This window comes from Molossus molossus, unplaced genomic scaffold (assembly GCF_014108415.1).
Source record: "Molossus molossus isolate mMolMol1 unplaced genomic scaffold, mMolMol1.p scaffold_m16_p_20, whole genome shotgun sequence".
NCBI classification, from domain to species: domain Eukaryota; kingdom Metazoa; phylum Chordata; class Mammalia; order Chiroptera; family Molossidae; genus Molossus; species Molossus molossus.
In genome coordinates this window covers 46,972,762-47,260,315 of record NW_023425356.1, presented here as the reverse complement: position 1 = coordinate 47,260,315, position 287,554 = coordinate 46,972,762, and the positions used below count along the sequence as shown (strand labels likewise).

Here is a 287,554-nt window from a genome sequence, read left to right as displayed (position 1 = left end):
AGTAGATATTCAGTGCATGCAAGTTGAATGGAAGAATGAATTTGATTATCTTAACTATAGTTCTTTAGACAATACAGGTTTGCACTGTGCTGTTAGGTACACAGGCATTATTTTGTTGGAGGGCTGACGGACATTTGTGTTTAAAGAAAAATACTCAGTTAAATGTCACTTCACAGACTCTCAGATCTAGTTTCTTGATTTTGTTTTTTAAGTGTTTCTTTCTCTTTTTTGAAAGAACTCCTTGTCTCTATGACCTGAATCATCCACCCTCAACTTTCCTCTCCCCCTGGTCCGATGTCTACTCTTTTGAGAACATGTGTGGTGCAGCAACATTTTGGGGCAGAATTTTATAAAAAGGAGGAACCTTGGATCTAGTTAGGTGGCCAAGCGGAGAGAGAAGAGCTCACATATTTTTTGGTCTCTGTTATTTTTTCTCTTCTTATTAAGGCATGCAGAGACAGCCTGTGTTCAAGGATCTGAAGGCTGCCCTGGCCAGTGTGGCTCAGTGTTTTTAGAGTGTTAGCCCATGCACTGAAGGGTCTTGGGTTTGGTTCCTAGTCAAGGGCACATATCTGGGCTGCAGGTTCAATCCCTGGCCCTGGTCAGGGCACATGTGGGAGGCAACCAATCGGTGTGTCTCTCTCACATCAATGTTTTTCTCCCCCACCAACCCCATTGGAAAAAATATCCTCAGATGAGGATTAACAAAACAAACAAACAGAAAGAATCTGAGGCTGAATCTGACACCATGAGCTACCCAAGTGAAGATTTGAGGGAAGAATTTAGATCCAGACCAGCTTTTACTTTGTGGCCAACTGATCAAATGTCCCTTTGCTTCTCTGAACTTAACCATGAATTTTGTATCTTGGAAAAACTGCATTTGATGTTGGCAGGACACATGTTTTATGTTCATCAGAGTTGACTTTTTCATGTTTTATGTTCTTTACTTAAGTGCTTCATGTGTTCGGAATAACCCTATCTTTCCCCTAATCCACAGTAGTAAAGAAATGATCAAAAAACATTAGCTTCACAACTTGCCTCATTTTTCCCCGTTGGTCAGGGACAATGCCAGTTTCCCCATCCATTCTGGACACAGGCGAGCCAGCAGCATCCACATGAATCTAGATGATGTTGACTTTGTCCTGTTCTGACAACATGTAATATTCTATGTCTTGTTTAATCACACAATGGAAGGACAATTCTCACTGAGTCATTCACTCACCATATTCCAACTGCGAAATATTTGATCATGCTTTGAATATTTCTGGGGTGCCATAGCTGTGCACGGCGGTGAAATCCCACTCGGAGAATTAAAAATGCCTGTACTCTCATGAGATTATAGTGAGGAGGAATGAGCTCTCTCAAGTAGGAAGTAAATTTGAGATAACTCAGGAGAGTGAGCAGGCGTATTTAAAATTCACCTTCATTCAGGGGCTAGTTCATGTTCGAAACTGTTTGTTAACCGTCTGCCCTTGCAGGGCACTGTGCTAGGTGCTGGGGGAGAAACCCTGGGCTCTTACAGAGCTTAAGAAAAATATTGAACAGGTGACTATATGTGTGAAGAGGGCCACGTGACATACAGAGATCATACAGGAGATACACAGCGTGGAACAGAAAGAGCCACCTTCCCCCGTGGGGTCAGGTGACCTCTTTGTGGAGGTGTTACTAAACCGAGGCCTGAGGGTGAGTAGGACTTAGCCGCAGCTTGAGGGCAGCGTGTGTTTGCATGCGTGTGTGCTAACAGTGCTGGGGAGTGGCCCTCGGGAGAGCAGTGTAGGCAGCAGGTCCAGCAGGTATAAATGACTTGAGGCGGGAATGAGAATGGTGCATTGGAGGAACTAAAAAGCCCAGTGAAGCTGGAATGCAGAGAGTGGGATAGGTAGGTACAATGATGGGCAGTATTTTTTGAAGATGGAGAAGGATTTCCTACTGACTATGAAACTGTTCCCAGTCACAGGCGTGGCAAGAGAGGAATCTTACACCCGAGAGCAAGGTCAAGGCCATAGTGAGTAGGATGGCAGGACAAGGGCCGTTGGTGGGGAGGCAGTGGTGTCACATGGCTGGAGGATTTTGATGAGCATTTTCATGGTGGGAAGGTATCAGGACAGGGTTTTGAGAAGCCTGTTGAAGTGCTCCAGGAACCATGTCATTGGGTTAGGTTTTTCCCCCTATGAAGACGAGGATGAACGATGATCCTGAAAATGATCTTGGTTGTGCCTCTGTTTGGCCAGCTTTGCTCTGCCATTCCCCCAGGGTTGCTTGGAGACCCTTGGAAGCTCCGTAAGTACCCCTGTTCTGCTCAGCTTGGTTCTAGAACTGATCTCATAGAGCAGCTTTCAACTTCCCAGGTCTGTTTGCATCCTGACCCGAGTCCTTGGAACATACTATGAGTGTACATGTGCAATCATGGAATAGGGAAAAGGGTTTAGGGAGTGAATGTGACAGCATCAAGGTGGTTTGTCACTGCAATTGATTCCTTGTAATGTCTCTAAATTTTATTTCCAAGGCTGACCTTTTTAATCCCATAGATCATCTTAGATGATAAAGGCTCAGTCTTTTGAGGAGACCATGATGGTTTAACTTGTTATGGTGGTGGAAACTAACATTTTTGTGGTAACTTACAGTTTTCAGTATATCAGTGTATAGTTTCAGCGCTTTGTTTCATCTTGGTATTACAATTATTTCTCTTGCACTGATGGGGAAACTGATACTCAACAGAAATTTGCCCAAGACCACAAAGTAAGAAGTTATGAAGAGAAGACAAGTATCTTGTTTTTTTCAAGGACTTCCCCGCTCCCCCCCCTCCCCCCCCCCCACACACCTAGTGTTTCAACAAAATTCTTACTTGGGACTTCAGGAAACTTATATCTGAATCTTTAGTTTCCTTGTGTGCTGCTATCAAAGATGACAGTCAGCTAGGCAAGACCTAGTTCATATGATCATGGATTGATGTTTCGTGCCTGGGGACATAGAAATGTAAAGGAATGAATCGACAGCAGCGTGTAGGTGTATGGTAGGCTTATTAAAGAGATGCAGTGGTGTGGGAACGCCCTTTCTAGCTCGTATTCTATGAGAGTGTAACAGAGTGGAAAAAACCACCACTAGGAGCCAGAAACCCAGAGCAGTCTCTTGAACCCTGTCGTTCAGTCTCTTCCTCCATAAAACAGATCTTCCAGTTTTCCACCTCTGCACAAGATTGTTATGAGGGTCAAGTGCTCAAGGTTTCCTGAAAGCGCTTTGTAAACTGGATGTCACAATGTATGATACCAAACCTTATGGAGTCTACGTGTAAAAATACATAACAGCGTGTCAACTTACCTTAGAGAATATTTGTTGAAAATAAAGACTTCAGTTCAGAAGTCTCAATAACATGATCTCTAATTTCCCAGCTGGCTAACTGGTTAAGTTTCCTAAACTGCTCATCTTTCTGTTGGCATACATGAATAATAAATGATCCCTATAACTTTCAGGTACAGTGTGTGGACACATGGAAAAAAAGTTGGAAAAGGTTTTGAGGAGAGCTGGGCTATGGAATTAGAACTTGTTTTTCAGGTTCTTCTTGGTGTCTACACCATATGTTTCTGCAACATCAGAGTTGACAGGGAACCTGTCCATCCTCCTTCCATAATGAGGGGCAATGAGTCTAGTTCCTTTTTTTCTAGGGATCAGAAAGTGAAATAGGATAAATATTTTGGAAGATGAGAGTCATAAGGAAGGGTGGAAAGTACATGGATATAGGGGGGTGGCATTTAGGGAATAAACAGTTTGGTCTACTTATATAGGCCAGGATGGTAGAATAAAATGAACCAAGTAGGAGAAGCAGAACAAAAATATACTTTGTTCAAGTGTAGGGATTATATAGGAGAGGAAGTTGGGACGGAAGAGGAAATGCATCCAGAAATTAAGTGGTGAAGAGACTCGACAAGGAGGGCAAGTAGTTTAAATTGTTTTCAGAAGGCACTGAGGATCCAGGGAAGGGGCTAATTCAATTAGTCTAATAATGTAATAAACATGATACAATGTCCTTGTGGTAAAGGGTAGGGAGCAGCAAGTGTTAAGTGTAGCATATTCTTATAAAGCTTAAATTTGGTATCATGGTTTTCTTTTTTAAGATAGAGTGGAAGGGAGGGAGAGAGAGAGAGGGAAAAGGAGAGGGAGAGGGGCAGAGAGAGAGAGACATCAACGTGCAAGAGACACATCGATTGGTTGCCTCCCCAATGACCCCAACTGAGGCCAGAATTGAACCTGCAACCCAGGTACATGCCCTTGACCAGGAATTGAACCCATGACCCTTTGGTCCATGAGCAGATGTTCTAACAGCTGAGCCAGACCAGCCAGGGCATGGTATTGTGGTTTTATTAAAAAAAAAACTTCTTCTTCTTCTTCCCTGTCCATTTGAGAAAACCTCTTGAAGAACATGACTCAAACACACCATCATGGTGGGACTTAGAAAAACCAGACCCATGGAATTCGGTTGTCAGTCTTGTAGCAGTTGAACTTTTTGCCAGATTAATGTCAAAGGGAATGACGACAGCCTTATAACTTTGCAACTTTGGTCAATCGAAGGGTATATTTCCAAAGCCTTTTTACCCACGTCCATAGGAAAATCAACCAAAACCATAAGGGAGGATGTTTGGGAGGGGCTTGATCTACAGCCCAGGACTTCCTGCAGCACCAGAAATCCACAAGTTGAAGCACTCTTGTCTAGACTCCTGCAGAAGCCTAGTATGTCAGGTCCTGCATGTGAATGCTGGCTCCCACCTCCTTCTGGGAAGGAAATCCAAGCAGGCGGCACCTTGCTGAGGCCATGAGGGAGCCCCACCCCACCCACACCCCTCCCTCCTGCAGTAGCCCTTTAGAAGAACACTGAGGTTTGGGGCCTCCACCCTGAGGTACCCAACTTAAAGAGCTAATGAGTAAAGTACAGTAACAAGAATAAACCCCCAATGAGCTTATTAAAACTCAACCGCAGCTTTGGCAAGGGCGGGAACCATTGTCTGGAACTTGTTTGTTGATGTGCATGCTTTCATACATGCCCCGTCCACCCTTTCAGAACAGAGATTAGCAACAAAAGATAGGTTTTCAAAGCTCCACACAGCTGTGATTTATACTCCACTTTGCAGACCCTTAGGATGGCTTCTCTTGGGATTGTAAAGGGTTCCGACTAGTCTCTGTCCCATGGACCTCCTGGGACTTCTGCTGTGGTGTGTGTGGGAAGCAGAAGTGCTCTGATCCAACCTCCATCTCTTGTGCAAAGGCTGCTTTGTAATTGCTTTGGGCTTTATGAAACCCTTGAAAAGCAAAACCAGTTTCAAGTGCTAAAACTCTTTTATCTTGGGAATCGGTATCACCAACAGCATAAAATCGTCCCCCCAGCTGCCTTTTTCCCTCGCTGGGGCAAGGTCATGTTTTCGGAGCATCTGCAAGGGTTAAGGACTTCTGAGAATTTTAAGGATTTCATGCCCTTCAGGGATTTGCATCCTCAGGAGGGTCGGGCTACAGCTGTGTAGTCCTAACTCGTTAGTTCTGTTCAAGTTCTGTGACAATGAGGTGCTGGAGGGTGAGGATCACAGGTGAAATGCCTTCTTGGAGGAGTGTTTGGTGGCCTCTGCTGAGGCCGACTGTGTGTCCATACCTGTGATGCAGCAGCACACTTCCAGGTGTGTACCCAAAAGGAACATGCCAAAAGGCGTGTACGAGAGTGCTCAGATCAGCGTTAGTCATAATAGCCAAATCCTGGAAACTACACAAAGACCTGACAGTCGAAAGGATAAGTCATTTTGACATTTTTCACACAATGGAGTTTTATGCAGCAGTTAGGATACATGATCTACAACTCAAAGCAATGACATGGATGACTCGCGACAAATAATGTGGAGTAAAAGTAGCCAAGCACGAAAGAAAACACACTGTGTGAAGCCAGTTACAGAAGGTACAAAAACAAGCTAAATTAACCTCTGGTGCTGGAAGCCAGGAGAGTTTTTCCTTGTAGGGGGTGTGCAGACCTGAAGAGGACACAAGGCAGGCTCCTGGGTGCTGATTAAGCATGTTCTGTTCGGTGCGCTCAACTTGTGAAGTCCATTCCGCAGGACACTTGTATGCACTTGTCTGCATACGTATTATAATTTGATAAAAGGCAGAAGTCGTCACATGGCTGGTTAGTTTCATTCTGCCATGTAATCACTTAAACTCTAGCCTTAAGGGTCACCTAGAAAAGGTATTGCTGTTGGTTCCAATAAATAATGGACTTGGGTGGCTAGCTAGCTCACTGCAAACCTGTCAGCACAATTCAAATGAATAAAGAAACCAAAAACGAAAACTAAAGCTTTCTAAATCCCTATTGGTATCACCACCTGACCCCACCCACCTGGTTTCTAGACCTTTTGAAGTGGTGTAATCAGAGGGCTCCGGGTGGGCTCCAGGGACCCAATGACCCCACAGGAAAGACCGTACATGAAAGGTAGGTGTTTGCTCAACACGGTATTGCTGGTGCATCTCAGTGCAGCGCGACTTTTTGACTGAATTTGGTGATCTTCATACATTCTCTGTCATCACCCTGGTGAAACCAAATTCTCACCCTCTCCTGCAACCCAGAGTACTTTCCCCAGGACCACCACTGCAGATTCACTTGCACTTCCTGAAAAGAGAGAGATGGAAAGCTGTTATGGTGTTGGGTCTGTCCACACCTATACTGAACAATAAGAAACTTCCAATATGGAAAACATCTATCGGACCACTTCAGAGTGGACAAAAGGTAATCACAGTCTACCTTTTCAACATCTTGGGATGGGACTTAGATTTGCGTGTGCCCAACCTATAAGTATCTGAGGACAGGTCCTTGTAGTATAATTACTTCATTTATTCAATGGATGTTTACTGAATATCTCCAATGCTAGAGGGGCTGAGGGGTAACCATTGCCCTTTCTGTCAATGGGTATCTGTTGAGCCTTGCATCTTCTCCATCATGTTAGTGAAATTAGAAGGATAAATACATTTTTAATTATAAAATAGTAATCAGGAGCATGGACTATAGATACATAAATCAGAGTTTCAGTTCTGGCTCAGACACTTAATAGCCATATGATCTTGGGCAAGTCCCTTCATTTCTTTAAGTTTTGGTTAAGATAGAAATAATAGTTGTAACTACCTCATAGGTTGTTTTTGGTAAGGATTCAATATGATTATACGATAATTTCATCTTGTCCGAAATCAGACTCACGGCTGGATTTGAAGGAGGCAGGGGCTTATTTCTTACGGTGGTTGTGTGAACATGGACAGCATCCCATCCAGATCTCAGGTCCCTGACGGGGGTTTGTGGCCTGTGTACATAATACTGCCGTTCCCTCCAGGCTTGAGATCAAGCGTCACACCACGAAGAAAACTACTCGGTTCTAAATCACAGCTAACATTCCTTTCTGGTTTCTGTATTCTGAACCTAAACCAAACATATCCTCACAGGACACATATGCCTTTTCTTTACATGAGACATATCCAAATGCACCATCCCCTTTCAGCCAAAAAACCAACACACAAGCAACAAGAAGTTCAAGGATTCAACAAACTGGGTCATAGGAAGTCCCAAGGAGGGGGTGTTCTGGGAGCACAAGGACTTGATTATTCTTGATCTTTACTCTAACCCTATGCCCATCGTCATACTTGGAACATAGTAGGTGGCCAACAAATATTATGGGGTGAGTGAGTATACAAACAAACTCACATGACACACACACACACACACACACACACACACACACAAGCACACACCTATTTGTCTTTGGTCTGCTTCCAGTAGTCACAATTCATTTTCGCTTTTGTTTCTCCATTTTGGGAATTATGCAGCCAACACACTCTTTACTGAAACCTCCGGATATCACCACCTGACATCTGTGAGAGTTGAGGGGAAGGAGAGGAAGGGATTATGAACTCTCGTTCCGGTGGCTGAGAAGTCCGTGATCTCACAGGGCAAATGCACACGAGAAAGGCATGAGGATGAGAGCCAGGAAGCGGTTCAGCACTACCTCACACTGTTTGGAAACTTGTGGAAAGAGCCAGACTGCGTGGATGAACAGGAAGTGGGGAAACTACCCCCCAGCCGGCCTACACAAAGCCTGGGCCTCCCAACCCAGTTTGGGGCTCTGGAGGGTGGAGGGGTTGCTGGGAGAACTGGCCTGGGGCAGACGCTCTGTGAAGACAGAGCTTTACTCGGGGAAACAGAATTTGAGCGAGTCGCTGGTGGAGGCTGCGCTGTTCCAACCAGCTGCTAATGAGAAGCTGGCTCTTTGACGCCGGGGGAGGCTGCCGAGCGGCACCAGCACTTAATGGGTTTCTGCTGAGCTGCTGCAGACGCATCTTCTGAAGAGTGGAAAACTCCATTCTGGACCTGACGAGGCCAAAAGGGTGCCCATATATGTGAACAGGAAAATTGTGGCAAAAAAGCCAGTAAGACAATGATGGAAATCCTCAGCTTTGCGTCCAGGGAAAGCTGGGTTTAGCAATCATTGTGTGAGAGTGGAATCAGCTCAACCAACGTCAGCAATGTGGAGACATCTGGTCTTTATTTTTGGACTTTTGTACACGGAGGAGGATTATGGTTATACGATGTAGAGGCCATTTAGTTTCATCAGTCTGCAGAGTTTCTTATAATAGGGATCCCTCACACTTAGAATAAAACCTTGTTCTCCAAAGTCTCCTTGAAGTGTTCAAATATTAACTCTTTATCTCCCCAGAGTGACTTTCTGAGGGAAGTTACTTGAAAGAGATATTTTCGTTAGAAAAATTGAGTCACAGGGTAGGAATGTGTTCTACCCAAGGCAGGGAATGTAATAGTTGGTGGACCCCAGGAACTTCAGCATCTCCTAACTGCCCAAAGCGATGCTTCTGTTCCTCTTGCTAAGCCCCTTGGCCTTCATTTCTTCTCTCTTTGGGCTTCTGTTTATCTTTAGTCATTGCCTAAATGGGCGTGTTTTAGAAAAATTAAAAAGTCATTGATGATCAGCTTATCACCCGCATATCCATTGGCCAAGGACCTGGTACCTTCCCCAAGACCAATTATGTCTCTCATTTCCCTTCCGGTCTTCTATCTTCCTGCCCCTATCATTCCTGACCTTCCTTACTTCCCCATTAACACCTGCATTGAGTTCCATTGCCCAGGGCTGTGATAGGTAGTTGGCTATTTTAGACTTTAGAAAAAAATTTAGCAAAGTTGTCAATGGCCTACAAATGGCTTCCTCCGCCAGCAAGCATTTACACTGGGGTCTCAGTGTCAAAGGGCTCAGAGAGGTCAGCCCTATGGCACGCTGCACCCCTGACTTGCTCCTGCCTGGCTCCCCACCGAGCCCACCAGCAGAGCTGACACCTCGGGCTTCTCCGTCTCTCAGTCTCTCATCGCAGGGTTTTCAGGTTCAGTGGTGTTTTTCCAGTATATTCTAGGAGCAAAGGACAAAAGGCAGGTTGCAGGAGAAGGGAGGAGGAACCCTGCAAGTTGAGTGAAGGGCCAGGCCCCCAGGCTGAGGTATTCAATCTGTGGAAAGGCCCATTGGGTACCAATAAGATTGTTGTCCATTAAAAAAAATCCATAGGCTTTTAAAAAATGCATTTTCCCTTGAATACAGCAGGAGCAGGCACTCGGCCATGCAATTCCCGAGGATTTATGGCTGGCCGGGGTTAATGGTTGAGGTGTTATTCCTTTCTGGGCCTCATCAATCCCCAGGAAGCGCCTATGCGGAGGTGTTGGGGGAGGCCACGGAGGCACCCGCGTGCCCCCTCCAGCTCCAAGGTGGCGGCACAGGCCAGTCTGGCTGGCTCTCTGCTCCCGCCCAGGCTGTTTGCCTGCACCACCGTGTTCCTCTGTGGCTGGCTCACTGACCCCCACCCCCCCAGTGGCATTATGGGTGCTAGATGAGTTTTGGTACAGACGGCAGACGTTCTTCTTCAATGATGGCTTTGTTGATATGACTCAGCCCTGGCCTCACCACCCTCCTGCATCACAGAGAGTGTGAAGAGGACAAATCCGTCCTCTTCTGAGAAAGAGGGTGACCCTCCTATGTAGTGGGTGACAGGGGAGACTGGCTGACGGAGAGGGCACACCCGGAAACAAGACAGTCTCCCAGAAGTGCGCTGTGCTTTCCGATGGCCAGAAGCTATTGCACTTGGGGGGGGGGGTCTCATAACTTGTCAAACGGAGGCCGCTGTGTTTATAAAGCATTCTGCACCTGTCTGCTTTCCAGCAACATTAGCTGAGCGCTTACTAGGGTACAGTATAGACAGTGGGGGCTCAACAATGAACAAGAGTGACAGGACTCCTATGCTCAGGTTTTCTACACCGCACATGGGTGTAAGAGGTCCAGACAGGAAACATTTCATCTTTTTGCAACCCTGTGACTCAGGAAGGGCAGGTGTGCCCAGACCCATCTCACACAGGGAAGCCTGCACCTTCAACGAAGTCAGGCGGCCTGTGTCTGGTGAACTGGCTCATTTGCTCGTCTAGCAGATGGGTTTGTTCAGGGCCTGCAACGTTGCAGACCATCTCCAGGCTTTGGAGACGTGAAGATGACTAGGGAATGGGCCTCGCCTTCCAAAGCTCACTGCCACGGGACAGGAGCCACATTCTGATCTGATAACTGTTCTCACGTAGCCGGTTTGCGGAGTGGAGCCTCGGACGAAGAAGCCCGAGTCTCTCGGAGGAAGCCAGAGAAGCCAGGGGCAGGGCTGGGCCCAACACAGTCCGAGGCTCCCCCCGGAGCAGCGTGCAGAGAACGTGCTTCATAACACTTGTTGGGTTGAACTGAGCCAGCTCATCAAGGTGTGGCTTCATGTTTGGTTTCAAAAGGGTCCCCAGGCCATCGGAAATGCTATATTCAAATTAAATAAAAATAAAAAATAAAAATAGAAATAAAACTTCTTCTCATTCCAAACTGAAATAGAAATTGGCCTTTCCACTTTCGGTCAGACTTCCTGTTTTTATGCAATTAATTAAAAGCTGAGTGGCTGCTAAGTTGCATGACAAATGACAAATTATTTATATCTTATTTATTAATGGCCAATGTCCAGGGTTATTCACATCTGCTGCCTCACTCTCATCCTTCCTGCCCACCTCCCTGGCCTCCGTTCCACTGCACCGAGTCACAACACCGACCCAACCTCAACCACTGCAGCACAGAAGGCCCCACGAGACACTCAGGGAGCCTGTGCGTCCGGGGCCCACCGTGAGCTGAAATCCTGACCTCAGGAAGTTCACTTAACCTCTTGGTTATAAATGGGATCATAATACCTGTCCTACCTTACACCATGAGTCCTTCTGAAGATCACAATGGGCCACAACACGTGGCAGAGATCGGGAAGGAGCAGAACACTCAGCACGTGTTGGGGATGGCATCACCGTTCCTACAGCACCACGCCTGGGGAGGAAGCTAGACATCTGCCAACTTGGCTGGGTTTCCGACGTGCGCAAGGGGGTGTTAGGCTTTTCCCATCCCTCGAGCGTCAGAGGGCTGGGATGTGGTTCTGGCAACGGAAGGCCAGCATCCCTCTTTAGCGTTCTCCCCTTCCAAGGGTCAGGTTCCCACTTAAAGGCTGTTTTCCTGTCTAATAAATTGTCACAGAGCGTCTCATTTTCCCTTGATTAGTGATGACCCCTGGCTGCCATGTCTCCTCTTAGGCTGCTACAGCTCCCATGAGCTGGAACCGCGGCTCTCCGGGGCTCCGGCCAGGCTGCCGGGAGTCCGCAGAGGAGCCTAGGATGAGGGCTATTCACATCCGCTGCAGACACCTCCTCGTGCCCAGTGTCTGCGTGGCTGGCACTAGAGGCAGAGGGAGCGCTCAGGATGGGTGTGTAGGGGTGCAGGAAGGAAAGGGTGGGTAGGGAGAGTTCTCTTGCCAGGCTCAAAGGCTTATGAGAAGAAAGTGGGCCGAGGGGGAAGCAGAGGGAGGTGGCAATGGCCAGAGCCACATGTCTCGTTTGAACAGAAGAGATATTTCCTTCTTCTGCAGGTACGGTGATCATGTCATCCAGATCGAAAATGGTGACTGTGGGCTGTGATCAAATAGGTATATTTATGACGACACTAGCACAGTGTATTTCAGATACAGACGGGCAGGGAAAATTCTGGAAGAGTGTGCTCTTCTATCCATGCATGGCCTCATACTCGCACATACTTTCAAGCCTGGTTGAGTATAGTTTTGCTGTGACGCACAATTGGGACATTTGTGTTTGGGACCCTCCTACCAATCCTTCCTTTCTTTCCTTCCAAGCAGCACCTGCACGGTGTGGGGCCCCAGGCCGCCTTCGTGGGCGTGGGATCCGTGCACTTTCATAGGCCCTACATTTAGGGAGACTCTGCACTTGACTTCCTGTGCTATTCCTGTTGTCTTGACATTTTATTATTTCTTTTCCTTTTCAAATATGTTTTTATTAATTTTTTTTTTTTTTTTTTTAGAGAGAGAAAGAGAAACATCAATGTGAGAGAGACACATCTATCGGCTGCTTCCTGCACGCCCCCTACTGGGGACTGAGCCTTCAACCTGGGCATGTGCCCTGACGGGGAATCGAACTGGGACCTCTCAGTCCATGGGATGACACTCAATCCACTGAGCCACACCTGCCAGGCTCGTACTTATATTTTTAAATAGAGTAGGATTCTACCATTGTTGCAATTTTATAATCCTGTCTTTTCGCTTAAAACTGATTTTTTGCCATTCCCCATGTCATTCAGTAGTTTTCCAAAACATGGTGTTTACCTGAGATAAAATGAGATTAAGTTCCCATGGTATGATCCAAGGGACCATACTTGAGTATTATAGAGTCAGAAAGAAGGAATCTCAGGAGGGCTGTAGAAATCACGGAAGCCCTCATGGAGGGAGTGAGCCTTGAGTGATTCAGTGTGTGCAGTAGAGAGGGGTGTGCAGGCTGTCCAGGTGTACAAAACAACAGCATGACCTGCTGTGGGCCATGAATCCAGCCTAGGGCTGGTCCTGTTTATTTTTCATGGGTCAAATCAGAGCAATGTGGATTGATCATCCTGGGAAGCCAAAAGTTCCTTGCACCAAGCGAGAAAAATTGTTTCCAGAGCTCAGGGCCACTCCAGTTGGTGATTCCACAGTGAAATTGTTAGGCTCACCTGTTTTGTTTGATTCTATTTTGTAGCTCCGAGACCTCACTGGAGGCCCAGTCTTGTGGAATAAATCCAAGAGAGCTGAGGGCTTATCTCCTTCTCTTTGCAGCTGTTTTCTCCTGAGCTTTTATTGGCATTGCTAAAAGTTTGGGCAGGTCTGGTTAGTTGCAAACAGAGAGTAGCAGGTGCCTTACAGGAGGTGAGCTTCAGCTTCTCCATCTGAACTTCCAGAAGTTGCTTTCCCAGTCAGAAAACAGTTTGTCGCACAGATGGGTTCCGTCGCAAGGGAGGGAACCTGGCATCTGGGCTGTCCAGTGAATCCAGGCAGCCAGCTCCTTGTTTGCTCAGTTAATGGAGCAAGGTGCCTGAGGCTCCGGTGCTGGGTTCAGTGCTCACGGAGCCAGTTCATTTCACTGTGTTCCACACGTGGTCCTAAATTACATCCCCTTAATTGATCTATCAATTTACAAAGGTACTGGTTTGGGCGGGGAGGTGTCGGTGCCTCAGCACAAACCACTTTCCCAATTATGCCTCATAACTGAGCTGCTGGACACATGGCGGGTGCTCCGCGGGTCTGTTCGATGCGTTTCTGTGGAGTCACTGCAGTGTCCCGGGAACTGTGCTAGGTGCTGAAAATGCAACTGCATTTAAGGTGCTCTCTGTCCCATGGATTTGGTAAATACGAAAGGGCAGCATTGTACACAGAGACCCAAGAGGGGCTGCCTGGGAAAAGTGAGTGCAGGGAGCATGACCAGTACAGTGGTCTGCTGACCATCAGAAAGTGGACAAAGTGCTATAGATGGGGACACTCCCAAAGGTGGCACTATCCAGAAACTCCATTTCTCTCAAGGTTTGTGGGCTCAGGTAGCTTCCAAATTCGGTTTGCAGGGTTCACTTTGGAATATCTGAGTAATGACCAGAGAGGAAGGTGATGCTTGACACGAGCCTCTGAGATGCTCCCATCCTGGTGTCTCTGGGCCATCACATCCCTCCCTCGAAACACCCCTTATGGTCCTTCAGGCTGAGTTTTTCCATTGCTCAGTTAGGGGCTTTGCTGCTGTGGGAAGATGATTTGGGTGTTTAACCAGCACAAGTGATTCTGCTTATCAGTCCCCGTGGCTTTCAAGTGGACCCACCGCGAGGGAGGGGTGTCAGGATGGCAGGGAGGCACTTCAGCCAGCTGAGCAAATTCTCCTTGCTAACTCGTGGAGGACACCCTTCAGGGAGATGCTCCGTCTCTTCTTCCATTGTCCTAGCCAAGCACTGTGGGCTGTAGCCACGGAGGTTCACTCGCTTGGGCCAGATCCCGCCCTCGTGCCGGTGAAGGGGGCTGGGAAAGAATGAGGATTCCCAGGAGCATCTTCTGCATGGCGCCTCCTGTGTTCCCTTGTTCCTTCCCACGCTTCATCTTTCACAAGGACGGGCTGATTTTCAAATTCATCGGCCGCTTCCTTCTCCCCCGCTGCTTGCTGGTATGACTTCTTACAAGGGAAGTTTTTCCTGGAGGAGGTAGAGATGAAGGATGCTGATCCCCGGCTAGTGCTACTCCATCCTCATGGGTACTCGGGGACATACAGCCATTAAAAGCTTTACCTTAATAAATAATAATAACAATACTTTATTTACAGAACAGGTATTATCTGTTCAGTACAGTGCTTGGCCATCTAAACATTCACCCCAGTCCCATAGGATGGGAAAAATCATTATGCCTTATCAGGGATGAGTAAAGTGAAGTCTAGAGAAGTTGTTACTTGATAGAAGCTGGTAGATGAAACAGTTAGATTTCAAGTTCAGATTTCTAACGGCAAACTGTCCTAACCATTGTCCCACCCCCCCTCCAAATTCTTTCAAGGATTATATACGTACTCTCAGCAGCGTGATGCGCAGCATGGCGTGGACGGGGCAGTGCTGGTCTCAAAGGCCACTGTTTCTACTTTAATTTCCTTGATTAAAGGAAAGTCTTTTTGCTCAGTAAACAGCTGTGTTTCCTTAACTCTTTGTGGCTTTTAAAAAGCCTACCTGTCGGAAAAGTACTTTTCGATCAGAAGAAGAAAAGTCGTTTGCGACTTCTCTCTGGTAGGCACTGGCTGCTCCAGTCCCTCCTTTTCCTCTCTCCCCTCTCCAAGCTCAGGCTGTGGCTGGCACGGCTCTCTGACACCCCATGAACACATCTGTGGAGATACATGGAGGATGGTCCTGGCCCACTTGCAGCGTGGGGAGCGGGGAGCGGGGGGCACTGCAGCTTTTTGATTGGGCTGTGACTGTGGGTGGCACCTGGGGAAGAGCTGTCCTCAAGGATTACGGGAGCAGGTCCTGTGCCCCAGCCCGGGACAACAGCTCCCACCAGAAAAGGAAAAGAAAAGCTGACGAGGGTTCTTTCTTGGGAACTGGCCCCAGAGTGACTGCTTGTGAGAGCATCCACTGGGCCAAAGGTCAAGGATTGTTTTAAGGGGAGACTGGGCCCTCACCGCCCAGGCACTGGAGGGCCTGGACACACTTCACTGTGCCCCAGATGTCCTGGAGGGAGCGCATGTAATCCTCGGGCTGCGTCACAGGCCTCGCCGCAGCCCAGCCCGCAGTGTACATTCCAGCGCCCCAAACACCGCTCCCAGCTCCCCGCGGCTCTCTGAAGTGGGTGCCGCGCAGGGATACTCTCCACGTACCTCCCAGGGGGCTGCGAACTCCTTGAGGGGGTGTTTTGTGGGCTGGAGGAAGGGGCTTTGCTCTCCAAATACTCACTGTCCTGAAAGCATGATGAGATTTCTCTAACAGGCAGCACAACATGGAGTTTTGTTCAGTTCCCCCGGGCAAACGCTTGCTGAAATTCACACGGGTGTGCAAATGAGAACCAGCCCATTCCAGCACCAGGCAGGAAGGTCCCAGATCTGGAAGGTGGAGGTGAGGAAGGGTGCCTGGGTGGGGCTCACTTACACCACCCCAGCGTTAAGGGAGAGACCCGGGACACTGAGAATTAACAGTGTGCTGACTTCTCATTTTGCCGCACGTGGACATCTGTTTCCACTTCCTCTGCTTACCAGAGGCCTCCTGGAGTAAGGGGTAAGAAGGCTCGCTCTGTCCTTGCGTCAAAGGACAGCTGTGCCAAACAGCTCCTTTCGTTTCCTGATAAAGATGACTCAACATCCATGCAGCTTTCCACCTGCTCCTCCAGACCTGATAGCTGGGAAGGCAAACCAGGGGCCGGGTCTAGATCCAGGGGAGACAGTGATGAGACTGTACGGACCGGAGAACTGAGGCTGGCTCTAGGCTCCGTGGAACACTCAGAGCAGAAAAATAGAGCTGAATGGAGAGAAGAACGCTTTCCTGAAGGAAGACTTCATGTCCCCAAAGGCACCACAACAGAAAATCCAGAGAAATGTCCAACCCCCAGTGAAAACGGACCAGAAGCAACAAAAAATGTGAAATGAAAACACAATCATTTTAAAAACAACACAACAATTCCAAGAATAGTTTGTGATGATCAGTTTTGTGCCAGCCTTTTCTAAGTGGCGTCGCCTCTAATCGCAGCTGGGTCTGATTTCTAATCTGGAGACCACTGCTTTGGGTCACTGATTTTTTTTTCTTTTTCTTTTTTTTTAGTTTTGGGAGCTGGCCCCATGGTTTTGCTCCAAGTCCCCAGTGGCTTCTTGGGTCACATAGCACACTCTCAGAACATGAGGGAGCTATGGATTCTAGGATTTGGGTTGGTCTTCTTCCGCTTTTACAGATAACTGGTGAATGTACCTCTGTAGGTGGGGTTCAAACCTAAGCAAAGACAAGCATAGGAAGGGAAGTGGCTGTTACTCGGGACAGTAAGAACCCATGTGGGGCAGTGAAAAATGGGCAAAGCTTAGGAGAGGAGGATTATGAATGGTTCTGAGCCCCTTGGTTTGGGCCTGAGGGATTTGAAATGCTGCCCCCAAATGGATGAGGAGCTCAAGCTGGGTTCCGGGAGATTTATTTTCCTCTAAGCCAATTAGATGTTCATTCCCAACTTGCATTTGGCCTGCCTTTTAAGACCCAGCTCAAGATACCCTACCTTGGAAAGCCTTCTTCAGATACTTCAGACCTCTTGAAGAACTCAGAGCATTTGACCTGTAGAGTTTCCTGCAGTCTGGTTGATGCTGATTGCATTCTCCCGATGTGGTTCTGTGTTTAATGCCAAATGGCAGCTGAATTTGGAGGCTTGAAACTCCGACTTAATCCCTTTACCCCTTTGGCAAGATGATGGGTAATACTGATATATATAGAAATGGAAGTATGTAACATTTGGTTGTCTCTCTTTGCTACTTTAGCGGATATAGGTGCTCAGTGCCTAGATACATCCATTTATTGTGAGCTGCAGAATATTATAATTCTGTTATTTCATTGATTAGTTAGAATAGTTCTATAAAAAGACACTTTTCCTCATTGATTATTTGTTTAATTAGTGCTGTAATTCAGATAGGAAAGGTAAGTAAATGCTTCATTCTTTCCATTTATTTACCTGTTGTCTCAATAATGAGTGTTTCCCATCCTCTTCCAAAAATACCTTTTTGTTGTAATTATCACAAACTCATGTGTCCCTGTGTTCATACAAGTATTCAACATATTTTATGGGTTTTGAGCGATTGTAATAATTCTTTACTGCAGGTCAAGTTATTCTAATGTTGGCCTCTTTCATGACTTCCTTGCTAGCTGATATGACAAGACATTCTGGGCTCATCTTGTACATTTCCTGCCTCAGACCTGTAATCTGCCATTTCTGCATGGATCCCTGGTTTTTTTCAGCAGGAATTGGTAGTTCAACACAACAATCTAGGCACAAAGTATGTTCATTACTACTCTGGTCATTGTTTCTTGGCCTTTTCAGTGGACAGAGCTAGGAAATATCCATATGTATTTAAAGATAAAATATCTCGTGAGTTCATTTCGATACTTACAATTCAAATTTGGTGCTGTAGGTTTCTTATAAACACAAGAGGCTTAGAACAATAATACTGGCACCATTACCACCTATATGATTACGAAGAGTTATATTTTCATTTGCTCTCTGCATTTGCCTCTATTTTTGTGTGTGTGTAAATGTCTTTAATTTTTAAATTTTAATATACTTTATTTCTAGAGCAGTTTTAGGTTCACAGCAAAATTGATCAGAATGTATAGAGATTTTCTATTAGCACCCTGGTCCCACTTATGTACAGCCTTTCCAATCATCAACATCGCCTACCAGATGTACATTTTATAGTTGTTGAACCGGCATTGATGCATCATGATTATTCAAAGTGCATGTTTTACATTAGGGTTTACTCCGGGTATTACATATTATATGGGTGTGGGCAAATGCATAATGACATATATCCACCATTATAATATCATACAGAACAGTTTAATTGCACTTAAAATCCTCTGTGCTCTGCCTATTCATCCCTCCCTACCACCTCACCCCTGATGTTTTTACTGGCTCCATAGTTTTGCCTTTTCCAGAACTCATATGGTTGGAATCACGACATTATAGCTTTTTCTGATTGGCTTCTGTCACTTAGTAATGTGCATCTAAGGCTCCTCCATGTCTTTTCATTGCTTGGTAGCTCATTTCTTTTTTTAATTTTTAATTTTTTTATTAATTTATTTTTGTTACAGATATTTCTCCTTTCCTCCCCATTGACACCCTCATTTCTTTTCAGTCCTGAGCAATGTTCTATTGTCTCTTCTTCTACAGTGCATATGTTTGTCCACTTGATGGTGTCCCACAGGTTCCCTAGCTCTGTTTATTTTTCTTCAGTCTTGTTTTTCCTGTTTTTCAGACTCAATAATTTACATGGCCTTATCCTCAAGTTTGCTGATTCTTTCTTATGCATGCTCAAATCTGCCTTTGAATCCCTTTGGTGAAGTTTTCATTTTAGGCATGGTACTTTTTAGCTTCAGAATTACTTTTGGGGTTATTTTTAGGTTTTCTGTCTCTTTATTGATATTTCTATTTTGTTCATATTTTTGTTTATTTAGTTCTTTGAGCTTCTTAAGGTAGTTGTTTTAAAGTCTTTGTCTAGTACATCTGCAGGATTCTGGGAGAGTGTCTGTTGATTATTTATATTAAGTATTCTTGTTTTTAATCTTTATAGTCAAAAGTATTACAGGTATTTCTCCTTTTTTCTCTCATTGACATCCTCCTCCCTGCCCTACCCCCTTCACTGTACTATTGTCTGTGTCCATTGGTTATTATTTTCTTTGAATGAACCATACTTTTCTATTTCTTGTGATTTTGTTGTTGAAAACTGGACATTTGAATTTAGTAATGTGGTAACTCTGGAGATCAGATTCTCTTCCTACCCTAGGGTTTGCTGTTTTTGTTGTTGCTTTTGTTTTCATTAAAAACAAAATTGTTATATACTGTCTCTGTGCCAAGGATAGTCCTGAGGTGTAAATTTAGGGTCTTCTCAGGGCTTTTCTGAGTGTGCATAGTCACCTTCTAATTCCCCCCATATATGCAGTTACTTTTTAATATCCTAGTCTTTACTGTCTGGTTTTCAGAAGGGGAAAAAGAGAAAAATGAGGAAGGAGCAGAAAAGAGCACCATGCTTTTAAATCCCCTGGGAGTCATATCAGCTTAATGGGAAGGGCTTGCCACAATGACAGAAAGTTCAAGAACAATAGCTGCCTGCCTCTTCATCTGCATCTCAGTGATTAGAAGCAGTAATCAGTGATCAGAACATAAATCCCTAATGTTTGGAGGACAGGGTCCTTATTGCCCACCCCGACTTCTGTAAACTGTGTGCAGATTGCTCCAGGAATATATGCATAGTTGCCTTCTTTGGGATTAGGAATGCGTTATGGATCGCTGCAACTGTGCTAAGAGCTGAAATTGACTAAAATTAACCACAACGGGCTGTCCAAGCCTTCCCCTGGAAATTGCAAGACTTCAATCGACTCCAAAGTTCCAAAATAGTTACATCAGATAGATTCTGCCAGTGCAATTATTGTCTAGGTCAGGAGACAGATTTCCGGTTCTTCCTACTCCACCATCTTCTCAGAATCCTCCTCTAAGCCCCAGGATTTTACACTTGGAAAAATCATACAAGCAAGAGAGAATTATACGTGCAGTATGAATGCAACTACATCAAACAGCTATAATACAAACTGATTATAAAAAAATGAGAGGGAAATAAATGTAAACATGGTAGTCATCTTTGGTTGGTGATCTTAAGAGAAATTTCCTTTTGTTTTTCTTTTCTAAAATATTGAAACTAAAACAGAATGAATTTACACAGTACACAAAGTCCTTGAATGCTATGCCGTGAAGCTGTTCCTGGGGCATATGGCTCCTCTGAAACATGAGCAGCAGGTTTCCCAGGATGAGAAAGCCACGCTGTCATTAAGTCTGAGCTGGCACAGAGTAGGTGCTCAATAAATATTTGTTGAATGAATGAATGATTACATACGTGTGTGCGGGGGTATGACTTGGCTCACAAATAACCAGAAGCCTAGTATAGGTGAGGAGTTTTTAATGGAGTGTTACTGAAAATGAAAAGCCCAGATTCTCTGCTCTTGGCCCGACATCAGTTGTTACTGGCCTCAGTGCATCCTTTCGGGAGGAAGGTCTACACTGGAGAGAGATGGTCGCCTCTTTTAGTAAGCAGCAAGAACCCTGTGCGCTGTCACTTCATTCTCCTGATACCCAGGAACAGTCCTGGCTAGAGAAGGTCCTGTCATTAGGGACCCTCCAGGATGGGAACCAGGGGGAAAAATTGCCAGACATATTTACTTTCTAAAAATCTCACCAGGCAAGTTAAATGATTGAAAAGGTCATCCGGCAATATCTTGTCTGGGCCAAGAAAATAACCCAACATCCTATATTCCTAATAATAGAGATGAGCAATTTTAGTGTGTTTTTTTCATGTTGTTTTTTGGAGGATGGGAGAGGGAAGTGTTTTAAAGAGGATGGAAAGAGTTATGACCATTTGGTCACTTAATTTTAAAAGCCTGAAAACTGGGGTGTTGAAATGTTAAAAAAGAAGCAACTGAATTGTCTCTATTGAGATACCAAGCTGGTGCCTATAATGGAAACGGAGACAGAAACCAAGAGGGAGGACTGGGCTTGCAGAGTGTGACTCTTCCATATTAGCAGGATATTAGATTTTCTGATTTACTGTAGTTATTTGGTGCTGTGACTTTAAAAGGCTTTTTGTAAGTTTTGGAGCAAAGACTATTTTTATAAAGCTTTGATTATTTCTTATTCCCCCCCTAATATCTTTTCTGATGACCTGGCCAGCATTATTTTAGAAGAGCTAGAAAAGGGTAGATATTGAAAACACATTCTCAAGAAGGCCTTCATCTCTGTCTTGCCAACACCTGTTTCCCCTAGTGATATAAAATGTCATTTAAAAAATACCAACAAGCTCTTGTTTCAGGTCTAGATCACATGTTCCTTGACAGCAAGGACTCCGCCTGTCTTGTTCCCTGTGTCCCAGCTCCTAGAACAGTGTCCAGCACACTGAGTGTCATGTGTTCTCTGCCATGTCTGTGGTCCTGATAATCCAGGAGCTGAAGTTCAAGTCCTTACTGCAATAAGAAAACAACATTGTGACTGTCATTTTCTCCCGAATCCTGGGGCCTGCCCCAGGTGACCTGCTTTGCTGAGATGGGACATGAGAGAGGTGACTCTGGGCGGGCCAGGTCAGTAGTGAGATAGCACGAAGGCCATTGGCTTTGTCCGAGGAAGCCTGAAAAGGGACATTTTGTATGGCTATCAGGGTGGCAGTGGGCAGTCACTTATAGCGATGGCAGGAGAGTATCAGAGGTTTTCATTCCAATGGCAACAGCAAGTAAGAAACCAGAGAAGACAGTTCAGTGTGGAAGATGAGAACTGGACGTTCTTGAGCAATTGGGTAGGCAGAACAGGCTTCTCCATGTGTAGTCTGCCAATTCTGAGTTCAAAGATAGGGGGCAGTCTTATGGAATCCTTGATGAAGCTTCTCCATTTGGTCTTGGATGAAGACCTGGCTTTTATCCAAGACCTATTTATGTCCCAGGCACCCATTTATATCTTAGGAGTTAAACCTTGCTCTCTCTTTGAAACCAACTGGATTGAATGCTATCTAAGTTACATAAGGCCTTGAGGGCAGACGGGCTGCCTCACCATCTCCCCATTAATCAACCAATGAGGGTATTTTCTCCGTGGGAACTTGACAAGAATTCTACTCAACACCAATTGGGAGACACCAATAATAATTATTATAGTAATAATATTAGCTAACACTTCTACAGTACTTACTGTGTGTTCTAGAAAACTTTACATATATTATCTCATTTAACAATCACAGCAACCCACTTGATAGGTACTATTATAATCTCCATTTTGAAGATGAAGAAACTAAGGCACAGAGAGGTGAAGTAATTTTGCCAAGGTCACACAGCATATAAACTAAAGCACGGAGCTAGATTCTGTGAGAGCATAAGGCAGCATTAGCAGCATCTCTTTTGGACCCAGCTGGGTTTTGCCCTTTGATTTTTCTTGTGAGGGTTGTGGTGGGTGGATGGTAGGGAGTAGCATCTCTTAAGTACCTAGCAGAGTCATACAGAAAAAGGACACGGTGATTCTTCAGCCTTTGAAGTTGTGACAATTGTATAGCAGACGCTGTGCATACCAGAATAACAAACAGGTGTCCGTTACTGAGCACCCCATAATTAGATACAGCTGAAGGGGAAGCTGTGTTGAGAGAGGAGGTGATGTGGTTCAAGGTTAGTGGGCTTGAGGACCCTCTGGGGTTCCTGAATGTGTTTGCTGAGTGATTGTGGAGTTGGCTGACTCAGAAATGTCATGAATAAGGGAGTGACCTGTCACGGCCTCTTCATCCCTTGCACTTTTCATTGTTGGTCAACCTGTGTTATGCAACCTGATATGGCTCGCATTTCTCTAGGGAGAATCCAAACACCTTGCTCCTGGCATTGAATCTAGAAGCTTCCCTTTTCCCAGCCCTGCAGTTGTAAAGCCTCGGCATGCAAGATGCCACACGCCTTGATTTGTAAGATGGACTGCCATCCCTTTCCTGCCCCAATCCACAGCACATCCACCCCAAAGCACAGAAAGTTAAAGAACATTATTTTCTCCAGCCTGGATGTGAAGACTTAGCCCTCAGAAGAGAAATACCCAGGGAAGTGCCAGTGGCTAGAGGCCCCTCTCTACCTCCTCCTGGCCACAGGTAGGGTTTGCCGCTGCCTGGCACCCTCGAGGCCTAGCGTTGAACACTGCTGCTCACTGACTCTCGCTGGAGAGAGGCCAGTCGGTGGGAGAGGGGCGTGTGTGGAGCGCAGCCCCTCCCCACGGGCCTGCCCACACCCCGCTCTCTGGACCATGCCCGTAACTGGGCCTCCTCAGTTCCCAGCTTGGCTTGGCAGGACTGCTCTGGGCACCAGTCTCCAAGAAGTCTCTGCCTCCCCCAGCTCCTGGGGCACCCGAAAGGGCACCTCTGGATAAGCCTCAGCAACGCAGACCAGCCCGGGGGGGAGGCTGCTCCATGGTTTCTAGGCAGGCGGACCTGGAATGAGCTGGCAGGCCCTCCAGTCTGAGGGACAGGTACCCACATCAGGAAACCACCTTCCCCAGCGGCCCCTGTTTGGCAGTCCGAACCGAGAGGCTCAGAAGGGAAACGGGGAACGTAGAACTCCACCCCACCTCTCGGCACGCACGCGGTGGGGGGAGTGGAGGTGGGCGGGCTGAAGAGCCAGGTGGGGACGGGGACAGGCAGGGTCGCGGTGCAGCTCGCAGCTGGCTGGCTGCTGGCGAGGTCCGAGGTCCGAGGTCCGCCTGGCAGCCGCTCCTCCCGCACCTCTCTCTGCACGCAGGAGGGGCACTGTTTTCTTTCTCCCGCAGCCCTTTCCTTCTGTGACACTAATGAGGACCCCTCTCCCCTCCCCCGCTCTCCCCCCCTCTCTCCACCCCTCCCTCCGGCTCTTGCCAGGAAGGAAAACCCCACGTTCACACCTGGAATCCAGACCAGACGAAAACACTAAAGCCAGTCACCCGACTGCGCGCACTTCTCCAGCTTCGCGGGGTGGCCGCGCGGAGCCTGTCCCCTGGTGTACCTGCGACTAGGTGGGGGAGAGTACCCCCCTCATCAGTGCCTCTTGTCATCGCGCTCTGCCCTTGGCCCACCTGCCACCACCCGTCCTGGGGGGGAGGGGGGGCTTCTGAAAATCAGTCTGAACCCAAAGTGCCGAGGGGAGGAGAGCTCTCTGAATATCGGATTGAGACTGGCTCCAGGAATATCGATATTCCCATAAGAAAGTCGTTAGCTTGCTCACTGCTTAAGATCCCCATGAATATTTCATTGGTTGATTTAAGCTCTGAAAATTTAAAACACCCAGACCCAGACACACACGGTCCCTTTTCAGCCACAGGATCATGGGCCATCTCCTGGGCTGGGGGCTCAGCAGAGGCCTGGGGTGACCTGTGGGGCAGCTCTGAGACGGCTGTCTGTCGCCTCACAGGGAGGCACATCTATGTCTAACGGGGTCATCTCGCCCTGAGGCCAGGGCAAGGCTTCCGGAAGACACACAGCGGTTTCGCACTTGTCTGTGACTCGCCGAGGAAGCTGCCTTCCCAGCTGCCCCCTGCTGGGGCCACCGAGTGTCAAATCGGCTCAGGGTCTTCAACCGAGCTCATGACGGTGGCAAATCCGTTTTTAGTGATAGCATTTGGGTATCAGGGCAGAATTGCGGCTCTGATTTGTATTACTCTGACCCTGGACAAGAATGGATGTTCTTAAAAGGATAGATCTCTACATATCTCCAGTTAATGTCAAAATAGTTTTTACCCAGTCTCTTCTTTGCTACAACAAATTCTCATGCTGTAGGGGGAAAGAGAACAGTTGTTCAACACAATTCAGAAAAATCCTTCCATCATAATGGAATCTGCTAGTCCAAATCCTTTTCTTCCCTAAGCTGAATAACGAGTCGTAATGCTTATTGCTGACCTCTTTAGAGACAGTTGGATATAGTGGAAAGAACGGTTATGAGTTAAAGACCTGGTGTATAGATTCAGCTTGATCCCAGAGACTTTGGGCAGATCACTCTGCTCATCAGTTGTTTTCCATGCTACAATTACTAACTAAATGTTGTTATTTTTGCTCACGACTCTCCTGGTTGTAAGTGAAGTAAATTAAAATCCAATTGTCATGAACAGAAAAAAGGAATTTATCATCTCATGTACCTAAAGACTCTAGGGATGGCTTCAGGCTAAGATGCAAGAGTTCACACAAATGGCATCAGAATTTGGGTTTCTTGACTTTGCTTTCTCTGGTTGGCTCTATTTTCAGGCAGGCTCTGTCTCTGGGTGACAAGATGACTACCAGCATCTCGCGGTTTATAGCCTGTCTTTTCAGCTTCTTGCCCAGTGGGACAAGGATTCCCACTCCCTGGATGTTCTAATCCTGGTGTGTCCCGGGTGTGAACCTCACAGGACAGACTTGGGTTGTGTGCTCATCCAATCTCAGTAACCAAGGGGCCTAGCACTCAGGCCGGCTCGGACCGCATGCCCGCCTGTGGGGTCAAGCCTACTCAAGCCGCACGCAATGGGAGGAGAGCCTGGATGACTCGGGTACTGGTTCCATGGATTGGAAGGCAGGTGCTGGGCAGGTAAAACTGACATATGCTCCTTTCCGAGTTGTCAAATGTCCTCCACGTTGCTGAATCCCATAGTCAGATTCCTCCTCGTCCCTGATACACAGCACCATTTGGGTCTCTGGATCGCTCCTCCCTTCTCCCAGTCATTCTGCACTTGGATTCCAGGTCCCTCCCACCTCCACCTGTCCGTACCCTGCATCGACTGCTCCTGTGCTGGTTCTTGTTCTTCTCCCTAAGTGTATCAGTTGGGACACGATCAGAAACTACGCCAGTAATTTGAACAGAGAAAATATAGGGCACGGAACTGTTTTATGATAGTGTCTAGTTTTATATACTATATACATCTACACACCAGTGTGCAGTTCTATACACTAGCGGAAAGGGGCCAGGCAGAGGAGTGCAGGGGGGCTGGCTCGAAGGGGTGAAGGAGCAGGAAGGCAGAAGCCCACCCCCAGCCGAGACTGCAGCCGTTAGAGGGGCGTGGTCGCTGTGAGAACATGAAGCCTGGCCAAGTGGAGAAATGAGGCCAGGGGTCAAGGCTGGAGGGTGTGGGCTGCAGCTGGTCCCGAGGACTACTGAGGTGAGGGCTCTGGACCTCTGAACCCAGTCCTCAGAAAATGGCCCAGAGTCCAAACCTGCGGCCAGCACATGGCAGCTCCGCTCCCGAGCTGCGCAGGCCGGAGCACTGGAGGCCCTCTTGGTCCTCTTCTCTTCACTCCACTCCCAGCTTCTCAGCCAGCCCCGGCGGCACTGCATGCTGACGGCGTCTGGAACCGGACCCCCTTACTGCCACCTCCCTGGTTGACATCGCTTCTCTCTCACCTGGACAACTGCCTTAGCTCCTACCTGGGGTTCTTGCTTTGGCCGATTTGCCACCACAATCTCAGTTCAACAGAGCAGCTGGAGTGACTTTAAAGAGCAGGTAGATTACATGTGTCCTCTGCTCGAAACCCTCAGTGGCTCCCACCACACTCAGAGTAAAAACCTGAAGCCCTTACAGCGGCTCCTAAGGCCCTCTGATGAGTCTCCCCATCACCTCTCTGACCTCTGTCTTTCCTCCTGTCTCGGTCCAGTCCAGCCCCTCTGGCCTCCTTGCTGTGCCAGACTCCGGCATATCATTCCTGGACCTTTGGACGTGCTCTTTCCGGTGTTTGGACACCACGTGGTTCACTCTCAATCTCCTTTGGTTCTTCAGAGCAAGTATTTGCTTATGATCCTGTTTGGACTATTTTTAAAATATGTATATTTTTTACCACACCCTTTTTCAATGTTCCCCTGAGGATATTTTTTTCCCATTTATCTTCAGGTAGACTGAGAGGAAGGGAGGGAGGGGGGGAGAGAGAGAGACATCGCTATGAGAGACACACATTGATTGGCTGCCTCCCGCATGACCTCGTCCAGGGCCGGGACCGACCACAGCCGAGGTACGTGCCCTCCACCGGAATCAAGCCTGAGACTATTTGGTCCGCGGGCCGACACTCTAACCACTGAGAAAAACTGGCTAGGGCTATTTTTTTTATATAGCATATATCACCTCTGACATCCAAATATTTTTATAGTTTATAGTATGTCTCTTCCCACTGTAATGTAAGCTCCATGAGAGCAGACATTTTGTCTTGTTTGCTCACTGGTATATTCTTTTTTTTTTTTTTTTTTTTTTTAATCCACACCTGAGGACACTTTTCCATTTTTTGTTCAGGTAGAGTGGGAGGGGGAGAGAGGAAGAGAGAGAGAAACATCGATGTGAAAGGGACACATCGAGTGGCTGCCACCCGCACGACCAACCAGGGCCGGGGACAAACTGCAACCGAGGTACATGCCCTTAGTGGGAACTGAACCCGGGTCTCTCTGGACCGCAGGCCGACGCTCTAACTGCTGAGCCAAACCGGCCAGGGCTCACTGGTATATTCTTAATGGCATGCAGCTGGTGTTCAAGAAATACTTTTTAAAAGCAAAAGCATGCATGCGTACTCTGGTAATATATGCGAGAGTCTGCACTAGGGTCTAGAAGGTCACAGAGGTGTCATAGCATATAGTCTTTGCTCTCAAGGAAAATGCCATCCTGCAGGAATACTTAGGTGCAGGTACATCCACAGCACAAGGCAGAATCTGATATGTACTATAAGAGAAGTTCTTGCATCAGGTGCTGTTGGGCTTTGGAACTCAGATCGTATCAAATCTAGGGAGTCGGGGAAGACTTCATGAAGAAGGGGGCATTTGCGTGTCCTAACTCTCCCAGATCGAGAGCACATGGAAGGCTTTCAGATGGAGGAACGTCACAGGCAAAGGCACAGAGCATGTGTGAAACCGGTGGGTAGTCCGTTGTGGGGACACCAGCAGTGCCGAGATGGGGACTGGGGGTCCGTGGGCCTTGCACGTAGAACAAGGAAAGTGTTCAAAGTCGAGGAGGCCTTTGAGAGCCATGGAAGGTTTTGGAAGAAAGAGATTCTAGGCAGCCCCGTCATGTTTATGAGTAGAAGGAAAGGGGCTGATATGGGATGGGGGGAGGATATGTGGAATAAAGAAGAAATGCTTAAAGTTGAACCAAGTCTGGAGAGGGCGAGAGTGGATGAGCTCAAAGACAAGGAGGAAATGGCCGAAGGTCCTTCCCAGATCCTAAGGAGGCGAGGCCCGATAGGCGCCCCATCCCCCCAGGTGCCCCATCCCCCCAGGTGCCCCATCCCCCCAGGTAATTTGATGTCGACCCTTTGCAAGCCTTGGGAAATAAGCGTGCAGGCACTCATTAAGGGTCAGCAAAATGAGCAGTTCTAGAAACACGGCTCTCCACGTCGACAGTGTGTGGGGTTCCGGTCAAGGCCATCTTGACCAAAGGCTACTCTACAGCTATTACCTGTGTGACTCCCTTTAGAAACATGCTCCAACTCCAGCAGCATCCAGAGGGCCTGCAGCTTTCAAATCTCCATACCTGCCCCCCAGGCTGCCTCGTTACCATGGAGTCTTCCTAGAAGAACTGGCGACCAGCGACCAGCGACGGTTCTCTGCTGATGTTCACACTGATCTCAGCTACTGTGGCCAGTTAAGCAGAACCTAACCAAGAAATCAGTGGGGGGATTTCTGAAGAGAAAGTTCTAACGCATGACTGGAAACCCAGTTATGAGGAACCCTAGAGGAGCTAAATACCCTGGGAGCTTTTATTCTTTTCTTTGTTTTAAATTATTTTTATTAATTTGTTTTTGTTACAGATGTTTCTCCTTTTCCCCCATTGACACCCTCCTCCCCATCACCCCCACCCCTTCTCCAGCTTTATTGTCCATGTCCATTGGTTATGCATACATGTATGTAAGTTCTGTGGTTTATCCCCCCCAACATCCCCTCTTCTGGGGCTTGTCAGTCTGTATCCCACCTCCATGTCTCTGGGTCAGTTTTGTTCATCAGTTTGTTTAGTTCATTATATCCCACAAATAAGTGAGATCCTGTGATATTTGTCTTTCTCTGCTTGGCTTGTTTCGCTTAGCATAATACTCTCCAGGTCCCTCCATGTCATCTCACTTTAAATGATTTCTCCCCTCCCTGTGATCCTGATTTGGGGCAAAAGTACACGAAGATATAAAAAGTGGGCAAGCCAAGTGGGTGGCCAGGGCTGGAGTCAGTATCCACAGCACAGGCATGGCCTGCCCCGCACACTGACAAACCGGTTAGGCCGTGGCAGCTCCCCAGGGTTTGTTGGTTCGACTCTAACAAGCATTCATTGAGTATGAGTATGTGTGAGGGCCTGGGCTGGGGCTGGGTGTGGCAGAGACAAATAAATGTGGTCCCTGCTCCCAGAGGGGTGTGGAGTCAAGGAGGGGTGAGACATGTGTGTGAATAACACGAGAGAGATAATAAAGGGGGCAAGAGGGGGTAAAAAAGGAAGTTGTGGGGTCAAGAAAAGTAGTGTCCAGGCTCCAGATTCAAAGTTGGAATATTGGTGTCCAGAGGCCTCGTCTACACTCAGCTCGAGCGGTGAGGTTGATGTGGGATCCTGGCTGGGGTTTCAGGCAGGTGAACAGAACACAATGGAAAGGGAGACTTCTGAGTCCTGTTTTAAGGGTGAGCAGCAAACGTATCTTCGGAGATATGAAGCCCTCGTGCTACTGTTGTGTTCTTTCCTCTGAGCATGGTGTGGCTCTTTCTCCAAATGTCCTGTGTGCATAGAAATAGCCCAGGTCATCTCCATTTCCCAGGGTACCTCTGAGCATGGTGTGGCTCTTTCTCCAAATGTCCTGTGTGCAGAGAAATAGCCCAGGTCATCTCCATTTCCCAGGGTACCTGCGCTTTCATAGACATCTTACCTGTTATTTAAAATAAGAGAATGAATGGTAGAATTAGCTGGCTGGTCCTAGGCTATTGCTCCTTTAGCTTTAGCCTATACTATATGAATAAAAATGTGGGATGCAATGAGGGTTGGAGATTTTACCTATAGGTCTATATACGGATATAGTCATATATGTAGATATAGATAGATAGATAGATAGATAGATAGATAGATAGATTTGTTTATATAATATTTTCCCAACTAGACTACCAGCTCTTTGAGGTCAGGGACAGTCTCTCCTTCCCTCCATGTTTGAATCTGTAGCCTTTTCATAAAATTAACTTAGAAGTATCTATAGAAGAACAATGTGGTTAAAATTTGGGAAAGAGCGTTGAAATCTCTGAAACAGGGTTGTGGTGGAGAGGGACAAAGGAGTGACTTTAAAATTAGATTTTGGGGTGAGGCTTGGCTCTGCCACTAAGGGGCTGTGTGACCTTGGACCTAATTCTCCGAGGTTGTTTTCTGACCTGAATAATTGGGATGATAACACCATGTACTTCACATATGGTTGAGATTTAAAGTACCTATCTCGGTGCAAAGCCCACAGTAAGTCCTTGGTGATATTACCGATGATTTCTACTTTTGTGGATGGAACATGGTTGTTTCACTGTGGCGTGAACAAAGTCCAGGGCAGCTCGGTCTGCTTGGTGCAAGGAGACCCAAAGGGTCAGCTCATCCACCCTCATCCTTCCTCCTTGTCTCCTTTTCACCTTTTGCCACCCCTGCCCTCCCCACCGGGAGCCCCTGTGCATTGAGATGGGGTGTGGGAAGCACCGAGGGCAGGTTGCTCTGTGTTCATGTTTGTCTGAAGTGACCAGGGTGCAGAATAGCCTGTACGGGCATCAGTGCTAATCGTCCTTAGTGAGGACCCTGCATGTGATGGGGGTGGGAAGGTTCGAAGGACCCAGGACACCTGACCTTTTCCCTTACCATCACTCTACAATATCCCTGGATCCCAAGAATCCCAACATCCCCCAGATGGGGACTTTCGTTGTTGTTAACATACATCTTAGGTCAAACTCGAGACTGTCTTACTTACAGCACCGTGTCTGGTGACCATATGCTGATCTGCCCAGCCTGACCCTTGATTCACAATGTGATCACAAGGCTGCCTCTGCTGGTGACTCACCAGGGCTGGGCCGATAACTTGCTTTGCTGCATGAAGGAGAAAGAATGCAAGTCTCTTCCATAACCTCGTCCAAGGCTATAAATCTTGAGGAGTCAATATAACTTTGTTCTTTGATCAGACTTCCAGTGTATGCTGGCTCAGTGCCGGGCACTATGGAAAGGCTGGAGATTCAAACATGGGGAAAAGGAGGGATAGTCCCTGTCCTCGAGGGAGGGATGGTCTGATGGGAAGAACTGGAACTGCGATGATGCTCTGTGGTTCGCCCCGCACTGTCGGTGTGGAGTACATGCTAGAGGAGACCCGAAGTGGTAAAAGTCAGTTTTGCCTGGGGAAGAGTTGGGAGCTGCCTTCCCAGATCAGGTGATATCTGGGCTGGGCTCGAATGCAGGTGTGGAGTTAGGGGAGAGAAGGAGACATATATGCCTAAACAAAGACATGGACTTAGAACATGTCTGACATGTTTGGAAAATGCCGAAACTGGGTGTGACCACAGCATTGGATGAGTGGAGTAGGGGGAACGATAGAAAATGAAGTAAAAATGTAGAGCCAAATGGTGACAAGTGATAAATGTCAAAGGAACTTATTTGAATCAATAAGAAGTATACTTTTGAGAAAAATCAAGGTTGTTGCTTTTTTATATAAGTAGTAAAGATCATCATGAAAAAAGATATATTAATAAATAAGTATTTATTAATGTAGTAAATAAGTATTTATTTACTTATGTATTAATTTGAGAGAGAAAGAGAGAGGGACGACAACTTGTTGTTCCACTTATTTCTGAATTCATTTCATTGGTTGTTCCTTGTCTGTGCCCTGACCAGAGATCGAACCTGCAACCTTGGCATATTGGTCGACACTCTAACCAACTGACCTACATGGCCAGAGCTGAGAACAGTGTTTATTACTATTTTTATTTACCTAAAACCTTTTTGAAATAAAATAGGTTGCAATAATTGTTAGTTTTGCTTTCACTAACATCATTCTGCTTTGGGGAAATGCAAATATTCCCAGATGTTTACTCACTGCAGCTTGACATTTGGTTTTCTGCTTGGTTTCATCTACCGTATTGAAGGAGGGAAGTAAGATCAGAGAGAGGGCAGGTTTCAGCCAAGGTCCCGTGGCAAAGTGACAGCACTGGAACCCGAGCCGAGGTCTTCTGTCCCAAGTTCAGTGCTTGTCACACGCAGCCGACCCAGCTCTTCCGTTCTGGGCAAGTGTGTGATCGGAAGCTCACAGGTTGCTCTGGGACACCAAGCAGGGGACCCTGAGTGAAATGCTAGGGGGTCAAAGACGTGAGACCTGAGAATGAGAACGTGTCTGAAACTGCGTGGTAAGTCCGCGGCGCTCACCGGCATGGGCTGTAGAGACCCACGCCCAGGTCTCGCCGGCGCTGCGCACGGGCCACGTTGGGTGGCTGCTTAGATAGGTCTCCTCTGCTCCTCTCCCTGCTCCCTCAGCTCAGGAGACACTTCTGACTCTTCAGCAGCATGGCAGGGGCTCCAGGGAGGGACACAAAAATGTTTCCAGAATGTAAAACAATAATACTGTTTGGATGATGGTGATGATAATAATGATACTATCCTGAGACCCAGGGAAGTTAAATAATTACCCTCAAGCTGTATAATCAGTCAGGGACGAAGCTCAGTTCAGTTTGGATCCCAGTCTATAGAACTTATGCTAAGGTCTGCTATAACCATATCCTTCCCTGCAGCCTGGAGGGGCTGCGGGCCAGCTGATTGGTCCGGGGCTCCGACACACGCCCTACGTGGGCTGTGGCTTCTTAGAAGAGTGTGGGTGTGGGTGGGGCTGGTGCTAGGGGTGCTTCAGGCACAACGGCTGTGCAAAGTCGAAGGTCAGCTATCACAGACACTTCTCAATCGTAATAAAATTAATAATCATGATAATAATGTAACCAAAAAAATACCTTTAATGTGGTTTGGACTTCATGGTTTTCAGACCATTGTCATCTGCATGCTCTCATTTAGAACCACTTGGCTTGGTGGATAAAGAGGGTGTTACGGTTGAGGACGCTGGTTGAGGGGTAAGTAGGATGTTGGAAAAACGCAATAGATTTCAAACTTTTTTTTCAAACTTTTATAATACACAATGAAAGCATAGTTTATGTTGTGGTCCAGGAATGTCCTCTGATCCATTTATTTCATTTTATTTCACAGTGTTGGTCACAATTCAATAAACTGATTTTATGACATGCTAACCAATTGCGACTTGCAATTTGAAAAACACTGGAGAAGATCCATTAATGTCTCTCCTACTCTGATATGCTAAGTGTGACATCATGAATCACCCACCACATATCATGAGGTTGAACCTTGAGAGAGAGTGAGGACCGTGGCCTCTTGCCATGCCCCATATCACCCTTCCTGTCCCACCCCATCTACCTGATTTCCAAGGGCAACCACTTTCAGACTCCCTTTTCCCTCTTGATATTTGCATCCCTGTTTCTTTTTTTAAAAAATATATTTTTAGAGGAAGGGAGAGAGAGAAACATTGATGTGAGAGAGAAACATTGATCGGCAGCCTCCTGTACACCCTCCCCCGCCAATTGGGGATCGAGCCTGCAACCTGGGCACATGCCCTGACCAGGAATCTTACTGGGACCTCTCAGTCCATGGACGATGCTCAGTCCTCTGAGCCACACCGACCAGGCTTGCTTCCCTATTTCTAAGTAATGTTCTTAGTCTGTTGGCTTTTAATTGATCACTTCCCAACATTAGCTCATAACTTCTTGTCGTTTGTCCACCAACCCTCCTTCATAAAGATGTCAGGCAGACAGATGTCCAGGGAGCAGATCTGTTGCTCCTGGGGCCGGCTGAGAAGGTGGTTTAGGTGGGGTGGGTTTGTGGACACCGACCTCCTGAAGAGAACAGACTTCGTGCTCAGTCTTCTTGGAGACAGTTCATAGCACGGGAGCAGAGCAGAATGGTGCTCTCTGCAGACAGGAAGGGCCCGAAGAGAGAGCTTAGATATGTTCTGTTCCCACTTCCTGACTCACTGTCCACAGAATATACTCTTTCCCTGAAAAAGAGGGAGGGAGAGGTGACAAGTGGCCAAGAGGGCTTTCCTAAGTCACGTCATCCGTGGGGAAGCGCGGTGCGGGAGACACGCTCAGGCACCCATCCATCCACGTTCTAAATAAGAACTCGAGAGAGTCGGCTTCTCTGGACCCAAAGCAGAAACAGAACTTGAAGCAGCGGGTCAAAGGAACCAGAAACATTTCCGTTCTAAGGTTTTCTTTTTCTTTGTTTGGTCATTGGCCTGGCTTAATATTTCTGTTGAATTGTGTTTTACCACTCAGAAATGTACTACCAGATGCTCAGGTCTGGGAGATCCAATTGTCAACCTCGTTGCAGGAAGTTAAATGTTAAAAAACCGCACAACTATGAAGACAAAACTATGGATGTGTCTGAACATAAATTAGATGGAAACTTAGGCTGAATATGCTAAGAATGCCAAACCCTTAACTTCCATCACCTCACTCTTCGGTCGTCGAAGGTGGGGAGTGGGGTCTGTTCGGCACCAGGGGCTGATTTCAGCATCGTCGCTGAAGCTCCGGCCAGGAGCGGGACCCTGCGGCCGACAGTGACTTGGGGCTGTTGGTTCAGATTTCCTCCGAAGCCACAGATGCAGTCTTGGGGTCGTACTTGCAGCCTTCCTGCAGTGGCAGGCCACCCACAACTCCCCGGAACAGCAGTGGCACTTGGGGGCTTCCGAGTTCGAGCTGGGGAATCCGGGACCCCGTAAGCACATGACCTCTGCAGACCAGCTTGCTTTAAACGCGCACCCTGCATCAGCAACATTTTTGGCATTGAACTCGATTAACATCGAAGAGCCAATTTTCTGCCTCCTGTTACTTGAGCACAGTTCTCACTGACGTCAGTGAGAGCTGTGCGTGCATAACTGAGGGCAGATTCTGGCCTGGGCTCTAGACGTAGGGGAGCTGGCACTCCATGCTCACCCCAGAGCTCGGCCCCACCCACCCGCCTGCTGATAACACGGCCTCCTCACCCGGAGCTCCATCTCCACGCACTGGGAGCTGGGCCTTCACCCAAAACACAAATTAGAAGAAGAAATCAAAGCCACATGCACATTTAATGTAGATGTGACAGAAGCCACCTGATGCAAATTTCACCCACAGGTTACGGGTGACCTGTCTTTGAAGCATGCTGAGGCCACTGTCTAATTTGTGCATTTAAAGAGGTAGGACGTGGAGGCTCGCGCCCACTTCTGCCTTCCTGTTTAGTTCTTGTACTTGAGAATGCACTGTCCACACCAATCAGCCTCCTGCCGCTGGGTTAGGAAATGCTCCAAATATTTCAGTGCCCGGGACAGTGCCCGGGACAGGGGAGGTAGCCTTGTGACGGCCTATGGGACAAATGGATTTTATAAGATAAGAGATAATAGCAACGGCCCACAGACATGCAGAACGAGCTATGTGTTGGGCACTGCCTCATGTACATTAAGTTGTTTGATCCTTCCCACACCCTATTATGGGGGTTTACTAGTTTATAAATGGGGAAACCATACAGAAGGTAAGAAACTTAACAGCTAGGAGGTGGTGGAGCTGGGATTTCATCCAGAGCCCAGGCTGTTGTTCACTCGGCTAAACTGCCCTTCAACTAAAATGCAGGAATTGTTTATTATTCACTAGTCATTCGTCAAATAAAGTATCAATAGCTGAGCAATCCTGCCAAGAAAGACAGAAACGTGACGTGTACCACATTCAAACACAGTAAGGTTCCAGAGACCATATTTCCTTTCACTAATTTTTCTGAAGTCGCTTAAAAAAAAAAAAAATTAAATGTGTCCAGGCCATTCACTGGCAATGACAAGAGTCTCATAACTGCCTTTTAATAGGGGTCATCTTTCCCACATGAGAGCAAAGCTGAGGTGCTGGTTGAGTTGAGCCGACACAAATGATGTGACATGTAATGTCCACTTTACCTGGAGGGCGGAGGGATACAGCTGGACGATGGGGCCTCCTCCCTCGCCCCCTCCCTTCAGGCAAGAATGGGAAGAGCAGGCAGCCCTGCCTAACTTTCCAGGCCCCTGAGAGGTAATTACTGAGCTTCCGTTTGGTTTTGGTGGTGCCCAGAGCACATCCCTTCGCCTGTGGCTCGGCGATCGGCTGCTTTCTTATCTGGGGACCTTACTGTCTCTGGTTTCCAGTGGAAATTGCTTACTTTGCCCTCCTACCCCAGGCGCACAGACTGCCTCCTTCGGTCATTGCTCACGATGTCCTCTAGGATCTTCCCTTGTGACAGCCGACAAATCATAGGCCATGGGAGTCTAGGGAGAGGTCAGATTCTGCGGCTTCTCTTGGTTTTGGGAAATCAAGAAAGGGAGCAGCAGAAGACAGGAAAGGGGGCATACGATCTCTGCAATATCGAGTTTGAAAGGATGGTAAATCATTCACGTTTATCGGAGAGCGAGAAATGTGACTTGTCCGTGGTCACATGACTCACGAGTAACAGACCAGGGACAAAAATTCAGAACATGTAACCCCCAAAACCACACTCTCCTCATTCCAAACATCCTAAAACATGTCACAGGGCCAGGAGACCTGTTTGTTTATTTGTTTGTTTGTTTTGTAACTAGAGATTTGGTTTCTGTCCGTTACAATACTATCCCATTGCCCTGGTCAGCTGGCTCAGTTGGTCGGAGTGTCGTCCCATACACTAAAAGGCTGTGGATTTGATTCCCAGTAAGGGCATATTCCTAGGTTGTGAGTTCGATTTCTGGCCAGGGCACATACAGGAGGCAGCTGATCCATGTTTCTTTCTCTCTCTCCCTCCCTCCCTTCACCTCTCTCTAAAAATCTGTACCCATATCCTTGGGTGAGGATTAAACAGCCCTCTCCCAGTGCCAGGACACGTGACATGTACATCTTCAGTGTGGCCTGGCCTGCACTTAGGAATATTGTGCTGTGGTGGCTTCTCCATCATTTCTTTCAGCAATGTGTTCAAAGCCAAGGTCAATTATATCGTCCTCAAATGCTGTCTTTCTCCCCTTTAGACTCTCCGAGAAGAACATTTTCTGAGCTCATTTCAAAAAGGTCAGAGTCGATTCAGTGGACTTCTTATGGCCTCGTCAGACCACTGAATGCAGGGTGCATTTCCACGCTATTTATTCCTTAATAATGACCATCAGCATCTACTTACCTACATCCAGATGCTGCCCCGCAAAGCATCTACTGCATCGTGATGGGAGAGTTCTAGCTATGACACGCTATATAAATTGTAAAACTGGTTCGTGTTTTACCTTCTAGAACAGATATTTCCAGTGGGGGACTCATGGGGGTTCCCTTATTATTTGGTACAGATTGTGTTTTTAAAAATAATGAGCCAACATTGAAGAAATTGAGAGATTTCACATAAAAATAGGTTTCCTAGCTCTTTTTGGATGAGAAAGATCTTCCGGTATTGCATTACATTCCTATGGGCCAAGAATTGTCTGGACCTGAATGGGGACTGTGTCCTTAAATGGGACATACATTCTCCAGTTCTCAAAGCCCTCCACTCCCTATGGATGTCCACACCATGTGGCCGAGTGTCACTTGCCGTGAATTGTCATGCTTGCACTATTGTTTTTCCAGCATCTGGCTACCTTATTCCCTCATGTTACCTCTGGATCCTGTAGGCACATTGGTGACCCCTGGAATTAGGCAGCACCATGTAAATATGCTCCTTTTCCCTCCACTTGCCCTTAGCTCTCCTTTCTGTGAGGTACGTTTCAGTTCCTTCGGCCACACCTCGAATGATAGCGCTCCTCATGCCATGACTCCTCCGGACACACCTGCGATTTGTCTTGGCTCCTTGTAAAACTTGGTTCCCAGCGTGGAACACAGTGGTGGAAAACTAGATCCATGGTTTTCCATCATCCTTTCCCGTTCTTAAGTCATAGGTGTCTTCGGCATCTGGAGACACGAAGGTCGAGTGGGAAGGCCGGACATTTTCTGTTTGTTTACACGGCCTCCTTCTTTTCCTGGAAGTAGAACTCTGCTCTTCTCTGGGACCTGCTCTTGGCCATGCTCGCCTCTGGGAGCTGCTAACCGCTCATGAGACCTTGGCCTCAGAAATTAACTCCAGCATGGGCACCTGTTACAAGCTGGGACGATAAGAAATTTTTCATACCAGAGCTTGAAATGTTGGTTTCTGAGATTATAAGGAAATAAATCTGAAGCTACAGGTGGCCAGCCTCCATGCCTGTTGGAAATGCTGGTCAAAAAGAAGCCACACACAGGAAACAAAGAGAAGAATCACAAGAAAAAATGCCAGGTAGCATCACCAAAGTCCCTGGTACCAGATCCCCAAGGCTCTTCTGTCCACGTTTTGATTTTATTAAGCTAGTATATTCCTTTTTCTTCTTTTCTTCCCTCTCTTCCCCTTCTCCTTCCTATCTTTTCTTCCTTTTTCAATATTTTTTTTATTGATTTATTTTAGAGAGAGAGAGAAAGGGAGAGGGAGAGAGAGATAGAAACATCGATTAGAGAGAACATCTATTGGCCACCTCCTGCATGCCCCAACTGGGGATTTTGGGCCCATAGCCTGTGAATGTGCCCCAACTGGGAATCGAACTGGTGACCTCTTGGTGCATGGGTCAACACTCAACCATTGATCCACACTGGCTGGGCCACCTTTTCGTCCTTTTAAAAATTTATTTTTTTATTTAGAAAAATAACAACAATGACAACAACACAGGACTACTTTTCTCATCATTAAGGATGGGTCTTTGCAGGACAGGGATTGATTTCTGACAGTGGTGAGGAGGCCTCTACTTCCCCAGGATGAGTAGGTTTCACAGGACATGACAGTGACTGGTCCCTGTGCAGGAACATCTTGGAGAGGTAGTGGTTCTTGCTGGCTGGCTCTGATTTCGTGCCCTCGCTGCTCTTGGAGACCTCTGTCCACCTTTCCTCCGTGCTCTCCAGCCCCGTGTTGCATGCCTGTGAAACACCTTCACCATGATAAGAAGCCCAGGAGCTTCTTTGGCAGTTGATGAGCACTTGGGTGTTGCTCTTGACCTCCTGGGGCATGGAGCACGGACCCGTATTGACCTCCTCTTCCTGCTTCCTCTCCTGCAGCTCCTCCGGGTCATCTCCCTGTGGGGCTTGTTGAGGAGGCTCCTGGTGATGGGGGCTGCGCTCTCAGGTTGCTCTTGTCTCCTTCATTTGGCTTTGCCTCTGAAGGGAGTCGTATGCTCATTTAAATGGTCTTTCTCTACGTGGCAACCAAGAAGAATATCTTACCTAGCATATTGGGTGATTCCCAGGTGATGTGAAAGAACAAATGACCACCTGGCTGGGTGAGAAATGGGTTTGCCACTAGAATGGGCCATGAATTTCATGTGATTTCTAGTCCACCGCAGTTGGGTCAGAACCACATATTTTGGAGAAATAATTTTGTACTAAATTGACCTCAACTATGTCTTACTAATCCTTGTCTTCAAGAAACAGTAAATTAATAGTACATAGTGATTCAATGTAATTGATTGTAATTTCAGAGTATGGGCCCTGTCCTGCCAGGGTCCCAGAATAGACAACTTAATCTTTGCATATTCAGGATTCTGCCGCACACTTCTAAAGACGACAAAACTGCAAAAAAGTCCATCACACATGTTAAGCTAGTGGTTTTGTGTTAATCCTTGGGCCAGGAGACGTACATTTAAACAGATCTTAGTGTGGAAAAGAATAGGGATGTTTAGATGGCTCTGACCCCTGTTTCTGTGGGGTATCTGTGATCTCCCCAAGTCTGACTTGTCGCCCGGATCTGCCTCCCAGCTGGGCAGGGGAGGCAGTGGTGGGAAGCTCCCTCCATCAGCTCTCGTCCAGACTCCTCACCTGTCCAGCTGCAGAAAGGGGCTCGGAGGCTGAGAAGGCCCCTGGAAAGAGGGCTCGCCTGACACTGACCGTGCCGCAGTTCACCCTCCTGCGCATCTGGCTAAGCCCCGCTTGAACGTGTTCTGTGAGTAATAACCTTCTGAGTCTGCGGGTAGTTTTCTGTCCCTCTCCGCGCTCATGGTAACTAAGCAAATGCTTGCAACATTTCCCTGGTCTGAATCTGTGATGTGTCTCTGTGTGTGGATGTATTTGGAGATCATCATGTTCTTTCAATAATAAATGAGAACAACCTGGTCTGGTTCTGAAACATTTACACCCCTTTACAGTTTAATGAGAAATAAGAATCCTAAGATAAATGAGTGTGTGTTTAGATGCACATGGAAATATGTACTTAAGTCAAGGGAAAGGGGCCACTTTTCGGAAATATGTCTATGTATATAGAAAGTTGTGAGGTTTTGTTAACTGAGTAAAAATAGGATAATTTCCCAGATATTTTGTTTTTCTTTCACTCTCCCTGCACCCAAATTGGAAATATTTCCTATGTGTGTTTTTTTTTCTTTCCATTTCTAGGTATTTTATTTTAAAAATAAGAAACACAAAGATTTTAGGGACAAACCACATTAAACATAGTATATTTTTATATTCCCAAACAGAAGACAAAAGTGACTTCATACCTGAAAGAACACACACACACAATTCAATTTCCTGATGTATTTTATTCCCAATATTTTTTTCACCATACGTTAATTTTTAAAGAAGATGTATACTTCTCAATGTGTGTCCATATACATACAACCAAGTGACTGAGTTTACACCTGGTTGTGAGCTTTAGATGGTCTTACAATAATAATTGCAGTTTACGCATATCTATCTCAAATCTCTTTTGACTAGCAACATGGATTTAAAACCTTTCTGGCTAAGATGAGAGGGACATTTTGTGTTCATGCCACAAATCAAATGTAACCAGTTCTTACTGGAATTAACCTTTGATAATGACTCAACACCAAATTTCCCCTAACCTATGTACATGATGGCATAAATCTAAACCCTGGTTGCTGTTGACGTCAGCGATGTTAATTGGCTAATGCCTACCATGTCCTTGAGAACTCATCCTGAGGCAGTGCATTGAAAATATTGACTGTTGACTAATATGCGCTTTCCTTTGCAAACAGACTGAGCAAATTGGTTTTCTTTTGTAGTGGATTAGTACCGGAAAACCGCTGGGTTCACCTTGATTGGCTATTGTCAATATTACTCATTTGCAAATGTTAATCATAAAATGTTATATTTTATACGTAGACGCGTATGTCAATATATTATAAAATCTGTAGGACAGACATAGTCCCCCCAGTCATCACACTGAATCTCAAAGTGATAAGGTCCGAAGCAGCAGAAGCAAAGCAAATTCCCAGAGTGGAAAAGTCTCACAGTTTAATTACCTCTTTTTTTTCTTGAATTTTCTTTTTCAATTACAGTTCACACTCAGCATTATCTTGTATTAGTTTCAGGTGGACAGCACAGTGGTTAGACAAGTATGTACTTTACAAAGGGTTCCCCCCGATATTTCCAGTTCCCAGCTGGTACCATACACAATTATTACAACATTATTGACTATATTTCCTATGCTGTACTTTATTATTACTTCTTAAAAGTTAGTTTTAGTGTGGCTTCTAATAAATATCTTCCTAATTTTTTAGTTCTCCCCTTAATGATCGATTTCTCTCATTTTGAGTGGTAATTACAAACAAGCAAGGATGACAGATCATTGGAAGCCAACCTATCATCGACACCGAATTCTTCCATGCAAAGGTGCCCTGTTCCTCTTCATCCCCATCTTTATCCCTCGGGCCACTTTTCTCCAAACCCCCAGCTCACGTCCGCATCTCTGTGCAAACAGATGAAACACAAAACTACAGGAACTTAAGAAGGGGAGCAAGCAAACTAATAATGAGCTCCTGTATCCCTTGACATTTGTAAAACCCTTTCTCTCTTGCTGAAGTAATTTTCCAGTCAGAGATGGGGATTCTTTCCCGAGGTCATATCTGCGCAATGGTTATAAAAGAGGCCAGGGACTCCACTCCATCCTTGGCTAGAGTCCAGAGGGGTGAGTGATTGCTTCCTCGACTTTGTGTCCCTGATCATTCCTTAAGTGGTTGAGGAAGCAACAACAGGTCCCTGGGGAAGAGCTTCCTAATGGTTTGTCTGTGGTCCATGGCCCCTGGGGTGCTCACCATCACAGCAGGTCACCATGGTAATGCCTTACTCTTCAGCGTTCCTTTGAACCTTTTGTGATAGTCTCACTAACATCTCGTTTATAAAATCAAGGCACTGTGGTTCAGCGTCATAGTTGCTAATAAAAGACAATCTTTTGTGGAATACATGAGTGAAAAGTGATAAACACTAAGTAGCATAAGGAATAACTTCTGGCCTAAGTTCTCTGTTAAGTCTGGATGTAGCTGTTTTTAAAAATAAGCAGGACTAACACGTATTGTTGAAAGTAGGGATGGCCTATTAAACAATAAAACTGTTCAAGCTTTATTATCCACTCTTCTCCAAACATCTGATTTAACACATGCTAGCTGTCTGCACCATCCTTGGAGAAGTCTCACCATTTGTTTGAGAGTATCAGAGCAAAGTGGTGATGCCTCACACAAGGCTCCTGCCCGTATTTTTGTAAATTTAAATGATATTAGTGAAAGTCCATCTCTGGCATTTAATGTGGTGCAATGAACTATCATATACCTATGAGGATGGAAAGAAATTTACTTGTATTCTTAGCTGGTCTTTTGTATTTACCTTTCCCTGAAGTGGTTAATACAATTGATATGATCAACTATTATTAAAATGTTAAAAACATTCTTTCAATTACAGTTGATATTCATTATTATATTAGTTTCAGGTGTACAGCATAGTGTTTTGACATTTATATAACTTATGAAGTGATTCCCCCCTGATAAATCTAGTACCCCTCTGACGCCATACATAGTTGTTACAATATTATTGACTATATTCCCTCTGTTGTACTTGACATCCCCATGACTATTTTGTTACTTCCAATGTGTATTTCTTTTCTCTTAAAAAAAATTTTTTTTCCTTTATTGAGTTCAGAGAGAGAGGAAGGGAGAGGGAGAGAGAGACAGAAACGTCGATGACAGAGAATATTGATTGGCCACCTCCTGCATGCCCCCCACTGGGGATCGGGCCCACAACCAGGGCATGTGCCCTGACCGGGAGTAGAACCAGCGACCTCTTGGTGCATGGGTCGATGCTCAACCACTGAGCCACACTGGCCAGGCCCAATGTGTATTTCTTAATCCCTTCGCCTTTTTCACCCAGCCCCATCCCTTCTGGCAACCATCAGCTTTGTTCTCTGGATCTATGAGTTTGTTTCTGTTTGTTCATTTTGGTTTTGAGATTTCACATACAAGTGAAATTATGTGGTATTTGTCTTTCTCTGACTTATTTCACTGAGCATAATACCCTCTAGTCCCATTCTTGTCACAAATGGCGAGAGTTCATTTTTTATGGCCGAGTAATATTCTCGTGTACATATATATGTACCACATCTTTATCCAGTCGTCTATCAGTGGACACTTAGGTTGCTTCTGTAGCTTAGAAATTGGTAAATAATGCTGCAATGCACATATGGGTGCATATATCTTTTCAAACTTTTAAAAACAGAACTACAATATAGTCCAGGAATTCCACTTCTGGGTATTTGTCTAAAGAAACCCAAAACACTAATTCTAAAAGAAATGATCAATTATTGATCAATTCCTTTTCTTGAAAAGTTTTTGTTGTTGTTGTTGTTGTTGAGCTATGCTAAATAAGTTTGTGTGTATTATTCATAGTAGTCTTCTCTACCCTCGGTGGAAATAGACATTACATCTGGTCAATTTTTCAAGTTAAAAGAAAAAGTCCCCAGATAGGTTTCAGGTTGGTGGGGGGATCCTAGAACAGTGACATCAGCGCAGCCTCACCATGGGAAGGGCAGACAAGTCTGTAGGAGTCGTGTGCCTGGCATGACAAACTAAGCTGTTTTACTTCCAAAGTACTTACTTCACATCCATTTGAAACCTAACCCATTCTTGGGTCTTCTGCAGTTAATTGGGTGGTCTGATAGTCAGGAGGACTTCCAACATTCTGTTGCTTCAGGAGAAAGTGGTACATGATCAGGTGTCTGCAGAGTCTGCGTCTGAGGTTTCTCTTCCAGGCTGGTCAGTAAAGCTGGTTAATGTCCTGAGTGTGAGACTTCAGTGCTCTAGAGAGTTCAACAGCAGGGAATAATCATATTGTATTAGTTTACTATTGGTGCTGTAACAAATCACCTCGAGTTAAGTGGCTTAATACAACACAAATGTATTGCTTATAATCCCAGAGGCCAGAAATCCGCCCCAGGTCTCTCAGAGTTACACTGGGCTAAGACCAAGGCGCTGGTCCCTTCTGCAGGCTCCAGGGGAGAGTCCGCTTCCTGTCTTTCCCGGCACCTAGAGGCTGCCCGCGCTCCTGGACTCTTATCCTCGGAGCCGACCGTGCAGCCATGTCTTTCTCATTCCTACACAACTCTTCTTCCTCCTTTTGACAACTCTTTGATGACATTGGGCCCGGACAATGTCCCTGTTGGAAGGTCAGGAGACTTCATTCCATTTGCAGTCTTAATTTAACATCACTTGTTTTTATAATGTGTCATGCAACATAGTATAGTCACACATCTCAGAACTAGGCCGTTTTCCTGTCTCCCACACAAATACAGGGAGAAAAATTTGAAGAGATACTTAGTACCGTATTAAACAACAACAAAAACAACCAAACCTTAGCCATCGAGGTAACTGAAACTTTCTGACTCACAATAAGAGCAAGCACTGTTTTAGTCGATATGTTTTTAATTCCAGCAAAGGGACCACTATTCTGATCCTGTGAAGTGAGGAATTCACCGTCAGGCTAAGGCACAGTCATTCTGGAAAGTTATCTCTGTGTGTCCATGCTCGGGAAGCAGATGCTGCAGAAAACTCTTCTGATTAGGAGCTGAGTGGTAGTTTTTGAGAGAGAAAAATGTGGCCGAGAAGGAGTTGTGCAAATAGGCATCAAACTCTATTTGATTTCTGAGGTCAGTATATAATGAAGTAAATATTCTTATCCGTATGGGATGAAAAGCCACAGCATCCACGTCAGGGTTTAGGGAGGTAACTTGAAATCTTCATTTCATATTTCCTTTTTTCCCCCCGTTAGGTTGATCTCTGAAAATTGTGAAGGACTTTCTGGAGTGGGTCTGAAAGTTCATCATCAATTGATTCTCTGATCTCTCTTATGGTCTTTCTAGAGTGTGGCATAATATCCTTACCCTTTAGGGTACTCTGGACCATTGCTGGGGAAATTGGCTGATATCAAACTCTTCAGTATAGCACTCTAAGCAGGTGATTTTAAAGAAGTCATCAGGAAAATAAGAAATGCCCTTGGAAACATATAAGCAGTACTAGAGTGTCTGATAACGTCTCTCCCAGGCTGGACTCCTGTGTCCTGTGCCAGGGAAGCATTTCCCTGCGTATTACTCAAAATTGTCATTTTAGTTTATGGAACTTATTCTTCAAAAAGTTGATCAACATAATTGTAAAAATGTCAATGAAGCATAATGGGATCTTGGCATTTCAGCCTCTGTCCAAATGAACACAACAAGGACGCAGCTCAGTGCTTCCTGGGGCCACGTCTTTCAGGAGGCTCATGAAGTCTGACGATTCCAAAATTTGGAGATGACCCGAACCTTCTACAAATTGTGAATGATGATGACCTAACTCATTCTTCACCCTCATATTCTACTGTTGTTGGATAAACCCTTGTGACTTGCTTCTATTTTTCTAAAATATCAAATACAACTTTTTCTTTCTCTTCCCTTGTTTGCCGTCATCACCCACAAAGGGTGCTCCCCGTTCTTTCCTCAGCTGTGTCACAGGGAGGACCCATCTCTTCGCTCCTGCCCCGTCCCCCCGCCTCTCCCTGTCTACTTCTCACTCAGCGGAACGTTCATCAGAATGGAAAGCGGGACCCGAAGTTCTGCGCGGAGAATCTCAGCACACCCAGGGAGGCTGGGGGACGTGCGTTCTCACCTCAGCCCTCTGTGGACTAGCCACTCAGCCCACAGACCCCGCCGCTGGGAGCGTGTGAAAGGAGGGGTAAGGTGCTCTCTGCTGCCCCTCGCCTTCTGCCCTGAAGGTGCCACGGAAGCCTCGGCACCACCTTCCTGGCCACACTGCGCCCTCCTGCTCCACGGCGCTTCGCGGTGTCTTGCTGGCAGCGCGGGGGGCAGAGGGGACTGCATTTCGAGCATCTTCCGAGGGCTCCGTCTAAAGGCAGCCGCTCAAAGACACAGCTCGGGAGAAGCACGGACGTTACCATTTTCTTCAGAGCACCACCCCTCCCTCTAGGGGCTCGCGCACGCGTGAGCTCAAGATGAGTGGGTGGGGGTCGTTTAGTACCGTAATTTTATGGATGGCTGTCAGAGAGAAGCTAACCTGCAGGACACGCCTTGGCCCCCCAGACCTTAACCCAGGCCACCTCCTGGAGTCTTTCCTGCAGCATGTGGTTCAGCATAACAAAGTGACACCCCATGGAGAATCCCCTCAGGTTTCCCGTCGTGGGGTCTCAGCCTCTGTTTCTCTGCAGTTTAGGCTCATCACCAGCACTCGCATTCTGATAAAACATGAATCTTTAGAAAAGAGGTGTAACATCATTTCTCCACAGCCTTCTTCGTGGGTTGAATCAGTTTCAACGTTCATTTCATCATCAACAAGATGGGGAGGGGGGATAAAAATATATACCTTGTAGGATTAACTCAGTGCCCACGAGACATTAAGCACAGTACTTGGTGCTTGGAAAGTCTGTAGGAGCTGTTAGCAAATATCGTCATCATCATCCCTGAGGGAGAGGGACCTGTACATGTTCATAGAGCAGAAGTCTTTGGGGATCCGAACTAAGGAGCCATTAGTTCCGACCAGGTTAATGGGGTTGGCGTCCCAGAGGAGGGCACACTTGAGCTGCCCTGCAGTTTCAGGAGCAGTTTGATAGCTGGAAACTGTCAAAGGGCATTCTGGTTGGATGGGTCAGCAATCCAGTCCCTACATGGTCCCATCCAGGAGGGACCAATTGCTCAGACTTTTAAAAAATAGAGTCCCAAGCTCGTGGGAGCCACCGTGATGGGAGGACCACAAAGCTGCAGCCAGTTCATGGACGTCCCGCTAAACCTGCACAGACTCCTCAGACCAGTGAGTCATCAGCAGGACAGACTACACGTCCCTGCTGCATAAACCCAGTGCTTCTGGTTTATTTTTATCGAGCTTCTGCAACCCTTCTTTGTTCCGTTATTAATATCCCATGCCCTGGGTGAGACAGGCTCAAAGACGCGATCAACTCCATTTTGCACTTTTGCATTTTCGTGCCCAACAGAGTGATTTCCCTCCACCTCATCCTGCTTCCTTCTGGAAACATGTTGTTCAGTAGGACATGGCGTCGCCGTCCCTGTGCTTGGTTCCAGAGCGTGCTGGCTGCTGTGCACTATTTCTTCATAGGTTCTCACGGCCGCCCTGGAAGGAGGTGTCGTCTTCCTACGTTATGGGTGAGACCTAAGGACGTGACCTGGCCCGCGCCGTGCTCTGCGCGGTGACTTTCTCTCTGGTTCTTGCTGTCATCACTGAACGTCGTGTCCTCAAGATGTCAGGACTGGGAAGAACAACTGTGTAGGGAAGGCAGGGCACTGGGGGCAGAGCCATTTCTTCCTTCTCTTAACCCCATGTTCCTCAAGCTCGGGTCCGTGGTCGCTGAGCGTCTCCTCAGAAATGCTGCCCAGACTCCCATCTGTATTCTTTGACGTCAGGTGGAGGACGCTTACTTCTCTCCTTTATGACAGGTTTTCACATATCTGAAGAAGGCTGGATTATAAATCCCTTTATCCTCACCACTTCCCACAGCAACTCTTCTCCTTTTGTCTATTATTATTATTTTTTTTAGGGCCAAACAGTTTCCATTTATAAGCCTTGAGGTTAAAGGATGACAGGTGAAGAAAAGTAAGTGACCACGTGACTACCCCTAGGGCTCTGATTGGCTCGCAAAGGTCCCCTGTAGGGGAATCACTTCCATTCAGCTACTGAAGAGTGACACCTGTCACGGCCATCTTCACTTGTATTTTACTCAAAAACTAAAAACGATTACCTGCTTTTCCTAGTTCCTGTTCTGTGATTTCTGGCATGAATGAAAACTCTGAAAGATGAATAAATTGAACTCACTTCAGTGTGAGCGATTCGTCCATAATCTCTGGCCAACTCTTCCTACCAAGTTCCCGTATTTATAGAGACTCTCCCCCGACTCCCCTGGCGAGCAAGGGGCAGGTTGCCAGGAGGGAGGATGCTCTTCACTCCTGGAGTCTGCGCCACGCCCTCTTCCTCCTCCTGCCTGCACTGCTGCTTCCACTGGCCTTGGGGTTAATTGCGCCCTGATCAGTCTCCTAAAAGACAGCAAATTGGGAATGACAGGTGGAAAGAAGAAGGCATGAATATTAATGAGCTGAGATTCCAAACAGAGGCCGTGTAATGACACTGAGACGCACAGCCTGCAGGCAGTGAGGTCCTTCCTGCCGCAGACCTGCCGGCGTTACCTCAGCGATGTCGATGCCTTTTAATGAACGAATCTATGCATTTCAAGCAGGGGAGAGGAGAATGCCTTCCTGTTTATAAATACTAAGAGGGAAACGTCCATGTGAGGCGGGATCCACGACAGCCCCCGGGCTGGAGGGCGTGGGGAAGGCGAGAAGGCCGTCTCCCTGGACGGCTCACCCAGGCTGTGAAACCGAAGCCAGGGGCCAGGATGGGGAGCCCCGCAATTAGGAACAGAGAACGATGAGCGGGGTGAGCCAGAGGCTCTGCTCCTTGGTGGGTCAGTGAGGGAGGCCTTTCAGGAGGTTTCATCCACTTCTCAGGTCACTTCGGAGCCGAGGGAGTCGGGGCCTTTCCTTGGTTCTCGTTAACATGAAGAAAACACGTAGAGACTGAACCCCATGGGGAAAGGGGCCGCAAATGGGGAGGTTCTAGACGTCCAGGGCAGAAGGGAAGTGAGCTGTAAGGAAGCAGATCTCAGGGGATCTAGGGTCACCCTGAGAAGTTGAGAGGCAGAGGACAGCGCTGACGGGTGTGGAGACACCCAGGAAAGGAGAACGGGGAAGGGGGGGCCAGTCACAGATCGCTTCATAGACTCCGAGAGCTTGAACGGAGCTTAGTGACCAAATAGCGTAGCCCCCAGTTTGAGAAAACTGGAAACAGGCCCAGAGGGAAAGCATGACTTGCCCTGTCTCAGGGCTAGTTGTTAGGGTGATCCTGTGTGTTTACTTACCTACCTACCCACCTGCTTCCTTTCCATGTACCACCTCCTTCTATAAAATATTTGAGACCGCTCACAGTCCTCCTGACTCCCAGTCTGGGTGATTTTCTAAGACTGCTTGCTGTCTTCCTAACTTTAAATAAGAATGCATCTGAAGAAATTAAGAATACCACATACTATGCACACCTCCCTAATCTGAGAATACTCATCTCTGGGGACAAAAATAGTTTCATCCGAATGCAGAGAATCTGTAAGTTTCATCCGAATCACCTAGAATGTCAACAGAAAGACTGCAGTGGAGTTGCCCTTAATTTTGGAAAGTTTGAAAGGGGAAAAAAATGACACTCACCAGTAAACACCTGAAATTAGCAACTTTGAAAGGAAGGCAGGCAGAAAATAATTATTTTAAGTGCAGTTTAAAAAAATTCTCTGCATTTAAAATCCAACCAAGAGTCCTTATGATGTTAAAAAGCTTTGTGTATGCTTTTCAAGGATGAGCTCAGAAACCACTTGCAAGTGGGTACACCTGTGCACACGAGCCAACGTGTGTAGGAGTGTGGGGGTGAAGGGTTGGTGAGTGCAACCCACAGGTTGCTCTCGTCAGTCAGTGATGTAGCATTCCCACAATGGACGCACATCTTACAAACGTCTGCCTTTGGTCCAGTGGGAACTCAGGAGAGGGTGTGGATGACTTAAAAGGGGATACTTCTTTTATTAGAAAAGCAACTCAAAGAGCAAGTTAGGAATCGCAGGAAAGTATGACTGTTATGTCACAATGATGGCAATGGCCACACACGTTGCTCTAGAGAGGAGAGATTAGGCTTCACCCTTCTGAGATGCAGTTAATTTAGCTTCATGACTGAGACGTATTAACATAACTTACTTGGTCATTTGAAGAGAAGGAAGAGAATTCCAAAAGTCACACACACAGCAGAATGTTAGCTGTCCACTCAGTTCCGTTCGATATGGACTGAGCACGTTCCTAATCTCAGACAGGAGATTAGGATCTAATGATGCGAAGCAGAGTAAGACAATCCTTTCTCAGCCTACTTTTCTAGAGGCACGCGAACGGGGTGATTCAACACTCTGGGGGGGCAAGTGCAGCAGTGAGGTGTGTGCAGGGGACAGAGGTGCACCGAGCAGAGCTGGCCTCCCCCGTGGGGCTGAGGAGGCTCTCGGAGAACACGGAGTCCGAGAATGAGTCGGATGGGCAAAGAGGAGTCTGGAGGGAGAGAGGGAGCCAGGGAGGGGAAAGGACATGACCTTCAGAACTAAGCAGGTGCCCAGTTTGGACCACCACGTGCGTCTCTTGTTCTACAGAAGTTTTCTCATTAGAAGCAAACCTGTTCTGCGGTGCCTCTGATTTAGAAATGCACTTCTCGGTGTGATGATAGGAAGAACTAACACAACAGCGCTCAGCAACCCACCGTTCACGGTCCTGAGTGGGTCCTGTTTTGCCACCTAGATGTTTGGGAGACTTGGCTGCTGGGCATCTCCAGGACACAGAAGCCATGTGGATGCCCAGCACCTGCCTGGGTAACGAAGAGCCATTCGTCAGCATAAGCCCAAGCATGCCGATTCATCCCGACTCCCCTGGCTTGCGGATAGCCTCTTTTCCTTCTTGATATTCATGACTGGTCAGTGGAGCTGGACGCCATTGGCTGGCTGGAAGCGACCACGAGAGGAAACTCTTCCATCAGCCCCGTGTTCTCAAGTGCTCGCTCGCTGCCCGCACGTCCACGAGGTGAGGGGAGCAGCGCCGTGGAGAGCGTGGACTGGGGCAACTGCCTTAGCTCGGGCTTAATTTGCCTCATTGGTCACTGCCATGAGGTCGGAATCCTTGTCGCCTGAGCGGGGACAGGAGGAAAGTCAGCCCTTCGCAGTGTCAGTGGCGTCAGCCTCCCTGTAGACCAGGGACGAGGTGGGGATCAGAGATGTTAGCTCCTCTCCCTCTCCCTCGTCCGAGTCTATCTTCTTCTTCTTTTCCCCTCTAGGCCTCTCGCTGGTCTTGGATCCAGACACAAGGCTGACTAGGGACTGTTTGGAGGTGGACATTTTACCCTCTTAGCTTCCCAGAGATCAGAAAATCCTGGAATGATACCAATTCGGTTGAATTCAGGAACGTGACGCGCTGGGGGCCTTTCTAAAGTGGGTCAGGTTCAGGCAGTGAAACCACCCTTTCGGAGAACAGAACTGCTGCGCGGAGTTAGGCTGGGGACGTTCGGTGACACGTGGCTATCGGGACACTGTGAGGGCCTTGTCATCTCTGTGCCAATGCTGGGCAAGCGGCAGAGACGTTTCACAGTTAGCCCCTTACCGAACGGCACATGCGTATCTGTCTGATTAAGGGGAACGCATGCGTTTCTGAGGGAGCCAACGCAAGAGAAGCTTCCAAAGGACACAGAGCCCTGTGATAAATGGAGAAAGTGTGGGTGACTGGAAAGCAAGGGAGTTCGGGGAGAAGGAGACTGTGTGGCGGGAAGAATTGATGCAATAGACCGCCCCTGCTACCAGACTGTCCTGGACGGGTTTCTAAGGCTGAGGCTGCTGCCAATGGACACAGACCGAGTGGTTCTCATAAAAACGCCCGGCAAGAGGTTGGAAGTTAGAGGGACGTGCTGGGAATCGGTGTAAGAGAGTGCAGCACTGGCGTGTGTGTGTGTGTGTAACAGTAGAGTGTGTCGGGTTAAAGACAATTATAACCTCCCTCCCTCCCTTCCTTCCCCATTATCCCCATCCAGAGGTGGAGTGTATTTTCTCTCCTTTTAGGTTTTACCCGTAGAAGGTGGCAAAGGTGATGCTGTGTATGTTCTGCGGCAAGGCCTCCTTTCTGGGAGCTCAGCCACCACGCTGTGAAAAAGCCCAAGAAACCCCACGGTGACCCCCTGGAGGGGCACCAAAGCCCCAGCCAGCAGCCCTACCCCAGGTCCCAGCCTCCCGCCGGCGAGTGAGGCCACCTCGGCTTCCCGTTGCCCTGGCAGCTGCCCGCCACCCCAGGGGGAGGAGGACATGCTGGCCAGGCCCCAGGATCACGAGAAGCAGTGAGCTGTCTCAGCCACTAAGTTTTGGGGTGGTCTGTTCCTCGGTCCTCGATGGCCAACCCACGCGGAATCTCCCCGCTTCAGGGGGAACACCCTCCGGGGGTGAACTTTGGTGGGGGGTGGGGGCAGGCACTGGAAGAGGCGCCTCTGGGCAGAGGGGCGGGCGCAGTGGGAAGGAGGGGGAGTGACGGCCCCCGGGTGGCATGTGGCCTTATCCTGGTACGCGCCTGGAGGAACTGCTGGAAGATGCGGAGACACTGATGGCAGTGGGTGTGAGGAGAGCGATTCCACGTCGTCAGTAGGCAGGGAGCCGGGAACTTCCCCCAGAGCAGGTTTCGTTAGCAGCCGGTAACCTGGCTGTTAGCTGTGTCCTCCCTTCCCTGGAAGTCGAAGAGCAGGGACTGACACCTCCAGCTCCATGTCGGGTCCCCGTGAACTGCTGGGGACCACGCGGTCCTCCTTCGCCCTGGGTCCCACTCCCGCTTCCTTCACGCAGGGGCCTTTATGCTGTTTGTTCCACACAATATCCGTCTAAACACACGACTTAAACCTTCTCTAAGTTTCCACAATTTCTACGCATAAGAGCTGCTTTTGTGATTAGTAGACTTTGATGAGGATTTGGGGGTACAAAAACAGGGTTTTAATGCTTGACCGGTGTGGCTCAGTGGCTGAGCGTCGACCATGCACCAAGAGGTCCTGGTTCGGTTCCCAGTCAGGACACATGCCCAGGTCGTGGGCCGGATCCCCAGTGGGGGGCATGCAGGAGACGGCCAATCAATGTTCTCTCTCATCGATGTTTCTCTCTCCCTCACCCTTCCTCTTTCTCTAAAGTCAATAAAGAAAAAAAAATAATTGTAGCAATTTGTCTTCAAATGGAACCTGAGACGAGGCTCGTTGGTGACGCGTTGGTGAGCTCACCGCCCGTGAACCCCGCGAGCAGCAGCGTGCGCTCGGGCCGTGGGCCGTGTTCCTCTCCCGTCCATCTTGCAGGAGCCCCTCTGTCTGGTGATCGTGCTCCGTCTCATGCTCCATCCTGGGCTGCGCATCAGGCTACCTACTCAGCCAAGACGGTTGTTTCCCAAGGACCAGTTTTGATGTCAGCTGTTATAGTAACAATGTTTCACTCTCCACTTTATACGCTACTAAACTCGCTGCAGTTTCCTGCACAGGCGCCAGCGTTGGTCTGTCCCTCTCTCTCTGAGCACTGAGTGGGAGGAAAGTCAAACCTCACCCACCTGGGCCAGACCAGCTCATTGCCACGCCTCTTCCTTCTGCTCTTAGCGGGTGGGGGTGACGTGCTGTGTGGCACCCTTGCAGGTGAGCTCTTTGTGACTCTTCTGCACTGCCCCGGTGAGGAGGAGGAAGAGGGCCTGTCCCACCCCACATCCACCTCCTCCCCTGGACTCGGGGACAGGCAGGCACAGCATCCTTGCAGGTTTTGGCAAAGGGGGGGTATGGTGGGCAGCCTCTTAGGAGCAGATACAGCAACTTCCTGCCCTGACAGGAAGTGTCCCCTGCTCTTGAGCTGTCTCTGTCTGGCCAGGTCCCCCCCCACACACACACGCACACCATGCGCTATGCCTGTCCGTGTGTGCTCACCCCCTTGTGGGTCGGGCGGGCAGAGTCTCCAGCCTGCTTTTCCGGGACACCTCATCCGAACCCAGTACAAACAACGGTGTTCCTGCCGGGCTGTGGAGCGAGCTGGTGAGGACCAACATCTGAGATGTAACTGCTGCTGTTTCTCGACGGACAGCAGTCATCTCCCGCTTCCCAGACCTCCCGCCTCCTCCTCAGCACTTCTAGAGAACCCTGTGCTCTGGCCTGGACACAACAGCTTCCCTCATTCTTCTCATTCACTAAACCGACGTGGGGCCCCTCTGGGAACCCAGAGACTGTCCGATGATCTCTGCTCCCTAAAAGTCTGATTTGAGCCTTGGTCCGCAGCTTGAACCTGACTCATTCCAGCTCAGGGCTCCTGTGTTTCTAATCACCTTTGGGGAGGCCCTGACACTGGAGAATTTCTGACAACAATGTTCTGTGCTCAGAACTTGTGAGTTTTTGTTTTTTTGATTGTCTAAGTGACATGTCGGAGATGGTGATTGGCCTCTTTCGTTTAGAAGTTCACTCGTTCATTCATTTTTGATGATTTTGGCATGACTCCGTAAGGAAGTCCAGTAGGAATGTGACATAGGATCTCCTGTTGAAGAGTTTGGGATTTGGTGGGAGGAATGAAACCTGCCCACCCAGTTCGGCCGGGTCGGTGCCCTCTGGGAAACAGCGCTCACTGAACCAGAGCTGGAAGGGTTATTTACGGCACAGTCCCCAGGAAACTCAGGCTCCCTTTTATATGTTGGCGAATTCTCTGCCGTCGTGACCTGCAGTGCTCCTTCAGCCCATTCATTCAAGAGTGGGGCTGTCCTCACAGGGGACAGTGGTGTCTTAGGCCCCTCAAGGTGCCACAGGACCCTAACCGCCTGCTGACTTTTATCCTGTTTACTCACCCATGTCCATTTCCCCAAAGAATTCTCAACCAGCTCCGAAGCTGACCTTCCAACGCATCTCTCACGGTACTCTTCGTGTACTTCTTTCCAATACTGCCATTTGCAGACATTTCTCAGTCATCATAGGGCAGAACTGTCAGTCTACAAACATGAAACAAATGAGAGGTAGCGGATGATGGAGAAGCCCCCCGCGGCAGCGTGCACTCAGCTGCAGGTAGCCCCGCGACACTCTCTGGCCAGGGGCATTTGCGATGTGATGCAGTCTCGGCGGCCAAGGGTGCAGACGTCAGTCTGCCATGCCGGCTCCCAGGGGCTGGCACTCAGGTCACGGAAAAGAGCTATAAGCCTGGTGCGCTTCAATGGGCTGTTTCTCCCCAAAAACATTTCAACAGAACAGCGTTAGAACAAGTCAAAACTAAAAGGGAGAAGAAGTGGTGTTAATATAAATGTACAGGCATAGGGCAGTGCCCTGAAATAAGTAAAAGATAGTATAGCCCTGGCCAGTTTTGCTCAGCGGTTAGAGCTTCGGCCTGCGGTCCGGAGAGACCTGGGTTCGGTTCCCGCTAGGGGCACGTACCTCGGTTGCAGTTTGTCCCCGGCCCTGGTTGGTCGTGCAGGTGGCAGCCACTCGATGTGTCCCTTCACGTCGATGTTTCTCTCTCTCTCTCTTCCTCTCTCTCCCTCCCACTCTATCTGTACAAAAAATGAAAAAATGTCCTCTGGTGAGGATAAAAAAATAAATAAAAAAATAAAAAAATAAAAGATAGTATAAGGAAACTATTCTTTTTTGGCTCTGGTGATCAGGAAAGGCTTCCTGGAGGAGGTGGCCTCTGATATGGCATTATCTTCTTTGCAGTGGACAATGGGACTACTCGCCATGGGGTAAACAAGCAGCCTCCAGGTGGATGAAATGTGATTAAGGGAGCAGAAATAGGGTCCGTCCCTTCTTATGGAGCAGCATGTGTCCCAGATAAAATGTTATAGGCTTGGAATTTTGGGGCATCGTGGTGGGTACGTCCAGGGAATCAGCTTGGTTGTTGCTTTTTTGTTGTTTTGTTTTGTTTTCTTGAAAGATAGGAACTGTCTCTTATTCATCCTTCTATTCTTAGAGCCTTGCACAGTACCTGACAGATGGCTCAATGATACTGATTCAACTGATTGGCCGAATGAGTGAATGACTCAGTCACTCAATCTAGTAAAACCCTCTGGTTTCTGACCGGCCCCAGGTCTTCATTCAAGTGTTTATCTGTCAAGTTGAAGTGTAGGCATGTTATGGTGCACTTGGTTGTGTAGTTCAACTCTGAAAGGATGGTGTTCTGCCTTATTTAACAAGTTATAAAGTAGGTAAATGGGTATGGCAAGGAGATGTTCAGGATTTCTTTTAATATATTAGTGTGATGGTTCTTCATGATGTTAGTGGAACAATGCCTTACTACCTCAGAATTGTCTGGGAAGCTGAAAACAATTCAGATTTCGGGGTCTTCTGTATTTTTGAAAACATTTCTCCTATGATTCTGATACACAGCCAGGTTTGAGAACCATCACCTTCATGTTTAAAAGAAGATTAACATTTTAAAAAATTGTAGGTATTGTCAGTTTTCCAGAAATAGATGACGCAGTAAAGGTGCATTGAAAGTCCACCCAGCTAGCTTTTGGGTAGGAAGTGCTGTTCTCTCTGACAGGTATACTTCTTTTTTTTGGGAAAACATTGTAAATTATAAGGTCGTACATTAAAAAAATTTAACTTAATTTTTCAATAACAGATGACACTCAGTCTTATTTTATATTAGTTTCAGCTGTAATGATTACACAATTATATAATTTATGAAGTGATCCCCTGATAATTCTAGTACCCACCGGCACTATACATACTTATTACTCTATTACTGACCATGTTCCCTATTCTGTATTTTACACCCCACGACTCTTTTATAACTGCTGATTTGTACATCTTAATCGCTTCACTTTTTCACCCAGCCCCCTAAACCCTCCTCCTCTCTGGCAACCCTTAGTTTTGCTCTGCATCTCTGAGTCTGTTTCTGTTTTGTTTGTTCATTTGTTTTGTTCTTTAGATCCACATACAAAGTGAAATCAGATGGTACTTGTCTTTCTCTGTCTGACTTATTTCACTTAGCATAATACCCTCTAGGACCATCCATGTTGTCACAAATGGTAAGATTTCATTCTTTTTTATGGCTGAGTAATATTCCATTGTATATAGGTACCACCTCTTCTTTATCCATTCATCTACTGATGGACACCTAGGTTGCTTCCGTATCTTCATAATTGTAAATAATGCTGCAGCAAACATAGGGGTGCATATCTCTTTTTAAATTAGTGCTTTGGATTTCTTCAGAAATTTTTTTAAATGCTGGGTCATTTAAAAACATTTTTTTTTTTTAGGAATCTTCATACGGTTTCCATAGTGCCTGCACTCACTTGCGATCCCACGAACAGTGCACAAGGGTTGGCTTTTCTCCACATCCTCTCCGATACTTGTCGTTTGTCGATTTACTGATAATAGCCATTCTGACAGGTGTGAGGTGATATCTCACTGTGGTTTTATTTCTCATCCTCTAATGATAAGTAACGTCGAGCATCTTTTCCTATGTCTGTTGGCCATCTGTATGTCCTCGCTAGAGAAGCGCCTATTCAGGTCCTCTGCGCACTTCTAATTGGATCGTTTGGGTGTTGGTGTTGAGTTGTATGAATTCTTTATCAATTTTGGATGGGCCACTGATCTCCCAGCTGCTGAATTCACCGAGACTGCACATGGAAGTGTTGGGGGTGCCAGTTCCATAGAACTGTAAGCTGTTCTCTTCTCTCCAGCGGTGAGGGGAGGGTCATGGTGGGAGGAAGAGGGGATGAAAGCGGCTATCAGCCCAGGATGACTGGTGCATGAACTGCTGCGCTGCCTTTTCTCGCCACCCACATCTGGATGCTGCATTTTCCAACCTAAACACAAACCTGGAGAAGAACTGACTTTGTGGCTAGCTCTGTTTTCAGTGCCGTGGAACGTTTGCCGGCACGGCGATCCATCACTAGACTTTTTTTTTTTTAACCCTGCAAAATGACCACTTGCCTTATTTTATCGGCATGTTTACATCTGTGTTGCTACTTACTCTCTCTCGGGACCAAGTTTTCTTCTCTTCCCCCTGACTTTTGCCATCTGTGCCATGTTTCTTGAGAGTTTTTCTCCTCTCATCCCTTCTTTATTGCCAGGAGAAGCAATCCCAATGGGCTGGAGAGATTCCAATGCTGGATGCACAGAAGCACAAAAAATCTCAACAGCATTACTTGACACAAATCCTGGAAATTTCTCTCTTTGGTTTTTTGCACGTGGGCATGGAATAGTGGGTGCACAAGAAGAGAAGGCTCACAATTCAGCCCTCCTCAGAGGCTACCTGCTCTTACAGTGTAGATCATTAGGCCCAGTGTCCCTGCTGCCGCCTGCAGTCCTGGGAGATGAGATGCCCGCAGGGACCTGGGGTGCCAGGCCTGCAAATCACAGTTTCAGTAAATCCCCATTCCCCTCAGGCATTGAACAAATTAAAAACTGTGAAATCAGTGATGCTTCAGGCCCGCCTCCATCTTAGGAGAGCTGTTCTTTCTCCTTCAAATTGCCGAAATGGGCCGGAGGGTCAGCGCATGCTCAGTACGAGTCCCATAAAAATACTAAGGCCCACTCAGTTGACTGGTAGACTCCTTTCCCCCAGAAAGACGCTGGGACTGAGATAGAGAGACTTCCACCAAGTAGCTTCGTGGTCTCGGACAAGTCACTTCAAATCTCTGGAAGTTAATTTCCTTATGTTTGAATTGAAAGAAGTAGAAAATGCATGATTTTCTGTGAAAGGTGTATGTTTCATGTCACATACTGGGGTTGGACTGGTACGGAAAAATAGGGTCTAAGAACTGGAATCCAAAGTTTTATGGGCCTGAGGAAGTTTGTGCACTATGTTTTTTTCCTGTGTTCTCTTCACTTTCACACAACTCTATTCTTTGCTTCCAACTGGGAGAATCAATTCTATGACCACAGGAAAGTTTCATTAGGCCCAATATCGTAGGCCACTGGGGTAGTTCATAAAAGACAACCAGTTTTAGCTCTGTCTACAGGAGGCTACCAGGCCAAAGCGGAACTGAATGTTCTAATTTGTAGCGAGTTATTTGCCGAGCAAATAGGGAGCTCTTTTGATGTCAACAGGGAGTGTTCACACTAACACGGTTCCTAGCAGCGGGCAGGCAGACCAGATCCAGCTTGCAGCCTGCCTGCTTCCAGGCGCTCTGCATCACTGTGGACGTAAGTTAGTCCGACTTGACCCTGTGGGATGCTCGAGGTTCCCCGTCATTGGTTTTCGGCGTGTGGTGTCAAAGGCAAAGCCAGTCAGATGCATGGCTCTCTGCACAAGGGTGGGATCCGGAAGGCGTCTCTGGGCACCACAGTGTTCATGAGCCCAGCACAAAGGCGGCCATGAGCCTGCGTTTATACTCATCGAGTCAACCGGTGTGTCCGGAGAACCCGTCCTCGGTGCTGGGGATGCAACACTGATGATGTTTCTTGGAGTGGTGGTTGCCCTTTCCACGTTTTCCCGCGGAGTCTAGACTTTCAGTTAATTCTCTCAAGCAAATGGGTCACCGTTCTTCCTTCAGAAGGAGAGTAACTGAGCGGCTTTTTCTTTCTCGCATTTCTGGGAGCTCCCTGCAAGGATGTGCCAAGGTCACTGCTTAACAACCAGCTGACACCTGATTGGTTGGAGGTCCTAGGGGTCAGGGTTTCTCTTTACACTAATTCCCAGGACTTCTCTTTTCAACTGAAATGTGGATAAGTGCACGAGTCAGTAGAAAAAAAAATCGGATCAACTGAGTGGTCCTTAGTATTTTTATGGGCTCATACTGAACACGAGCCGGCCGCCTGGCCCATTCCGGCACCGACGGAGCTGATGAATGGCAGCACGTCCGTACCTTGGGAACTGGGCTCCCGAGGGGCCCGGGGTGAGGGCTGCCTGGGCTCAGACGGGCCCTGACATTTTGGCAGAGGAGCTGAAGAAAAGCTGCCTCTCGTTCTGACGTTTCTTTCACTCCATAAACCAGCAGCAGTTTTGTTGTGGAAGACCCCGGCAGAAACAACATGAGGAAATTGAAAACACATCAGCACATTTGCCGGGTTTAACAGCCTTGCTCCTGCTCTCTCCCTCCAGAACCTTAGGCAGGAACTGCTGACCTCTCTTTAGTTTTCTGAACTGCAAGAATGACGGGCCAAAGTTCAGTGACTTGGAGGAGGTTAGCTTTTATGCCTCTGAGCCAGCTTCCCCATAAGCATTAAGTCTACAAATAAAAGCAACATTTCTATTTATACTTCCCGGGGTTTGTGTGTGAGAGAAGCCAAGCGTGTCCCTGGAGCCCGGCGAAGGTGACTGCGTGGTCACATCTCTGTCCAGGTAACGCAACGGAGCCTTCCCGTTGGGGCCAGAGGAAACCACCAGAGCAGGTGGACGAGAGATATTAAAAATGACGCACGCAGTTTCACCGGGAAAAGGGCACCTGCTCAAACAGGGGCTGATTTACTCACGGTGGTGTGTTTGTTTGACTCTCCTCCTGGCCGCTGGTGACAAATGTGTGCTAGGGGAAGTCTTACGTCCGTGCCCTTCCTGGGCACTCCCCTTTCGTCGTCGCCAAGGGTCTGAAGGGCAACCGGCTTCCTGTGCTTCCCTGGCTGTGGATCAGCACCGCACGAGTGTAACTCCGGGCACCACCGGGCGAGCAGCACGGTCACATCCACGGCGTGTCTTCTTTGTGGACTTACGTTCTGTCCCATGCTCCCTGGACCCCCCTCTGCCTGCGTCTGTTGCCACCCCTCTGCCCAGCACCAGCATAATCGTTCGATGCCATGCACATGTGTTGAACACACCCTGGGGCACCCTCGCCTAGACCAGACACTTTCCTGCTCACCCGGTGTCACTGTGGGCATGATGCCAGGGTGTGCACGCGATGCTGTAGGTGGTTCCGGCGAGACAAACTCAGGTTTGGGCTCCTCACTGCTCTCCCATTGCACACCCTCCGTCCTCCCCCAAGGCCACTGTTTGCTGGCTTTAACACTGTCCCTGTTCCCGTCAGAACGCTGGCGTTCTGCTTCTTTCCCCGGCACGTGTGCCCACACCGATTCTCAGGAGAGCACAGGCGGACCGACACGGGCACGCCTTCCCAGGCGTGAGCTTTGCCTTGCCGGGGGCTCCTGAGAGTAACACCTCATCCAACGGGCTGAGGCAAATGGTACGGACTTGAGGCATCTCGGTAGGCTGCAGGGGAGGTGGCGATTCTGCTTGAAACACTCCCTGAGACTCTGGTAGGCAGAGGGCTAGGTGGCAGTCACCCTCAACCTAAGCCATTTTATGCAGGCTGGGCTTAGCATCCTGGACCGCTGGGAGGCCTTCGGCTGCGGAGGATATAAGCCTTCTGTCTCTGCAGACCACTCCACGTGGAGCTATTTGTTATTCAGCTGTAGCACTACTTAGTTAAATTCTTCTTCTCCAAGCAAGGGCCAGGGGTGAGGAGGTTTTGAGTCCCTCCCTGCCGCTTCCGTAGTGATGCTGATACATACGTTTGTTAACATTTGTCACGTCAGATTTTCTTCTAGAGGACTTCTGCCCCTGTCCCTGGCAGCTTTTCTCAAACCTGGACGTGCCGTCCCCTGGAGAGCGGGTTAAGATGCTCTTGTTTCTATGCTCAAGATCAGAGGGAGATCATAGAAGGTCATATGAAAGTGGAGAGTGGAGAGGAATGGGCCAGCTTGTCCCAGGGTGAAGACACATGGGGAAGTTGAAGTGAAAAGGAGGTAAAGGGTGAATGAATAAAACATGAGGAGAAAATGTTTTGTTAGAAGAAAGGAGCATGCCCTCTTTCCCTTTCCTCCACGCTGCCGGCTGGAATGTAGATGTGATACCTGGAGCTCAGGTAGCCACTTTGGACTGTGAGGCAGAGGCATGCATTGATATTGTGGAGCAACAAAAGAGAAAGGACCCAGATTCATGACTGGGGAGCCCATAATGCCTTATTTTGCTGACTTCCACATTTCATTTTTATACGATCTAAATGAAAAACATGCAGTGTAGCTCGATGTACTACTGTTTTCATGGATTTCTCTCCCTCACAGTTGAACTCATTCTACTGGTAACAGAGGCACAGTGTGCAGGTAACCCGGGGGAATGGAGCACGGTGGCCGAAAGGCACAGGAGAAATCCAAGGCCAGGGTTGAGGTTTCTCCTGAGAGCAAAGGTGTTAGGGGAAGACGGGGAGAGCAGGGGCCGCTGGGCCTGAGGGTGGGGCGGGATTAGGCCAGAGAGCAGTGTCTACAGCGGTCTTGAGAATGGGGTCGCACAGACCTGAACCCTAAATTCAGCTATGTCACTTACTAGCCCCGTGCGCTTGATAATGTCGATGCGACTTCTCTGAGCCTCCGTTTTCTCATATATGCACGGGGGATAAGCATAGTCCTGCTTTTTGAATTTTGATGGGGAACGAGTGAAATAATGCTCAGCGCTTCGCATCACGCCTCGCACAGAGCAAGGGCTGCTGTCGTTATTTGAAAGGGAAGGGAAGGCAGGAAGCCCCCCGGACACGTGTCATCTCATGCCTTGGATTTCGCAGGTCTGACAAGTGCTTCCCTAGGACCTCCTGCCTCAAAGTGCTTGTGGGAACATGTGAGGCTAGAATTTAAGTTGCCGGAAGAAGGGCTCTTCACTAATTAAACTAATTAACAATTCATCACAGCAGCCTGTGAGGTTACACTGTCATGGGTACCTTCACTCACTAGAAAAATAATAGCATCATTAGCAACAACCTGTCAGGAAAACAGGGCACCAGGCTCTGAAGCAACAGCCCCCCGCTCACTGGGTCTAAGTCTATCTTTCTTTCTCTGGAAAGAATCACAGGTTGTGAGAAAGATGTTTTGCCTGTGACACCTTTGTAGGGGATGGGCGAGCCTTTTTGCGCTCCTCTGGAAAGGAGTGGTTCTCCTAAGAATGACACGAACGATAATAACATAGCAGTTATCCATTGCCATGATAATGCTGCCCAGCAAACCAAACCTCCGTGGCACACAGCGATACAGGTACTCGCTCCGGAGCTCGTGGGGTTGATCTGACGTGGCTGATCTTGGCTAGACTTGTCCATGCTTCCGAGCTTAGCTGCAGGTTGGCCGAGTGCTCTGCTGCTCTAGGTTAGATCTGCTCACCTGTGTGAGTGACCCAGAATGTCCTCAACCGGGAGGGCTAGGGTCACTCACCCATGGTCCGAAGTTTGCATCCTCCAGCAGGTTGGTCTTGGCATGTCCTCAGGGCCACGGCGGAGCAGCAGGAGGAGGACACCCGATCCTGGAAATACTTCCCCAGCCTCATCTTGGTCACATTCACTGACATCCCACTGGCCGAGCCCAGTGCCAGTAGGGGAAGCAGTAAAAAATTAGGGGCATTATATAGGCATTGCCCATGGAGACAGACAACAGGGTGCTGGAGGCCTGGGGTGGGGCTGCAACAAGGTGGTGGGAGCAAGAGGGAATAAAAAGGTGAGAGATCTGTAATACTCTCTACAATAAAGAAAAAAATTAACAAAAAAGAATTAGGGGCATTAACCAATATACAAAAAGTGGTATTAATATTAACAGGTATTGGATATGTACAGCCCATATTGACACTACAAAACTCTGCTCATATATTATCTCATTTAATCTGCCTACAACCCAGTGAGGGAGGTACAGTGACCATCCTGGTTTTGTAGACGAGGAGCAGAGGCATCTCTTTAGCATTTAGAAGAGCTGGGCATGGACCCCGCTTGTGGACGGTCAGAGTCCACCCCTCTGTCTGTGACACTGCTTTCATTTGTGCCTCACTGAGGCAGAACAGATTCTCTTCCTGGGAGAGCTGCTTCCTACAGAGACCTTTCTTTGTAGAGTCTTCCAGACCTGGTTGATGATGAGGGGAAAGCATGGTGCTTTGAGTGCACTTGTTACAGATTCAATTCTGTTCCCCAGGTCTGACTTGGTGGGTGCCCACGGCCCCCTCCCTCCAAGGCAGTGGACAAGGCTCAGGTGTCATTGTGCTGTCCTGTCCTGCATCTCTGTGGCCACTGCACTGTACTTGGGACTTGAGTGATTCTCATGCCATTTTCTCTCGCACGTACGTGAGGTGGATCTCTGAAGGCAGGAGGTGCACAGTGAGTTCCTATCTGACGTGTCTCAAATGCCTACGCATCCGCCCACTGAGTTAGATACTGGTGTGCCGAGCGGGACATGCCCTGAACCCCATTCTGTGTCCTCTTAGTTATTTTCCTTCTTTGCTCGGTGCTTAGGGAAATAAGTTTTTTTCTAAAAAAGAGATGGTGAGTCCTGGCCGGTTTGGCTCAGCGGTTGGAGCGTCGGTCTGTGGACCAGAGAGTTCTGGGTTTGGTTCCCACTAGGGCCATGAACCAAAAATAAAAAATAAATTAAAAAGATGGTGATTTAAAAGTGGAGGTGGAGGGGTGTGTGTGTGTGTGTGTGTGTGTGTGTGCGCGCGCGTGATGCAGCTTCTTTCCCTGACACAGATAAATCAATGAATAAAATTAATTTGGTACTTCCCCCAGCGTGGAAGGAACAACTCTTCAATTTCCTTGTGCAAATACCTCCCACGATGCCTTAGTTGGGCTCTCTCTTTGGCTCTGCTCACCTTACACGTCTGAGAACCCAGCCTACACGGACACAGGATAAGCGGCCTTGTCCCAGAACCAGGCATCGTTGGTTGTCAACGCTCTGACCCCCCGGGACCGTCTCCCTGTGGCCTCGACCTTTAGTGTGACCATGAAGTTGCTGCTCTTGAACGTCTTGGCTACCCGGACCTCTGCCGATCCTTTCGCCTGTACCCACACCTACGTCATCTAGCCTCGCGTTTCACGGAGCCCTTCTTCCTACTTGGATTCCATGTCCTGAACCCAACTGCTCAGCCCAGGCCCCCTTTCTGTCCTTGGGGACCCCGATGCTTGGAGAAGCTCTACTTTTTCATAGTCTGAACTCAGAGTGCTACGGGCGTGTTTGATCTTGTCTCTCACCCTCTCATCTCAACGTTTTGTACTACTCAGGGCCACTCCCGAGTGATGGGACTGATGACCTCTCCCGAGTCTCCCCTCTGTCCTCTGCCACTTCCTCCCCCTGGTGCCAGGACAAGCCCACGGGCCATGGGTCTTCCCTGTCACGAGCGTTTTGGGTAGCAGCGAGCCAAGCATTTTACAGACATCTTTTATTTAATCCTCAAACCTATGAGCTAAGTACTGTTACTTTTTCCATTGTGTAGAAGAGGAAATCAAGATGGGGGGAGGATGGGGGGGGACGTTGGTCCAAGGTTACAGAGATAGTAAATTTGGTGCCCGGCGCCAGAGCCATGTGATCGACAGCAGAGCCCGCGCCTGGTTCCGCTGTGTTCTCATCCGGGTCTTCCCGAGGCCTCATCAAGCTGGGTTTTCCTCTGGACTAGCTCTCACGAGGGCTTCGAGAAAGGAGGGAAGCAATGAAATGTATAACCTTTCCCCCTCCTGTTTGGATCAGCCTGGCTTTTTTTCCAGTCCCTCCCCCACCCACCCCCGCTGGCCCCAGTTCCTCCGCAGTCTTCACACTCCTGCAGTCTCTTTTCAAAGTCCCTTTATCTTATCACCAGGCAGTACTTTGCGAAGGCAAACCAGCCACTAATCCTGGGCCAGCTCTTCATTCGCGGTCTTCTAAAGGCACACTCAACAGGGGCCGAGATTCTGGGTCTGACAGTTGTCGGCTGCACTTGCTTGGCCTCGCAGGCTTAAACGATTTGGGTTCAAGTTATGGCTGTTTACGTAACCCTCACGGATTGTCCCTGGGATTCTTGAAGAGACGTCAGTCATCCGCGAGCCTTTTCCTTCTACCTAGATCCTGGCGTGTTGGCAGGGCCTGCGCCTCACATGGTGATGAAGGAAGTTGGGATGGGAGTTTAATAGGTGCTAAGTAAAGGCTTTTCATTTCCCTGCTGCGGAAGCCCTTCACCAAACCCTTTCGGTCCAAGTGCCTGTGTGCTGGTCTGACCAGGCAGACAAGAGCCGGCTGACGCAGAGCTCAGAGGGCCCGAGGGCTGTGCCAGGCTCCTCCTTGCTGCCAAAGCTGGTGTGGAGCGCAGGGCACGAGCCTGGGCGGGTGAAATGCAGGGGACCCAGCCAGGGAGGAGGTGGCCAGGGCAGGTGGAAGGCAAGTGGAGGGAAGCACAGGCCCGGGTCGTGGTGACCTGACCCAGCGTGAGCCACATGCTGCGACGCGGAACTGGGCAGGCCCCTCACACAGCCTGTTTCCATTCAGTCCTCATTCGTTCTCATGGAGGGAGGAGATTCCACTGTGTCTGTGTGTGCGTGTCTGTGTGTGTGTGCGTGCGCGCGTGTGCACATCATGGATGCTGCTGCAGTGAACATGGGCATGCAGACACCTCTTTGAGATTTGGATTTACTTTCCTTTGGACTTGTACCCAGAGTGGGATTGCAAGATCATATGATAATTCTATTCTTAATGTTTTGAGGACCCTTTATGCTGTTCCCCACCACAGTGGCACCAGGGTACATCTCTACCAATGCACAGGTCCCCTTTTCTCTGCGTCCTCACCAACACTTGCTGTCTTTTACTTCACTTTTATAAAAAGCCATCCTAACAGGTGTGAAGTATCTCTGCGGTTTTGACATGCATTTCCCTGATGATTAGTGATGTTTCACCCCTTTTCACATACCTGTTGGCTAATTTGGGGTCGGGGGAGTCTATTTAGGCCCTTTGCTCATTTTTCAAGGTTGTGGGGTTTATTTTATTTATTTATATTTTTGCTATTGAGCTGTATGAGTTTCTTCTATACTTTGGAGATTAACCCCTTGCCAGATACCTAGTTTACAACATTTTCTCCCATTTCATAGGTTGTCTCGTCGCTGCCTCGACCGTTCCCTTCTCTGTGGGGGCCATGCTTTCCCTTGTGGTCTGGCTTTGGCTGAGCCTGACACGGGGGAGAGAGATAAGAAGCAGGCAGCCTTTCGCTATTGAAACAGTGTTTGTTTCAGTACCTCTTGGAGAGTTGTGGGTCCTGTTTCAACCTCAGTCTGTCCGCTCTGGCTGAGTCGGCTGGGGGCTCCAGGGAGAGCATCTCTCTAGGAATGTCTTCTCCTCAGCGATCAGAGTTTCTTATGGTTCCTCAGCTGACCCTCTGGGGGTGCACAGGAGAGAAGACACAGGCACTACCCTCGATCGCTCTGCATGGTCACGGGGTGGGGGGGGAGACACAGACACGGGTGAGCTGTAGGACTTGGCAACACGTGGTGTCTTGGAAGCTCGTGAAATGCTGACGGGGCATTGTGTGCCATTCTCTCCAGAAATGCCCTTCACCGGGAAGCGAGCCTTCCTAGACCCTGTTGAGAAACCACCCGCTCTGCCCGGTTACTGCCCAGGGGCTGGCTCTTCACCCCGGGTGCTGGGGCACTTCGTCCAGACTTCCCACAGGCCCTCACAGCCCCGTCTTAGTGATGGTTCCCGCTCCGACGTTCTCCTGACAGGCCTGCGAGGCAGCCCAGGGCGTGCTCGTACCTTCTCGTGAGTGTGGCCCAGAGTCTAGTGTGATGGGTGGCAAGTGCTCAACCTACGTTCCTGGAAGATGAGGCGAGGCCGTCGGGACCTACCCGCTCCTTCTCTGAAGACCTGGTGCAGAGGGCAAGATGGGCCCGAATGTCGAGTTAAAACGAGACGCTTACCCACGTGGCCAGGCGGGCTGACCCGCCCTGTGCAGGCCAAGGAGAGTGAGACTCAAACAACCCCGAAGAGCGGATGTGCAGCATTAGGTGGGAAAGGCTCCCCAGGCGGCAACCCCACCTCCACCACGGCGTCCGAGGCCTACTGCTTCCGCCCAAGGACGTGAGGGCCGGAGGTGGCCTCTGTCACTAACATTTCCCACTGCCGGTCTGAGGCACGGCATGTGGCATTGGGGGCTGAGGACCAGAACCCATGACCTGAGTTATGAGAGCCATGGTGCTGGGCACTGTTTCTATTTATTTATCCCTAAGCAGAGGGAGCCTAGGGGAACTGAGGAAAGCGCTCCTCGAGCAAGGAGAAGCTCGCTGGGTGATATTTCGTGTGTTTAGGTGGAATGTGCTCTATACATCTTTGGGTGCTTGTATGTAAGAGACACAGCTCAGACCACGAGTGAGGAGTACGTACCTCAGCTTCATTACCAAACACCATAAGCGACGCAGCGAGAAGCCTCTACGCGGCCCCCTCCCTTGGGAATCTGGCTATGTGTCGAGAGCAAATATGGATAGTTTCAGCCAAATTTGTCTGCACATGATTTTGACATCGGTTTAGATGAAGTGGTTCTCCCTGGGATAAGTACTGACCCCTAGGGACATCTTGGAAAATAGTGAGGGTGGTTTTGGTGTCACAACGATGGGAGGTGACTGCTGGCATTTTGCGGGCAGCTGCCAGGGATATTCGAGGTCCCCGTCGTGCACGGACAGTCCCACAGAATGAATCCGACTGTATCCTGCTTGACTCTGGAATGTCTGGCCCAACACTCATGTGGACAAAAAACCCACTTACAGTGATCGGAGTCTGGGAGCTAACTCTGTCTTCAATAGAAACATTTGGACACGAAAGCATTTTATATGCACTCTATTTTTTAAATTTTCATATATATTTTTATTGATTTTTAGAGAGAAAGGATGGGAGAGGGAGAGAGAGAGAGAGACATCGATGTAGAGCAACACATGGATCGGCTGCCTCCTGCGTGTCCCCTACCGGGGATCAAGCCTACAACCCAGGCATGTGCCCTGACCAGGAATAGAACTGGCCACCTTGCAGTGCACGGGAAGATGCCCCACCAACAGAGCCACACCTGCAGGGCATTTTTTGTACACTCTAAATTTACTTTCCCAGGAATATAACTATCATGTGGTCAAAGGAAGGTTGCCTTTAGGTCTGTCTGCCAGGAGTTATTTCCCATTTTGGAGAATTCTGCCTTCGATGACTGAGCTGTTCCCACATTTGCGTCACCCATACACACACCTGTCAATGTGCGTGGGGGCCTCTTGTGCTCATGCAGACTCTACAAGTACATACTGAGATACTTTGATAGCCCTGACTTCATATGTCATAAAGAAAAATACCTGTAATGTTTGTTGACAATTTTCTTATTTCTCTAAGCTCCAAACTTACTCATGAAAAGTTAAGTCCAGGCATTTGATGACTTCATTTGCCCTTTAATACCGTTGTGTCAGAAATATTTACACATAGAGTTTTATTTAATTTCATTGTAAATTATTTTCTTTTTCAACTATTAGAGAGTATTGACTTTGAAAACGTGCCAGGTAGGTCACACTGGGTTTGAATGTCCAGTAAAATGTTTGCTGTAACAGTGGGACTGGGGGACTTCGGGTGGGGAATGGGAGCTCTAGACGAGCAAAGCGCCCCCGGAACAGGACGAGGACGGACAGGGAGAAGGGGTATCAAGGTGGGTCATTGGGAGTGATTGAAAGTTTAAGAAACTCGTAGGCAGAGAGTTTGAAGGAGTCGATGTCTTCGTAACACTGATGTTTGTTAAGCGCCTACTCTGTGCCACACATACTTGCTGAGAAATGCGTCTCGTCATAGCCTCTCACCTAGGGCACAGGTTCACCTTCATTCTCGAGACCACGTGGGCCATGGGGGCAGAGCCCAGGTTAGGACCCCTCTTTGCCACCCACAGCGCCTGCCCTCTTACCGATAACACATGGGCAGAGCTCAGTCTGCAGAGGAGAAACCTGAGCTTGTCTTGGCTTCTCCTGTTGAGTGGGTTGGAAGCCATCTGATGAGCCGAGGGGTCCGGAACGCCTTGCCTGGTGTCCCTGCGTCCAGCTGTGGCTCTGACCTCTGACCTTCGGAAAGGCGGGGCTGGGGTTAGGAAGGGAACGCTTTTCTTTTCCATGGGCCTGTTTACTTCCCTAAAGACGTCCGGGTGGCATGTCCACTTTGAAATATTTACACAAGGACCACATTCCAGCAATTAAATGACATGAGTACCTCTCAGGATTTAGAATCTGGGCTAAAACCTGGAGTTCTGTGTCAGAGTTGACCTTAACACAGGAAGTATATATTTTATGGTGGTTAATAGACCATCAACGAATAGTTGTTATTAGTATTAAAAGTTTGTGTTAGGGGTAGTAAATAGACAACTCGACATTTGTCCATCTTGCACGATTCCTCCCAGGTGGAGAGCATGAGCTGAGGAAGTGACTGGTTTTCCCTCATAACTGGCCGTTGCGTGTGCCTTGGATTCTGCTGGGGGCTTGATGGATCAGGGGCGGGGTAGGGAGGACAGGATCTGGGGATCTGGGGATGTTTCCTGAGCACTGTCAGGGGCAGGGCTAACACTTGGCTGCTGCTGTCTGCTGGGACTACGTCTCCAGAAGGCATCAGACCCTCAGCCAGGGGAGACCTTGGGAAAAGACCGAACAGATCTTTCTTCTGCTCTAGAGAAGTCACTGGGATGTCCTCACAGGACAAGTCTGGCCTTGTCTGCAGGGAGTCAGATCCTCACGGGTCTGTGTTCATGTCCTCTGTGAGGAGTCACTGCAGTGCAGCAACGAGGAGAGAGGCCCTGGGGACAGGCGGTGCTTCTCGAGGTGGACAGGCTCGAGGAGCTGCTTGAACTCTGTGCCTTAGTCTTCCCATCTACAAATGGGGCTCACAGTGGGGCCATCTCATAGGTTAGTCGTTGGGCTAAATGAGGTCATTTATATACATTGTTTAGTGGGTTTACATGGACTAGCAGTTGCTACATTGAGCACGTAGTATGTATGCAAGAAATGTTACTGTTATGCTGCACTTGAAAATGTGGGGAATAGAAGTACCCACCTCACAGGGCTGTGGTGAGGACCGAATCACAACTGCATATGAAGAGACTAGCACAGTGTCTGTGTATTGTAAGTAATTCATGTTAGTTGTTGTTGATATTTTTATTAGTTCCATCTTGCGGGGATTGCCAAATCTTAAGATTCTAGCACAGTATCTAATTTCAAAGCCATTTCCACTTAAGTATTTTCACTCTAGTACCATGTGTTCTGATATTTGATTTGTGAAACACATGACAGTCACACCTGCGGGATGGACACCTTCCTCACGTGGTAACAGAACTCCAGGCCTTCCCACCCGCACCCCAGTTCTTGCTCTTCGCCTTCCAGAGGAGCTGCGTTTGAACACACGGCCTTCTTCAGGGACGACAGGCTCAGGGGCGCCCACTGCTCAGGTCCACTGGAGTCCCTGGGAGATCTGTGGGAAGTGGGCACTGGCTGCTGTTGTTTGTTAATAACAGAAAACAGAACCTCTGAAAAGTGTTGGGTTGAAGAACTAGGGAACCTCAAGTGTGACCTGGAAGACTCGGAGGTCTTCTATTCCCATCCCCTCCTTTTACAGAAGCTCGTTAACTTGCCCAGGGCCAGGCAGCGGTTGGATGGCGGAGCAGGGCCTGACTCTATATCCGTGCTCACTTGGTGATCGGTCACTTGGCTCGTGGGGGCCATTAGCTGACGGAACTGGGACTAGAAGCCAGTGCTGCTCCGACAGTCTGGTTCCACGGGGTCCCCTCAGGGCTAAGGCGAGAGGGGCAGTGGGGTGTGTAGGTACAGAGTGGCCTGTGCCCATGACCAGGAAATGTCACATTCTGCTCTGGTCTTTGGCGTCCTGCAGAACGCAGACAGAACACGCCTTCAGCGTCAAAAGGCCTTGGCTCTGCCCCGGCTCCATCTCTCTCCCACCCTCTGCCCGAGGTTGGCCGAGGTGTGACTCACACGTACCTTGCTCAGCCCGCAGCTCTCGGAGTTTCGGTGAGTGCATGCAGTCATGCATCGTCACCACAGTCAAGGTAGAGGTTTTTATACCCCACCCCCCCATCCTCCAGCTTTTGGCAGCACTGACCTATCCAGTCTCTACTGTTGCCTTTTCGAGAATGTCACGTGAATGGAGACCTACAGGATGCGGCCCTTGGAGTCTGGCTTCTTCGACTTAGCACAGCGCACTGGAGATGTGTCCGGGCCGCCTTCTGAGTGTCTGCAGGTCCTTCGGCAAGTGGCTTAACTTTCAGCCTCAGTGACCTCATCTGTAAAGTGGGCACAGCCCCTGCCTTGCCTTTGCGTCCTTATGGTCAGGAGGGAAGAAGGCCTAGGAGTGTGCGTCAGGGCCGAGGAGCAGCAAGTATTCAAGTCTGCTTGCAGTTCTTGTTGTGGGGTGGCCTGTGGCAGAGGCTCGGGTGCAAAGGCGATCCTAACCGGAGCAACCCCGCCGAGCCTTTCTTCTGATGGGAGGGCAGCGCTCGATTCTCCGGTCCCCTCTCCCCAGCCCCAGGCCTCCACAGGCTGCTTCCACTTACCCAACAGGGGCTGTCCCCAGGGGCGCTCCATCTCTGGCATGTCGCCTCTGCTGTGCATCTCCCAGAGGGGCGGGAAGCCTGACCTGTGGATAAAATGCTTTGACCTCCTGGGATGGAGGCACTTCGCAGAGCACCACCATCAGCATCGATCGTGAGTTCTAACAGCAGTAGTGTCATGGGAGTGACGTGGCGACGACACAAACACGCGGAGCTCCACACGCTACACAGAAAGGGCCTCTCCTGGCTGAAGACTCACAGGGAGGAGGGAGAAGCCGGATTTGTGTTTCCTTTCGAGCCCGTGAGGCTGAGTTACAGAGCCCACATGACCAGCACCGTCCCTGGGCCAGTTTGCCTGGCTGGGGACCCTGACAGGCCAGTCCCTCATGCTGCCCTCCCCTCCGATTGGCTGTGGGTGGCAGACAGCAAGACAGGTGCAAAGAGCAGAGGGAAAACCTGGGCTGGGATTCAGGAGACCTGGATGTGTAAGTGTCCAGCCATTCATCCTGTGATTTCAGCCCTGTTTCCTCACCCATGAGCAAGGGGGCTGTGCTAGGTCGCCCCGAAGGCATCTCCAGTGACCCCCAGGAGTGGCAGAGACGGACTCCCAGCTCTGGCCGCTGGAGGCGGGAGAGGGTGGTGGGGTGGGGGCAGAAAACAGCAACACTGAGCGGTGGAGCAAAAGCCTTCCGAGAAGGTCTCCCTTTCCAGCACCAGCTGAATGCGATCCCAATAAACAGATCGCTGAGATGTTTGCTTCCGGGTGTCATTTTAGACTACAAGTAGCTAAAACAGATTCAGCTCCTATATATAGATACTGTGTTGGGTTGCGTTCTGGGAGGCTTTTATGACTATGCTGCCTGGCCGGCTCCCAGCTGAGCTTTACCCTCGAGGGATCTGATTTTGGAATCAGAAAGTCAGAGAGGACCCGTGACTGCTTCCAGGGGTCTCTCTCCTCTCACCCGACTCTGTCTGCCCCCCACCACCCCTGAGGAATGCTCTGTACCCTGCAGGTGAATGCCAACTGGGCTGGCTCCTCCCTTTGTTTGACGACTGAGGAGCATGGTCGCAGCCGATGGAAGCTGACCAGCCCCCCATGGCAGCGAGTCCAGGCAGAGAGCTCTGAGCTCTCGTTTCCTCGCTTAGAGGAAACATAGTATAACTTGAGTCGAAATGAAGTACAGATTATCCCAAACAGCTCAAGCTTCAGATCAGAGGACCCAGGACCCTCCATGGGTAGAAGCAAAGAAAGGAGCTATTATGATTTTTTTTTTTTTATGGAGGAGGGAAGGGGGGCATCTAAATTCTACTGTGAATTTTTCAGGGGAAGATAGTGCTGGGAACAAAAAGGTGAATGGAGGCAGCTGAGGTTGGTGTTGGAGGAAGAAGAGAAAGAGGCAGGAAAGGGAGAGGGGACAGGGGTTCACTTAAAGAGACAAGGCAGAACCCTGGCGATCTGATTTCTAACAACGTGTGCAGTCGGTAGCAGCGCGTCCCTCCAGTGCGTGTCCTTTGTTATAAAACCTGACCTCTGCCCATCTGCCAGTGTCTCCCCTCACCTGCCTGGGTGGTTTCTTCACGTTTAAGCATCATGGGTCTAAACTGCCTCCCTGGTCTCCATATTTTTGTGCCTCCCTATCTTCTCCTCTGTTTTTCTTCTCTCCGCCTTGTGCTTCCCTCCTCTCTTCCCTGCTTTGCTTTTCCAGTCCCTTCTCCTCCCAGACTTTTCTCTTCTCCCTTTGTCCCTCCCCTCCCCCACCCATCTCACTCTTTTCTTCTTCCCCCTCCCCCCTCCCCCCTTTCTCCTTCTTTCCTCCCTCCCTTCACCCTCTTTCCCCCTCACCCCCTTTCTGTCCTCCCCTCTTCCCTCTCTCCATGTCCCCATCTCCCCATCCCCTCTCCCTTCCCCTCTCTCTTCCTCCTTCCCTCCCTCCCTCCCTCTCCTCCTTGTTTACCCCTAAGCTCCAGTTTCTCGCCTTGTAGATTTACCTGCAGGACAAGACACGGCTCCTCTTGCAAACACTGTTTAAGAGATCCACATCCTCTCCCTCCACTGCTTGGGCATTTCAGAAATGATATTCCTCCCCCAACTACCCCGTCAAAGTGAAATCAATGCAGCCAGCTCCTGCCGTGTGCCCTTAAATGCATTCCCTCCAGCTTCGCTGGTCCGAAAGCTGTACCCTAGAGGGGCCTCCCGCGCTCGCTGGCAGCCCTGCTCCAGTCTGATCGCCACAGATAGCGCTTGGGAGAGAGAAAGGGGGGACACCCTCTCGTTGGAGACTCCACAGCAGATCCTACCAGCTTTCACATCTGTGCACTTGCGGAGTGGCAGGACTTAGGGAGAGGAGCAGGGGACTGGGGTGCGGGTGTTTGCCATAAACAAATAAGCCCCAGAATCAATATATGTGTTGAATGTGCATTTCCTCTGGCATGTGGTGTCTTTCTCCCTGGCATCCAGGGTGGGTGCTGTGTGAGTCTGGCTTCTCTTACACTTTCGCTGGGGTCTGGGGTGTGTGTGTGTGTGTGTGTGTGTGTGTGTGTGTGATGGAATCGGGGAGGGGGGGTGCTGTGTTTTTTGATCTGATCCACTTGACAGATTATCTGAGTCCAGCCCACCTTTCCGCACATGTCAAACAGATGGGATCATGTTCAAAGCCTTCTGAGAGCCGTGGCTGAGCGGTGGGTAAGGCAGGGAGGGGGCGAGAGGAGGGGGACTGAAGAGAGAGAGGGGCACCTTCTAGTGGCTTTGTGTTTTCACACGTTGGGACGGACAGGAGCCCTGTTTCTCCGTGGGGGGTATCTTGGGGGTATGGGACTGATGAGGGGTGGGATGGAAGGAGAGGGAGAGGTGGGGTGCTGGTGGGCAGGGTTATGATGTCACAGCAAAAGTTACAACAGGAGGAAAACACAGAAATGGTTCAACATTTTTTTTTTTTTTTAAACTTTGGACTGCCAAGAGCTGAAGGAGAGTGGTGAGCAAAGGAATGAAGGGGAGAGAGAGAAACTAAACTGGAAGCTTGAGTTTTGTGTAGCTTCTTGAGGGCTTATGAATGGACTACTAGCAGCTGGGAGCCAGGAGACCTATAGGGGAGGCACGATCGTTCCCACAGTGACAGGGCAGCGGAGCACGTGCAGTTCTTCTTCCTTGCTGTGTTACCTCCTTCCTGACATGAATGGTAGGAAACCTTTTTCTGAGGGTCCTGGGGGTGGCACGAAGGAGGGAAGTGTACTCCTTTTCTTACCTGAGTATCTTCTCTTCATTTAAACGAAGGCTCCTCACCTTCTTCTCCTGCGCCTCCCTCTCTCTCTCCTCTGCCTTTCTGCGCCTCTACGTCCCCTCACCCCCCCCCCCCAGCCCCAATCTTTATTGAGCTGCTTCAGGAAAAATATAGAGAAGTAAGACTGAGTCAGGAGAGTGAAGGGAGGTGCGGATGTGATAAGAGGAGTAGGGACAGCCCAGGACCCAGCAGCTTGTTCAGTAATGTCCACGTGTCTGAACTGCTAGCTTCTTAGGGGACGACTGGCTTTGAGGATCCAGTGGATGCAGCCCCAGAAAAACAGGACATGCCCCCGACGGGTTTTTGGGGTGCAGCTTTCTTAGAGCAAAGCAGTCAGTGATGAGCTGGGGTAGGGGAGTTTAGAAGATCATGAGGAGACCCAAGGCAGAAGAGACAGGACGCTCCCACCCCGCACCACGTGGGCCGTGGGTTTTCTCTGCAGCAACGCAAACGGTGGTTTTAGGCGTGGAAGTGATTTCTCTGACTGTTGGTCGAAGGACCCAATATCTTTCTCTACTTATGCTGTGCCCACCTGAGGTCAAACACCCTTACCTCTGTTGAGAATTCAGAACCGTGCTCTGTGTGTGTGTGTGTGTGTGTGTGTGTGTGTAAACACAGGCGTTTAGGGGGTAGGACTCTTCCAGGGAGCCTGTGTCCAGGCAAACATTCTTGTGGGGGTTACAGTCATATTATTTATTTTCCTGTCCTATCCATTCATTTCAAATCAATTGAAGAAAATACTTCCTTGGATGTAGCTGTTCATTTCTGCAAATTACTTATTTTTGAGAGTCTCGTTTGCTGATTTGCTCACTCAGCATACGGTGACTTTCAGTGACTTCAGAGCGAGAGACCTCAGAGAGAATAACACGGACACGGATGGCGCAGACGGCCTCCTGGCGCGTCCGCCTCGTGCTCCTCACGGCGGGACCGTCGGTTCCTCCTTTCCCCCGAGGTGCGGTGGAGAGCGAACTGGGGGGTTTTGTTTTGAATCCCCAGTGACCGAAATAAGAAAATAACACGGGAGATTTGTGCAAACCAAGAGATGAAAGTGGCCCCTACACGGCTGGGGTGGGTTTATCAGGCGAGCGTGTGTGCGCGTGTGCGTGCGCGTGTGTGTACACACAGCGGAGAGGGCCAGCGCCGTATTGATTGTCGCTATTGATTGTGTAGGCTGTGCTGCCGAGAGAGCCCAAGATGCTTCCTGGGGAAACCGAGAGCAGTGTCTGTCCCTGGCCTCCGTGAGGCGGGGAGGTCTTCAGGAGGAAGGAGGGGACGGGGAGTGGGTGGGGTGATGCACCGAACTCACTAGCTTTGACATCATCATTGTCTTTAAGTGAACAAGCCAGAGGATCGCTGCAGAGAGGCAGGGAGCAGGGAGCAGGAGGGACCAGAGCGAACAGGTCCCCTGATGTGCATCCTCTTCTAACCCTCTTGTCCATCTTCCCAGGGACCCGCAGGACCCCCAGAAGGTCAAGTCCCGGGCTCTCGGACTCACAAGGTTATTAGGACATTGGACCGGCACCCCAAAGGAGAACTTTACAGAGACTTGCAACATCCTAACAAGTGGGAAGGGGATTAAAAACAAGAAGAAGAAGAAGAAGATGAAGAAGAACCTTCAGCCCTGAGCCGCCCCAAGGCGGGAGCTGAAGGCAGTGTGTCCTGCCGGCGAGGCTGACGGGAGGTTGGACGGCTCTGGCTGAGGGCTCGTGGGGAGAGTGCACGCGAAGGGCCAGCCCGGATCTCTGTGCACCCAGATTCCCTCTGCCCTTGCAGATGACACACATCCGGTTCTGTGTGCCTGCAGACAAGTCCTCCTGGTCCTGGGTCTGAAGGTGCAGGTGCTTCAGGTGGAGGAGACGCGACGCCCGGGAGGAGCAGCACGGGAAAGAGGGCAGAAGGGTCTTTTCGGTGACTCCAGGTAGCGAGGACTGTTTGTGAGGGCGAGTGTCTGAGAGGCTTTGGCTTCTGTCCACGTGTCCCTCCTCTAGAATCAGGAGGGGAGGGGCTATTGAAAAGGGGGGAAAAAAGAAACCTGAGCTCTCTGGAGGAAATTCAAAGGAACCCGGAGAAATGAACTTCATCCTGGACGAGAGCAGGGAGCGGTGAGGGACGCGCACCCCGGGAGGCACGGAGGCCGGGCTGGCAGGGCCCCCGAGCAGGTAGCCAGGAGAGGCTCTCTTCTGGGGCTGCTTGAAAAACTTTGGTCTGTGAACACAACAGTTTCCCTGGTGACTGCGAATCCACAGCTGGCCGTCTCTTTCTCTTCCCCCATCCTTCTGCTGTGGTACCCAGAAGTTGACCTCGGGACCTGTGCGCAGAGAGGGAAGGATGATGTGGTCAGAGATCCTGAGAATAAGCCTGGTGATTCTGGCCGGGTGGGTGCTCAGCACAGCCGGCTCTGAGCCGGGCTGGACACTCAAGAGATCCCTGGCTCAGAGGGGACACCTGGACGAGGTGCTGCCGGAAGGAGAACGCTGCTGGCTGGGGACCAAGGTCCGAAGACCCAGAGCTTTCCCCCAGCATCACCTCTTTGGGGTCTACCCCAGCAGGGCTGGCAGCTCCCCGAGGCCCTACCCTGTGGGAGACCAGGGCGCACAGCACGCAGGACGCAGTGAGCCAGCCGCCGAGGGAATGGCGGCGAGCGGTGTTGCCCCAGACCCGACAGCAAGGGCGGCAGTGAGGACTGGGGCCCAGCAGCTGGCCGCCCCGAGGGGAGCGGATGGTCCTACTGGGCAGCTGGAGCTGCCGAGAGATGATGATGCTCATCTCCACGATCAAGGGTCCCAGGAGTCCCTCGGCGAGGCTGGGACTCTGGAACGCCCAGCCACCATCTCTGCACGCAGGGAGGAACCCAAACCAGAGACCCAGAGGAAGGTGCCGGCCAAGACCAGGCGCCGCCGGCAGGTGGTGAAGGGGCAGGCAGAGGGCAGGCGGGAAGACCTCCATGTCTCTCCTCGGCACTTCCAACCTTGGCCTAAGCGTCCCCGTACGCCCGGGGCCGGAACCAGTCCTTCGGAGGACAGCGCCCAGAACGGCAAAGGGAACCCCCACGGGGAAGCAGAGACCTCGAACCCCCACGGCGGAGCACTGCCCATCGTGTACTTCTCAGGGAGGCGGGAGAGGCTGCTGCTGCGCCCGGAAGTGCTGGCTGAGGTTCCCCGGGAGGCGTTCACAGTGGAGGCCTGGGTGAAGCCGGAGGGGGGGCAGAGCAGCCTCGCCATCATTGCAGGTAACGCGCTGGGCCTCCGTGCTCCCGGGGCACGGCTGGCTTCCTGTGCGGGTCAGAGCCAGGGGCGTGGAGGGGAAGGGGATGGGCAGGGAGACCCAGAGAGGGGCCAGGAAGAGGGCAGAGCCTTTCTCCACCAGCACAGCGGGACTCAACTCATCTGCAGTGATGACTGTGACCCCAGGAGCCTCTGTCCCTGGTATTGACCTGTGGTTCTGTCCACCGTGCTGGCACGTGGGAGACCCCCAGCCCACTCTCCTCCTCCTCTTTAAAGGGAAGACCTCTGGTTCTTGGTCGCTGGGGACGAGGTGTCACCCTCCACTTCTCATAGTCAGTATGAGATACCCGGACAACTTGGAAGCTCCAGAGAATGCAGGGACCGGGGCAGGGAGCCCTAGCCAGGGAGCAGGTTGGGCAGGGGCACAGACGATGGTCTTGACTGGTTCCCTTTTGTCTGAGCCGGCCTGGAACTTGGCAGATAGCTACTACCTGGTCCGGGTCCTGGGGTCCCTAACAAGCCCGTGTGAGCCTGGGGACATCACGGTCACCTGGTTTCTAGCCCTGGCTATTGTCAGAGGGACCTAAAACAACACCTCGTATAACTCCATGGTTCCGTCAGAGGCAACATCTGGGAACATCACCCACGTTTATTTCCACTATACCCAGATCTTGGTTTTCATAGAAAGTTACCCAGAAGGACGGGGAAAAGAGTGGAGTTTGTGAGAACCATCTCCCTTGCCTTATGGGGGGGGCGGGCGCTAGTTCCAAGCCAGGGGTTGGGATGCGACCTGCTCCTTTATCATTCGGTGTCACCCCTTTGCATCCCCCGAGACAGAGCCCCACGAAGGCTGGGCGCACGGAGAACCACTTTAATCTTATTACTTTGGATCATCCACAAGCCCCGTGGATGTTTCCACTTCCATTACATGGATGGGAGACCAAAGCCACGCACGGCCTGCCAGAGGCAGACTGGGAACTGAGCTGCGCGGCCCCGGAGTGCTTGACAGCTGTCCAGATGAAAAACTTCTCAGGTTGCTGGATGCTGCAAATAAGTTTCAGACGAGAGGAAGAAATCTGGAAGGAGGGAGCCTCTTTCAATGGGGTGTTGCTGGAACATCCCTGCCGGACACACTGTCTCCCCCTCTTTGGCTGTGATTTCTCCTCTGGAAGCCGGGATTCCCAGACACTGAGTACTCTCGAGTTTTGCGGTCTCGCTTCATTTTACGTTGAGGTGGGAGAAGGGCACAGAGGAGGGGAGACAGAAGGGGCCGGGCAGCAAGGTAGGTGGGGGTAGCAAGAGAGTCGAAGGAAATCCTTATTCCGGGGCCAAATGGAAGAAATAATGAGATGATTATCTGGCCAGAGCTGGCACTGTCGCCGTTCTTCCCAGATGACATTTGTGCTGCCTGATCTGGCTTCCCGGTGCCCATCTGCCAGGGAAACCGAGCCGTGTCGACCGAGACCCGCGACTGCTTCCTCCTGCTCTCGCGGTAGCAACAAGGGGACCCGGGCCCCGTTCCCAGGCTGCGAGGGTTAGAGAAGGATCCAGCGAATGCGTGAGGGAGGCCCGTGGAGGCTGTTGCTCCGAACTGTTCATACCCCAAACTGGAGACACTTTGGACAGTGGGTACCTGACCCGTCCTGACTCCTGCGTCCTTCTGTCTCGTGATCCGCAGGAGCAGAGCCTTGTCACGATCTGATTCCAGTCACAGCATTCCTTGCCCCCACCCCCGTCCACCTCCCTCCCTCTCCACCTGTCCATCACCACCAAGGGCCCCCCACCTTGCCACAGCACACACACTCAGATCCTTCTCCAATGTGCCATCTGAACTCTCTTAACCTCCCCGAGCATGTAAAATTAGGCAGGAAATCTTTTGCAGACAGTCTAGCTTCTGGGGTTTCGTTCTCTCCAAATCAAAATGTCCCCTGTGGTGTACTGGTATTTCCCCTCAAATCCACACCGGGCAGGTCGAGGGGTGGGGGTACCCAGGTCTGTCTCCTCTCTGACTTCCACCCTCTATGTTCCCTCAGGCTTGCGCACATCAGAAAGTATTCAGGAAAGCTTTAGGGTAAAAGCCTTGGATCGATGGGGGCTGGGAACAGGCTCCTGAGGGCATAGGCATCCCTGTCCCCTCATCGCGCTTGGCTTCTTACGCTTCACTGGGTGCCCGTGGTGGACGACTAGCCGGTCAAAGGTGGTCCCTAGGAATAGAGCTCATTTGCTCCCACCGGCAGAGCGGCTGCCCCTCCCCCTCCCACAGCAGCCTTGGCGCGTTGGCAGCCACTCACTGCCGTCCCTGGACGGACTGGCCTCCACCGGTGCAGAATGGCAACTACGGGTCCATTCCTGGGAGCGAGAGCCGATCCCACCGTCGCCTGTCTGCTGCTCAGGTGCTACAGGACTCGGCTACCACACTCTTCCACCAGCTCTCAAACCTCGACTTCCACGTCCCTCACTTAGGGTTAGTTTCCTGGTTCTCAATCTACCCGCCTTGGGCCATTTTCTCTTCATCAGAGATTCAAGCAAGTCAGCCACAGCAGCCCCTGTAGAGGGACCCCTGAACTGTGGGGCCTTGGGGACTACTTCCTGCACAGGGCACTAGGTGGCAGTGTTACCTCGTGCACAGGAGAGGAGGCCCTTGGAAGCCACTAGTGGAGAATGTCTGGTTTCCCGGAGGGCTGTCCCTGCCCTGGCCTCTGGGCTGTATTTAATCGCCCCTCCCAGAGTGTTGCTGGGAGGGTCAGCTTCGTGCGAGCCCTTTTTGCAGGGCCTCTGCGAAGGGGCTAAGGTAGCATTTTGGGGGTTGTGACTACCTTTGCACGGGTAGCAACTAGAATGGTAAATAACTGGCAATGTTGCACACCTGAAACTAATATAACATTGTACGTCAACTATACTTTAATTAAAAAGAGCTTTATATTCCAGAATGGAAATTAGAAAAAAAAAAAAAAAGAAAGAAAGAAAACCAAATCAACTAGGGTTACCTCCCTCCCCTCTCCACATTCTTCCAAAATAGGAAGTTGGACTCCGGAATGGATTGTTATTTAGGGCCGAGGACAACGCAGGCCCCACTGACTAGGCATTGAGCTCCCTCTGCCCCCGAGAGGGGGGTGACAGAGTCGGGCGCCCGGCATGCTGACCCTGTGAAGTTGTCTGTCTCCCGCAGCTCGGAAGCAGGGTGACAAGGTCTATCTAGGCAAGGGCTGGGTGCAGCTGCTTCGGGGGGGCTGGCAATGGGGGTGTGTGCCACCTAGGAGTAGGCTGAGGTCAGGAGCCCATCTGGATGGGCCACTGGAACTCAGCAGGGGACACAAGCCAACTTCTGTCCCGTCCTGGTGTGAAAACTTGAAGCTCCAGGGCCCAACCCAGAAACCATGCTGTTCCTCCCCCTCCTCCTCAACTTCCTTTCCTCTCCTTCAACCCCAACATACACAGAAGAAACCCTTTTCATAGGTTCCGCCTCACCCATAATTGATTTCAAATGTTCCCTGAAGGTGCCCAGCTGAGTAACCACCTGCGGCTCCAGCCTGCAGGAGACCGAGTCAGCAAGTCCCTGGCAGGGCTGGAGCCTGGGCCCAGGTTCCCTCATCCCACAAATATTTATGGAGGGCCGTGCCATGCAGAGCACCGCGGGGGTACAGAGATGTCTAAGAAACCGTCCCGGCGTGAAGACGAGTTTCCCTTCCCCCGGGATCCAAGTCGCAGTGTCTCCTGGTGTAGAAGTTGGGAGTCGGACAGACGCGGAGTCAGGTTCCCATCGCTGATGCTTATCAGCGCCGGGATCTCTGGCAACCCGGCGGACTTTTCCAAGTCCCGGCTTCCTCAAATCAAAAAATGAGATAACGTCTTACAGAGTTGTTATGATGTCTAAATTAGTCACGTCTGCAGAGTGCCCGACGCGTGGCTTGAGCCGTGGTGTTTGTTTATGATGTGGCCTTGAGGACACGGGGGCCATGGTTACCAAGGCACCTGCTTCTCTTTGGTTCTAACCCACAAACCTATCATTTCGCTTTGGTTCATTCCTTAGAGTTTTCGTTTGCTCATCTGTCGAATACACGTGGTGGTAAATAGGACTGTTTACAAAACGATCTCAAGATGATCGAGAACACAGTTGAATCAGAAAGACCTCTACTTTTGTTTTGTTTTGTTTTTTGACTCATTTGTTCTTTTTTAGCCTGGGCAGTCTTCATTTGGGTAAATTAGACAGTGGTCCTAAAGCTTTTGGAAGGTCGTGGACGCTTCTGAGACTCGAATGAAAGCCGTGGCCACTCCCCAGGGTGCAGGTTCATGATGTTTCTGAGTTCTCTGGATTTCCTGGTGCCAGTTTGCCGACCTCGGGTGTGAAGCCCCTCGTGCAGGGCATGTTGGTCGCTTTTTCTGTTCTGAATGAACCTGAGCAGTGAGGTTCATCGGTGGAGGTGGCATCCACTGTTCCCAGTGAGGTAGCTGTGTACCGAGGGCAGGAGTCCTGCTCTTGCGGAGGACGGAGTGGCACAGAAGACAGAGTCAAAGCATTTCAGAGGAGGGCCTTGAGTGCTCTCTCCCCCTCACCCAGCAGGACTCAGTGACCGCCAGAGACACGCCCACGCCATTCCCGGATCTGCTCTGAAGATGAGGGTCCCACCCACACCCCCATGCCCCACCTGCCTCTTCCGATGTTGCAGCCATGGTCAAAGTCAGAGTGTTTGCCTGGGACCTGGACATGCACCAGGTTCTGGTGACCTTGCCATGATGTGAGAGGGCTGTGGTCCACCCCTCGGGTGGGTTCTGTTCGCCCACTCTGTCTAGGATGAGATCCCTGAGTTTGCCTGTGTGGACGAGGCAAATTAGCATTAGTCTACAGGAAAAGGTTGTATCCGGTGGCTGTTTGGCCCTGCAGAAGAGAGGCTGTGTCTGGTTGTAGAAAGAAAACAGACTGTCCCTAGGCCCCTCCATTGACAGTCCAGGGCTGGATGCCTCGTGCAGGCAGCCCCCCTGGGTGCCCCACAAAGGAGACCTCCTGTGCCTGCAGCTTCTGCAGCCCTCCATGTGCGGTCACCTGGGTGCATGCTGCCCCCTGCCTTCTTAGTTGTGTACGTGTCTCATTTCTATCTGCTCAAGTTCCCCAGGGGCCAAATGCATGTGTGACTCACACTGGTCATCCCAGGGTGTTGGGCACAGAGTTCGTCTTGGCTGTGTTTACAGGATGAAGTGGAAACCTAGACTGCTGGGTGTGCCTAAGGAAAGAGGAACCTTCGAAGCTCTTTGTGGGGAACCGGGGCAGTGGCTTTGGAATTCGGCTTTTGTCGCCTGCTCGGGTGCCTCAGGGGCTTCTGAGGGGAACTGGTAGGTGCCGGGCTCCCCTTCCACCTTCAACAGAAGCTCCTGGCTCACCTGTTTCAGGTGAAGAAGAATTTAGTTACTTTCAGAAAGCGTCAGCCCACAACCCTAGGGCTAGAGGTGGTACTGTGGCCTCAGGGCCGATCTGGTCCGAAGCAGACTTGTTTTCCTAAGTGACTGTTACGGGGAGCCAGCCGCACGCAGGTTCGCGGTGGCTGCTCCCTGCTCCGTGGCGGGGTCGGGACATTGCACAGAGACTGTCCGGCTTGCAGAGCCTAACACGGTTCCTGTCTGGCCCTGTTGGTCGCTCATGTTCTGGAGCACTGCTTCTCAGACCTGAATATGCACAGAGATCGCCTGGGGTTCTCCTTGGACTTCCCCTGCTGCCGGGGGAACCCACGGGGCAGCGGAGGCGGAAGATTCTGCCTCGCGGGCTCCAACTGTGGGAGCTTCGCAGACCAAGGATGCGGCGCGCTGAGCCTCCGCTGCGTGTGCTCAGGGGCACTGTGCCTGGTGAGGCAGGGACACGGGCGCACCGGCTCCTGGGTGATCAGGACCCCTGACAGCCGGCCCTGGCGTGAAGACTGAGACCCTGTAGAACATGCCTCGGATGGCACGGCTGTCACCGGAACCCCCCCCTCCTCGGAGGCCAGGCTCACATCTGGGCTGACGGCTCTCCCAGCCTCTCAGCCCCTACGGCACTCTGAACCCCCTCCGATCTGAGCCCCGGTGGTGCTCGGGCGCGTTGTCTCTGCGGCTGCGTGGTTCAGGGCCTGGTGTCGGACTCACAAGGTGGGATCTGGGACCCTGGAGTCCTCCAGGTGTCCTGGGTGCAGGTGGGGGAAGGGCAGCCACTGCCAGGTGGTAGCACAGAGGGGTTCCTCTGAGCAGGATTGCGGGGTCGTCCTGCTCATTGCGCTCCGGCTTCAGTGCCCGACACCTCGATCGTGGTCCTGTCCTCGTCCCCCGCCTTCCCTTCCTGTCCCTGCGTGCTTGCGCGATCTTAGGGAGACAGTGCAGTGGGCCCGAGCACCATTCGATCGATGCGTGCTGTCCCCATCCCCATCGGGAATGAGGTGGAGCCAACTGTTGGAAATATCCAGGAGTGACGGGGCCGGGCTAGAAACTCAGAGTCACCTTTGGCAGCCCCAGCAGATCCACCCAGGTGCTTGTCCCTGCAAAGCTATGTTCTCCATCCTCCTGCTCCTCCTTCATGCACTGTTGACGGGTCCTCTGGGGCTGCCCAGCTGAGTCAGGCAGAGTGTGCACAGGAGCCTGGCTCCTGCTGGCCCCCACCCTCGTCTGCGCCTTGGGGAGACCGGAGAGGCACGAGCGAGAGGCAGCACCTCAGCTGGGATTGAGCCCCTACACCCTGAACATCCGTTGCCTTCAGTTCCCGGGGCCATAAACAAGTCCATAATCCCATGCTTCTGCCCTTCGGGACGTGGTATTCGGTTACTCCTGGGGCCCATCACATCCTTTTCTGCTCGTGTCGTGCACCCCGTAGTTCTAGCACCTTCCAGAAGGCACATCTCTGTATTAAGTTTGTGTTTAAAAAATAATGGCATCCTCTGCTTCACAACCTGCCTTAAAAGAATCCTGCTCTTTGGACCCTTTTAAGAAGAGAACATCCAGGAAATGAATCAAAGGGGTCAAACAAAGACATCCCGGTCTCTTTCTGAGTCAGAAACGCGTGGCCAAGAAGAGCGGTTCTGCCCAAATATGCAGTATGGTCACTGGAACCCAAAGGCTCAGAACCTTTTGAAGTTGAAGCATTGCTGTGGCAACCAGCTGGGATACCGAGACTAGTCATTATGGTTCATTTTGGAATTAGAAGTCCAGTTGGCAATCAGAGGGGAAGTCATAGCAACAAAAAGTTGATCAGTTAGTGAGTCATCATTCAAGAGGTGAGTCAGCACTTGCTAACTTTTATACACATGATTGCTGTACATTTGGGGCAGATCAGGGAAGAAGTAAAGCAGTTTGGTTCTGTTTGCTCATCCATCCGTCCGTCCATCCATCCGTCCAATATTTATTGGGCTTCCCTTAGGTGAAGTATCAGGCATTTAACCGTGTGTTGGAAAATCAGAAATGAGCATGGCAGGGCTGCACCTGGGCCGTGCTCCCTGTCCCCTGGAGCCACCCCGGAGCTGATTCAGCCCAGCCCATGGGAGGACCAGAGCTGCCTAGATGGGTCTGGGGAAAGAGGCAGGAGGCCTGGGGAAAGAGGGAAGGACAGGTATTAGTGTCAGATGGTACAGGAGCACCCAGTGGGCCAGCAATCCTGAGGTGCGCTCATTGGTCATAGCAGTTAGGAAGTCACCGGTGACTTTAGAGAGAGCAGTTTCACTCCAGGGATGGGGAGGTGGCCGGAGGGGACGCCACATCCCAGCAAGTGGAAACATGAATGAGAGGTGAGGGGGTGAGGACGGAGAGGGTCTAGTGTACTCTGCCCGGAAACTCGGCACGAGGGCAGCCGGTCAGAAGCAGACCCAGGTTCAGAGAGCGTGTTTCCTGCGAGGAGAGATGCCGATCTCAAGGCCCTGTGGCTGAGCACCAGCAATCCAAAGCAGAGCCAGCACGAACCCGCAGGAGACTGCTGGGAGATGAAGTCACAGAAATGTAAAGCATGTACATGCAACGCAGCCGTTCCAAGAAATGACTGAAGACAGTTTTACTTGACAAATACTCATGTGGTGCTTGCTGCGCCAGGCGTGCCTGTGGTCACTTCACAAGTATTCGCTCACGGACACTCGAGGAGGGAGATGGAGCGTTGAGGCACGGAGGAGGATAGGACTCCACCCAAGGTCACCCAGCTGGTTCATGCAGCGTCAGGATTTGAACCCGGGTGCGGTGTCCCTGGAGTACATGCGCTTATCCAGTACTTGGGGCCGTCTCTGGATTTAGCTCAGGGGCAATAAGGAGTGAAGGGCTCCAACCATCTCCCCTAAACTCTTCTCTCTCAGTCCCACTTCTCCTGTGACCTTGACCTCAGCAAAGGGCTCCATCCGCACAGGCCAGGGCTCAGTTCTTCTCCCACTGTGGTACCCCTGGGACCCCTGCCCAACATCACATGTAACAGCAGTAATCCATCACCAAGTCATGTCTGCTCTACCCGGACAGTGCTCTTTGGACCCGTCCTGTTCATTCCCATAGCCGCGACCTTAGCTTGGGCCACCTTAACTCTGGCTGTCCTTCACCTGAGACACCCCTTGATCCTTCAGCTGATTGACTGCACCAAAGGGATCATTCTCAAATACAAAGCAGTTCAGGTCACTTTCTGGCCCAAAACCCGGGGATGACTCCACTGTGCACTCAGGAAAGTTCTGCTTCTTTAGTATGCCACAGGGACCCCACTCACCCCCTCAGGCTCATCACTGCCCTCCAGGGTAGACCCCCCCATGTACACGTGTGTGCACAGGCATGTACCTATGCACCTGCACACTCACAGTGCATAGTTACTCCTCCCTCACACACACTCAAACCCACTCACATGCACTCGCAGACATGCACATGTAACTTCCAGCGACACCACACTACAAGCAGTGACAGTAGTTTCTGTCTTTCCTGGCCTCTGACCTCTGACCCCTTTGCATTTTTTCTCCTAACAAGAAATTACTCCCCCAAACTCACATTTGCCTAACTCACTCTTGTCACTCCCTGGGTTTGCACTGAATTGCCTCCTCTTCCAGGAAGTCTCCCTTGGTCTCACTGAGGTGGGCTTGTTCTGCAGGTGCCCTGTGCTCAGCCTCGTTGGGGCACATAGATCAACTCACCCTCATCCCCATGTGACTTTTTACTCGCTGAGCTGAGACTGTGTGCCAGGCACTGTGCTGGGGTTCGATGTTAACCAAACAGGCGTGGCCATACTGCCGCACCATTTCTTTCCAGGCGAGCCCCCCCTGGGCTGGTCGCTGCCCGGGGTCAGGACTGGACTTGGTTCATCGCTGCATTCACGGCACCCAGTGCATTGTCTGCGAGCAAAGCTCACCCAGTAACTCTTTGCTAAGAGTTTGGACGATGGTTAGGAGGTTTGAAACCCACTCAGTAATAACTAGAAGGAGTGGTCACCCTTATCTTCCATCTCATTCCCCCAAGTCTGCTATAGTTGATCAATATCCACCAGGAACAAGTCTCATGGAAAAACGGAATGTCATTGCAATCTGGTTTAACTGTAATTATTTTTAAACTTTCAGAAATTACTCAGTGTATTTGCTTCTTTGGGTTTGTACGTATTGGCTCTTTCTCATTCTCCCCCGAGAACTTTTGTTGTGTTTCGGGCATTTGTTCGCATTACTCCTGCGGGTGGGAGGAGCGTGAACCTAGGAAGCTGGGTCCTGCCAGTCTCAAGAAGAGGTCGGGCTGTCTTAGCTCCTTCTGCGCTTTCTGTGTTCTTCTCGAATCCTGCAGCCAACACCCAGTTCTTTGAGGGGGATGGAACTCTTTGAACGTAAAACACTTACCGGCAGAACCTAGCTCAATTTACTTTTTAATCTACTCACCAATTCGACTACTCAACAGATGCTTATCGAGCACAATGTAGGTATTCCAGAACTACTTTTGCAGTGGACTCTAACTCAATGCAGAATAGAAATAAACACGAACCGCGGCAGGGATCCATTCTAGACGTCGTTTGTGTCAGGCACGTTCATTATTCGAAATAACTGCACAATAGACTATCCTTCTAATCCAGCCGCGGCATGCGCCCTGAGCATGGAGGGGACCTTGGGCATGCTCCCCCCCGCGTGTGGCAGTCTACTGGGCCCTTGGACAGAGTGCAGGGTGTCATCGGCCTGACCTCAGCCAGGACTAGCCATGGCAGAGGAGGAGGCCCAAGGAGGTGGCCCCACCCCAGGGCAGGGCCTGGACTGGAGGGGCACTTGGGGTTGAAGGAATGGACAGAGGGTAATCTGGCCCTTTTCTACACATGGAACTGGAGCCCTCTTGACTCCCCAGAGTCCACCACGGTCCGAGCCAGCGAAGTCTTTCTCTCCTCTCCACCTGATCCACCTGCGACCAGCTCTTGGCCCCTGTACAAGCTGTCAGCTCATCTTAAATGCTCGACCTCAGTCTCTTTATCCGTCTGCATTTTTTTCTTAATGTAGTGGCTAGGAATTCAGGATCTGGACCCCAGTGTTCTGGGCCTAAGCCCTCTACCAGCTATGTGACCTCAGCAAGTCGAAGTCCTCTGCTCTGTGACACTGGAGTAAGGACCATCTCGGTCTGATAGAACTGTCGTGATGGTTAAATACACTGATGGACATCACGCGCTTAGGGCTGTGCCTGGTGCGTGGTGTGTGCTCAGTCACTGTCTGTGGCTACTTTCGACCTTACATGGTAATGTGGCAGCAGGAGGCCCCAACGCCTCGCGCTCAAGTCTCAGCCAGCCAAGCAGGCCAGGGCTGTCATGTCCCCCCTCCACAGGCCCTCCCCTGTCCCCAGTCCGTGCAAATTCTCTTTCATGAGCTCTTATGCATGGGCATGCTTGCATAGCTGTGTGGTATGATTGAGCATTGAGTTTTTTGTAGTGAAACCTTGATGCCCTGGATTCCAACTGAGCAGTTGAGGCTCCAGGGGCCCACGGTTATAGGATGATTGCAAAAGCGGGATCTGGCAGAGACAAAGCCTGTCCATCAAGACGTGGGCTCAGCTCAGTCCTTTCCACCTCCTGTGGCCACTGCTGCAGGATGTGGAACAGCGAGAGGCAGTCAGAAGGACGAGGACCGGGAAACCCTTCAGGATGAGCCCAGGTTTGGCGGTCAGTCGGCACAGCCAGTGGCGGCCCCTCCCGCCCCTCCTTCACAGATGGGACCCCGAGGCCCAGAGAGGGAAGGGAACATCCCAGACAGGCTGGCACCACACCCCCAGTTTCTTGGCTCTGAATGTGGGGTTACTTCAAGGCTTTCCAGTTGCCTTTGGTTAGTTTACATCTTTTTACTGAAAAGCAGCAGAAAACACTTTAAAAAGACTTTCGACAAGGAAAACAAGTATGACGTTAGCCCTCCTTTAACCTGAAATGTCAGTTACTCAGACCGCCTGTCTTCTTGCTCTTTGTCTTTCTCACTCGGAGGTCAGTATTGAGTCCTCTCTGAACACTGGGCTCCAAGCGTCACCGGTTCACCAGGTGCCCTGCATTCTCTGGTGTCTTCTCAGCCACTCCAACTGGTGGAAAAGGGGGTTCCTTCGCTTCTGATTGGCATCGTATTTAGGTTTGTGTGGTCCCTGGGTATCCCTTGCTTCCTAGAAAGCAGTCAGAATCTCCCTGGGTTGTTTGTGACCACATGGTAGAGGCCAAACGGTTCAGATATTATTGAGTAAACACGGGCTGTGCTTCACCGAGTGGACAGGAGACACCGTGCACACGCACCAGTGACGGTCCTGTGACGGTCGCGGTGAGAAGACCTGATAGGCAAGCGTCTAACCTCAGCGGGCTGACGGGCTGGGAGGTTGTATTCATTGCAAGAGGATCTTGTTCACGCTTCCCTTCGACAAGACCCCGTGAAGCCTCCGCATCACGAGGCGTATAGTGGATCCTGTTTAAACATTTCTTCGTAGGACAGCGGCGACGTTGTGAACTGTACCTGGCAAACAGAGTGCCAAAGAAAACTTCTGAGAGGATCTCAACATTATTTATTTGGCAGAGGAAAGGGAAAAACAGGAAATTGGTGCTGGTGTTGCTTAGCTGGAGCTGTACAAGCGAGTTCTCAGAGGGGACCTTGCTGGAGGTGGGGGAGGTGGCCGAGGAGGGGCTGGCATCCTGCTCGGGTGCCACTGGGACTCTGTCTCCCAGGACCAGCCACTGAGATGCCTTATCAAGGTCACGGTATTCAAAGTACTCTAGGCTCCCCAAGGTGTGGGGCTGCATATGTCCTCTTAGCTTCTGCACAGCCCCTGCTGCATTTGGGGGTTATATTCTTTGTGTTGTGTTGCTGGAATCCCAGGGCGTGCTTTCCCATTTCTGTGAAGGAGGGAGATCAGACAGATGGACAAGCCTGTAGGCAGCTCGTTGCCTCCACCTCTGCTGAGGAGAAGCAGCCCAACCCACCCCTCACTTCCCAGGTGCTCCTGCTGGGAACCACATCCGTTTATCCACGGGCCTTGATGGGCTATCCACGGAACTCCACAGTCACGGGATCCACAGATCTTGTTGAATGCTCAGGAAATTTCATACTGCTCCTTCTCAAAGGTTATTAACCATGGTTGAAATGACATTACAAAAATCCACGTTTAAAATTACTTAGGACCCTCCTTCCCTCCCTTCCTCCTTTCCTTCTTTCCGTCCTTCCATCCTTCCTCCCTCCCTCCCTCCTTTCCTTCCTTCTTCCCTCCCTCTTTTTCTTCCTTCTTCCCTCCCTCCTTCCCTTCCTCCCTCCCTCCCTCCCTTCTCCTTCCTTCTTTCCTTCCTTCCTTCCTTCCTTCCTTCCTTCCTTCCTTCCTTCCTTCCTTCCTTCCTTCCTTCCTTCCTTCCTCCCTTCCCTCCCTCCCTTCCGTCCTTCCTTCCTTCCTCCCTTCCCTCCCTCCCTTCCTTCCTCCCTCCCTCCCTTCTCCTTCCTTCCTTCCTTCCCTCCTTCCTTATCTCCCTCCTTTCTTCCGTCCATCCCTGGAATGGAGTGCAACGTCCTAAGGGAAATTGCCCAGGACTGGGGGCCAGGTGACAGAAGTCTGAGAACTGCTCTTGATTCTTTTAGATCCTTAATAGAAAGAGGTGAAAAGCCAGCGTGTTCCTATAGGGGGCGCTGTGGTCAGTAACTACCCCAACAGTCCAGAGTGAGTGGTTTGGAGGGGGAGGGGGTTGCTTTTCATTAGACAAGGGATCTTCTTCGTTAGAGGAATGGAATTTTTAGAGGGTCAGAGGGTCATTGTCCATTGGGAGGATGCTCTTGGCAGCTCGGCTGCCTTTGTGGACTTAATTCATTAGTGAATTACCATTCCTACCTGGCACAAGACATTAGCCCTGATACAGTGGGAGTGGGGGGAGATGTAAGACAGGTTTACCTGCTCCCCAGGAGTTTATAATACTCTTGAAGAGATAGTCTATATATGTCAAAGTGATGATAGTATTAGCAATGAATAATAGTATTGTTTGTACTTGTTGTGTTTTATAGGTACTAAGCACTTTTCCTATTGTTTGACCTGTGTGAATTAATTAAATCTTCTCCAAACCCTACAAATCAGGTACTGTTATCTCCATGTTAGGGTTGAGGAAAATAAGATGTAGAGAAATGCTCAATGTTGCTCAAGGTTGTAGAGTTATCAAGTTCGGTTGACCCAATGGCTCTTACCCCACAGTCTGCTCAATAAGCTAGACTAGTTTTAACCACACTTTTGATTCTCAGTGAGCTGCTGGGCTGGCTCCACTTGGCCATTTGTGGGTCTGGATTAAGGTCTTGAAGAGTCTGGGAATGAGGCAGGGTTGTCCTGGGAGAGCCTCATGAGGCCCCTGGAGACAAGGTCTAGTTTCTGGAAGGCATACTGGACTCCAGGTGAGCTAGCCAGGGTGTGTTTTGCTGACCCTTGTGGGTTACCTTCTCAGGCAGTAGGTGACGATGCCTCCAGCCATGTTGCCTCACGCTGCGGTGATCAAGGAGGCTTTCTTAGGATGAGGCTCCTGCTGCCCCCACTTGCCCCAGGTCAGCAGCAGAGCTGAGAGCTCACCGTTCTCGTGTCCCTGCCCCTCTCCCTGCACACCCACCGCCCAGCCTCTCAGCCTCGGCCCGGTGGCCTGCGGAAAGCTAGGGAAATCCCCGTGCTGATTTCTGTGGTCCTGGCGCGTGATGAGAGCATGACGACAAGGCACCGCGCGGGGCGGAGAGGTGGAAAAATGTGCTGGGAAGATGCGAGCGGAACATTCCCAGGAGTTTCGCCCCACTCCGTGCTCTAATTTGTAAAAGCTTGGGCTCACAGATAAAAGGCTGAGCCTAATCCTGTCTTGAAGGAGAGTTATCTAGAACAGCTGAAAACACCTCCCTAGCCGTCTCTGTTCACTCCCTCCCACTCTTCCTGCTGACACAGCCGTGCTGGCTGCCAGGTCCTAGTCTTTGATGGATGGCCGAGCTCCTCCTCCTCGGCCCTTTTGTTCCCCTGCCTGGTGCTCTCTGGGGGCGGGGTGTTGGGTAAGTAGTTCTGCAGAAGGCGCAGACCCGCGTGTGGGGAGGCTGCAGGCCTAACATCCCGGGAAAGGACTTTGCCTCGTAGCAGGTTGATTTATGCTCATGACCTAACCTGGCCCTGTTTTTAGCTCATTTTCCTCCTAAAAACAAACTTGCACCACACAGCATGTTTTTTCACTTACCAGAGCTGATGACACTGTGCGTGACTCCTCTGTTTTGTTGAAGAGAACCTCACCTTCCCGGGAGCTGCCGGGCCTCTCAGAGAAGCAGGACTCTCACCCCCGACTTGATTGGAAGGTGCAGAGAGCTCGGCCCGGGGGCTCTCCTGGAAGTGAGGTTCCGCCGCCGTGGCCGTATGGAGGGGCGGCATTCCTATCTGGACCTTAGCTTTATCTTCTGCCACCGGGGCCTGTGGGTAAGCGATCTCCTCTACGAGACCCTGCCGCGCGGGTGTTCCCTCTGGAGAGGCGCGTTGCCCAGGAGGGCGCCCAGTGAGCCTGCCCCGTGCGCTCTAGTCCAAGTGTGCGGCCGGAAGGAAGCAGCCTAGGGGGCGGCTGGGGAAAAGGGCACCTACGTCTTGGGAAAGGCCAAGCCCCTGTGGCGGCACAGGGAAGAGAATGCTTGGCCCCCCACATCAGCCCTCTAGGCCAGATGCAATTGCAGGGTTATCAGGGTTCCCCCAAGACTGGTGGGGCATGCTCCTCTGGCAGTCAAGGGTCTCATGACGTGTTTGACGGAGCGAGGTGGGTGTCCTGCAGGAGCTAGAACCTTGATTGGGTGTGAGGGTCACAGCTGCCTAACAGGTTGTCACCAAGGAACTCTTGGATCACGTGGCTGGACACACAAATAGCAGCTGTAGCTGAGGCTCAGCAGACTACAACGACCGCTGGGGTGGTCCCGGGCAAGGGAAACTCCAGCAACATCGAAGGTTACTCCCGCATGGGCGGGCTTTACATAAAGGGTGCGGTTTGATCTTTATTCGGGCTGAGACTGCGCTAGGGGTGTTGGTGTGAACAAAGTGATGGGTTGGCTAGAGCAGGATTCGAACAGGGGAGAAGGCAGTCCCGAGGCCCTGGGCCCACATGGCCTCTCAGACGGGGTCAGTTTTGTTTTTCCCGTTTATTCCATCACTCAGATAGGTTTACACAATGTTCCTGACACATAGACACTCTGCTTTGAGGAGGAAAAGGGTACGAGGTGGCCCTTTCCCCCTTCTGTTCTTACCATAAAACGAGAACGCCAAGGACAGGTTGATTCCCGACGGTTCTCAGAAGGTCCTGTCTTCCTCTCACTTTATATGGACTTATATAACTGCTGGATGTGGAAGAATAACCTTTCCTCCCATTGTGATGGCAGCAGCGCTGCTGAAACCGAATTCTCTCTATGTGGTCTTGTGGTCAGGGGACCCCATTCTGCCAAACCAACCTGCCGAAGATGCCAGTGAGGAGGAGGGAGTAACTGGTGGAGACGGAGCTTAGCAATTCGAGCAGTTGGATTGGATCTGTCGAGAGCTGGGAGCAGCTCCGGTCTGGACCCTCTCACTTCCCTTTTTCTTACATCCTCCCCCAGCACAGAGTCTACCCCACAGGCCACGTACCTGGGGAGGAACCGGGACAAAAGCAGCTGCAGATGGGAGCCACTGGCTTGGGAGTGGGTTTTCAGTCGCGTGCTCCTCACTTCAGCGTCCCTCCCACCCTGGGTCACAGCCCTGGCTTTGGGATGAGAGGCTCTGCCTTGGCCTTGGGGTCCTCTAGAACTGATTACTGAGTGTCACGTGTCACAGATGGCCCTCCAGGACCACCCAGAAATTTGATCAAATGTTCAGGAGGCAGCCGGTCCGTCGAGGTGCTGGCCAGCATGGAAATACTAACTGCGGTGCTAGCCAGCGCGTCCGCTCCAAACCGTTTCCAGGTGTGGGTGTTAGCCTGGCTGTCACTGTGAGAGTCGAGTCCCAGTCCCCGTGAAGCAGTGGTCTGCAGATGCGTCAATGCCACACTCACCAGTTCCAAAGCAACCGCTGACAGCTCAGGTTTTAGTATTTGAAATACTTTGGTGCGGTAGGAAGAGCGAGGGCTTCTGGGTTGACGCCTGTTTCTGGCCCTTCGTAGATGGGAGACTGTGGACAAATTGCTTCACGCCTGCGATCCTCAGTATCTCGGTCTACGACTGAGGAGCTAAAACTCAGCTCAGACGTTTGTGGGAGGGTTTCCTAGGGTGACGCTTGTCCGGCGCCTGGAGCACAGAGACATTTAATAAAAAGTAGTTGAAGTCTCTTTATTTCCTCTTTGCATGAGCAGCAGACCACCTGCGTGCCGAGAAAGAACCCAAGAAATGGAAAGAAGCGGGGTTCTTCTCCAGGGGCCACATTGAGCGACTTCCCCATGAAACAGTTGGTAACACTCTAGCAATCATGTTTACCATTATTAGGAATTTTTGTAATCACTCAGGGAGACTGTAGTTTGAGAGAAGGCTTTTGTCCTTGAGGGAAATTAACTCTATTAGTTCCAAATGCTGGCAATTGATAATTGCAGAGAATTATATCAAAATGACTTTTCCTGGAGACCCACATGAGTACATAGCTCTGTGAAGCTACCCAGGGTCTCTAAATATGACTTCGGAGTTGAGGTCAGGAATACAGTGAACAAGACACGCTCCCTCCATTTATTGTCCTTCCTCTCCAAACTTAGATTAAATACAAGGTAAGGTGCTACAATAATTTTAAACTTAGTGAATATCCCTACATAATGGAAGCCAGTTACAAGCAGGAGCAAAAAGAATGACTCTCAAAGTTTTAAGATGACACGGTCCAAATGTTTGGCTTTAGTACCACCACCATTTTTTGAGTTACATCATTTGATCTGATTTTTTCTAACCCATGGGCTATCAAAGTTCAGCTGGTGTTGAGTGAGTTCATAAATCATGTTGATGATCTGGTCCCTCTGTTCCTCCCAAGAACGTGGCTCACGTGTACATCTAAAGTTATAAAATCTCAATGTTGCATGAGCTGATGTTGACTGTGTGTAGTGTGCTGGCTTCGACTGCATTGGGTTGTCAGCTTTGCTCTGCTAGACTGAGCAGAAGTCTCCTGAATGTGGGGATTCAGCACTTTTTCTTTTGAACCAAAGTCTGTATTGCTCCTGCTTGACTGAGTTAAGGGAGCAGGGCTGGGGGACCCCCCGACAGCGTGTGGACGAGTGTGCATGCTGCTCTGTGATCCCCATTTGCAGCTGAAGGACGCTGGAGGGCGGATCTGGGCTGAGCAGGTTTTATTTCACAGGCACGTTTGGTCACGGGGCACTCGGGAAGACATTTGAAGGCTCAAAACCCAGAGTGGAGGCAACATTTACCTTTCCCCGCTTTGTGAAAATGACTTTATTTTTATTTGAGAGCAGTTTCGGTTATACACTAAAATTGAGACGAAGGTACAGAGATTTCACATGTGCTCCCTGCCCCCCCACACGCACAGCCGCCCCTGTAATCAGGATCACCCACCAGAATGGTACTTTCTTTTTTTTAACCAAGGATGAACCTACACCGACACATCATAATCACCCGAAGTCCACAGTTTACTTGGGGGTCCACTCTTGGTGGTGTACATTCTGTGCGTTTGGACAAAAGCAGAGTGAGACCTATCTGCCATTATAATATCACACAGGCTCTGTTCACCACCCTAAACACCCTGTGATCTGCCTGTTCATCTCTCTGTCCACACCCCTGGCAGCCACAGCTCTTTTTATTGTCTTCATCCTTTCGCCTTTTCCAGAATTCCACGTAGCTAGAATCATACAGTACATGGCCTTTTCAGATTGGCTTTTTTCAGTAAGCGATATTCATTTATGTTTCTTCCATGTCTTCTCATGGCTTGCTAGCTCACTTATTTTTAGCACTGAATAATGTTCTGCTGTCTGGATGTACCACAGTTAATTTTTCCATCCACCTACAATTGGCAATTGTGAATAAGCCGCTACAACACGTGTCTGCGAGTTTTTGCGTTGATGGAGTTTTCAACTCCTTTGGGTAAATACTAAGGACCATGCTTGCTGGATCGCATGGTAAGAGTATGTTTAGTTTTTAAAGAAACTGCCAAACGGTCTTCCTACGTGGCAGTACCATTTTGCACTCACACCCACAGTGAAAGAGAGCTCCCGTCGCTCCACATCCTCGCCAGCATTTGGTGGTGTCAGCGTCCTGGCTTTTGGCCATTGTGCTGGGTGTGTAGTGGCGTCTCACTGTTCTTCTCACTTGCTTTCCCTGAGGACATGTGACGCGGAGCATCTTTTCATTTGCCCATTTGCCATCTGTATGCCTTCTCTGGCGACCTATCTGTTACAGTCTTTGGCCTGTTTTAAAATTGGGTTACTTGCTTTCTTAAGTCGTAAGAGTTCTTTGTATATTTTGGATAACAGCCTGCTATCAGATGTGTCTTTTGCAACTATTTTCTCCCAGTCCGTGGCTTATCTTCTAGTTCTCTTGATATTGTCTTTAGCAGAGCAGAAATTTTTAATTTCAATGAAGTCCAGCGTATAAATAATTTCTTCTGTGGATTTTTGTTTAAACAGGAGTCACCACATTCAAGGTCGTCTAGGTCTTCTCCTGTGTCGGTCTTCTAGCTGTTTTGTAGTTTTTCATTTCACATTGAGGTCAATGATTCGAGTTAATGTTAATGACAGATACCAGATCTTTGTCTAGATTCATTCCTTTTTTTTTTTTTTCATGTGAATGTCCAGTTGTTCCAGCAGTTTGTTGAAGAGGCTGTCTTTGCTCTGTTGTATTGCTTTTGCTCCTGGTCCAGGATCACTTGACTGTATTTATGAGGGTCTATTTCTGGGCTCTCTATTCTGTTACATTGCTCAGTGCGTCGATTTTTTTCACCACTACTGTGGTATCTTGATTACTGTAGCTTTATTTGAAGTCGCATTTACCTCTTTTAAATGATAACATCTCACATCACCAGCAAGGCAGCCGCACACTCCTTTGTCTTCAGAGGGAGAAGGAGACCCTGGCCACCTGCATCTGCTTCCGTCATTGGTCTGCATAGCGGTAGAACCGGCTCAGGTGGCTCACCAGAGCCAATGGTACACATCTCTCCCAAACCCCATGTTCGGTAACATCATACCGATGACATAAAATTGACCATTGGGGGAATATTTACACCACAGAAACTGGCAAATGCTGCAAATCAGGACTAGCTTTTTTTTTTCTTTTTCTTCAGATGTCTAACTTGATTTTCCCTTTGATTTCTCATTCTCAAATGCCTTCTCAGCATCGTAGTTAATATTTGTTAATCCCATTGTAGCAGTTAGGCACTGTGCTCAGATCTTTGGCCTGTGTTTTTATTTTATTTTATTTTATTTTATTTTTTTAATGAATTTTTATTTATTTTTTTGTTACAGATATTTTACCTTTTTACCTCATTGGCACCCCCCACCCCACCCCACCTCCACCCCATCCCCGGCTTAGTTGTCCATGTCCATTGGTCATGCATACATGCATATAAGTTCTGTGGTTTATCTCTTCCCACCCCCCCACCCCCCATCCCCTCTTCTGAGGGATGTCAGTCTGTGCCCTACTTCCATGTTTCTTTTTAAAAATTTTTTTTTAATCTTCACCTGAGGACATTTTCCCATTTTTTGTTCAGATAGAGTGGGGAGGGGGAGAGAAAGAGAGAGAAACATCGACGTGAAAGGGACACATTGAGTGGTTGCCACCCGCACGACCCAACCAGGGCTGGGGACAAACTGCAACCGAGGTACGTACCCTTAGCGGGAACCGAACCCGGGCCTCCCTGGACTGCAGGCCGACGCTCTACTGCTGAGCCAAATCGGCCAGGGCAGGCCTGTGTTCTTTTAGTTAATTCTCACAGCAACCTCATGAGGTAGGTCTGTGATCTCAGCTTATGATCGAAGGATGCTGAAGAGCAGACCAGAGATGGACAGATTTCATTTTACTGTGTCAGCAAGGCGATACAATTTTTCTGAGGTCATGTGGCAGGTAAGTTGTAGACCGGGGACTAGAGCTTATGGCTGAGTCCTGCTTGTAATTACCATGCTGTTCCCACCATAGAAAACTTTCCTGGGCTCAGAATCAGAATATCTTGGTTCTCTCTGCACCCAGCCTGACACCAGACTTCTCAGAGTCTCAGTATCTTCATCTATATAATGAGGTTGGTGATGATGACCTTGCTAAGCTCACAGGGATAGCTTTACTGCTTCAGTGATAGTTTATATAAGGTTGCTTTGGAGAGCTCAAGCATTATATAAATGTGACGTATTATTACATGCTAAGAAGTAAAGGACAAATATTTATAAAAAGAACATCATACGTCCCAGTTTCGAAGATTCCGCTGAAGTAGGTATTTCATATAAATGCAGGTTCTAAGGAATGTTACAGAGAATGTTTCTGGGTGAACTAGCAGAAACTTTGATCTGGCATTGTCTAAACGTATCTCTTGGAATACTTTGGGTTTAGGTCTTCCTAACCTTCCCAGACAGTTTGAAAGGCAATCAAGGTAGCCCCAGTTTTATGGACAGATTTGGATGGTGGGTGTCTTCTAGGAATCAAATTATTAATGGGATGGGTCAGTCCCGGCAAGTTGACATTTAGTAACTTCAGGGAGAGTTTCTGCCACGTTATGTCTGTGTTTTAATAAAGAGGTTCATAGCTTCTTAGACTCCCAACAGTCAGCATATTTTATTGTAGTTATTTATTAAGCTTTATATTCTGCACTGTACTGAACTTTCCATGATGTCAAACAAACATTTAATCACTATACAACTCTCCAGCGCCAAGTCCTGAGGTTGGCAGCAGGTCTTGCTTCAGAAACATCTACTGAACAAGGGTGCGGGTCCTCTCGTGTTGCTCATGGACTTCTCGTGCCAGAGCTGTCCATCTGCAGGCTTTGGAAAGTTCCTGGGGTGTCTTAATTGCAGTTGGACCCAGTGTGCAGGGCAAGGCCAATAGCCATGGGATGTTTCATGCTACAGTTACTCTGCGTGCTCTCAGGATATCACAAGTATTTGGCAGCAATGCAAAAACCTCCATGTATTTTGTAATTGATATAGTCCGAGCCCCTTGCTGTGCTAGGCAAGACCTACCTTGACCCGTTTTGCCCCAGGTAACTTTGTTCCCACTGTGTCCACTGTGTGGAGTATCTTCTGTGATTTTGCCTGGCCAGCTCTTAACACACTCCTCAAGGGTAGGTCGGGACATGCTCTCTGATCCGTGGGTTGAGACTTGGCTCTGTGTTCACTCACCTGTGCAGCCCTTGATCTGAGTTCTGATGGTGTATTGAAGTAACCTTCTGTGTGTCTCACGTCCCCCTGCGACTTCTCCAGGGCAAAGGCCACCCTTTCTTTCCAAGTTGAGAACGTGTCTGTGTCTGGCAGTTCAGCGAATGTTTGATGCACTGAAATCACTAATTCCAACTGGAGTTCCGTTTTCCAGGAGGAGTGGGCCAGGGCGATGAAATGCAGACCCCGTATGGTTTAGTAGAGTGACAGCCCTTCAGGTGTGACCAAGCATGGTTCTTTCCCCACCAGCCAGGGGTGGCGTTTGGAGCTTCCAGGTTTTAGATTCAGTGTGGGGGCTAAACCTGCGTCTGTCTGAGCTCAGACTGCAGTCCCAGCCTAGCTGCAGATGCGTTTATTCAGTCACAAGGGAGCAGAGGCTCAAATGATTCTCCATTCACATCCTCCAGATGATAAGACTGGAGCTGGGTATTAGAAGATGTAACTGGGGGAGATGGTGGTTCATGGTCAAAGATGGAAAAGGCCTCCAAACTGCCTTCATGTATCTGAACTTCCTATTCCTCCTATTGCCAACATAGTAATGAGCTAGGTGTTCCTTAGCTCGTGTTCGACAGCTGTTCCTTCCCTTGTTTGTTCTGTTGGACTTAATAGCCTTGTGCCTACATTGAGCAAGGAGGTAAGGTAGCGTGTGGTGAGGACCGTCCTCTGTCCAGGTAGCTGTGCTCTGTACTAAGGTGGTCTAGAAGCAGTGCTTCTAGAACAATCATTATTATTTTTTCTTTATTGATTTTTATAGAAAAAAGAAGGGAGAGGGAGAGATAGAAACATCGATGAGAGAGAACATCGATTGGCCACCTCTTGCACGCCCCCCACTGAGGATCAGGCTCACAACCTGGGCATGTGCCCCAACCGGGAATCGAACTGGCGACCTCTTGGTGTATGGGTTGATGCTTAACCACTGAGCCACACCGGTCAGGCTAGAACAATCATTCTTATCACTGACTTGGCTGAGTTTTCAGGCTAGGACCATGGGGCGATGCCATGTTTCCTGCTCTGGGGACCAGTGGTTCTTTGTGGACGGGTGTCCTTGCCCTTAGACACTAGAGGGAAGAGCAGGCTGGGGGGATGTCTGGGGTGTTAGTCTTCTCTGATGGGCTCCCTGATTCACTGACTCCTCGTTTCCTCCAGTCGAATCATCATTTCAGTATTCAGTAGAGAAAGTGACTTTTTGAGGAGGTAGGAGATTCCTGTCTTTGGTAAAAACTGTGACCGTCCTCGTGGCTTTGGGGATAAGGAAGGGGACGAGGATCAGGGAGAGTCTGCAGGGGCTCAGGTCAGCAAGAACATCCATGCCAGAGTTCCAGTGGACGGTTGTCACTTGCATTAGATATCCCTTGACAACTTCCAATCGGCTGTTTAAAGTACCAAAACAAGTTCAATGTGATGGCATCTCAAACCGGACTCCTTTCGGGTTACACGTGGCTAGAATGACTCGACAGGGCACTGGCCAGGCATCTCAGGTGGGGAGTCATTATCACTTACTGTTCCCCATTAAATACCTACCTTCTTGTTCTTCTCCCTTTCTCCACCCGCTCTGTATCTGGTGTTTCTCTCCTCGATTCTCCCTGCTTTCCCAGGAGTGTTAGATAACTGCTCCCACACGGTCAGTGACAAGGGCTGGGCCCTGGGGATCCGCTCAGGGAAGGACGCGCGAAGGCAAGACGCCCGCTTCTTCTTCTCCCTGCGCACAGACCGCATGAAGAAGGCCACCGTGGTGATTGGCCACAGTCGCTACCAACCGGGCATGTGGACACACGTGGCAGCCACTTACGATGGACGGCGCATGGCCCTGTACGTGGATGGCACTCAGGTGGCCAGTAGTCCAGACCAGTCTGGGCCCCTGAACAGCCCCTTCATGGCATCGTGCCGTACTTTGCTTCTGGGGGGGGACAGCTCGGAGAACGGGCATTCTTTCCGTGGGCACCTGGGCACCCTGGTGCTCTGGTCCACGGCCCTCCCCCAAAGCCGCCTCCAGCACGGCTCTCAGCATCCGAGCGGGGCGGAGGTGCTGAGCACCCTGGTACTGACAGCCAGCTTTGAGCCCCTGGAAGGACAGTGGACCCCCTTTAGAGACGACAAGTACCCCCGGCTCGAGGTTCTCCAGGGCTCGGAGCCCGAGATCCTCTCACCTTTGCAGCCCCCCCTTTGCGGGCAGACTGCATGTGACAATGTGGAGCTGGTCTCCTACTACAATGGGCACTGGCCCCTGCGGGGAGAGAAGGTGATCCGCTACCAGGTGGTGAACGTCTGCGACGACGAGGGCCTGAACCCCACAGTGAGCGACGAGCAGATCAGCCGGCAGCACCAGGCGCTCAACGAGGCCTTCAGCCGCTACAACATCACCTGGCAGCAGAGCGTCTACCGGCTGCACAACTCCACCCTGCGCCACCGCACCGTGCTCGTCAACTGTGAGCCCAGCAAGATCGGCAACGACCACTGTGACCCGGAGTGTGAGCACCCACTCACGGGCTACGACGGGGGCGACTGCCGCCTGCAGGGCCGGTGCTACTCCTGGAACCGCAGGGACGGGCTCTGCCACCCCGCGTGCAACAACATGCTGAACGACTTCGACGACGGGGACTGCTGTGACCCCGAGGCGACCGATGTGAGCAGGACCTGCTTCGACCCTGACTCACCCAGGAGGTAAGGGACCGGGGCTCGGGGTGTCCTTTTGTAAGGTGCATTCCTAGCATCGTTTTATCCTTTGGGCTTCTAGAGACAAAAATGGTTCACACAGCCCCTATATGAAGCGTGTGTCCACCCACCAGACGTTATTGTGCGTTTGTGAAGTACTAGGTGCTAAGTAATCAGGGACCCAGAGATGACTCGGACAGGGGCCAGCCCCACAGAACTCACCACCTCGGGAGCAGACAGCGTGTAGGTGCTGTGACGTGGGCCTGAAGACATGCACCCGGTGCCTGAGATGCATGAACTTGGCCTATGGAGGACGACCACGGAGAGCAGACAAGGCAGATAGGCCGTTTGGCACCTGTTACACGAGCCCTTTCTGTAGTCAGGTTCCCAGCAAGGTTGCCCACACCCACGCAGAGGCCAGAGCCTGCGTGGTCTCCGGTGCAGGCTGAGCCATTCACCTGCTTTGTGAACACAAGACGTTCCACGTCGAACCCCAAGTCTCCTTTGGGACCCAAGCTTCCCACTGTGCCCCATTAAATTCCGTTCTCCACACGGCATCCAGAAGGATCATGTGAAAGGTAAATCAGACCCCGTTACCCCTCTTCTTAAACGCCCCCGCTGTAGCAAGAATAGAGTGTACACTGCCTGGCCCCTGCCTCCTGTCCCTCCTCCCCCAGCACCCCCACCCGCAGTGCAGCCTCCCGGCCTCCTCTGCCCCGTTCCGGTCTCGGCTCTGCGTGAGCTGCTGCATCTCCCTGGCACCCTCTTTCCCTCGACCTTCCACTGGAGGGTGTTCTCTTGTCATTCCAGTATCTCTTAAATGTCACCTCCTGGAGTGGCCTTTCCTGATCTCCTCATTTAAATCAGCCAATCAGTCACTAGTCTCTCAACTAATTTTGACTCCCTGTATCAAACTTACCGCCTCGGATGCTTTTCCTGTGCATCCGTGTGTTTCCTTTCCCCGGCTCCATGAAGGCAGGGGCCCTTAGTCACCACACGGGCCTGACGCCTAGGTGTTTCTCTCACGTCTGTTGTGACGAATGAGTGGGTCTGAGGTGTCCTGCATTGCGAGAGACAGCGGCCGATGAGAGGATTTGCACTGGACGGTCCCTGCAAGGGTTGGGGAGCGGTAGAGGGAGACAAGAAAGGAGAGAGGTGGGTGGTAAGCTTGTTGATCTGCGTATGTGGGCAAGGCCTCCCCATTGCTTAACTGGTACCTTTATACAAACTACAAAAAGGCTCACACCTGAGCTGCAGAGTTGCTGAGCGGTGGGAGGACCAGATGTCAGCGGCCACCAGGCACCCAGATGACTGCCTCTGTGTCGTTTGGTCACATTTTCTCCAGTAATTCATGGGGTCCCTGTGTGTGGCAGTCAGTGAACACCGGTTTCTAGGTTGGCCTATAGTTCGGGCACGTGGCATCAAGGATTGAACGTAAGATTTAGAATTGGGGACACAGTTGAATTCAAGAGTCCTTATTAGTTAATTAGCTGTGTAAATTGTACAAGTTTGTAAAAGGGGGGTGACTGCAGTAGTATTGTGCATTACCTGTATCCTAGGGTTGTTTTGTAACCAGATAGAACAGGGTACAGGAAAGTACTTGGTGACTAAAGTTTCCAAGGTACAAAAATAGTTCTAGACTAACATTAGTTATCACTGTCATGATTAAGGCTGACAGGTGGGGAGCCTTTGTTTGTGAGTAATGTACAGGGCACTGATCACGTTACCGGAAATAGTCACATAAAAAAGATTCTGTTTGGGTTTCATGTGTAGATTTTGATAACCTTAAGCAGAAGCTAAACCTCACTAATAACAGTGTTTGCCAGCTCTTAGGATCTCCAAAGAGATGGGGAAATCTGGCTTGTTCTCATTTGTCTACCAGTTCATTGCAAGAGCCTGCTGCTCTGACTGAGGGCGCTCTTACCCAGACATCCTCCTCCACGGTGTGGCCCTTCGTTCTCTCTATCCCTACTGCCACCGCCCCGTCTGGGTGTTTGTAACGTCCACTTACTGCCGCAGAGTTGCCATGGTAATTCATCCTTCCCTATCTGTGGACCCCAAAGTGTCGCAAACCTTCTTATCCCTACATGCAAAACTTGCTTTGTGGAATAAAAGGATCTATTTATATTCTTTGATAGTTAAACATGTTTAAATCAAAGTAATAAGGGCTCATGGCTACAAATGTCAAGTTGTATGGAAAGATGTGAAGAGAGAGATAGTCCCTAACTCTTCCCCCATCCTTCTCCACTCGCTAGCCTTGTCCCCATATTGAATTATTTCACCTGTCTCTTCTGGTAATTACTTCCACTTCTCCAAATATTATATTAATTGATTCATCAGTTTTACATATTTTGATTGATTTGCTCATATGATAACGATGAGATCTTTTTTTTTTTTTTTCCTCACCCGAGGACATTTTTCCATTTTTTTTTGTTCAGGTAGAGTGGGAGGGAGAGAGAGGAACAGAGAGAGAGAGAAACACCGATGTGAAAGGGACACATTGAGTGGCTGCCACCCGCACAACCAACCAGGGCCGGGGCCAAACCGCAACCGAGGTACGTGCCCTTAGCGGGAACCGAACCCGGGTCTCTCAGGACCGCAGGCCGACGCTCTAACCGCTGAGCCAAACCGGCCAGGGCAACGATGAGATCTTAACGCTTCCATTTTTTTGTCCTTCTCCCCTCCATTTCAACATAGTTATTCTGCTATTTTTAGTTGAGACAGTTATATTTATATTTGCAATATCATGACTATGAAATATTTTTGTTGCAGAATAAAGTATTATTCTATTATTATATATGTTTTTCTGACATAGCTTTATCCTACCCTCCATCTACCCCTTGACTCTCTATTCCCTTCCTCCCTCCCTCCCTCCCTCCCTCCCTCCCTCCCTCCCTCCCTCTCCCTTTACTCCTTCCCTTTACTCTTTTTTGAGATCCTCAATTGGTTTTATGTGTTTTATCATAACAGCTAATCTATAGAAATAGAATACCTTTTTTTGTTTAACACTCTGCAAATCTCCCTCTAGTTCATTCTATTTTCTGCTCCACGTTTGATCTTGACCCGTTATCTTTAGGTCGGCAGCACCGTTGTCATCCGGAACTTCTCTTTGCTGATATTATTATTAATTATTTATTCATTTTGGATTGGAGCCACCGTGTTCTGAACTGCATGAGTGTCTCTTAATTTACTACCTTATTTTACTGGAAAACATCCTTAGGTAACTTTGTAAGAAAGGGTGTTTTGAGTAACTTTTTCTGGAAATGCGTTTTGCAAAATGTTTTTATTTTGACTTTACACAGCGCCGATAGTTTGTCTTTGTAAAATTGTAGGTTGTAGAACATCTCTCAAACTTTTGAATACATTTATTAATTGCCTCTAGCTTCTATCTGGGCAATTGTGTGTCATTTTAGAGGTGAAATATTTTTCCCCCCAAATTATTTAGAATCTATCCTGAGCCTTCTTATTTTGGGGATATTATATATTTTTTAATGGCTGGACTTTTGTTCTTATTTTGTTGAGCACTTGGTTCCAACACTCATTTCCCTCACCTCTGGCAAGTTCTATTACATTATTATTTTGATTTTTTAAAGTCTTTTTTTCTGTTCTCTTTTCTACCCCGAATCTCTTGAGGATGGATCTCCTGAATTTATTCTCTGTCTTTTTTTTTCTCTCATATGGTCTATCTCTTTGTTATTTTGTCCTATTTTTTCTCTTTCTTTTGGAGAGTTCCTTGAGTTTATCCTCCAACTCTTCTATTGAGTTGTTTTTATTTCAGCAATCATATTTTTAAGACCTTCCTATTCTTTGAACTCTCTGTATTAATCTGTTTTTGTTTTAAGGATGCAACCTTTTTCGATGCTAGAAATGAGATCTATGCTGAAACTTTTTAGCTGCACCACATCTGATTGATCTGCAGGCACTGTTTCTGTCCCCACTTTATCCCCGTCTGTCTCTGTGTCGGAGGGTTTCCTCGGGGGTCCGGTGCTTGCTGAGGACGAGCACACCTTGACGTTCACACCTAAGATGAACTACGAAGGATGGTTAGCCGTGAATTTCCTCGTTTGGAGGAAGAACTTCGAGGCCAGCACAGAGTGGAGAGTACTTTTCTCATTCCTAACTCTCACATTTATTCCATTAGCGAATTTCTCCCTCTCCCATCTCTGCCTTGTTGTCCTTGTGTTGAATTTTATTATTAAAAACATTGAGTGTTTTTCATAACTCTTATTGGCAAGAACCATATTTTGAAAAACAATTATTCCTGTGATGCGCCAGAAACAGTAAGCTAGCAGAAGGACAGATTAAAAGAATATATACAGAGTAGGTGCTAACAACTTCGTGGAGGGGTTTAGTGATTTTAACTAGATTCCCCGGGTCTAAATCCAGGCTGAGGCAGTAAAAGCCGAGCATGGAGTGGAGACTGCTTTTCTGCACCACAGCGTGGGTCATTTGAAAGGGCTCTGGAGTCACGGAGGCATAGATTGCTGGAACTCCGTGAGGGCCTATGACTCGGTGGAGTTTTTGGTTGTCTCTGACAAAACTGACCATGCGCAGCATCCCTGACATGACACTGAAATCACAGGACTCACAATTCCATTATACTGTGACTCTGCAGGGAATCCAACTTCAACAAATGTTTTGCCCGATATATACTGAGCAAGCCGAGCATGCCAGGCGCAGGGTCCTTCTGTTCAGGAGCTCACAGTGGGGCGGGGAGTTTGGAAGTGGGGGTTGCACCTATACATAGATCACTGCCATGCAGGTGCAACAACTGGTGTCCGAATAGTCTGCCTCGTTTCTCAGCTCCTACTCAACATCCCCCCTTTCCTAGCCCTGCAAGAAGTCTAGCCCAAAGGAGGTCCTCTCCCAAAGGCGCAGAGGAGAATTCTCGAGAGCCTGAGGGATCCAGCAGCAAACATCTGCAACCCAGATGGGCTTATCAAAGGGAGAGTATTTATCAGACTTGGGACCGGTCAGGAGATGTAAATTATAGGTATGTTACCCAGCCAGTCAGAGGAGCTTGGCTGTGGGCAGAGAAGGCAGCTGCAAAGGCCGGACGTCTGCTACTCTGTGACAGCTGCCCTGAGAGAGGGTCTGCAAAGGCGGAGGAAGGACGGGGTCGAGAGTCCACCCCGGGACAACTGCAGCTGTCATCGGCCCCTCCTACAGCACATCCGAGGCAGCCACGCCAAGGGATTCTCTCTGCCCGAAGGGAAACCCAGCTCCCTTCAGCTTCAGCTTCTTTTCGGTCATGAATTGTTTCTGTTCTTTTTCTTTCTAAAATGATGCCTCAGAGACGAAGGGCTCTTTGCTGCGGATCCTGCTACACATGCCTTGTTCGTCCCCTCCTTCTGCATCAGAGCGGAGCCGAGTACCCAGTGGAACCTGTAACAGGCAGCTTGTCTCTCTGTTTGGTTTCCGTGTGTCAGATTTCATAATATTGTTATCATGCAGGGGAAAACCACCAAATAAAAACAAATGGCTGAGCACAGTTTAAGCAAGCCATCCATCACCGAGTGTCAGGTCACGCTGTGAAGCAGACAGGGGGTGCCCTCCACTTGTTTTCCGAAGCCTGTGGCGGGCTACGGTCTCTGTGTGTCGGTGACACACTGAGTTTTGCTGCTGGGGCGTTCGAGGGCAGAGGACAGCTGTACGTAGCCCTGCTGGGATGTGGCCCCTTTCTCCCCACAAGGCACGGGCTGGAGGGGCTGCAGAGGTGTGGGGAGCGTGGTGTCTAAGCTGTACACTGCGGGTGTATATCCTGGGGCAGAGGCCAGGTGCACGCGAGGCCAAGGGGAGCAGGTGGAGAACCCCGGGCTGCCCAGACCTGGGCGCTGGGGTCTAGCTGTGCTCGGCTCCCCACCCTCTGTGGCTGTTGAACCAAAGGAATGGCTGGGCTGGGCCCCTGCCGTGGCAGGTCTGCTAAACATCAGCCAGGCTTCATTACCGGTTTCTTTTGAAGTGGGGATTCAAAGTGCCCTGCAGCCAAAAACAAAACAAGAAAAACGTACATGGAGAAAGTAAGTGTAAGGGGTAGGAGAGGACAGAGAGCAAAGAAATGGAGGGAAACTTGAAAACGGAACCTCTTCTGATCGCGCACGCAGCGCAGAGTCCGGAGGAATCTCTCCTCACACTCCTCTGGCCTCCAGAGGGGGGCGCCACAGAGGCCACCTGGCGGGTCAGCTCGGAAGGCTGCCTGCAGGAGGCCAGCTTCTCCCCGTCCCAGCAGGTACCCGTCCTGCCGCCCAGGACACGCTCTGTTTCCTCTGTTCACCTGGCTCAGAGAATTTCCTTCCCAGGTGAGGGGCGAGGGGTTGTTTTTCTCCTTTTCATGGTTATTTCGTAGCCAAATAGAGAGACTTATGCGCAAGCCACGTGGTGTGTCTGGGTTAAAAACATTTTCTCTTAGAAACATTTTAGGAGAGACCCCAGTCCCCAACTACATTCAAGTTCTAGACACTTGGGATTTCCTCAGGAGTTGGGGTGCCGGCCCTGAGGCCCTAGCCAGGTGCCAGTTGGTCTCATGGTTTCGCTGAGGGATCTCTTCCTAGAACGTGAGCCAGGGATCTGTAAACCAGCTGTCCCCTGAGAAACATTCCTTTCCCTTTGGGAGCCCCGTTTGTGTGTTACAGCGACTGAAGAAAAGTCCGGTCTCGTTGCTGGGTCTTCCCAGGGGAGTGGAGAAGTAGGTTGGGGAGTGAGTGGGGCAGTTAGTCTGGACCTCAGGTTTCCGTGTTGAAGATTGGTTTCAACAGAGTGTCACCTTCTGGAGGAAGCTGCTGACCCACTCATTTCCTGAACCCCGATGTGTCTCCGACGTCCCCTGGGGGCGCCGCCCACCGCCATGGACCCGATCTCCCTGGCCGGGTACCTGGTGATTCCTGCGCCTCTGCCCCTCGGTTCGGAGGGCACTCCCTGCAGCCTGGTAGCGTTCCTCTGTGTCCCCAGGTGGGAATTAGCTGTCTCACTTGTGTCACACTGCTCTGCCCCTGCGGTCACCGTGCTCTCTCACCTGGCGTGGTGCAGGAGCCTCCTCACGGGTGTCCCCCTCTGACTGCTGCGCCGTCCCCCCCGTCTGTTTTTAGCAAAGGAGGCGGAGCGCTCCTGCTAGAGCGGAACTCGGACCCGCCACTGCTCTGCCCGGGCTCCGCAGCAGCAGCCCTGCAGGCTCCAGGCCTTTCTGTGGTCTCGGCCCCTGCCTGCTCCCTCTTTCCAGCCACCCTGGCCTTCTCACGGCCCCCCGACTTGACAGACACCCCCCTGCCCCGTGAGCCTTTTCATGGCTCTTCACTTTGCTGCGACGCCCAGATTTCCACATGGCCGGTTTTCCCTCTTCCTTCCCGCCTGTTTTCAAAGTCACCTCTGGCGAAACCTCTCCTGGTGACCTCGTCTAAAGTTTCACACCCCGCAGGCTCTTCAGGGTTGCTTTCCTGATTTATTTCTCTCTGTAGAGTCTTCCACCCATGTGCTCTACGTTGTTGTTTCTTTAAGTTTTGTTTGCTGTCCATCTTCTGCACTCGAAGGTAAGTGCCATCAGACAAGGGGTTCTCGTGTGTTTGGGTTACTGTTTAACCCTCCACTTAGAGCGGCGAAAGGAATAGACTGAGACGTGTTTAACAAATAATTGTTGAATAAAAGAATGTTCTTACCCGAGTGTGGTTGTTGGCAGACTGGGGCCTGCGGATCAAATTGAGCCCTACCACCTGTCTTTGTAAACACAATTTTATTGGAATGCACTTTCATGGCAATCCACATGTTTACACATTGTCTGTGCCTGCTTTCATGTGGCAGAGTTGTGTAGTTGCAACGCAGACTGTGTGGCCCACGAAACCTAAAAGGTTTACTAGTGGGCCCTTCACAGTGCCAGTCGGCCAACCCCTGCCCGAGTACGTCCTTGTCACGCTGCGGCTGATTATCCCTTGGTGTCTGTCTCTTGCGCAAGACTTCAGGCTTTCTGTTTGTCGTTCTTGTAACATTGGAAGGGTACTCAACTGATTTTTAAAAAATGAATTAACATATATATATATAAATGAAAAAAGTCAGTGACGGGGGGACTGGCGTGTTGGGCAAGGGTTTGGGTAGGGCAGCATATGCTGCTTTGCATGGAGACAGGGATACGCAGAATCCGCACTCTGGCTGTCCATTCTCCTGGTCTCATGTCTGTGGTACAGCTGCCGTGTGCACGAGTAAGTCAGAGAACTACAGATGACCTGGGAGTGCGGCTCTGTTGGCTGGGGAGGGGAGGTAGACGCAGGTTCATTCGCGATGTCACGGTGTGAGCAGCTGCGCTCCCAGCGAGCTCTGACAGTGGGGAGCATGGAGTACATTCTGAGGAACAGAGACATGGTCCATGACAACAGCCAGGAAGTAAGAGGAATCCTCGTTAGCCAGCGGGGAGACGGTGATGGACAAAAAGAGCAAACCTCCCCCCAAAAGGAGGCAGCTTCCTTCTAACCAGACATAGCCTCTTTGAAATGATGTCGCAGATTAGCCAAGACTCTTACCAAACGTTTTAGTGAGGCCTCCGTGGCAGTAAGGAACTAAAGAAAGCGGATTCATTGTACGATGGCATATGGGCTGGAGGGGGAGCAGGAGGGCAGCGGGGCTGAGGCCGGTCGGGGTTCCCCATTTCCTTCACAGACGGCAGGCTGCCCACATCTCAGGGCGTCCGCACGCGTCGAGGGCGGTGCAGCTGGCTGCTGGCGTGAGCTTCCCGACCCCTCGCGGCTTCAGCACCAGCCCCACCTGGCGCGCCTCCCGCTTCATCTCACCCGGTCCTCTCTCCGGAGTGACGTCGCCTCTCTAACCATCCGCGTTTCTTGCAGGAACTTGGTTCAAATTCTGGAAACAGTCCATGTGAATTGGCTCAATTCATGTCCACGTGTCAGGCTAGAAGGCACAGGTTTCCGGCCAGCCTCGAGTTCAAGTCCCTGTGGCCGCAGGAGAACTCGGGGGTCCCAGGGCAGGCTTCTGCTAGGCGGGGCCAGCACCCAGCGTAGAGCGAGCTGGCTTTTCATTCTACTTCTTGGGGATGAAACTCCCGACAGGCACAATTTCCAGTGCTATCCTTTCCCTTGGACCTTGGTATTCCTAGTAATGTAGCTCGCTCTATCTATCATCCATCTATCTATCTATCTATCTATCTATCTATCTATCTATCTATCATCTATCTATCTATTATCTATCTATCATTTATCTATCTACTATCATCTATCTATCTATCTATCTATCTATCATCTATCTATCATCTATCTATCTATCATCTATCTATCTATCTGTCTGTCTATCTATCTATCTATCGTCTATCTATTATCTATCTATCATTTATCTATCTACTATCATCTATCTATCTATCTATCTATCTATCTATCTATCTATCTATCATCTATCTATCATCTATCTATCTATCATCTATCTATCTATCTATCTATCTATCTATCTATCTATCATCTGTCATCTATCTATCTATCTATCTTCTATCTATCTATCAATCATCTGTCATCTATCTGTTTTACCAACGAAACAAAGCACTTTGCATGGGTTATCTTATCTAATGCTCACAGCAGCTCCAAGAAGCAGATGTGTTGATTCTCCCCGTTTTATCTGTAAGAAAAACAAAGATTCAGAGAGACACACGGTGGCAGAACAAGGACTGAAGTCTGACCACCGTCTGTATTGTCAGCCGCTATTCTGTATCACCTGCCAGGTTTAAATCTTATCCATCTAGCAAAGTACTTTGCTCATAGTAGGTGTATAATAAATATTTATTTGTTATTGTAGTTCCATCATGATGATTTTGAAGACTATGTACTTGAAGAGATGGACAAAAGAAAGGGGGAAATGCTAAGGGCCTAGTCTTTAGCAAGCTCATTACATAAGAGATAGATGCCTTAAAACTACATGCTTAGGAGCAGGAGAAAGAGCTTATCAGGGAAGGGCACAGCTTTGAACCAACGCACAGGCAGTCCTGTGCCAACACGTTCGGGCCACTGTGGGGAGAATGACTTGAAGGAGGGGCATTTCCTAGGGAAGAGTAAGAGAGAGAGAAAATTAGAAAAGTTATACTGGGAAGGCCTTAGATGTTGGGCTAACAGATCTGAATAGTGAGCAAATGGGAGTCATGGGATATATGTCTATAGCGATACCTATCCACAGATAGACATGTTTTAATATGTATCTGGCTTAATAGCTACCATCTTGCATGGATTTTAGATCTTCCTTCTGGGATCAGTTTGCTTATACCTGAAAGATCCCCCCCCACCACCACCACCACCACCAATTTTCTTTATTAAAATGTTCGCTAGTCACATGTTTATAAGTTTTGATTTCTATAAACATGTTTTTATTTTACTAAAATTCTTAAGAGATAAGTTGTCTAGGTATACAACTTTAGATAGGCTATTTGCTTTCTCTTATCAAGATATTATACCACAGACTCTTGGCTGCCGCTAATACTGTTTAAAGGTTAGCTTTCTAATTGCCTTTCGTTTGTATTTACTTTGCCTTTTCTCTTTGGTTCTCTCTCTCTCTCTCTCTCTCTCTCTCTCTCTCTCTCTCTCTCCCCCCCCCCCTCAGGGTTCTAAAGTGTTACTGTGATGTATTGATGTAGATATTCTTTCTTCTTATTATTTTAAATCCTCACCCAAGGATATGTTTTATTGATTTCTGGAGAGAGAAGAAGGGAGAGAGAGAGAAAGAGAGAAACATTGATGTGAGAGAAACATCGACTGGCCGCCTCCTACACGCCCTCTACAAGGGATGAAGCCTGCAACCCGGGCATGTGCCCTGACCCAGAATCGAACAGGAAGCCTTCCATGCATGGGATGACGTCCAACCAACTGAGCCACACTGGCCAGGGAAAAATATTAATTTTTATATTTCATTAATAAATCTTAGTTGTTTATAGTGGAAGGATGACCAGGGCTTCTAAACTCTTTATAGAAATGGAAGCAATTCTCCAGAACACTAATGAATCCAGAGGCAGCCTGTGGAATAGTGTTGTGAACCAGGGAGACTGAGGGCAGGAAAATCACCTTGTAAACTCCTGGAGTAGCCTGAGCAGCAAAGGGTAAGAGGTTGAAAATGATTCGGAAAATTATTGTGGCGTAATGGAAAGAACTGGGAAAGGAGAAATGAGAAGAACTGGGTTCTAGCTCTCCCCCCAGCCTAGTCACACAAGCTAATCATTTGTTCACTTATTGTTCACTTATGTTTATATTTATTGATATTCAACAAGTGTTACTTGAGCACCTATTGTAGGCCAAGCACTCTTTCAGGCACTGCTGTGCTTTGAAATCTATATCGTTCAGGAAGGCCTATGTCTACCATGTGTGTTAGTACCAGGCCGATGCTCAGAATTGCCTGCTGCGTAAATGCTGCACAGTTGTGGGGGTCATAGCACCCAGGACTATGACAGTCAGGGATTCAAAATCGTCACATAACAATTTAAAGGATTGAGTGCCGAGCTCAACACAACACCGTGAACATTCACAAGGATGGACTTAGATTTTAGAATATATTTTTAAAAACGTGTAAACCAAGCTGGTGGATATTTGTGTTTGTAGCAATCAGAGAGAAAGGAGTAAAGACCTGATGTGGCCATTAGAAGCACGCCGGCGGTTTGGGGCTCCATTCAAAGGGAGCGTTCAGATGGCGGAAGAGGTGCACCTTCTAGACACAGCCCTGATCAGACTCTGTTTGGAGTCTGTGCTCAGTCCCGGGCAGCAGGTTTTACGAGGAACACCGACGACCTGGAGCGCATCCAGAGTTTGGGGAACAGAATGGTGCTGAGTAAGACGGTAACATGGCCCTGATCCCCTTCCTGATGGGATTTTAGCTTCTCCCTGCTTGGCCAAGGAGCCGGTATAAAGGGAATTCCAAAAAAGTCACAGTGGCCTTTTTAACATCTCATTTTTTCTGTTCACTCCTTCATTCATTTATTAATTCATTCAGTTTCTAACAATTATCGAATGCCTACTATGTTTTTAGACACAGCAGCAGGTGTATGATCCTTGTCTTCAACGAGTTCAGGGGGGAGAGGTGGACATCCATGAATATAATCGCCGTACTGAGTAGAACAAAGCCATGTGCTCTCTTGAACCAGCTACTGGGACGAACCAACTAGTCTTTCTGCTCTTAGTCTCTCTTTATCCTAACCCCCAAATTAACTCTGTCTGCTGTCATTAGAATAATAATTCTAAGAACCATGCGTATGTTCAGCTGTTCCCAACTGGAAGGAGTCATTTGGGGAGGAGATAGGTTTTGAAATTGTTCTTGAAAGATGGGTAGTGGAGACCAGAAGAAAGATGGGGGAACTAAGAGCAGCAGAGAATTGATACCTGTTATAGAGCATAAGATGATTTAAGATAATAACTATAATAATAATTTCCACTTATTCAGTGACCTTACCATTACCTGTGAAAATATGGCAGCATTGTGGGTCATTCACTGTCGAATATTAAAAAGACAATTCTTCAGACTGACTCAATGTGGAGCATGATACTTTCAGTTAAATACAGTTTGTAATCATATCTAACTCTCCCCCTCTTAATAATGTGGTCTACTTCTTTTTCAGAGATTTCAATATAATGGGAAAAAAAAATCGTCATGTCTAATTCTGTTATCCTGGGGCCTTCCTGCATGATCATAGACCCTTGATCAGCAAGTAGATAAAATCACACTTTTTCTTACTGACCGAGTCTGTCACAGGTAGTTTTGGAAAGGACACATCGTGAACATGACCTGTGGTACCTGCCTTCCTATTTTTAGGGTTCTCGGGGAGCAGTCACTGCATCTTTATGCAATTAATTTGAGTGGCTTGCTTTGTTTCAAGAATTTGTTGTGACCAATACTAAGACTCAAATCTGAGGAGTCCTTTTCTAAGGCTTATTCCAATGCCTTTCCGATATATTTGGACTTCACTTCTATGGCAAGAGAAAGCCTTATTCATTAAAAAAAAATGTATGTCTAAATAAGAAATGTTCATTCATTTGTTTAGGAGTTAGTTATACCATAACTTATTGCAGGTAGGGTATATAGTATAATTTATACTTTCATATGATACAACCATTTAAAACAAGAAAGAGGGAAAATGAGGCCAGATAAGAAAAGATGCAGTCAGTGGTACACTCAGTATGCAAAAGAGGGCATATATTAAGGGTGCCAGCCCACAGACTTTGCTCTGAACTTCCGAGAGCTGATATGAAGAGGGAGACAGGATGGGCCCCACACCGCACTCTGTTTATCAGAGGAGCACAAAGAGCTGCTCGAGAGAACACCAGGCATCAGGGATGATACTGGGCGAAAGTTTATCCTGGGGCCACCTGTGGAGAAAACTGCGTAGTGCGATGACATCGTCCTCAATACTTCCTTATGCAAACATCTAATATTCTCTTAAAGAATCAGTCTTGGGTCTGCTCCTCAGCTTGAGTGAAAGGTGATTTTATGACCTCAATTTCCACCTTTTAGGGAATTGTTGGAAAACTTTACCCTGGAACAATTTTTAAAAAGAACAAGGATCAAAAGAATAGCCTTTGGAGGTAGGAGAGAAAGGGGTTTGGGAGCCAGGCCACGGTGGCAGACACGGACTGAAGGAAGGACACCTCTTTCTCCGAGACGAGGGACGGAGGTGAGGTGGACGCAGACGCATGAGCTGTTGGCAAGCAGGCAGGGATGCGAGAGAGGTTTGGCCTGGTGGCCTCGACCAGCCTGGTGAAGAGAGAGGCAGCTGTCTCTCGAGAGGGAGGGGATTACTGACAGCGTAGGAGCTTGAGGAAGGTCATGGTTGTTCATAATCACCTCTTTTTAGTCCCTCTCTGTGTGCTGAAACTTGAAGGAAGCTTCTGATCCTAACCCATTTTCTTCCTACATGAGCTTCTGTGAAAGAAGGTGATTCTGGAAAAGCTACTGTCAATCTCTAAGGTGGAACCACGGTAACTTCTGAAAGACACAGGGTCTCCTCGGATTCAGTCATGGAACGTCACAGTTGGATCTTGGCGATCACTGAGTTCAAGGGTCACCGTGTGTTGTGTCGTGTTATGTTTGCGGAAGTTTGTCTCAGGTCACAAAGTGAGTTGATTGGTTGGATAACCCAAAGGGAGGTCGTCTGCCTCCTGGTTTTCCCAACTGCACCTAACTACTCAAGCTGCTAGACAGGAGGTGGAGGATGCTACATCTGAGTCTCTGCCTCGGTTTTTCCATTTCATCCCACGTCTTTGCTTTAAGCTATCATCTGGGGCTCAGAAGGAGAAGTTTGAAACTTCTTAAACGACCCCCTTGCCTATGTAGCCATGTGCTTATCTGATCGACTGGTTTCACATGATACAATAATAGAGTAGACGATGCTGGAGAAGGAGAAAAACAAGGAGGTTGATTGAAGAGGATTGAACTTAAGTTCAGAATGAGAATGAAGCCCAGAGCTGCCCGGCATCACGGGTCACGTGACTCCCGGGAAATTAGAATGGGCTGACTCTGCGGTGTCCATGGCTGAATGCCTTGGGAGGCTTCTGGCTTGGTGTCCAAGTCTCTGCTTGGCATCAAGAGCAGCATGCAAGCCCCAATTCCAAAAGAACAAAGAGCCACGTGCCCAGGCTTCATTGCAGTTGCCACAAGAGAGGTTTGGAAATCAGGAAAAATTCCAACAATGAGTGGACTAAGAAACCATATCATTTTCCAAGAGCTGGAATTACTCTTCTGTTTTGAAGAATAAATAAATCATTAACCCAGCCCTGGGCAGAGGAGGGGGGAGACAGAATAAGGGAGATAAAGAGGTTGGTGAAGGGGAAGAGCCTCCTCTTTGAGTGGAGGCAGAAAAGAACTCAAGTATAAGAGGCACATTACCTTTCTTTTCTCCAGTTGTCCACTTGCTTCTTAACTGAGCAGGCTTTGATAAGAGTCAGTGGAGATCAGAGAGCCCACCCATTGTCACGAGGAGGGTCCACCTTCGCCATTTCCCTAGAGGGGTAGAAGCCCTATTGACTTGACCATGCACTGTACTGTGGCAATGTTTGGTGTTAGGTCAGCTCTGCCTGCTACCTGTTGAATGACTTTGATTATCACATATGAAAACTTGCACTCTCTTGAGGTTATATTTCTTTCTTATTTCCTTCCTGTCAAGTTTCATGCAAGGGCCTCCTCAGGCATCTAGAACCTTTATGTTGTGTCTAAGCAGGATTTTCAGGCAATGATAAGGTCCATTTCTGGTGTGTGGAGAAGGCTTCAAGCCAAAGTAAACTTAACAGGAGATTAAGAGGCTCCTACTTAGGGAATCAGGACATCTTATCAGTTATAACGACTTCTGAAAATCTGAGTTGTTCTAAAAAGTACTCTCACAATTCTTCCTTTATAGAAGGTTAAGACCTATAAGTAATGGTTTTAGAACTGTGAGAATGATGTTTGGAGTGTGTTCCAGTACAAGCTAGAATTTAGGAAACTTAAGAGGAGACAATCCCCATGAGGTTCCTGACCCCGATAAGTACTTACCTATGTAGGCTCTTAACTTCAGTTGCTCCATTTTACAACTTGAGGTATTTTAATACCAAGCTAAACCTTGACCTCCTTGACCATGCTAGACTCAGCGTGGTGGCTTCCGCTCATTGTTCAAATTCTGAGACTCATTTTGTCAACACAACTGCTCCAGATGGGTCACCTGGACCTTCAGAAGTCATCTGCTTCTTGCCCTGTCTTCAAAGACGGGCCACTGCCGGCCCAGTGTTCATTACTAACCATACCAAAATGCCCGGACAAAGGGATTTCACCACAATTCATTACATTGACTATTTCAAACGCACCAGGAAATAAGAAAGAGTTTGCCCTGTGGCATAAGCTGCTTTTGATTGGTACATATTGAAATTGTTATTTCAGTAAATGAACTTGTGAAGAACGTCATGAGAAAAATTGAGCAATGAGGTGAAGAAACTACGCTGACATTCGTTCTTTTGTCTATGAGTTTATTCAGACAGCACTGGTAAAGCATATATGATGTCCAAAGTACTTTTTCTCTGTGAGGTTTACTGATGTGGCAAAGGAATTGTTTTAGCTGTTAGAGATCTCAGGATCTCATGCATTCGCGAATTCAACGAATGCCTTCTTTGTGCGTGTGAGGCACCAGGGATTAAAGATGAGCTGGACTTGGATCCATGGAAAGTCTATTTTAGTAACTATGTATAGTGAAACACACCTGCCCTCCAAGAGTTCACAGTCTAGACTGGGCAGTGGGTTGTGGGGGCATAAATGATAACTAAAAGTAGTTATTGTATGTTGACTAACTTGTCAGATGTAAGGTGCTAAATCCTACAGGGCTTTTAGAGAAAGGAGAGGCCTCTTCCGAATTGTGTTCGTCAGTAGGATGGTCAGAGAATTTCTCATACAGACTGGCATGCCCCGAGTGAAGGGAGGTAGGTCACTGATTATGGCAGGACAGGAGGAACAAACTGGGACTGTCCAGGTAACCAGGACATCTGGTCACATGTCCGGGTCAGGCTCATGGAGGAACTTGCATTTAAGCTGGACCCCAATGCACATGGAAACCACAATAAAAACCCTCCCTCAAACCCATTGTCACTTGAGCTCCGTCTTCCACGTGTGTCTTGGGCTTTCTTAGAGTTGTGTAGATGGAAGTCAAGTTCTTTCAGGAGCCAGTCCTCTTAGAAAGAGGTCTGAAGCTAACTTCATCAACACTTTCTGTGTGGAGAAGGGAGCGTCGTTTTCCAGGGGTTCTAACCCAGGTGCACGCTTGAATGGGTGCCCCAGGCTCCTGGAGCGCGGAACGGAGGAGGACTCTGAGGCTGCATCACGGCTCAGTAGGTGACACGCTGCTCGATGAGCAGCGTCTACTATGGACATGGGCTGTCAAACTGGTGCTGCTAAGTTGCTTCCTTTCATAAAATGCTTTGTACACAAATCCAGCAGGTAATTTTTCAAAATACGCACACATCATTCACTAACCTCTTTCCACCACACAGTCCCTGAGCAAGAGTAAGAATAATGAAATTAAACCAAAAGCGATTCTCTGTGCTAGGTGACCTTCTCTATGGGCCTTCCTAGAACGTCATTTTCCATATGCCTTTGAATTAGCTTAAATAGATCAAGTTATATGGTCACCTGCTCAGACTTGGAAACACATTAGGATATACTATTGTCTGTTAAAGGAAAGGGACCTGTGGTGACTTACTTAGTAACACAGGAAACTCCTAATAAAACAGCATGTTGTTTTGGTGGCTAACCTTAGGGAAGGTACTGTGGTGGATTGAGGAGACCACTGGACTGGGAACGAAGAGACTCGGATTTCTTGTCCAGTTTTGGTGTTTGTTTTTTGATGCTGTACCAGCTACCTTCCTCATACAGCCAGAGCCATTTACTCCAAAAAGAAGAAGAAATTGGGTCACTACTTGGCATTTTACTTCCAAGTCAATATTATTGGACCATTTTAAATCAAATTTATGCTATAAGTCTGGGGATTAGCACACCTTTCCTGTGGAGCAGAGAGTAGCAAGTTCAGCTTTGCAGACCATATAGTCTGTGTCTCAACTAGCTGACACTGTTGTAGTGTGAACGCTGTCACAGAAAATGTGTAAATGAGTGGGTGTGGCTGTGTCCCAATAAAACTCCATTCACAGAAACAGGCACTGGCCCACGGCTCTAGTTACCAGCTTCCGTACAAATAGACTCTTTCAGATAGTGTCTACTGCCAAATAAAAAATTACTGCGAAACATAGTAACTTAAAATGACAAGCCTTTGTGGTCTGAGAATCAGGAATCTGGGAGGGGCTTAGCGGGGAGGTTCTGGCTCAGGGTCTCCTTGGAGGCTTCAGTTGGGGTGTCAGGCTGTAGTCATCCAACGCTCGACTGAGGCTTTGTCCAAGGTCACTTCTGTGGCTGTTGGCAAGAGATGTCAGCTCCTCATCGTGGGGGCTCTCCTAACACTGCTCCACCATGTGGCTCTCCTTGGAGCGTGTGAGTTGAAGTAGGCCCTAAGCTGGAAGCTGCCCTCTTTGTAGCCTAATCTCTGAAATACATCCCCACTTCTGCTGCATTCTGTTCATTAGAAGTGAGCCAAGCGGGCCAATCCACACCCAAGGGGAGTGGCTGGCTCATACAAGGGTGTGGCTGCCCGGAGGATCCCTGGGAACCATCCTTGATGTCTGCCACACTTCATTATAGTGACTCTCATTAGGCAATTCTTAGAACCTTATGAAAAAAATGAATTAATCATAAGGGCTATTGGAGTTTAGCTCTATCAGGTGACCTCAAGTAATAGGAATTATGTAAGGATAAAACTGTTGTTACTCTACTGGTACTAGGGATGGCTTCAGAAATTCTGTTTGATGTTCAGTTTTATCCTCCCCGCCTTCCCCCCTCCCCCCATGCCTTCATCATCCCCAAGCAGAAAAGATCTGATTGGGCCAATGGGTCATAATCCAATATGGAACATGTTTATGGGGTAACATTCAATTCACGCACTAATCCCTGATGCAGTAAATTATGGCCAACGTTGTAGAGTGAATTCTGTCTAAGCAGATGGTTTTACAAAGCATTAAAAAATATGATGTGGCCCTGGCCGGTTTGGCTCAGCAGTTAGAGCGTTGGCCTGCGGTTCAGAGAGACCCGGGTTCGGTTCCCGCTAAGGGCATGTACCTTGGTTGCAGTTTGCCCCCGGCCATCGTTGGGTCGTGCAGGTGGCAACCACTCGATGTGTCCCTTTCACATCGATGTTTCTCTCTCTCTCTCTCTCGGTCTCTCTCTCTCTCTCTCTCCCTCCCACTCAATCTGAACAAAAAACAAAAACATGTCCTCGGGTGAGGATAAAAAAAAAACAATGATGTGAAGTTGCGTCTCCCAGAGGAGAGCTATGTAACTAGCAGGCACTTTGGGACTTCATGGCCATTCCCAGAAGGGGCCAAGTATGTGCAGCTGTGTACCCCAAAGGCCAGTGCTCCCTAAGCCATCAGAGCGGCACGGGCCGAGCGCAGGTTCCTGGGAGCCTTTTACTGCTTCTGTTACTGAAGCTTTTGGTGAAGTGGCCCTTGGGTGCAGGTTTACCCAATTAATTCTTGAGCTGTCAAGTTACTGCCTGGCACTGTCACATTTCTTTCTTTCTTTTTAGTGAAAGATAACATTTTTCATCTTTTTAAAGCAAGAAGATGCTTGTTGAGAATTCACATCAGCAGTTGCTAGCTGGGTAAATGCTAAAGACTTACATTCAAGTGCTTGAAGGGTTTCTGTTTAGAATCTTGATACTAACAATCTTTGTTCAGATGCCCCTCAGGCTCCTTCGAGACGAGATCAGCTAGGAACCGAGAGTGGTATTTAAATCCCAATCACTTTCAAGATAGGCTAAGACCTACATCTTCACAGCTGTATAGCATCTTTCATCAGGCAATGGGAAAACCCTGTGAGACTCCATTTATAGAAATTTATTTTATAAACAAATACTCTCAGAAGGGATTGAGGACAAACAATAAAACACACTTTTATGTGCATTTAAAATCCATGTACATCGTTTCAAAATAGACGTTACTTAATTTCTCCTTTTTCATATTATCCTAAGAAAGGCATCATAATATCCTTATGCCTTCTTAGCGGCGCACTTAGCCTTTGGGTGTAGAGACACCAGCAGAGAGATAAAAGTTCCCACAGAGGGGGATCAAGAGGGAGGAAGGAAGACCACGTGACCGAGTGGCTCGTGTGTGTGTGTGTGTGTGTGTGTGTGTGTGTGTGTGTGTACACACAACTGTAACGGGAAACCCAGGCCAGAAGGACTGTCGAAAGACCGGAGGAAGGCTCATTCCTGTGTTCATTAGAGGGGAAAATGTTGCTTCATAAATAAGCTAATAGCTCAGTCTATACTTCTGAGGGTGGGGACATCTGATAAGTCATTGATTTGAAAGCCACTTGGGGTCCTCTGAGATGTCCCCAGATCGTAGTTGTTTTTTTTAAATCCTCACCCAAGGACACTTTTCCATTGATTTTCAGAAAGAGAGGGAGGGAGGAAGACAGAGGGAGAGAGAGAGAGAGAAAGAAGCATTGATGTGAGAGAGACACACCAATTGGTTTCCTCCCACACGAACCCAACCAGGGCCAGGGATCAAACCACAACCAAGGTATATGCCTTTGACCGGAATCGAACCCGCCGCCCTTTGGTCCGCAGGCTGATGCTCTCACCGCTGAGTAAAACCGGCCAGGGCTAGTTGTTTTATTTTTTAAACTCAACAAGAATTTTTTTTGTAAGGGAAGATGACAAACCTAGTAATAGGAAGAAGGTAATGAGTGCACCTAGAAACCCCGCTGAGGCCTTGGGTGTGGACATGGACAGAGGGGTGGCGTCGGACCGGGGTCAAAGCTTCCATGCTCAGTCATCCGCCGGCACCCTTGCTCTCCAAGCTGAAGCCTGGGATGACGGACATCCGTGTTGGTTTTTAACCACACTTCCCCATCAGACCTCACTTTTCCAAGTAACTCAGCACATGAGGCCTTGCATTAAAAACGACCTGGAAAAAAAGGGGGGGGGGAGTGCTGGCAGCTATTCTAGACAAAGCCCGTTTCGTAGCGATGAGGATAAACTCCCCTCACAACTCCAGGCAGGACCAGTGGACAGCAGTGATTTTTCTCCGGCACAGGCGACTCCCACGAGGTACCTGCTCTGCCGGCGATGACTCAAAACTGGGACCCATGGCCTGTCTGTTGTAGTAACTGCCTCCAGTGGACCTAACAACCCCTCGGGCTAAGACATACCCTTCTCTCTGCCTTTCTCTTTAAAAAGTAGTAACCCTGCCCGGCTGGTGTGGCTCAGTGGTTGAGTGTTGACCCATGCACCAAGGGGTCACCGGTTGGCGTCTTGATCGGGCACATGGCCAGGTTGTGGGCCTGATCCCCAGTGGAGGGCATGCAGGAGTCTTGCATAAAGAACGTGGTAGGAAGCCAATAAATGTGTGCTAAATAAATGTGTGATCTACGGAGGCCAAGGGTGATCTCTACTGAGCTAGTGGGCCCTGGAATGACCTCAGGCCAACACCTATCCCCAGAGGTCACTTACCAAGCAGTTTTCCTCATGCTTGTGATCCAGGTGTGTTGAAGCAAGTGCTCTTACTAAGAAACCTAGAATGGTGAACTGTAAGAATACAAGTCGCCTTCTAAGTCTGGGGTTTGGACACCAAGTGCAGCCGGAGACAGAGGGGTTGTGAGATGTGACGGTGAGCCCTGTCCAGCCCAGTGAAACGTCTAAAACCGTCTGCTCTCCCCAGCTCCAGCCATGCCCACCTCAGTCCCAGGGAAATAGAAACGGGCTCAATTGATAAGGGAAGTCGTTGGCCAAGTGAATCACCTGAGCCATTCGTATTATTACAGTCACTGGACATCTGTCTCGGGAACTTCCATTTCGCTTCCCACTCCCTGGCCTGTTGTTTTTCCCCTTCGCACTGTGTTCTGAACAGCGTCCCCTTGGCTGGCTGAGTCAGTGTGCCTCTGATTCAGAGGTGAATCGTCCGCGTGTGTCTCTGGTGACTCACTGTTGGCCGCGGAGCTCACTGGGCAGGAGGGAGGTTCTGGCAGCCAGGCCGTTGAAGTGAACAGTGTGCACTCCAGCAGCGCCAGGACGTGTTCGAGCCAACCTCACGATGGCTGGCCGCGGACAGCCAGTCCTCACTTCACCTGGGGCCGCCCGTCGCAGCCTCTCCCCACGGACAGCTGCCTTTCCACGGCTCACGGGCGTGACAGCATCGGGCGTGCAGAGCTCTGGGGAGATTTCCCAGGAGATTGGATTTTTGTTTGATTCAGTTTGAATATATTTGCTGAGCATCTCCTGGGCTCCTTCCTTCACTTTGTGACCTTGAATAATGTGGACTCCAAAGAGCAGCCTAAATGGACAAACAGAAACAGGCTCATAGATACAGGGAACAGACTCGTGATGGCCAGAAGGGAGTGGGGTGGGGAGCTGGGTGAAGGGATTGGGAAGTGCAGGTTGGTAGTTACAAAATAGTCATAGGTTGTAAAGTACAGCACAGGGCCTGTAGTTAATAACATTGTGATAATCACGTATGGTGCCAGTGGGTACTAGAACGCTTTGTAAAGTATATGCTTGTCTAACCGCTGTGATGTGCACCGGAAACCAATACAAAGGAACGAAAACAATCCATTGAAGGCTCTGTGCGTCTGAGCAGGTGTTCTACCTGCTTCTGTCACCTACCCGAGGAGACGGTGCGGTGGGTCAAGTTTTCAGCGACGGCTCCGAGTCCCTTGAATGCCAAGCCTTATAAATTACGAGAGTGAGTGAGCCGGCACTAACTCCCAAATAACAAAATGCGTTTCTCTGGTTCTGGTCAGTTAATTTGTCATTATTGTGATAAGAACAAACGAAATGCACGCCAACTGGGGCACATTTTTTACTAGTAAGACATTGAAGATCTTTCTTCATTTTCCTCTTATCACTGTAGTGTTCTCATCTCTCATCTTCCTTGAATGCACGAAACTTCTCATCGCTTTCCAAACCTGTCAAGCTTCTTCCCATATTTATGCCTTTGAAGTTGTTTCTCCTTTGCTGGAATAGCCCTTTGCTCCTTCATCTGGGGCACTTATTCAGATTCGGCTTCGTTGCTTCCTTCACCCCCACCCCGGTTCGTCCTTTGCTTTCCTTCCACTCTGCTGTTGTATTTATTATGCTGTCATCATGGTTTTAGCAGGTTTGGGAGTAAAGCCTGTTGACACTGGAGGAAGGCAGGGAGAGAGAGACTGGGGTCTTAACTGGGTTGCAGGGAGGATCGCCGTGAGGGCAGGCAAAGGGTGATGGGTGGGCACTGGTCGGCAGGCAACAGCACCAGGCGGCACCGTCCCTGGAGGACACTGCAGCAGAGAACACAGGACACCACATGGGAGGAGGTTGCTGGGTCTACATGTTGAGCGATCACTCAAGCCAAAGCAGGGCTGTGGTCACTGGGCAACCCAGCTGGGAGGAGGAGTTCAAGGCCAATGCTAGGAAGGGAACCTGGCCAGCAGACTTGGTCAATATCACAGGGATGGGAAGCCCAGGGCTCACTCTGCCTGATGGACACTGTCTGACAGCGTGGTCACTTCCACGCCCTTGTCAGTCCCGAGGCCGCAGAAGGAACGCCTGTCCGAACAGCTGGTTTGGCACCCAGAGGGTGAGACAACAGGAGAGCGTCAGAACCTCTCACGAGGAAGAGTGGGGGAGGCAGGGAAGGACTGTCCTTCTGGAAGCTTGCAAAAGGTGCTGCTAGTCTTCTAGCGTGAGAGGGTCCAGTCTTGCAGAACACAGCTCATGTCTTGTTCCTCTTTGTATCTATACTGCCTAATTCTGTGCCTGCCATGCAGTAGGTTTGCAGGAAATGATTGTGGCAATAGAGTCATGGATAAATGACTCTCCCCGGCCCCTGTAAGAGATAACACACACACACAATCTTCTATCAGTCGTGTAAGAACCAATGCATTAGGGATACCATCCATAATTGTTTGAGTATGAGTCCCCTTCCCATGTTGTCATTCCACTGTTTTCTGAAAAGTACAAGATGTCAAATTTATTTCAAAAATAGAGTTGGCATTAATGTACTTATTATAAAAGAATGTTACACATAGAGAAGAGTATATAAAACATATACCCATGATTCCAAGAATAATTTTGAGATTTTTTTTTTTTTTTTAAACATCTCTGCTGCTGAGAGGATGGGAGCATGTGCCTGTTTTCTACTCTTTGGGTGGAAATGTCTGAATGAGCTACAGTGAGCACCCAAGCCCCTCTTTCAGAAAAGCTGGATCGACAACTATTGAGGCTGGTTACTTATTTATTTTATTTAGTTCTATTATTTTTTCATCTGTTTTTGCTGACTTTTAGAGAGAAGGGAAGGGAGAGGGAGAGGGAGAGAGAGATAGATACATCGATGAAAGAGACATGTTGATTGGCTGCCTCCTGCATGTCCCCCACTGGGGATCAAGCCTTCATCTTAGGCATGTGCCCTGACAGGGAATCAAACCGGCGACCTCTTGGTCCATGGGTCGATGCTCAGCCACTGAGCCATGCACTGGCTGGGTGAGGGTGGTTATTTATTTTGCAAAGGCTTTCCAATAGCAGTCATTGGAAATATGAATGGATTAAAACTTAAAACCGTGTTTTGGAAAGTCTTAGCCGTAGAGTTATACTTGAATTGATTTCACATGCAGAGCAAAAGTGAGAGAATTTGAAAGCTGAAGGCAGTGTATAATTACAGGGAGGATTAGGGAGGACAGCCGGGAGCCTCATGTCCATACAACAGAGGTGATGAGAAATCTCACTACATTTCCAGGCCAGGTGTACAGAGATGCAAATACTGTATTTTTATTTTTTTTGGCAATGAGATTGGACGTGTGGGTAGCCTGCAGGTCACACCTGTTTTTCTTCCTGTATCTGAGGAGCTTTCTTTGCTTCTTGCTCTTTCTGTAATGATTCCAACCTGTGCTGCTGGTACCAAGAGACAGGTTGGCATTGTGTTCTGAGAGATTTGGCTACCAGGAAGGTGCGTTTTCCTGTTAATTACTCAACTAACTTCTGCTGTAGATTTGATGTAAGACTCTGACTTAAATTTGGTTGCGTGTATAAATTGAGTTTTAGTTTGATGTTATTCATTTAGAAATCATCTAGACATAGGTGTTATTTCTCACTATATAAAAATTCTATTTGGATAGTGCAATTTGTTCTTGCTTATAAGGAGAAACTTACAAGGAAGATGCTCTTAGACGCTGGAGCGTGCCATTTTAAAAGTGCGTCAGTCTTGGGAAGAACGCTGAGCGATAGCCTGGGGAAGACAGAGGGGAGAGGACCTCCGGCACGACAGGAGGGCGGGTTTCAGTTCAGAGCCTGCCCAGGTCGCTCACCAGACAGTCGGAGGAGCAGCACAAGGGTCTGGGGGGATCGGTGGGTTACAGGGTGGTGGGCGCGTGTCCGAATGTTCTTCTCGTTCTGTTTCCTGTGAAAGAGGCTGAAGGCAGCCAACTGAAAGGAGGATGCGAGGAGGAAGGTGTTGGAGGTCTGAGGGGAGAAGAGAGGACGTGAAATCGTTTTTGGAGAAGGGGAGCGTGAATGGACCAGGGAAGTGTAGTGGGATCTGGGCAGCACAAGGGCCCGCTTGAGGCCGAAGGCCACACATTTAAAGGGAGTCCAGATAGCGTGTTTGTGTGTCCTCCCTGGGCAGCTCCATGGGCGCAGGCAGGTCCGTGGAAATGTTGGGTTAGCTGGGTTTGGGGTTTTGCCAAGGGCATATGCAATGAAATAAACATGAAGACAAGGGAGTCGAGAGTACATGCAAAGGAGTGATCTGATGATGAAAATTTGTGATCTCTGTGTCTCAGAAAATTTTGTCTTCTATACACCTATTTGACAAATTTAGAATTAGCTTCAGACTGGGACATAATAGGTTCTCAATGCTTGTTTGTTGAATGAATGACTTTTAATTAATGAAGTTATTATTAATCATACGTTTGCACCATGATGCTAGGTGCCATGTGTGATACATACAGAGGAATGTCATGATTTCCACCCTAAAGAGCTTTATAATCTAATTGACAAGTAGAACGATGTAAAAATATAATAAAATAGGGGATAAAAGACTTTTGTGAATATGTGTATGTTTTATCATGCCACTGTTTGATTGGTATTGGATATTTACTTTGAGTTCTGTCTCTTAAAAATATGCAAGTACAGATTGACCTCTGGTTGATAAACCTAAGACAAGTAGATGATACAGTGGGTCTATGTAGGCTGGTTTTCCTTGAAAAAGATAGTCTTGTATTTGCCTTTTCATTTGGTTTATCATCTGGAATTGAAACTGCTTCTCAGTTGTTGAATAAGGATTTGCAGTCTTCTATTTTTAAAGAGATTGTTTGCAGATAAAATTCAATTTTTCTTTCTGGTTCTGTGCTTCCCAAGATGTATTACATGTGACAGGACTTTTATGTGAAGAGCTGGATACGGAGTCCTAGGCTGCAGTTGAATTTATGCTTCCTGTGAAACTGGAGGCCCTCACCAGGGTGTGGGAATGCAGTCCAAACTGGTGTCAACAGACCGACCTGACCCCCATGCTGTGGTTCATGGTATTTTCCCATTGAGAGACATTTACCCCAATAACTCCCTCTGATATTAACACAGTATATATACACAGTATCAAAGCCAGCTTCCCTTTGAGTAGGTGGATATATATGGACACACAAGTGGTATAAATTCACAGCAACTTAGCCCGTCAGAAAGTAGTTCCTCTCATCAGCTGATAATGCCTGAAATTTCATAAATAAAACATTACTTTAATGATGTCAGCCAAATAGGAGTTTGTTCTCAGCTAAAAGGGAATGTAAGCTTATTTGTCATTTAACAACAGATCAATATATTATATAATGAACTATCCAAGTAGGTGACCATAGGGATGATGGGAAATTTCCGTATATATGTATGAGTCCTGGGAAGTCCAGACGTGCAGGTAGGCAGACAGGCTACTGGTATTCGATGAAACTGTCAGAGCCTCAGATATCAAGATGGAATTTAGAATTTCAGACCCTGAAGGGGGTCTGTATGTGAGTTCTGCTGGGGTCCAATTCTGTGTGCATTTACGGTACTCAGCAGGAAATAAGGAAATGAATGTAGGGACAGTGACACAGATCTAAGGTCAGTGATCATGACTGGGGACCTACGACAGAGGCTGACTCTTATGGTAAGGTATTCTTTCATGTAGTCATTCTAATTCTTATATTCTTTAATTAAGCAAGTGTTTATTGAACATCTATGTGCCAGGCATAAAGACAATACAATAATTATTACACAGTGTAATCCGTATTGTGACAGAGTATATTGGTTATATTCTAGAAGCACTTGGGTGGATCCTGGAAAATGTAAGATACAAGATTCTTAAAACATAAATGCCCTGGCCGGGTAGCTCAGTTGGTTAGAGTGTCGTCCTGATACCCCAAGGTTGCAGGCTCAATTATTTTGGTCTTTACCAAACTAAACATATTTTTATATTTATATAAAGTACTTATTCTATAAATACATTCTAGGCAAAATAATAAATATGTACAAAACCCACGGATGTGAAAGGCAATGGAGGAGCAGGAGCTGGAGCAGAGAGCATATGAGGGGAGAGGCTCTCGATACCAGAGACAGGCAAGGACGAGCTCATCAAAACCCTTGTGTGTTCGATGATGGGAACTCCTGAAGACTATTTTAAAAGATGTGATGAGATTAGCATTTTGTAGAAGCAGGGAGAATGGGTTGGAGGGGGACTTAGTGGAAGTTGTTTTGGTAATTCTCAGAAGAAATGACAGGTGCTTGACCTGAAAGAAGATAATGGGAGTGAAAGTGGAGAGATGACAGGTGTCTAGGAGCTGAGCACCATATGGGCTTGGGGACAGAGAGGAAATGGGGAGGGCCTGAGGAGACACAGCTGGTTTGGGAGTGAAGAGGGGAGGTAGGAGATAAATCTAACTTTGGAATAAGTGAATTTGAAATGCTCAGAAATATACCTGAGTAAAAATGTCTTGTAGAAAATGGCATATGCACATCAAAACTCAGAAAACAATGTGTGGAGGATGGATATAGTCTTGATAGTCATCAACATATTGGTAAGAGTTGATGTCATAGATTTTGATGAATTCATCAGGGAGAGTGTGGAGAATGTGAACACCAAACAGGTACGTGATGAGGAGTTGGAAGAGAAACCCTTTGAAGAAACCAGGAAAACACAGGTGGAAGAAATCCAGGAGGCTATACGGTCACAGAATTTTTGGAAGGATTGCAGAGTAAACAAATACGGTATATCTATAAAATGGAATGTAACAAGGAATGACACATTGGTACATGCCACAACATGGATGGAACTTGAAATATTACGCTAAGTGAAAGAAGCCGGTCACAAAAGACAACATACTGTATGTTTCTATGTATATGAAATGTCCAGAATAGGCAAATCTATAGAGACAGAAAGCAGATTAGTGGTTGCTTAGAACTGGGGAGGATGAGGGATGAGGGGATAGGGAGATGCTCACTAAAGGGCAATAAAATACTTCTCTAAAGTTGACTTTGGTTCTAGCTGCACATGTCTGCGAATACACGGAAACACTGGACTGTCACTTATAATGGGCGACTTGTCTGTCGTACGCATTCTCTCTGAACAAAGCTGGTCAAAAGAAAGAGTGTAGAGCACCATGGGCAAGTGCAGCAGAGAGGTCTACTAACACCAAGAGAAATCGCAACCGGATTTGAGAACATGGAGCAATTGCTGGCGAATCCAGTGACCTGGGAGTGAAATACAGATGACAGTTGTCGAAGAGGGACTCCTAGGAGGTGAAAACGACGACATCTCTGAAGAACCTTGACTGAGAAGGGAAAAGAGAGCTGGACACTGAGCATCAGGGAGGATTTCTCTGCAAATGGAGGAGAGCCAGAGGAAATAAACATTTCGCGATGCAGGAGTGAGGAGGGATGACTGACAAGGGCAATGATGAAGAGGTGGAGAGTGCTAGAATCCATTGCACAGGCTGCGGAGAGGGGAGAACATTGGCAGAAGGGGGAAGAATGGGTGGTGATGGAGACGTTTGTAGCTGGGAAGGAGCACATTAAACGAAACGTTGCCACGTAGCTTCCATTTGCTCATCAGGTTGGGGCAAACTTCTTCTAAGGTTGAGTGGGATTTAGGTTGGTCGATGGTTTAGGGAGGGAGGAAGGATTCTCAGTGGGGAAGGAACTGGAAGAAACTTGCTTACTAGAGACACAGTTCATTGATAGGCAGCAACGAGCCTTTAACTGAGGTTGAAGACCAAGAATTAGTAGTGATACCAATCTGTGTAGTTGTGCGTTCTTTATTATTCTTTCTATCAGCTCTCAGAAACCTGGGCAGAAGAACAGATGCTGGGATGGATTCACCTTTGAAGTTTTATGGGGATACTGCGTGTAAAGGGAGCCCGGGAGTCATATGTCAGACGCACGGCTGACCATCAGGAGGTGTGGGGTGGGGTGGGAGCTAAGAAAGTGACCTGATAGGGTGCTGACTGGTCTCATGGTCCGGGAAGGATTGTTCAAACTTCATGTTAGCAATGGAGCTATTTTAGTTAATGAAATAAATGTAATAACCAGACGGAGCTTCTCCGTCGGTGATCTGGAGTCACACCTCGGTGTGCTCTCCCCAGTCCTGGAGCAGTCTTGCAGGGTCCTGGGCTCTTAGCAAAAAAGTGGAAAACTCACTGCTCTGTGGAGGACTTAATGAAGCATGTTAGTAAAAACAAGGTGCGCAGAATAGTACTATTAACAATAAAACGATATCCAACAGCACGATGAAGGTAGAGGAGGAGGAAGGGAGAGAAGAAACACAGAGCACGTCCTTTTTACCAAGCCCTGGTCTGTGTGACTTATGTCTCGTCTCCACAGTGACCGAGTGAGTTCCGAAGCCCCGGATCTCTATTTGTAGGTAGGGCACGGGCGCACAGACGCAGGTCGCCTGCTGCAGGGCGTCTGGCTTCGGGGGGGCGCTGAGGCCGCAGTGCTTCCTGGGGTGACTCAGTGCTCATCTCCAAGATGAATGACTGATGGGCTGGAAACCCCCCTGCCCCGGCCAGAGACGGGGCCCTGGAGAGGACGAGGGACAGACGCGGTGGTCCCTCTCTTCCCCTTTCGGTTGCCTGTCCCAGCGTTTCTTTTCTTCTTCCTTAATTTCCTGTTTCCACTCAACTTTCCTCAGTCCCTTTGGTTTGGAGATTAATTCTTCCTGGGTTTGTTGTTCATTTAATTGTTTTTCTTTTTTGTAAATGAATTGAAACAATGTTAAGGCTGACCTTTCGATGCCAGTCCCAAGCTTCCCCGTGGCTGCTCTGTGCTCCCGCATGCTGTACCACAGTAGGAGAACGGGCATTTTATTGTGTGCTGCATAGTTTCATTACATAATAATTTCATTACATGACAGATGAGGTTGCAAAACTGATGTTACTCATGGCACCCCATGCAGTGCGTGCCCCGAGTTAACCTGACGTTACCAGGAATGGGGCCCGGAGCCCAGAACCCACAGATCCAGGAATGCCAGGGGAAGTTTGTCACCAATTTTGAAACCAGGGAATCGAAGTAAATAACATCAAACAGCCTTTCCGGTGCTGTTGCTGTGCCCCTGTGGCACCCCCATGGAGTGGCTTCACATCGGGGCTCTCTGTGCTGTGAGGCATGCACATTAGCAGAGAACTTCCGTGGGAACTGCCTCATTTCACAGAGGTAACTGTAGAATTTTCAGAAATACCGACTTTGCCTCTTTCTATACTTTGTTTTTTCTTTTTTTAAGAATTGAATTTATTGGAGCGACATGGGTGAATACAATCATGTAGGCTGCAGGAGTCCAATTTTGTTATACAGCATCTGTATATTGCATTGTGTGTTCAGCACCCCAAGTCAAGTCTCTTCCATCACCATTTAGCCTCCCTTTACCCTCTCCTATGTCTGCTCACCTTCGTTCCCCTCTTGTAATCACCACACTGTTCTCTGGGTCTAGGAGGTTTTTTTTTCCCTTTGCTTAAACACTTTCCACATTTTGATTAGAGAAACCGAGGCTCGAGGGTTTAAGAGGCTTAAAGACTCCCCCGCTTCGAATTTAGACAGCCAGGAATAGAATTGGTGTTGGAACTTGAGTAAGCTCTAAATTTAAGTGGCTAGCACACCTCTCTGAACAAATGCTTTCTCAGAAAGGTTGGCTCTGCCTGTTAGTCATTTAGAATAACCAGCTGGAGAAGAAAGTCGGGGGGATGTTGGCAAGCAATTCTGGTATTGTTAACATGCTTTCCAGATAGGAAAGTTGGTTGAATTGGTAGACTGATTTCAACTTCTAAGTCAATCTTAAAAATTTGGGATCGCTGACTCAAAACATTTTCCATCATTACAATTTTATAGATTACAGCCTCACACATTTTGTTGTATATCAGAATCATCAGCTTTTAAAAAATTCTGATGCCTGAATTCTATTTGCATATATATTTTAAACAAATCTCAGCAGTGGTTTGATGCACAGAGAGTTTGGAAATTCTCAGTATAATAACATTTTGGGGGCATATGAAGACCAAAGTTTATTCATTTGCAAAATAAAGAATTATTGAGTATATTTCTTAGCACACAGGTACTGTATAGGCGACACAAAGAAATAAGACATAGTCAGTGAACTTACGTGGTACAGGGGTAAACATAGATAAAAATAGGGTTACATGTTAAAAGGAGGTATGGCGTTTCATTGAATCTATAATACACAAGAGTGAGGAGGTAGGAATTAGGTCATACTTTAAAAACAATTTCTTTTTCATTGTATTTATTGGGGTGACTCTGGTTAGCAAAATTATACAGGTTTCAGGTGCATAATTCTACAACACACCATCTGTATAGTGCATTGTGTGTTCACCACCCCAAGTCAAGTCACCGTCCATCACCATTTAGGTCACATAGTTCTAAAGGAGATAAAAAATAAGTCTCAGTTTGTGGTTTAGTAAGACTGGGAAGGTAGAGGTTGAGATTTCAGACAATGGAGATAACGTGAATGAATGTCTGGAGAACATTCTAGGTGTATCCAGGGAACCAAGAGCAATGTCATGCAGCTGGATCAGATTACTCGCAGAAGAAAAGGAAAAGAGAAAGCCAAAAATCAAGAGCATAAAAGATCTTCAACACAAAACTAAGGATTTTAAATTTACTTATTGGGCAGTGAAGAGCCATGGTTGGTTTTTGAGCAGAGACTGGCATGACCATCACTTATTCTTTGAAATACTCATTTGCAGCAGGGTGCAGGATGGATGCGCGCAGGGACCACCTGAGCTGAACAGATGGGCTACACGACTCACTACATTGTTTCAGATCAGAGCGTCCCCCTTGCTTGCTCCAAGTCTCTCCTCTGTGACCATGTACATGGCAACATTTTTCACATGCTTCTTTCCTGCTCTTTGAATCACTGAATCAATGTAACCGGTTCCTCCAGGCCCAAGTTCTTGTGATCAAGTCAGTACTGAACCAGTGGAAAGTGGCACCATGGTATGCCACATAAATTGTAATAAAATAGGGGATGTTTATGGTTTCCATAGGAATTTTATTGGGTGAGAAAACCCAAAGACATGTTCCACGTTGTAGTAATAGCTTTACACTCTTCTGGAAGAATTTGATGACTTTCTCTTGAGAATTTGAGGGTTGGAAGGCATAGTGTGGTTCTGATTGCTCTTCTCATACAGGGGTGGACAAGAGTGGGCTTGGTGTGCAACAGTGGCTCTCGAGTTCATTGTTGGTGGCCCTGCTCCATCATGGACATCTTTGCTCTTCTCTCTGCCTGTTCTTTTGTTTCTTGTATTTTATATTCTGATCCTGACTTCTTTTTTTCTTTCTCTTCTGATTGCCAGCCTCTTCTTTAGATCTGTCCCAAAAGGTCATCGTGACCTTGTTCTGTAGGAAAAGAGGTGGAGGGGATTATTGTTCATTGCTGTGTAGGGTAGAGCTCTTTTCTTTGTAGTTGAATTATCTCAGTGTCACAAGTTTTGAAAGAAAATACAACATCCAACATCTGACATGTTTATATCCTTCTTCGTGAAGGTTGACCCTAGTTGGATTTTTCAGGACTGTCACGATTACAGACCTTCCGTTCTGCTGTCTTATAAAGCCCCCTTATACTCTAAAGCTTCATCTTGATTTTTGGTTTGAAAATATGCTCACCATTCCCATGAAAGGTAAACATGAGTCTGTACCCCAAACATGATACCTATTGAAAAAAGAACATTCTTTGGGTATTTTATAGACTCCTCTTGGAAAGGGTCAAAATGAAAAAAAAGAAAAGAAAAGAAAGAAAGAAAAATAATTGAGTGGCAGGAAGGAGGAGGCGGTGGGTAGAGGCTTGGCGGGTTTTATCAGCTCCGGTAGAAGCTTCTCTGGAGTGACTTAGACAGAATTTTCATTGGCAGGCCTCAGCTGAACCGTTAGAACTAGTCAACGAATGCATTGTTTCGAGTTTTCTTTGGCCTGATCTCCCCTTTATTTAGGGAAGCAGTATTGTACCTTCACAGGGAAGAGCAAAGACAGAATGTCAGCGAACCCCAACCCTCCATGGCTGCAGGGCTGGGGGTCGTGGAGAAGTTCCAGCCCCACAAATTCCCGGGTGCCAAGTGCAATGCTGGATCTGATCAGCATCTTGGATTTTTTTTTTTTTCTTTTCACTTTCTGGTTACAAAGTAACCAGAGCTTTGTGAACATTTCTCTAATAAATGCTACAGCGCCTTTTAGTATCTGGCAATGGAGCCTTTTAGGACGTCTGCTGAGTGAGGAGCAGAGGGCCCTGATCTGGAACACACGCTCTCTGGCCTAAAAATAAGCTTGCGTTTTAAGAAAGTGTGTACGCGCACACGTGGGTCCGGAGGAGAGACCGATGAAGAATGCTGGATGTCGAAACAACGTTGTTCCTAGACCCTGGAGCGGAACTTACTTTTTTTTTTTTTTTTTAAATAAAGGATGAGGCTAAGCAGATGACCCATCCATCCTTGTTTTCAGCTTTTAAGAGTGTCTTTGGGAGAAATGCCAGGTGAAAAAAGTAAAGATGCCCTCACTTTGTCCTTTCTCTTATTTCTCTGTTCTCTTTTTTAGTTTTTGTCCCTTGACCCATCTTTAAGCTGCTTTTGTTAAAGCATCTAAAACAGCTGCACAGTACAGGGCGGCTCTTCTGACTGAGGTCTAATTTGCCCTGTTCATTCTTTGAAATGGAATTTTTTTCCTTTTGGATAAATCATTCTCCTTGTTGATTTTCAAACAGTAAAGAAAGAGTTGCACGTTCTATCTTCGTTCCATGTTCTCTGCCTACTTCTTTCCATAACTTTTGACAACAAACCTGATTCTGAATTTAGATCAGTTTGTGAAACCATGCTCCGCTGCTTTTCAAACAGGCACGATTTAAAAAACAAAGCATTGTCAACTACATCTGAGGAATAACCATTGCTTTGTAGGCACTTGGTGTTTTGTCACGTGCTTTATATACATCATCTCATTTAACCTGCATAGCGATTTTAGCAGGTAGGTACTATTATTGTCCTTAGTTCTTAGATTAGGTTTGTGTTCACTGTTTAAATGATCACAGTCATTTTTCAAATCATGAACCATGCTTAGTAATATTACATAATGTTCTGAATGATACAAGAAAATGGCAAAGCCCACATTAACCCAGGTCATTTTAATTCAGGGCTACAATCTTTATTACTACTTATGCTATCCCCCAGGAATTTAAACAGTTTAATTTCATTTAGTACAGGAGCTCTGAGAACATTAAAAAAATCTGTACTTAGCATAAAGAAGGGTGTACACCCCCCCCCGCATGAAGTCCCTTTTGTGAAGAGTATTTAAGGAGTCATTGTTTCTCATAAAGTCCCATCTAACCTGAGTCAACCTTGCCATCAAGTTGGTGGCATCGGTGATGGCAGCCAGGGACTCCTCCAGGGTTGGCGTGAATGCTGAGATAAGTCAAGGGTGTCTAAGTTAGCACGTACACCTTTGCAGCAAAGCCAGCTCAGCGTCCACATCACTCCCGGGACTGCCACCCGACTCTAGACCAAATGGCAACTTGTCTGTAAGACCGAACTTGGCTAAAGTCACGAGGCAGAAAGATTTCACGCTCCCGGAACTTCCTTCCCATCCCGTGGCCCAGAGAGAGAGAATGCTCCATGGTCCGGGCAGTGCCCAAGCCGCCCTTCCTCCTCCAGAAATGCCTCCGAACACGATGCCAAGTCTTCAGCCCCGAAGAGGAAATGGCTGAGGAAGGCACGATGTTTGTTTTTTTACAGCTTAAATGACAGTAATTGCAGAGGATACTTGTTGAGCAAAAGAAATTTGTGTGGGTCAAAAAATAAAAATAAAAAAAAGTGGTGAGATACCAACAGTTCAAGAACTGTACGTCTGTCTGTCCGAATTCAGAATCGTGCCTGAGATGCACTCTGGAATAGAAGAGAAGTCAGCAACCTTTTCGGTACAGGACTAGAGAGTCGTTATGTTGAGCTTTTGGCCACACAGATTGTCCTTCTTGCATTCTTTTCCTTCTCCTCCCCCTCTTCTTCCTCCTTCCGCTCCCTCTTCTTTTTATTTTATAACTCTTTAAAAATGCAAAAAAAAATTTTTTAATTTATGGACGAGACAAAACGAGGCACAAGGAGAATTTGGCCCGCAGTGTATAGTTGTAGATCCATGGTCTGGAGCGTGTACACACGCACATGCACACACACACATGCACACACACGCATGCGCCCACACCTTGCAGAGAACGTCGGTGGTGGTGTGGAGAGGGTTGGGGCGGCAGGAGAAAGATGGAGCAGTGGCTTAGCTCTCGGTTGCCGGGGAAAGGGAAATCCAGCTGGAAGAGAACCCCTGGTAAACACAAGGAGACCACAAGAGTATGAGTCACTGTGAGGCCACAGTCTGAGTGTGATCCCTCAGCCAACACATGATCCTCCGCGGGCTTCAAAGCACTGATGTCAGGGCTGGAGAAGGCGAGAGATGGAGCAGAGGAAGTGTGCTCTCTAGACAGAACTCTGGTCCTGTTTTTCTCGAGAAGGAGGCACAAGAGAGTGGCTGGGCCCCACTCGGAGGAGAGGGGAGGGTACGGGACCAGCCAGGAGGTGTGAGTGGAGAAGGCAGGCCGAGGAGGGTGTTGCTGTGGACACACACAATTGTCTGCAGCTTTGAGATGGACAGGAAGGTCTGGCAACTCTGGGATCAAAGTTTACAAGTGATCATGCGAAAGGCAGAGAAATACTCTCCCGGCAAAGCCTCTTCATCGGGAGGTACATGGATGGAGTGTCCATGTGGAGTTGGCTCATGAGGCCCTATCTGCTGAGAAGGTGGACTTTGGAGCCCTCTGTCTCTTGAGCCACGATGACAAGTGGGTCCTGGCGGCAGGTTCAGGCAACCTCAGGGGGACCTGTGAGCACCATCAGAAGGGCCCAGGAAGGATTTGGATCTCCCCGTCTGATGTCTCCTTACAACGGAACAAAGACACTTCTGGAGTTGATGAGTTTATTTTTAAAATGCTCCTTTTATTATCTGGTGGTCCCTTGCACTTAATATTTTTATCAAAAGGAGTCAGATATGGACACAGAAATGGCTGTTTTCCGTATACATACACTGTGTGTATCCCCCACCGTGGGACTTATTTTCATTCCTCTCAGGAACTCGATATTGAGAAGTATTTAGTCTTTCATCGGAGGCGGTACTGTGCCATGTTAGAGGAAGGGCTCTGGGATCAGAGGCTCTCGATTCACATCGTAGCTCCCCTCCTCCACGCACAGCCTAAAGTCCTCCGTGCCAGCTGGGGCACCAGAGCCTGCTAAGGTGGCACCCGGCCTAGCCAACTGTGTGGTTGGGACCGATTTTTGAGAATGGGTCGCTGTCCCTAGGCAAGCGCAGAAGAGAGCGTGCTGGGCAGAAACAAATACGTGTGCACAAACACCTCGGGGGTAGAAGCACTGCCTGGGCTTACTCAGCCTTGGCTCCGGGCTCTTCAGCCCAGGGCCGGAGACTTAGTCGGTGCTCAGGAAACCCTTTCTGAATTGAATGTGTCGTCCTGCCTTCTACAGTCAAAGTGTAAACGTTCTTCAACGATCAGTTTGCTTAGGGGATGTGTTGGCCTTCCCCATGTTAATTGAAAGTCGAGTTCAGTTTGGTGCATCGTCAAGAAGAACGGACTTCAGTGGGGTGTGCGTGTGTTTGTGTGTGCGCGCGCGTGTGTGATGCATTACAGAAAGAATGCTTTGCTGGAAAATGGGATCACAGAAACCTTTTAAAATGCTCTGCGGCAATGGAAGAAAGAGCTTTAGGAGAAGAGACAAGAAGCACAAAGAGATGGACTAAAATAGGAGATGACTTCATGGGTTTTTACCATGACTTGAAACACATTGTGTCCGCTCCAGTTACCCACAAGGGCCGCTCCTCTGGGGAAAGCTGCTTATTTTAAACCTCGTGTAATGCGTGTGGAATTGCATTGCCCGTTCCTACCCCGGCCCCGAGAGTTTATCATGCAAGTGTTTTTGCCAAGAACCTGATCTTTTTATATTCACCAAAAGAGAGTTGTCAAAAAGAGTGTGATTTGGACTTTATCTTGCGGTGTATTTTTGTCTCTTGTTCCCAACCAGAGGCCGCTGGTCCTGAAGTTTGGCTCCTTCAGATGTAGTTGGACCCTGTGGCGAACGGGGCTGTGCAGCAGGGTAGTAGTGCGGGTGGAGGAAGAATGGGGTGTTCTCCATCTCACCCCCCAGTTATAGCCCATGTCCCCCATTAATACATCCAACTAATATCAAATGAGCACTTGATAATATGCAAGAGGCGTATATGGTTTTAAATGAATAGACTTATATTAAGCTCACTATTGTATAGCCTGCTTTTTTCCACTCAATAATATGTTGGGCACATTTTTCCATTTTAGTAAATGGAATAATACTAGACCTACATAATTGTTAATGACTTCTGGTCATTAAATGCTTTTAATGTATCTTGCCAGCTCCATTTTAACAGAAATTTACATTACCTATAGTTTGCTATTATATTCTGTTATTATACTCTTCTATTAGAATAATACACGATGCTACTGTACTATCATGTTGTTAAATATTTTTTGTTATTTCACTATTCTTGTTGGTGCATATTTAAAACTCCTACAAAACTCTTAAGGTAAATATCAAGAAGTAGGCACCCACTGCTGGCAAATATTGCCAAAGCAGGCTTACGTGTTACACTTGCATGGTATAGGCCGTTGAGTCATGGACGGACTGAGTGACACAGAGGTTCAGAGGTACAGGCTCACTCCAGCCCACAGTGAGCACTCTGGGCGTCGCTAAAGAAGTGAGGTAGAAACAGGCCTTGGAAGTCAGATACGTTTTGTTCATTGTATGTGTGAGGGGAGAACAGCACACGCAAAGCAGGGAGGCCAAAACAAAACAATCAATCAACCAAAGAACCTCAAAACCAAAAACACTGAAGGCATGCTGACCATCAGTGGGTCATCAGCTCAGCGCAATCAGTGGCCTAGTGGTGCGAGGCCGAGCCCGGAGCGTAGGCTGGGGTCGGATGAAAGGCTTTGAGTGGCAGCGTAAAGGCAACCCACAGGGCTTGAGAGCATGGGCCACAGGGAGCCAAGGGTGCATGTCCAAGAGAAGCCTAGGATGGCCACGCTCAGGCCTGTCCCTGGTAGTGCGCTGTCCCTGTGGCTAAGACTGAAGCCTGCGGGTCTACATTTCCCCCAGGGAGTCACAGAACCCTGTTTCCCCTATTAATTGGTACTAAACTCACAGCCCTTAACACTGTATTTTATCAATTGTTTTTTTTTGTGTGTGTGTGTGTGCTTAAATTCTTATTTTACCATTGAGTTTACCCCATAATCATAGCTCCTATTTGAATCTTTATTCTGTCATCCAACATATCTCTCTTTAATGTAGGTCATTTGTAAATTTTATAAACTTACGTTGTATGTATTCTTGCAAGATATTGATTAAACAACTCAATTAAATTGGGGCAAATACAGACACCTGATCCCCTTCAGGGCCTCCCAGGTTCTGGTGCGAGTTGTTAGGAATCTACTGTATATTGTCAGGCTACCTTTCTCTACGCTCCTCCATTAAGATCTCGTGAGAGATTCATCATGTATCCTTTCGAATCAAGACACATTTTCTCGAAGGAATCATGCCATTTTAGTAAATCCAAGAAAACACCCAAAGCAACAACAAAATAAATGGGGTTAGTTTTGTGTAATTTTTTTTTCAAGTGAGCCCAGGGTAGTTCAAATAGTTACCTCTTTCTTATCTAGTAGTAAAAATTTGTCTATTTAATAATGCACTGGGGTCCGGCTGGTGTGGCTCAGTGGTTGAGCATTGACCCATGCACCAAGAGGTCATTGGTTCGATTCCCGATCAGGGCACATGCCCAGGTTGTGGGCCAAATCCCCAGTGGGGGGCATGCAGGAGGTGGCCAATTGATGTTCTCTCTCATCTATGTTTCTATCTCTCGCTCCCTCTCCCTTCCTGTCTCTCTAAAATCAATAAAGAAAAAATACAGTGATACCTCGGTTCTCGAACGCCTCGGTTTTCGACCAAATGGAGATTCGAGAAACTTTTGTCTCGGAATCCGAACAAATATTTGGAACTCGAACTTCCGAGATGAGCCGAGTTGAGCCGAATGGCGTTCATTCGGCCCAGCGCGCCTTGCTTGCGTCATCAGTGTGAGTGCAGAGAGAGAGTCACGCTTTGTGGAGTCACGCTTTCCTATTGGGTTTCATTGCTTCGGTTCTCGAACAATTCGGTTCTCGACCGTCCTCCTGGAACGAATTATGTTCGAGAACCGAGGTATCACTGTATTTTAAAAAAATAATGCATTGGTATTATTTCTGAAAATTGACGTTATGCTCACTGATCTGTAGTTTTCAAATTTCTCCTTTTTCCTTAATGGAACTTAAAGTATCTTTTAGTCTTTAGCTTTTTTGCATCTACCCATTATCTAAAGACATGAATATCAATTGTTTTATAAGCACTCAAATAGGTCTTTTGATCTTAGGGTATAATCCTTATGATTCTGGTGACTAATTCATTCAAAAATAATTCTTGCACTATTTCCTCCATCAGGTAGGACTTCCAGTTCTTTGGGTCATATATATACACATTGGTTTGAATGCATGTTCCCGGACTTTTTTTTGCCTTGAGAACTCAAATCAAACATTGAAAACACAGCTGGAATAGAATTCTGAATCAGTCAAGATTTAGTTGCAGAAAACAAACAATACGGTAGCTATTTGAACCGGAAAGGGTTCCATACAGGAATCCAGTGGTTACAAAGGGTGTGTAAGGGCCAGGGGAGTGGGGTTCCATCTGGGCATCCAGGAAGACCTCCCAGAACCCCTGAAGAACTGGCCGGCAAGTGCAGTCCCCGGCAGAGGCAGGAACGGGGTAATCTTGGGGTCCCTGTAGCACGACAGGTTTTGAGGGCACCCTGTGTGCTCCGTGTGGAGCTCAGGAGCCACTGCGGCTGTTGCCGCATCCCCAGGTCAGCTTGTGCCTGATGGTGTGCAGCGGCTTCTCCCTCCTTCACTGCTGGTGCCGGGCACCAGGACACGCGCCCCACCATGCTGGCAGGCCGAGGGACAATAAATAAATAAATGTCAGAAGGGAGGCCTTAACTCACTGGCACCTTCTACTTCTCAATCTGGCACAGCTGATTGGTAGAATCCAAATCACATGCAGGTCCCCAGGTGGGAGGGAACTGGGGAGACGTGGATCCCTCTTCTCTGGCCTCCGGAACAGGGAGACCCACGAGAAGGGGTGGGAAAGAGGCGGGCAAACCAGTTCGTGGAACACGCCATGAGGTTGTTGATGCCCTACTAGCATCTGGTTCTCCTCACAGATGTTTCCACCCAGCTTCTGTTCTTTCAGATCATCCTGTGCGCATGGCTATTGTAGTGCCTGTTACCTTGCATTGTATCCACCTGGTTACCTGATGGCTCCCTCACCAGACTGAGCTTCCTGAAGACAAGAGTCCTGTCTTATGATCGTTCTGTTGCCAGGGCCCAACACAGTGTCTCACATGTATGAGGGAAACCAAATGAGAGTAGAAGAGCCCGGCCAGTGTGGCTCAGTGGTTCAGCATTGACCCATCACCAAGAGCTCGCTGGTTCGATTCCTGGTCAGGGCACGTGTCCAGGCTGTTCACCAGTGGGGGGCATGCAGGAGGTGGCCAATCCATATTCTCTCTCATTGACACTTCTATCTCTCTCTCTCCCCCTCTCTCTTTCTCTCTCTCTCTAAAAAAGAAAAAGAGTAGAAGAAAGAATGTGGGTTTTGGAGGTAGAGGAACTCAGCTTTAAATTTGCCTCCAGAACTTACTGACTATGTAGTTTGGGGCAAGTGATCTATCTCTGCACACTTTATTTTCTTACCTGTAAAATAAAGTATGCTAACCTCATAGGGCTGTTGTGAGCTTTCCAGGAGAATATATATATAAAGCATGAAAAAATGCAAAGATTGGTATGTTTAAAAATTTACAGGTTTTAGAATAATAAGCAAAATAGAGACTATAATGATCCAGAAGGAAAAACAAAACTAAAAAAACACCACTAAACTCTTCGAAGTCTGCCTCTTTGCCAAGATAAATAATTCTCAAAGTGAAAATCTATTGAATAATTTATTAATGTGACAATGATTTATTTGCCCCTAATAATAAAAGTGATCACAATTCATCGAGTCCCAACTATATGGCAGATTCCAATTAGAAGGTGACTTTTTTTTTTTTTTTTCATGGAGAAAGGCGACTAGCCAGTCACTAACAACTTTAACAAAAGCAGTTTTGATGAGGTGATGCTGATGAAATCCAGGTTGCAGGGAGATCAGGGGGTACATGGAAAAAAAATGACTGGGAGATGAGGAAATTATTCTTTCAAGAAGTTTGGATTGCAAAGGAAGAAGGAAAAAGAGGGTATTGGCTGTGATTTTTCTCGGGAACCTCATCCAGTGAGACCATTGGACAGGGAGTAGAAATAGGCAAGGAAGTAAATGTTTGAGAGAGAGAGAGAGAGAGAGAGAGAGAGCGCTCAATTATATCATCAAAGGAGGAGGCATGATCATTTACTTAAGAGTTGAGGGGATAAGAGATTGAGGTTGGGGGGGCAAGAGAAGAATGGTGAAGATTTCAAATAATTTCTGGAGAGGAGAGGACCATAAATAAAGGTATAGACAAATCGAACTCAAACAGGACTGAGGATCTACATCAGATGGTGCTGCAGCAGAGAGCCATGTGCCTAAAAGCAGGAGGAATTTGACAGAAGGAAAAAACAACAACACTAAGTTTCTGGAGTTGCCTGGGCATCTGGGAGAAAGCCGGTTTGGTACTCTGGGGACCTACAAGTCCCATGATGTGGGCACAGTGAGCGGATTGGGGAGCAAGTCAAAGGTGATACTTTCCAAGAGGGGGCAGCCTCGATGACAGCATGGAGGGTGGACGGGGGTGGAGGAGGGAGCCTTCTGGACCTTTGGGTGGGGACCCGTGGGGTGCAGCAATGACGGGAAGGCTTAGCTCTAACTAAGGCACCCAGCCCTGGCACAGTTGTTTCTGTGGGAACTGGCTGAGGAGGATGAGGGCACCTGGTTTTGTCATCCCAACTGCGGAATGCAGGTTCAGGGTCTGCCTCTGGGCGGGGCTTGCTCGGCCTGGCACGCAGGGCTGTGGGCCCCAGGCTCAGGGCACATGTGCATCCTTTATGTCTTGTTTTCTTTTTTTAAATCCTCACCCGAAGACATTTTTCCATTTTTTGTTCAGATAGAGTGGGAGGGAAAGAGAGAGAGAGAGAGAGACATCGATGTGAAAGGGACACATCGAGTGGTTGCCACCCGCACGACCAACCAGGGCCGGGGACAAACTGTAACCGAGGTACATGCCCTTAGCGGGAACCGAACCCGGGTCTCTCCGGACCACAGGCCGACGCTCTAACCGCTGAGCCAAACTGGCCAGGGCTATGTCTTGTTTTCTAACATGCCAGTGTTTCATACTGGCTCAGCTTCTTTCAGACAGCTCGGGACCTTTTGTCTTCTTTCTAGCTTTATTCCCAGATTACTTCTATTGGTCCGTAAAAGAGTAAATCAACTGACTATTACACTACAGCCCAAAGAGGCAGTTTTTCTATCCTTTGATTTTACTTGGTCGGAAACAAAGCTAGAATTGGACCTTGTATGTATGTTTAGATATTCAAGTGTGGCTGGGGGTGAGTTGTCAGAGAGCAAGCAGAAACCGAAAGGAACATACCAAGTCTAGGGGACAACAAGATAGGGTGGGCTGGACACCGGGCAGTGGCTCCTCCCGAACCAGCAGGTCCCAGTTATAAAGCTGGTGAGGCAGGTGCGCGTCCTCCCAGGGAGCATGTTGGCACCTGAGCCGTGGGCACGGCAGCTTGGGACATCAGCCTCGGGGAGAGCTTGTTTCTGAGACAACTTTTACAAAAATAAAGATGCAGCTTCACTTGGGTTGGTCTGAGACCTCAAGGACATGCGTATGGTGAGTGTGTCCATCAAGAGTGTGACGAGGACAAGGAAAGCGAGATCCTGGCAGGAATCAAGTCGATTAATGTAGCCCATCTCTCATTTCACACGGTCCGTTTGTGACTCTTAGGCATTTCGTGATATTTACGTACATCATTTTTACCTTCCAAGAGGATATTAGGTTCTTTTGGATGGCAAGTCTATCTATGAATAAATCATGTCTGAAGTAAGATGTGAAGCTCTGGATTTCTGAGTAATGCTCACTTTTCCCCACCCTAGGTCTGAGCCCGACTGTGGCCGCGTTAGCTGAAGGCTAAGATGTTTGTCCTCATTAGCTCTGATTTAACTCCTGGCGTGGCGTTTGGTGCCATGATAGGCGGGTGTTCTCCACTCAAGGCAGGCACGCCGACATCTGTATTTTCGTCCTTTTTGGTTTCTAGAATCATCTGGACAAAAGTCCTCGTTTCCAACAAAATAAGGCTTTCTCTATCCATTCAATGGATGACTGTTTCCGACCCTGGCAGGCGTTTCAAAACGTATTCTCTCCCCTGTGCTTTACGACTTCTGTCTCTGTTCCTGTGGCGTGTAGGCGTTGGAGCGACCAAATGCAGTGTGCCACCAGTGTGCCATGCCCGCTGTCGTCTGGAAGGATCATTTATGGCTGGGGAGAGGGCTGGGCAAGGGGAAGGGGGAGATGAGCAGAACCAGCTAATGAGGTTGGTGGTGGAGGCGGAGGAGGCCACTTGGAGGGTGCTCAAGGGAAGCGAGTGGAACCACTGGGTTGAGGGAGGACAGACAGACGGCAGCCAAGACTGGTAAATGGCAGATGGAGAAGCCAGAAACACACATATAGCCTGAGTAATCCGTGCCAGGGACAGGCGGATTGGGGAAAGTGAGGGAGGGGGGAAGAGAGGGAGAACTGTCAAGCTACCAACTCCTGATTTTAATGGGGACACTGGAAGGGAAGGAGGGAAGGGTGCAACTTGTCTCCCATGGTACCCGGCGCCGCACAGAGGCGAAGGCTCTGGTTCTCCTGCCTCCTTCCTTTCTCCTTTCCTCTTCTGTTCTCTCCTCTCTTTCTTTTCTCTCTTCTCCCATCTGCCCCCTCTCCGTTCCTTACTTCTGGCCTATTGAAACATCTCCATGTCGAAGAATTATTTGATGTCATCGCAGTTCCAAACCATCCATTTGTCAGTACAGGAAATTGTAATTATTTTTAATAAAGGAGAAAGGGAAAGAGGATGTGACTAATGTTCGGGGAAAACCAGGCGACAGGCCAAAACACACTGTGTCTCCAGGACGGCGGCAGAAGGAATAGCCCTCTGATCGCATCTGACGTCACCTCGTGGGATTGGCTGATTTCTTGGGGCTGAGACCATTTTTCCAAGATAGTATAATGCCGTAAGAAAGAGGGTTTTCCAAACCCCTTTTCTCCCAAGCGTCTCTGGTTCTAAAGAAAAATACATTTGGTTTCTATACATTTATTTCTCTTTTTGGTTTTGTTTCAAAGAGTACAAAAGCAATCTTTGGGTCCTGGCTGGTTAGCTCAGTTGGTTAGAGCATCGTCCCAATATGCCAAGGGTACAGGTTTGATCACTGGTCAGGACACATACAGGAATCAACCAGTGGATACATAAATCTCTCTCTCTCTCTCTCAAATCAATCAGTCAATAAAAATTAAAAAAAAAAAAAAGAAATAAAATATCTTATACTATGGTCAATGGGTCCTAGCTCTACACATCTATACCCCCCTTCCTTAAAAAAAAAAACAAAAAACAACAACCCACAATCTTTGGGATCTGTATTTCTTGGGTACTCCTTGCCAGTATGTCCTACATGATGATTAAGTAGATGGCATTATTACTGTGGTTGGGAGACAGAGCAAGCAAGAGAGGAAGAGTCATCCTGTCCTAACACAAGCTTCTCCGTTGGGGGGGTTCCATTGCCTGCAGCTCATCTGCTAGAATAAGAACAGGGAGGCACCACCCACCTTAGGTTTCAGGAGACTGCTCGGTTGAAGCTGCGAAGGGAGCAGCCCCCTGTGGAGTGGCAGACCGTGGCCAGCCACCGTGGGAAGCACCAGCGAGTCCTTCCTGGGACGGCTCTTCAGCGAGAACGCCAGGCTCTGTGGCTCCTGGTAACGTATTAGGTTTCACGGATGCCAGGAAGATAAAGGTCTTTGACTACATAGGAGCCTGTAAAGAGATCAAATGCTTGTCTCTGTTTTCTTTTTTAACGGGCCATGGGGCATGTGTTTTTAATAGATTGTTGATTCTGTGTGTAAGTGTGAACATAATATTGCCTAGTGCTTTGAAGACCACCAATCAAGATACTTGGTATCATAAGGTAGTTGTAGTAGGGGTGGAGTTTCTATGGATTAAGGGACTAGAAAGAGAGAGAAAAAATATATAATAAATATTATTTTATTTATAAATAGCTTTATGACATCCTCTCCTACCTGTCATTCCTATCTTTCTTTCCCTCTTTTATTTTCTTCACTAGCCACTATTTCCCCCTTTAAAAAATAATGTCTGAAAACAGCATATACTGAAATAAAGATTCAGTTGGTCTTCTTTTTCTTTTTTAAATATTTTTTTAATGATATTTTTAGAGAGGGAGGAAGTGAGAGGGAGAGAGAAACATCGATGAGAGGGAACATCGATTGGCTGCCTCCTGCATGTCCCCCATGGGGATCGGGTCCACAACCTGGGCATGTGTCCTGAGCAGGAATCAAATCGGTGACCTCTTGGTGCATGGATTGATGTTCAACCACTGAGCCACACCAGCCGGACTCAGTTGGTCTTCTTATCGTAATGGTCACAGAGTGTGATGGAGAGAACCAGGGACTGAGCATTTGAAAGTGCCCTACACCATGGCCTGGGGATGATTCTCAGGGCAAAGAATGAGAATGCCCCTTGGATTTGTCTTGATGAAATCATCCGGTGTAGAGTGGGGACTTGAATATGATGTCAGATACTGAATATTCATGTGACTATTAGTGCTAACAAGGTAGGATATTATTGATCGGAGAATAAGTACCCCAAATGTGTAGCAGTGCCCTTTCTTCGTGGTCTTCATGAGAACCTCATCTCTACCTCTCTGCCCCCCTAAAAGGCAACACTGGCTGGGAGTGTCAGAATCTGGGTAGGTGTGGCTGTGCGCTTCTCGGCACGCTGACCCCTGTGTGGTGCTGTCCCCGTGTCCTCTGCAGGGCGTACATGAGTGTGAAGGAGCTGAAGGAGGCACTGCAGCTCAACAGCACGCACTTCCTCAACGTCTACTTCGCCAGCTCGGTGAGGGAAGACATCGCGGGCACTGCCACCTGGCCCTGGGAAAAGGAAGCCGTCAGTCACCTGGGTAAGTGAGGCGGAGAGCAAATACAGTGGACAAAAGGAGGCGGACCAAGGAAAGTTGGTGGAAGTGAGTTTGGGGGAAAAAAGGAAGAGAATGGCTTTTGGGAGAATCTGTCAAAATGTATCAATGCAAACAAGTAAGAGGTATTAGAGCAAAAGGTGGGAAATGGTCAGGATGTTCTAGACCACGCCCCTAATCTAAAAGCGATAAGGTGGTGACGTGGAATGAGATCCACTTTGCGTCTTGGAGGCATAACAATTAAACTGGAAGAGTGAGGACCGCAGAGAGTAATACAAATAAGGGCAAAAAGGAAATAAAATAGAAGGTAAACAATAATTAGAAAACAATGAACAGAGCCAAAAGATTTTGGGGGAAGGAGGGACACAGAATTGGTTAACCCCTAGGAAGACTGATCAAGAAACAAAATAGGAGAGAAGGATTATATTTCCACCATGAGGAACAGAGGAGGCGATAGTCCTACATATGCTGCAGACATTAATAGATAGTCCGTACTTTACACAAATGGTGTTGAAGCAGTTAGACAGCCACAGGCAAAAGGCAATTAATCTTAATGTGAATCTCACACCTGGTACAAAAATTAACTCAAAATAGATCACATATTTAAACATAAAAACATTAAGGTATAGAACTTTAAGAAGAAACAGGGCAGGCTACACGAAGGGTGAACACCAAAAGCATAGCCCATATGCATAGTAACTGATAAATTATACTTCATCCAAATTTAAAACCGTTTCTCCGAGAAAGATGGTCGAACAGAGAAACATCAGACCTGGAAGAAAAGGTTTGCACACTGCACATCTCGCAGAGGACTTGTGTCTAGAATGTGTGAAGAAGTTTCCAGACTCGGTGGTGGAGCAGACACTCCGGTCAGAAAGCGGACAAGGATGCGGGCAAACGTTCCACGGGGAGGAAATTCAGATGGGCAATACGCACACGAACAGATGTGCAGCAACCTTAGCCATCAGGGAAGCTCAAATCGAAACCACATGAGATATAACTACATACTTATTAGAATAGCTAAAATAAAAAATTTAAAAAAATGCACAGGGATATAGGGTACAGCCCAGGGAATCTAGTCAATGATATTATTGTGAATTTGTTTGCTGACAGACAGCTACTAGAGACTGATCACAGTGATCACATGGTAAGGTATGTACATGTCCAATTACTGTACTGGATACCCGAAACTAATAGAATACTGTACGCCAGCTACACTTCCGTAATATCTTTTAATAATGACAATAGTGGGCGCTGGTGAGCACACAGAGCAGCCGGGCTCTCACCGTTGCTGGGGAAGGTGGTGTGGTGGTCACTCTGCAGGGTGCTGGGCAGTCTCTGATCAAACAAAACCTGCGCCCGTCCGGGGACCCAGCCAGTGGGCTCTCGGACACTGATCTCAGAGAAACAAAAGCATACCCTTCAGAACCTTCTTCACAAGATTTTGAAACCTTTTACATCGGTCTCCGTTGCAGCTCTGTTTGGAAACCACACAAGTGGCTTCAGTGCTGACTGCCTCAGCCAATGTTCACATCTGTAGTGCGACGGGACACCGCTCAGCAACAAGGGAGCAAAGCATCCACGTGCAGAGTGACTCAGATGTTGCTCAAGGGTCTTATGCTGAGTGAGGAAAAAAATCTCCAAAGTACGATTCCATGTCCGTCGTTCTTTCAAAGTGACAGAACGCTAGAGACAGAGAACAAGTTGGTGCTCGCCTGGTGTTAGGAATGGGCTAGAGGTGGGGGAGGGGTGTGAGGGTAGGTGTGACAAAAAAGGAGAACAGGTGGGACATCCTCATGGTGAAGGAACAGTTCAGTATCTTGATTGTGGTGGTGGTTGCACAAAGATATCCCTGTGATAACATCGGGTAGAGCGACACACACGCATACATGCACACCCACACGCACACTCACAAGTGCATGTAAGAGCTTGTGAAATTGAATGAGGTCTGTGACCTGTGTGCAGAAACGGGGCGCTGGGCATAGCAGGTGCTCTGTGAATGCTCACTGAATGGAGAAGCACATACATAGCATGGAGGTATTACATTGAAATGGTTTCTGGAATTAGCTCATGAATTATTGACTCACCATGAATTGCGAAAGATGCTAGTAACACTTCTATTTAACTCTTAAACTTTTCAGGATTAGCTGTGTTCCCCTGAAACATGATATGTAATGTGATCTTCAGAAGTAGACTGAGCAGCGGAGACATCCCACTCGAAATGAAAAGGCTCGTGTTGGTATTTACTTCTTGTTCGATCATCACAGTGATTGAACAAAGGAACTGTATTGACCTAAACCAGCTGTCGTCATACCGACAGCTGCCATAACATGAGAGGGGAAGTCATTTAGGATTTTCTTGATAGAATCTTTTCGAGACTTGAATTATCTATTTGTGTTAACATGTAAGGCTCCTGCATTTTGAGAGTCGGCTGAGTGACCTAGCAGATAAGGACACTAGCCTGAAAGTTTGAAGACTGAGTCCTATTTCTGACGACCAGGGTCTTCAGTGACTATCTGAAAAGACCAAGGTGATTTGTGGTTCTGCTTTGCCATTAATGCCATTTCTGACTTTTAGCATAACGTTGTACTTTCAACGCCGTGGTGATGCAGGGCAGAATTTCTAATAAATAAATGAATGTATGAGCTCCCCTTAACCTCTGATGTTCAGTGGTTTGAGTGTCTTTAGCCTTAGCTAAATTGAAAATGTATCTTCAAAGGCAGAAGACTAAGTTAAGTGGTAAACCAGCCCTTCTATAAACTGGTAATCCCAGACTCATGCTGGACCGGTCCATTCGTTCATTCATTCTTCATTCGTTCATTCTGTTTCATGGCAGTACCGGAGCTAGCAGGAGAAAGGAATTCACCCTAGAGGTGTGCACAGCATAACCGGGAGACAGACATGTGAATGCACATGTAGGGCACAATGAGCTGATACCACACCTGAGGCCAGGCAGGAACGCGCGAGAGAGGAGCACAGTGCTGAGAGCCTCCGGGAAGGGTTCCCAGAGGGGCTGAGGTTCAAGGGGAGAGTTGAAAGACCTTGCTTGGCAGACAGGGAGAGGGCATTCGAGACCGAAAAAGCTGACCGACGCCAAGGTTCGGGCTGTTAAAAACCGGGACATACTTAGAGTACTTGGCTCGAGAGTGCTCTCCAAATGTATTTTTGCTCTCTTGTACCCCCTAAAAGACTTTGGAAAAATCTCTGTACCCCTCATGCTGTCTAAGAGTGACATCTAAACACTCAGTCACAAGTTTAAATAGTAGCAAATAATATAATTTCTGGTATACTATTTCAAATTATTGACATTTTAAAATAAAATGTAAATTTACTCTTCTAAATGTCGCCTCAGCCACCTAACAATTTGATAATCACTATCATTCATTTTTTTTTTTTTTTTATCCTCACCCGAGGACATTTTTCCATTTTTTGTACAGATAGAGTGGGAGGGAGAGAGAGGAAGAGAGAGAGAAACATCGACGTGAAGGGACACATCGAGTGGCTGCCACCCGCACGACCAACCAGGGCCGGGGACAAACTGCAACCGAGGTACGTGACCTTAGCGGGAACCGAACCCAGGTCTCTCCGGACCGCAGGCCGACGCTCTAACCGCTGAGCCAAACCGGCCAGGGCACTATCATTCATTTTTAAAAAGTTGGTGGCTGTGAATTTTTTTAACATTGGGAAATTATTCACTGATTGTTTGTCTCTTTGAATTTGCGTTTCCATTTCATTTCTCCTAGAGAACTTTACACTAATATGACATATACATGCTTATTTTTTTCAGTCTTTAGTTGATCACCCGTTTCTCTGCTAAAAACTTATTTTGAATTAAACAAATCTCTTGTAATAAGTTTTTTTAACTAACTTTCAATTTTGCTACAATTGTATATTTACATGTGATTGCAGAAATTCCACGTACCCTTGACCCTTTTCCTCCAAAGGTAACATCTAACAAAACTGTGGCACAACCACACAAACTGGCCATTCACATCGATACTGATCATACGTTTTGAATCGATGAAAATTTCTTCTCAGTTGAGTTACCTTTTGAACTGATTACTTGCCCAAAGTTGGTGAAAATCGACATTTTACAATGTTGATTGATGACTAGTGAACAAGATGGGAAATGCGTATATGGATGGAGAGTAACTTCCCTTTCCCGAATTAGTTCACGTGTCCGTGGATGAATAGTAAATACTGCCGTAACAAGACAGGATTTAGCATTAGTTATACTACTTTAGAAAGATTTCATAGGCTCTCAGTACTGAGAAACTGTTCACATAACTATGTAAATGGGGAAGAGTTCTCTCTGACTGAGTGGAGGGTGGGTTCAGGGTGGAAACAGAGACCAAGGAGTGGGCTGGGGAGCTGGCTTGCTCCTGGCTGTTGAGTTTGGGGTCTCTACAAACCCAGCTCCGAAGGGACTTGAACGGAGAAGGGGGAGGAGCAGGACCTACGGGTGTACCAGCCGCCAGGGGAGAGAGGCTGAGCACGCCCCCAGCCCACAAGCACAGCGCTGCAGGGATGAGGTCAGGACGAGGGCATTTTGGCCAGGTTAGACAGGAGACCGTCACTCTCTGGCACCGGACCTAGATACCTCAGGGTGTCCTGGGCCAACCAGCTTCCTTCATTGTTCTAGGAAAGGTCTTCCTGCCAAAGAACACTCAGCCTCCCTATCAGACCTCAGGCAACGTGGCCAGGGAGCGAGGAACCCAAGACCCACGTGGGAGGGAACTTGAACCTGGCTCATAATGAGGGTTTAAACATCTAGCGAGGGTCTTCAAATGAGTTCCCATAACGTGACCCTTGTGAAAACAAGGTCTTTGAGTGGGAGAGTGGACTGTGGCTGCCCGCCGATGGCACCTGATGGGCCCCTGAGCAAGTCACCTGTCTGGGTCCTAGTTTCCTTATATAACATGGGTACTAAGCATGAGGAACAGTACCGGGCACATTGCACGGCCTCAAACATGTTAGCGTATTGGTCGTAGCAGCCGTCACAGCAGCAGGGTAGAAGTTTCCAACACTGTGTGTCTGTGGTTGACCAGCCTCCCGCCCCTCTTCCAAAGTGGAGACTTGTAGTGCCCTGGAAAGATGTTGGCGCCTTCATAAAGAAAGAGAAAAGTAGTGTGGTCAGGGCTCCAAGAAGTTGAGAAACTTCTAAGAAGCCAAGGGAGTCTCCATGTAAGTCAGAGAAGGAAAGAGTGAGTGATGGGCGGCAGTTTCGGGGGATGGGTGGCTGCCGGGCAGGGTCTGTGAATGTCTCGGGGCCCCATGGGCCGGAGGAGAGCAGCTGTCTTGGGGTGATGCGGAAGGGACAGCTAGCAGGGAAGGCGAAGCCACAGCTGAGTAGGGTCGGGCAAGGTGGAAACAGCAGAGAGGAGCTTAGAGGTGGAGTAGCTTTTCATCACCCAGAGCCCTTGGAGGGGGTCTCCCAGGACAAACCTCAACTTCCTCCTAACCAAGTGGTTGACGTTGAAATTGGGGTGTCACATCAGCTGTGCCACGGTCATGCACAGTGTGGGCGAGGCCTCAGGGGCTGAGGCAGCTATGGACTTGACAGGCGGGAAGTCCTTGGCGGGCCAGCCAGGTGGTTTCCGCAGGTGCAGGTGCAGGTGCAGGTGCAGGTGCAGGTGCTGAGAGCAGCACAGGGAGGTAGAAGAGTGTGCGGGAGTAGAGGGGAGCCCTGATGCAGCTGGTCATTAAATGGTCGGGCCAGAGCACAGCAGATATTGTCCCCTACCCACTGGTCTTCTCTTGATGATGCCGAAGCAGAGTGATTCTTCCCAGGGATGAGGAATACGCAAGACAGGAGTGCACCCTGTAGGTGTGAGGAATTCTAGAATCATTAAGGAGGCAAGCTCCATGACAGGAGGAGGAGGCGGGCTGTGTCTGGGACCTACCCACTGGCTGCTGTCAGGAGAGGCATTCAGCAAACAGACTCATCCTGAGCGGCTTGGGGTTTCGAACTTGGGCGAACACTCTTGGACAGTGAACATTTTGGACAAAATTACTCTAGGATATGAGTTTCATGCCCTGAAACTCAGGTACCCCAAAGGTCGATTGATGCATTTATAAGTAGGGGGAATAAATCAGCACATTTATGTGTGATTATTTACATATCAATAACCACCTTTACATGCAATTATTTACATATAAATAACCTTTATCTCTTCTTTTGAAATATATCTTAGTAATCATTGACTCCTTGGTGCCCAGAGCAGTGTCTGACATAAAATAGATGCTCAATAAATGCTAAATTAATAAATAAATTACAGAAAATATTTTAATGAATATTCTGTAGTACCTAAAATTCTGGCATGCAGTGTCGTGTGTGTGTGTGTGTGTGTGTGTGTGTGTGTGTGACTTCCCTCATTCAGAAGCAAGGAAAGAATTACATCACAAGTCTTTAATGCCTCAGTAATAATATCTTCAGTTTTTTTAATCAGATCACTCTTCTTCCATGAAGAGGGAGTAGCTGCAGAGTTGGAGTGCTTGACAGTTGGAAATGGGATTGGCTGAAAGGGTATAAAAGAAAACCAAAACAAAGACACCAGACTGCAAAACCTTCGCCCTCTGCACATGCTGGTCTTGGTTTAGTCTCGCCCAAAATAAGGACTCCCTTCTAAGGAGACCACAGGCTGGGAAACCGAGAAGCCAATCCAAGGTCTGGAGATCAGCAGCCGCTGGTCTGGTTCTGTTAAACATGCGCTGCTTTTTCTCGCTCCCGCGGTTTTTTGTTAAATCTCCCCATTTCTCTCTGCCCCTCTGCGGATCAGCCCCTGGCCCTCCCTTCAGGCCTTCCTGGGACCCGGCACACTGGACCGCGGTCCCTCCTTGCGCAAGTGCAAGCGGTGAGCAGGAGCGCTGGCAGCCGGGACTGGAAGTAATTACGCAGGCTCCCGCTGACCGCCCTCAGCCTCCGTGTTTTATGGGCGTCTAATATTCACCCTAAAAGTTTTACAGAACTGTTTGAAAGTCATTTCCACTTGTGTCCTTTTTCTTAGACGGCATGAGGTTTTTTTTTGTTTTCCTTTCAATGGAAGTGGCTTTTGGAGTCATTTCCTTCCCCTCGTGCCGCTCCAGCCGGGAAGGCCCGTTGGAAGCGGGGGACCCAGCCTCACGTCGGGAGCCTGGCTGTCTGCTGCTGAGACTCATCTTTTAATCAGCAGCTGCCCCTTTCCTCCCCGGCACCACCCGTGGGTCACAGCACTACCCTGTCGTGCGCGCAGCTTGTCCTCAGTAATCAAGGCGCAGGGCCCCGAGGAGGGCGTTTGCGCTCCTCTGGCAGCCCCTCCAGCAACAGCTGGGTCGCACGTGGCCAGCAGTTGCTAAATCCAAGAAGCCCCGTTCACATTAGGGTCTGTGTCCACTCAGTGGCACTGGCAGGTGGTGAGTTCAAGTCTCAGTGTAGACATTCAGGTACGTAAGAAACGTAACTCTTACTCTTACTTATTCCTCTGTCATTGGACTGAATTTCTGCTTTGAGCCTCTATTTGGTAGCTGGCAGACGTGTTCTCTTAGTCCGCTGAGCTGGTTTTGCCTGGGGCTGTATTTAATGCACTGATGGGTTATGAATGCCAAGGTCAAGGGGGAGAGGACCATTCATTCTGTGTTCAGTCATCGGGTGATGCTGGGCCCCTGTGATGAGCCTTGTGTCTCGTCCCAGGATCCCACCTGCAGGGAGCCTCTCTCTGCCTTCCCTCCCAGCTCCGTGGCTCAGCCCCTCTCCTCTAGAGCTAGGCCGCTCGCCGGGGAACCCGTCACTGAAAGGAGGCACGGCCCCCACCTTCAGGTCACCTCTTTACCGGGGTCTCGGGAGGCACAGCACAGTCCAGCTCATCGGGACCCACCACCAGCCAGACCTCCGCACTGCTTCCCTTCTCTGTCCCTTCCTGCAGCTCAGGAGACTCTCCCAGGCTGGCATGTCGGGGCCGAGGGTGCAGTGCGGCAAGGCTCTGTCGCCCGCGTTCACCCATCGTGCTGGCTGAGCCAGGCCCACGTGGCGCGGGCTGTGGGCACCTCGCAGCCGGAGAAGGACTTGTTCCCTGCTCTGCCCTCGGTCCTGCACCTCTCAGCGAGGTCACGGACGGACGCGGGAGGCTGGCTTCCTGAGCAGGCAGTGGAGGAAGGGTGGGGAGCAAGGAACCACCGGGGTAAAATGTTATATTTTCCCATCGCTGCGCTGCCATCCATACTCTTGCCTCTCAGTCTCCCCTGCGCGGGTGCCTTCGGGCCCTAGGCAGCCTTGCTGGACGGGTGTTAGAGGTGAATGAAGGCAGACAGAGTGTGAGTGTCTCAGAGTGAACACCGAGGGGCCGGGGGATGGTTGACGCCTACATGAGCATGTCTTTCTGCTCCTGATTCAGTGTAGCAGGGGGGAGCAGGGCGTGCTGTTGTACCACAGAGCAGATGTCCTGTGGACATCTCACCTCCAGCAAGGTCTACGAAGAATCAGGTAACGGTCCCACCCCATGCTGCCTCTTTTCCTCCTGCGGTCACGAACTGAGGCCCCGGGAATAATTCCGAATGCTAGTGTGTCATCAGGGAACAGAATGGACACACCTGTCTGCTTTCAACTCTGTCCAAGTCTTGTCTTCCGGGTGCCGTGGGTCTCAGGGTCAGAGTAGCACGGAAGCCAAGTGTGAGCCGCTGGGGGCGAGTCGGGCTCCTGTGTGAGAATGTCTGTCTCCCCTGCCTGGCAACGCCTGGCTTCACTCTGGAAGGTCTGCCCGCTTTGTGGTCACCCTCTGGCCTCTGCTCTCTTGATGAACGGAGGTGGTCGGGAGGGAGCCGGCAGGGGGCCAAGCCGCATTATGTAATTGGAGTAGTATGGACAAATGGTCTAGTACGCATCTTGAGTGACTTTGTCCTAGAAAATAAGCTAAATGCTTATTTGTCTACATTACTCCTTCCGACTTCATAACAACCCTTTGAGATGGAAACGCTTGTTATCACCACTGAACAGATCGGGAAATAGCCTTGGGAGCTTTCAAGGAACATCCCCAAAGGTAAGGATCAGTCCACTTCCCGTGAGTGTCCACCGCCAGAGGGGGAGCCCTGGTCACCCCAGCGGTCACCTGGGTGAGCGAGGCCTTGGTGCAGGGGCGTCAGGACCCACCAGTAACCCTCCGAGCCTGACCCTTCTCAGGTGATGAGAAGGAAGGAAGTCTAGCGGCGGCATCAGGCGGTGATGCTGGTCTGCGTGAATGTTGTAGACTAGTCCTGGAGAGCTGCAACCGGACTCTCAAGTCCTCATTCCTCGTAGGCTGCTGCCGGGAAAGGTGTCGTGCTTCCCGGGAAGGCGGGGCTTGCCCAGGTCCTCGGCCTCCCTGCTGGGACCAGACGGTGGAGGGGGCAGGGAGGGGTTGCTGTTCTGCCGGCTCGGCTTTTATTTGTTATTTATCATGTCTCGTTCCTTCTTCGTGAAAAGAAGTTCTCGCATTGTTCTTAGATTTGGGGCAACAAATCTTTTTTGCCTCAACTTAGGTTTTTTAGGTTTTAGTATGAAGAGTATGTGTGTGTGTGTGTGTGTGTGTGTGTGTAAGAATCACTCCTCTAGCCCTGGCCAGTTTGGCTCAGAGGTTGGAGCGTGGGCCTGCGGACCAGAGAGTCCTGGGTTCGGTTCCTGCTAGGAGCACGAACCAAAAAAAAAAAAAAAAGAATCCCTCCTCTAATAAGTTAACAAGTATGATTGTTGGAATAAAGAGAGGCGAACAGTGTAGACCCTGGGCGTAGCAGGGAGGAAGGCGAGAACACCGGGTGGAGAGAAGGCCCTGAGGTTCCTGGTCAGTGAACCCACATCCCGGGAAAATCCGCGGCAGATCTGGGGGAAGAATGTCAGCGACCGTTCCTTCTGGCTTTTCCCCTTTGCCTCGGGCTAAGGAGAGACGGGAGTCTTGGAACAGAAATGCCGAGGCCGAGGTGGTGACAGTCCATGGTGACACACGTTGCTTCACATGGTGTTTGTGGCTGCCTCACGCAGTCCCGCATGTCAGCTCTTCACAGCCCCGGCTGGGAACAGGAGGGAGCCTAGGGGTGGGCCTGGTTAGCCCCTCATTTCACAGATAGAAATACTGACAGAAGGTTCACGGGCAGAGCCATGGTCCTACGGCTGGCTAGCGTCAGGACCACATTCCAGTGCCTCAGGTTCTCGTCCAGTGTGACTCCATAACCTTGGGCTCCAGTGGGCAGAGCGACGGCGAGGGGTCCGGGACCCCGGGATTTACTTAACATGTATCGGTGTGCACAGCACTTGCTCCTCAACTAGAACGGCAGCATTCTCTCTAACACACATGGCAACGAAGCTCGTTACTGCACGTTGCGTGCAGATGATTTGGGGGAGGAAGTTCCATCTCTCTGGAATAAAAACTATTACTGTCGGTAAGAGTGTTAAAAGACTTATGTTTTTAATTAAAATTTAAGTGCTGTCTGGTTCGATCTATGCCCCCCTGTGTGGGGGACTGTGTGCGCTCAGAGGGCTACGCAGGCCATCACCCTCCATGAGAGGACATCGCTGGGGGTGTTGAGGACTTGCTGCTTCTTGCTTCCTCCTTCACTTACAAATAAGCTGGTTATCGACAGGTCTCTGTAAATCTGTGGAAGAATGTTCTTAGACTTGGAAATATCTCATTTTGGGTGGAGGCAGAGGCTTCCAGAGGTTGGCAAGATGCCCATTATTGTAATGACCACCCGCACACCCTCCTCGAGTCCCCAGAGTCACCCCCCTCCCCCAGTCAGTTCCTCGACACACGCTGCTTCTGCCGTGTCTCCTTCCCGGAGTCTTATTTTTGTTCAGCTACGACACCTTCCTGGAGAAGATTACAAGACGACTTGGGCCTGGATGAACCGCAGGTTAAGCAAACTCAGTGTTTGCCCAGAGGTGGGACGTCCAGGTAGAAAACGATCGTCAACTGGGCGTTTTCGTTGTCACTGGAGGTGTGTCATGGACTGTGCTCTGAGGAGTCCGGTATCCCAGAGATGTCGAAGGTGTTCTGCCCCTGGCAGGTCTGCCTTCACGTGCACCGGGGAAGCGAAGGTCACGCAAGGTCAGGTCAGCGTGGACCAGGAGGACAGTGTGGCATGCTGTGTTTTTCTCAAACTTAGTGAATTACGGATACCTTTTTTTTTTTTTTAAAGTCTCACCCATGACCAGACTTTAAGAACTCGGTCTGGGAAAAGCTACTGAGTGTGGATACACCTTATCAGCAAACTGCCTTTCAGAGTCTAACGCCCAAAACGTATTTGGGTGGGGAGGTAGGAAAGGAGGCAGGAAGGGGATTGCGTGTGTGTGGAGGGAAGGTGTCAGGGGAAGACTGGAAAGAGAACAGGAGCCAGGCTCTGAACACTGCACCGATGTGGCGAGTGGGGAGGAGACAGTGGTGCGTGGACGCTGAGGACGATCACGGCTGCGGCAACGCGGAGCCCCCGAGGGGCAGGCGCGTGAACCGTGCGGATGCTCGTTGCGCAGGGTTCACTCAAAGACTGGGAGCTCTGGGTGTTATTGAAATAAATCTTTTGTCAAATGACTCTATGTCGACATAATAACGATGCACACATGAAAGAAATACATAGCCAGTGATTTCAGGAAAGAAAGAAAAAAGATCACGTTGGAGAACAAGAATTTTTATCGGAAGCGATAGAAAGGACGAGCAGGGAGATGAGGTCTAACTCTGTTTTAGACGTACAGGGAGACCGTGTATCTCAGGACAGGTTTGGGCATGGCTCGCTTAACGTCAGCTTGCCTGAGTAAGTGGGGGTGTGGGGGAGACTAGAATGTGGGTGCAGAAACTGCTCTTTGCTATTGAGGAGTCGCTCAAAGGCAGATGGAGCTGCCGGTTATAGACAGCCGAGGGCGTGGCACCACACACTCCGGGATTGTGTCCTGCCCACAGAGCCATGGGTGTAGTTGTCGCAAGGACATCGTAGAGAACACAGGGGCGAGATCTGCTCCCTGGAATGTGATCTGGCCAAAGAAAGGAGGCCCTGTTCTTCGGGAGGGCCCACTACACTCAGCAGACGAGATCTAGCGGAGGCTCGGGTAAGATGAATGAAGCCAGTCCCGGGACCCGGGAGCGCATCTGGGCAGAAGGGTGTCAGCAGCCTGGAAACACAGCTGAGGGCGACTCTGGACCCCAGATGGTTGGTGAAGAGTTGCTGACACTGCCTGTTTTAGTTTCTAGAGGTGAGGGGAGGCCTCATCCTGACAGTTTTGGGAGCTGAAGAAGGAAAGTCAGCCTGGGGAGAGGAGGGAAGCACGGCTTGGGAAGCCACAAGCTGGGCCACTCAGCGAGCTCCAGGCTTGTCTTTAGCAAGGTTACTCTGACACCACCGGGTCTTCATCTACGGCCGGGTGGATGCAGTGACCCCTTCTCTGGGGCACCTCCCTGGATGCTCTCAGGGAGATTTTGGGGGCGTGAGGGTGGGGCACAGACCTGTAGTGACATCCTGGCTTTCGTGGGAGTTCAGCTGGATTTGTCTCCTGTCTCAGTGGTTGCTAGCTCTTTGAGATTCAGGGTCATGCAGTCAGAATTCATGACTGTCACTGGCCCAACTCTCACAATGTGCCAAACGCTAAAACAAAACAACAACAAGAAGTCGGCGTTACCATCGCCACTTTACAGATCGCAAAACTGGAGTTCTGGGGGGTCAGACGGCTACCCTAGTCCTGCGAGCTGGTACGTGGAGGGGCTGGAGCCAGACCCAGAACCCCTGGCTCTCAATCCCACGCGCCTTCACCTGGACCCGCGGTTCTCAACTAGGGAACGGCGAGAGCTTTTCCAACAGGCAACACCTGACTACGTCAGGGCACTGACCTCTTTCCCTCAGCTTGTCAAATAAAAATGACAACAGCCAACACAACACAATAGCCATCCGGTGTGAATGAATCAAAATCACCTGTATTTTTTTTTTTTGGTCCAATTGGCAAAAAAATAGAATATATGTTTTTGGTGCGCCGCAGAATTTTAATAATTAGCTTATGTGCCGGGAGATGAATGGATTCCTTTCATCCGGGCTCTCAGCTGGACGTCTGCACATGTTCGCGTTAAAGCGCAGGCAGGGCTGGGAACGCTGGTCCTTTGTCACGTGGGCTTGTCTGCACTGTTATCCCTGGCACAGGGGTCAAGACCTCTGTACGGATCATGTCAGGGGGTGTTTGTGGCCAGAGGGAAGAGCAGGAACTGATGTCATTAGAAGTTATAAAGTATCCCCCTCGAGGCTGAAATGGAACATTTGCTGTTTATTCGAGGTGAATGATAGTTAAGAATCGGAGGGCCACTGTTCCTTACACGCTCAGAGATGTTTCCCCAACCTCCCATTGCAGGTGGCGTGGTCCTCAACCCCATCTATTACGGGATGCCTGGCCATACCAACACCATGATCCACGAGGTGGGGCATGTCCTGGGACTCTACCATGTCTTCAAAGGGGTCAGTGAAAGAGAATCCTGCGATGACCCCTGCAGGGAGACAGTGGCCTCCATGGACACAGGAGACCTCTGTGCAGACACTGCCCCCACTCCCAAGAGCAAGCTGTGCCAGGACCCGGAGCCTACCAATGACACCTGCGGCTTTACCCACTTCCCAGGGGCTCCATACAACAACTACATGAGCTATACAGGTATGGCGAGGGCAGTTTGGGGCTGGAAGGGCGGACCTGCAGCTGGGGGAGAGGACTATGGGGCAGTGTTCATGCCCGAGAGTAAAAGCATATTTATTACGGCTTATTCTTCCCTCCATGTCTGTGCAGAACTTAATAAAACACTGAGAGAGTAATGGTCTTATTGACTAGATTCTCCTTCACCAGAGAGTAAAAGAAAAAGACACATTTACGTTGGACATTTGAATAGAAGGACAAAACCAAAAGGTTTCTTGAGATGCCCTTGACCCCGACAACTTGTTTTTTCTTGTTCTTGCCCACATTCATAGGCATTTGCTCTGGATGAGTCTAATAGTGATGGGGGAGGGGGTTTCTGGGTCAAGGTGGCCCTTTCTACTATTTTTAAAGTCAGTCAAGAAAATGGCCTTGGTTAATTTAAAGCCCAGGATTTCTTTTCATTTTATGTTATTTTAAAGTATCAGATTCTCTTCTTCCAACTAGTGCTGACTCTTAGCTTGCGTCCCCTCCCCCAAATGGCACCACCTCCTTTAAGGAATGGTCCTGTCCTGGCCTTGGGAACAACTATATTATCTTGTCCTGGATTATGTTTCACCCTTGTCCCCTGACACCTTCCTCATTTCTGGCCAAAAGTAATACTACTCACAGTCTCCTGATAATGGACTCAAATTGATCATTTATTCCTAACATTGAGGATGGGTTGGGTTTAATGACCTACTCCAGTGGTGAAGGAAGGAGGCAATTTTCTATAAGGTCCAGGGGCTTGTTTGGTGGTAAGTTCTAGAACTATTCAAAAATAAATAAATCAACCCTAGGACCCTGGTCATGCCTTTGAAGGGAAGAAGGGGTGGTGAGCTGGTCCTGTCTGTCACCGATCAATAAATTCGTACCCAAGTCTCATTTTGGTGTGTCATTCAGGTGTATCACATTCCTACGGACCAGCATCCCCTCCTCCCCCATCAAGGTCATGGTGGGTCTAGCCAGGGCAGAGCCACTGGGCAGCGGGCTGCAGAGGGCTGAGTGTTCAAGTCCCTCCTTTGAAGTGGGTACAGGAAGCATCTGGCCAGTGTGGCTCGGTTGCGTGGGCGTCATCCTGTGCACCAAAGGGTTGCTGGTTCCATTTCTGATCAGGGCACCTGCCCCGGTTGTGGGCTTGATCCCGGTGGGGGGCATGTGAGAGGCAGTGTTGTATTCTCACATCAATGTTTCTCTATCACTCTCCCTCTCCCTTCCTCTCTCTCTCAAAATCAATACAAATATCTTTTTAAGCAGCAGCAGTACCGGGAGTGTTTGACTGGTGTGCTCTTGTTGGAAAAGGTCCTGAAACTAAGATACTCCCTTTCTAATGTGATAAAAGATGTATCTCCAAAGTGAGGTGGGGACCTCAGTTCCAGTCCCGCTGCCTCCTTGACATTTTGGCTCTGTCTCCCTTTGAGCATCTCCACTGGGTACCCCTAACCTTGGCCAGAGTCACTGGGCATAAAACCGGGGTCCACAACTCCACAGATGTTCCTGAATAAACCGGCCGTAGGCTGAAACACTGCCACCTTGTGGCTTCGGGTGAGCAGCCCTCAGCTCAGAGCCGCCCCGACCCCTGGGCTCACCTGGCCCAGCCCTGCCCTCAAGGTTATGGCTGGGTTTGGAGATCAGCCAGTGCTAGTCTCTGTCTTCTCTTTCCCATTTTCAGCGTAGATACTTTCTGACTAGAATGCATTTATTCATTCGACAGGTGTTTATGGAGCCTAACAAATGCGAGGCGTTGTGTTAGGTGCTGGTGACTCAGGCGTGAACAAGGCAGAATTTGTCCCGGCCGTGGTGGTGGACTTGGCAGGCTAACACCTCCCTCTCTCCTGTTCTCATCTTTGTCTCCACAGATGATGACTGCACAGACCACTTCACCCCTAACCAAGTGGCGCGAATGCATTGCTATTTGGACCTTGTGTATCAGCAGTGGAGTCAAAGCCAAAAGCCCACCCCCATTCCCATCCCACCCATGGTCATCGGGCAGACCAACAAGTCACTCACCATCCACTGGCTGCCTCCGGTCAGCGGAGTCATGTATGACAGGTGAGAGGAGCCCCTGCCAGGGCTGAGCTGACCTCTTCCCCCCGTGGCATTTCTTCTGCACAAGGGGAAGGATGTGAAGTCAGGGGAACCCCAGCTGTGAACACGAGCCACCGCCGAGGGCTGCCTCCACCCCGCTCAGTCCTCTGCGTACGTAGCAGAACCGTGGGCTCTCCTGGGAGCCAGCGCCTCCTCACCCGAGCTCACTCCTTGGCGGGGGGCCTGTCCGATGTATCCTGAGAAGTGTCACCTCCGGCAGGCTTCCAGTAGCTGTGAAGAGGTTGACCAGTATGACACAGGTGCACTGACCAAGCTGGGATGGCATTTGCCACCTGGCCAGCTCAGCCCTTGTCCTTGGCGGAAGGGCGGGCAGAGGCTTGCTCCCTGCACGGTGGTGCTGGGGGGGAGGGCAGTGTTCTTCCAGTCACTTCTGGGGGCGGTGGGTGTCAGGCTACCCACTGTCACAAGCTGTGCCTCGGGGCTTATCTGGCTTATGTGAGCGTTTTCAGTGCCCTCTCTGCCTCCTGGCGTACCTGGCACCTGCCCCGCCTATGGCTACCACCCCCCGTGGAGTTGTCATCATCTACCTGTCCCTCTCCACTGGCAGCTCCTTGGGGGCAGGGGCATCTATTTTTTGCATCATCGTCTCCTGCACCATAAACACCTAATACATGTCTATTGGAGAGAAACATTATATCTAAAATTAGCCTTATTCATCCTTTGCATGTCAGTGTAAGTGAACACCAGAGAAATCTTTGTCAAGGGAGAGAAGGCAGGAAAAGATGACAGCTGACCGTTGGTGGGGGAGGGGGATGTGCTTTCACGAGAAGGACCAGGACCCCATCCATGACCCTCTCGGGCCCTCCGCTTCCCAAACCTGCCGCCCTGTTCGAAGTAACGGGAGCGGCTGAGGCCTGCCTGGTCCTGCGTGAGGGGCGCTGTGCCAGGCATCATTCCTGCAGTTCCCTGCTGGGTCCTCGCAGTAGGCACGCGCCTGCGCTGTCGGTGAGACTTCTGGGGCACAGAGGAGCACACCGGGCCGTTGGGGACATCCAGTGGGACTTCAGAAATGAGCAACATGGACATTATTTTTTTTCACTCGGAGCTTTCCCATGTCCAGGTAGACACCCCTCTTTTCTGCACACACTTCCCCTTGGGGTTCAGGCCCCAGCGAAGGAGCTGGGGGGCCCTGGAGCATGTTTCTGTGTACCCCAGCTTTCCTGAGAGCTGGGGGAGGGGCCAGGAGGCAGGGGGGGAGGGAGCAAGTGAATCTTTTTCCAAGCTGGAATGCCATCCTTCTGGGATCTTGCCACTTGTCCTTGATACCTTGATGACATCGCTTGAGCATCACAATTTTATAAAGCACTTTTTAAAAATCCTCACCTGAGAATATGTTTTTGTTTTTGTTTTTTAATTGATTTTTAGAGAGAGGGAAACATTGATTAGTTAGTTGCCTCCTGTACGTGCCCTGACCGGGAATCAAACCCGCGACCTTTCTGGTGTTTGGGACCAGCTGAGCCACCCGCCAGGGCCCGTAAGGCACTTTGAGTGTCATGGCACCCCAGCCCCGGCGCCCTCTGCGTCCACGCTCATCCGTGTGACGTGGGTAAGAACCCGCTTCAGGGAGCGGTCAGCAGTCCCCGCGGGCGTGTGCGGAGCGGTTGCACACCCCTTTACGCCGCACGTGTAAACAGTTCAGTCTTGCAGTTCCCTCGGGAACAGACGCTGCGGTAAAGCGGACGCCCCGCTGGCTCCCTGCCAGGCTCCCTCCTTCCAGCTGCGGGCGCGGGGAGGCCTCCCCACACGTGTCTGGGGAGACGCACGTCACCCACCCAGCGATGTGTGTCACGCTGGGGCTGTGCGTACTCCTCCCCCGTAGGTCCTGGAGCCCGGTGTCAGCCCCACCCCCGCTCGGCGCTCCGGGAGGGGCGGTTGGCGCTGTGTCCACAGCCCGCGTGGCCCGCAGCAGAGGCCGGCCGCCACCAAAGTGCTGGACACTTGGTGGTGTTCGGGGACTTGCTCCCAGGAATTGAGGAACTTGTTGTGACCTTAGGCAATTTATGTAATCTCTCTGAGCCTGCGTCCTCATTTGTAAACGTAGACGTCTTACTGGGATTAGCAAGAATTCATGAAAAGCCCCTCTTGGCAACATGCCAGGTATCTGAGGGGCTGGTAGCATCATTCTTCAACAATACTAGTTTTCTAGTATAGGATCACATATTACTTCCCCCCTACCTGTCCAGAGCCCCCTTTTCCATGTGTGGTTCACAGCTGGGCTTCCAAAAAGATTCAAAGTATCAGAAAGGAGCTGCACCGGTGTCCTTGGTTATTTAGTTATTGTTGTTCGCTTTTCCCAGTTACCCCGTGTGGTGTTGAAGAGTTCTTCCCAGGCTGTGAATAAACCCGCCCCACCCCCCGGAGGGACAGCAGGGGCCAGGCCCTGTGCCGACGGATGGGCATAGAAAGAACAGAGTCCCGTCTGGACTGCTCAGAGGCAAAGGAGTTGGAATGAGGATGGGAGTTTTCAGTACCCAGAGGGATGCCCTCAGACAGAGGCAGAGGTGCAGGAGGTACCCAGAGGAGAGAGTGCAGGCCCCGGAGAGGAGTCAGACTAAGTGCCTGCCAAGGCTACACTTGAATGGGCCTTGACGGGTATGTAGGAATTTGCTAAACACAGAGGCTTGAGAAGGCTATTTGGCAGGAGAGAGAACAACATGTTTCACGGAGCTGTGTAAGGGTATGATGAGTTCATCGTGATGGGGACATAAAACTTAGGAAGGAGCTCTCTTACGAAGGACCTTGGACCATGCATGGTAAGGAATTCAGCTGTAGCTCCATGGGTGATAGAGAGCCCAGGGGCATCACATTTCATAGGACTTTTATTTCCTGTACGTGATTTAAAGTAGGGAGTTTAAAACGTAAGTCCACATATAGTGAAAAAGTTTACTCTAAAAATTGGTGTCACCAGACCGGCGTGGCTCAGTTGGTGGGGCATTGTCCCATGTACTGCCAGGTTGTCGGTTCAGTTCCTGGGCAGGGACCTGCTGGGTGTGGGCTCAATCCCACGAGGGGCGTGCAGGAGGCAGCTGGTCAGTATTTTGCTTGCTCTCTCTCCTTTCCTCTCTCTCTAAAAATCAACTTAAACAAATCTTTATAAATTGGCCTTGTTTTAGCTGGGGAATGCAAGGGGTCTTGGGATGACCTAGTGAGAGTCAACGCAGGAGTTTTATGCTGGAAAATTTAAACATGGTTCTTTGGTGTTGAACCTTAGGACATAGTTAAATTCTTCGGCTTTTTAACCTTGCGATTTCTCACGTCACTGAATTTTCCAAAGACGAGGTTCCTACAAGAAGGAAATGAGATGAGAAATACTTGTGTTCCCCGTTACCCCCTAAGACCTCACACCCCAAAAGGTCTTCTGAATCTCCTTCTCCAAGTCCTCTGATGGACCCCCCTTGGTCTTCCCAGGACCACGGGCAGCATGTGCGGTGCATGCGCGGAGGACGGGACGCTCCGCCAGTACGTGCATAAGGCTTCCTCCCGGCGCGTGTGTGACTCCTCGGGCTACTGGACTCCAGAGGAAGCAGTGGGTAAGGGCCGTGGCTTTTTCATTTAACCTTGGTGGTTGCTGAGAATGGGGTGGAGGTGGAGGATGGAGAGGCAGCACGCAGGTGAGTGTGGTGTGTGTGTGATCTGCTGGGAAACACCCCGTCTGGTACCTCTGTGCGCTGGATGTCCCACGCCTGGTCCAGGTGGAGGGAGGCCCAGTGGCTGTGTGAGGCAGGGGTCAGCACAGAGGACAGAGGGTGATGTCAGCTGAAGCCGGAGGGGTGCAGTGTCTCGGTGCTCAGGGAGCAGCCTTGCCCCGGGACAGCACAGGCCGGCCTGTCACCCCTCCATCAGGAGAGTGATGGAGAGCAGCCGGAGAGAACACTCACACCCTGGCCCAGCCGGTCCGGGTGGGTGTGTACACGAGGTTCCAAACAGAGCATTCCCGTTTCTGCCGTTTTATGAGCCTATTAATCGCCGGGACTGGTTGTGCTTTGGCTATGATCTCAGCTGGGCCGGAGGGGGGGAGTGTTCATAGCTGTCCCTCTTCCCGTCTCTCCCCCAACTTCTCAGTCACATGCTCACTCTCACGCCCCTCGGACCCGCGGAGCGTGCGTGCCATCCCAGAAAGTGCTGTCACGGGCGCAGCGCCTTCTGACCGCTGGCTTCCCTCTGCCGGCCTCCCCCTCCTGTGTTCACCCCCATTAGCCCCGTTCTCTTTTCCTGACGTTTAGTAAGACCCTGAAAACTTCTCAGCGAGCTGCATCGGACATGATCCCATTTGAGTGAGTTTACAGCCTTGACTTCGACAAGACAACAGTGGAGAACTCTGGTCTGATAGTGTCCAGTGTCCAGCAGCTGCCCTGGACTCCCTCGTACTCACGTGACAGCAGCCTCAGGGAGAAACCTGGGGGGAGACTGTGTCCTCGATGGATCGTATAGGACTCCTTTCAACTGGGAATCTTCGGGGCAGAATGGAAAGTTACTGTGATTTACATCGGCCTTGCGCCGGACTCGTTTAGAGACCGGCATTTCGTAAAAGGCCAGTGCTGTGCAGACAGTTTGTCCTGTGCTGGTGTTTTAACACCCACGGGACATCCTGGCCCTGCAGTCTTCTTGCTTTTAGTCTCAGAACAATTTAAAAGGAGTGAGAAGTTCTGGGTTGGGATTCTCATTTTGTGTCTTGAGGCAAACCAAGTCGACCCTTAGGGCCTTCGCATCATGTTCGAACATGAGAGCGTAATCAAACGTTCTAACAGGCCGCACCGCCTCGGGGTTCGCTCGCAAAGGCCTGTACTCTGTGGTATTTGGGATGACTATCGGAGAATACTGCTAAGAAATACTGGTCTTCCTCTGCTTTGAAAAGGTGGAGAACCAAGTCATAGAAATATACGCAGTGGAAGTCACCGAATCCCCAGAAGAGCACAAACAGATCTTTACAGACATGCTCAAAATGTGTTTCATGACCCCGAGCAAACACTCATTCACCACCGACTACTTTCTAAATGCTACGGGGGATAGAAAACTGAGCCAGACACATTCCCGGCCTGTATGCTGTCCTCTTCTACCTCTGTCTCGCTGCACCCGTCACCCTATCGTAAGATATATGAGGGCAACACCTTCATCTCTCTTGTTCCATATTCTGCCTCCGGTACCTGGCTCACGGCCGGGTGTGAACGAGGTATGCAGTGCATTTTTGTTGAATGAAAGAATCAATGAATGGATTCACAAGACAGGCAAAAAATAGTGAGGACCGTAAGATGAACTACACACACACACACGGAACAATACACACACGTACGTTTGAACATGTTTCTGCTGGGTTTTGGAACACTGCTTATTTTCCAAATTCTGAAGGGCTAAATAATTCTGCTTTTGCAAATGGAGTTTGCGCAGGTTTCTCTGGAACGTTGTATAAGCCTTCCCTGTGAACCAGTAAAACGGCAGGGGCTAAACGGTGCTTTTATAGGTGAGGACTCCAGGGTGAAGGAGACCCGCCGCAGCCACGGCCGAAGGGCCGGCAGCGAGAAGCCCCGCGCTGCTCCCTCCCCGTTCAGCCCTTGTCCTGCAGATCCCCTCACCTGATGTGAGAGAAAACGGCCTGGCGTAGCTGCTTCCACAGGGCCGACCTTGATGTGTTTGCAAGACTCCACTACCTCTTGGCCTGGCTGCGGGATCTCCGTGGCTTCACACTCAGGAATAAGGATGTAGGAGTCCAGGGGAGCCCGGTTACACAGCGCGGTGTCCAACGGAAATGGACATCGGCCTCACTGACGAATAAAACAGGGGTCGGAGCGTTCATTTATCTCAAAGTATTAACAAACTAAGTGCAAATAACTCTCCTCTGCTCGGGGAATCTTTAAGGACGTGACTTAACTTCTCTGCCTCGGCCTCAGGCTCCCACCTGGGGTCTGGGTGGGGCCCCCCAGTGCCCTGCTGAGCTCTCTTGCCAAAAGGCACCAAGTAGAGGTCACGGAGCAAGATGCAGGACTTGCGATGGTTCCGTCTTTGTTCTCGGAGCACTTGAGACCTAGCCCACTAAGCTGACCAGCTCCTGCAGGAATTGGTCCAGAGTTCTCTTCTTTCTGGCTGCTGACATGGGCTCCGCCCACGCAGGCCTGTAATGGCCTTTCCTGATGTCTCCGTCTTTCTGTTCCCCTCCCTCAGGGCCCCCAGACGTGGACCAGCCCTGTGAGCCCAGCTTGCAGGCCTGGAGCCCCGAGCTCCACCTGTACCACATGAACATGACCGTCCCCTGCCCCGAGGAAGGCTGCAGCCTGGAGCTGCTCTTCCAGCACCCGGTCCACGCCGACACCCTCACGCTCTGGGTCACCTACCTCTCCATGGACTCCTCCCAGGCGCTCGTCGACACAGAGATCTTGCTGGAAAACCAGAAGTCTGTGCACCTGGGCCCCCTGGACACTTTCTGTGACATCCCTCTCACCATCAAACTGCACGTCGATGGGAAGGTCGTGGGGGTGAAGGTCTACACCTTCGATGAGCGGATGGAGATCGACGCTGCTCTGCTGACCTCTCGGCCCCACAGCCCCCTGTGCTCGGGCTGCGTGCCTGTGAGGTACCAGGTTCTCCGGGAGCCCCCCTTTGCCGGCGGCTCATCCGTCGTGGTGTCGCATCCCCACAGGAAGTTCACGGACACGTGAGTTGGGAAGGAGGGCTTTCTAAACCATGGTGCCTCTTGGGGTTTGGGGAGCGGATTTGGCTTTCTTTCCCCCCTCTTTTCTGCACACCGGCATATCCTTAGTTGGAGAGAGACTCGGCGTCTCAGAGGGGGTTTTATTCTACACTGGCATACCTTAGATGAAGGACAGTATTTCCCAGAAAGGGACAAGCAGGTGTTCTGACGGATGAGGCCATCAGGATGACGGTGGACAAGAGGTTAGTGTGAGGGGTGTTGCAGTCGGACTGAACGTAATTACCACACATAGGCTGGTCAGCGTCAGGCGGCCCCATCTGGTGTCGCCACTGAACTTCCGATCCTTGGCTGAAACTTTCAGGTCGTCTGCGGAGCTCCTATGACACTCAGAGGGTACTGGCAACCCGTCCACAGCTTAGCCAAGAAGCCAGCGGTCCTGAGGCGCTTTGAGGAGTCCTGACCCACCCCGATGTGTTTCATGCTTTCTCTTTTTCTTGTTCCTTCTCTTTCCTTCTCTCCCAGCTCCCTTCTTTCTCTCTTCTGTTCTTTCTGCATCTCGTGAGTTCTCCTGTGCCCTGGCACTGGGTGCCCAGTGCCGGAGATGAGGACTGAGATAAGGTCATTGGCTTAGAGGAGTTAAGTGTCTAGAGTGGAGGGGCTTGTATCGCCAAAGACAAATTCTCTCGAACCTCACAATTTCCCCCAGACTCCGCCCTGACCACAGAACTTGGGGTAAAACAAAAGTCCCATCAGAGGTGCGATGCTGGTTATTTTGACGCCTTAGAAGTCATCACGGAATGCAGTGGGTTAAAACAACAGACAATATTTCTCATGGTTCTGTGGTTGGCTGGGTGTCCTCCTTGGGACTGGCTTGGCTGGGGCTAGATGGCCCGGGATGACCTCAGGCACACACGGGAGGCTCGGCGGAGGCGGCTGGCGCATCTAAGGCCTCCTTCCACACCCTCCCTCACTCTCCAGTGGGCTTCTCAGGGCTTGTTGTCCTGGGGTGAAGAGGTCTCCAGCAGCAGGGAGGGCGGCGTGCCCCCAGACACTCACACTCTTCAAGCCTCTGCTTATGTCACTCACGATAACCTTCTAGCAGCCAAAGCAAAGTCACAGCCAATTTCAGGTTCAAGGCGAGGCAGGCGTCACCTTGCCTGTCAGTGACAGGAGCAGCAGAGTCACGTGGCCGAGGGGCCGTGGGTGGGAGGAGTCTGCCCTCGGGGTCTACCCCAGCTGCAAACAGGGGAGAATGTTCACCTCGCGCTTTACTGCGTTTCCCCTCCCCTGTTCGCTCCCCAAATTAGACCCAGAAGACAGTGACGTGTTCAAAAAGCTAATGCCAATGGGCGGACAGATCATGGGATGCATTTTTTAAAATATATCATTTTTGAGCTTGTCTAATTGGGCGGTTGAAATGATACGGATGACCTAACTCGCTATCTGCACACAGACATACACACCCCACCTTTAAGGTCAGCAGCATCCCGTGCGGTAGATGAGAAGACTCAGCTGAACTTGAATGTGGCTGAGCAGAGCTAGTTCGCGGCTGCCGCAGGACTGCATCCAGTTTTCTGAGTGTCATTTGGGTTGCCTTCCCTTGGTAACCGACTGCCTTTTACCAGCTCGGATCATAGAAGGTGGGGCTCCCTGCTGCTAGTGTCCCTCTCCCCCACCAGGAAGTGGGAACACGGGCTGACACTTCCTGCCCATCCTCTGTAGCCCCAGGACAGCGGAAGACGTACGCGTGTCTGGACAAGTCCGGCAGAAACCTTCCTGTAAGGGAGGCCATCAGACTTGATCAGGACATAAACTTGGTTTTGCTTTTGAAATGCCTGGCACTCAGGCAAAGATCGCTTCCCCAGGGACAGATAACTCAGAAGCGTAAAAGTCTTTAATATTTAGGCGTCTTTGCTATTAAAATAACTAAAAGCCAGCACAAAGGTTTTTAAAGGTGTTTAAAAAACTTTTTTTCCCTCTTTATTGATTTTAGAGAGAGAGGAAAGGAGAGAGAGAGAGAGAAACATGGAGGAGAGAGAACATCGACTGGCCGCCTCCTGCATGCTCCCCACTGGGGGTTTGGCTCACAACCTGGGCATGTGCCCTGACCAGGAATTGAACTGGTGACCTCTTGGTGCATGGGTCGATGCTCAACCACTGAGACACCCTAGCTGGGCTGAAAGGTGCTTTTGAATCCCTGTGACATTTGCTGTCTGGTGGTGGCCACATCAACGGGAGAGTGGAGCTTGGTGGTTGAGTTGAAGAGTCTGGTCAAGAAGAGAAGGTCTTGGCAGATTTACGGTGCCCACTCATGGCTGTCCCAGCAACCCCTAGAGATCCTGTTCGCCAAAGTCACTCTCATGCCTCCTGGACTTTGGCCATAGTTTTCCAGGGCAGACACCGAACACAATTTAGATGAGGGGAGAATTTGTCTTAGCAACCAGCAGCACCCCCGTTGAGCCTCTGTCCCTTCTCAGTGTCCTATCCCCCATGCTCTCCACCCGATCAGTGCACCTGGACTCCAGAGACAGTCTGGTAAACTCCCATCTCTGCAGTCAACCAGTAAAACCACGCCTGGTGTGTGTGCATTTTGACAGGGCTGGGGGTGGGGAGTAATCGAACACACTTCTAATTGTGGAATTTCTTGCATCCCCAAAATGAGGACGGAAGGTGTTCTCACCTAGGAGACAGTGCTCTTTCCCCGATGGATCCAGTCTCCCCAAAACAAGAATTTCCTTGAGAGACAAAAACAAACAAACGAGCAAACATGGAGAATCTACAGAGTCACCCAGGGCCTCACCGAGCCCAGACTCTGAAATTTCATCTTCATTTTCTTTGATTACTTTTGATTACTTTGCAAACACACGACTCTTTCAATAGGTGGTGGTTTTCTTTAACACGGTACAGATACCCTGGAAATACCACCCTCCCGGGCTTTGTAGGATTGTTAGTTCGGTGCTGATTCAACCACCGCTGACTGCGTCCTCGCCGTGTGCACTGCCCTGGGAAAGCAGACTGGTCGTGCTTTTGAACACCTGCTGCTGTGGGAGCCTGCGGGCCCCGGTCTTCGTTTCAGAAAACGTGGCATATGTGGGACATTATCTTCCCCGCCGAATTTCTCTGAAACTTCCGCAAACTTTCCGGATGTGGTTGTCACGGCCCGTTGGTTTCCACAGGGAGGTGGCACCTGGGCAGGTGTATCAGTACCAAGTTCAAGCTATCGCTGGAGCAGAACTGGGAGAAGCCTCGCCGCCTCTGAGCCACGTCCACGGAGCCCCTTACTGTGGAGACGGGGAGGTGGCCAGGTGAGGACTGTGTGCGTGTGAGTGCCCGGACCCCTGCCCTGCTCTGACCGGGGCTCAGCCTTGAGTTTCTGTTTTACTGGTTTGGGAAAAGCAAGCGGCAGGGCGCTCTAGAACCTGGCTGAGATCTTGCGGGGTCACTCACATGTCTGCATAGATAAGGAGGGACCCACTTTTATTTAGATCTCACCCCAGAACTGAAATATTGGGGCTGATTCGGGGGGCAGTGGATGGGTAGCTTTTAAGGTTTCAGAGCACAGCTGTGGTTCAGGGAAGGGATCCAGGGGGAAAAGGTTCCTTGTCAAGTGATGCTACAAGAGGGTGTGAGGATATCGTCTGGGTCAGTGGCCTGTCCCACACTGTTGACCATCTGTGTGATGGGAGGAAGGTCAGCGTAGCTTGCTGAGCTTGCGCGTTGGCCCCGGAAGACCTGACTGAATGTAGCCCGGAGCTATTCTATGCAATCACCCAGGTAAAGACGGAATCCCCCTTTGGTTTCTTAACGTGCCACGTTCCAGTATCTGTTGTCCTTTGGCGATAACCAACCCAGGGGACTAATTCAGTCTAGCTTGCCTGGAACTTTCCCAAACTGAGCACAGAAGACTCCTGTGTCCCGGCGGCCACCCTATGTTAACCTGTCCCGGGTGCTGCTTGAACCCCACCTGTCACTTACGTAAGCTGCTGGAGTAGGAGGCTATGGTTTGTCTTAGATTCTGCATGCTAAGAACTTGGACTATTTTTAATCCCCTAGACCAGGTGGAAATATATTGTATCTTGAAGCCCTAATAGCAAGCACTTCTATAGCCTTTCCTGGACTCCCACCCCATCATTTAGCAATCACTAAACACTGTTTATCTTCTCCGTCTTCTGAGATCCTTAAGCGTGAGTGCAAGCCTATTCTTTTTCATAGGAGTATAAACACCAAGTGTTCCCAGACCTCAGTCATACATGGAGGTGACTGAGGTTACTTGAATACCCAAACCTCGCGAGTCGGCTGCCAGCTTCTAAATCAGTCTCTGCGCATTGCCTCCCCTCCCCCACCTCCATACACCGGCTCCCCGGGAGAGCCTCACAGGTGCACAGAATGAGTCCGGCTGTTGTTGTCCCTGCTGCCCCCCAATTCAGGTGTCTGGGGGGCTTGGTCCCCACTGCTGCCCAGGCGGAACGCTCCTTGAACAAAACACTCTGTCCTGTGTGGTAGCTTCTCCCGCAGCTGGCCCCTGAGGGGGGCTGCCTTGAAGTCCCACGATGCCACATCTGCCTGGGCGTCTGGGCAAAAGGAGGGAGGGGCCCCTCCTCTCCCGCACCGGGCACTGCACATTCCCTCCAAACAGCTCCATCGGATCAGGGCCTGCCTGGCCGCTGGCCTCCGAGGCTCCTTATCAAGAGATGCCGTTAGCTCCCCGCCGTGTTGCCCGTGGAAAGGGTCACGCTGGGACCTGCCCTGCAGTGGGGGGATGTCTCTGGGTTGCTGCTGTGTCTCGCTGCCGGCACCTGCTTACACCTAAACCAAGCAGAGTTTTAAGAAGTTGAAATGCTGGCAGAGAAAGAGAAACCCCGTTTCCTGTATGTGCGTATGTGTCTGTTCACCTCCCAGGGACCTGGGAGAGGAGTGTGACGACGGAGACCTGCTGAGCGGGGACGGCTGCTCACGGACCTGCAGCCTGGAGAAAGGCTTCAAGTGCGCAGGTGAGCTCGGGGGCCCGGCGCAGGCTCGGTCCTGTTTCGGAGGTATCCCCGTCTCTTGTTTTTGTGAGCTCTTGATATCCTGTAACACATAAATTAATGATGACGGTGATAACCACATGTGACGTGTCTGTTGTGTGCTAATTGTTTCACATACGGTATCTCATTTAATTCCCTACTCCACGTATGGGGACACTGAATGGAGGCATAGACACCCTGGACCCCCGCTTTCTCTGATCCGCCTAGACGTCAGGATTTGAGCCAGGAAGTATGGCTCTGGAAGCCACATGTTGAACCACTCGGTCATGTTGCCTTCTAGACTAATGTCAGCAAGGATTTCTCTTGGGTCCTCATGTCTAATATCAATCTCCGCTGAGTAGCCCAGTCACGTGGGCTCTACATAAAAATAGGGTCAGAGATCATTCTCAGCCCAAAGGAGCACTGTGATTCACAGGTAAGATCATGGAGAAGGAATGACCACAGTTCATCACATGTCTTCGTCTTGGGGAACCACTGGTAGTGAGTGACACCGAGGTGGCATTGACGGCAGACTCCTGCCACTCGAAGAGGCCGCCCAGCTACTCCTCCCGCCCCTGGTTAAACCTGTCCTCAGCAGTAGACTGTTTCCCCATCCCCAGCTGCGCACATGGCGGTGCTTCTGTGGAGCATAACCCCTCAGCAAAGTTATTTTAATCAGCAGTGCATTTAAAATGATTTTATTTATTTATTTACTTTTTATCCTCACCTGAGGACACTTTTCCATTTCTTGTTCAGATAGAGAGGGAGAGAGAGAGAAGAAGAGAGGAAGAGAGAAACATCGACGTGAAAGGGACACATCGAGTGACTGCCACCCGCACAACCCAACCAGGGCCGGGGACAAACTGCAACCGAGGTACATGCCCTTAGCAGGAACCGAACCCAGGTCTCTTGGGACCGCAGGCCGACGCTCTAACTGCTGAGCCAAACCGGCCAGGGCTAAAACGATTTTAATGTCTCTAAATCTCAAGATAAAGTAGGCACAGTTACCGTGATGTAGAACGTATTAAAGTGCTGAGTTCTGCATGGAGCACACAAACACCCCCGCTCGCTAGAGCAGAATCATAAAATCACGGAATCCTAGTAGTCTTCCATCATCCGACAAATACATCCGCTGCGCCTGAGCACCACGAGTCGGAGAGACATCTGCTCCCTGCTGCAGACGAGCCAGCGAGCCAAGGTCCAGCTTCCTTCTGCGGCCCCGGGAGACGGCCCCTCCTGTGTAGGGCCTGCTGCCGTGCTCCTAGCAATAATGACGGCACCTTGACACAGGCCATTCTGTTTATAAACGGCGTCATCTGTCAGAAAATTCTCCTCTCCTTTCTGGTCTGGAAACTGAGGCTCAGAGCGTTTCAACATCACAGCCTTACAGCGAGCTCTCTGCAGAGGCGGGCCCGGAACGCGGCTGTTTCAGTGCTTAATCAAGTGCTTTTCTCTTGCGGGGAAACTACAGAGGGTCATTCTTTTCCCTGTTTGATTTGACTGCCATTCAGATGTTTGAAATGCCTCCCCATTATTCTCCTTTCCAATCCAAACATCCCCTCATGTGATTCGGTTTCCGACCCTTTCCCATTGCCCCTGACCGGCTCCATGTGGTCAGTGCCCCGAGAGGAATTCAGTACTCCAGATGTGGTCTGAGCGAGCTGACTGCCTGCTGGCTTCTGCACACAGGGCTTGTTGCTCCCACCTCTGTTAGCATCATTTCTTCGTGCCGTGCACAGCGGGCCGACGGTGCGCACACACGGTCTCTCTCCCCCGCTCCTCCTCCCCCGCCTTCCCTCTCTCCTCATCCCTGTGCCTTCTCCAGTGCAGCTCGAATCTCCTCTGCCTGCAGAGCAGACCTCACTTGGATGCTATCGCACGTGATGGCAGTGGGTCTGGCTCTTGCGCCTCTGCCTCGGACTCCAGTAAGACAGAACCTGCATTTACAGGGCGAAGGTGACACGTGTCCAGTGAGACGTCTGCTCCCGCAAGTCCTGCATGGAGAGTGGGCCGAACATCCACCTGTATCCCCTTATTTCTCCAAAGACTAGGCTTGAAGGCATTACATGAAATGCACTTTAAAAGTACATGTTAGTTTTAGGTGGATTTAGAGGCAAAAAATTCAAGTATTTGGTAAAAAAAAAGAGAGAGAGAAGCAGAAGAAACAGTCACTGGTTAATCAATAGAAAAACAAAATATATATGTTATAAACAATATGTACATCATAATGTATACAGTTATTCATATATACATCTATGTATGTATACATCCAAAATATATACCTATTTATGTACATAAGTACATGCACGCATGTATCTCTATTGAAGGAGAGAGAGAGAGAGAATCGTCATGGGGAAGTCATTCTAAATGCACATATATGGACTTTGGGCAGTGATTTGAATGGGCTGTGGGTTTGACAAAATGCAGGCATTAAAAGCCCAAAATAGGCTTCCAACCAAGTCCTCAGAACAGTGGCTTATTCCTGACAAGTAAAGGTCAGTGTGCCACAGAGGGCCTTCGACGCGAATGAGTTATTAAGAAAAATGATGAACAAACACATATTGATGAGCCATGAAAGTGACTGGACCAGCCCTGTGGTCTTGCTGTAAAGAATTAAAAATAAAATGACTGGCATAGCAACAATACATTATAGCAAATGACCAGTATAGCAACAGTGATGATGTTCTTGAGTGTGGACTCGTGTGGATTTAGTTTGAATCGTGATTTTATTTTCATGTCCAGTTACTTTAAGTAGAAATAGGAAAGTAGAACTCTGCTGGTCATCTTAATTGTCCTGCATTTTGGTAGAAAATGCAGTAGAACTTAATCAATGGCTTTATAGCTGCAGCCCCACTTTCTAACTGCGACTGACGTGAGTTTACGTGGCGCTGGTTAACGCTTCACTGAGAGTCATCCTACAAGTGCACAGGGACTACAAGCTTAATTTACTAACCAACCGTTCTCCTTACTGTTCATTTCTCAACTGTTTGCGCTTGAAGACAGTCCTGTCTGAGTTTGAGACTGTGGAATAATGGGAAGCCCCCTAAACCCGCCTTCCCTAAGCTTGGCTCAAATCCAAGCTCTATGGCTTAGGAGTCAAAGGACTTTGACAAGTCACTTCAAAATCCCTAAGACTCAGGTTTTCTCTTTATTACGCAAACAAAAAACACACGCCTTACGTGGTTGCTGGGAGACTAACAGAAATGATGCCTAGTGACCCTTATAAACCTGGAGCCCGGATTGCCCATTTCAGATCAGTCGCCTAGTGAGTCAGAAACATTATTCAGCAGCAAAAAGGAATTGAAAACCAATCTCTCAAATGCTTTGATATTTCAAAAACTATGAAGAGGACCCAAATACCCTAAACATCATACCATTTATTTTAATTCTCTTTCTTCTTTTATTGACTTTCCTAATATCCCAGCTGAGTGTCTTGCTCCGCTAGTCCTTAAAGTTTATTTCTACATCCAGCCCACAGCCACTTTTCTCCTCCGTTTCTTCTCCCCCAAACCCACCCCTTTATTATAAAGGTGGATTCTACCGCTTTCCCAATGCAAACCAATTTTGCTGTTTTAGGTGTGTATATGCGTGTGCGTGTGTGTGCACGTGTGTATGTGCATGTGCGCGTGTGTGCATGCATGTGTGTGTGTGTGCGTGTGGTCTGAATGTTTGCGGTGGGCATTTAGACTGTCAATTATGGGATTCCCTAGTGGACTGGAGAAAAAAATGTAATTATACTTTTATGACATATATAAAAACACATGTTCAAAGGCCGTGTGATGTTGTTTGGCAGGAGAGCCCAGCCTGTGCTATGTGTTTGAGGGAGATGGCGTATGTGAGCCCTTCGAGAAGGAAACCAGCCTCGTAGACTGCGGCCTCCACACTCCCGACGGGTACCTGGATCAGTGGGCTACCCAAGCTTACTCTGCTCATGAAGACAAGAACAAGTGTCCCGTTTCCTTGGTAACAGGAGAACCTCATTCCCTGGTAAGTTAAGCCGGAAGAGTCAAGTCTGAGAAAAGTGTGCAATGACATTTTTCTCCTGACTTTGACATCAAATTTGGTCCTTACTGAACTCAGGATAAGATGATGTTAAAGTGAAAAGCTTCTAGACCAGCCATCAAATCTCATCCCCACCCTCAGCCGTGTACCTTCATCAGTTTTCACTGAGGAACCTTTGGCTACGAATGGTTGCTTCAAGGTGTACCAAAGCATCTCAAAATTAACCTTAGAAGCACGCATATCAGAAATGATACTTGGGCTTTGTGTTTGAGAGAATTTATTTTGAAAGAAGAAAAAGAAGCAGGAAACAGTCAGAATGCCGGGATCACACTACCAGATCCACCAGTATTGCTATTATTATTGCTAAGTGAGGTTTGATGAGTGACTTGACCTCTCTGGGCCCCGATTTTCTCATACACGAAATGGGTACAGTGATCCTTTTACATTCAGCTCAGTGGTTTGCTACAAAGATCAAATAAAAATTTAAAAATGTATTAAAGAGCAAAGGATAATTTGAGTTAAAGGATTCTTATTCCTGAAAGACTATAGAGTTAGTACTAGAAACAAATGCTTTGCTATACAATTTTTCTAGAATAGCTATCTGAATAAGTAGAAGATCCTCTGGGGACTCTAAGACTGACTTCTGTGAGTTATAGTTGAACACTGAAAAGCGGATTGTGAGCTTGGCTGTTGGGTGTTACTCCAGTTGTGTCCATTGCCAAATAAACTCTTCCATTCCTCATATCAATGGGCAACATAGTCCTTTCAAGAGAAGTGAGATTTAGTCAGATATTTTAGGCCAGGGTGCAATCACTGGATTTTAGGCTTGAGGAGACATCCCCAGCAGACTGAGGGACCAGCCAAGGTTGGTGCTTCAGTTCCCAAAAACTCATCAAGAACGAAAGTGTCTTCTGGGGCCCAGTTTTTTGCATCCTTTCTTTGTAATTTTCTTCCTCCTGCTGGTAAGATGACTCCTTTCTTCAAGGCACGAAGTAGGCATTTCAAGCAGGAAGAAGGAAAATGGGTGCGTGGTAGCTGCGTCTTTCTTTTATTGGGAAAATGCAGCTTTTCTGGAAGGTCAACACTGTAGACTTCCACCGACATCTTATTGGTCAGGTCCTGGTCCCTTAATCACCTTTAGTTGTAAGGGACCCTGAGGAGATGAGCATTTAGACTGAGATACACTTTCCCCTGGAACAAAAGTGACGGTTGTTCATTTGAAAGTAAGGTGACGTGGATATGAGGCTAGTCTGTCTTCCCTAAGTGAAGTGGAAGAAGGTCCCAGAGTTCCTCATCTCTGGCTCCTTGACCCTCTGAACGCTCCTCAGTTCCCTGACTCGGTAGCCTCTCTCCTGGGGCCAGTAGGTTCTGCAAGGTACAGATCTAACCCTTGTCCTGCGCAGACTTCCATGGCTAGTCCCAGAAACAGTTTCTGGAATGTCAGGACTATTCTTTAGGCAAGACCCCCTGGTTGACGGTGGGCCCAGAGATGACGTGCATGTTTTTTTACCCAGGCACATTCTATCTGGAGGCTCACAGAGTGCACGGAGACATTCCTGTGCAATGAGAACAGTTTGTTTGCCAACAGTGCAATCACTGGCCACTCAGAAAAGAGCAAAACTTTGGCTTTGAGCTGGAGAGCTTCCTGGTCTTATCTCTCACACGCCACATTTAATTTCTGGTTGAAATTGCATTTCAGATGTGCACGTCTTACCATCCAGATTTACCGGAGCGCCGTCCCCTTCCTGGCTGGTTCCCCTGTGTCCCCAGTGGGAATAGATCTCGGGATGAAAGCAGTGAGCAGCAAGAAGGTAGCCTGCAGAGAGAGGACAAGGTTTGGCTCAAAGTAAGTGGCCCAAATGTTTTCGTGTGAAGGCTGTGCATAGACCGTGCATGTGTCTGTGTACATGGATGTGTACGTGTGCGTGTGTTTACAGATGATTCATTGGAATGGCTTGCCAGAAAATTTCCTTTTGTCATCTCCAAGTGTTTACTAATTCGTTTTCACCTCTTTTTGAAATTTGGGCTTTTTTTTTAAATGAGTAATCAGTTTATCGAAGTGTAACACACACACACACACAGGAACATGCCAAAATATAACACACACAGATGAATGAATTTTTACAAAGTGTACACTCTGACCACCACCCAGGTCAAGAAACAGAACATTAACATCACCCCAAAACGCTTCTCTCATTAGTCTCAGCTATTGCACCACAGGGGGGTTACTGTTTGTACTTCTGGCACACGGATGGGTTCGGTCTGGTCCTGCACTTCTCGTGGGACCCTTCACAGTCTGCACTTCTGCACTGTTGTGTTCTGAAGCATGGAAACACCACACTTTACCCGCCCAGACTGATGAGCACGCGGATTATCTCCTGTTCTCTGTTATGTCACACAGAGTTCTGCCGCAACCCTTTCTGTACACTTCTTTTGGTGAATGTACACAAGTAGATGGGTATATTTGAAAACTGCTGGATCATAGGTAATTCCATTTTTAATTTTTTGAGGAAACTCCATACTGTTTCACAGTGTCTGCACTAATTTGTAGTTCCACCAACAGTGCACTAGGTTCCCTTTTCTCCACATTCCTACCAACTCTTGTTCTTTGTTGATTAATTGATGGTAGCCATTCGGGCAGACGTGAGGTGATATCTGATTGCGGTTTTAATTTGTATCCCTCTGATGATGAGTGGCATTGAGCAATTTTTTATATGTTGATTGGTCCTCTTTGGAGAAGTGTCTATTCAGGTCCTTTGCCCACTTTTTAATTGGATTGTTTGTTTTTTAGGTGTTGAGTTGTATAAATTCTTTATAAATTTTCAGTGTTAACCCCTTATCAGATGTATGATTGATGAATATATTCTCCCATGCAGTGGGTTGTCATCTTTGGTTTACTTTGCAGTACAAAAGTTTTTTTGTTTGATGTAGTCCCATTTGTTTATTTTTTCTTGTGTTTCCCTTGCCCAAGGAGATAGATCAGAAAAAAATATTTCTATGAGAAATGTCTGAGATTTTACTGCCTATGTTTTCTTCTAGGATTTTTATTGTTTTGAGTCTTACATTTAAGTCTTTATTTTATTTTGAGTTTATCCCTATGTATGATGTAAGAAGGTGGTCTAGTTTCATTTTATTGCACGTATCTGTCAAATTTTTCCAACACCATTTATTGAATAGAATTCAATAAATGTGTGTTCTTGCCTCCTTTGTTGAATAGCAACTGACCATAAAGGCATGGTTTTATTTCTGAGCTCTCAATTCTGTTCCATTAATCTATAGGTCTGTTCTTATGCCAGTACCATGCTGTTTTGATTACTATGGTCTTGTAGTACAGTTTGATATCAGTAGTGTGATTCCTACATCTTTATTCTTCTTTCTCAAGATTGATGAGGCTATTTCCAGTCTTTTGTGGTTCTATATAAATTTTTTAAATATTTGTTCTAGTTCTATGAAATACACCATTGGTAACTTAATAGGAATTGCAATGAATTCATAGATTGCTTTGGGTAGTATGGACCTTTTAATGATGTTAATTCTTTCTATCCACAAACATGGCATTTGTATCTTCTTCAGTTTTTTTCTTCAGTGTCTTATAATTTTCCAAGTACAGGTCTTTTGCATCCTTTGTTAAGTTTATTCTAAGGTATTCTTTTATTATTATTTTTGATGCAATTGTAAATGGGATTGTTTTCTTAGTTTTCCTATCTGATAGTTCATTATTGGTGTGTAAAAAAGCAACTGATTTTTGGATATTTATTTTGTACCCTGTTACTTTAATTAACTAACTTACCAGTTCTAGTAGCTGTTTGGTGGAATTTTTGGGGTTCTCTATATGCAATTGCATGCCATCTGCAAATAATGACAGTTGTACTTCTTCCTTTCCAATTTTGATGCCTTTTATTTCTTCTTCTTGTCTGATTGCTGTGGCTAGGACTTCCAGTACTGTGTTGAGTAAGAGTAGTGAAAGCGGACATCTCTGTCTTATTGCTGATGTTAAGGGGGATGCTTGTAGTTTTTGCCCATTGAGTATGATGTTGGCTGTGTATTTGTATAACTTTTACTATGTAAATATACCTGGTAGAGCATGTCCCCCTTCACATTTTACACATTAAAAAATTGCATTTGCTATTTATTATTTATGAACACTTATTTTCCATATAAATTTTGAGTAAGCCTTAGATCATTTCTTCTGACTCTTGAAAAGCATACTGGTATATATGAGCTGATATCATCAAACACTTGGTTTTCATCAGTTGACATAATCATATGATTTTTCTCCTTTGATCCATCATTATGTTGAATCACATTGTTTTATTTTTTAAATAGCAAATCATTTTTGCTTTCATTATGTTCACTTACTTGTTTGTGGTTTATTTAAAATATATTCTTGACTTTTATTGATTAATCTTTTGTTTTGAATTTTTGCATTTGTATCTTTATGTGGAATTAGTTTCTATTTTTTTTTTTTTTTTTGACTATTCAGATTATACAAGCCATATAAAATTGGGCACCCTCCCTTTTTTTAAATTTAATTTTCCAAAACCACTCGTATAAAATAGGAATTATCTGTACCTTCAAAATTTGGCAGAATTTACTTGTAAAACCAGTGGGGTCTGGGGCTTCTTTGAGAAAACATTTATGATTGTCAAATAAATGACTTTGATCTTTTAAATTAAAATAGTCTATATTTTATTTCTAATTCTGGACTATTTGATATTTCTATAAATGTATGAATTTCTTCCACATGTTCAAATTTAGTGCTGATCGTTGTTCATCATGTATTTGATGATGTCTCATCTCTGTTTTAGTTATAGTTATCAATCCCTTTCCAATATATGTTTTTGAACTTCCTTTTTGTTTCTTGAGCTTCCTTTATTTCCCCCTTGATGCCTGGGATTTCTTCAAAACTAACTTTCCATTTTCTTTTATCATTCTAGTTCTCTAATTCATTTCTATTCTTGCCTTTATTATTTCTTCTCTTAGAGTGTGTCTGGATTTATACCAACATTCTTTACTAGCTTCTTGTGTTGAAATTTGAATGATTTGTCTTCACTGCTCCATAATTTCCTCCCTAAGTACTACTTTAATTGTAGCCCATAAATGTTGACATACAGGACTTTCATTGTCAGTCTGCCCTAAGTATTTTGAAATACCTCCTAATTTCTTTTTATTTTTATTTATTTATTTATTTATTTTTATTTAGTTTTTGGTACGTGCCCCTAGCAGGAACTGAACCCGGGACTCTCTGGTCCGCAGGCTAATGCTCCAACCACTGAGCCAAACCGGCTGGGGCCCTCATCATTTCTTTTTAAAATCATGAATTTTTACTACATTTTGTTTGTCTCTAGCACCGATTTTTCAGAACATAACAACTTTATTGTTGTGCCAGCTGTGTGTCATTATTAGAGGTTTTCTTTCTCTTTTTCCTCTTGGTCCTACATTTTCTCAGGAAGCACTTACAGAGTGCGCCTCTCTTCATTCGGAAATTAAGGACCAGCTCGTACCAGAAGTGTGTATTCTCTACTAGTTGGTCAAAAAGTGTCTACCACGCTCAACATTTTTCTCTCTCGTTTGTTTAAAATTACCTGAAAATCCTTTCGTCCATTTCTTTCTTCTTTTTTACTAGTGTTCTCTGGTCTTCTTTATTTGATCTGTTCATTTCTTTTTATGGCACATTCTTATCTTTCCAACTTTGCATTGCAGAAAAAAATGTATTTCAGATAAACATTGAATACATTTTAGGTATAAATAAGTCCTACTCTAGTCTGGCCGGTGTGGCTCAGTGGTTGAGCATCAACCCATGCACCGAGAGGTCGCCGGTTTGGTTCCTGGTCAGGACACATGCCCAGGTTGCGGGCCCGATCCCTGGTGCAAGGCATGCAGGAAGCGGCCAATCGATGTTCTCTCTCATCGATGTTTCTCTCTCTCTCTCCCTCTCCTTTCTTCTCTCTCTAAAATCAATAAAGGGAAAAAATTAAAAAACAAAAAGTCCTACTCTATATTCAAGAAACACTTACGCTAAAAAGTGTTTGCTGTTACTCTGATACTCAGATTTAAGTGGCTATCCTTTTTGTTTTCGCTAAATTAGGCAACTCTTCTAAACTTTTAAAAATTTAATCAGTCAGGTGTCAATTCTCTATTTAAAGATGACTCTACCATCTAGAAAACTGTCCAGATGTCATAGTTTATCAAAAAAGAGCTCATGTGTAGAAGGCACCAAGTCCAATCATGACTGAATTTTTTACTTTGTTTGTAGGGAAGTTGACAAGACCCTTTGTTTGAGCCTATTTACGTTTGTATAGAATTCTAGCATTAATTTTCTGAATTTTCAGTCTGCCATAGATAAAGAGCAACAAATTAGTAGAGCATTTAGAAACTGGGAGGACATATGTACTTATAGGAACAGTATTTTTTTTCCCCAATTTTTATTAATTTATTTTTGTTATAGATGTTTCTCCTTTCCCCTCCATACACCCTCCTCCCTACCCCGTACCCCTATCCCACCCCCAGAGGAACAGTATTTTAAGCCCTGTCTCTGCCCCTAGCCAGTCAAGTGACCCTACATATATAACCTTTTTGAACACCCTTTTTCTTAGCTTTAAAATGAGGTGTTTGGACAAGATGATTCCTTCCAGGCCTGCATTTTATTTTAAGCTTGATGGTACATTTTAAAAATGAGATAAACAAATATTATTAATAAGAGAAGCAGTCTTAGAGTGTCAGATGCTAAGGGCAAAGATAATTATAGCCACTGATGCTTTTAGAGTCTGGTTACTCAAAGTACAGTTGGCATCTAAGAGTGTTCACGGCACCTGAGAGCCAGGTAGAAATGTAGAATGTCAACTAGCCAGAAGATTCTCTGGGTAAGAGGGCAGGCTGTCCACTCTATGCTGGAATTATTTCTGCACACATGATCGAAACTTCTAAAAAGTTCTTGCCTTTCAAAATAAAAGCTTCTGTTTGGAAAATGAGCCTATGTGGATCCCTGCATCCCCTGGGGATCCCGAGAAAGCAAAGATGACTGCGGATATCTGATTTCCATTTCCATCCAAACCCAGCCTGGTGCACTGAAAGAGGAAGGGCATCTCCCAGAGCCCGAACAGCTCATCCCCAGAGGATAAAGCACGCATTGTTCACTTTCCCATCGAGTGACTGCTAATCTCGCCTTTTATCCGTGGAGGCTGCTGCAGGCCTCCACGTGACAACTGAGCAAGCTCTAAGTCTGGTGAATAATTGAGAAAGTACTTTTGTTTTTTCAGCCAGGAGGAAGGTGGCCTGGCTCTGCAGTCTACGCCTTCCTTCCCCTTCCTTATGAATTCTTGTTCCCAAGAGAAACTTCTCCATCTGCATTCCATAATACCTTGTCTCATTCTCAGAGTTGGTCAGAGTGGAGGTTCCCCCAGGATTCGGACTCTGAGATGAAGAGTTCCATGCAAAAGCTGACCTGGGACTTTCCTTGGGATCAGCAGCTGTGGGCAGAGGGAGGCACGGCCACAGGAGTCTGCTGGCGTCCCATCCCATAAGGAGCTGGGATGACCCTTCTGCGTCGTCCCACTTGTGTACACTCACCCCCATCAGCAGGGGTGGGGCGTGGGTTTCTCCCTTCTCCTCCCGTCTTGGGAAAGCGGCGTGGTCTTGTGATCGCTCTCTTCCTCTGAGGCCAGTTCCCAAGGCCAGGTGCCGTGGGATGAGTGCTCAGGCATGGGGGAGGGGGTCTGGTGGCAGACACTGTGTTCAGTCAACATTTGCCTCTGTCTGTTTCCGACCCTCCTCTGAGTCACACGCTCTTCTATCCTGGGAGTCTCTGCATGCTTAGCCCCGGTGTCCACAATCACAGGTAGGAAATATTCTTAGAAGGAGCCGATGAGTTGATTCTGACCTGAACCCTTCCACTGACTTGCCGAAGCACACACTTTCAAATGTCTCCCCTTGGACAGCGAGGGTCATCATGGTGGTCCCTCTTCCTTTCACAAAGTGACCTCACACCTCGGAAAACACAGCCACCTAAGCTCCTGGTGTTTATAGGTTCGCTCACACTGGGAAAGAACAACACAGGAACCAGCTGGGTTCTGACCAATACCAAGAGAGATGAGGGCTTGGACATGGGAAGAAGGTCAAACCAGTTGAAAAATCCCTCCCATTGGGACTCACGTCCTCCAGTATGGAGACCACCAAGACAGCTTGGTGGCACGAGGCTGGTTGCCTCACACTTCTCCTTCATCTGTTAGATTTGGACTTCAGGTAAAAATCCCTGAAACTTAGAGTTAATCGCTCCTCTGTCAAGTATCTGAAATCTACAGAGACAGCAAGTTATTAGGGAGAGACATATAAAATTTCCAGTACTTGATCATTTCTCATTTATTAAAAAAGCATAGGGTTTCAACCAATAGTGCCAGAGTTATTCATCCAATTTCTTTTGACCACCTCCCTCCCAGGGACTGCTAATGGCTTTTCAAGGGTTCTCTTAGCTCCCTGAAATTGTGGGAAGCTTTTACACCTCAATGTTTTTGTGACATCAATTTGGCGGGGAGAGTGGGCACAAATGTCACACGTTTCCTAAGGAATCTGTGATTTCCTGCTCATCCCAAATGAAAAACCATTGGGCATTCAAAAGAACGCAGAACAAAGTTGGAAAACCTAAATCCCTGCTTCTCTAGCCTGTAGCCAGAAGGAGTCACTTAGGCTGTCAGAATCCTGCTTTTCCACTTCTATACTATAACCTTTATAGCCCAGTATCCTGGGGATATTGTAGAACAAAAATCTCAAATAGGAGTAGAAACCCAGCAAGCCTGGTGGAGGCTCTGGCACAGCGTGGGTCACGCTCGGCAAACTGTCTAGTGCGACACAACCAGATGGAGTGTCCGCCCAACCTCTGCTCAAGGGCTTCCCCTTTCTCTCTGGGAGCAGGAAGGGCCATAGATGAGTGAAGATGGAAAGGCATACAAATAAATAAATTAAATAACCACCCAGTAACTAACCAACAGCATTTTAAAACCCCAGAGAAGATTCTTTTTTAAGTTTGTGGTGTACTTTCAGGGTCTGCTCTCCAGTGACCACCACAAAGGATAACCTGAAGTGGAGATGCTTGGCTTGGAAGCATATTAGGTGCATCTGCCCAGCAGGTGCATTGAAGAGGGATTTCTTAAGCCTAAACAGTTCTGTGCTAGGGAAACATTCAGCCTTACCCTTTCCATTGGCTAGAAGTTAGATCCTGTAGTTAATGTGCAGGCCTTGGATGGAAAAGAAACTGAGTGCATAGGACTGGTTTTCTACTTCTGTCTGTCACTGTCTATCTGTCTGCCTATCTATCCATCCATTCGTGCATCCATCCATCCATTCATCCATCCATGCATCCATCCACTCATCTATCCATCCATCCATCCATCCATCCATCCATCCATCCATCCATCCGTGCATCCATCCATCCATTCATCCATCCATGCATCCATCCACTCATCTATCCATCCATCCATCCATCCGTGCATCCATCCATCCGTGCATCCATCCATCCGTGCATCCATCCATGCATCCATCCACTCATCTATCCATCCACTCATCCATCCATCCATCCATCCATCCATCCATCCATCCATCCGTGCATCCATCCATCCGTGCATCCATCCACTCATCTATCCATCCATCCGTGCATCCATCCATCCGTGCATCCATCCATGCATCCATCCATCCACATTCATCCATCCATCCATCCATCCGTGCATCCATCTGTCCGTCCGTCCGTCCGTCCATCCATCCACCCACCCACCCATCCAATCTGTGTTTCCTCTGTTTCAAAGTATTTAGCAATGCATTCACTGAGCAGATTTCACTGGCAATCCCTCTATCTTGAGACCATTCCTCAGGCCTGAGAATCACTCATTTTTCTAATGATCTTGCCTCCTTTCTCATAGCTAAGTACAGTCTTTCTTCTTCACCAGAGCCATGTTCAGATTCATTTTTTATCGCCCGTGTATAACATGCATGCCATCTCTTTGTTAAAACAAAACCTTACAGATAAAGCCACAATCCTCTTGACCTCTTAGCATCTTGGCTTTTTCTCTTGGGGCATGTCCGGTGCTCATGTGAGATCTGAGCAGTCGCCCAGAAGGTGCATCTGGGGTGTTTTGTCCTAAAGGGGGTCAGGCCCGCTGTGCACATAATGCTCCTGGTGTGGTGGCTAGAGGGTGTCACACTTGTCGTGCCAAAGGTGGCATGGGGGCAGAATTCGTAAAAGCTTCACATGGCCAAATTTGCTGCTTCCGGCACTACCTAGCTTTCATATCTGGGAACATTAGATTCGTTATTTATTTTATATGAAGTAAAAAGAATCTGGACTATTCTATGTATTAAAACAGCTGTGACTTGGCTGAGAAAGAGCAACTTTTAAAACAATTGTTTCTGCTTGAATACTGTTTAAATAGTATTTAAAATTAGAACACATTTAGTATTCTAATTATACTGTAAATTCTAGAAGTGGGTTATTAATAGATGTATATTGAATTGAATCTCCTGAAAAGTCTAATAGAAGAGTTATATGTATACATATAATGCATTTTTTATAGATTCTACTTACAAAATAGTGACACATTCCAAACCAAGAGCCTCAAACATTGCCAGTTTCTATGGACGTGGAGCCTAGAATACCAACTCCCATTTCTCTGAGGACCAATTGAAAACAGTACATATGAAATATTTTAGTCTGTACAGTTCAGCAAACTGCGGTTCTCTAGACACCAAAATATACAAATGCATGTTTCATTTACAATTCTTATTTTTTACCCTTATCTTCCCTAACGTGTAAACAGAATAAAAAAATTTTTTTTACGGACTTAGGAATTATTGAAGCTTGAGTTCTTATTAGATGGTAGGCACTCTCCTGTGTATTTCCAAGTGATTTCATGTCATCCTCAGAGTAGCCTCATGAGGTCGGTCAAATGTCTGTTTCTCAGATGAGGGGAAGAGGAACCTTAGGATCGGAGAGGAGAGTTGATGGGTCGCTCAGATTTACCCAGTGAGTAAAGAGGGGGCCAATAGTCAAACACAGGTTCTGCCTGGCCAGCCCTCTCTCCGGAATGGTGAACTACTTGGTCCCTTTTAGCCCATTCAGATTGATTAGGCACCTGTGTGCAGATGTGAACCTCTGATTTCAAGAGCAGCAGCCGCATGAGACAGCTGATATTTTCCTTGCTTCCAGTTGCTGTTTTGGGGCCTCGTGGGTGTTCAGATGAGAATGGAATTTGGCAACCTCTTCTGTGTCGCTTTGAGGAGAAATGCCCAGGAGTGGGCATCTTGTACCCTTATCGGATCCCTGCCATTCTTTGCCTTGTGTATCCCAGCATTCCTCTGCCTCGGTCTCATTTGTGAGTCTCTCCTGGGGTTTTCTACGGGAGCCAGGGCCTGGGCACCCCGGCATAAGCACTCCCACAAATCGAAGCCCAGAGAACTGCCCGTAGGAGCCGGCTCCAGGGTTCACAGTGCTTGGTGCTCAAAGACCCTGGAGCAAGGAGACACATTTCTTGGAGATGTGAAATGGTTGGAGGTTTTGGACACAGGCCCTCTGAACAGAGAAATCCACACCATAAGACCCACCCCTGCCAATTAGTTTCACGTGGGTGGTATCTCTTTGGGACTCTGACCGAAGGTGGGAAGTCTGAGCTCCCCTGTTCCTCGCCGAAGCCACCAGGTACTGTTTGGACTCTGTCTGTTCCTGGCTCAGGAAATAACCCAGAGCTTCCTTCCAGGACTCCTTGGTGGTGTGCGAAAAGCAGGAGGCTGTGGGCGTTCCCAGGGGACTTTGATGTCCTCTGCTGCTGGAGCTGAGGGCTTCGCATGGAGCGGTCGGTCACCTTCCTGTGCGTTTCACGTCTAGCCCTCATGTAGCCAGGGACAAAGGACCTCGTGTTGCAAGCCATAGCCTATGGGTCAGGATATTCTTAAGTTGTAAAGAAATATTTATTACTTCAAAGAGGGGACATGAAAAAAAAGGGGGGAGAAAGAGACTGTGAAAGGAGTGTGGCTGGTCTCTCCCTCAAAGGAGGAGAGGAAGAAGGGACACTTGTACTTCGTCGACCACCACAGATCATAAAACCCCCTCATTAAGCCAGCAGTGCAAACGAACACTGTAAACACACTGCCAAGACTCAGAAAAATTCAGCCTGTAGACAACGAAGAATTCTCGTTAAAATGGAAAACATGTTTTACTTTTTAGAGGAGGCCCCTGCCATTTGATGTGGACCTTGCTTTTACTCGGAGGACGGTTTTCTTGGGGCTTCATCGCCCTTGGAACCTGATAAAAAGCTAGAGAAATGTACACAGGTTCTAATAATGTGACTGACTCCTATGGAACACCAGGGGAGGTTGGAATTTCTTCTCAACAGAAAGTAAGAGTGATTTTGAACACATAACACAGTATACAGATGATGTATTATAGAATTGTACCACTGAAATCTATATAATTTTATTAACCATTGTCACCCCAATAAATTCAATAATAAAAACGAAAAAAGAGCCCTGGCCGGTTTGGCTCAGCGGTTAGAGCGTCGGCCTGCGGACTGGAGAGACCCGGGTTCAGTTCCCGCTAGGGGCATGTACTTCGATTGCAGTTTGTCCCCGGCCCTGATTGGGGTCGTGTGGGTAGCAGCCACTCGATGTCTCTCTCACATCGATGTTTCTCTCTCTCTCTTCTTCCCTCTCTTCCTCCCGCTCTATCTGAAGATAAATGCAAAAAGAATGTCCTCAGGTGAGGATAAAAAAAATAAATAAATAAAGAGTCAAATATACTTATGGCTTCCTAGTATGCCCACCCCCTTGCTATATAAAAGGATATTTAATTGTCCCTTTACAGACTAAAAATACTCTGCAATCAGTAAGCAAATATCTTGAATATGTATATAATCCAAAGGGTAAGTAAATACAGTCTTATATAGAAATAAAAACTCCCCTATGCAAATCTGAAAAAAAAAAGAGAGTAATCTCAAGCTATTAGTAATAAAACAAAACTAGAAGGACTGCCTCAGATGATTTCAGTGAGAAAAATAAGCTCTCCAGGTCATTCCTCATCGTGACGATGTGTTCCTTTTACATTAAAGAATTTCCAGGGACAAGCCTTCCATAGTTTACTCTGAAAGACTGCTTGATTATTCATCAGCCTAACTATCTAGGAATATTCTTTATGAATAAGCAGGTTTTATTGTGCCTCGGTGTTGGCTTATTTTCCAGCCAAGGACAAGACATCATGCTTGGAGACCCGCGTAAGAATAAACAGTTTGGCAGCTTCTAATCTCAGAAACGACAGACTCTGCAGTAGCCGCTCCCCCATGTCATAGTTCACGGGCTAAGTGGGAGGTCCTGGTAAAAATGTTAGGGGGAGACGGGGAGGGGGGTGGACAATCAGCTGTGCCGGTTCAGAGGAAAACGTTAGCTCCATGACCGTCTCGTCCCCTTTTCTCACTTTGGAGACCAGGAGGTATTGGCTGGCCATGTGGTGCTTGACTGTGTCCAACAATGGAGCTGTAATCTTTTGAGACATTTAAAGAAAGACTGGTTCAAGCGAAAAAGAAATGGTAGAGGTAAAAAACCTCAGAAATAGATGGGCTCTGTAGCTGAGAGTGGTCTTCTTTTCATCCGATTGTATTTAGCTTTTGCTGCGTCCTTAAACATCGTTCTGTGCCTACTCCGTATTCTGGTTTATAAGGGAGGAGAGGGCTCTTCCTTGATGTGTCTCGATAGCCCAGTGGAGAGCTCAGCTCACACATACGTGTGCTTATGCCTAGGTGTGTTTCAATAGACCCGGAGTGGCCACGGCAGTTTTCATTTTCTTCACGTCTGATGGCCTGGTATCTGGGAAACGTCAGCGGCCAACGGTGACCGTCCACCTGACCGATGTCAGTGGAAACAACCACTCTGTTGGTGAGTCTGACGATTCTCCCTGGAGGGCCACTAGAGGACAGTCCCGTAGACAGGAGTCAACTCCCTAGCTGTGTCCGACATCGTCTGGGACCTTGTGTATGTCACAGAGCTATTGAGAGGGTGTAAGGAATACCAGAGAGGGAAAAACGGTGGGACGTCAGCGAGTCTCTGCCGTTTTCACAGCATGGCACGCGTGAACTACTAAAATCCCGCGGCACACCAAAAAATAGATTACATTTTTTGCCGATCTGACCAAAAAAAAATAGGTATGATTTTGAGGCATTTACACTGGACAGCGACTGTTGTGTTGGCTGCTGTCATTGTTCGGTCTGACAGTCTAGGGCAAGAGGCCAGTGCCGACTACACAGTCAGGTATTACGGGTCAGAGATCCTTGCAGCACGCCGGTGGGAAGTTGCTGAGCTACGCGAGTGGCTTAGAATGTGATTCATGTCCTGTGTCTCTTCAGGGACCTACGAGCTGTCATGCCAGCACAACCCACTGGTGGTCAACGTGACCCGTCACCTGGATGTCCTCGCCCACTGCACGGCCTCGGTGTTGCTGAATTTCTCATCCCCGCGGGTGGGCGTCTCGGCCGTGGCTCTCAGGACGGCCTCCCCCACGAGTCCGTCGGTTCCCAATGACTGCGCCCCAGAGCACGAGGGGAAAAATCATCAGGGACAGAGGTACAAAGTCTCCTTCCTTCCTTCCCTTCCTCCTTTCTTTCCCTGTGGCCGAGAGGAACTGCTCTCTTCTGCACACACAGAGCTGTGTGTGGAGCGGGTGCTTAATCACTCACTAAAAATGAGCTGAAGCCCCGCTACGAAGCCACAAGAAGTGAGCACCGAACCACTGGGAGAAGGCACGTTTGGGTTTTATATTTTGTTTTTCATTCCTTAGCGGAGCATAATATTTTATGTAAATATTTAACGTCTTTACAAGGTCTTAAAATCTTTTTTACATATAAAACCACTGCCTTTAAATTAACCTGGTTATATAAACTGCCAAAAATTTGCTGCCAAAAACCCAGTGTTCCCAGAGCAATCCATGTTTTTCCACTTGTTCCCACCTGGACAGTGTGCATAGCAAGTCTGACAATTAGCGTCTAAGGCGTGTGATGTAACCGATTAGAGCTACCTGTGGAAAAGCAAGACCACATTAGCCAAATGTGGACATCTGTGATTGTCATCATCTAGAGAGGTTCCCTGGACCTCAGCTGCTGCCAGTGGAGGGACTATAATCCACAGTGTGGTGTACCCAATGTTGGCCCTGATGGGGGCAGCATGCCAAACAAGTTGGGCTAGACTCATTCCATGAACGGTCTGATCAGTTGGGTGGGACACTGGGCAACAGGGTTCGGCCCCTGAAGGAGCGAGGTGTCAGATGACTGGGATCCTGGTCACAAAAGCTGGGTTTCCAAGCTGTGCTTCATCACCAAAGAGAAAGTCTGAAACCATCACGTCCAACCTAGGTATACCAGAAGTCCCGTCTAGGTTAAGGAACAGGAATAGACTGTGCTAGTACAGTGTCTTAGCTAGCTTCTGCTGTGTAGCAAATCATACCAACATTTTGTGGCTTATCACAGTCCTGCGGGCAAGGAACCTGTGTGCGCATCAGCTGGGTGTCTCTGGCTCGGCGTCTCTTCCGAGGTTTCTATCAAGCCGTTGGCCAAGGCTGCCGTAACCTCAGGGCTTGAGTGGAGCTGGAGAATTCCCTTCCAAGCTCACTCATGTGGCTGCTGGCAGACCTCAGGAGGTCTGCGTCCAACCCCACTCACTCAGGTGCTGACAGTGGGCATGCTCATGTGGGCGTGGCTCCATTCCCTGCCACGTGGGCTTGTCCTGTCCTTATGACATGGCCACTAGTGATCCAAGAGACAAAGAGAGCCAGAGCACTTGAGCACACAAGAGCCTGCCCAAAAGGGAAGGCCCAGTGTTTTTATAACACAAGGTTGGAAGTGACAACCATCACTTCTGGTATAATCTGTTCCTTAGAAACGCATCCATCTATCCAGCTCATACTTAAGGGGAGGGGTTTGCATGAGGGCACGGGTCATTAGAGGTCCCTCTACCCCATGCAGTAGTAGTAGTTACATTCATTAAGTGCGAACTCGGGTGCCAGGCATTGCTGCAAGTGCTAGGCAGGGAGAAACAGTAAGAGGTAGAGTCAGGATAATACACAGTGGGAACATTAGCTAGTTCATCGGCAACTCTTAAGTCTTCTTAGTGAGCAAACATCTTCCAATATTAACACAAGAACGTGGACTATTAAAACAGCATTGCTTCCTAGAATTATTGCCTCTCTCTCCTGCGTTTTCAAATTGTTTTCTCCCCTGGCTCTACCTCTGGCCTCAAGCCATACAGAATTTCTTCCAGGTCCCTGCAACATGTGTTCTGATGAGCTTAATGTCTTTGCACACAGTGTTCCTACTTTCTTGACTACCTTCCAGTCTCCCTTCACTTCAGCTCCTACCATCAGGATCCACTTTCTTCTGTGGAGTTCTGGCAAACTCCCTCCCTGTTTCCATAGGGTCTTGCACAGAACCCACCCTGAGGAAAGCAGCTCTCATCCTGTTTACTTGCTGCTCATTCCCACTGGACTCTGAGATCCCTGCAAGTGGGGAGTCTGCTCAGTATCTCAGTACCTAGCAGAGGGCCTGGCACATGGGAGGGGTCAGACACTGCGTGTTGAGTGGCAGTTACAGACTTGATCTCGCCAAGCTCTGGGGAACAGAACTGGATGAGCAAGCCAGAAAAGTAGAAGTCACAGCCTCTGTTGACCTGAGGGACGGGAATTCTCACCATCGCAGCTGTGACATTTTGACAAAGAAGTTGATTAACTGTGATCACTGCTGCACGGCTGCTAGTTCCACCCCTATTCTCACTTGGCACTGGGGGAAGAGCAAGTTTCATATGCGTGCAAACCAACAGAAATAAGATACGATTCTCCAGTCGCCACAGAGTGTGTCTGGAATGCATACGCAACTCCAGACCACATCGACTGACAAGAACCGTGCAAAGTGGCATTTCCTTCTCCACCAGCACGTCAGTGCAGCATAGTAAGTTTTGATACATGGGGAACTGAGTAGATCCCCTATATTTGCTTTGTGAACAGATTTAAAATATGAATCCCTCCGTGCGCTCAAAGAATAGAAGAAGTCTTTTTGCATCCTTGTATCAATCCCCGTTGTAGAGGTAGGTAGACCATAATAATGAAACCCTCAAATTCTGGGCATAGTGAGAGGGATTCCTGGCTACCTCCTTCTTACCCCTTATGACCCAAATGCCATTAATACTGAAATGGGCAAGGGGGAGTTGACAGAGGCCTGGCAGTAGCTGATGTGTTATCCATTTTGTATCTGACCAGTAATGGCAAATGACCTGTCTGTCCCACCACACTGCATCTTGAGACCAGCCTAACTGGCCCACGGAGGCTCAGCCGAGAGCCAGTAATCCTAGTCTGGCTCTCCAGTGACGTTCACGATCCTTGGCTCGGACCCACTGGCTTTGATCTCTCTCTTCGTCTTGCTTCCCATTCTGCTGTGATGGCCATCCAGTTTATGACCCTTTGGGCTTAGTGTGCTGATAATGAGCCCTTGGTCTTGAAAACCAAGTCTAGTGTTTCAGGTTTTGGCCCCCAGTGGTCAATAAGATCTCGATTCGTCCTTACTTTCCAGCTGTCTCCAGCTCCAGCCACTTTAGAGAAAGGCCCTGCTAACGTGCCATGGCGTCCCGTGAGCCAGAGTATCGAGTAGATCCCTCAACCAATCCAGGACTGTGTCGATGACTTTGGAAAGTGGGGATCTTCTTTCTGATCAGTGCAGTGGGATCTGGAGTGGATTCGAGAAGTAACCCAGGTGCTTACAGGTTAATTCGCCTGTGAGTGGATTCGCTGGCAGATAACCGGAATTCTTATTACTTACTTTGGAAATTCACAAGGTCCAGGCTAGAAGAATTCACTAATAGGAGCGAATCGCTGATGGGGATTCTGAATAGAGTTTTGTTCTTCCAGTCACATGACCCCAAAGAAAACATTGATTGTAACTTCTCTGACCCTACCTAGTGGTGTATCCATCAGATCCGATGTTGAATCTTCTGAAGGGCATTATCTCCAGGGCAGGGGCTTATGACAGTGGTTATAAGTGGTTATGACAGTGGCATTTGTACCTTTTCTCCTATTGATTCTTGGTCCTTCCTGCTCTAGAAAAGGTTGGGAATGCAGGGTAACCTTCTAAACAACTGTGCTCTCTTCACTTTTTCCTTGTGTTTCAAACAGTTCTGGCTTTTTATAATTTGATGTGAAATAATTAGGTGGCTGTTTCCTCTTTATTAGGGTCGACCCTCTTTGCCAACCCTTTGGTCCCTTGAAATGCTTTTGTCTTTGTATTCCGCTTGGTCTGGGATTAAAATTTCCATCCCCGCTTTCCTTTTGTTTGTATTTGTGTGATAAATATTTGCCTTCCTTTTATTCTTACCCTCTCTCTATCCTGACTGCCAGCGAGCCCAGGGCACATTGCTTCACTGAACTGTTTACAAAGACAGTAGGGTTTCGCTGTAGAAAGCTGCTCCAAGCTTTTATTCCGAAAATGTATCTCGTGGCCTCAAGCCTCTGGCATACTTCGGATCTGTAGCATTTTTACCTTGGGGATATTTATCTCAGGGTCCAGCAGCATTTGCCAATTCCCTCCCCGCCCCCTCCCATGCCACTCCACCAGAATCTTTCTGCCCCCTGACCTGAAGTCTTGAAGGAGTAAAGAAAGGGGGGTACTGATCAGGACTGATGGATGGAGAACAGACCCGTGACCCTCGAAGAGAGGTGCCACTTCCTGGTCTTTGCAGGGGCCAGGGAATGAAGAAAGGACACCCCATTTTCCTCTCTTCTTTGAGCGTGGCTCCCCACCTTATTTGCCTTTTCTTCGGGGGGTGGGGCACGCCTCGGCTTCCAGGGATGTTTCTCTATTCAGCCCACAGGCTTTCGGAGACCAGGGGAGCCTCCCAGACCCCAGGTGTCAGTCTCGGTCTTTGGGATGGATGCGAGTTCTCTTACGTTTGAATGTTGGTGTGCGCGCGGGAACCAGGGAGACGTGACCCCACCGTATTCCTGGGAGACGCGGAGTCTGCAGACGTTCCCACACCGCGTGGAGCACACGCGCCCTGGCAGTTTCCATGTTGTTCCCTCATCGTTACTCTTACTGTCCTCCCCTTGCTAGGTGTGCCAGGGCCCCACGGAGGTGCTGCTTCTCAGCTCCGGTCCGCGCTGGGCACCCACCTTTGTAACGCCAGGACAGGACTGAGCCTTTGCCAGCTGGCACGATGTTGCGTTTTGTCCCTGGAGGGTTCTGGAGGGACGGCAGGAGGAAGGGGCGTCTCTTCGTTGTCTCAGGGTGCTGTCTTCTCTTTTGCTGCCGTGACACGCTGGGCAGTGGTGTGCGCGACCCCGTCAGTCCAGGCCAGCGGCACTGGGTGTTCCCAGTCGGCTCATTCCTGGTTGACTCTTCTTCACTGTCACCATGATCGGCAATCAGCCGCAGGTGATAGCTTGTTCGTTGTGACCCCACTGCACACCCGGGATTACTAGCACCCCGTTTCCATAGACAGGAGCTCAGCATTGTACTCCGGCCCAGAGGCAGAACCAACTGGTCTCCAAATTCTGTCTTTGTGCATCCGTCTTCCAGCTCTACTCCTGGCTCCATTCGGAGTCAGTCCGGGTCCGGTCAGGGCATAGTAATCAGAACAGGGAAAGTTTAATAGAAATAACCACTAACTAGTAACAGGATGAACTACAGAGGGGTAAGGAGAACCCCAATGCATAGGAGAATAGTGGACAAAGGAGCAACCATTATTTCAGGGATGAGAGAAGACTGTCAAAGGAAGGAGCAAACGTGCAAGAGGCTCCCCCCAGAGGTGTGGGAGGATCTCAGTGGAGAGAGTGGGCGGGGCACCCCATGACAGGGCAATTCGCTGAGGTTTTACAGCCTGTGGCTGGTGGTCGTGACATCACCCAGTGGGGTGCTGCCCAGAGCTCCCGAGGAAGCTGCCATTGGGGTGCAGCTGAGACTTTCTGGGCAGTCATTCACTGGGGTACCATCGGGATACACAGGGTGTCACTGAGACTTGTTAGCGCTGAGCACCACTGGACTGAAGCTCTGTTGGACATCAGGTGAGGCAGAGGAAACCACGAAGGAATCAAGAAGAGACACCCTTCCTTCTGCCCTGTCTCTCCAGTGTCGCCTACTGGGAAAACATAACGTCATGTTCACTGGCGAAAGGGCGACATTTACATGGCCCATCTCCGGGCAACAAAGGCTAGATTTGAAACTGAGAGGCAGTAAGTTGACAAAGGGCAGAAAAGGTCTTGTCAACCAAGAAGAAACCCCTTTTCTCTCTACCTTTTATGTTTCAGATAAGATTTTTGTAAAGTTCTTAGATTTAATAATGAGAATGGTTTCCAATATAACTTCTAAGTAGATCGACCTCGCTGGAAATGCACATTTTCTTCTTTCAATGTTTTGACCTTATTTGAAGTCCAAGGCAAACATAAAGTCTAAATACCCCATTAGCCTCGTCAGTGTAAATACACATTCTGATGGAGATGGAAAACAAGTAATAGGTACTCATAAATATAAAATTGTAGTGGGCTCTGAAGGTTGCCTTCAACTACAGCTTATCAAAGCCAAGTATTCTAACTTAAAATAGAGTGAGGCATTAATCTTTTAAAACGAATAGCCATGTAGAAACCTGAGCTCTTTATTCTCTCTCCTTCTCAGTCTCGTGCTTCCTCACTCACTTCTTATCGTCACGCTTTTATCCTTTTTATCATTGTGGATAATTGACAGTGAGTCCTGTAACAATTTAGGTCCAACACAATGAGAGAGAGCAAGAGTGTGTGTGTGTGTGTGTGCGTGCGTGTGTGTGTGTGTGCGCGTGTGTGTGTGTGTGCTGTATTTCCCTTCAAGAAGAAGAAAGTCTTCTAAAAGTTGAAAGTAAATTGATTTGTAAAACTATTCTATATGGGGGGGGGTGTATCTATATGAGTCTGTGTATAGAAAGAGAGAGACTGTGCATCGTTCACAAATGTTTACTAAGGGCCTATAGTGTGCCAGGAATCATTTTTCAGTTGAGAAACCGAGACTCAGCGTGTACAAATGCACCTTATTTGCGATTAGCACAACGGAGACCAGAAGCCAAGCAGTGTGTTTTTGGTAAAGAAAGGTTTCATTCTATGAATGGAAGACTGTTTCAGAAATATACTCGTGTCTGCTGCTGTCCAACAAGCCCTGCCGCCCTCCCTCACCCTGTATTTGGATTGGGGTGACAGGACTTGCACTGGCCCTGGGATAAATAAAGAGCACCTATAGTTTAGACGTGTTTATGTAAATGGCATATTTATTTTGAGGAAACCGTGAGACCAAGAAATGCAGATGTGGGCTCCAAGCAATGCAGGCACGCTAGTGATCTTTGATGAAGTAGGTGGGACGGCTGGAATTAAAAACACACTGGGGACTTTGAGGAAAGTTCAGGAAATGAATTTCTAGATTAGAGCGATTTTATGGGCAGGATCCAGGGGATTTGGGGTCATTAGAAAAAGAGAAGTTTTGACCCAGCTCCAGTGGGGTCCTAGCCCAGACAAAAAAGAAGCTTGCTCTTCAGAAAAGAGAAAACATTCTCTCTCTGGGAGAGGAAGTGCAGGTAAGCGGGGCGGGGGCATACGCGGCGAAAGCCTGGCTTGTGTGCGTGTTGGGTTCTGCTGCTGGGCAGCACCACTGCTCCGTGCTCGTCCGCTTAAACCAGTGGCACTTATGCTCACAGTTCCTGAGGTCAAGATTTCAGACCGGCTTACCTGGGTCCTGGGTAAGGTGACACCGAGGTGTCAGCCAGGACTGGGTTCTCATCTGAAGGCTTGAGTGGGGATGGTCACATGGCTGTTGGCACTTGATTCCAAAAGGCTGAGGGCCTCCGTGTCCTGCCGGTGCGGCCCCGAGGCTGCCCTCGCCATTGGCCAGCTCTGCCACGGCGGCTTATCGCCTCAAAGCCAGCAAGAGAGTCTCTCAGCAAGAGTACCTCTCCGTCTCAAGTGACAGAATCAAAAGTGACATTGTCCCCTTTCCCCTATGTAGAGGGTTAGAAGTAAGTCACTGGTGTGGATTCTAGGAGGCAGGGGTCGTGTTCCAAGCAACACATTCGCTTGGGCTGGTTGAGTGTGCGCAGAGACCTTGGAGTTATACGCGTCTCACTGGGTGTCTTCTACCCCGACGGGCGTGCACCATACTTATGTCGTTCTGTTTACCACACAGCTTGGACCACGAGACACATACGAGGAATTTGCATGCAGGCCAAAGCATCAGGGAAGCACAGTAATTCCAAGAGGAAGGTCTTCTCGTAGACGTCCCAGCTCTTGGTGGGTTAGGTTGTCCAAGCAGACTCCTACTGGAGAATGTCCTCGCAACTCTCCACTCTCTACGTACCACGTCTGCTGCGTGAATGATCCTCACCCTCCTTCTGTTCCCACGTTCCTTCTCCCCTTATTCTAACCCCGAGCCACCTCCTGAGCTCTGTTCCCCGTGGCACAAAGGGGATCGCTCTAGTATTCACTGACGGAAATTGAATTAGTAATATCAGTGCGTTCCCTAGAAGATCATAAAATTATATCAAACCTAAAATTTTAAAAGTTGTGGTTATTTTTCAAGTGAGCTGCATTCTGATTATTTTCATAATGTTGAGAGTTCATTGTTTTAACAATTTTGGTCTAGTGTGTAAATGAGTGTGAATGTGTGTGTGTTTCAATTTCTGTAAGGTGATCTTTTAGAAAAGGTTAACGTGCACTGAATTTTATAACTACGCTTTAAAACGATTTAATTTCTTTTTTTTTTTTAATCCTCATCCTCAGTTTTCCATTTTTTGTTCAGATAGAGTGGGTGAGAGAAAGAGAGAGAGAAACATCGACGTGAAAGGGACACATCGAGTGGCTGCCACCCACACTACCCAACCGGGGCCAGAGACAAACTGCAACCAAGGTACAGGCCCTCAGCGGGAACCAAACCCAGGTCTCTCTGGACCGCAGGCCGACACTCTAACCACTGAGACAAACCGGCCAGGGCGACAATTTAATTTCTTAAATGGTAGTACCATTATAAAGGTATGATTTTTTAAGTAAAAAAAAAAAAAAAAAAAAAGAATGTTTTTGAAAAGAGCAGTATCATTCCCAGATTTTGTCCTCTTCTCTTTCTTTCCAGCATAAATCTTCATTTTTCTATGTACTTAAAGCTACCTAAGCATGAGCACATGAACTTTGTGCCTCCCCAGCAGACAAGCATCTGCCAGGACACTCGGCGGCGTCAGTGGGCTCTGCTCCTCCCCCTATTTTATGGACAGATGATTCTGGGAAAAAGAAGTCGGGCTAGAAACCCAGGGGACAATTGAGTCTGAGTCACAAAAGAATAATGAACACACAGTGTGCTCATGTGTGATTCTATATTCAAGGCAACAACTTTTCAACAGAATTTACCGCGTACAGTAAAAATCTGTCCTATTAGGCTATCATTGTGGACACCATCATAACAATGCTATCGGAGTTCAGCTTCTGACTCTGGTTTACGTCATTTAAAAATGCACGTGGACATTATTAACATACCTGCTATGTTGTTGTGTTTTTTTGTTTGTTTGTTTGTTTTTTGCTCATGTAAAGAAGAGCATCCAGTAATGTTAAAAATGAGTAGTCACCCCGGCCAGTGTGGCTCAGCGACGGCCCAGGCACCAAGAGGGCGTTGGTTGGATTCCTGGTCAGGACACATGCCCAGGTTGTGGGCCCAATCCCCAGTGGGGGGCATGCAGGAGGCAGCTGATCAATGTTCTCTCTCATCGATGTTTCTATCTCTCTCTCTCTCCCTTCCTCTCTCTCTCTCAAATATCAATAATGAAAAAAATGTATTTAAATGAGCAGTCAAACAACAATGTAGACCTGGCTTGCTCTGGCTGCTCAGGGCCCACGGAGACCTGCAAGTTGACATGCACAGACACTCGTTGAGGCTGCTTACCCTGGGCAGCTGTTCTTCCCGTCCTGTTTCCTGAAGCAGGGACTGAGAAGCAGAAATAATCCAGGGAGAATATGAACAATTAGCCATCACCAGTCACTCACAATTTCCTCTTTGCGAGTGATGGACTATGGTAGCACGCAGGGTTGACGCCGGCTCCGGCTGACCTGCCCCACCTGCGTCGCCTCTTCAGAGCCCTCTTTCCGTGGAACCCCTGTGCTGTGCCCCAAAAGTTGTCTTTAGCCTGAGAAAGCTCTTCTTGAAAAAGTGGATCTGCGGACCGAAAAGACAATGCCTGCCTCGCCCAATCAAGAATGGAGGACCTGGGTCCCCACGGTCAATGGAGAATGCACTGTAGACATGAGATGTGGGTGCGGGAGGAAGGGAAGCAGCCCGCAGGACTTCCCTTCCGTGACTGCAGGGGTTCCAGAGGGGGTTTGGGGAGGAAATGCCTGTGTTTGCCACTCGGGCGATGTTGGGACTCAGGGATGGACATGGTTTTTCTTGGTTACGCTGTAGGTCACGGGTCAGGCTGGGGCTACAGTGCAAGGCCTCCGAGCCACGTCCAGGAGCCTGCGGCCAGAGCACAGCTCAGGCCTTGGCATTCCTTCCTGTAAGCAGCGTACAGCCTGGTCTTGGTAATGGGATCATTCCATCTCCATTATCCATCATCAGCTGCATGCTTCATATTCCCTGGAGCCCTCACGGCCGCTGCTTCACCATCCCCTGTTGCGCCCCAGTTATTTGCAGCTCGGATTTAAAGTGCCAGCACTTCGCTTCCTCCTCCGCCTGGATTGGACGCTTGCACCCTGCCAGGCTCCCCTTCCCCGACGTGTCCTGTGAGAACTTTGACACCACTACCTTTTGCTCCCCTCGCGTCGGGAAGGGCTCCTTCCTTCCACTTGCTAGGGGCTGCGTGTTAAAACGTGTGTTTATTCTCTGGCTCCTCACCTTTTTATTTTAGGAGAGGATTTCCTTTTGACGCTCCGGCATCAGGGGAAGCTCTCCCTTGCTGCTGGGAAAGGCGCTGTAGAAATGAAATATGGATTGCTTTCCGACTCATTCGATTATCTTCTTCCCCAAAGCAGTTTAGCAAATTAATGTTGAATCTGTTTTTGTTTCTTAAGCAAGGAAAGAATTATAGCTGCTCAATTGTTCCCTAGGTTTCTAGCCCAGCTTCCTTTTCCCAGAATGATTTGTCCATATGGGGGGGGGGGTGTCCACCGAAGAGGATCTGAGTGTGCTGGCCGATGATGGATGGCCTGGTGGGTGACAGTTCTGCTCGGGGAGGCACAGTGAGCTGTCTGAGGCTTTTCAACCGTTTGCTCTCATGGGGTTAGAGAGGAACAACGAAAAGGTCATGGGCATGATCTCATTTAGGCAATTATGGGAGTATGGCTAGACTGTTCTAGAAACAGCCTTTATTAAAGCGTTGCCTTGTCTGAGAGGACTCTGGGTGGATGTGTTCTGAGAACCAGTGAGTGACAGCTTTGGGGGGAAGCTAGGAAGAGGCACACACGGTGTAGGAAGGTGTGGGCTTGCGGTCCACCTCTCCGGGATCCGCTGGCTTGAACCGGGGACCTTGCCAGGCCTCAGCCCGGTTTCCGAAATAACAAATTATGTTCTCCAAGTCTGACCATCTGTAGAGGTCTCTCTAAAATCGCAGATGACCGTTTGATCGAAGTAGAACTGTTTTAAGTCATTGTCAACTATTTATACCAGGAATATTCTCTTATGGGCCTTGACGATTCAAAACCAGACCAGGGCCCTGATGGGGGGTATCGGGGGGTTGGAGGAGCACGAGAAGCAGAGAAAGTGTTGCTGGAATGAGAGATGAGTTTAAAATGTCACCTGCTGCCCTGGCCGGTTTGGCTCAGCGGTTAGAGCATCTGCCTGCAGTCCGGAGAGACTTGGGTTCGGTTCCCACTAAGGGCACGTACCTCGGTTGCAGTTTGTCCCCGGCCCTGGTTGGTCGTGTGGGTGGCAGCCACTCGATGTGTCCCTTTCACATCGATGTTTCCCTCTCTCTCTCTTCCTCTCTCTCCCTCCCACTCTGTCTGTGTAAAAAATGGAAAAATGTCCTCGGGTGAGGATAAAAAAAAAAAAATGTCACCTGCTTTCCAGTTTGCTCAGGTTGAGCCCGTCCTCATGGTCTCTCTTCACGGCCGCTGGTGGAGAGAGCACGGAAAACAAAAACAAACCTGCGTTTCTGGGTTCTGTCGTCTTCCAGCCTGCCAAGTGGGTAGACACCGTTGACAGATTTGACCATCAGTTCTGGTTGGAATGACTCTCGGGCCGTGTCTGGTTCCGTGTAGCCATAACCTGGGAGGCAGAAGAAGTATGGGGATTGGGGTGGCACAAGCCCAGTGCCCGGACCCCTGCCCCTTGCTTTTGGCTACACCCTCTAGTCTCACCACACGACCTCAGGGTCCTCCTTTCCCTTCCTTGGGCCTTCCTTGCTCCATAGCGAGGGAGCTGTTGATGTTGCAAGGCTTGGAGCGCTGGGAAGAGCAGAGAACAGAAGGGAGTAACCTTCCAAATCTGATGTCAACCAAGGACGGACAAGTTCTGGGATTACGAGATGATGGGAACAGCGTGAAGCTTCCGTCGGGGAGTCCAGAAACTTGCCAGGCAAAGGAGGCCAAGGGGGAGAAGGCGCACTCCCAGGCCCCCTGGGTGTGCTGCAGGTTCTACTTTTATAGGTCGATTTGGAACTCACTCAAGGTGCTGGGTTGCAAACCCTCAAGCCCTCAACTTACATATCGGTTCTGTAGAACCACAGAGAAGCCACCCACCGCTTCTTACTGCCCCAAACCTGTCCCCAAACCTGCTCCAGCAACAATGCAGACGGAAGCTCCTGCCCATTCACCTTCACTCACGGGACTGTGCTATTCCCTCACCTAACTCCACACGCTTCACCATTCCCCAGGCTTGGCCTGTGGACGTGGCTGGGGAAGGGTCACTCCTGAATGGACAGCTTCACTGGTACCCAGGGATGAGGGACAGGTAGGGAGGGGTTGCAGTGCAGCCGAGTGGGGGCTGCAGTGATCACCCCTCACATGGAGAGGGTTGCTGCCTTTGTGAGCTGCAGGGAAGGAGTGTGTATAAGTTGTTCTGGTTTCTGCCGGGGATCCTGCCTCCCTGGTGCAGGGCTAGCGAGCATCTTCTCTGCAGCGAGCCAGCCCTTCCTGGACTCCTCCTTAGGTATTCCGCCTATTTTAGAATCTACATGGATGCCGTGGGCTCTGAAGCTTGGTGGCACGGGGCTTGTGAAGGGGAGTGCTTTCTGGCCGGGCGACGTAAATCTGTTTCTCTTTAGAAGGACAGGGGGCATTTGGATGGGACTTGGAGTGTGGCAGCCAGGCGTGGTAAAATCTGGGCCCAGAATCAGCAATGAGCAAAGCGAATCACCCAGCGCCGGGGCCACCAGAGTCCAGTCCTTAACTTACAAACAGGTCACATTCTAGAAAGAGATGGACATCTCCCCACAGGGGCATTTTGTGGGGCCAACTTGGAGCCAGAGCCTTCAGCAGAGAGGCAGGGGAAGCTCCTCTTTCCCGGGACACAGGGATGCGAGGAGAAGTCTGCTCGGTGCAGTAACTCAGCGCTTCTCGGCCGTGTGAGGGAAGTCTCGGAGCTCCGGCCCAGAGTCCTCTCTTGCTCTCTGCGGAGAATCTTCAGAGAAGAACTTGAATTCATCTCCCCTCCCAGATGCTATGAAACTGCTCGAAGTACCAGCACTGACCGGCCCGAGGAGGCTGATGGTCCCTGCGCAACAGAACAAAGATGGGGCCAGAGGGAGGAGGGGCAGCCTGGGGAGCCAGAGCAGAGACCGGCTCCCTTGCGCTGCTTTGGGGAAACAGCAGCGCTCTCTCAGGGTGGATGCTCTCGTTGGGGTCTCGTTGCTGTTGGGGGTGGGAAGGTTAATGAGGACTCTGTCTCTTCCAGTCCACTCTTCACTCCGTCCACCATCGGCTGCCAAATCCGGAGCATACATTCCTCGTTAGCCCACACCCTCTTATTTCAACAAGAATAAATAAAACATGGGGGGGATGGAGAGACATCTGATCCTCTTACTAGTTAACCTTGAAAGAGCTGCTTCCACGGAAACCATCGGCATCGCTCTCTGGGCAGCGGTGGCACTTGTTGGACACCTGCAGTGCAGTCTTGTGTTTAACTAAACAACTGAGAAGTTGGGACAGTGAGCAGAAACCTACACTGGGCAAGAAACACGGTGTGCAACTCTCTCTTGGGTTCTCTGCCACATCCTGCCCCTTCATGGTTTTCTGCACCCCCACCCCGATACCACCATCACCTCATCTATGACATTAAATACCATGTTGGAGCTGGAAGGGGCCTTTGAGAGAACCCATCATTTTACAGATTTGCAGACAGAGGGCCAGAGTGGCTAAGAGACATACCCGAGGTCTTAGAGATAAGTACCAGCCAAGACCTGAACCCAGGTCACGTGGGTTCTGCCGCTTTCGGCATCACACCTTGTTCTTCCTTGAAGAGTGTGGCACAGATGCCAGCTGGTCCCTCCTAAACTAGACTCTAGTCCAGATATCAAGCTGGGTGCAGCCTCCGTGGCTGCTGAGGGAGGGTGTGGTATTGGCTGGGACATTTCATGAGCTGATGTCATCCTGATTTTTAGTTCAAGCCAAAGCTTCAGTGCTTCTTGGTTATTATACTGTAGTCTCAGTGCGGTAGAAAGTTCTGGAATACGCCATCACTTCTTTTGGTCTCAATTTCCTTGTATCTAAAAGGAGGATTAGGAGTTGAATTACCTTTAAGGTCCATTGCAGTTTTAACAAGCTGTGGTTCTTCTGAGATCACTGCCAAGGGTCACTCCCTGCCCCACCTCCCCAGCAGTTACATTCAAGAAGTGGGGTCTGAGCTCAGAATCTTCCATCAACCCTCACCTGGGAGAAACAGGTTGATGGATGCCGATGGACTCTGGCATGTGGTCGCCGCCTCCTGAAACTCCTCCAGGGGGACTCAGACCCTGAGGAGAACCTCAGACCAAAGCTGTGGGGCAGCTGTGGGGAGAACAGCCAGGACTGTGCCCGTTCGTCCGGAATTACCCAGCTTCCCAGATGCCAGGACTGTGCCCGTTCATCCGGAATTACCCCGCTTCCCAGATGCGGGCCTTGGCTGGAAGCTATGCCAACTTCCCCGCGTGGCCCCCAGGAATGGAGACTAAAACAGCGTGCCTGGCCCTGGCCGGTTTGGCTCAGCGGTTGGAGAGTCGGCCTGCGGTCCTGAGAAACCCGGGTTCGGTTCCCGCTAAGGGCACGCACCTTGGTTGCAGTTTGTCCCCGGCCCTGGTCGGTCGTGGGGGTGGCAACCACTCGGTGTGTTCCTTTCACATCGATGTTTCTCTCTCTCCCTCCCACTCTACCTGAACAAAATATGGAAAAATGTCCTCGGGTGAGGATAAATAAATAAATAAATAAATAAATAAAACAGTGCGCCTGGTTTGGCACACCCTGGGGTCAGCTCGAGACGGGTTGGGAAGGCTTGCGCTACCTCTGCAGACAACAGCACCTGCTCCCTGGTGCCTGCCTCACCCTCTTCCTCGCTGACCACGGGACAGCGGACGAGCACTCTGGGGCGTGCCTCTTCGTCTTTAAATGCAGATGTTGGCCCCTCTCAGTATAAGTTCTCCGGATTTGACAGTCAAAATGTAAGAGGCCTGCACACACAGAATTTCCTTACAAAAAGTAAAACACAAGCAGGTGGACATAACCCACCCGCTCTGTGCTGGGTGGTAGGGAGGAGGTGGTGCTTCTGTGGAGCTTGGAGACTGTGTCTTGCTCTGAGCTCTGTCTGCACAGCATCGGAGGTAGCATCCCAGGGTACTAGCTCTTTTGCTTTTCCCAATCCTATTCACTCACTGACGTCAAATCCTATCCAACGACGAAACGCCCTCTGAGACAGCCATGATGTGCAGTCAGTAACCCACGGGTTAATCACGTTCTCTCACCTGCTGCATTCAAAGAGTCAGAACAAGGGGATGTCCTAGGCTTTGGATCCATCTTGTGGGCTCTACAGGACCATTTGTGCTCACTACATGAAAGTGTCATGGTCGAGCAGTGGGACTAGTTTCTCCTGGAATTAGCCCTGTTATTTTATAGTCTTGGCCTATGGGTTGATTGACATCTTTCAGGGTACACTTAGGCCTTTCTGATGCTGGGTTTCACTCCTGGGCCTACAAAATCAAAACCTCCAGGGGACAAAGTCTGGGTGTCTCTATTTGTTAACATTTCCTGAGTGTGCCCTGGCCGGTTTGGCTCAGTGGTTAGAGCATCTGCCTGCAGACCGATGAGTCCCAGGTTCGATTCCGGTCAAAGGCACATACTTCGATTGCGGTTCATTGCCGGCCCTGGTCTGGGTCGTGTGGGAGGCAACCAGTCAATGTGGCTTTATCACATCGATGTTTCTCTCTCTCTTTCTCTCTCTCTCCCTCCCTCCCTCCCACTCTATCTAATGATAAACAGAAAAATATCCTCAGGTGAGGAATTAAAAAAAAACAAAAACATTTCCTGAGTGTAACGTCTAACTAGGGTTGTACCTGCCCCGTGCATACAAAGGTCACCCCTTTATGGAACTGCGCCTCCAGCAGCTGCCCAAGTCCAGGGATCACTCAGACCCAGCCAGCAGAGGAAACACGCCCGTCACTGTGGCAGGACAGTGCTAGGGTTACGCCTGGCTGACCACAGTGGCTCATGTTCAGGAACAGGAGAGCCAGGGTTAAAACACACTTGGAACAGGGATTCCTCAGTCGGAAGCATTCCTTCAAATCCTCACACACAACGACTCAGGGGAGCGGGGACAGAAGCGAGAGGGGAGGCGTCTCCCGAGAACTGGAGAGACGGAGGGCGACGCTGGGCCCTCCGTAGGTGGCCCTCGCGCGTGTGATCCCTCAGGCCCTCCTGACTCAACATTCCATCAGGAGGAACGCACTCCTTTGGCCTAACACGTTGTCTCCTGCTAAAATGGAAATGCCTGTGACTCACATCTGCCTGGGTTCCTCGCGTCTCACCTAAGAACACCGTGCGATGAGGTGTGAGCAAAGGTCTGGACAGCGCGGTGGAAGGGCGGGCGGGCGGCGGCTGACCACCCTGCAGGCCACGGCCGGGGGCAGCGGGCCAGCTCCCGTTGCTGTCACCGAAGAGAAAGCTGCTCCCAACTCAGACGGACCGTCAGTGTTCTACACTTGCCCCTGGCCACCCCCCGAGGACTCTTTGGTTCCCCCTGGCCCATGCTGCTAACTTTTGAATCGAGAAGAAAGCAACAGGGAGGCAGCCCCCCTGCCCCCTGGGAGAGGCCTCGTGGTCTCGGCTGGCCCCAGAGTGAGGGCTCGGAGGTCCAGGCGGAGGATGTCCCTCCGGCTCGCTGTGTGGCCTCCAGCCAGTCTGCAAACAGCTTTGGTTTCCTTGTAAGTCAGACCAAGATAAATAGCTGACTTCCCACCTCTCCGGGGCGTTGTACGGCCTCGGTGCTGCCTCTGCCCTGTGTGTGTCCAAAGACCCGAAGAAGAAAGCTTTTGGAGAAATTTAAAAACTGATTTTTATGATTAGCATCCTCTTTAAGACACGGGCGCTAGTGGGGCATTCGGGGGAGAGGAGAGCATCTGGGGGCGGCGGGAGCACGGCTCCGCGCAGAAGAGCAGTGTTTGTGGTGGAAGAGACACAGAAGGCTCTGGGGTTGAGGTGTGAGCGAGAACAGTCTACAATCGGTACCAGATGCCACCAGAAGCTAACGACCTGACAAACACCGTCCTCGTAAAACAAATTCCGTAAAGAGGAAGCAAATGGAAATCTAAGCTAGTGAAAGAATTTGCAGTGGCCACTCTAAAACCATTTCTCACTTCATAAACAGGTCTGGGCTCGGTGGTTTTTATTTTTTTGGTCTTGGTTTTATTTCATGTCACCCCACCCCCTTCTATGCTCCCCTGTCTCTACCTCCTTCCCCCCAGAGCTGGAAGGTCTTGGCCCCCCTGGTAGTCATAGCAACAGCCGTGAATGGAACCCCGTCCTGGCGGGAGGAGGCTCGTTCCCGGGATGTGTTTTGTGCTGGATCTCAGCGCGGATTCATCCTCCTCGATGACTGGGTGTAATTGAACGGAGCGGCTGAAAACGGCTGTTTCACGTTAATTTCTTGGCGTTAAGCGGCCATGAACCACCACCGTTAATGACTCTGTTGTCCAGTCCTTTCCGCTTAATGCACTGAAGAAATACTAGGCTTGGACATCTGGGCATGTAGCATCTGTGGACTTGGAGCTTTTAAGTGTCCCTAATGAGGTGTTCTGACCTCATCCCGTGAAGGACAGTTAGGTTTCAGACCCCTTATCCCGAGAGGCTGAAGAGAGACCCAGGGACAAAGATGTCTTTGCTGCAGAGCACCCGCAATTATCAGCACTGGGTTTGGGCAATTCCTGCTGACAGGTAATAGCCCCCCTCACCCCCCAACTCATATAGTTCTTCCTCCGTCTGGCTCCATGGAGTGTCTGAGGTACACCACAGCATCGCAGGGACTAATCAGGGCTTACAGAAGTAAAGAAGCATCTTGACACCATTGAACTCCCATCCCTTCATCCTATACCTAAACAGCATAGATAAAGGAAGTGAGAATATCACTGACGTATGACCTCGGTCCCGTGGGCACAAGGTCGGGGGCAGCGACGTTAGCCTATTCAAATCAAATTCATTCATCTCTCCTGGACTGGTACTTTCTAAACCAAGTCTCCGTTATTTCAAGGCAGTATGTGTATAATCAATGACATTTTATTTTTCACTTTTTTTTAAAAAAGTCACTGAACACTATACAATTCAAGGGGAAAATAAAGCAAATTGATGATGATGAAATTCACGGTAGTCGTTTTGGCTAATACTTATCACCACTGCCGACAGCAGCAGGAGCAAGAACAGGTCCTGTTGGTCTCTCCCACTGGACTGCGAGTCCCCCAAGGGTGTGGTACCTATTGTCCCCCCCGCGCTCAGACCCATGTCTTGCCAGCAGTGTGTACTCTGAGTGTTTTGTGATGGATGGATGAATGAGTAGGGTAGAGTGGTCAAATCGCTGTTTGATCGTGATATTTTGTATTTAGATCCCCATCTGCCACTATTAAATTTAACTGGCTTCCCATTTCGACAGCCGTTGACTTGCTTTGCTGTCTCTTTAGGAGACTTAGATACTGATTGGGTTGTGGAACAAAGGATGAGTAAGTCTATGAACTAAAGAACAAACAAAGGCATCTACTCTTAGAATGCAAGGTAGAGTAAAAGAAGTATTAGAAGGGGGTTATTTTTTAGTTTTCCCAGGAAGCTAAAAGGAGGAAGATACCTGGAGGGGCTGTTTGGAGAAGGGAGGCCTTTTAGAAATCTCAGCAAATTGAGCAAAGGTGCAGAAGTGGGAAGACTAAAAGACATGGGTGGCTAATGAAGACAGGCCACTGGGGGCGGGACTTGGCCCTTTGCAGTAGAGGGGTTAACTCTGGAATAACAACAACCCTGTGGGGTGTACCATTATTACCCAAGGGGAGGGAGTAACTCAACCACATTCGCACAGGTAGTATGGTGCAGCCAGGGTCCCAGTTCAGACGACGCCTCTGTGGTTCAGCCACAGAGGGTGCCGATCTCTCTGCTCTGTTGCGTCCTTCGCGATGCTCTGGTCCAGGCTGAATATCCCTGACCCTTGGGAGTTTAACTCTCTCTCCTGCTCCTGCTTGATTGACCCTGGACACCCGGGCGGCAGTCTTCTCTGCTGAGAGGATGTCCTAGAAGCACAGTGTCCGGCACGTGGCACTGATTTAGTATACATGTCCTCTTCCTGTCCCGGGCTCCATTTCTGATCAGCCAGTGCTGATACTCAGCGGTGTGCTCTGCCGTCAGAAACGTTTCCATACCAATCAGTAAATACGTGTTGCCTGTTCAGCATCTCAGGTGCCCAGACCCTTCATGCAGGTGTCCCAGGACCAACTTGTAATCAAACAACGGAAAGGTGAATTCCTGACCACCAGGAGCCCCGTGATTCTCTCCTGGCCTTTGTCCTGGGTCTGTCAGATTGTTTGGGACCCAGCAGGACTTGTTAAATGTTCCGAGGATTACCCTCCGATCTGTTCATCTCCGATGCTGTCCAGAGCTCTTGGCACAGACTCGCCCCGTGTCCCATCTTCACCTCACCCCCTGGAGGAGCCACACACAGTCAGTTCATCATCACGTATTAGCTGATACTGTTGGTTTATGTTATGCTGCACGGTTCCAGATTATATAGATGGAGGCGACGAGTTTAATGTAGGTTTTGGGGGAAAACTGCTCTCTTTGGTTTAGAGGAACTTTCGAGAAGGCACTGCAAAGCCTCTGCTGCTGCCCCTTGGTCTTGGGCCCATTTAAGATGTTTCTCTTTCTGTCACCCCAGCTGTGTCCACGAGCCCCGTGGGGAGCAGAGCAGCTGCGTGCCGTTGCTGCTAGAACACATGGACGTGGTGAACTGCACCTCTGGGGGCCCGGGTCACATGAAGTGCGCTGTCACCTGTCAGAGGGGGTTCGCCCTTCAGGCCAGCCGTGGGCCACGCGTCAGGCCCATGCAGGTGAGTTGGATATCTGTGGTCATCAGGACCGAGCCCCTGGGGAGAGAAGGTCCTGAGGCCCCGCCCCCTGGCCCCGTGAGGAAGGGCAGGTGCTGTGAATCATCTGGAAGGGAAAAGGAGGACTCAAGCCAGGAGGAGCATGGCTTTCTAGCAAGGCAAGGTACCTAAGAGCCTGCTCCTCCCCATACCCAGGTGTCAGTTTCTCCCCAGGGCAGCACGTAGGATGAGATTGCCCCTATTCAGCCTTGTCCACAGTGTACAGGCAGACAGGTGGCAGCCAGCTCGTCTGTGGTTCATTGTCAGGAAAGGAGCCTGCCTCTCTTCCCTCCGTTCCTGAGACGGAGAGTATATCAGCAGTCCAGCTTGGATGGAATTTTCCAAATTTCCACAAGTTGCCCAGCAACCTCTCCAGGGTCTGCAGGTGGTTTGGAGGAAAGAGGCTGGCTTGGGAGACGGACCTGGAGAGAAATTTCGGCCCCACCGTTTATTAGGTGTATAATTTTAGTGAAAAGCAAACAAACAAAAGAAACTAGCCTCTGCAAGTTTTGTTTCCACACGTGTAAAATAATTAGGAAAGAAGTAGTTGGGCCACTGAGTTACTATGACGACCGATTGGAAACCGAATTAAAGCGTCAGGCAGAACGAGAGGCACAGAGCGCTCCGTTGAGCTGCCGTGAGCAAGACGCTGTATTCTCACCGGGAAATGTTTTCCATCTCTGCAGAGAGCTTTCGGCTCTCCACGGAGCAGTTGAGACTTGAAATCAGCCATTAAGACATATCTGAACATGAGACAGAGAAAGGATGCATTAAGGCAGAGATAATGGTGCCCAAGGAGAGGGTGGGAATGTGACGGGCAGCCCGGTACCGATGGCTTGGGGGAAAGGCACTTTGTGTTCACTTGGTGCCGGTTGACTGCTTCGCAAGTTGTGGGTCAGTGGAGAATTTCACTTGCTTAGAGATTGTCAGAATTTAAAGACACGACCACGGTCCCACCTGGTTTAGGTTCTGCATAGAGAGAAACAGTTTTACTGTACCCTTGAGACATCCTTGGTCCGTGATGCTCTGGGTGATCTGATGCCCTCGTCACCTACCTGTTCGTAACCCAGCTTAACTTGCTCTAGAAAAGAGAAAAACTGAACAAGAACAACAAAAGATGTAAGGACTGAATACATCTGTGTGATCGATAAGGAGGGGAGAGAGGAAAAGACAAGCTTTGCAATGCATTAGAATGAAGAGCAGATTCACAAGGAAGGGGAAGTACGTAGCGATGCCGGGTTTGGGAGAGATTCTTCAAGGGACCACTGCGGTCCGAGCCCGGCTGCCAGGGCTGTAGGTGTGCAAGGGGCAGAGTCGGGGCTGGGAGCTCAGTCTCTACCAGGCATCTGGTGGGGTCAGCGCTCCAGCCGACCGCTCCTGCCTCCGAGGCTGGCCCCACTCAGGAAATTAGACAACGCTCGTGATCACAAGACAGTGGGGATATTTGCTTTTTGTTGACACAAGAACTGAAACTAAACAGAAAAATGTGTCTGGCTTCCAACGGGTCCTCCTGGCAAGCCACAGGGAAACATTGGGAAGCAGGAGGAGCCAGTAGCCAGCAGAGGGTGTCGGGGTGACAGGTGCTTTCACTAGTCACTCTACCTTCGGCTTTGGCGACTGTGGTCTCCTGGTGGGGGGGCTGGCTGAGCCCCAGAACGCTCCCCCACTCTCTCTCCGACCTTTGGTAACCCTTTGGCTAGAGTGACCACTGTGTTTTTCCCCAAACAAGCCCCGAGCTCCCAGGTCTCTCTGTCCCTGCTCATTCTGTTTCCCTAACTCCAAACACTTTCTTCTCTTCTCCCCTTTCCCCCATTGCTGCCGGGAAGTCCTGCTCATGCTCCAAAGGCCAGTTCCTGCATCACCTACTCTGTGAACCTCCCCAACACTGTCCCTCCTGCGAGGATGGGCAGCCCCCTCTAGCCCCTCACCACCACGGCCGAATGGAGACGCTGCTGCAGTTTCTGTACCCTTGTGTCTCCTCTCTCCGTGGTCCCATTTCCTAGGCTCTCTCATCGTAGTGTTCGCCTCCTTTGGATAGTATTCTCTCAAATCATCATGGAAGGGGGTAGGATATGACCAATAAAAGTATATCTCTTGCATTTTCCTCTGTCCCCCCTTTCCTCCCTTCCTCTCTCTGTCTCCTTCTTCCCCCTTGAAGTGCTTTCTGAACCACTGGTCTGAGCTGTGATTCGCTTGGCTGGTAGGTTATTAGCTCCGCGAGGGCACCTTGTTTATCCAAACCCGGTACTGGGCCTGGCCCTTCCAGACCCTCCGTCAGGGCCTCTCCGTGCATTTCGTGGGGATGAGCCCTCGGGCTGCCCTGCAGAACTGATGCCCAGGGAAATGGGGGACCCCTCAGAGGGAACCACAGGTTTGGAAGGTGCCTAACATGGACTGATTCTCGACGGTGCTCGGCCACTGTGCCCATCCTCAGTGGAGGTGATATGCTCAGGAAGGGTCCCAGCAGGACACAGGGGACATGCTCAGAGGCGGGCAGTTTGAGAGAGTGTAATGAAGGGCCTACTCGCAAGGGGGCGGCAGGGCATGGGGAAGAAGGGGGTGCCGTCTCCGGGGAGGGGCGGTGAGCCCAGGCCTAGAAGGTTGACTGTAGGGGGCAGTTGGAGGACTTGCAGGAGGAGAGCACAGGGGCTGTGTGGAGAGCGGAGCCAGCCTGCAGCGCCCCCAGGAGGGAGCAGGAGGAATGAGCGCCCTGACTCTGTGTCCTCCCTCCCTCCCTCCCATTCTCCCACCAACGTGTCCTGGTGTGAGGCTTGGGATGCGCAGGGGCCGGTGTCCCTGGGCACAGGGCAGGTGGAGGAGGGTAGAGAGCGGAGCGGGGGAACGTGTGGAGAGCAGCCTGGAGGAGGTGTCCATCCAGCGGGTCTCCTCCTCAAACAGGTGCCTTCCGTTGGCCTCAGTATCGCGTGTGTGAAGACAGGAAGGGTGAAGGGGAGAAAGGCTGAACCATTTTCACCTGGTTTCGATGTTGCACAAATAACCACTGGGAAACTGTTTTGACAAGCCTTTTGATGTGACCTTCACAGAGGAAAATTCTCTGTTTCTAGAAGGAAATTCTGCTCATGTGCTCCTCGGGGCACTGGGACCGGGCAGTGAGCTGTGTGCCCCTTGACTGTGGCATTCCTGACCCGTCGTTGGTGAACTACGCCAACTTCTCCTGCCCAGAGGGAACGGGCTTTCAGAAGAACTGCTCCGTCTCCTGTGTCCCGCCAGCCAAGCTTCGAGGTATGTCTGGCCGAACAGGCTCCGTGTGCAGGGTCCCTTCAGTCCCTCTCTCTTTGGGGAAACTTTGGGGGTCTCCCGTTCACCCCAATACTCTTCCCATTTGCTCTGCTGGACCACCCTCCTCTGATAACACCAGCCGAGTCCCAAAAGGCATCGCCATGCTTCCCGATGAGCTGGAGGGATCCCTGGCTCAGAGTCATTACCAAGAGAAACTAGGGCTTCCTTCTGTTCTTATTTGATTGGATGTCCTCCAGAGTCCCGCCAACCAACAGCTTCCTGATAACATTAAGGATAAAGCTACACCTTAACTCTTCCAGCCACCCTAGGAGTTAGGGGCTCTCAGTTCTGTTTTACAGACGAGAAGGCAGTTACCAGGTTTGCTCCTGATGTGCTGCTGCTCACAGATGAAGAGTAAACCCGCTCTACCTGCCCCCACCCCTCTGCTTACCTCTTCTCAGCCTCCCTGCGCCTAACGATGGCTCGTTAGAAATGCAGCTCCCTGAGCCCCCCGACATGCTGCTTTAGGAGGTCCTGGGGGGCTCGTGGTGCAACCATGCGAAGTCCATGGATTGCAGCTTGGAGAAAGCACACCTGCCGGTAGCACCTGGGGTGGTGTCTAAGCACAGACTCTGCGGCCAAACTGCCTGAGCTCATCCCTGCCTCTGCCTCTCACAGGTTCGGGCAAGTCACCCAAACCCAATGTCCTCCTCCGCAAAGTAGGGGGTAACACGAGATGTGTTTCATACGGTGGTCTGAGGTCTGTGTCTACATGCATTCAGACGTAAGATGCTTAGCACGGGGCGGGCAGGCGCCAAGCGCTATGAAAGGATCATCTGTCACTATCATCACGCTTTCCACGATACTGTCACTGTGGTGTTGGTATCGCGTGTAGTTAGGTGGCCAGGTAAGGCTTCGGTGATTAGCCCTGCTCCCCCCCGTGGCCGTACGTAGTCATCTGACCTCTGTTCCGTGTAACAGGTCACACTGGATGTTCTGTGGGTGAGAAACATGGGCTATTTGCCCTGAGATTTTGGAGAAGATGCTCAGGAAGGAACAGTGGCCTTTCTGAGAAGGCCAGTACGCGGGCACTTCCGGTGCGTTCGCCAAGGTCGTGTTTCCGGACTCTCTGTTCTGAGCTCCCTGTGCTTCTCTTTCCTGGAGTCAGGACTGAGCCCGGGGCTGACCTGCCTGGAGGACGGGCTGTGGTCTCTCCCCGAAGCCTACTGCAAGCTGGAGTGCGACGCTCCCCCCGCCATCCCCAACGCCAGCTCGCTCCTGCCCCGCTGCCTCCAGGGCCACCACGACGTGGGCTCCGCCTGCAGATACGAGTGCAAACCGGGCTACTACGCGGACAGCGCGGGCAGCAGAGTCAGGAGGTGAGGTGCATGGCCTGGTCTTCGCGTGCCCCGCCCCGCCCCCGCCCCTCTTGGTAAACCCCACACCCCTGCTGTGGGAATAGGAGTAAGACCTCTGGGTTGTCCAATTGTTTTGATTTCGTTTGTTTGTGTAATTACGACACCCAGGCTTACCAGGGTGCTTTCTCTAGTTATCCTTTCCCGCAGGGGATCCCAGAGCCTCCCCTAGGTGCTTTTTAAAAGAATCTCTGCCCTAATTATTGTTTTCCTTTACAGTAGGTGTTAGGAGCTTCCCCAGGGTTAGGTGTGGGGACATCCTAGCCAGGACAGCCGGGAGCTTACCAGGAAGGCTCTGGGAGAAACTGCCCCCGCCAGGCTCAGTCTGGACACTTAGTAGCTATAGATGCCCGAAGGCTTTTTCTCTGCCTCAGTGTCTCCTGAGGGCAGTCGTTACAATATCACCTGATAGGGCTGATGTGAGGACTAAAGAGGTTAATATGTATCAAACATGAGATTCAGTACATTTAGTTTCAGAAAATAAGATGAATTAGCTCTTGGTATTGTTATTCTGGGCTCTGCTTTCTTCTCCCCCGGCTTTGTGCGCACACTCCCAGGCCCAGGAGCCCGAGCGCCTCTCTTCTAAGGGCTTCGAAGTCAGCCAGGCTGGGCCCGGGTCCCGGGCACCTCCCTTTCTGTCAGCCGGGTACCCTCGGCCAGGTTACTTACCCCCCGGGTCTCAATCTTCTCTGTCAGTTGAGAATACTGAGCACCTCTTCACAGCGCCGGGTTGAGGACTAAACGAGATCAGCCCAGGGCCCACCCTGTGCCAACAGCTCAATAAATGGTTTCAGAAAAAAGAAACTTTTCCTAAACAAACAAAAGTACTTTTAGAAAAAGAAACTCTTTGTACTCAGTAAACAGTAGCTATTCTTTCCCTACCATAAATTATATCAGTACAGGAGAAAATCAAATTCATTTCTTACCTAGGACTTTATTAGAAGTCTGACCAAAGTAGGTATTTTTTTGTTAAAACTAGCAAAACCCCAGCCATGGCCTTAGCAATGATGCTGGGAGATACAAACGTTGCTTGTGGGCTAGATTTCTCTAATGGGGCAGAACGGTCCTGGAGACGCACCCTCTGGCTCACATGCGCCCTTCTCCAGTCAATACCCAGCCTTCTTAACGCGGGCCGACTGAGGGTGGCTTCACCCCAGACCTCCCACTCCTGAAAGGGCCCAGACTCACACCTGGGAGGGGAGAGGCACCCTCCTCCCCGTCCGCCCATTTTAAGGGAAGAGCCAGGTTGATTCGAACACGGGTAATACTAATGAACGACCCATAGGGGGCAGCACTCTGTCAGTGAGCTCCGGCAGGCATAGTCCATCGTTTTTGACAGCGAAAACCCATGTGCGTGTGATTTTCATAGGACCTAGGTCAATTTGCATAGGCGCCCATTGCCAGACAGCAAGTGCCCTGGTCATCTTCGAGCGACAGCGGCGTTGTAAGGAGCCAAAGGCTGCTTTCTCCCCGTCTCTTCTTGCCTCCGGTTTCACCCCTGCCCCACCCCCCACCCTTCAAGTCTCTGCAGAGCAGTGTGGTGGAGAATAATTGAGTGCGAGAGGAAAGTCTCAGGACCAGGGAGAATGAAGGGTAGTGGGGTTGTTTCTAGCTCTCTGGGCCCAATGAGCCTCCCCCTGGAACTGGGCATCTCCACCGCAGGCAGGGCACACAAGGGCCATTCATGGGCACAGCTTCTCCGGTTGAGAGGCTGGAAGCTTACATCACAGTGTCAGCATGGCTTTGGGCTTAAACATTTACATTCGCCAGCGCCATGTTGAGGAGAGATTAGGCTGTTTACCGCCCTGTGTAAGCTGGTTTAAATCTTGGTTTATACCTGTTTACATAGCAGGCGGCGGGTTGGTAATCAGAAGTTTGCACGTCGGGCATAAATCACTGTCACTCGCCACGTGTGTTTACACAGCGAACTATGTCAGCCTTGTTCCTCGCTTGGTGGAAGGAGCCCAGAGTTGTATAAATGGGGCCCTCAGCTTCTTTCTAGGACATGTAGGCAGGAGGAGAAGAAATTGGGAAGGAGCCGGGGAGATCAGTCCAGGCCGGTGGGCACATGCTGATTTTATGCAGTTCTGTAAGCCCTGTAAGTCCCACCTGGTGGTCAGACTGGCAGCTGGCTGTTTGCACGACCCTGCCCCTGGTCCGAGTGTCCTCGCGTCTCCGCGCTTGCATCCCGGTGTGAGGGGTGGTCATTATTTCTATCCAGCAGTGCTGTTCTGAGGCTGGAAGTAGGTAATGTACTGAAAGCATTTTATAAACTATGAAGTTTAATCCATGTCCTGGGTATTACTTTTTGCTCATTTCTTTTTTTTAAATATGTTTTTAAAAAATTTTTTAGAGAGAGAGGAAGGAATAGACAGCCAGAAACATCAATGTGAGAAACATCCATTGGCCGCCTCCTGCACGCCCCCTACTGGGGATCAAGCCTACAACCTGGGCATGTGCCCTGACCGGAAATCGAACTGGGACCTCTCAGTCCATGGCACATGGGCCGGGCTTGCTCATTTATTTTTAAAAGTAGGAAACAACCACCAAAATATCAGCCAGGTTCATTCCCTTCCTGCTCTTTCTCAGTTCTCTTGAACACTGCTTCAAGAGCAAACAGTGCGAGTGCTGCATCTGACTCCCCTCCCTCCAACCCGTGTAAGCTGTGTCCCCTTCAGCGAGGGACAGCCGATGTCACAGCTCCAGCTGGCTGTCCCCACCTGCACGCTCTGTGCCACTCTCTGGGTTGGGCATGAAGAACACACATGACCAAGGCCCTGGCCTCCAGGTGCACACAGCCTCCGTGCTCCCTCACTCGTGTGTGTGATGTTTCCTAGAAGTGCATCGTGGAAGGTAGGCGTTTCTCCTCACCCTGCATTCCTTGCTCCTCTTCCTGGAAGTTGAGGGTAGTGCCACCCACACCTGGTCTAGTCCCCTAGGACAGGGAATTGCGTGGGCTTAGTCCTGGGTCAAGGACTCTGACCTTGAAGTCATGGGTGGAGTCAGCATCACCCCAAGGCCGTGGAGTCCCCAGAGAAAAATTGAGAAGGAGGGTATAAATAGATGTTGGGGGGCAAAACAAATCAATAAAGCAAAAACAAATGGCCATTGTGTAGGGCGGCTGAGTGATGGTATAGCCGCATCTAAAATATCCCGCTGCCGTTCAAGATGTTTGGAAGAATACGGAACACCTGGGAAAACACCACTAGACAATCAACACTAAGCGGACGAAAGCAAGAAAGTAATTGTTATACACGGCACTGTCCCTATTTTCCATATGAAAAGTATATATTTTTATCCACTTTTTCAATAGCTGGAATGATTATGATAGTAGTAATCATAACCTCAGGTAGAAGGTGTACGGGGAATAGATCTCAGCTCTTTTTCTGCTTGTTTATATTTGCTAAACTTTCTAGACTCTGTAATGAGATAACTGGATCAACAGTTTACACATAAAGTGAGCTCTAAAGAGTGGGTTGTGGCAATTGGTGTGGGAGCAGAGAGTAAAAAGAAAAGAAAACTCTGGCCGGTGTGGCTCAGTGGTTGAGCGTTGACCCATGCACCAAGAGGTCGTCAATTCGATTCCCGGTCAGGGCGCATGCCCAGGTTGTGGGCCCGGTCCCCAGTGCGGGGCATGCAGGAGGCGGCCAGTCGATGTTCTCTCTTGTCGATGTTTCTATCTCTCTCTCCCTCTCACTTCCTCTCTCTCTAAAAAAGAAAACTAAGCAGATCTTTCTAAGCAGACAAACCGAGAAGAGACTGGCACTCCAAGGTGGTGGTAAGAGGGCACATGGCCCTTCTACCCCATGCCTGGGTCCTTCTGCTCTGAGGACAAGCACTGTCCATTTCCGAGCGCTTCTCCTCGTCTGGACACCTCCTCTGTAACTTCCAGCATGTCACCTCCCCAAGGGCACACGTGTGCCCACGGATGTGCAAGCTTGTCTGTACCCCAGGCACGGTCTCCCCTTCTTCTTGTCTAAAATGAATTCCCCCACAGTTGCTCAGCAGCCTGCCACGTCTTGGGAATTCCTCCCAATCCATTCACCTTCCTCCTTCCTGCCCCTGGAACCCTCTCCCTTCCTCTCACCTGGTTACTACGCTTTCGCTGTGCTTTGGCCCCTCCCATGTTAAACTCCAATGACCAGAGCCTTTTCTTGATCCCATGGTGCCTGCAGCTGCCTCTGTCTTCCTTCCTCCCTTTATAGTGAAACTTGCTGAACGAGTTGTCTGGACTCACTGTCTCCACCTGCCGTCTTCTCTGTCCCCGGCGCTGACTCGGGTTTCTCCTCCCCCTCTGCTAGCGCAGGGCCTGCCACGGGCCTGCCTGACGCCAGAGGCAGTGGCTCTTCTCGGACCTCGTGTTCTTCACACGGGGCTCTTGGTTTATGCTGTGGTCAGCCTGAGAGGGGGATGGCCCCTCCCACCCCGAATTTGGTTTGGATGTGAAACTAACAGTACCACACACAGACCAAGCGAGTATGAAAAGGTGTGTTCCTCACATAATGAGGCTTTCTGGGGAGAGAACTAAGAATCCCAGGTTGACCTTCAAATGGCTTGAGAGGTCAGGGGGAGAGATGGCTCGGGGTTTCGTGGTGGTGGAGAGTGGGGCTTGGCCGAGGGTGTTCGCATGGTGTGACCTGTCTGCTGGAGCCAGACGGGGAAACACCCGGGCCTTTTCACAGGCCGGCCACAGTCGGGAGCTGGTGAGCTCGAACCCGGCGGCAGCCCTCCACCAGCAACGGAGCCGGGCTCTTCGTTACAGCGCGATTGGCTGCACCCTCCTCAAACCTTCTTCCTTGGTCCGGTTTCATCTCAGTCCCCGATTTTCCTCCTTCTCTGTCTCTCCTTGATTTCCTTTGCTAGTTGTTCTGACTCTGCCCATTGCTTCAGTGTTGGGGTTTCTCTGAGCTCACTTTCTCTCTTGCTGTACACACTTGTTAGGGGTGAAACTCATTTACACCATGGCCTTGACTACCATTCACATGGAGATGATTCCTAAATCTACTTCTCTCTAGTTTCTTCCTTAAGGGCCATTAGCCCTTCAGACAACTGCCGGTGGATGGGGCACGTGGATCCCCCACCCACACCTCAACCCTTTCTGTGCAAAACAGTCTTACAACCGCTTTCCAGTCTGCACATTCTTCTGTGTTCTGTGTGGTTGGTTTGGTCCCGGAACCTGCACATAACCAGAGACTCTTCAATGACCTTCACTGTCAATCAAATCAGTTGTCAGCTCCACGGGGTGTCATCATCTTACTGACGCTCAGATATGCCCATGTCTCCCTATTCCTGCTGCCACTCTCTGCAACAGGACCATCATTTTTCTCTTCTGAACTGATCTTTCTGACTCCAGTTTCCCCCTGTTCAATACATCCGCCACTTGGCAGCAAAAACGACCTTCCAAAGTCACAAATCCAAGATAGTATTCCCCTCCATAAAGCTGGATGGACCAGCCTTTCTGCCACTGTATCTATCACTCCTTCAGCCTCATCGCTCACCCTCTTCCCTGGGAGACCACCTCCCCCGGCACACACAGCGCCTTCTGCAGCGAAGGCTCTGCTGCTCCCGGACTCCTCACGCCTTCGTCTGCGCCTTGGTCAGCCTGCCTCTGGGTCTGCACACATGCTGTTCCTTCTGCCCAGAGCTCTTCCCGACAGTCACCTTCTGCTTAGCAAATCCTGCTCCCCTATTTTTAGCACAGGGGTGACTTTATCTAGGAAGTCTACCAGATGGCCCCAGGCTGTAGGAAGCACCCCTCCTGGGGGCTCCCACTGCACACAGAACCTCCCCGACAACACCATTCACCTCACAGAGTGGAAGCAGTCTGATTATCTGTCTATATTCTCCAATAGACCATGGGTATTTGTTCGGCATCTTGGGCCCAATGGCTATTATATTTATTGCTTATTTATTTACTCAATAAATGCTTTCGGAGTGGATGAAAAGATGGAAATTATAAAAAAAAATCATGATAGGATTTTGATGTTAAAGATGGTGAAGGAGAGGGGGATTTGGAGATCCCTATAAAATGGTAGAGGTCTCCATTCCAAGTGCTCTAGAGTGGAAGAAAACTTTAAAGATATACATGTATGTTTTTCTTCTAGCAATTGTCTCAGCAACACAGAAGGAATGGCTGTTCTCCAAAGACAATTTTAATTTCAGTTACTCAACAGACATTTAAGCTTGATTAGCACAACTCTGTAAAGTTACGAGTAACAGTAAAAGGATCAGACCTTCAGGAAGCTTCCCAGAGCAATGGTTCTCATCCCAGGCTGCCCATTAGCATCATCTGGGAAAATTTAAATAATCTGTATGTCCAGCTCACACCCCAAACCAATTACAACAGAGGTTCTGGGTGTGGGACCCAGTCACTCCAGTATTCAGCCTCAAATCAAGAAGCACCTGTCTAGGGAAACCTTTGTTTCTGTGAGAACAGGATCATCAAGGGATTTTGACTTTCCTAAAAAAATCCAGCATGATGCTTGTCTCTCTTCAACATCGGTGTAGCAGTATTTTTGCATGCCAGATTTTTGCATGTTTCTTTGAGACTTATTTATTTTTGTAGATAACAGAGGGAAAAACAGAATTGTAACTCCAAAGAAACTGAAGTGTAGGTATTTTCAGGAATTCTTTCATGTTCATATTTTATAATTTTCTCTCTCTCTCTCTCTCTTTCCTTTAAGCCCTTTCTCCCATGCAATTTACTTCCACCTCATTATTAATCACTTCTTTGTTTTATTACCCTGACTTCTAGGAAGCTAAAATAAATGTGTTAAACATATTCTATAAAAAAAAAAGGTTATATTATAGTCTCACTTATCTTTCACACTCATAGTTACCTTTTTCTCATTAGGTGTTATTTTTATGTGTGAAGGTTAAGTTAACCTCATTAGGGTCTATAATGACTTTGACTTCTAAATTACTGCGCAGTCTTCTAACTGTACTCAAATAGGCTCTCCCTCTATAGGTCATCCATCAAGGTGCCATCTCAGATCTTGAGAGCAATTGTAAACAGCCGTCCTTCCTGAGGGTTGCCCATGGGATCAGCTCTTCCAAAGTACATAAATCTATTTAAGTTCTGTAAACACACATCTAGGTCAAGAATGCAATAAATAAGCCTCCTATTGGCCTCATCTTGTGACTATTGACTGTTTAATGAATGTTTGGTTGGGAAACCTCCCCAGTGGGGTTTGTCTGATCTGACTTGGGGGGAGGGCCTGGGTGGCCCTGGAACGAGATGTGTGCACGCACAAAAATAACGCGGGGGCAGAGTTAAAGTATGAAGTCTGGGCTCTGTCCCATTGGGTCGGTGATAATGATGGTGATGTTGATTCCTCCTATGTACCATGTGTGCTTCTCTTGGCACTAATACAGGTTACTATGTAACAAATAACAGTATAATATCATTATTATGATATAGTAATCTATAACTTGATATAATATAGTAACAGTACATCTCAGCCTATTATTATCCCCTATTACAGATGAGGAAACCGAGACTCAGAGTTTTGCCAGTATTTGGTGTTAAAATCATAATGACCCCAAAGTCCATGCTGTTGCCTACTATGACTTTCAAGCTTGACAAATTACTGCATTTCTATGGGCCTTCTTTTTTTTAATTTACCGCATCTGTAAAATAAAACATCTTGAATGCTTTTTAGCCCTAAAAGTCCATGGTTGATTTTCTGTCTCAATAGAATCAATGAGGAGAGTTAACACTTGGTTACAGGAACATTGAGATGAGTGAGGTGTAACAATGTATTACCACCAGGGGATGAAAAGGAAGCAGTGATATATTAGAAGCACAAATACTGCCTGAGCATAATCTTAGGGGGCACTTTAAGGTTATACTCAGAGAACTTCCATTCAGAATGGACGGCCAAGGTTTTATTCTCTTCCTCTCAATGGGTTTTGGTCAATTTTTCTCCATTCACACTCAAGAGAAGAATTGAATCGGGTCTTCCTCGAAGACAGAATTATGGGACCTTTTAAAAGATTTCTGGAATTGAGTTCAACTCTTAAGTTAAAACTTTCCTAAAACTTCTAAAGAAGATGATTTGGTCAAATTCCGAGGAAAAGTTTCCTTAGTCCCAGAATGATCTCTTGGCTTAGCATTTAATTCTACAGATTCTAGGGTCGGTGAGATTTAAATTTGAATTCCATCTCTGCTATTTATTAGCTCTTTGGTCTCGGACAAGTTACTGCTTTTTATTGATCATCACTATTCTTATTTACAAAATGAAGATAATAGGACATAGGAGTACTTGCAGGTTTTTGTGAGGGTTTACTGAGATCACAGAGATAAAGAACCAGACACAGTTTTTACTCATACAAAGCTTTAGGCTTTAGGGCACCAGTAGCTGCTTTCTGTTTACATCCTCGTCATCATCATCACCTCTAGCAGCAGCGTTTCAACCAGGTTGGTCGCTTTTGGTGTGGTGAACAGGTCACCTTCTCTAACAAGGAATATATTCAGCTACATTTCCATCAGTGGCTATTGTCTCCCAACCGTGGTCGCTCCCAGAAGAACGACACAGAAACCAGAAAGAGTGAGGTTAACATTCCAAGTGGGAGGCACAGAATGTCTGTGACCAGACCTGCGGGGGAAACGCATTAACCCTGCCCATAAGAAAATGCACACACGCATCAAAACAGGAAGATTATTAATTTTCTTTAAATGTGCACTTTCTCCCCAAATCAGGACGCTCTCTGAATGCTTCATTTCATCCCACTGTCAATCACGGAGTTATCCAGATACTGCAGAGAGATTTCCAGTAGACCATGAAAAGGCGAGGTGGGGGGGGGGGGGTTGAGGGGAAAGAAATGGAAATGAAATAGACAGAGCTGGATGGACTTCAGAAATGAGGGTGGTGGAGGAGACAGGGAGGGCCGTGTGCTGGAGACATTGCTGGATCTGTAAGCCCTTCTGATTTTGGAGCCCACAGCTGAATCTCCGAGGTCCACCTGGCTTTATCCTACTACATGACGAGGGTCATGACATGTGCGGTCAGGGCTAATGCTGATGAAACTCCTTAAAGTGTCCTGCATTTGTGATGTTTAAAAGTCAGTAAAATACTTTACCTAATTTTTAAGCTCTGTGTCAAAATGTATATGAATAGGTGCTGAACTTATGTACATATGTGTGTATATCTATGTAAACACATGTACTATGTTTGTCGATTAAGGGACATACTATAATCTCCATGTACACGCATGTATCTATGAGAAATAGAAATTTGTTTGCTTTTTTCCTATTGAAACATTGTCTGGCTTTATAATTAGTGTTTATAGGAAATACAGTCGAGGTTTATCCTTGGAATCCTCCATTCTCTTGCATTGAAGGATCATTTATTACGGCCTCTGTCGGCCCCGAGGGCTGCACGTACGCTCCGCCTTGGCCACTCAGAGGCGCCCTTGAACGCAGGCCCGCGCTCTGCTGCCGGCCTTGGCGGGGCCTGCGGGCCTCCACTTGAAACGCAGCATTTGTTGAGCTCATAAATTTTCCTGTGACCTTCAGTCCTCGTCTAGGGAGCATCTTATTGTACAACTGTCCTTCCTCTCTTTTGGTTTTATATTGATGATTTCTCTATTAATCAGAATATATATATATATATATTTTTATCCTCGTCTGAGGACATTTTTTCATTTTTTTGTTCAGATAGAGTGGGAGGGAGAGAGAGGGAGAGGGAGGGAGGGAGTGAGGGAGAGAGAGAGAGAGAGAGAGAGAGAAACATTGACGTGAAATATACACATCGAGTGGCTGCCACCCACACGACCAACCAGGGCTGGGGACAAACTGCAACCGAGGTACGTGCCCTTAGCGGGAACCGAACCCGGGTCTCTCTGGACCGCAGGCCGACGCTCTAACCGCTGAGCCAGTTCAGGACAGAAAGAAATAGTTTTTAGAATCTAGAAGGAGGAAACACTGGCTTGTTCTATACAAGTCAACAGGATGTTCTTCATCCCCTAACTCTTCTCCCTGATGCCCTCTCTGGCTGCTTCTTCCTGCCTGGCCTCTGTCTCAGGCTCCTGCTGCCTTCCCCAGCCTGGGGGCGAGCGCCATGCCTCTGCCTTTGTTCTCTAGTGGCCGGACCGTCTCACGCCAAACTGATTCATGGACCGTCTCCTGCTGGGTTCTGGGTGGGACCAAAAGATGAAGAATTCGTTAGGGTGGGAAGACTGAGTAGATAACACTCCACACTCATATCACACACACACACACACACACACACACACACACACACACACACACGCACACACAGGGCAGGGGTCGGGTGGAGAGGGGAGTATGGTTGAGTAGATCCTTTGGTCATCAGAGCTAATGATTTCTGCTGCTTGTTGAGCATTTACTGGATCATATTCTGTAAAAACCTAACTTATATAATCTTCTGATGACCCTATAAAGGAGCTATTATTATCCCCATTTTTTCAGATAGGAAAACTGGGAAAGGGTGAGTAATCAGTTAAAAGTCAGAGATTTATGAAGAACCCCAGCTGGAGTCTGAGCATTAGTCTCCTGATTCCAGACCATCTGGTCTGCACCGCTCTGCTCCACTGTCTTCCTGAGGGGCTCACCCAGGGAGGGCAGCTCCTAAAAGCCTGCTGAGGACCACTGTGACCTCTGACTCTTCCTCCTCAGTCAAGGGTAATTGGCCAGTAGAGGATTAATCAGCCATTTCACTCCAGCCCTGATGAGGGATGAATGAACAGGAGGACTGCAGAGACAGGGCTCACCTATGTCAACTGTATTATTTTTATTTTATTTTATTTTATTTTATTTTATTTTATTTTATTTTATTTTATTTTATTTGCCCTTGACTGGGAATAGAACCCGAGACCCTTTGGTCTTTGGGCTGATGCTCTGACCACTGAGCCAAACCTGCCAGGGCTCACCTCTGTGAATTTTAAAGCCCTTAGGTGTGTCACAACCTTCCAGAAGTTCTGATATCTCATTAGTGCGTTTAGGTTTTATCATCGCCGTGGCTTCTGGACAAAGAGCCGTCCAAAGAGCTCTGGTTCCGGGAAGAGTAACAGTGACACGTAGCGACTGGCCAGCTCATTCCCAGGGGAGTCAGAGGGGAGGGCGTGGCTCTGTGTACAGACTGTCAACACTTTCTAGTGCACTGTCTGTGAGTTGGACTGGCCAGGAGCCAGGGATGCAGCCACACCTGGAGGGATCCCTGAGCTGCAAACTTTATGAAGACGACCAAAGGATTTCTTGTAAGTGGGAGAGCCCGCCCTCTGAAATGGAGTTCGTAAAATGTGTGGCCTTTTTCTGCCAGAATTTTGTCCCACTAACTCCCCCAGACTCTGGCCCTGCCCCACCTCTGCCCCGTCACAGGGGCCATGGATGGACATTCTTTTCTCTGCTTAGGCTCTTGGCCAAGGCTTCGAACACCTGCTGCCTGTCCCACGTCTGGGTCTTGCACGCCCTGTTCCTTCTCCCTGGCGTGCTTTCTCCTCCTTGTCTACCTAACGGACTCACATGCAAGTGTTCCTTCCCTGCACCCTTGTCCCGTCATGTCCCCAGTGTCGGTGGCCCCCTTTGAGCTCCTTGTTACGCATTAACATTTGTTTCTACCGCTGCCGAGCCCAAGGGGCACACGCTGGGGTCTCTGTGCACGTTTGTTGGCTGAACTTGTCCGTGGACAAATGGCTGAATGATGAAGGATTGGGAAGGCAAGATATTCCCCATGCACGGGCCCTTCTCTGGACTCCATTCGCCCTGCATTTCAGCACAAGCACCACTTCCTCGCGCACACACTGAGGGGCAGAGCAATGCAAAGAGCTGCCATGGATGCTTGTGCTGCGCGCGTTAGAGAAACCCCGATGTCTTTCAGATCCAGGGGGTGCCTGAGCACATTTGGTAGGGAGATCACCCTGTCCACTGTGTGGAATGTAGGAGAGAGGCCAGGAGACTCGTGGAAAAGAGATTAAGTGGGGGCTATTACCCTTGAAGTGAGGAGGCTGAGAGTTTGCAGTTGAGTCTGTGGCACAGAGAGGGGGAGATGGGCCCCAATCTTGAGTTCCGTGCTCAGACCTGGGGCCAGGGCATCACTGCGACTGTGAGCAGCGGAGTGTAAAGACAGACGTGTGGGGTGGCCAGGCTCAAGGGCAGAGCTGTCCACACATTTGTAGGGTTAGCTGCTCATTCCAGCAGGGAGGCTCTAGTTCACGTAGGAGGGGAGCTTCGTAAGGGGCACTGTTTTGCGTGGCAGGAAGGAATGGAAGGCAAAGCCGACGTGGGATGGGGCTGTGGATACTATTTCTTGTCCAGTACAGGGGACTGGGCGAGACATCGAAGGCCTGGTGTTAGAGGTCAGGGTGACAACGACGGGCTGTGGACGAGCCCTGTGGAGTCAGCCTGCTCTCCTTGCGGAGGCTGGCTGGGGGAAACAGGTCTGCAGTTCGTTACAAAGACACTGGCGTGAAGTTTGGCGGCGCTGATGTTTCTGTCTGGGTTGGGGTAGAGGACTGTGTCTTTTATAATGGTCTCAATCAATACTTCTCAAGCTTCATCTGTGTGGGAATCACTGAGGATCTCGTCAGAAGGCAGGTTCTGGGGTGGAGCCTGAGATTCTAACTGGCTCCTTGGGGACGCCCACAAGGCTGCTCCCGGAACCACCCATGTGCCATGCGGGGCTCAGCTACAGTCTGCGCGAAGAGGCTTCCGATGTCAGTTTAGAAACTGACCATGTGTCACGCAAGACGCTTAGTCAATCAACACGTCAGTTTTCTATGTACATTATGGAAATAATGTGGTTATTCCTTGCCCTTGAATCTCCCTCTTAGGGATAGTTTACGTGGTGGGGCTTTGAGATACTCAGCACTGGGTCGAGGGAGGTGGTTTATCTGCAGCTCTAGTTCTAGGAATATGTGTGTTTACATATTAGGACTTAGCTATGACATCAGATCATTGTCCTCACCCCTGCTCTGCCATTAACCTGTTACATAACCCCAGGCAAGCCCTTTTTCTTCTCTCAACCTTACCTACCTCCTCTGTAGGATAAACATTAAACATTCATTGAACCCATGTTTATCAGTGCCTGTTACATAGCAGACGCTATACTGCGCACTGAAGAAATAACAGTAAACAAGGTCTTGCCCTCACCAAGCGTATATTCCGGTGGGGTAGGCAGGCAATGGTTACTAAAAACCAAATTGTTGCAGAGATTACAGAGTAAGCTCTGCAGGGAAGATACACAGGTTCTTGATTAAAGCCCAGAAACAGCAGAACATGAACTCAAGATGTTCTGGAGTAGCTAGATAGCAGGAAGAGCTGATCGGGAGAAGGGCAGAACGGCACGCGTCTCGAGCAGAGACGGCACCAACGTCCTGTGTGGGCAAAGGTCTTGGCTGCAGTTGGGACTCTGAGTCTGGCGTGGACGAGACGCATTGAAGCAGATGAGTGGGTCCTAGGACGCGAGGTCAGGGACAGTGGGGCCACGTCATGCAGGACCTCATAGTGAGAAGAGAGAAAGTGTGGATTTTATTTTTCATGCAACAGGAGGCCACTGAAATGTTCTAAGCAGAAGAATGACATGATCTAATTTATTTATTTGTTTTTATAAAATACTCCTCTGGCTGGTGTCTGCCGACTGGGTAGGAGGGATCCAAAGAAGTGGGGTGACAAGGCTGTAGGTGAGAGATGGGCACCTGGGTGATCACTCACAGAGATACCTGCATGAGGACTGGGCACAGGCTCCAGAGCTATTTGGGACCTAACACTCAGAGGACTTGCTGATGGATAGATGTGATTAGATGGTGCTTGGGGGAAAGGTAAGATTGGAAGAAGAGTCGAATCGAGGTCGTCTCCTAAGTTTCAAGGTTGAGCAGCGGGGTAGAGGGCGGAACCTTTCTGAGCTGGGATGATTGAGGAGGAGTGTGTGTGGAGATAGGAGTCCTACAGGGTAGGCTTGAGGATACAACGAGATAGATATTCTTCTGCACAGCGCCTAGCACTTAGTGCTCCTGCTCCCAGTGACTGTCGTCGCAACTGTTCACGAGGAGCTAGCTAGACACACCAGACGCCCTCCATCAGCAGAGACCTGAGCAGTCTTTTGGAGTCAACAATCACACTTTTATTTTCTCCAGTGAAAAATAAATATTACTCTTGAAAACCCTGCCTTGGTGACAGAAAGATGGGGTAGATGCATGCGAGCCTGAAGCAACATCAATCAAACTTTCAGCCAAGCTCTGATGACAAGATCTTCGTTTCTGGCAAAGATATAAAAAGCAGAAAGGGCGCAGCTGGGTTTTCAGCTCTAGGTGGTCACCATGAGTTCTGGGAATTGGACCGCGCATCTTCGAACTTGGAAACGGTGGTGATTTGTCTGGAGTAGCTGGAGGGAGGAACAATACAAACGTCTTCTACCCCAGGTTCTCACGGTACCATCTGCACCGGACGGCGCCTGGCTGCAGCTGTTTGGTCTTTGCTAAGCACCCACCCTTTCAACCAAGGTTGTTAGGTGGGTGGTTTCGCCCCCTGATCTTCATACCCGTGGCTTCATTTTGTTAGCATAGATTTGTATTAGTTTGCCAGCCTGGCTACATATTAAAACTGCTGGCAAGTTTTAAAATGTAGGGTATTAGGTCAGCCCAGGAGATCGAATTCTTTATACCTGTCAGTCTAAGTTGTTTTTCAAATGGCTCCTACGTGATCGGTCTACAAATGACATTTGGAAACCACAGGTCTAATGGTAGGGGCGTTATGTCAGGATTTCAAAACGGAATTCTGTTCCTACTTTAGCCAGTGACTTGCCTGCTATATGGCCTTGGGAAGGTCACTTGGTGGTTATTAATGTACAGTTTCCTGCCTGTAAAGTGAGGTCGTGTCGCCTCTGTTCCTCCTCTGGGACACAGAAGACGGGGAGCTGACAAGTGGGGAGTGGATGCTCCCTGTGGAGAGCACCGGGCTTCGCCCAGGCAGCCAGACGTTAATCAGGAAAGGAGCAGAGGGAGTCGGACAGTAGGAGCTCACCCAGCCTGGCCCTGGGATTAGGGGGCAGGGGGATTCCTCTGCGGGGCACATGCGCAGTGGAAGCCAAGATGCTGCAGGGGGAGGCCCCTCTACCTTGAGGCATGCACAGTAGTAGGACCAAGACAGCCACCGTAAAGGGGGGTAATCCGGGCAAAAGACCGGATTGGTTAAGGGCGGGCTCAGAACAAGCCCCCAGAGGACTGTGAAAGGGACCTGGTCTCTCCGAAGCCTGAGGTCACATCATCCGAGTGTAACCGAGGCCTCTCGGTAGCACACCTGTTCCTGCGTCGTCCCGTCATCCCGCATTCCCCTTCCCTCCATGGCAGCCCTGCGGGCCCCCGGCTGTGCGGGCCCCCGGCTGTGCGGGCCCCCGGCTGTGCGGGCACAAGCGCGGGCCCCCGGCAGTGCGGGCACCAACACAGGCCTCCAGCGTGGCTCCCAGTAGGGCCTGGAAGCTGCGCCAGGTGCTGCTCCGAGGGCGGTCTGGGTACAGCAGTGCGGCGCCCCCGGGAACAGAGGCTGAGCTGGCCGCCGGGGACAGAGACTGGACTGGACTGAGCTCTGGCAGGGACTGAACCAATGGCACAGAATTTCTGGACCCTGGCCCTTTCCTGGGCTTGATGAAGACAAAGCTGGCCCTTCTTCCACAGTAAGACAGAGCTGGACATCTGGCGTGGCTGAGACACAGACTCCGGGCACCTGGGGACAGTCCTCTGTGCTTGTTCCAGCTCAGTAAGTCGTAGTGCTGCACTCACCTCCCACGCGTGGGTCCCTGGAGTGCATTTCTCTCCACTCCATGGAGGAGCCCTGTTCTCACCGGTATCGGGATGATCAAAGAAGCCTCGGATCTCTGTCCCGGTGGGGACCTGCCTGTGTGCCTTGGTCCGGTGTCCAGTGCCATCAATCTCTGAAATGCGAACATATCCACGTCCATGACTTGAGAGTGCCACTTGCTGTGAATGCGTGCGCTCTGTGTGAAGGAGTGGGTCACGGTGGCTAAGCCGGTGTTTTCACTGAAAGCGTCGTGGTCCCTCTTCAACACCAGGAACGAGGAGGGCGGCCGGGCTCTGCTGGCGCGTCCTGAATGGTGTCGGCTCCAGGCCTCGGCAGGGCCTGTGCAGGGACCACATTCCCGGAGGCGGGAGGACTCCAGGCCTCTGCAGGGCCTGTGCAGGGACCACATTCCCGGAGGGGGGAGGGCTCCAGGCCTCTGCAGGGCCTGTGCAGGGACCACCTTCCTGGAGGGGGGAGGCTCCAGGCCTCTGCAGGGCCTGTGCAGGGACCACCTTCCCGGAGGGGGGAGGGCTCCAGGCCTCTGCAGGGCCTGTGCAGAGACCACCTTCCTGGAGGGGGGAGGCTCCAGGCCTCTGCAGGGCCTGTGCAGGGACCACCTTCCCGGAGGGGGGAGGGCTCCAGGCCTCTGCAGGGCCTGTGCAGAGACCACCTTCCTGGAGGGGGGAGGCTCCAGGCCTCTGCAGGGCCTGTGCAGAGACCACGTTCCCGGAGGGGGGAGGGCTCCAGGCCTCTGCAGGGCCTGTGCAGAGACCACGTTCCCGGAGGCAGGAGGCTCCAGGCCCCTGCAGGGCCTGTGCAGAGACCACGTTCCCGGAGGGGGGAGGGCTCCAGGCCTCTGCAGGGCCTGTGCAGAGACCATGTTCCCAGAGGCGGGAGGGCTCCAGGACACTCTGAATTCCTGCCACAGGTATGTGCAGAATGGCCAGGACCAGCTCATGGCGTTCGGGTACCGACTCTGTACCATGGATGCTCAGGACAAGTGCCCTCAGCAGCCTTGACAGGCACCGACGTGGAGCCAGAGAGACAGCCTGGTCATTGGGCGCGAGGAACAGATGCTTTGTGAGAATTCTGAGGAGGGACATGAAGGGTCACTGGACGGAGTGCCGTGCAGAAGCTGTGGCAGGCTTTGGGAGAGAGGGCCATAGGGGCCAGCCCCGCACACGGGAGAAGACGCTGTAGAAGCCGTGACGTCGGGTGGGCCCAGGAGCCCCTGCGGAAAGGAACTGGATTTCCTAGGGAGTCAGAATCTCTCCGCCCCCAACCCGCCTGCGATGCTGTCTGTGGGGTCTGTGGGGTCCAGGGCCACTGTGATGCCGCGTCCCTGTCTACCTTCCAGCTCTCCCCTTCCTTCGTTTCACGGTATTCAGGAGGTTTGCAGCTCAGAACTTTCCCTGATGTCCGGGCACCATCGGCTACTCCCACCTTGGTCTGCGCCATCCACGTTGAGCTCTCCCTTCGCCCCGAGGTTATTACACTGGCAGTGGCGATAGGAACTCGACCTTGTTGAATGGGTCCTCATTCCAGGCACGGGAAGGGAGGACTGTTTTCCTAGCTGAAGCGTTTCAACCAGTTCAGGGAAAAATGCCACATGGAATCAAAACAGTATCGTCCTGGCCAAGCAAGGGTTTTCTTTCTCACTATTCTGACATGCAAGGCTTTGCAGCCCGGCCTCTCCCCTGATGTCGGGGCATCTCCTGCTCTCCCCCATGGGGGATGTCCATTCAGCAGAGGGAGGGGAAGAATCGTGTCTGTGGGAAGTAGTGCCAAGGAGAGAATCCCTGGGGGGATCCAACCTCTAGTGGAAAGAAGAGTCGAGTGTCCAGTCCAGGAGAGGGGAGAGAAAAAAAAGAAAAGGAGCTTCCTTATGGTCAAACAGAACGGCAGACCCTTCACTGAAAATACATTTGGGAAGAGATTGTAAGATGACATCTTCCATTAGGGAAAGAAGCCACATACCCGAGCACACAGTGTGTTATTTCATGTACCTACACGAATCCATGCTGACGAAAGTCAGAAGAGTGGACTGCCGGGCAGGGGGGAGGGTGAACTGGGAACGGACACCTGGGAGTGTGGGGCTGGTGGTGCTCTGTGTCGTCGTCCGGGTGACGGTTACCATGGTGGGTACACAGGTGTGTTCCTATGGAAGAGTCTTTGAGCTGGCTACTGAGATCCGTCTCATGTCATCTGTGGGAAGTATTACTCGACACAAACGTTTGAAATTAGTCTTCTGTTTCTGCCACACCGATCGATATGGCACCAAGAGAAAGGAGTCTGGGATGCTGGGCAGGATAGAGATGCTCTTACTGCTCAGAGTGGACCATAGAGCCTCGAAGGGGCGATTAAACCCGACACAGCAGAAGGCCACAGGTTTCGGTAGCGGATTAAGCGTGCTCCAAGTCCTGTCTGTAGGTTTCCTGTGGGTCTCTGAGCTAGTTTTAAATCTCTCAGGAGCAGTTTGCTCCTCTGAAATGTGGAGAATGCTGTTTACCTTTCACTGCTGTTTGGGGGATTCAGTAAAATAATGAATGTAGTTATCTTGCCAGACACCTGTAACATAGCTTCAAATAGTATTTATTATTATTATTTTTTTTTTATCCTCACCTGAGGACATTCTTTCATTTTTTGTTTAGATAGAGCAGGAGGGGGAGAGAGGGAGAGAGAGAGAGAGAAACATCAACATGAAAGGGGATACATCGAGTGGCTGCCACCTGCACGACCCAACCAGGGCCGGGGACAAACTGCAACCGAGGTACGCGCCCTTAGCGGGAACCGAACCCAGGTCTCTCTGGATTGCAGGCCGATGCTCTAACCGCTGAGCGAAACCATCCAGGGCCCAAATAGTATTTATTATTACTAGATAGTAGACCTACGTCCACGTGAACATCAGTGCTAGAGAATTCAGTTGTGAAATCAGATCTATATCCTCAAGGGTTCCTGGGAATAATGGTGTGAGGGATTCTTTAATAATAAAGGAAGCTTCTCTTCACTTCTTTCTAAGTGGATATTGTTAAAATGTTAAACTATTAATGTTTATTTAAATTAATTGAAATCAAATGCATTCTGTGCCATAGGACCTTGGGCAAATTACTTAACATCTCCGAGTGTGTTTCTTTGTGAAAGAGGAATAACAATACTGTTTTATTAGGAATATTCTGAGAATTCAGTTGGTTAAAATATATAATGTACTCTACAATGAGCCTAACACACTGGGAATTTGGGTTGAATGATTTAATTTAGACAAATATTTAATAAATTCCTAACATCAGTCAGATATTATTTAGTTCCTCTGAATTAAAAAAAAAGAAAAATGAATACAAATCCTTGTCTTTAGGAAGCTTCCAACCTACTGAGGAAAACAGAGATGCACATTTATAAACCAATGTGATAAATGGTACACTCATGTAAAATTAGTACACAGGGAAAGTGTACATGAGGCATTGCACAGCATATACAGTGGTCAGTTAAAAGTACCTGGATGCTGGGCATATTTAAATTTACAAAAGGCATCATGAAATTGGAAAATAACAATTTAAGGCCGCCATGTGGCTGAGTCAGTGGCCAAAGAATTATTTCTATTTTAGAAGCACAAGCTTATCTGTACCCAGGATTATTTTGGATCAGTAGTAGATTCACTGAAACAGCGAAATGGAAAGCATCTTCACGTCGGCAGGGAGTCCGAAGGGGAGTGGGATGGAATTCTGCATCGCGAGATCCCCTTCTGTTCACCACGCTCCCCCGCCGACGCAGCCTCTCTGGTTGGAGGCCATGTGTCTGCATGAGAAGCGAGGGCGAGTCTTCCAGGACACTGTTGAGTCATGTCTACTTTGAGAGTTTGATGAAAGCCATGAACGCTTTCCAAGGAAAAAAATCGACTTGTAAACAAACAAAATGACCATGGAAATCTCCAGCAAGGCCCTTTGCCCTTTGAAGCTCAGGGTGAGAGCCTGTGTTTGAAAAGAAGATCCACACAGCTGCATTTTCTCCCCTCTCTGGAGAACCAATAAATATTAGCAACTTCAATTATATCACCATAGTAACACCCATGACCCTCAGATCCCTCCTGGGTGGTCCCCTGAGTGTGTGACAACTCTGTAGTCCGTGCTACCTGGCATCTCCCAGGGCACGTAGGTGTGAGACTGTTCTAAGATGCCAGGCTGAAAGAAAACCCACCGTAAATAATCTAGACCCTGCACCGATATTTATGAGTCTTTTTGAGAGTACTGTATCGAAGATGACTATACACAAGCTACTACTGTCCCTATTACATGTACATTGCTATTTTTACTTTCATGGCTTAGAAACCAGATTGGTGAGATGGGGCAGTTGGCTAAACAGAACCAACTGCCCCTGTCTATTTGCTCATTCTTATCACATGTTACTAAGGACCCAGCCTTCTTCCACGACCCCTGGGGGGAGTCTGATGGGCTGTTATTTGTATGTCTTATCAGCAAGTTCCTGAAGATACAGTGCCTGGAGGATGGAACCTGGGAGCAAGGCAGCTGCGTCCCGGTGGTCTGCAAGCCGCCCCCTCCTGTCTTTGAAGGCATGTATGAATGTACCAACGGCTTCGAGCTGGGCAGCCAGTGTGTGCTCAACTGTAACCAGGAAGGCGAAAGGGTAAGGATGACTGCAACTTTGTTTTGGATCAGGCTGTGCCCTGGCCTTGATGACCAATCCAAGAATGTTGAGTAGAAATGATATAAATTCATCCCAACAGGCAGGGTCTTACCAAGTTGGGATTCCAACCTGGGGTATTGATACGATTTCATAGGGAATTCAGAAGGTATCATAGTCTGAAGTTTTCAGACTATTCTTTTAGAACGTTCTCTTGGATAAGAAGAAAAACCTGATGATTGGGGTACCTAGACAAATTCCAGAAAATGCTGGGGTTCCGATTGGCAGTGTGATTTCCTGCCATGTGTGGCCACTGACCTAGCATGGCTAGGAAATAGGAGCATGTTCTTCAATGAACAGTCCTGAACACATACATGAGTTCCTCCTCAACACAGGCACAGCCGAAAGTGCTCTTCGGTTATTATTCTCTCTAGGATTTTGGCAGAAGAGGTCCCAAGTGAAAACCACAGTCTTATCATGGTTATATGATTAAGATCAATTTTATTTTGGAATCTTTACAAATACCGCACGCTACAGGAGACAGGAAGTAAGCAGACTCTCTAGGCAAAGGTCAGTGACCTTGACTGCTCTCCTGACCCATGTGGTCATCTCAGGGTCTAGCACTCCAAGATACGCACCACAGGGCAGATGTGTAAAGAATATGCCACGGATACGACAAGAAATCAAACACATCTGTCTGTGCTGACTGTTTAAGGACTCACGAAGTTGGCCAGATGAAGGGAGAGTTATCTATAGTTCCAAAATCTCACCTTCTTGGGTTTCGCGAGTTAGTGCTGTCGGGTATGTTCTGCATACAGGATACTGTGTGTTGTTGGGGGTGTGAAGCCAAGTCACTCAAGCCAGCACACATGTGGAGAAAGGCGACAGAACTCGGGTGAGATCCAAAGCAACCCTGTTGCAGCCCTTCAAGCAGAAAGGCAAAACGTACCTTCAGAAATATTATGAATTGGTTTCACTGGACCGAACTCATCTTGAAAAGCATCTGACACTGGCCACACACAGCATTTGCGTGACAGTATGGATGAATCAATGCAAAACAGTACCATCTGGAAAAAAAAAATTCCAAAAATATTTCAGAATACATGGGTTACAGTTGTTAGCTCATCTATGCTTCTAGCGAAAGGAAGACACATCGTGAATAAATTTTATTAATGACAAAGTTCTTCATTATTCCTTTATATCAAAATAGCAAAAAAAGAAATTTATTATGACCTTTTTGGGTCAGTAACCACATGATTTATTATTTCAATAGTGCCTTTTAGTCTAAGTTCTAGAAGTTGGAGAACACTCCCACTTGGCCAGCCCCTCCCCCACTCTAAATGAAGTCCACAAAGGGATCATGAAGTATCCTTTGCCTTTGATGTTCTAGCATCCCATCGTCTGCACAAAGGAGGGACTGTGGACGGAGGAGTTCCAGTTGTGTGCGAAGCTACAAGGGGAATGCCCGCCGCCCTCCTCGGAGCTGAATTCCGTGGAGTACAAGTGTGAACAGGGATACGGGATCGGTAAGTCCGGGAAGAGATGCCGAATCCTGCTCCCAAATGATCTTTTCATAGGCCTGGCTGGCTCTTGAGTAAGATCCACTGTTCTCCCCGAGGAGTGGACGGGTATGCAGGTGGACTCTGAGATGCTTCAGAAATGAAGACTCTGTGGCAAACCCATCCTTTGACATCCACGTGTGTGGACGGTTGGTGCAGGTGCCGAGTCATCTGCAGAGTCTGTGCAGTCGCCCATTTCCCTGCAGGCCTCCAGTGGGTGAGTCGCGGGAGGAGCTGCAATTCCAAGAGGAGAGGTGGGGAGGAGGAGCCACACGCCCGGCCTGCCGGGGCGCTCGTCCGTGCCCTCGGCCCTGTGGCCGCAGCAGAGTGCTCCTGAAAGGACGCCTCGGGACTGCACTTGCTTGTGTGGCCCTTCGGCCACTCTTTCTCTGCAGAGGACCCGGCTCCAGAGCCTCTGGGCCGTTTCTTAATCATTTCAATTAAATGTCTCGGTGGCCAGAGCTGATTTATAGTGATGTCGACTCCACTTGGCCCTGGCTGGACCGGAGCATCATGGGAAAGAAATGCAGTTGTTGGAAAACCTAGTGAGATTCACCCCAGGTCTACACGCAGCAGCGATTCTATGTCATTCTGGTGTGTAATGCCCGTGGGCATAATTCGAGTTCATGAGAAAGCTTGCTAGTTTCTGAGATGGTTCTTTACTATCTACAGATTGCTCTTTGCACCAAGATATCTTGAGGTCAGGCCTGGGCAGTGGGTGTTTGGACCAGGCCTCTCGGGTGGTGTTTCGGGAGCAGATTCTCATCTCTCCACCCTCTGAGGTCTACATTGAAAGGTCATGCACTCACACGTACAGAGCCCTTCAAAGTCGTGTAGCTCTGAGTCATCATACAAGTTAGCGAAAACCATCACAATAGAGAGTGAGCACTGCAAAGAAACTTGGGGATCATCGAACCTATAGATGCGGAACTAGAAAACCCTAGACCGTGCCTTCTTTGACAGACACTGGGACTCTATCTGCAAAAGAATGGAGTGAGATTCTCCTTTAAGAGGCCAACATCTGAGCCCTGGCCAGTTTGGCTCAGCGGTTAGAGCGTCGGCCTGCAGACCAATGAGTCGTGGGTTCGATTCTGATCAAGGGCACCTACCTCGGTTGCAATTCATCCCCGGCCCTCGTCAGGGTCATGCAGGAGTCAGCCAGTCGATGTGGCTCTGTCACATCGATGTTTCTTTCTGTCCCTCCCTCCCTCCCTCCCTCCCTCCCTCCCTCCCACTCTATCTGATAATAAGTAGAAACATATCCTCGAGTGAGGAATAAAAAAAAAATAAGAGGCCAACATGTGACAAAATCTCGGCTTCTGATTTCCTGTTGTTCCTCTTTTAATCACACCTTTTACTTGGCTGCCAACATAATGATCGTCAGTGTAGACAGTATAAATCTGTCTTCATAATTTCTGGGCCCGCTAGTAATGTTTGCAGGAGTAGATGCTACCGTTATCAGCTTCAGACAACCCTATGAGCAGGAATGATATTACATGTATGTAAAACGCATCAGTCAGTCAGGATAGAGGTTCGCTAGCCGGAGTCTCGGAGTGGGTCTTGGAGGTCAGCTGGCCCAGGACTGAACCTTGTAATTGCTGGAGCACAGATTCAGAGACTTCAAAGGAGCCTTGGACCAGGAAGAGGAGGGGTCACTGGGACACAGGACGTTCATTTGGGGTCAGAGATGCTTCACCAATTAGTGTAGAAAGTATCTTTACAGGTGCATAGAAGATGACTATAAGCCCTGCCCATCACCACGATAATGGTGAGCCATAGCATAGAAAGAAATTGGTCTTGAAAAGTCAAAACTATTGATTCCAGGATGAAAAAGGCTGAGATCGGGGAAGTTCGAGCATCTGCTGTAATTCTCTGTCTCTTCAGGTGCAGTGTGCGTCCCATCGTGTGCAGTGCCTCCTAATGACCCCGTGACCCTGCCCGAGAACATCACTGCAGACACTCTGGAGCACTGGATGGAGCCTGTCAAAGTGCAGGTGAGGGAAGGGACGGGGTGCGTTCCAGGGACGCAGCGGTTTCCAACAGGCAGCCTGTTCCCTGGGGCGGTTTCAGGGGCTTCCCAGCATCCTCAGTGCAACAACGTGGGTTGATCCTGCACAGGAGGGTCGCAGCTCAAGAAGAGACAAGGAAACGCCGGAGAACAGAGATGGCCCACAACCCAAAGGAACGTTTCAAAAGATCATAGAGAAGGAAGACTGTGAGACATAAAGAACAATAATACAGGAAGGGAATTAAAAGAGAAAAAGATTAGGGCAGGAAGGAAACTGGACTGGGGCGGTGGGCAAGCAGTAGAACACGTGGATGTCGAATGATCATGTTGTACGCGTGAAAATCGTATCATGTTAGTCACCAGTGTTTTCCCAACGAAGTTATGTTTCTTAAAAAAAAAAAGAACAGGAAAACTAAGTTAAACCAAGTAAATGAACAAAGATTAAAAAAAAAAAAAAGGATGGAAAGGGAAAGATGAATTAGGAAAAGATACAGATAAAATTGAGAACAGGAGAGGATGAGGAGAGGAACTGAGTGCATAGCTCCTGAACTTCCAGATCAATGTTCTTTATGCCGGGAGACAGCCGAGGGCTAGCCCAGTTAACACAGCGACCTCGAGAGGCTAAATGAGCTGCCCCGGGCTCTCTCAGCTCCTTCACAGGTACTGGAAAGCACAGAGCGTTGCTTATGAACCACGGTCACCTAGGATGGTTCGCTTTCAGGACATTGAAATTGCGCTGTAGCAAGAGAGATGTCCATGGAAGCGGTGGGAGCCACGGCAACGTCCTTGCTCTCGTGTTACCAGATCCTCACAGACGACACTGTGCACCGACCACGGATGGTTTCACGTGGCCTGCCACTCTGTGGCCCTCATTGGCTCGTGAAGGGTGGGAAATCTAACCTTGTCCTCACAAATAAGAACAAATATAAACCAAAAGCGGTTGTAGTAGATGAAACTCTTCAATGAGTAAAACCCTTATAACTTACACGGATTTATTTTGAGGGTTGAGTCACACTCAAGCTTAGATTCGGGTGTCCTGAGGAATCACTTGAGCAGTCTGTAGTAGGAACAGACCAGGGTCCACCCTCCGGGGATGCCTTGGAGTATGTGTCTTTAACCCACCGCACCCCCCAGGTGACCCCAGTCCTGCTGCCAGAAGCACTGCTATCCCCAAGTGAAATACTGGGAACATTACACTGTAGGTGCCCTCGAGGCACACCTATCTGGAGCCTGGCTCATGAGGTTCATGCACTGTGCGCTCCTGTTCTGTGCAAACCCCTTTGGACCCCCTACTTTGTACCCGGTCAGACTACAGAGCCCGTGGGTTCCACTGCAGCGTGTGCCCTAGTCTGCGTCCAGTGGCTTCATTCTTCCTGCTAGAGCGCCCCCTGGCGTGTGGGAACACGGTGTTGTCTTCAGGCTTGTGTGTGTAATACATATTTTAAAATATCTTTGCAATTTTATTTGAATCTTATCACGGGCCCATAAACTAGGAAAGGAAGATTTTGTTACTGTTATTCATCCACATGGTAGATGCTGTTGGATACGTGCAAGGTTGCACCGCGACAGGAAATGGAGAGCGAGGTGCCGTGGCTGTCCCTGAACCACCTGCCCGCCTGCTGGCTGGAGCCTCACGGTGGTGGGGTGCCGGTTCCCTCCCTGACGTGGGATTGGGTCAGTTTGCCTGTCAAATAGAAAATACATCACTTCTCTCGCCTACGAGGGCGCCCGCATCACCACACCTCCGTCCCTCCCATGAGGGTCCCCAGAGAACAGAGAAACTTCTCTCCGTAAAACTGCTTGTCCTCGCTATGCAAGGGGCTGCTTTCGAGAACAGCCAAGCGCACTGTGTCGATGCCACACACTCTTTGCCTGTCTCTGGGGTTCTACTCGTTTTTATCTCCAATTCCTAGAACAATATACTTTTTTTTACTAAAGGAAGACTTTGTTGGGTCTTAGGTAGCCTGGGGTGTTGATGAAAAACAACTCAAAGTATCAGTGGCCTAACAGGGAGAGTCCTCCTGAGCTCAAAGACTGTGTCCTCTTTAGACTGTGTCCTCCTTAGACTGTGTCCTCCTTAGACTGTGTCCTCCTTAGACTGTGTGACTATCCTGTGGGGTCCTGTCTGTCTGCTCTCCAGCAAGGTCAGGATGGCAGTCTGTCCTGCAGAGTTGTCACAGAAACTCCGGATAACACCTGTGGAACGTCCTGCACAGTGTCTAACACGCAGTTTTGAATTAAGCAAAAACTATTTCTTTCAACGCACTTAGTACAAATCTTAGGAAATTGTCTTCAGCTCTGGAAGGATATCACCAGCTAGCTCTATCAGAAAGAAAAAAAAGATAGTTTTATACTCTGTGTGTGTGTGTGTGTGTGTGTGTGTGTGTGTTTACACAGAAATGTGTAGATCATTTATTTGTCTTTTTTCTGTCTCTTTTCCAAGTGGGGCTGGGAAGAGATTTTATGGCCATTCAGTGTTTCCTCTGGGAACACCTCTGACTAAAGAAGAAATTTCTAACAGCTTTGGTTGTGAGACAGAAGAGAGGAAGGATGAAAATGTGCTATGATTTTTAAAACTTTTCAAGGGCATGCAGGCTGTGAGGGGCAAGAGGGAGGGTCGACATTCTCAAGTGGACTCGGGGCCTTTGCTGTGACTGCATCTTCCTCCCCCTGCTGCACACAGACATCTGACCTTCCCCGGGTGACGGCATCAGCGGAGAACTGTCCTGACAGAAAGAAGGTGCCACACCAAAGGGCTCTTGGCTGTCGAATAAAGGCCTGCCCAGCAAGGGGATGAGCCGTGGCCTCTGGCCGCAGGGACAGGCAGGAGCCAGCCCGCTGTCGTCAGCACTGCTGCTCACACCCAGAATCAGGACCCTCTGCCGACCACCTGCTGCAGGACCGGACGCCTCGGCCCGGGGCACTGAGCTCGGGAGACCTCCTCGGACTTTTGCTGAGAGCACTTCATACTTCCCTCATCTCTTTTCCCCCTTCATTTTTTTTCCTTTTCTTTTCTCTTTCCTGTCATTCTAACACCAAAAACACAAGATTGCTGAAGGTAGAAACGGTGCCCCAGTTTTATCCCCGGAGCTCCCCCGTGCACTGCTCCTGTCGTCTGCTCCTAAGAGCCCGGTTGGGGATCAAACCCAAGAGCCCAGAGACACGAAGGCTCCCAGCTCCACAGAGCCGTGTCCAGGCAAACCTCTACTTTCCGCACGGCCTGTGCAAGGCCGAATCTTCATAACACTGTGTGGAGAGTGTGGGAGGACATCCATGCCTTTCCTGTGTCAGAGAGGAAAGTCAAGGTTTTGACTGCTGGTGAGGAACAGGTCCTGCAGGAAGCCGACTGCGTGGAGAGATGACGTTCTGCGCACAGTGTGGTGACTGCTTGCGTGTAAATGAGTTTTTCTGAATTATATTTGAACGTGTTCCTCTCTGAAGTACAAAAGCGTCCATCATAGCCTCCTATTTCCCCTAGTAGTCTGCCTCACAGATGCATTTTTTACCAGACAATGCTTTGCTTTGCTGTTTGTAGTATATTATAATTGTGAAGTCCAAATGATTCTGGCGAGGTCCAAATTAATGAGCTTTTCCTGCGGCCACAACACATTTGCAAATTCTCAGTGCCGCATGAAATCCCTTTCTCAACTCCCCAGTTTTTCAACAGAACTGCTCAGTCAAAACAAATCTTACAATTTCTGGCTCTGTTTTCCAAAATTGGTCCCCAAAGGATTAATAATTACTAAAATAAAAACAGAATGTTTTAAGGGGAAGAGAGAAGCAGGGAGAAAAATAGAAGACAGGGCCCGCCTGGGCCGTCATTTCCAAGTGAATAGTCTCACCCTTCTGTCTGCTCATGTCCTCAGCCTTGCCACCCCCTCCCCCAAGCGTCCCCTCGAAGGGGACAGTTGCGTCTCACAGCTCCAGTCGCACTTGCCACACAACAGTGGGAAAACAAATCGCTCAGTCCCATGAGCCACGGGAAGGTCTTTCCCATCAGTCCTGGGCACGGGATTGCTCACTCTGTCTGGACACGTCTCTGGGCACGAGTCCCTCGTTGCTGGAGAAGACTGGACAGGAGGGTCTGAGGGGCGGGGGAAGAGGACCTGGACAGCAGGTGGCAGGGCAATGTGCTGTGGGCAAACAGATGTGCAGAACAACACTGCCCTTCATGCAGGTGGCCACATCTCTAGAGACGAGGACCTTGTCCCGAACACGGGCAGCAGCAGAGCTCCGTGGTCCGCTGTGATGAGCCAAGCAACTATTGGAATAGAAAAAAAAAAATTGAGCAATTTTGTGTTACATCTTAATGTTGGCTAACATCAGTCTTGTGACCTTTAACTAGGCGTTTAACTAGGCAACAGCCTTAAACCATCCCAGTAACCTTAAATGGTTCCCCCTCTCCCTCTCGCGCGCGCTCTCCCTCCTCCCTCCTCCCTCCTCTCTTCTTCCCTTTTTTCTTCTCTTCCTTTTTTTCTTGCTTTTAAAAATGTTTTAAACGGCCCAACCAACTTCAATGGTTCAAATATTTATTTTTTTCTGAACCTCTTTCTATTAGAAAGTTCAAAACAAATTCTTAGCACTTATTCATGCACAGTGAATTCATCTGAGAAGTGACTTGCCAAGGGAATCTTAGCAATCGTTGTAACCATATACAAACATATAGAAATTATAATTTAAAAATTCAAAATAGCTGTTACCCAGGAGGGAGGAAGGAAGAAGAAGGATAATGGAGGGACACATTTGGGGACATTAATTAAATCTTTAGTGCCTTATTATACTAAGGAACCAGATACAGCAAATTGTTAGGATTTGATAACGTTGGGCAGAAGATACAAAGTTGTTCTTTCAATTATTCTCTATAGCCATTCAAATGTAACATATATGGTTATAATTTGTCAAAATGTTCCAGAAAATAAGAAAATCATATTGAGCTGTTAAAAGATAAACTGAGCCCTGGCCAGTTTGGCTCAGTGGTTGGAGCATTGGCCTGCGGACCAGAGAGTCCCAGGTTCGGTTACTGTTAAGGGCATGTACCTTGGTTGCAGTTTGTCCCCGGCCCTGGTTGGGGTGGTGTGGGTGGCAACCATTCAATGTGTCTCTCTCACTTCAATGTTTCTCTTTCTCTCTTCCCCCCTCTCTCCTCCCGCTCTATCTGAAGATAAATGCAAAAATGTCCTCGGGTGAGGATTAAAACAAAAAAAGATAAACTGAACCCTGGCTGGTGTGGCTCAGTTGGTTGAGTATCGTCCCATGCACCACAAGGTTGGAGGTTCGATTCCCGACTAGAGCACATGTCTGGGTCGCAGGCTCCATCCCCAGTAGAGGGTGTGCAGGAGGCAGCTCATAGATGGTTCTCTCTCATCAATGTTTCTCTCTCCCCCTCCCCCTTTCTCCCTCTCTAAAAACATAATTTAAAAAATTTTTAAAAAGATAAACTGAGGCATGTTAAAATTGTAAGAGTTTACTTGAGCAAAAATCAATTCAAGTGGGCGATGCCAAACTGGAAGTCGTTAGGAGTGCTTCCCCAGGGACAGGCTTTATTATAGAGAAAAGGCAGAAGCAAAGTGAGGACATTATTGCTTGGCTGCAGCTTAAAGGTTTGTTGGCAGATTGTGATTGGTGGTCCTTACGTTTCGGTTTCATGGCCTTGAGGAAGTCGCAGGCGTGGGCTCTGGTTGGCCCGTTTTGGAAGCTGCCATGGCAGGGGACTCAGTCCAATGCCCCTTCACTTAACTGAGTGACACGCTCACCAGGCCCGGCTGTGCCCCTTCTCCCAGCTTCCGCTTTCACTCCCGTCTCACCCCGCCACCACAAACGTGCCCATCAACGGTGGGTTCCAAAGGACATTTGAAAATGTCCCCCCGGTTCCGGTCGTTAAGTAGCTCAGTTCATGGCCCGTGCGTGCCTTTGCTTAGGGTGAGCGACTTCCAAGCCAGAAGACAAAGATGAATTCTGGGGACGCAGCAGCACATTTCGTGCTGCAGTTACTCAGAAAACATCGTCTCTCTCCGTCACTGGGACAAGAGATGCGTGTGGGACGCTTCTATTCTCAAGGACTTTGCGGTCTAGGAAGGCACATGACACAGGGACCAGGTGCATTTGCGATTTCATAGAGAGGAAAGAAAGTCTGAATTCGTCTCAAGACTGACTATAGAGCATTAAAACAATGGGCGGGGGTACTGTCAACTTCACTGTCATGCACTTATTCAAAGGGTATGTTTGCACGCGTATGAAATGATTTATGCATAAGCTTTGTCTCTTAGAACAAACTACCCATCCATATAGATCTAGTTAAGTAAATTAGGGCACGTCCAGGTGATGGAGTGCTATGCGGTCAATAGGATATAGCAGCCCGGATACTATAAAATGCAGAGAACCCCCAAGAAACATTGTGAAGTGAAAAAAAGTAAGGCAAGCAGACAGCCGAGTATAGAATAAAATTGCAGTAGCCCGTTATTCGTGTGAGGAAGTAAAGCGTCGCACACACATGTGCCGTGTACGCGTGGACTGTGACGATGCCGAAGAGCACGGAGACGGGAGGGAGGAAGTCGGTAGTGGGAACAGGAGCAGGGGGCAGGTCACGTCCCCTTTCCAATCTTTTATATTTTATTCTGTGAGCATATATCACATGATCATGAAATAAACCTGCATAAAAATAAAAAGATATAAACAATAAATTGGAAATAACAGAGAAAAGGGCCCCGGGGAGAAAGAGTTTCCTTTGCAGCCTGTTATGAGAATTTCTATCGTGTTACCTAAAGCCAACACCCCTGCATGTCCAGGGGTGGCCTGGGGAGAATGTTCGGAGGGGAGAGAAGCTAACACACGAAGTTCAGAGTGTTCTGGAGAGTCATCCTGAGAGGGTTTCAAGGTCAAGTATTCCTTTATTGGTGGATCTTCACATCCCTCCTGCTCCCTGGGACGCCGGCTCCCAGTGCGCGAGAGGTACCCTGCCCTTACTGAACGCCTGACTGATGAGGGCCGGGACTGGGCATGCCCCGTGGATGGACAGCTACGACAAGGAACCAAGTGGCCAGGTTTTGACATGTTAAGGGCACGTGCTTGTATTGTTATTACTGTTTACCTGGCGATCGAGTTCCGCTGGTACCTGCTTTAAAGCGTAAAGGAGAATCGAGAAAGGTTTCTCGGTGGCCGAGCCTAGCCTAGAAGTAAGCAGAGTGCTTCCCCAGCCCGAAGCGGGGAGAACAGCTTTCTCAGGGGCTGAGCGCCCCGTGGTGTCTGACTTATGAATCTGTCATCCTGAGTAGAGTTCATCCCTTTTTGAAGTGCAGTGGTAACTTACGCTGCGGTACCTTCTACGTGATTCCAGTATGGAATTTTGAATACCAAAATGTGTCGGGATTCATAGTATTGATTTCCTTTTAGGGAAGCTGTGAAGGGGGGAGATTTAGTTTATGTAGTGTAACTCCAGGAGAAAATGACAGATTCCTATTCTCATAGCTGGCTATGAGGGATGTATTTATATACTCACATATTAGTGTATGCACATGTCTCCAATCTGATCTTAGCCGTGTAGAGCATATGATTTCCAATCACTAGAGGCGCTATCCTGTGTAAAGCTCATGTCTCCCCATGTGTCATTTTTCTGGTTATTGAACTGAATTCCTATTGAACAGAATTAAAATGTGAGTATGAAAGTCTGCAAATGGGTGGGTAGGTAGTAGGCTCTGGAGAGACTCTCCCTTTCTCTTAGAAACCTTCTCTTTTCCTGAAGCACATCTTTGGAAATTTTAAAATCCAAAAAGGAAAAGGAAAACGCTCAGTGAAATCAAGTTACTATTTAACAAAGAGTAGATGACTATCGAGATGGACATCTGGGCGTTGCTGTTGGGAAGGAGAAAGTCACCTGTGTCCTGACATGAGTGTGTTCTCACACTCACCAGCTTAATGTTGGTGCTCTTTTGAGGCCCGGTGGTTCCCATCAACCCCATTGGCCAGGGCACAGACCCTCTCAGTTCCTACCCAGAGGAGGAAAATGGTGCTCACAAGGGTCACGGGAAGTGCAGTTTAGCCTCCAGTCCTTATGAGGGCGCTCACATCAGATGCTCTAGCATTCCTGAGGTCCCTTTCTAGTTCAGGACTCTTCTTGTGCAGATCTATTTCTCAGCCTTTCAAAACCCATGTTGCTTCCTGATCAACACAGCCACCTCACTGTTTGTTGTCACATCATTTAAAATGTCAAAACGAATGAAACCAAGGATATGCCCAAGACTGTGTTATATACTCTTTATAATATTGAAGATGGTTTTTTTCACCACACCTCCACTCCTCCACGGCCGCCCTGGAAATGTTGATACCTTGGGGAGGGAGAAGGAGGGGGAGAGGATGAAAAGTCCCCTCCACTGAGAGTTTGGGCTGTGGCACCATCGGCAGGAAAGTCCACACAGCCTTGACCTTCTTTGTGGGGCACCGTTGGCGTCTGGCCTTGGGGAATGGGGTTGGGCTGGTGGGGTAAGCTTAGGATGGGCCCCTTGTCTCACTGACCAGGCACCTGTTGCTTCTTTCTGTCTCCTCCAGAGTATTGTGTGCACTGGGCGTCGGCAGTGGCACCCGGACCCCATCCTGATCCACTGCATCCAGTCCTGTGAGGTGAGTCGCCTCCCCGTCCCCAGACCCAGCCCTGACTTCTCTGCTAAGGGCCGGGAGCGTTTCTAATTCAAGATCCGGCCTTTCTCCACTTCTGTGTGGTTTGTTTAATTTCTTGGGTTTAGCTCCACAATCCCACAATGACGGATATTAGGATTTCTGATTCTGGCTTTTCTTTAACAAAATTCCAGGGTTTCACTTTAAGTAACTTAATAAAAATTAAGTTAAAAGCAAATCAGGATTATTTATGGTTTTGGGATTCTCGAACAGGGCCTCGTCAGAGCTTAATTAGATCAGCGTTTTGCAGGCCGATGGCCCACAGACAGGTTTATTTGGCCAACACAGTGTCTAAAAACAATCTTGTTTTGATTGCTAATATTTAAAAATTGGGATTTTTCACATAAAATTCATGTGTGTATATAAAACATTTCACACACACATGCACACATACTCCAAGTAAAAATAAATATAAAACACTCTGTGCAAAGATTTTTCTCTTGAAAAACAAGAATATCTGGCAACAATTAGCTGGATCTGAGTAGCAGCTACAGCCCCAGAAGGGCAGCTGTTCTTCAGGTCAACATGTTTCTCCCCTCTGCCTGTGACTTCTTACCTACTGGGCCTCCCTGGTTTTCATCAGCTACCTGGGCCATGCAGACATCTGTGTCCCCACCTCTGAGGTAGACCCGCAGCCTGCTGCTGAATGTGCCCAGCTAGACCTCGCTACCTCAAGGAGTCCTGTCAGCTTCTTCCCAAGGGGCATTCCCTACCCTGGCGCACCTAGGGTGCTGGGAATTCCTTAGCTGAAGTAACAGGAGTGATTACAAGGAAGCGTCATGAATGAGACAGAGCCTCGCAGGTGGAGGATGACCCAGGAATCCTGACACGGAGAGGCGGGGTGGTTTGTCACATGCAGACACACCGTTTAAGCTCTCCCACCCTGGGAAGAGCCAGTGATAAATACAAATACTCTGGTCTCAGCCACGACAGGTGTCGTCCAGATCCCTCGCTGGAAGTAGCTAAGCCACTTTGCAGCAGTCCTTGGGTTGTTCCGGCCGCAGCTGTGCTAGAGCCAGCTGTTTGGCGGCCATGGGCTTCCAGCACCCTGTCCCTACACCCACCCAGCCCGCGTGCATGGCAGCCCCTCCATTCTTCTGTCTACGTTTCTCTTGGTCCAGTTCTGGGAAACTGGGATGTACATGAGGCCAAAGAAGGGGAAAGGGTGGGGTCCGAGACAAAGGGAAACGAGACCAATAAAATCGTGTTCCGAGAGGGCATCAGGAAAAAGGCGCGCACGGAGTGAGCTTCGGGGTGGTGTGGGCCAACAAAACAGCTCATCTTCTGCCATCATTAGAAAAACAGATGACAGAGGGTGGGGAGGAGGGGTGACTCATGCACTGGGCAGGGGGTACGAAGTGGGAAGAGGAGGCCAGGGAAAGAGGGAGATAAACAGACAGAGGACTGGGGGACTGGGACCGGATCAAAGGATGCTGAGAATTCCCTTCTGCTGCTTCAGTGTGTGGTCACAGAGGGAGGGTGGATGACAGGGCTTGGAGCTGCCTCCGGTGTTTCCCGGAAGGTTAAGCACGGAGCTGTCCCGTCCCTCCTCCCCCCCTTGCTGTACATCCTCTGGATCCCTAGTCCAGAGCTCCCTGGGCATCCCTCAGTCCCTTTGTTGATGGGACAAGGAGTGGAACGCCCCTCCCTCTTGCGACTCCCCTGCAAACGTTACCAGGCACAGCCCAGCCTTGACCACCTGACTGCTGCGGGTACTCTCACTTGAGTGGTTCTCAAAGGGTGGCCCCTGGCCCAGCACAGTCGACTTCACCATGGAACCCCTTAGAAATGCACGCCCCGCCCTGGCCGGTTTGGCTCAGCGGTTAGAGCGTCCGCCTGCGGTCCGGAGAGACCTGGGTTCGGTTCCCGCTAAGGGCACGTACTTCGGTTGCAGTTTGTCCCCGGCCCTGGTTGTCGTGCGGGTGGCAGCCACTCGATGTGTCCCTTCACGTCGATGTTTCTCTCACTCTCTCTCTTCCTCTCTCTCCCTCCCACTCTATCTGTACAAGAAAATAGAAAAATGTCCTCGGGTGAGGATAAAAAAAAAAGAAAGAAATGCACGCTCCCCTTTCAGACCTACTGCATCACAGCCTCTGGGTGGGGACCCGCAGCCGATGTCTTGACAAGGCCCCTGGGGGTCCTGAAGACCCCTCACGTGTAGCAGTCACAACTCTAGTCACCATGAGAGCAGACGAGACGCCCCCTAGCCTCTGCTGTCCCCAACTGGAAGCCTTCTTTGTCCAGGAATAATTCCAGCCAACATTATTTATATTCTCATTTTCCGACATTGTTTCCGGAGACTCTCTGGATAGGACTAGATCCGAAAGAACAAGACCTGCTTCTGGTCTTCCAGCAGAGCCTAGGAGGAGGAAGTCACTTAGGGTAGAAAAGGAGGAAAGTAAAGAGAGTCACTCATCCTAGGAGAGGGAAGAAGCAGTCGGAGGACGAAAGAACGACCTGCAGAGAGGTGGGCGAGACTGAGAAACAGCACGAGGGGCAGAAACTGGCATGTTCCAGGGGCAGCTGGGCGGACACCTCATTCTTTACTGGAAAAAGCCGGCTAAGTATACGAGGGGAAACAGTGTCAAGGACAGATGGAGGGAAAGCAGACCGAGCGAGACGAACCTGAGGCTGGGAGGGAGAGAGGGCGTCGTATTAAGCGCGGCACACAGATCTGAGCTCACATTAGACAGTTCTGTTCCTGGTATCGAACAACATTTCCCGTTTTTTACTTTCCAATACTGAAGATAACACCGAGGTGTGCCCTTTAGACACTCACGTGTAAGAGGGCGGAGTCCCTCCCCTCGATTTCTCCCCCTGAGCCCGAGTCGGTGAGCCCCCACCTCACTACCCCAGCCCGCGGTCGCTTCACGTCACCTCTGCGCCTCTGTTTGCGTCAAACCCCCTTCGCCACACGGGTTTCACCTTCATCTCTCCACTGTCGTGTGCCTCCCGCGTTCTCCAGATGACGGACAGCTCTACGGTTTTCTATAAAATATCGTTAAGTGGTGCCGTCTGCTCATTGTCATTTGTGTTCCCGTTGTCTGAGCAAGAACAGGTGTGCAACCCTGGCTGGTGCGGCTCAGCTGGTTGGGTGCCGTCCTATGCACCGAAGGGTCGCCGGTTCGATTTCCAGTCAGGGCCCCTGCCCAGGTTAGGGGCTCCTGGGGGAGGGGGATGTGCAGTAGGCGGCTGATCGATGTTTCCTTCTCTTTCTTTTCCCTTCCTCTCTCTCTGAAAAATCAATTAAAAAATTGTTTTTAAAAAGAGAGAACATGTGTGTACTACATATCTGCAACCCAAACATGTTCATAACTTAGATTTTATTTTTCTCTCTGTTTCTCATGTCTGGCCTTCTGGACCTGAACACTCCTTGTATTTTCTGGGGTGTTTTGTAAGTGGCAAATGGGCAAGGAATAGTGAATCCGTTGATGGAAAGGTTTTGGAGTCAAACAAATGTAGATTCAAGTCCTGGGTCCGCCTAGTGGTGTGAGCCTTCGTGTGTTCACGGGCGGTGGGAAGCGGGCCCGCAGAGCTGTGGTAAGGAACGGCGGAGGGATCAGTGTATGTGAAGCACCGAGTGCCATGCCGCATCTGGGGCTTAAGGATGCTTGCGAAGGGCTGGCATCGTGAACGGGGTAAGTGTGGCAGCAAACGGGCGGAGCTGCTGGTGGGTCTCCGCGTGGTTAGGCACAAGCTCTGAACACAGGAAGAGAGAAAGAACCAGAGAAGAAAGGAAACCGGCCATGCCGTGGAGCCCCTGTCATCTGTGACTCCCAAGTCACTTGGAGACGCTGCGGTGTCCAGGTCAGCTGGCCACCAGATTATTAGCTGGGCAGCTCCACTCACCCTCAGTTGGGGCCTCAGTGGTTCTCACTTGGACTATTGCACTGGTTTCCTCATTGTTCTTTTTACTCCCAGACCTGTGCCCACTAGAAGTATAGACAAGCATACAAAAGTCCGTGTCACTGTGCAGAAAACAAATATTTATTCTGTCAAATGCTTGTCCAATAAAGTGTACTCTTTTCCCAGCATGGAGAGAGAAAGAGAGAGGGAGACAGAGAAGGAAAGAGAGAGAGAGAGAGGAAGAGGGAAAGAGATAGAGATAGAGAGAGGGGGAAGAGAGAGAGAGAAAGAGGGAAAGAGATAGAGAGATAGAGATAGAAAGAGAGAGAGGGAAAGAGATAGAGAGAGAGAGAGAGAGAGAGAGAGAAAGCGCCTTCATCTTGGGGGGTAATAACTGAACTGAGTGTTCATTCCGTCACAAACACTATGATGCTGTCAGATATGTGAGTGTTAACCTCTTTCTTCTTTTCTTCCTCCCTTCCTTCCTCCATCTCTCCCTTCCTCCCTCTCTCCCTGCTTTCCTTCCTTCCTTCTTCCTTTCTTTTTCATAAGGTCACATTTATTATTTTTTTCAAAATTCACCATCCTCGGCTCCACTTAAACTGAGAACATCCTGTTCTCTAGGGAATAGAGCTGAAAATAAAGACCACATGTACAGCCGCCTTTGGGACAGAAATGATGCATTTCCTTCCTGGGGGATGATTAAGACTGAGTGCCCTTGACCTACTCGTTGGCTGTTTCTGCTGCGAGCATGTTGTTCTTGCAAGTTCTCCCCAGGAGCTGCCCATTGGACCACAGGTTCTGGTTCTGTGGTCAGCCCTTTGCCGGTTCTTACTTGTGCCCTTTCCTTCCCATGAACGCAAGTTGCGGCAGAGGACAGAGGAGGGATGATGTCAGGGAGTTAAGTTCAGACTCTGACTTGAACTTGTTAGCTGCGTGTCGCTCTGTCTGGCCTTTCTCTCAGAACTGTGGTAGAAGCAAGTGAACTAACTGATGGTAAGGTATTGTATAAATAGCCGAATAACACAGCATGATAGTCATGATATTGCTTAAGGAACAATATAAATGACTCTGTGGGGACAGGGTCTTATCGTAGCAACACGTACAGAATCAAAAAACAGTCCACTTATAACCAGTTTGTCTTTAGGACTATTTGTTTACTGCAGGGAGCTGTGATCGGTTCATGCTCTTGAGGTCCCCAGTGAAACTCAGAGATCATTTTAAGATTTGGGGGGGATTTCAGGTAAGTCTCTCTGAGCAGTAACTGACATTTCCCCTATAAATTCTTATACATATGCTCTTAATTTCCCGTTATCTTGCTTGTCACATTATTTCAACATATCTGATAGGCCTGTCCCCCCAACAGTCTGCAGACTCCTGGACGTGGCGGGACGTGTCCTGTTTACTTTTTTACCCAATTGAAAAATTCAGGCCCGATTCTTCAGTGACACCTGCTTCCAGTCCCCTGGAAGCAGGGACAGAGAACTGAAGGCAGAACTCTGCCTTGGAGAGTCTGAAATTGGAAACGATTGGATCGGTCTTCTGGGAAGTAGTGTGGAGGGTAAAAATAGGAAGTAGAGGCAGGGAGGACACGGGAGTGGAGAATGAAAACCTGCCGCGTGTCGACCTGGAGGCCTCGGCAGACGCGGGGAGGGTGGCCGAGGGCCGCAGACAGGAGCCCGCCTGGGCCGGAGTCGGGGAACTACAGCTCCACGCTCCGCCACGTGCTTCCGGGGGCGTCAGCTGACTTCTCCGCATTTGTTTCCTCCGATTTAACATTTGATGGACAAAGTGTATCCTTTACACTTGTCAGATACCAGGTTCAGAAAAGTGTGAAGACACAGCCGTGGGGTTGTAGGCTGGGACCTTTGGAGAAGTCACACCCCAGTCAGCTGTGGGCCATTTTTCAGGGGTCACAGCAAACCCACTGTTGTTTCTGGGGGACTTGGCCTCCCTCATGGATTTTGAGCTGGATTATCCCCGTGTGTCCTTCTCCGAAGGGCCCCTGCTCAGATCTGGGGCCTTCCTGGTTGGCCCTGATTTCTCACTCCCGATGGGTTGCGTTCGGGAAATCTGTTGGCACTGTCCTAACTTGGCATCAGCCCGAGACCAGCCTGCTTTACGTCTTTCTGCTTCCGTCCTGGCAGTTGTAACTCCGACGAAGATAGAGTCCGAGCCTGATAAAAATTGTGCAAGTATCCGAATGGCCGTTCAACACTAATTGAATGTGTGATCAACGCGAACGAAATCCCACTGACCGGTAATTCTGAGGGACTTCGTTAGGCAAAGCGGGAGTGGTACTCGTCCCCACTATCCCAAGATCCTGACGAGCAGGGCACCCCTGTGCGCCTGACCTTGAGGGCGTGAGAGCCGAGCTGATCTGCAGGAGCATTCGCTGGAAGCTTGCTTAGGAAGACTCTGGAACCCCTACTTCAGCCTTGCGGTGCTCCTGAAGGAAGGAGAGGCTTGCGAGCCTGGGAGAAAAGCCACCCAGTACGTTCCGCTCCCAACGGAGAGGGGGCCGAGCAGTAAGGCTGCCTGTCTGCAAGTCTGGTTTCCTCCTAGAAAGGGTTCCAAGCCCAAGTCCTGTATGTAGGAGCAGCTTGCTTTCCTTGACCAAGGCCGTGTCCGAGAAGAAGGAGAAATCACTTAAATCGAGCACATGTGCCATCTAGTCCGAATGGTATCTTCCTGAGTTAAGAAGGCAACGACAGGGTTGACCACGTGGTGACCATCACTGTTGTGGGTTGTGCCCAGCTGGGGAGACCCATCCGGCGGAATGCAGGAGACTTACTCTGGCCACACCGTGGCCTTTATTCATTTCACACCAGCAACAGACTCGGCTGCTGGTTTGGTTTTTGATTGTTTGTTTGTTTTTGTTTGTTTAAGTACGCTTAAGAATTAGGTGAGGTGCTTATTTTAAAAAATGCAGATTCTTAGACTCTGTCCCTCCGCCTCACGTCTAACATGTCAAGTCTGGTGTAACCACCGGGAATTCCCTTTTTAAACAAATATGTCAGGTGCTGCAGTGCAGGTGGTCCTCAGCTGAGCAGGGATGAATTAATACACTCGCCGGTCATTGTAAACACAGCTCAGATCTTGGGGAGAAAGGATTCGTCTTCCAACAGTTCTTTAATAACTGAAGAAAACACCTGAAATAGAATCCAGTTCAGAAAGGTCAAGGATAGAGATAAAGACATCTGGCCAGTGGTAAAATCGAAAGTCTTATAAACCAGAAAAGATGAGATTGTTTTTCAATCATAGTTAAGTATATTTTCTTTAGTTATGTCTGATCGTGAGTAAACAGCGACATGGCTCTGACCTTTAACAAAAGCGGCAGTAAGTGTGACGGGGACCGGCAGAAACCCACGCAGATCCTTGCTTCTCCGCATGCTCACCCTCGAACTCTCCTCTCTTCTCCTTGGGTCTGGCTCCCGCAGCCCTTAGGAAACACACAGCATTTGAAGGTAACAGAAATAACATCGAACGGGAAAAATCAAAAGAACTAGAATTCCGGGGACAAACTGCAACCAAGGTACATGCCCTTAGCGGGAACCGAACCCGGGTCTCTCCGGACCGCAGGCCGATGCTCTAACCGCTGAGCCAAACCGGCCAGGGCTAGAACTAGAATTTTTAAGCCTAAGACGAGAAGGCTACAGATTAATGTAATATTAATCTTCAGTTGAACATTTTCATGTAGTAAATCTTTTGCACGGAGAAGAGGGAACAGTCACCTCCCCTCCCCCTTAAGAACAGAATAGAAAATAATGGGCTTAAAAAGCTGAATGAACCATTTAAAGTAAATCTGTGTGAGGTTATCCTGAAAGTGTTAACTTTTGCAGGGTTATAAAGGGACGTGTTTACAAGGCATATTCGTATTTGGAGCATTTTTTTTCTTTTTTATCCTCACCCGAGGACATTTTTGCATTTATTCTGAGATAGAGCGGAGGGAGGAAGAGAGAGAAACATTGATGTGAGAGAGACACATTGAGTGGCTGCCACCCACATGACCCCAACCGGGGCCGGGGATGAACCGCAACTGAGGTGCGTGCCCTTAGCGGGAACTGAACCTGGGACTCTCTGGTCCGTGGGCCAACACTCCAACCGCTGAGCCAAACCGGCCAGGGCTGTCTTTGGGGCATTTTAAAGAAATATGTATTGTGATCTCTCTGACACAGCTAAACATTTTCTGCTGTCTCAAACACAGGACATGGTTTGTTTTCTCTTTCCCTATAAATCTACCATGCATGGATCTAAATGCAAATATATTTGTGTTTGCTTAAAGCAACCAGCAGAGATATTTTTAGGCATCATTACCATAAGAGTTACTGCCTTGATACGCTTTGTATAGGAGGAATTAGGAGTGGAAAGACCAGGTGAGGAAGACTTGGAGACACATTTAACTTAGGCAGAGTGGCTGCATGTACTTAAACGCAGGTGGTTAAATGTAGGTGGGCAGTTACAGTGTCTTTATGCATTTAGCACCTGATAAGAACAGTGCTTCCATCACTAATGCGTTCCATCTGCTCCCCCCATTCTCTGGATTCCTTCTGTGTTGTCTTGGACCTCTCCCTTGCATTATCTGTATTCCAGATGGTAGCCCCGCCGGCTGTGTCAGGGACATGTGCTTCTTGATCACTCACGGGCATTCCGGGTCCACTGCTGGGATTCCATGGATGTGGGGGCCAAGCTGTGATTGACAAAGTGGAGATGATGGCATCAACATCGAGTTGTTATTGTACCTCTTTTTCTTGCCCAGAATTTGAACCCAGAAAGGATAGAGAGGAGCTGGAGTCAGACTACAACGTCCGGAGATTCTAGGCGATGTGTTTCATTCCGGGGTGCAGAATACCTGCGTGCAGGTGTGCATGAGAGATCGGAAGGGAGGGGCTGGAGGAGGGGGACCTGAGCAACAGGGACAGCGACGGGCCTGTGCATGATGTGGCCCTTTTGGAGGAGGGTTCATCTCCTATTAGGATTTTGTCCTCTTGTTTTTTATGACGAGATGTGAGCTAGATAGGTAGATGGATGGATAGGTAGATGGGTGGATATATAGATGATAGACAGACAGACAGATAAAAGCATTATAGCTCATCATATCTGACCGTGTGTAGCTCCTCTGTAGATGGCAAACCTGTCAGCACAACCATAAATTTGAGGGGCCTTTATTCTAAAAGGGGGAGTGACAACATGAGTGTCCGGGAGACCCCAGTGTAGACATTCCACCTTCCCCGTGACAGCTAAACCAGGCGCAGGCCCTCCTGTGGGAAGGCAGGAAGGGGCGCCTTCTCCGGGGTGAAATGCCTCGAGACCTCAGTGGGTCTGGCCCACGGAGCTCCCTGAGACTCGGGACCCCACGGGAGAACCATGACACCCAGGCCAGCGGAGAGCCAGGCGGGCCAGGGCAACTGTGGCCCCTGATGAGCAGCATCACCTGGGAACGAGCTAGGAGTCCAGATGTCAGGCCCCACCCTGGACTTTGGGGTCAGGATCTCTGGGGGTGGGGTCCGGCCACCAGGGTACAAAGCCCTCCGGGTGGCTCCAATGCCCCTCAGGTTTGAGACCTGCTGGCCTAGAGTTTGAGGAGGACAGGCCCACAGTGACCATTGTGACAGTGACCGTGTGAGGGGCGTAGAGAACCCGCCAGACGAAGGTGCCCTCTCAGACTCCAGATCTCTCTCTTCCCCTCAGCTGCAGAGGGAAACCTGTTCTTTCTCATCTTTTCTCATGTTTGTCTGTAAGATTTATGTTTGTTACCATACTTTAGGTATACAGTGATACCTCGGTTCTCGAACGCCTCGGTTTTCGACCAAATCGGTATTCGACCAGGAGATTCGAGAAACTTTTGTCTCGGAATCCGAACAAATATTTGGAACTCGAACTTCCGAGATGAGCCGAGTTGAGCCGAATGGCGTTCATTCGGCCCAGCGCGCCTTGCTCGCGTCATCAGTGTGAGTGCAGAGAGAGAGTCACGCTTTGTGGAGAGAGTCACGCTTTACACTGAATTTAACCCTTAGACATACTGTACACTTTTATTTCTTGTTGAGACTTATGTTTTTCTACATATTATATACAAATTAGGCCAGTAAATAGGCATTTTCTGGGGCTTGGAACGACCAGTTTCCATTATTTCCTATTGGGTTTCATTGCTTTGGTTCTCGAACAATTTGGTTCTCGACCATCCTCCTGGAACGAATTATGTTCGAGAACCGAGGTATCACTGTACAAACTACTTCTAATAAATGCCCGGGCCTTGAACTTGGAAGTGTGACCAGATGAAATTGCTACTCATCTTTCAGAAACCACTCACCTGAGTATGGCTTTATAAGCTTTTATTAAAAAGAGAAGGGAGTCTTTGTAAGGACATCCAGACAGGAAGGCCAGGCACTGTCCCAACTCCATAGCTCGGGCGCTGTGTGATCGTGAAATTGTCCAGCTTCTCTTGTGTCTGTTTTATTTGTATCTTGTCATTTCAATCAGAGCCAACAATCAAACTTCTCTTTACCATCATTCAGCTGTTTACGAATCAGACAGCACAGTCCCGCCTCCCCTGCTTCTCAGAGGATGGGTCATATGGGCTCACTTGCCTTTTACCATCTTCAGTATCTGGGGTGAAAAGGGGTTCATTGCAGTGGGAAGAACGGCCTAGCAGCCAATAATGGGGGCAGCTACTCCACTCCTGGTCGGGGTCGTGCGGGTCCTTACAAATCTAAATCTAAGTATGTGTTGGGCATGTTAAAATCCAGAGAAAAACTGAAAGTTAGCTTAAGTTGGCGCTGTCTTCCAGCCCCGCCGGGCCCCAGATCCCAACCCCCCGGGGGTTTGTCCCTGCCGGTCGCTGCCAGTTCTGTGCAGGGAGCACCAGGTTGAAAATCTGGGCATGTCCCACGCGGTGCAGGGGCCCACGCTGTGCAGGGCTCGACTTTAGATCCGCCAGCGGGAATCTCTGAGAACCGGCTCCAAATGTTAATTAGGACTAGGTTTTCATTTTGAAAGCAAAAACCATTGTTTTCTTTCCCCGCTATTTTTCTCCTTTTAATGAAACATTAAAAGCACAACCGTGCAAATTGGAAAACCTCATCTGGATGAACAGCGTCCAGGAGAATGTATGCCCGGCTGAAGGCCCCACGGACCCGCACTGGGACATCCCGGTGGGCTGCCTTCCGACGGGCTGCCTTTGTCTTCCCGCTCCTGGGTGGGCCGTGGCTCGCTCTGTCAGTGCTCCGTGCGACGTGACGTGGCTCGTCCCTGTTCCCCTCCCGCCGCACCCTCTTTCTGCGTTACTCCATGTTTTCCCCTCTTTGCCTGTTGCTCGAAGTCTTCACGTCTAGCCCCGGCGTGCAGACAATTCATTACTGGCCTGTGAAATTGACATCCCAGAAAGGCAGCTTTCTTGTCTTCAACCTGCCTGACCTTCCAGATGCTTCCCAATCATTATCCTGAGGTTGTGAGAGTTGGCAGCGAGCAGATAAAATCGGGTGACGTCTATAAATAATTCCATTCCTTTCCTCTCTTCAGAGGGACTTTGCTCCACTAATGTTTCTAACTGCGCCTCTAGAATGTGCTTTAAATGCAGTCTAAGCATGCATGACTCAACACCTTCCCTGAGATTGTTCTTTGGTTCCATAGAACACGGGTCAGTCTACCATTTCCCCTCATGGCCATTTGTTTAGCTCCTTTATGAAATAATCGCATAGATAAGCCTTTCAGAAAGTTCATATAATTTGAATTGTTTCTAATGCATCCTCCTAATGTAGATATTCCTTTAAGTGAGATTATGTTATTAAATACTTGTGTATTGTAAGGACTGAACGCTAGCACATCTCTTCCAGTTTATTTTTCAAAGTATGTAAAGTATCTATACACCAAGGTTGGCAAAAGTAGGCTTACAGTTGTGAGTACATGAAACAGTTCATTTTTGTATTCTTATTTGTTAACTGTTGCATTATTTTCCATTCGAACAATGCAAACCTGCTTTTACCCACTCCCGTGTATACGTGTGTTTGTGTGTCTCGTCTCTGCCTTACCCGGCAGTGAAACGGTAACAGAGGACAGGGTGACGCTCCCAAATTGGTCGCAGCTGTTCACACATCGCGGCCAACGGCACGGGTAAGAAAGGGCGCGCATTTCAACCCCTGACCGCCAAGCTTAAATCTCAGCTCCACTGTTATGAGCTACATTTTTGCACAATACTTTTTAAAACTTGATTTTAACTGTACAAAAGTAACAAGCATGCCCGGGGTAAAAAGCCAGGCAGCACCCGTAGGTCTCTGTGCAAGACTAGCCGTGCCTGCTCCTGCCCTCGGAGCTCCAGGGAGGGAAATGGCTCTGAGCAACCAAAGTGGGAACTGCCCAGGGAGAGACTTTTGCTGGAGGCAAGCCTGGGACATGCTGATTGGCTGTGGGTGGTCACCTGGTTGAGAGCCTGGGGACCCCGGTAAAGAGGGCTGGCGGAGATCTCAGGGGCTGTGGCTCCAAGGAGGGGAGGCAGTCACGATGGCGGGAGGAAAGTGCAGAGTAGCAGAGGGGGTGAGAAGAACCCCAGGGCCGGTCGCGGTGTTCCTCACTTCCCTGCACAGACTCTCCCGTCTCAGCTGCTCAGGACAAATCTTCCCAGTTACCTCCCTTCCCTCTTTCTCGTGCCCTCCACCTCCAATTCATCAGGTAATCCCACCAGCCTACTTTCGAAGATATGCACACCCAGCCGCATCCACCATCGCCACGACAGTCACCCTGTTGGAGCCCCGATCGCCTGCTCCCTGGATTACTGAGACAGCGTCCTGGCGCGTGTCACTGATACCCGGCCTCCCCACAGTCTGGTCCCTACACAACAGCCCCAGGGCCTGTTAAAATGTGGCTTGCATCCAAGCAGCCCTCCGCAAAAGCCCTTCAGTGATTTCTCATCTCACTTAGAGCAAAACCACACTTTTTCCAATGGCTTACACCCACCACCCTCCCAATGTCTCCTGTCTGAACCTTTGACCGAGAGTTACCATGATCCTCCTTCCCTGCCTGTCCCCAGCACACAGAGCTGCCTTACACGAGCCTGCTTTCAATGTAGTACTCGCTGAGTAAGCACCTTATAGTGCATGTCTATTCCCCCACTGGCTGGAACCTAATTTTATCCACTGTTGTCTCTCAAGTCCCTGGGACAGTGGTGCAGGGACTGGCCCGTGGTAAGTGCTCAGTTAGTATTTTTTCAGTAAATGGATGAGGTAGGACGGTCAGGGCAGCCAGAGTCTTCGGAGAGGGTTACTGTGGGGGAAAGAAAAATTTTGCTAAATAGAGAAGAGTACAAAGATGACCAAGAGACCCTGAGTTTCGTGACTACTGAAGGCTTTTTCGCCATCCTTGCTGTGGAGTTAAGTTCTCAGCATAGCCCGGTTCGGGACTCGGTCGGGCAGTGTGGACCCCCTGGGTGCCTTCAGATCTTCGTGCACTGAGGACACAAAGCTTTTCTTTCTTCTCCTTGGATAGGTGAGGTCATAACTCCCATGGGGGAAGGAGACCTCCCTTGGCTGACAACGTTCTTGTGCTCTCAAATGCGGCACTGCCTGAGAAGGCATCTGCAGACACCGGAATGCTGCACACAGAGGGGCTGGTCGTCCTTGTCATCGTCCCTGCGTGCGAAGCCTTCTGAAGCCAGGCCAGCCTGAGGCCAGCCCCGCGGCCTGTGTGCTCCCAGGGGCGACCCGCCAGGGGTGACAGGACGCGTGCACACAGCGCGCCAGGCGCCAGGGAGGAGCAGAGCCTCCGCTAGCTCCACTGCACCCCGGCTGACCCAGGCTCCCCCTTCCAGCTGGCTCCTGGGTCTCTTTGGACCCACCCTCCCAAGGGTAGGCACTCAACTGGGCATCAGATCCTTGTTTAAGGGGCAAACAACAGCTCAGATCTGAGGTCTGCTAGCAGCACCCCAGCTCCAGCCCTACACTTGGGGTGACCTTGCTTCACAAGCTCCCCCGTAAGAGAGGGTGCTCACTGTCCACCGAGAATGCAAACCCTCCACCTATTTGTCCTCTATTTCACTGAACAGAGTCAGAAGAATAAGAGAGAAAGTGGGCCTGTGAATGCTGAGCCAAACAAAGAAATAAATAAATATAAATAAAGCCAAAGAGATGGACAAAAGAACCCTCAAAGCCAGGCACCTCTTTTGTAAACAGACTCCTTGCCTTTCCCTGAGCTCAGAGCCCCGCCCAGGAGCCCTAAGCAGCTTCCTGTGTCCCCAGTGGGTCCTCCAGGGCCTCCTCGGTCTTATACATGGTTTCCCCTCCTATGTCAGACCAGTAATGAGAACTTGGCAGGCGGCAGAGTCAAACGGGTCAGGAGGCGCTTGTGGCTTCTCTCGGGCTTGTTTTCTGTAGCCCCTTCGAGCCTGCAACATACCTCTCAAGACAAGCTGGCGGCAGATCTAACCCACGGAGAGACGCCGCCGCTCAGGGCAGCATTTCAGACCAGGGAGGCCGGAGGCCCGAGCAGGCGTCCTGAAGCCCGGTGCCTGGGTGTTTCCTCCCACGCATATGCACACACAGAGGCACACACACGTGCACACACAGCAGCGCGCACCAGGGATCCTCATCGGGAGCAGATGCCGCCGCCCTGTGCCAGCCACGTGTCATGCTCGGCGTTTTCTTTTGCTGAGCTCCTGGCAGCCGTGTTTTTCTCTTCTTCTCCCCTCCCTCCACCTCTCACCCCCTTTCCCGACCCCCCTACACCCACCGCATGTACACATGCCCGCCTGATTCATGCTGGACCAGCCTCAGATTTTTGTTGTTGTTATTGTTATTGCAAACATTAGCTGCTTCCAAAGCCGGGGGAAAAAGAAAAGAAAAAAGAAAAAGAAACCACAGCAACCCCCAAAGAAAACATGTTCTAACCCAGGAATGTACAATACTTCATGCATGGGAAGCATCTCCCCAGTTCTCCAAGCTCAGCTACAGAATCTAGGGCTCCAAATTCCAACACATGAAAAAACAAATTCATGCATCTTTTTTCTTTTTGGGTCTGAGCCTTGTACCATTTCTCCAGCTAAAGGCTTGCTGCTCCCCCCAAAGGCTAAGGTTCAGAGAAGCCTCGTACCTTCGTCCCAGCTTACACATGGTCACTGAACTAGGTGACTTCTTCAGGTCCACTCCTTCATTTCTTCGCCTAATATTTTCTGAGCGCCTACTATGCGTCGAGATTACATAAACGAGTCAGAAGTTCCCAGCACAGGGTATGCAGTAGAGGTAAAAGATTAAATTGCTACCCCACGTGTAATGATACAAAGATGCGCACTGAGTGGCCTGGGAGCACAGAGCACTCAGCAGATCACTTGCCTTAATCATGTGGGGAACAGCATGCGCAGGACTAACCATTTGAAGGGGAGTTTGAAGATAGAGAGGGGTGTATGGAAAGGCAGAGATGTGGACGGAAGTGGCACGATGCAGTCATCACGTTTTTCTGTAGTAACGCCGACAAACAGGTAACCCCTAAATATCGATACCCTTCAATAACAAGATTTGCTCCTCACCTATGCATCTGCAGGTGGACTGAAGTCGTTGTGCTTTAGGCTGGGGGTGGGCTCAGGTAGGCTCCATGTGTCTGCAAAAGCAGGCCAGTGCATTCCAAACCTCGGGTCCGATGTGGCTTGTGCCACACACTCACAGTCCCCTGGTCATGGCAGACCACATGGCTAAACCCAGCACTGGTAGGAAGGGGGAACATGGCCTGCTAATAGTGACATCCTGGCACAGGACGAGAGAGTAAAAGGAACTGTGGATGAGGGACATCTGCCAGTTAGCCTTCGTGGCAGACACATTTCCTATATTCAGATCCACTCTACCTTACCCCACGTCACTCCGAAAGTCTTATCCAGTTGCACCAGTAGGCTTGAAATCTAGAGTACTGTGACTTACATCAGGTTGCAATGAAGTTCTCTTAATCTGGAGTCTGGTGTATTAAAATTCCCTGTTCTCTGCCTTCCTTATACCCAACTACAGTTAACATCCCCTTTCAGGGAGAATAATGAGAGGCACTAACAGTCACTGGCCCACAACAATTCTGAAATCCTGCTGAGGAAGTTTACACAAACCCTACTCCAAGAGTAGGGAGTGCTTTTCACTGAATAGCTTTTGATTAATCCCGGGGCGTAGCTCCTAAATCCATTGTTCCTCATGGCTCTTGGTTCTTTCTTCCCATTATCCTCTTGGGTCACAGATAGGGCCCTGGGGACTGTCCTCCTCTTGGAAACAAAGTAACTTTCTCAGTCTTTCTCCTAGTAGAATGTAGGGGACAAAACTCCTATGTTCTCTAGCAGGAAGTCTGTCTTCATCCAAGCTGATGATAACTTTTGGCACTTCAGCTGTCACACGCTTTGTTGGGTTTATATTTATTTAACTTCAGTCTCAAGTCCTTTCAAGAGGTGCCTCGCTGCCTAGATGTAATCGTAGGCACTCTGCGTGTACGAGGCTGCTCCGGACAGAGTTTTCGTCTCGTCTCTACGAATCCTTTTGTTCAGCTGCAAGGTTCTGTGGGGGCCAATTTAGTTTAGTGAAAAGTCTTAACAAATAAGGTAATGGTCCACCCCGTGATCTGCTCTTTGCCTGAGGTTAGGTCTTAACTTCCGCCTTAGAAACCCTTTCTCCCAGAGGACATCGCTCAGCATTCGCCTTCGCTGGCTGGAGATGCGGGACAGCTTTGTGTCTCGGCCCTGCGGGTCCCGGAGTGCCCAGAGCTTACATCCCCCGGCAGGGCAGCACCTCGCCCCAGCCCACCTCTCACCGCAGCCCCTGATCACGTGAAGGTGGCGGCCACCAGCTAACCCTGGTCTTTCTCCTTTACATCTCTTACCCAAAGCCACTAGGCTGTTAGGGGAACGTTCTGACCTACAGTTGTAACAGTTCACATTGTGACTTCCCTCACAGCGACAGGAAACATGTCATCGAATGGTTTGGCATTACCTAAAGAGCTCCTGATTTTACGGCTTCCTAAGACAGTCCCTTTGCTTCCTGGTACACCGTTCCAGGACCGAGGTTTGAGGTGTCTGTTACGGCAGCGCCCACTTCTGATACCGATTCTGTATTTCTCGAGTGTTGACACGATACTGAACCATAGCGGACAACCCAGTGCCTCCAGGGGCACATGACAGAAAATGTGACCAGTCGGCTCAGCGAAACTGACCTTGGGGAACATGAACAAGTGCGGGATGATTCTGAGGTTAAAGGGCTAAGCTGGGGGCAGGTCACTCAGGCCCTGGGTGCCAAAGCTGGCGAGTTCGGGCTTGATTCCGTGGCCACTGCTGATCCAAAGGAGGCTTACAAATAGACCGAATTAATCGGGATAGGCAGTGGTCACCAATTAACCCCCAGATCTCAGATTTAACATGCCGGAGGATGGAGTTCTCCCTCACACAAAAGCCTGGTGTAGCTCTCTAGACTGCCCATCCATCTGGTCCATCTTACTCCTCCACGCTCTCAAAATGTGGTCTCCAGGGTCGCCTCCAAAGAGGCAGAGACAAAACACAGAGAAAGGCCAGTCACTCCTGAGTCCCTTGGACCAGAAAAATCACATCCTTCCTACTTGCCTTCCCATTTACCAGAACAGGGTCGCACGGCCTCAAACCCCTACAGGCGAGGCAGGGAGACCGGGGGTATCAGGTGAGCATTAAACACCTGGTCACGGAGAGCAGATGGTGAGACTTACATTTTAGGAAGCACATGGTGGCAAATCTGAACCGTGAAAGTCAGCACCTTCTCATCTCTCACCTGAACGAACGTAACCTCGTGTCCCTGAACTGCGGCGGCAGGAGGAGGCGGTGGAAGAGACGGGGCGGGGTGGTGACTGTTTGGATGTTGGGTGTGAAGGCCCAGAGGAGATGGAGACGGAGTTCACGCGAGCGGAACGGGGTGGACAGATGATGCTGTGGGCCCCCCCGGACAGGAGGGTCTCAGTTTGCTGCGAGATTGGCTCCGCCAACAATGTGTCAACACAGCCGCTTGACCCTCCGCCGTGGGGAGCAGCGAGGAGAACTTGCTCCTCTCCGTGCAGTTGGAAGTGGGCGCTCTCCGTGATTGTGTGGGTGCGCCTGTTTTGAGTATCCAGTTAGACCAGCTTCTAGAGGTCAGGAGGCGTGTTTAATTCCGTGTTCATACCCACCCCACCATGATCTAGTTTAATAGGAAACACTTTATACATAACAAATGAATATTCCCATTTGGCTAAGTGATGCTCATTTCATTCCCTTCGTTGGCTGCTCCTGGCATATTATTGGGCAAGTGTCTTCTGCATTGAATATGAAATATTGGGGTTCAGAAATAGTTACCAAGTCTTAAATTGAATACGCTTTACGCAGATGCGAACGACCCCGAACAGAGAGAGAAGTCCACTCCCCAGTGTCGTCTTCCTCGTGTGCTGTTTGGGAAGTTAAGATGCTGACGTTTACTTGTCGCCGGTAGTGCTCCTCCCTCAAGGGTCCTGGAGCACGGCCCTTGGTCTTGGGTTCCCCATCAGTGGGATATGGGCGGTCATTACCCTGCCTCGTCAGACGATGGAAGGGCTAATTAAAGATGAGATTAGATTCGGCTGAAGTCTTTCTAATGGGAGAAACACTGACCGTGGTGGTGCCCACCTGCCGTGTCGTGGGGTTTCCGGAACGGTCTAGCCTCGGAACCCTGATGACCCTCTGACGCGGTAGCTGTGTCCAGGGTGCCTGCAGCCTGACCTGCTTGTGACCGTCCTCACCTGTCCTGCCTTCATGCCCGTGTGCCCAGCCCACGGGTCAGACCATCCAGAGTTGCCTGTCACCGAGTAGCAGAAGCTAGTGGTCTGATACGTCTTTGGGCTCCCTGCGTCCTGCCTGGCCCGTCCCTTCCGTGCCCATGCCCTCTTTTCAGGCAGGATCTCTGGGAATTCTTTGGGTGGAAAAATCAGGAAAATAACTAAATTAATAAATTCACTGCATAAGGCATGTGTGCTCGTCTGCTTGGGTTTCTATAACAAAATACTGCAGACGGAGTGGCTTACACGGCTGACATTTATTTCTCCAGTTCTGGAGGCTGGGGAGCCCCAGATCAAGGTGCGGGTAGGTCCCGTTTCCTGGTGAGGGCTCCCCTCCTGGTGTGCAGGAGGCCACCTTCTTGCTGTGTCTTCACGTAACAGAGGGAGGAGATATGGGTTCTCTACCCCTCGGGGTATCATCTGACTGCCTCCCAAGGGCCCCACCTCCAAACACCAGCACACTGGGAGTTGGGGCTCCAACATACGTATTTTGGGGTGAAACCATTTAGTCCATAAGGATATGTTTTTCCATATGCTCACTTCACCTGGGCAGAAGTGTCCCGATACAGAACTGGGTTTCTCGGTGTGGTCTGATGAGCGGGGGTTTCTCGGTGTTGACTGGTGAGTGGCTGCCCCCACTATGTAGTTCTGGAGGTGCTGTGTATGTTCCTGTTTCTCCCCCAAACACTTGTCTGTCTCACATGGCTTGCAAAGTCCCTAACTCTCCACAATTAAAGTAATTTTTTTTTGCCTTAATGTTTATCTTCCATTCAGTTGCAGATTGGTATTTGTCACTGACCCCTCAGTATGTCAGCCACTTTCCAGAGAGCAGGAGAATCTGCGGACACTGTGTGGGGATGGGCACTCTGGTTAGGGTGCTGTGCAGGGCAGCAGACACTGTGTGGGGGTGGGCACTCTGGTTAGGGTGCTGTGCAGGGCAGCAGACACTGTGTGGGGATGGGCACTCTGGTTAGGGTGCTGTGCAGGGGAGCATGAGACACTGTGGGGATGGGCACTCTGGTTAGGGTGCTGTGTGGGGGAGCAGCAGACACTGTGGGGATGCGCACTCTGGTTAGGGTGCTGTGCGGGGGAGCAGAGACACTGTGGGGATGGGCACTCTGGTTAGGGTGCTGTGCGGGGGAGCAGCAGACACTGTGGGGTGGGCACTCTGGTTAGGGTGCTGTGCGGGGGAGCAGCGGACACTGTGTGGAGATGGGCACTCTGGTTAGGGTGCTGTGCGGGGGAGCAGCGGACACTGTGGGGTGGGCACTCTGGTTAGGGTGCTGTCTGGGGGAGCAGCAGACACTGTAGGATGGGCACTCTGGTTAGGGTGCTGTGCGGGGGAGCAGCGGACACTGTGTGGAGATGGGCACTCTGGTTAGGGTGCTGTGCGGGGGAGCAGAGACACTGTGGGGTGGGCACTCTGGTTAGGGTGCTGTGCGGGGGAGCAGCAGACACTGTGTGGAGATGGGCACTCTGGTTAGGGTGCTGTGCGGGGGAGCAGAGACACTGTGGGGTGGGCACTCTGGTTAGGGTGCTGTGCGGGGGAGCAGCAGACACTGTGGGGATGCGCACTCTGGTTAGGGTGCTGTGCAGGGGAGCATGAGACACTGTGGGGATGGGCACTCTGGTTAGGGTGCTGTCTGGGGGAGCAGAGTCCAGCATGGAGGTGGGGATGATGGGAAGAAAGACAGGAGACCAGGGGACTAAAGACCACGTGGACACCGTACGCTGCCGCACGCCTCAGCAGCAGCACGTAAGGGGAGGAGCACGTAAGGGAACTGCTCAGCTGCTGTCCTGCTGACGGCCACCTTCCACACCGTCATCCTGTCCCCACAGCTGGTGCGTGGTGAGATTCCCAGGGATCCCTGGTCACAGTTACGAGGGAGGAAGAATGACCAGGTTATCCAGGGGGCACTTCTAGGAGGGTACTATCCATCTTCACCGACGGAGCCGTCAATCCCGAGTATTCAGGCTCAGTGCTCTCAGAACAGACCGAAGACTTTTCCTGGCCTCACCATGTACTTCATAACGGTACCAACAGTTCACCGCCTGCCAGGTGCCCACTAGGAGGAATATTCCCGTTCTTGTCACCCCTGTTTTACTGATGAGGACACGGAGGGGCTGCATTGATGTCCAAATGTGAGACGAGTGCATGAACCCAGGCGGCCTGAGTCCGGAGTCCCTGCGCTGACGCTGGAAGGAAGATTCCACACGAATAAACAACGGAAACTAGGAATGCAGGATTTTCAGAAAACTCGGTGGAGAAATGACCACAGGATGCTGGCCACCTGGGGGGCCACCTCCCTGGCCTGTGCGAGCTTTAAGCCAGAGAGAGAGGAGAAGGAGGAGGCGTGCCAATGAACCCTGCTTCGCCAGGGCCGGAGCCCAAGGGAACGAGACCGGGGGACATTGCGACACGGTGGGTGCCTGCAGCAATGCCGTGACGAGGGAGTAAGATGCACAGACAAACATCCCGCGGATAAAGGGAATGCAAACGAGACACTTGCAAGGACAAGGGCTCCCTGTGGGTGCAGGGGAGACTGGACAGATCGCCAATGAACCGGGGACAGAACCGCCCCGCTGACAACCAGGGTGGCGGGACAGGTCGAGGACGAGCGCCGCCATGACTGGCCCACAGCGGGGGCTGCTCGTGGACGCCAGCACTGACCGTTAGGCTGGGGCTAAAAGAAACAAGACTGTTGGCGAGAGAACATTCTGGAATAAACACGACGCCTCCCTCCAGCCGTTCCTCAGCTCAGCTGCACCTGGATGTGACCGGGGCTGATGAAACAGTCACGTCTGAGTCGTGGGGAGAGCCCGGCGGAGGCAGGAAGGAGAGAGAATGCACGGACCTCCCAGGCTGAGTTTCCATGGACGGAGAATGAGGTGGGAAAGTGGTTGCTGATGGCCCCGGCTCGTTCCGTGCCCCAGCTCTTGGGTTTAGGGAGGATCCTCCCTAGCTATTTTTTTTTTTTTTAATAAGAACACTTTTTGAGAAAACCTCACATGATTTGAAGAGTCACAATGTCATAGACAAGCCTTCCTCTCCGTGGGCTTCTACCCGAATGTGCCCATGCGCCTCGTCCTGACCCTGTCCTCCCCTACCCCTGCTGCCTGTTTTCCCTTTCCTGCGTTAACTGTTCTTCTCAGTTCATGTCTACTGTGGCCCACGGCTACCTGCCCTGCACACCTCTGTTTCTCTCCAACGCCCCGCTGCTCCCAGATCCAACCTTTGAAGCTCAACTTTTGTCCTGTTCTTCCGCTCAAAAATAAACAACGACGACAACCACCACCACCTTCCGTCGCTCCCCGCGGTCTTTCAGCTGAGGACTAGATTCCTCTGGATGGAGGCTCTGACCTAGTGCCAAACTTGGGTCATTAATACTCAAGGCAGAAAACCACAAGTATGTCTTCTCTTTCGCCATCTGGAATCTTGGTTTGCGTGTGCCCTCCTGCTGGGATCTTTCTCCCCACTTCTCTGCCCAAACCCTCTCCGTCCTCAAAGCTTACACCTCAGTGCACATCAGCCAGAGGCTTTTCCGAACTGTCCTGCCCCTTTCTGCTCCGCGCTCCTGCCGCCCTGCGCGGTGCCCTCGGTTACGGTGGGGGCGAATGCTCCTTGGCCGGCGGTTTCTTCCCTGCTGCCCCGGACACTGTGCGGACTCTGCCTGGCTCAGTGCTGATCGACCAGAGCTTCTCTAAGACAAAGGCTTTGTCGTGCACGGCACCTGTGCCGCCTTGTCCATAGGGGCACGCTAACTATGGGTCCATCGGAGGTCCCAGGGTGCCGGCGCCCAGCCGGCTGGGCGCAAAGGATGCATTTCAAAGTGAAGTACCCTAGAGGGTGCATTTGTATGACTGTCTGCGACACTGACTTTCCTCTGACGGCAAGTGGCTACGTCATGCTCAGTTTTAGCGAGAGATGGGACGGGCTGTGCGGCACCGGGGAGCAGAGAGGGACGTGTCACTATGACACGATAATGCTGAGGACACAGAGCCCTCCATGTCAGATGTGTGGTGGCACAGGCTGGGCATTGGACCGTGGCTCGGCATCTTTTCTTCAGAGTCCAAGCAGCTCCAGCCTTATTTTTCTCGTCTGTACAATGGGCGTGATGACACCTCCCTCCCTGGGTTACTGTGAGGGCGTAGGGTCAGGAGCACCAGCCCTGTGGCTCTTCGCTTCGCTCACCGCCGACACCGCGATGGTGGAGGCGCAGCCCTTGCTTCAGCACACGGTCCGCAGTTCGCAGAAACACGTCCACCTTCGGGTCGATTGCTCATGCCTGAGCTCCCAGAGGAAGGGTCCATGTACGTGTGCGTCTGTGGAAAATCAAAACACCTATCTCAGTGTTATGCATCTATGATATAAGTGTCCGATTTATTACAGATACATCTTATATGTGGAAAGTATGTATACCATGTATGTACCGCACATGTGGGCAGGTGTGTATGCGTACGTACATATGCACACATGACATATGTATGAAAGGGGAATCTGAGCGGAAACAAGCTGTGAGTTCAGCCCGTGCACACGCGTGAACACTCAGAGCCTGGGTGGACACCTTCTCCACCGGGACACCCCTCTGTGGGAGCCGGCAGTGTCGGAACAGGAAAGGGAACCGCCTGCCACCCCGAAACGGCTCCTCGCGCCCCAGAGTCTCTGCTTTCTCCAGGGTAGGCCATGTGCTCGATCACCGAGGAAGGAAAGGAGAGGGGGAGGGGGGGGGGAGAGATGGGGGGCAGCAGGGGAAGGAATGAGAGCAAACGGAGCAGAGGAAAAAACAGGACGCTCAGCAAACAGCAGGCGGGCCAAGAACAATATTTAATCCAAACAATGAATATCGTCGTTTCCGCCCACAGTCTGCATTCCCAGTCCTCCTCCACGGCAGGCCCGGGAGCCAAGAAATGCCGCTGCCTGGCACGTGTGTGCGCGTGGCGGGGGCCTCCCAGGACCCGAGCCGGACACGGGGCCGTGGAGGCCGGAAGTCGGAGCAGGGCCCAGCAGTGCACCCTGGCGGTCTACCTGGGTCCCGTGTTTCTCTGTGCTTTCTCCTCGCGGCGGGTTCTCCACCCCTGACCTCCACGGCCGCCCCGTCCCTTCGTCTCTGTCCCTCCCAGAGCTGAGTGAGCCCTTGAACACCACGTGAGCTTCCTGTCCCGGTCACGTGGGCTGTGGGCTTGCCGGGGGCGGACAGGAGGCCTGGGTGAGTGGCCACCTGCAGAGGTGCTGAGCTGCTGCTCTGTTTCATTCTTCCAGAGCTGTCTGTTGGGTTCTGGAAGCGTCTGCTGCGCGTGCACCTGCACCTGCAGGTCATTTACAGCTGGCAGGTGACGTGCTAGAGAGTGATGGATAGTGAGGACAGATCCCGGGGAGGCCAGAGAGCAAGGCAGAGGGAAGGTGCCTTATCGTGGAGGAAAGACAAGAGGAGTGGAAACCAAGACGTATTCTGCCTCCTCAGTTCACAAAGTCGACTGGGGACCCAGGCATCGCCCTCAGCAAACACTGCAAAGCGCCTGCGTGGGTGTTAGACATTGTGGGGATGGGGCCTCACTGCGGAGGGGAGGAAGCAGGGATAGTGAGGGGGCGGGCGGGAGCGTCCCCATCTGCACGGCCTGCACAGCCCCGGCCTCTTGTGTTCAGGGTTTCTCTCTCGGACCTTGCAGCGTAGCAGGCTGGCCCCAGGTGGCTGGCCAGCAGGCAGAGAATCCCGGGAGAGACAGCACGCACCACTCCTGGCTTCAGGAAGCCGAACACCATGCAGCAAGACTGGTGGGGAGCGTGCAGGCCCCCTGCACCACTGCACCAGGCAAACCAGACAAAATCAGGGCCATTAATGGAGACCTACGAGGTCTGATGGGGTGGTTATTAGCTCCTGGGAGCCCGTGACAAACGTCAGTACTCCTGGAGCTCAACTGTCAGGCCACCCGGGGCATTCCTGCCGAGGTCACCAGACAGCATCTTCTTTTTTATCTTTATTGCTGAGAGTATTACAGATGTCCCCTCTTTTTTTCTCCCCATTGTCCCCCTCCACCAGGCTCCCACCCCACCCCAGTCCTCTATCACACCATTGTCTGTGCCCATGGGCAATGCATATATACATACAAGTTCTTTGGTTGATCTCCTCCCGCCCCCACCCCCACCCCTGTGCCCCTTCCCTCTGAGATTCATCAGTCTGCTCCATGTTTCCATGCCTCTGGTTCTATTTTATTCATGAGTTTATTTTGTTCATTAGATTCACATATAAATGAGATCATGTGATACTTGTCTTTCTCTGACTGGCTTATTTCACTTAGCATAAAACTCTCCAGTTTCCTTCATGCTGTCTCAGAGGGTATGAGATCTCTCTCTTTTTTTTTTTTTTTTTAAACTTTTAATTTAATTTTATTTTATTTATCCTCACCCGAGGTCATTTTTCGATATTTTGTTCAGATAGAGGGAGAGGGAGAGAGAGAGAGAGAAACATCGACGTGAAAGCGACACATCGAGTAGTTGCCACCCACACGACCCAACCAAGACTGGGGACAAACTGCAACCAAGTTACGTGCCCTTAGCGGGAACCGAACCCGGGTCTCTCCGGACCGCAGGCCGACGTTCTAACCGCTGAGCCAAACCGGCCAGGGCGAGATCTTTCTTTTTTATAGCTGCATAGTATTCCATTGTGTAGATGTACCACAGCTTTTTTATCCACTCATCTGCTGATGGATACTTGGGCTGTTTCCAGATCTTAGCTATTGTAAATAGTGCTGCTATGAACATAGGGGCACATATATTCTTTCTGGTTGGTGTTTCGGGATTCTTGGGATATATTCCTAAGAAGTAGGATCATGGGGTCGAATGGCAGCTCCATTTTTAGTTTTTTGAGGAAACTCCACACAAGCATCTTGGGCAGCTTGGCCGTGCGGTTCCAGAAGCGGGGGGTGGGCGCTGCCGTGAAATAGGAGTTCAGCGGCAAAGGGGTGGGAACCACAGGCTTTCTCAAGGCTGGTCTAGCTGACCACGTGCATCAGCCGCTCCGGAGCAAAGGGGAAGCCTGGAGGACTGGCGCGACACTGGGAGAGGAGGAGAAAAAGGTTCTGGGGTTTTCGTTTGTTCAGGACACAGGGTTGGGGTTCGAGGCTCAGGGCCAGGCAGGGACCTCGAGAGTGACTGTGGAGACTTGCCGCAGGAATAAAGGTGGTGGCAGGGAGTGGCGCGCCGGGTGCTGCCACAGTCCTGTGCAGTTTCGGCAAAGGGTCAGGGCGGGGGTTGAGGAGGCCAAAGGCACAGAGCGCCCTACCCTAGGTGCCGCCTCTGGGTCACGAGAAGGCCCGGACACACTCTGGTCAACAGCAGTGGCTCACGACCGCGGCCTTCCACACAGGGCAGCTCGCAGAATTGCAGGAGGGCGGCGGCGGTGTTTTTAAGCCCCTGAGGTCGCGTGCTGGCCCCATGGAGGGCTGGCCAGGGAGGGACGTTCCCTCCTCCCCACGCCGTCCCCTGCGGAGACAGAGATGGACGAAGCAGCCTGGCACCAACACCCTCTGCCCCTTCACCCTTGGGGGAGTGGACTCCTCCCGCCGCCTTGGGGTGGGAGGAAGCTCCCGGGCCCTGGCGGGTCAGGAGGAGAGGCGGCTGGGAAGCGAGTCCTGCTCTGCTGGGCCTTGTGTGCCACCAGATGGAAGGGCTGCTGGGCGCTTGCTTTTGGCCGAGGAGCAGGTCCCAGAGTGTCCTCTCTCCTTCCTGTCTCCCTGCCGCGCTCGGGGGGCGGCGTCAGTGAGCACTCGGGGCTTTCAGAGGCTACGACACCCACCCATCTCCACGATGTTTTGAGGAGAGCCGGAGCTGCCAGAGGCCAGGCAGGCGGCTCCCAATCTGCTCTTGTCGTGGCCCATTCCCCTCGTCCCCCGCTCTTCCGTGCCTCCGGTGGGCACTCCTGTGACATGGATGGGCCGGAGGCTCGCGGGGTGGGAGCGTCCAGGGTTTGACTGCAGTGCCTGCGGCGGGACTGTGAGGTGTCCCTACATCTCAGTGAAGGGGACTCCGGCACCGCCAGAGCAGGGGTCAATGCTGGACCTTCATAAAACTCCGCCTCATTGACTGCTCACGGGCACGTCCTTGGGCCGAGCGTTTCGCCTCCATTGGCTTGTGTATCCCTGGCAACAGCTCTGCAAGGTGGGGTCATTCGCACACACTTCAAGGAGCTGCCCAAGGACGCCAGGAACTGGTTCTGAGCCCAACAGGCGGTGAGGCGGAGCTGAGACGGGTGCAGGCCTGTCTGACAGTGTGTCCCTTGCCCAGAAGCTCCATGGTCTACAGCCCTGGTCATGTTCCTGGGCAGGAGCTGTCACGCTCTGGGCGCCTCGAAGCAGATGAAAATATCACGGGTAAAAGAAGCCATTTGACCTTATTTTGTTTGTTTTGATTTTTTTTTAAATCTCGATTTATCCCAGCTGTTTCTCTTGGAAGAGACGCGTCTGTGCCCTCGTTGCGGCGTCTGTGCGGAGGCTGGCTTGGGTCTGAGCAGCAGATAGGAGAAGCCGGTCACCTCCAGCCTCTCTTCCCGAGGCTGTGAAGGTCACCTTTGCTTTACTTCCCGTGGCGGTCTGGTGGCTTGCACTGCAGAAGGTTGAAGCCCCACAGAGAAACGATATGACCTCACGCGGACCAGGAAAGCACAGCAGAGCACGAGACCTGACCCCACATCTCGGCCCTGTGTCAGGGCCGCCGCGCAGGCTGCTGCCCTCCGTCCACAGAGCGGAACGCGCGTCCTCACCGCCTTCCTTCCAGCTCCGTCTTGCTTGTCCGTTGTTGGTGGAGGAGACCCTTGACCTTCATGGAGGTCCTCTTTGCAGTGTCAACTGCTAGCTGATCATTCACCAGCCCCTCCGTGTCTTGGTGATTGGCGACTCGGCCTGGATTTGAATCGTGCAGACCTCAGGGCTGGTTGGCAGGAGCAAATCTCTTGGTTCCTAGTGAGCTATCTGCCTGTGCAGAGTCCCTATATGACAGCATCATTGCCTGTCAGTCCTCACAAACAGGGTCTCTTATTACAGTTCTAACAGAGCCCTTACACGTCCCCCATCTTGCAAAGGCCCCAGGGCTAGGCCCCGGTTCCCGGTTGGCTTTTAAAACCCAGCCAGCTGATGACGGATGTTTGCACACATTCCTAGATTTCCCGGCCTTCCTCCTCTTTGGGCCCCTGGCGATGTCCCTTCTCATCATCCCAGACGTACAGCTGAGAGGAGATTGGTACATTCTACCCAACATCTGTGGGCTAGTGATCAAAGGAGACCTTTTAGGTGGTATATTCTCCTCTCTCTTCCCACTGAGAGATGACCGTAACCCAGCACTATACCTGGTAGGACAAATACATGTCAAGTCTTTCTCGGCTCCAGGGTCTGACCACAGTGTCCCTGTTTATACTAGGAAGAGAAGACAAGGAGTACGTGCCCTTGGAGGCCGGACCTGTGTCTAAGTTGCGTGATTCTTATAAAGCACCGTGCCCACTTCCTGGAGCAGAGGGACGGTGGTCACTGAGCATGCTAAGGAGACGTAGTGAGCCACCAGCAGATCTGCGTATTTGTTGACAGCCTCCTGTGAGCTGGCACTGAGCTAGTCTCTGGGACTACGAAGATCATCGGACCCTGGGCCTGGTTGTGTATTCATGTGGCTGTGAATTAAATGCCCCCTAGTAACGCAGAGACAGGGACAGGTCTCGGTCCGGGAAGCCATATGGGATTTCCCAGGGGAGGTTGTATGTAAGAAACGCTTCCTGCTCGATCCATCTCAGGGTATCTGTTTCCATTTTACGTTTTGCAAGAAGACGGTCGCAAACCCACAAGGGTGAGCTCCCGGGCCCCTCCACCCCGAGGAGTGAGCCCTGAAGACTGTCGGGACCTCCTCTCCTCCTTCCTCAGGTGACGCTGTGCTGCAGGCAGCTGCCGACAGAGGGGAGCGTGGTGCCGCCTCCTCCAGGAAGTCGGCCTCTGGCAGCGCGGCCGCCAAGCCCGGGGACCAAGGGCAGCTCCAGTCTGGGAGCTTGCTGGGGGAAAACTTGGACCCGCAACTGAGAAAAACAGAAGCAAAATTGGGGTGGCGGGGGGGGGGCGGGGTCCAGGGGAATTGAGATGATATTTGTATGACCCTATCTTACTTCATTATTAATGCCCCTGAGCCTAAGCCTTCTTATAGAGGTGCCAAAGGCATCTCCCTCATCCTGCATTCCCAGGAGATTGAAAAACTAATGAAATCATCCAACCACGGGAGCCCAGTCGGGTAGAAAGAACATCAGATCAGGCATCGAGAGATCTGGGCTCCGTTCCCGGGCCTGCCACGAACGGGCCTTGCCAACAAGGCCTATCACTTTCTAAGGCTCCCGTCAGGGCCGTAACATGGGAATTCTGTGCTCCGTGGTCTTCAGGGCTTCAGTCAGCCTTAGGATGTCATGTATCTATGGTCCTTAAAAAACAAAAAAAGCAAGTAGCGTTCTGGTCATCAAGAGTCCCTAAGGGGCCTCAAAGGTCTCCCAGGTTCTGGCGCTGAGACTCCGAGGGGGCTGCGCAGTGGAACCCGGGCCGTTGGCACGGTCACAGGTCCACGCACGGAAGGAGAACGCGCACGAGGTCCCACTCGCTGGACAGCAGCGAGGGCCACTGTCTCTGTGGCTAACTCCCAGGACAGCCTTCAACAGCTTCTCACCAGATGACGTAACATAAGGGACTGTCTGGACTTCGGAGAAGTGTCCAAAGTAGTGCAGGTGGGATAGTCCTCCACTCACACCTGCCTCGTACCTCATCCCCCGGAACAGAATTAGCACGGAGAGGCTGGTGAGAAAAGCCTCCCAGTGACAACTAAAATCGGCGCCGTTGAGCTCATCGGCCGCAGGAGAAAGACCCTGACTCAGGCTCAGCTACTCGCTTGAAGCAGGATTCTGAGAAAGAAGCTGGAGTCAGGCGGAGAGGGTGAGGGGGGGTGTGTGTGTGTGTGTGTGTGTGTGTGTGTGTGTTCATGTCAATGACTTTGTATTCTATACATTATTAAAAGTCAGGGAAATAGACGTTTTAGAAAGGTTCTTTTTTTTTTCCCTTTGGTCAGCCATGGATCAAATGAAAAAGTGGCTTGTGCAGGAATAAGGTTCAGGTATTTGGGGAGCACACTTCCCTGCCTGCCGTGAGGGCTGACGGGGGCGTGCCTGTGGGCAGTGGTCACTGACGGTCACATGCAGAGACCACGCCTCAGATGCACCCTTGGGAACGCTTCTCTCGGGAAGGAGTGGCGTCCCTGGTCTGACACTTTTCGGTTCCTGAGATTAGATCTCCTTGTCTCCATCCAGCCTTCGGATGCTTAAAAACCTTGGGATCAATTAGTCATTTTCCCTTCTTATTTTTTCCATCGTCAGCTTCCCAGGACCGTGTTGCCATAGGAGCCTCTGTTTGTTTTGGGTGGAGAAGTTGTTGTTGGCAGGTTGGGGGAGGAGCAATTAATTCTAATAGGTATATAGTACATTACATACTCGGGTCTTTCCCATCTTCTCTCTGTATTTCTGCGCCTCTGTGTAAATGCCCTTCTCTTCCCGGGGGACCCTTTCCCAGGGGACCCTGTGAGAACAGAACGGCAGCAGCTGGAAAGCCTGTCGGGGTGCTCGCAGTAGAAGGGTGGTGGGACCCCGAGAAGGTCACCTGAACCATTTCCCTCTTGCCCTCGGGACTTCCCTGGCGTTCCTGAGGCTCCACGCCTGGGGGGACGCTGGAGAGAGATCCGCATCATTTACTAATCCACCCGCACGTTTAAGTCATTCGTGTGACAAGGCAGCAGCTCCTTCTAACTCCCGTTAATCCTCCGTCTGCAGCCTCTATAAGTGGGGGAGTCTCTCAGGTGGGCCTTCTTATAGACAGTTGCCGGACAAAGAAGGGAGATGCAGGTGGTTGTACTCTGAGTCCCACTGCCTGGTGGCCGTGAGGGACCCGAATCCCGATCGCGGAGCCCAGGAAGCGGCGTGAGTGTCAGAGACAGAGGCTCCTCTTGGAACCTCTGCCCGCGGTCCCAGCGGGGCCGCCCTGAAAACAGAAGTCGCTTCCACTCCCTGCTCCCCACGGGCCGCTGCGCAGCTGCGCGGTGGGGCTCCGCCCACAAGTAGCCACTTTCAGGGATCGGCAAACAGGCACACGCCTGGGATGGTGCTCAGGTGGCCTCGGGACCCCACAGGATAAACCGAAACACTGAAGTAATATCTTGGATGAGCTCGGTCTGATGTAACTCAGTTGCTGAAAATTATTTAGTGTATCCCCCCCCCCTTTTTTCGAGTCTAGTGATCTGTCTCATCAACGCAGAGCAAAATAGGGCACAGTCCTTCCATCTGACATTTAAGGAGGGTGGGGGAGAGAGAGGGCCTTGAACACGTAGTCAGAAAGGTGGCCTCGGAACTCAGGAGTCTATTGACCGTCTTGTGGCCCCAAGACTCTGACCACAAGATGTTTCCTGCGGCCGTGCATGTGGGCACTGCTCAGGATGGGGACAGCCAGTGTGACTGAGGGGTGGGCTGGCGGCCGAGCCCGCCAGGATGCTGGGGGCCCGTTTCTCTCCAGGGTGGTTCTAGAGGAAGAATGCTTTGGGCTGAGGAGCTACTTTTTAACCGCTTGTTGCTATTCTTATCATACATCCCTTTTGGGGTGAAACACTCCATTAACTCTGGTTTGGCCTGGGCCCCTTTCCCATGTTGGTCCCTGTGAACTTGCGGCGGTAGGAGAAGTGGATGGAAACAGCTTAGCTTTCTCTGCCGCCCTGTGTCTGGCTGCCGGGCACAGGTGCTTGTGCACGCGGACTAGCTCTGTCCCAGCCCTGGTGTCCCAGCCCCGGGCCACGGCACACCGGGCACATGTCATTAGAGTCTCCACGGCACTGCAGGACCACGAGGGTCCCTCGGGACAAGTACCAGGAGAAGGGTGGACAGGCACCAAAATGTCAAGATCCGTGGCTTCTAGTCCCGAGCTCTGCTCAGCCCCAGCTGTGTGACCCAAGGCCATTCCCGTCGTCTCTCCGAATCTCCGCTTCCTCACTGAACACACAGGACTCCGAAGCCAACCCTGCCTGATGCACAGGTTTCCTCCTGGTGACCAAGGGTTAAATGTGTGAAGCTGCCCTGGCCGGTGTGACTTAGCGGTTGGAGCGTCGTCCTGTGCATTGAAGGGTCACGGATCAGGTCAGGGCACATGCCCAGGATGTAGGTTTGAGCCCTGGTCGGGGCAGGTATGGAAGGCAAGCAATTGATGTGTCTCTCTCACATCAATGTTTCTCTCTCTCTCTCTCTAAAAATCTATGAAAACATATGCCCTGGCAAGGATTTAAAAATCAAATGATAAAGAAAATGCGTGAAGCTGTTTTGTAACCCGATATAAGGTCCTATTATTACAAGAACATGAAACAGGCCCTGGCTAGTGAGGCCCAGTTGAGTGTTGCCCCATGTGCCAGAAGGTCCCTGGTTCGACTTCCAGGTCGCATGCCCAGGTAGCCGGCGGGAGGCAGCCCATCGATGTTTCTTCTCATTTCCATGTTTCTATCCCTCGCCCTCTCCCTTTCTCTCTCTCTCAAAAAACCCCAAAAAACAAAAAAAAATCAATAAAAACATATTTAAAATAAAAAAGAACATGCCCCAGTTCATCGAGGAGTTCAGGCGCTACGGGCGAGATCCGGTCATTCCTGAGGCCTGACGGTCTGGACCCTCAGCTTCTCGAGGACGCGAGGTCAACCGCGTCGTGCCTCTCGGGTGCTCTCTCCTGATCCCGCCCGAGTTCTGCAGACTCTGGCGGGGGGAGCGGGGGAGGGGTGAAGCTGGACTCGGACACTGAGCTCCCTCCTCCTTGTTAGCCTTTCCAGGCAGATGGCTGGTGCGACACCATCAACAACCGGGCCTACTGTCACTATGACGGCGGTGACTGCTGCTCGTCCACGCTGTCCTCCAGAAAGGTGAGTGCGGGCGGGGGGCGGGGGAGGGGGGGCTGAGGCTGGCTCCCGGCTCTGGCAGGGTTGTTTGCGTTCAACAGCCCAGAAGAGGACACACCGATGAACACACCTTGGGGTTCTAACGTGACAGGATTCAGGGTAGTGCTTTTTAGGAGAGATTCTTCAAAAAAGATGGATTCTCCAATGGTCCGTGCAGTGACTCCTTCAGAAAAACCATGGCTTTTACTATAGAAAGACACACCTGCTGCCTGGCTGGTGTGGCTCAATGGTTGAGCGTCGACCCAGGCACCAAGAGGTCGCGGGTTCAGTTTCTAGTCAGGGCCCAGGCCCAGGCTGTGGGCCCGATCCCCAGCAGGGGGCATGCAGGAGGCGGCCAGTCGATGTTCTCTCTCATCGATGTTTCTCTCTCTCTCTCCCTCTTTCTTCCTCTCTTTCTAAAAATCGATTAAAAAAAAAAAAAAATGGAAGACACACCTCCTTACCATCCAGGAAACATCTCTGTGGGCAGGGCATAATGGCCTCCAACCCCCAGGGAGGCAGGAAGTAATATCCAGCTGTTAATCTTCCTAATTCATGTAATAGCCCATAAAGCGCACGTGGCCCCCACAAGCCCCAGGCACTGTCTCCTGAGCAGTCAGTGGTCTCTTTCTTGGGGCCTTTAATTCCTGTTGCTCTGGGTTCTGTTAAATGAGCAGGTACACGTAAGCTAAGCCTGTGAAATTCAATAGGCTGAAATGTTGCAATAATGTGGATAAAAAAAGCCAAGCCCTCCAAAAATGTTTGATGCTCGTTGGCCAATGCGATGAATCAGAAATATGCAAGAGATGGTATTTCTGCCCAGTGTGCTTGGCCTGTGAGAACACAGCTATTTTTATCTCTCTGATTGTCCGGGCCCAAAGGGTGGAATCTCCGCCGCTCTCCATCACGTGGCCCGAACGCCCCCGTCTCTCCGAAGCCAGACAGCGCCAGAGTGTCTGTCGATAGCAGTGACACAGCGCAGACTTTTCGGGGCCATCTCTGGTGCGAAGGAGAGAGAGGGACATAGGAAGGCAGTCCTCTCACAAGCAGTGGGCAGGGAGAGGCATTGTTCCACCGGGCCAAGGTGCACCCTTGGTCCAAGAAAGGTGACACCTCGTGCCTGTTAAGACGGGGAAGACGATCCTGTGGCCCCGAAGCACATCAGGGCATCGACGCCCCAGAGCTGGGTGGTGGAGCCTTGGTTTTCCAGACGGTGTGTCGTGGCCTTGAGTTACGTCACCAGACCTCTCTGGCCTTCTCTGTGGAAAGCAAACAGCGACATTCACTCATCTTCCCCACCGGACAGGGACTGTGTGAGGTCCTAGTGCGGCCCAGCTATGAGCAGCAGTCAGTGTAGACGTCGGTGGTCATGCAGGAGGAGGAGTGAGGAGAGTGATGCGCACGCACCCTCTGGGGCAGCTGCTGCTGTCCTCCCACCTCACCCTCTCCTTGCCCCCTAGGTCATCCCATTTGCTGCTGACTGTGACCAGGATGAATGCACCTGCCGAGACCCCAAGGCAGAAGAGAACCAGTAACTGCGGGTGCGCCCCGGAGGCCGGAGGAAGTGAGCGGCGGGTGACGGGAGGCTCCCGACGTGCGGAGCCCAGCAGGAGGGCAGGAAGGTGTTGCGAGGGAGAGCCCGAGGCCAGGGTTCCCCCAGAGAGACAGCTGGTTACAAGTAGAGGAGAAATACGATGTGTGTACAAGGACCCGCCCCCCACTTCGCCCTGTCCAACTCCACCCCCCACTCCTGCCTACTCCCCACTAGGAGCCCTGCCCGCTCCTGGGCCCGCCCGACTTGTACACCCGAGCACTGTCTCCACACCCGGTTCGAGTGAACTGCCACCTTCAGGACGCGTCCGCCCTAACCTGGCTGCCTCCCCGTCTTCTGTGTAGTCTCCCGTAGTCGTGACGAGGTTAGTTATTCTTTATAAGTATTTAAACATAATTATATAAATATATGATATATATATATATATTATATTTTTTGCTGTCTACCAAGCTAAAAACTACCCATGGTTCCACACATGCTGCTGTGAAGTTCACGTCCCAAATAAACGCCGAGGGTTCGAGGGCAGAAAGACCAGTCCTGCTACCATCTTTGTGTCGGTGGGGTTGGCGGCCGACAGGAAAGGGAGGGGAGAGGGGGTCGGGTGATGGTGTTCTCCAAGCCAGTGTGTCTGCTGAGCATCTCTTACGAGCT

At 49.5% G+C, this 287,554-nt stretch overlaps 1 protein-coding gene across 2 annotated transcripts; it reads left to right on the top strand.

The window, feature by feature from the left end:
* Positions 1 to 77,914: 77,914 nt before the first annotated feature.
* PAPPA2 (pappalysin 2) lies at positions 77,915 to 286,886 on the top strand. 2 transcript variants are annotated; one of them, XM_036273420.1, is made up of 23 exons: positions 77,915 to 78,815; positions 102,127 to 103,192; positions 149,400 to 149,545; positions 162,885 to 163,178; positions 165,050 to 165,242; positions 168,708 to 168,829; positions 171,456 to 171,945; positions 175,119 to 175,247; positions 176,842 to 176,933; positions 180,742 to 180,935; positions 182,650 to 182,796; positions 194,720 to 194,855; positions 195,323 to 195,539; positions 215,306 to 215,477; positions 218,579 to 218,756; positions 219,922 to 220,132; positions 230,776 to 230,782; positions 240,396 to 240,560; positions 241,948 to 242,083; positions 244,001 to 244,110; positions 252,666 to 252,737; positions 285,238 to 285,336; positions 286,812 to 286,886. In XM_036273420.1, the coding sequence occupies exons 1-23, from the start codon at positions 77,915 to 77,917 to the stop codon at positions 286,884 to 286,886; spliced, it is 5,352 nt and encodes a 1,783-aa protein (XP_036129313.1). The 2 variants fall into 2 exon arrangements, with proteins under 2 accessions (XP_036129313.1, XP_036129312.1); XM_036273419.1 differs by lacking the exon at positions 230,776 to 230,782 and having other exon boundaries at positions 240,392 to 240,560.
* Positions 286,887 to 287,554: the final 668 nt, after the last annotated feature.

Excerpts from the sequence above, each read along its gene's own strand:
- PAPPA2 (XM_036273420.1), top strand. The coding sequence starts at position 77,915 with ATGATGTGGTCAGAGATCCTGAGAATAAGCCTGGTGATTCTGGCCGGG. Across the intron at positions 175,248-176,841 it reads GGAGACGGGGAGGTGGCCAG|GGACCTGGGAGAGGAGTGTG; the intron begins GTGAGGACTGTG and ends TTCACCTCCCAG. Across the intron at positions 218,757-219,921 it reads CCCGCCAGCCAAGCTTCGAG|GACTGAGCCCGGGGCTGACC; the intron begins GTATGTCTGGCC and ends TCCTGGAGTCAG.